This window comes from Embiotoca jacksoni, unplaced genomic scaffold (assembly GCF_022577435.1).
Source record: "Embiotoca jacksoni isolate LCO1_2020_lvr unplaced genomic scaffold, fEmbJac1.0.p SCAF_62, whole genome shotgun sequence".
Lineage (NCBI taxonomy): Eukaryota > Metazoa > Chordata > Actinopteri > Embiotocidae > Embiotoca > Embiotoca jacksoni.
Window position 1 is genome coordinate 1,310,955 of NW_027185417.1, and position 288,358 is coordinate 1,599,312.

Sequence of the window (288,358 nt, forward strand, 5' to 3'; positions counted from 1 at the left end):
GTGTTCTTTTTCTGAGGTTGTTCTAGATAGAAAAAAGATGCTAATGATAACAAACTGTTAAAGCCTAAAATTAGATCTATTCTTCTTTTCACTGACTCTGAAGGATAGAGTTTTCTTTAAGGTAAGCTAGGCTAACCACTGCATTTTCTGACAATTAAAAACAAAAAGATGAAGCCTAATTCAAAACAGACAGAGCCACTGGCACTTAGCCCTGAGCACTATTGTAAAAAAAAACGTTTTTTTTTAATAAACATTATAATGATTGTTCATGCCTTTCTGTGTAACAAACACTGCGTTCATAATCAACACTCTTAAGAATGTGGATCATCCATTGCTTCGATATTGACTATCTTCATTAATAAATTAAAGTCATTTCTTTTTTGAATAATGAGCATTGAGAGAAAATAATTCACAGCATTTCAGCTTTGCAACAAAAAAGGTTAATGAGCTTTTATTCTTTTTTAAATTAGCCTGCAAAGTATTATTTATGTTAAAGCATAAAGTATCACTAGATAATTTAGCAAAAACAACACCGTAAACACGCTGTGTCTTTAATAAACCCACAGTGGGGAGTATGCCTGTGAGATACTACGAGGATCGCACATCCTGCATACCAACTTCTGAACTTGAGCGTGTGCATTTGAATGAGTGTTAATGAGGCCTGGCTTTTGTGTGTGTACCTGCATGGGTTTTGTAAACATACAGTAGTGTGTGTGCGTGTGTGCGTGTGTGTGTGTGTGTGTGTGTGTGTGTGCGGGGCCGTGCAGGCATTAGTGAAGCTTATGTGTACACCTCTGACTGAATTTTGGGTTTGTTCTCCCCGGAGTGGAATCTTTATTTAACAGAGTGTTTGGAGAAGCACTCTATGAAAGATGAGAGAGAGAAACAAACATAGAGAGATAAAGAAAGACTGGGAGGGAGAGAGAGAGAGTCGAAGAGACACACAAGAAGGGGAGTGTAACCGGCGTCTCTAATGAGAGTAAGTCGGGGATGACTCGGAGTGCCGCTCAACAGGGGGGCCGGCCGTGGAGAGACTGAACGTGTTGAACAGCGGGGGGGCCAGAAATAATTAGCTGACACTGGTGGCGGTATGAAACGGCCTCCCCTGTTCCTCTCGCTGAGAGACGAGCACGAGGGAAGTTATCATAACACGTGTTTACAACTCTGCCCGGAGGCCCCGTGTATGAAAATGACACAGACGCCATGAGGACAACACTAATTGTCGTTTAGGCTAACATTACCGACACGAGTTCAAATCCCCAGTCAAGATCTTTACATGGACCACAACAGCAGGGCGACTGCAGATCCAGTCGCAGTGAGGCCTGAGGGAGCAGGAGGAGGAGAAGGAGTGGGGAATTTCTGGCTAAATTGATAATGATCAGATACGGTTGCACTTAGAGAGATCAACACAGTTTGGCAGAGGAATTACGATATTTTTGAGGTATTAATCCAAAATTTTGCCAACGACAGCAAAAACAGATGGATGGCACAATTGAAAAAAGTAAGCCAAATGTTGACATAATTACCTAATACATTCATAATCCTAAAAGAAATTATTAAGATCTAGTACCTCGGAAAGAACCACTTTATAAAAAGATGTATTTTCAAGTCTCATGTACGAGTGATTGAATGGAACCGCATAAACCGTCTGTTAGTCATGCACCATGGTCATCAAATCACTCTTCGGACTAATACCCAGGGATTTCCTAAAATGCAGTTTAATAAGTAAAAATTATGAGGGATATTTCCTACTAAGCATCCAAGCGTGCTCACTAGATCCATTCCCACTGTACTCCATATTTATATCAGACTCAAAATGCAAGTTGGCTGTTACTATCTCAAATGTAAGACTTTTCTGATTGTAGCAACAAATCATCTTCAAAGTGGCAACCCCAACATAACGACACCTGTTGGTTTGTGAACTCTCATTTTAAAGCCTCCAGTTGGGCATTTTGGCCATCTGTTATTTTTGGAGCCAGAAGTGACCATATTTGGACAATGTCATGTCACGTCAATCAAACCAGACAATCCCCCCAAAATATCCAATTATTTATGGATTATTCCCAGAAGGCGCCACAGAGAACTGACCAGAAGGAGAGAATTTAGCAAATGACACCATAATGACTTGTGGAAAGACTTTATTAACATCGTATTTCACGAGAAAAGCTGATTACCGGCCCTCCGGTATTGAACTTCAAGGCACTTCCGTGTTTACGTTACTTCTACTTTGACTATGTCCATTTTTAAATACAGTTTGTGTATTTCTATTTCTATTTGTCTGTCATAAATAAAGGGAAACCAGTAAAACAAAAAAGTCGTCAAAATATTTAAAAGCAGAGTCGTCTATGATTAGAAAGAATTTTTCAACTTAAGAACCAAACAAATAAACCCCTCTGTCCTGTGCTCCTGTAGAAGCGCCGCCTTCTCCAATTCATGAAAACAAATTACCAAGAAAACAACGCTAACAACTGGGCAAGACGTTCCTACACAACATACAAGCGCACAAACAGAAACCAAACACAGCAGAGTAACAGCCAGTGAGAGTTAACTGTTCACAAAACTACCGTAGGATTGATGTTAAGTTAACAAGCGAGCCAATGTTACCTAACATAGCATTTTGAATTGGGCATATCCAAACAATCCGACTGTGCTTAGCAATATTGTGTTTCACGTTGTAGGGACAAATACCATAATATAGAGCAAATAACATCGCAGCAAGTAATGTAACAAATGTTAACTAGGTGGTGGGTTATCAAACTGTCGCGACAATTGCTGCTGTGAAACTACCATGCAGAGAGGACGAGACGGTTTCCAAGAGCCAGAACACCAGCTCCACACGGTGAGACTCACAACTCTCCAGCTACTGCAGTGTTTGAGATAAGCGTGCGAAGTGCACACATGAGAGACCATCACTGTAAACGTCACTAATCAATGAGCATATAGTGTATAAGGGTATAAATAACAATGAATAGCAACGGAAATGCACCAATCTCTCAAAGGCTCTCTCAAGCTGGCACGTAGCTCTGCATCACAACATATAAACAGACAAGAAATAATGAGGCCCAATCTGTGATAATTTATACTTCCATATTTCAAAAGGTGACAAACAGGGTACCAGACAGATGTATGACGGAAGCTTTAAACTGAGCAGAAATAGTGCTTTTCCGAAATAGAGACATCCCTGTCTAATGAATAAGTGAGTGGATTTCAGATCAGACTTCTAAGAGTGTCAAAATCTACAGCCTGCAATGCTGAGAGGGGCTTAAACAACCTATTCATGCTGCTGTCTGAAGAAATACCCACACACAGATACACACATACGCTTGTCTGGATAACTGCATATGAGTATATGAATTGTGTCCACTATTCACACTTAACACCAGAGCTCCCATGCAAATATACTCACCAAATTTAAATGTCGAAACTGTGTTTATCATAGGATTCTTCTTTTTCAGTTGTCTTGTGTCACTGCAAACTTTATGGTTGGCCTAAGGAGTTGTTGTTTTTTTTTTACCTGCCAGGGAACTTCTCGTGGATGGATAAAAGGAACATTATTTGTTGTGTTCCTCCTCAGACATGCAACTGCAGATTCAGATCTACAGCAATTTCAAAGAGACTATGAGGAGATCAAAATATTGTTTTCGAAAGACAAATCTGTCTGTAGTGTTGATGTCATGCTATCCGTGGAAAACACAACTGTTGTTTGGCAAGAAATAGTTCCAGCATGTAGAGTTTCCCCTTAAAAATGTTTAACTGGTCATCATTGCATTCCTTTTTGTGTGCGGTTGAAACAAACAAAAAGATATATGTTCATTTGTGAGCTTAAGAGTTGCTGACAGGCAGATCCTCTAGACTTTGATAGGACAATTCTGTTTTCCCTTGATTCTAGCCTGTAGTGGAGCTAAAACATATAAAACAACTCATTTAATGAATCCGTTTTCACATTGCTACTTTTTTTTACATTTGAAAACTAAGCAGACAGAATATTTGTGAAAGATGCAATACTGCATTTTTACAAATTGTGACTTTAAAAATTACATTTCCCTTCAAAAAAAAATCCAACATTTTTCTTTACTCCTGCTGCCAGTTTAACATTCAGTCCATATTTTCACTTCACTTAAGACTACACTGGGAGTGTCCCATTCTGCATACCACAGCAGGTAATCATATTGGCTTGTCCTCCCTTTACATTCTCCGTTCTCTTAAATAGCAGTAAGATAAAATGGACTAAGAGCTGATATCCATCAGGGGACGGGACCTACAGTGACTTTACTAGACACTGTGGGATCATTAGAGCCTTTAGACTTGATGGGATATTGTGTTTTTATGAGCTCTGCGCAGTAATCCATTAATAGCTCTGACACGCCATTAGGCTTTATTGATGTCCAATGCGTGGGCTCACATGAAAACACCATTATTTGTCATGATCAAAGTTTAACGCTGACACACAGTGATTTAATGGCGCCACAGGCTGCTGAGACCCCTGTCTTTAACCTTCAAGGACATCCAGGTTGATGAGATGCACAAGTTGTACTGTTTAACTGATTTAGTTTTTAGGTTATATATGTCAGCTACTTTCAAGAATTACCCTACTTTTTCAGTGTTCTTTTATTCTTTTCTTAGTGGGGCACTGAAAGGAAAATATTAATTGTTTTTAATAACCATCAGAATTCATTTTTTCACAGTGAACATGGATAAATTATACTTCTTTCTTAAATACTACAAAACAGCACATTCTTCCTTCTGCCCCCAGTATTATCTCCGCCTTGAGAAACAATTGTCCTCCGGTTTCTCATCACTGCAGCCTCATTTATTAAAGGAGGCTACATCTCTTATTTGTTTAGCGTTTTTATAATGCTGAGTTAATATATTTTTCACTGCTGTTCAGTATTGCTGCGGAACAACTTGCTTGTGCAGACTTTCTTCACTGCCCCTCTAGGGAAATCGAATATGTATTTGCCATTCTCTTAGGATTTTAAAAGGGTGTAGCGACATTAATAATTTCTAAAAACATAAAAGAGGAAATGTGGCTTTTTTTGATGTGTCGTAAGTACTTTTGCCAGAGAAGCATTTGGATGAGTTTAGAAGTGGGTTCGCCAACTGGAAGGGTTGAAGAAAGGTAAAGGTTTGCAGTAAAGTCATCATGATGGATAACTAAACCAAGTGAGAGACAAAAGACAAATTATACTCTAGGTAGTTTAGATTACCAATAACATAAACCTCATTGTTGATCAACTGCAGTGATCAATTCGATATTCGAAGGGCAGTGGTCTGAAATGACTGTAATTTAGCATCTGTTTCTAAAAACTCTTTAAAGATGAATTATGTATTTATATGATTATATGATATATATAATTTATCTTTAACCTAAAATTTCAATAGAACACTTGCTAAATGTCACCCCAATGCTTGGGTTTCTCACTGTAGTTTTTTTTTTTAATGTGCTAAAATGACATGTTCTTGGCCACAAGGACAAATAAAATAGTTTTTGATAATTTTATCTCAGTCACTCATGAATGACAGGTCATATTTCGTACATATCGTCTATGCAGGGTCATTAATCACTTGGATTCAGGCAATATGTCGTTCACATATGATTTTTTTTCTCCTCATATTGTTCCTGATCTAATTTATTTTACCACATAAAAGTATAATCATAAAGAGGAAACCTGGTATCAATCACCTGTCTGCAGTCATGCCAGGGTGCTAAGGGCATCCAAATGACACTGGAGCATGCTGGGACTTGTATGCTCTGTATCTGCTCTGTGTGGTTAAGCCCTGTTGGTCAGGGTTAACTTCCAGACACCCCGATGATGAATGACAGTTATCTATTTTTACGGCTTGATATAGATCCATCAGCTTCCTCTGGAGAGGACTCCTCAGCATCGCTCTCCCCTTTGGAGGAGATTTTCCAGGTCACCAAGCCAAGGTGAAAAACAAAACAATGCACATGATTGCTCACATATAACAGCAAAAATGCTCTCTAACACACATGCACGCATGCAGACAAATTGTGTTACACACACCTCCCCCTCTTTTCTAGTGGACATATGGAAATGTCAGTGCCTCCCAAGAGATGTTCGCTAATGTCAGGACATGTGGCTGGCATGGACCCGGGCCACACGTACACTCTGTCCAGCTGTGTGAGGGACCGCCAGCCAACCCTGTACCCCCCCTCTCGTGTACCCCCCACTGCCTCCACCCCCATGAGGGAAACTAATTGTGAATGTTATTGATTGCCACAGCAGATCTGCGCTGTCCAGCGGGTAAATAAGATGGATGGAGTTGTCGGGTTGTCATCAGGCAAGGTTTTCTGACAGCATGCCTCAGGGCGTGTACAACACAGTCCAGGTTAACTGAGGCATGCACTGAGCAGTGAGGCGATGCAGTGCCACAGCTTTGACTTTGGACAGAAATATAGGGAATTAAAGGTGTCCTATTTTAAGAGACAACTTGCACTAATAATTCACAAGTTGTCATTCAAAGAAACTATTCTCTCATATGTGGGACAATTGTGTTTTGATTGTCCTGCATTTGAACCAGTTCAAGTTACAAGAGCAAAAATTTCCCCCAAAATAATAGTATTTTTGCAGACATGTCATTTTTGACGCCTCTATCTCCAAGATTCTGCCTCTGTGCAGTGGAGTTTAAAGGACTTCAAAATGTAGTTTACTGTTTACGAGGTTATCGGATGCTGCTGCATTTATATCAATTTGTCAAAATTAAGGACTAACTAAGTAAAAAGTGGTCTCAATCAGCCTGTGCCAAAACTGGCTCACACTCTGCCGCTGCTGAAACTACCTAGCATTTTTCCTTGATTTTCCCTTGAGTGCAGAGCACTGCGCTGAGTGTTTTTTTCTGGTCGTTCAAAGTTGAAAAATCTTCAACATCTGGGTAAACTGCTGCGCTCGTCATTGTCACTTTTTACCCAGCCATCCAATCACAGTGGATCAGGGGCAGGACAAATGACTCAAATACCAAGAAAAAAATGTCAGCGTCATTGCACTTAACCACCAACACTGGTCGCTGATTGGCTGGATGAACACTAGTGAAAACTAAAGCTGTGAGGAATAGTCTAGTCAAGTCAGGCAAGTAAACTGCTGTCAAGTTGAGAGTTTTAACATGGGGTCTATGGAGACTGACTCGCTATTGAGACCAGCCTCAAGTGGCAATCTAAGGAAGTGCCAATTTTGGCACTTCCGTGTTGACTTGGCTCCATATGTTGCAGCTTGGTCAGGATAAAGGAACCAAAGGGACCTGTGAAAATCTCAAGAGAGTGAGGTCTGCTAACGATAGATCTGCAATCCCGGTAGGAATAAAAAAATGTTTGTCTCTGAATAAACACAAACATTGAGTTGAGGTATTAAGTTTCCATCTGCACCTCCAATGACTTTGGGTTTATTTTAAATGAAGCTAGTCTAGTTTGACTTTATTTTCATTGTCAAACAATGTAAATCAAATTCATAAAGTGACAACCCTTTCAAGACATCTTCCCATTAAAATAACTTGTTTCCTTGTTGTGTGCATGCACATGCACAAATTCAATAGCCAAACTGTGTCATGTGGTGGTGTTTACAAGGACCCAAATGCAAGCTCACAGACTTAGGTATAAGTTCCAAAGTACAGTCTTTATTGCAATAAAAAACAAACAAACCAAAAAGGTGGCACCTATCACGTCCACTTGCTTCCAGTCGGGAGGGCAACTCGACCGACAGATCCAGGGGGACACGACTGGCAGGGGAGCCGGCAGACCAGTGGAAGGGACGGCGTCAACAATCCTCCAAGTCGGGAGGGCAACTCCACCGACTGGTGACTTTGACAGGGAGATCCGCCGGAAGCACAGAGGCCGGAGGAACGGGAACAGGAACAGGACTGACGGAGAGCTGACGGAGAGCAGACGGAGGACGGATGGGTGACTAACAAAAATGAACCAACAACCAGAGGAGTGCAGGGGCAGGGTACATATAGTCTGGGGAGGTGATCAGGGAGATGCAGCACACCTGCAGGTGGTGATCAGGGGTGAGTGGCTGCATCTGCTGGGACTGGTGAGGGGCGTGGCCACAGACAAGCAGACAGGGGACTGAGGGGACACAGGAGGAGAGGTGATCAGGGGCAAAACAGAGGAAAAAACCGGACTCCTGACAAACTGATTCAGTCTAATAAAAACAAGCAGTGAGGACACCGCTTACCTGGTGAAAAAAGATCAATGAAGTATTCTGCGTGACCCTGAATTTCTGCTTCATCACAGTATTGCTACATGGAAGAATCATAAGCATTTTGAACATGGCTCACCATCTAACCCATTTTTGGGCATCATTGTATCAGTATGTAATTGCCTTAAATTATGCACTTCAGAGTGTAAATCCTCAACAAATGGATTCATGGAGCTACTAACACCATGCTGACTTCATTAGTAGATGTACAAATCAATACTTACATTACCGTTACACCAACAGAATAATTCTGCTTATTTTGCATGTGCATAGTCCTTTTAGTACTCTATTAGGATTCATAAGGCCCCTCAAAAGGCTAAGAGAGAGCTGAATATGAAGCAGGGCCATCAGTATTTCTTCACCAGTCTCTGCTCACCAGACTTTCCAGATTGTGTGCAAAGTAAACACTGCTCTGGGCGAGGATTGCCTCTAAATTCTGTTGAGGATTTGAGTGATTATAAAGGAAATGAATATAGAGGAAACAGAGATGCCTTACTTGACCCTCTTTTAATGCAAGCATCCCCTCACCACGAGGCAGGTTTCCTGATGCATTTAAATTATTCTGAGGATAATTTTCATTTTGAGCACTGAGGTGAAGTGGGTTTCGGTTATATATAAGATGATGGACGGGCACAACAATTAAAGTGTGGGCTTTTGTGGAGAACCCCCTCCAAAGGTTTATATTCTATGACTCATATACCGAACGCAGAGAGGAATAAATGATGACAACTATCTGCCCTCGAAGTAATGTTGTTTGCACCTTATGACCTCAATTTTCTGTGAACAAACTAGTCAATTTCCAGTAACATATCTCTATTCAGCATAGATTGACTAGTTTTTACTCAGTTACTTGTAGACCAGGGTGAGGCACTATGGCTCCAGTGTTTTACTGCCGGTCATTCAATATTAGCTGCCTTTGCCAGACGTATTTATCCTTGTCGAGTGGTTACTTACTAACAAGTATCCTACTAACAATGTCTGCTCAGTCTGCTTACAGCGATACTCCTTGATTTTCATACAAAACCTTCAAAACACCAGACATTTGTGACACAAATTAAATGTAAATTCAATCTAGAAAGAGACTTGGGTCTATTTACCCCCTGCAAATAGTCTTTGAAGAAGAGCTCCTCTGGACGCTTCACTACATTATGTAACTGTCAGTATGTCTTGAAATCACTGAGATTAGTCTTGATTGTTACCATCCCCAAACCCAAACACTGATAATATATAGTAATACATATTTCTGGATTCCACTTGGTTCCAAACCAGCAACAATAATACCAAATTGCCTTCATTTACTAATCCCTGGAAGTCCCTTTCTCGAAATGCGTCAAGCACCCTCTACCCTTCACGCTGGATCTCTTCTACAGTGTCAAAACGATAAGCCTTCAGCTTGAACTTAATTTTGGAGAACACAGAGAAGTCACAGGGAGCCAAATTTGGCAAGTAGGGGTGGTAGGGAGCGATGATTGTGTTATTACGGGTGACAAACTAACACATTGTCAACGCAGTGGGAGCTGGTTGTCATGTTGGAGAACCAAAGTGCCATTGTGCCACGGTTCAGGTCGCTTGCGTCGCATGTTTTCCCTCAGACGTCACAGAAAGTCACAGTTGAACTCAGTGTTGATAGTCTGACCCTGGAGGACAAATTCACAGTGCGCAGCGCCGCGAATGTCAGAGAAAACTCACGTGGTTGCCCTCCTGACCCGATGTGTCTTCTTTAGTTCAGTCCAGGCAGTGGTGATCTTAAAACATGAATGCCACTCAAAACACCTCACCCGGCTCATGGCTTCATTGTTGTAGGTTTTCTGAAGCATTTCAAGAGTCTCTGTTGCTGACTTTCCAAATTTGAAACAAAATCACAAAATGCATTGTGCACTCTCTGCTCAGGTTTCAATTCCACTGTAAAACATACCAGGGAACTTTTTTCATCACAACTCGTATTTGTTGATCGTCAACAAGATGAATTGCTTTCTGCCATATACCAATATTTCCTCATATAAATGCATCTTGGAAGCATCTTCAGACATAATGAGCCTGTCTGTGGTTCTTTACATCGTAGGAAGAGAGAATTTCTGTTGGCATCACTTTAATGCAAGCATTAATTCGCAGGTGTCTAAATTCTGACAAGTAAATACCGTTGGTCTTGCCAGAAGGTATTATGAGTCACAGTGACTCAGTGATCAACGTTAATGGAAAGGCTAGGAGACGGCAGGCATTTATGTCATGCCAGATGAGAAGCAGCTGTAGACACTTAGGTGAGTTCTTCGTCTCAAAACTTTTCCATGGAAATGGGTATTTACATGTTCTTTCCCAGCAGTTTATTTATTTATTTTTTCTACGGGAGGGTCCTACCTTTCCTTGATGTGCACGGCGGCAGCCCATTTACAGCAGAATGCTTCATTCTGCCTCAACTATCATTGGTGGTGTGACAAAAGAATTGAAAGTCAACAGATTATGTTTACTTCCAGAACAGAGCTTATCAAAGCGTCATTAGGCTGCTGTGATGCTCCCTTTTTATATTTGTGACTAATGATCCGTGTAATATCTGTCCTTTCCCTCCGGATGTGCTGTTTTCCATCAAGGCAAGGCCATTTTGAATACTGTGTGCGGGTTATACTGTATGTGTGCATGTTGTGATCTATTTTTCAAATGATATGAATGACCCTTTGAAGCAACTACACGGTCTTGGGTCACCAAGACACAATCTTTTTAAGCCTGGAACAGATCCTCATTTTTGCATACGTGTCTTACTGTTTTTGTCATGTAGGCCCTATGAACTGAAGTCAAGTGGTTTCAACATTAAATAACAAAGCAGACGCATAATCTCTGTATAAAATTAAGCAATCCCACAGTTAAAACTATGCAATTGTCTTAATTAAATTGATCAATTCTGTGTGAGAGATGTAAATGAAAGGGAAGGAAACAGGTTATACACTTTTTTAGCAGTGGCATGGAGATGTTGAGAGTGTAAAATGACTACTGTACATTAAAAGTTTTATGTACAGACTCCTGTCATTTTTCAGCTTTCCAAACTGTTCTCATTGTATCTAGAGATTTAGTCACTCAAATTTACAATTTGCCAGTAAATGTAATAGTTGATTACATCAGTGTTTACAACTTGGTTCAGTAACAGGAGGTTTAAAGAGTTACTTAAACCTCTAGAGGTCAGTAAAAACAAGATTATTGTGGTCGAGTGTTAACTTTTCAACTTTCTGCAGTGATGTACAGGCGTATTCTACATGCAGGTTCAACATATCCTGGATATCGTACATATACTGGCTTAACTGGAGACTAACAAACGGTGAGGAGTCACACAACGGTGGTTATCAACATGAGAAGTAAACCCAGGGTTTCTCAATCTAGCTACAAATGCGTTTGTATAAAAGGGAATGGGTTTGCAGCACATGACCAATCACAAACATGGGCAAGTGTACTTGCTTAAAATACAAATGAAGAGAAAACTGTAATATAGTTGCAGCTGCTAAATGGAGAAAGGACAACTTGCAAAAACATTGACGACTTTGTGAACGGTATGTTAAAAGGATTATAATATTACTTCCCTATGATTAGGGCACAAGTATATCTGATTGTAATTACATTCTATTGAATTCATGTGTTGGTTAGATGTATTCTAATGGCATCTATGACTATTTTAGCCCTGTTGTTTCAGCAACAGCCCCGTCGGTGTCAAATGGACTCGGAAGCGAATAAGAAGTAAATAAAAAAATTCAGAGCAGTAAATACTCTTTCCTTCATGTCTTAAGTACAAGGCTTTACTGTTTCAATCAGTTTCGTTTGTAGGGTGATGTTGCTATACAAACTCACAGTGAGATGGAATCTATACATATATGCCATTTTCTAAAAGTAATGCTACATTTGAAAAAGAATTACACATTTTGCAACACAAACAAAAGTCCACCAAAAAAAGATAAAACTCATGTTTTTGTATTTCATACTTTTGTTCCGGAGTTAGACCTGACCTCCCATTCAAACTCTCCTTGACACATTTCCATACCAACACAGACTGACAGCAGCAGCTGGGCCGTGTGGGATGCTGCCTGGTGAGATCATGTATGTGTGGAGAGGTGGATTAACATGACGGCAGGCTGTGCATATGGCAGAGATCAAACAATTAACCTGCTCGTGATTGGCCCTGCCATTAGGGTGCAGTAATTAGAGCTAAGTGGCCCTGAGACCAGACTGGAGTAATAGGAGAGCTCGCTGCAGGGAAGAGTCAGACTCTTAACGTCTGTGCGCATCTGTGTGACCTCAGGCTTTGTACTTCTTGAAACATTTCAGGCTCTGGAACTGTGTAGTTCGGTGCCGTTAATTTCACATACTGTTTTCTTCACTGTAAGGCCAATGCGCCACTTTTCTTTACTCCTGCAGTTATAATATGCTTCAATCCATCTTGCATAAGCATTGAATTTAACATGTATTTGCTGTAGCTGTACATCGAGATATTGCCTCTCTATGATGTATGTTTTGCCCCTTTGCAGTCAAAATGAGAATGTATCCTCATGCCTGATTTGTCTGTACGTATTTATCTTACCTCGCGAGTTGTCAAAGTATTCCTGCTCTGATGTTACAAAGACAAATTCAGCCTGCTTCCCTGCACTCTGTGAATAAAGTGATTCTTCATCTGATTCAGGTATTGATCCTTTTTGCAGGGAGCTACAACTATAGCTATTTTGTTTGAATTTCTGTATTAGAAAGTCAGTCACTGGCTTCTTTAATCTTGTTTAACCCCGGGGACTGTAATTGATGGAAGTGTGCTCTTAAAAGTAACAGTTTAAAAAGAGTCAAGCCTGTCCTGTGCTGCAGAAAGGGTCAGTATGCGTTGCATTGTTGGATTCTTACATATAAACCTAAAGTGAAAGTGGCAGCAAATGATATAGTTCTCTCAACACACATGGCAAGACACGTATGCATGCACTATCTGGCCTGTTGTCAGCAGGTTTGTATAAATACAAGCATTACTTATGTTTATATTACTACTATAGCCCCATATCATCATAAATACGTTTAATTATATAGACTTCATGTTTTCTCCCTTTTCGTATCGAACAAATCACACCTTTTCTATAAATTGACATTCTTACTCTGTCCATCTCTAGTTAGGCAACAAGGAAACTAAAGAAGTTACAAAAAAAAGAAGAAATTGTTAGATTATACCTGGGAAAAAAACAAAGAGGTTGCGAGAGATATTGTTCAACCACATATGTAGACTGGTTGGTTTAGGGAAGTCACAGAAACAGTTGGACACAGCTAACCCGAGAAAGGCACTGGTTGACGAGTTGACCTTCCAACAAGTAGTTCTGATGCAGTTTACTAACACCTTAAATTCAATGCAGTTAACTGCAGAAGAGAAATGATGGGAATGACACAGACAATTCGACCAATAATCAAATTGTGTCATGTGACTTGCATTGAACCCTTGGGAACAGTATGTGCAGTTCATTAATGAGCTCTAAGTCTACTTGTCGATGTCAATGAATTTCAAGTTAACTCGCGGTCTTCATTCAGTGAAAAGAGTTGCCCTTTAGTTACCGAAGTCAGGACCTTATATCACATTATATCAAGTGGTTACATTTGGAAGTGAATTGTAACCCCTGTGTATGTATTAAGATAGCCTCTGGCTTTGAATTCAAATGGCCTTCTTTATATTTCTTCAGACGTCCACTCACTCCTGGCCGATGACCTTTGAGCTGTTATCAGTCAATAATGTAACAGGCTTTGGCTCCGTGTTCTCAGATAGCTGATTTTGTGTGTATCTTGTCCAGGTTCTTCACCATTTCACTGCTGTAGCACTCATTATGGCTGTTCCTAAGCCCTTTAACTAACCATTTGTTATCATATTAGAGATATTACATACATGGGTTTCATGTTGATACCTGATGGCATTTAGATGCAGTGAAGATTCCAAAAGCTTGTCAGTGGACCTTTTTAAATTTAGATTAATTTTACTCATGCACACCGCTGTCCCTGAGGTCAAGCATACATTTCTATGATCAAATTCATCAGACATGTTTGGACTGGTTGGATTGGCACTGTTTTCTCCACACCTCACTTCAAATCAGGCTGTCGACATGTCAAATGAAAGTCTCACGCTTATGATCAAAGTGTCTTTGGTGTCACTTTGCAACAGCATCATTCAAAGACACTTTGTTATGATGCAATATTGACAGTTATTTGCTCTTTGAAAATTACAAACCAGTTTTAGGAGTGAATGCAAAGTGATTGAAAGCTGGATGTTTTACAATGGAAAGACTCCCACATAGTAGATCAATTATCTGCAGTGCATTGTTAGGCGGAATGATGCAAACACTTAAAAGCTTCACTGTCCTCTGAAAAACATATCACTAACATATCTTAGCAACTGAGGAAGATTGACAGCCTTTTTGAGACTTCCATTTATAAATGCTAAAGCTGAGTTCTAATGTTCTGTCCAGACAATTCTGGGGAGCTCCCGCGAGAACTACAAGCCATCAGGGGCTTTTTCCTATTGGCAGTTGCACTGGAATAGGAATGACGTAAGCCATCCGGCTTTTGGTACAGCAACATCAATTCTGCATGACTTGCAACATTAATAAGGGTCCGTTTGTCGGTGTTGTTGTTTTTAAACGGTGGTTGCCGATAGCTAAAAAAAAGTCCCTTAAAAATAGTATTCTAAGAACTACAATCATCCTCATTACCTGCAGTGCTTAAAAAACAAAGGGAGTACTTTCTCCCACAGCAATTGAAAAAAAAAAAAAAAAAAAAAGTTCCCTTGGTCCAAAACTGTTAGCATTTGCCTACATTCGGTTTATGAAGAGAAAATATTTGCAACTTTTATATTTTGTTTTTATATATAAAATATATTTGCTGATAGCAAAAAATTGACCTGTTGCTCCATTAAAAACAAATGCAAGGAGTAATGACTTGGTATTCAGAATCTGTATTTAGAATTTTGAATATCTGCATGCACCTAACCCTTTTACATCACGCTGCACCTCCTATGACTCACAGTTTAACTCAGTATAACTGAACAGTACAATGCAGTTCCTTATGTATGTTATTTCAGTTGTAAAAAGAGACATTCAATATTTGATCCACTTACTGTTTAAATTTAGTAATAATAATGGCAAAAGGAGTTTTTGTGAAACTGAAGTGAATAATGAATTAATTTTTTTTACATGTGGAAAAGTTTAAGATGGTTACAAAAATGTTCAAAATTTAAGCAACTAATATATACAAATTAAGATATTTTCCACGTAAAATTCCCAGATTTATAATTTTCCACTTTGGGTAAATAGATTCCAGGACTTTTTGTGGATTCTGATCACTGATATTCACATAATTCTGGTGCAAATTCAATTTCTTTTATGGTCTGTTTTATGTCAAAAAGTGAGAAAACAGGAGGAAATAGACGGGCGGAGATACAGATAATACAAATATTAAAAGAAACATTTTGAAGCATAGCAATCCATAAACAGGGAAGATAAAGAAAATTGAAGTGCTTTATGGTTTTTCTCAGAGATATCATCCAGTAAGAGGAAATAGAGTTATAACGTTCAGATATGACTTCAAGACAGGCTCACTGAAACACACACTTTACAGCTCACGTTAAAAATGTGCTGAAATCTGATTTCTCATTCACCCGACCGTCATGCACATTATGTCCTCATAATATTTACATCCTTTAAGATTGATAGTAAACAGCTCGTCTCGCTTGCTCCCCATCTGCCAGCAACCTGATAATCCAAGCTGCCTACTGCCTGTTTGAGGTGCGAGATCCCTGTCAAATCCACAAAGAAAACTCGTTGTTTACGTTGCTCCTGCATGTTGATTGGACATACTTTTCTTCCCTCTTTGTTGTTAAATAGTCCAACTGTGTCACTGACCATCTCCAGAGATTGTTGGGATGATTGGATCTCTGATGTGATTGTAATTTCTTTTTATTTATCTTTGTGAGTTGTGGCTACAATCCTCCATCTGTGCTAATGCAAAAAAACTCAGATGAAGTAAGAACACACACACAGTCAATCCCCAAGCGACATAGCCAGAACCTTTTTTTTGGTGGACAGCAATTGCATATTAATTCATGCTAAAACCCTTTCACTTTGTTCACATACCCAATGGCGCAGATGTCAACGGTGTAATCAGTGCAGCGCACTGGGGCCTAGAATCTGTCAGGGGCCCATTCTGCAATTTAAAGGCAAGCACTTATTGCTAGGCAACTTGTGTACACACCCTTTCAGTCGTCTACTTATCCTGTCAAAATTGTAGTCAGAACATCTAGTGCAGGGCTAGCTTTAGGCATCCGCCGGCCCGTTTTATGATCTCAAATAGGACCCTCCCGTTTTTATTTGAACCCAATATTATTTACAGGATCTTAAACCAATTTGCTCGTATGGACTGTTGAAAAATTATTTAATGTATATTCAGACACTACAGACAACAACAGGAGCTGTGTTCAAGTAAAACGTAATTTTAAGAGTGTGATGAGTGATTTTTCCAACATCCAAACATATTACCACAGATGATTCCTCCAACCACAAAATGATGGAATTATATCGTGAGATGGCCATCGCTTGGCTCTGAAATCATCCAGCTCCCTGACTCTCTATGCGGCAAGGCATTTCTGATGCTGAAAACTGTTTGTGGGAATCACTGTAGCATGGGATGACCTTGGGATGGGAGGTATCGCATCATTTCCTCTACACCAATGAGATGGGATGGTGCCCACCTAAGCTCAGCTGGTGTCCTTAAGCACTTGCTCCAGAGAAACTCCCCCAACCACTGGATGTTTGGTGCTCCAAAGTGACCTTTACATCCTATTTGCCAGCACAATATGGCTGTGGTTCCCAACATAATCAGCAGGCTCTTTCAGGCTCCAGCTGCTATACTCGTAACTCCTTCACCTGAATATTAATGTTTTAGTAGTGAGAGCACTTTCTGCTGAAAGGTCACAGGGGTCAAACAAATGGGACTTTTGTTAAGCCCAGCTCAGACCAAAGCTTTGCGATGAGATGAAACAGTCTTAGCATTGTGAGCTGTTCCATCTCCGCTCAAGTGTAGCCAGCTGATGGTCTCGCCTATGAGTCAGCTTGTCAAGGCATCCCTGGACAGTTTCAGAATGTAAGGTGCATCACCTCTTAAACAGCCAATCGGCTTATAGCAAATGATGGTGGTCCCTATATGTAAATGTGAAAGTCTCCAATGGCATTATACTTTCCTTATGCCTAAATATAGTTACATTTTGAAGTAGAGATAGTCATTGCTATGGAGATGTTACACCATCTCGCCTACTGGCTTTGGTGTAAACTGGCAGGTTTCACAATGTTGCAGACTGATGAAGCGTAAGTAGTAGAACGTTTCAAATTCACTTGTTGTAAATCTAGACTTTAGTGTCTTCTTGTAGAATCCTAGTATGGCTTTGTGTCAATTAAATCAAACCAGTTTCCCAGGTCAGCCCTGTTTGTTTGGGCTGGTGTGAAAGCTGCCCATCAAACCTTGGTGCGGACAAGCTGTTCAGACCTAGACTATATGAAAATATGATCTCGTTCTGGTTGTAACCTGACTGATTTTTAATGTTTGGTTGTGTTCAGAAAGCAAACGAACCAACAACTGTATTTCATAGTAATAAGTCTGTAATTTTGGAATGACCCCAAAAGTTAAACTACTAACACGTCTATCTGCTGTTTGTGAATTGTTCAGGAAGCAAACTTACAATACATCTGCATTAGCAGTGTTGCCATAGTAGCACGTGTGCAGCATATGAGCATGGAGAATTTACCCTGATCAATAAAAAAGTTTAAATGGTGGACTGTTGTGTTTGTACTATATTCTCTGCTATTTTGTCAGTTCATTAAACCCAGTTAAAAGATAGATAATCACTCCACAATGTTTGTCTATTTAAGACCCATCATTTTGTCCTGTTTCTACCTGTTTGTAATTATTCATAACATGATCGATTTGCGGCCGTTAGTAATAACCCACTAATAATGCGCATAATCACTTATTTTTCATGAGCTCTCTGCGCCACCAGAGAATATAAATATACACACAGCATCAAAGTGCAGACTGACAAGCTGTCATTCACTGGAATCTGATTTTCCCATGTGGGTCCTGATGAAGGGCTGATGATGAACGATGACATTACCAAAAGACTACAATCAGTGAGTTTCCTCTCAGTCTGTATAACTTCCTGTCATATGGAGTAGGTTAGTTTGTAATTTTCAGACTGAATATGAACCCAAACAGAGTTAAAATAAAACAATGTTTCATTTCCTTCCTTGGTGCGGATAAACTACTGTACAGGAAACGCCCTAAGTTTGTGTTATTGATCAACTTTCCTACACGTGTCAATGTGATGCTGTCTTGATGTTAGTTAATGAAGCATTTGGGGTGAATTTACTCAGCAGCAAAATTTTGAGTTTCAAAAATAATAAGGCAAATACTGTATGTCACACACAAAAAATAATCACCATACTTTCAAAACTGCACATAAGAATCAAAAAGTAGGAAAACAAAACTCCACTACCCCCTTAAAATGACCTTAAATTGAACTCCCTCTTGCCTAAAGGTAAATTCTGCCGCTGTATATTGAATGACATCGGCCTGTTCTAAATCAAATTTGACAAACTTTACATCATGGCCGATATCGCCCAACATAAACCACAACACTGCTAAAGTAATTCATACTTTTTTTTGCATAATGCGGGTCATGGTGAAGTAAACTTCACTTTCTGCTTGTTATAAAAATGTCTGTTTGCACACCTAAATATAAAACTTTATGACATTGATTGTCTTTTTCTTTTGCTTCCTCACTGTGACTGAATGTCTCATTATTTTTCTCAACATCCATTCTAACCTCTCATCCTCTATGTCTGGTAGAAAAGCAATGACACACCTGTTCTCTCTAGATCTGCTTCAACAACGCAAACGTTTTTGTCCTTTCCCCCTTGCCTCCTTCTTCTCTCGCTTTTTTTTAACCGATACTTCCCCTCTCACACTTTGCCTCTTGTCCTTACTTACTTACACACACACACACGCACACGCACACACACACACACACACACACACACACACACACACACACACACACACACACACACACACACACACACTCTTTTTCCTTCTTTGAGGTCATGAACAGTGGGTTTGTTATCTTTTCTCCTCTCATGTCCTGTGACTCACTGTTTACTGCCAGCTGAAGAACAACTCCCAGTGGATCAGTCTCTCACTGGTAATGTTTCACCTGTTGGACTCGTCTGTGGTTCCTATTACCTCAAGGAGTGGCCACAGAGATTTATGTCCACTCTGGAGCTGACACAGGTTTAGAGTCGTATCGAGAGAGCCAGCTGGCTGCTTTACTCTACAAATAAACCCGACTACTGTGGGGAATCTGTGCGAGAGGCAGGAGAGCTGGCACGTGAATGCCTTCCTGAGCGTTTCACTGTCTTGTCATTTATCACAACTTAACGACTTTAGTTTTAATGTTATTGCCTTCAGGAGATGAGAGTTTCCTCTTTCACTCAAGTTATCCATCAGCAAAGTGACATTGATTGCTGTCATATAATTTTGTATAAAGCAATCATGATTCATGGCTGTCTTAAAGAGAGATTGGTATGAGTGGTCTTTTTTTTTCCTCTTTACTCCTCTCAGAAAATAGTGTCTAAATAGCAATTAGATCAGTTCTCATCTCTCGTGTGAAACCCTTGTATCTCCATTAGTGCCTATTTTTAGGAATTATGAAAATTATGCAAAAGCTTGTTTATCCAAGTAAAAACTTGTGATTAATCCACTGTGCACTACGTGCCCGGTATCTAACACCCAGAAGATCAAAGTTAGCAACTAGCTTTTATTGAACATTGAACATCTAGAAGCTTAAGAGCCAGACAGCATTTTTTTCTCAGGAGTTTAAGACCACAACAAAGCTGGAAGGAAAGCAAATATTGGACTCGTCTTCGTTAGGTGGCAGAAATACTAACACCCAATAAGTGCTCATGTTGCAACGTGCCAACATGTACATGAATTGACAATTGTAAAGTAACATGTAACATAACTTTGTTCGGTTATATGAAGTCAGTGTGTGTTGCTGTGTTTACAGCATGTTATGGATTTCCTTCACCATCAGATAATCTTGAAAATTGAGGAGGTTCATATCACAGAAGTGATCTATTCTTAGCCACTGAATTTGCCATGTGCAGTTCGTTTTGATGACAGTGGTTAAGTGGCAATGAACAACATAAATCGTCTGTGATACCAAGTGAACACATCCTCGTACTGAAACAGCAAAATAGGTCTATTTTTTAGAACTATATTCATGTGTTTTTAGTACCCTCCATAGGACAAATACGTCCTCATACTTGAACGACAGGCTAGCTCATTTGTCATACAACATATTCAACCATTGTCGTACCACAAGCCAACGCACTGATCCTTCATTATCATGGTAACAATAATAAACACGTGGTTACCGTTGTGAAATGTAAGATGAGGCTTCAAAAAAGGTCACGGATTAGGTTACTAAAACTGAAATCAAGTACATTTGTTGCATAAGTTACATTATGTTAGTGATGTAAGCTAAATGCGTTATGTAAGCTAACTCACGTTAAAATAACTAAACAGTGACTTGATCCATCCAACCGTCCTGAACGTCACTTTTTATACTGCACAATATGGCTTCCCGATTTTTGTTCTCATCATCATTACTGCAACCACCAGAGTTCACCTACAGTACGTAAACATTATATTGAGGAAAAGCAGAATCCGCATGGCTTCTTGTTTCCGTTTCACTTGTATGTTATCTTCATTTAAAAAAAAAGAGTTCGCTCACATATTCCTTTTCTATCTCTTTTTGGATCATGTGAGAGCAAGGTCTTCACAAAATATGCAGTCTTAATAACGAAGCACAACTTTCTTCGGCAGCTCCCGCATTTTGTCAAACTCTCAAGCCTGCGCCTTTAATATGACACAGTGCAGAGTGTGTTGCACTACATGGTCTAAATCTATAAGACATCACTGAGCTAAGGGCAGGACAGGTGGTAGATAAAGTCCTCACACAGGCTTTTGTCCAATCTCCAATAGAGCCCAAATAACCTGTGTTAGATTTAAAGAGCCGCCTCGCCTTTTTCGCCCTCTGCACTCCCCCGAGAGAAGTGAGACATGTAGCTGAACTACAGGTACTGCTGACACATACACACACACACACACACACACACACACACACACACACACACACACACACACACACACACACACACACACAATGCAGTGGATGGGTTCTCATTATTCTCTATACTATGAATACACAGCAGTCTGCTTTTGCTTAGAGGGTGTATGTGTGTGTGCGTGTTTGTATGGCTGGAGGTCTTTCTATATGGGCTCGCATTCAATATATATATATATATATATATATATATATATGTATGCATATATATGTAAAAAAAAAAACAGGGTTTGAAAGAGAAGGAAGGAAAAGGATTTGAACCCCCAGAAAAAAAAAGAGCAATAGGCTCTTGATAATTTAGAAGAAGACAGGTTTACTACAGAGTAGTACTAAATACCTTTAAGTCCCTTATAGTGCTCATAAGAGATGCAATGAAATGTTCTGAGACTGCAGGCAATAACTGTCTTGAGAAAGTATTCAAAATTAAGTCACTTGATCAACATCAGCACCTGTATTACACGCATTTTGTGACCACTGGTTCGTGGCCACCAGCAATTTCAAAATGGAATTGAAACTTGAGCAGAGCGAGCACATCAAATTTGGAGATTTTGTGTCAAACTTGGAAAACTGGCAACGGACATCGTTAAAATGCTTCAGAAAGTTGAGTCAATGAAACAACGGGCCGGGGCGAGGTATTACGAGTGGCATTCGAGAGCGGCACAACATCACTGTCCAAGACTGGTGATATTCAGCACAGATGATTTGAGGTGTAGCACATTGGGTTCTCTAACATGACAACATGGTTGCTTAGCAGTTTCTTGCCCGAAACAACACATTTGTTTGCCGTATTTGGCCCACTGCGACTTTTTTCTGTTCCCAAAGAATGAAGTTCACCGTTTTGACACTGGTGAGGAGATCTAGCGCGGATCTCAAATTACATTACATTAATATTGTGCTTGAATGATTTTCAGGTAGTGTGGCAGGAGCGCTGGGATCGGCGTATCGCTACACAGGGGAGCTACTTTGAAAGGGATGTTGGCCAGATGTAAATCAGGTACAGTTCTTGGTCATAGGCTCAGTTTTTGAATTTACTGATCGCACCTCGTACAAAGTAAATATACATCGTATTTATGATTAATTTCGCACTGTAGTGGGGTTGCCGTGGTAACAGAAATAAGTGTTTATTATTGCATTTGTCAACAATTACCACTCCTCCCGTTGACTCTCATAAGTGAAGGGTGGTGTATAAACTGATCAATAATAGCAATAGAGTAAAACCAGAGAATAAAACATATTATAATTATAAATATTATGGTAATAATGTCTTCACAACAGAAGTCATTGTTTACAGCTGCAGCACATTAATAGCACTCATGTTTGCATTTGTGTTTACATTATAGATGATTATATTCATGTTTGTATAATACAAATGTTAAATAGCAATTCATAATATTATTATATGTATTAATAAATTCCCATTTGAATTAGAAATAAGCTGACATAATTAGCCGTATTCTACCTGTTTTGTGTGGGAGCACTTTCACGTATGTGTCTTTCTGTGCGAGAGCAGCAATGTTGTGCCTCCTTGATGTTTCCTGTGATCAAGGGATCTGCGCAGCTATGAAGTCTGAAATCCTTTTGGGAACAAAGGCAGACCAACCACATAATCCATATGATCAGGGAATCAGTGCAGCTAGCAGCAATCTACTGAGTGAGTATCTATATGTGAGGAAGGTGTCATCTGCCTTTCAGGCAGGAAGGCTCATTTCCAGCAGACAGCCAATCACTACTATTTGATGAAATCCTTCATTTCACAGCACAGTGGATAATACACTGACTGCACACCTGCTCCTTCCTTGTAATAGACTGACCATTACAATGTGGGTGAAAGTGCTGATCCTTTATTAAATTAACCCATTAAATGTGCTTCATTAATGGAGGGAGGGATATAAAGGATGTGGAAGGAGAGAGGTGATTAAAAAGGGATTTTTTTTTTTCTTTCTTTTTCTCCCTGAGATGACGATGAAATGGCTTTTTCAAAAGATGGTGTGTTTCTTTTTTTAAATCTGCAGGAATTTCTCTGTTTTTGTGTTTGAGTCTGGGCGACTCTAAGACACTTTTGACAGGATGCCTGCTGCTGATGGATATGTACGGGTAGATTTACTGGGACTGAATATGTCAACATAAAGTTAGTGGGAGGGCCTCTTTAACTGCTAATCAATCATTGATTGAAATGCCTAAAATGCTGTTGAAAATGTGAATCCCTAATTGTTGCTTGTCAGAAGTTGGAGTAAAATGATCATCATAGACAGTTTCAGGGAGTACGAAGCTTCTTCAGAGGTTACCAAGAATGTATCATAGCAAGTGTGATAGATGACATGGGACAGACATTGTGACATTATACCCAAATGTAATGGGTGAAAGCGCTGGAGGCCTTTTTCGAGGCGCGTGCATGCCAAGACAGCTGAGCTGTGACTAACATAACCTTGTTCAAAAATTCAAGACAGAGAAGAGAAACACAAACAAGAACATGTGCGAGCGGGGACACAGAGGTGTGTTGTACATGTGCACACTCACTCTGCTTCTGCTCGCTTTCTAGCTCTATGTCACTCCCTCATCTGCTTCTTTCAACGAGGTTTGTCTTTGTTCCTGAAATAGCGGCGGTGAACAGACAATGCGTTGCAACCGAAAAATCTGAGAAGCTGACAGAGATGATGACTTTGGACTTGTTTACCTGCACAAAATATTCCAGATAAAAGCGCATATCTGTTAAAGTGATATTCGAAATGAGTTGTTTATATGCTTTTTCCTGTCCTAAAACAGCATGAATGCATAAGAAGATTATTCATAATATTATAATGGCAACAAAGCACTTGCACACATCACAAAACTGTAGGCAGCACAAGATGTGTTAAGCTTTCAATTTTCTCTTAAATTTACATATTCTTTTTTTTTTTTAATGTCAGGATATGACATTTACATGAAACTGTTAATGGTTACATTTATTCAGCAATGGATAAAGTACTGATAATCTGTCTTCCAATCTACAGTCAAGTGAAACAATTCTGCCATAATAGTGGGCAAACCAAACACAACACAACTGTGGTACAATTCCCTCTGCAAGCGGTATGAAAACCTAAATTTAAAGCAGTTTAAATCGTGGCCTGCTAATAATGAACAACTAAAGTTGAAAATAAAAACAAGTGACATGTTTGAGGAACACATCTACGATACAATCTTGGGATTTTTTTTTTTTGGGGCATTTGGTATATAGGAAAGCTGTTGAAGGCCCTACACTCCTATAGCCCACCCACACAAATGTTTCTATTTATTTATTTCTCGACATCTTCTCATGACCGTGTGTATAAACTGTGCTTGATTGACATCTCACTTATCGTGGGTTCAGACAGGTTCCCACTTGGGAAAGTCACATTTCCAAGTTGCGAGCGCTCACAAACAAGCAACAGCAGCCCCTAGAAAATTTGCTCCATTTCTGCTGTTAGAATACAGAAAAGTGACAAACAGCCTCGTCATAAACCCACACAGGGACAAAATGGAGCTCAGGACGTCACTGTTTTGTTTTTTCACTACATTTCTACACATTTTGGCACACTGATGTTTTTAAAAAAAAATATAAAACAGCTTGTTAACTAGGTAGACTAGGCTAAATAAGGCTACAGTACCTTAATTTCAGAGCAAGTACATTTCTCCCTTTCACCAAAAACGCTGTCATATCAAGCACTCATAAAACACAATATATGTTTCCTAAAACAACAGAAGCGAAGCAAACAGAGTGTGGTTCGCAGCCACGAAGCGCCACAGGAAGTACAAAGCTTTGCTTCCTGTTTGGCTCACTAGCTCGTTAGCCCTTTGGTTAATTTGAATTAACATTTAGCGATTTTCCACCAATTATTTTGACCTTTAAAATGCAGCAACTCCTTTAAACACTACTACTTTTTAGCACTGTGTAGCCTACTTGGTTTGTTAGGAAGTGAAGAGTATGGGGTGTCAGATAACTCCAAACTGTTTTATGTCCTTTGGTCGACTTGTGTCACTTTTGAACTTCCATCTAACTTCCAAAACTCAAGCCCATCTGAGTGCTATAAGCCCTGTTTCCTGGACTTTGCCTGCAATAAAACAGCTCAAATGCACAACAGAGGAGATTGAATGCAGCTCCACAGTGAGGAAATCCAATTTAATTTGGCCTTTTTGATTGGATCTCGGAAATGACACTGAAATGACAAGTGAAAGTGGAAGAGTTGCTTTTCATTTTGGCATATTAATTTCACAGAGGGAGTGACAACAACTGATGAGGATCATTGCAGAAACCAATTCCTCTGTGCCTAGCTGGCTCTCGGTCAACCATAATGACTAAGATCACATCTCCAGTATTGATCGGGCTTCAGGATTTGGCAGGACCACCAGTCGTTTATAATCCCCCCCCCCTCTCCCTCCTACAAGCTACCGCTGAACTCTCCCTCCTCTCATTTAAATCGTTTGGGCCTCTCAGGATTATATACCCATCAGTGATATTATTTTGTGATTCTGGTAAAAGGACTTTTATTTCCATATCTATTACAAACAGTCACAAACTCGAATAAAAAAAACGGCCTTGGCATTTGCAACGGGCCGGGCCTGTTTACAAACCCAACACCAACCCCGTCCAAATGTTGACATAAAAAGCTCCAGATAAAACTTAACAGACTGACTAGAACACAGAAAATCGCTACACAGAACACACACTCAAATGGCACAGGCTATAATCAGTACAGTCACTGACGTATGCTGACAACAATTTAACACAATCTGAGAGCAGCAGAGCGGAGGACGGGTGCTACGACATGATGCACTCCACTACAGACACATTCAGCATCAACTCAACATTAAGGCAAAGTACATAATAATGAAACAGATCCACCAGTGCATAAACACAGTGCATATTACAAGCTTACAATAAAGTAAAGTAGTGGGTTATAGCCCAATATCAGAGAGCAAAAAAAAAACAACTATCAATTAAAAAAAAGAAAAAGTTTAGCCTGCTGTTCTCAAAGATTTTTGCTGGGTTGATATTTTCACAGATTATTTATTTATTATTCGCCATCTTTATTTCTGTGCAAGGAAGAAAGAGTGATGCACACTTCAGGTTTGGTTTTCTTAAACTCCTGTTTCTATTTTTGCAGAGTTCTTCCAAAAAGCTGAATTCATTGAAGATAATATTTATCACAAGGCCAATTTCTCACCATTACTTGTATTTTTGGTTCTCAAGAGAAAATTAAGACATAGAGCATTAAATTAATTGACGCAGTTATGTCTTTATTTAGCCGTTAAAGGCAAATTTATACCGTAATGGATTAATAATTGCAACTTTTAGGGGATATATCATGAGCCAAGGCTCCTCTCCAAAAAGCCACACTGTCAGTGAAGACACCTATATGTGGTTCAGCTCAAGGCCCTGGCATTAATGATGGTGGCAAGTGTGTTCTGGCTTTGAACTGTTCCTGACATCTGACTGTTTCTGCTCTACAGTGAATACGGTTCTATTAACATTGTGTGTTAATGTTAAACAGTAATACTTTTAGGAGGTACAAAGTTTGTTAAACACTGAAAAGGAATAAAAAAAAAAAAAAAAAAAAAAAAAAAAAAAAAAGGGCAGGAGACCAACTCTGAACCATGCAGTACGTTTCAGACCTGATTTCAGCATTTTACTGACTGCCTCCACGGCTTTGACGTGTTGGCTTCCAGTTATCTCTAAAATTGGGGTCCCTCATGAGCCTAATGGGCCTGTTGACTCTTGGCTTTTCTTAATTTTAATCCATCTTGTACTGCCAGCTCTTTATTCTGTTTGTTTTAGCCTGTGGCAGGGATTTTCCATTTACTCTCTCGGAACTCTTTTACAGCATTGATCATTAGTTAATTTTTTTTTTGCATTCCCACTGATGCTGGATATATACTAGACTTTAATTTTGAAAGGCACAACCGTCTGTGCAATCCTCAAATTAGTTATCTCACAGCTTAAAAACCCTCCCATGGCCTCTCTCCTCCCCTTCATTACAAGCTGCCATTATGAATGAAGCGGATTTGATAAGAGAAATAATTAAGAGATCAGAGCTCACACGCAGTTACAAGGAAAAACCCGGCGTTGTGTATTTTGTTTCTTTGAACTGCTGAGCAGTGTGCTGTGTGTTCTGGTTCAAGCTCATTAGGACAGACCTTGCTCTGACAAACCCAAAGAAGTTCCCGACTGACAAACTGCGAGGCCACGAGGGACAGTCAGCCACTCATATGTTGCTCTGAAGAGAAAGAAGCTTGGTAGTTGTAAGTTCACACTTTACGTTACTTTAATTTTTAAAAATAGTTGTTTTACTTGTTTGTTTTTTTAAAGCCCACCCGCTGACACGTTGCAAAAATATATATTAATAATTACTTTGCATTCATTCAGAAGCACATACACAAACGACGAGTTTGTACATGAATGTAGACTCAAACTGAAGCATGTATAGACTGTTTTAACTTTGCTACAAATGCCTTGTAGTGTTAAATTGAAAACCAGTGGAGGATTTTGTTATTATTGTTGTTGTTGTTTGGCTTTATTTTGCCCTTTATTTGGCATTCAGTTCAGACAGACAGGAAAAATGGGGTTTCGGATCAGGGAGTTGAACAGTTACCACTGGCTTTACTGTAACTATTGAACATTGCTTTTATTTTTGTGAGCACTTTAAATACTACATGTCAGTTTCTCAAAAACACAAACAATAACCATAATGCATCTATTTGTATCCTGCAAAGAATATTTATGTCCCCACAGACATTTTGGACAGTTTGGAGTTTATAGCTTTTGATGTATTTTATCTTTAAAACCGTATTACTAAAGGTAGTTTGAAACCAAAACACATTCATATTTTCACACGAACCCACACCGACACTGCACATTGATTTCCCCTATCCCTGCTGGCCATCACCCTGTGCCGTGTACAGTATGTCTTTTATTTGCGTTTTCATCCTCTGCCATGCTCTGCCCTCGCTGTTTGGGATTACGATCAAATTTTGTTCATGTGCCGAATCCCTTCAGGCAGATCGTCCCTTGCAGGGAATTATATGCTGATGAATGAAGGAAAAACAGTCCGATGCCACAAGGACTCATGACGTTAATAGTGACCCTGTTATGGCAGCTGTCCGAGGATGGAAGTTGCATTTAAAAATATTTGACTAGGAAATCCATTTTATCAGTCAGTACTGATAACAACTGATGTAATGAGTTGCAAGTTATGAGTCAGTAATAATATTCAATTCGACTGTCTGACAATGTTAACGAATGCACTGAAAATGAAAGTAGAATAAAGTGTGATTTCTTTTTGATTACCAAAACGATGATGATGAACCATATATATACCATTCAACTAATTATTCTGACTTTGACAAAGAAGCAAAAGGCAACTCTGTTGGAAGAAGCAAATCAATTTCTATGAAAGGTGATTAATGATTTCATTGTAGGATCTCAGACAGGCCACTATGATGCCCTGATTGGATATTTTTTTTTTTTACTCTTAACATCAAGGGCAGAGGATACAACGCCAGATTTGAACATTTCCAAACTTAAAGAAAATCCTATTTATGAACTGGATACAAGAAGTGACACAGTTTCACACCTTGACCACAGCTGCAGGTGTTCGATAACGTTACACAGAGAGAAAACAACCCCGAAAAAGAGAAAACAAAGAGAATATTACGTGAGGATTTACAGCTTTTCTGGGTTAATGAGGGCTACAGACACCAAAATGCCAAAACAGGATAATGTGTGTGAAATGTTATGGTAAGAGTGTCAGCCGCCTAATGAAAGGAGAGCTGCTCTGACCTCCTGATGCTCAACTCACTGACACTGTGTAGAAAAATTGAGGTACTCCTTTATATAGAGTACATTCTTAAGTAGGGCTGAGATGGTCATTTACAAGCTGGAATTGTTGATAGGAAAAGGAAATGCTTGAAGAGACAAATGATGATTCTTTCTGACAGCAAGATCATAACTCAGTTCTGATAAGGGGTGTGTTTGAGATTTGCAAACCTCTCTGTGATCCATGAATTTGTTTGGGTGCATATTCAAGCTCGCTTTACTTTGAGAGACAAATCAATGAAGCATTTTAAGCTGCTTTAGGAAAGATGGGAGAATCGCTGGGGTGGGGAGGAGGGCTGACTCTTCTGTCACGCTTCTGTTACACGTTTTAAAAAGTGAAAATAAAGTTCATCCATTAATGAAGTGTCATTAATAACTAAAAGGGTTTATGTCGTAATCATATTTAAACCTTAATATGTTAATTTGGCATACTTTTTTTTTTTTTACAACGCCACCAAGTGGCACATTAGAAGTGCCAGAAACCGCAGTTTTGATAAAAGGTGTCCCATTTACCTATCACGCAGACACTCTTTTTTATTTTCTTTCCCGGAGATCCACATATATTTTTGCTTCTTAAAACTCACATAATTGTCCAGATAGCTACCGATAAACACGCCCATTCTCTGATTAAATATTTGGACTTCATTTTTTTGTTGTACAATCAGAAAAGTCTCACAAGGGAGGGCTGATATTAAATCTAAAACTGTGTCAGCAGAAAGCTCTAAGTGTAAAAGATCCTCCCCTTCTGTCTGAAAAGAAATGTAGACCAACAAATACATGTCCTCCTCTTTATTTGACCCCTTCCTTCCGAATGCTTTTTGTGCAGCCCCATTACGAACATTACCAGAAAGACCATGAGACTGAATTTGATTTGTTCTGCCATTTCTGTCATTTGAACTTTAAATCTGAGTTTTGAACTTGTCTGCACCTCATCATGTCCTATAGTAATCGTACAGTTGCTTGCTTGCTTCATGAACATGTAAAATGTCACGAACTGAAAGTGCATCAACAACTGAAAGTGCATCAACTACTGAAAGTGCATCAACTACTGAAAGAGGTATTATGACTGTATTGAATAAAATATTGTCAAAGAGAGGGATTCGGAAATAACCTTCACCTCGCACGTCTCTGTAAGCATGTGGTATACACCAGCTCCTGTTTCTCTATATGCGTTTCTGCCTCCCTAATACTAACAACTCTTCCAAGTAGCTCGCTCCTGCAGGTGTCAGAGGGAGGCAGAGCAGCAGAGCCATCAGAGAGAAATATGGGCTGTAAGCCGGAGCTGTAGCACCATTACCGCCAGCGTCTTACTGCTGCTTTCATCTGTTAGCTCTATCTCAATGGTCATCTGGGGAACCTGGCGGCCACGCTGCCATCAAATTGGAGCAGGGCAGGAGGAGGAAACAAAGACCATTATACAAAATGTGCGTGCGCGTGTGTGCGTGCGTGCGTGTGTTGGGCATGAGCGTGGCACCGCGAGTGAGGAATGTAGTTCTGTGCAACTGCCAGAGCGTGTTTCTGCGTATGTGAGTGCATTAGAGAGGGCGAGAGAGAGAGAGAGGGAGAGCGGCAGCAGCATAACAAATCAAAAGCCCTGGTTTGTCCATAAGAAGCCGTGTGGCTGGAGGCTACAAGGGGAAGCTAACGCAACGCTTTGTCTGCACTGCCCCTCTCTGTCCAGTGGCAAGTCGTTTCATTGAACAACAGCACTGCAGCTGATACAGTACAGGTTTCCCTGACAGCTCCATTCAGTCGAGCGCAGGATGAAGTAAAGTTATTTATGTCTTTGTGTGTTCGGGTAAGCGCACGTGTGGACCGGTATACGTGCACAGAATCGGTTTGTCCGGGTACACTGGTGTCATCGGTGGTAGCAGGTGTGTCTTTGTGTGTGCCAGGCTCATCTTGACAAGAGAAAACTAAATAATCAAGACATTTACATGTAAAAATGTACTTATTTAGAGATCTATAACTCTCAATTAGTCGGTGTTAATTGGGGTTTGTTGCTGCTGGACTTTCTCCTCCAGCTGCATGTTCCTTCGGAAGTGAACTACGCTGACCGTTCGCCAGGTTGTGCAGCTAAAGTTCAATGAAAATGACCTTTGACCCCAAATATCCTGACCAACAAATGTCTAAAGGGATTTGGTGGGAGGTGGAAATGAAGGTAGCAACTGGGACTTGATTAAAAATTGCCAAGCATGGCAGACGATATTTTGTAGAATGCTGCTCTTCGTTTTGGGCATTACCTTCTCTAAACTTGTTTTTCTTCAAAGTCCAGTTCTCAACATGTATTCCTTCTGCGGCTGCTCGCTTTTGTCTGGCAGCCACATAAGCCGAGGTTGAAAGAACTAGTAACAGAAAAACAGGACCATTTCTTGTCGTTCCCTTTACATGTATTGCAGAGTGAGCATTTTGAAAGTCATTGTTGCATACCATAACCGAGCTTTATGCTCACATTCTTGTGTGGTGATAGTGTTGTGTGATCCGGTTGATAGCAGTGATGAGTCCTTCCTTTGCAAAAAAAAAAAAAACTGTACATGTACATACATTAACATTTACAACAACTTTAAACACATTTTGTTTAATTCCAATTATTCAATGTGTAAAACTGAACTGTTATATAGAGTCTCTCCTACTGTAAGTGATGCAGACATGTGTGTGTGTACATCATACGTGTCACATCAATACTTGCAGTGGTGAGCTGAAGAAAAAGCACATAAAGAAGAATTATGGCTCTAACTCCTGGTGTTTCTGTCTCTGAGGGAGCACCTACGTTAGAGACCTTTTAGTTCTGACACATACCTCACTGCCTTTAAAGTTGAGGGGAAAAGATATTGTGTTTCTGACGTATGACTTCTAGCACTAACACTCCTGAGCAAAAGATGACAAAGATAATGATGGCCGCTGCAGCTGCTCGGCACCCACATGCTCGTCTGAAACCAAGTGTGTGCAGACACGGGTGTAGCTGGTGGGGAAAAAAATAAATAAATCACATGATGTTTCATTTGCAATGTAATGCATGCAGGGGCTGTCTTCTATATGAGGCCCTGGAGGGTTAATTCATATTTATATCATTTAGATGTGATTGATTTGCCACTACAGCAGTCTGAGATCGTCTCTGCAGTGCCCAGAGAGCTGTTGGTTTTATGAATAGATCTGGTATGCATTTGTCAATAATATGGATCTGAACATTTCCACTTTAATGGCCCAGAGATGGGTTAAGGAATGTGTGTGTGTACACCTTGCATGTGTCTATGTGAGGAGGTTAGGAATGTGGAAAGAAAGAAGGTGTAAAGAAGGTGTCCTCGTGGAAGAAAGTGTAAATATGTATTTAGTACTTCTATATTTATTGTTAGGTTGCTCTTCGGCATAAAAATGAAGGTGTTTGTCATGAAGGATTTGGAAGAAAACACATTCAGAGAAGAGCTTATTAGATCAACAGCTGTATGCTGTATTCACTAGTCTTGTACATCCTAGTGAAGGTATATAGAAAACAAGTTATCTTTTAAATATAGAGGATAGACTCACAAGCTCAATATTTGCTGCTTTAGTGCTCTTGGAAAGTTGACCAATTAGTTAAGTGATTGTGTAGCCAGAACTATGCTGCCATAGAAAAATATGACCAGAATAAGTTTTGCAAATTACATTTTCTGCAGCGAAGTAGTTGGTTTTCTGTTTTGCCTGTTGCAAACAATGAAAACTTCTCTGAAAAATTGAGAGGAACATAAGTTGAGAAGAAACTAAAAAAGCAGAACGGCAACCCTTTACTTTAAGACGTGTGCATAAGACTAACATGACCCCATCATATCCGTGACATAACACCTGTCATGAACACAGAAGAGTCCGTATGAATGTTTATGACTGTTGTCTTTAACTGTCATTCAGTCAACTATTTAATTTTAATGCAAGAATGCATCACGTAAATGAACGAAATACTAAATATAAATACCCGCGCAAACACCCTTGCTGAACGCTCAAATACCTTGTAACAGCCAAGCATCAAAGCAACCACAGAATAACAACCGAATGGATCCCGAGAAACCAACCAACGACTGAAAAGGATAAAGCAACATCTTAGCAGCTACACAGCAACCATCTATAAGGTCCGAGCTTAACTTGATGCCATCAACCGTGAGCAACACTCCAAAAGAAAAAAAACACCATGTTTCAAAACAATTTAGGCTTCGGTAGTTGTACATTCATATTATTTAATAAATTAGATATTCACATGAAGTGTTTTCTACCAAAAAAATAACAGAGATAAATGTTTTATGGTTTGTATCTAAGAAAACAAGTTTGGATGCACATGCGAGAAGCTGTTGCTCACGTTAAACATCTGTTCGTCTACTTGGCCAACGTCAGCCTTTAAATTCACCTTCCTCTATTTACCTCACTGCCAATCTTCCCAATTTGTCCAAAATAGTCGAAATGCCTTAAAATGTTATATAAAGTTGCAATAAGTTGAGCTGTTTCTTTCAAAGGCAGAAATCTGTGCCTACAACTGATATTCATACAAAGATCAATGACGAGGAAGAAAATATATTAAAAAAAAAACAGAAACAGTAATTACAGATTGTGCTGCAACAAGGCCGATTCATTTTTATCAGATATCACCTGTTACTGCAAGTTGTGCTGTTACATGTCTGAATAAATGGTCTTTCTTTCTTTCTTTCTTTCTTTCTTTCTTTCTTTCTTTCTTTCTTTCTTTCTTTCTTTCTTTCTTTCTTTCTTTCTTTCTTTCTTTTCTTCCTTCCTGAAACCTACAGCACTGTAAGAAATCAAGTATTGCAGCTTCATGACTAAAGTTCCTTTCTTTACTTTTCCCTTGCTCCCCTACATCCCTCCTCCCCTTTCCTTTCTTTGATTCTTATTTTTTTCCAGCCCTCTTTTTTTTTTTTTTTTTTTTTTTTTTTTTCCCGTTGTCTTGATAAATGTTACATCAAGCATAAATGTTTTAGTGCCACATGCAATTTTGATGGGGGCGCCACCATTCTCGTGTCTTTTTAGAATATAGTATGTTGGCCTAATTGTGCCATGCGCAGTTTATCCTTCTGCTTTCTTTGCACATCGGTGGTTATTTCATCTGTGAAAGTGATTTCGGCATTATGTGCCTGTCCTCTGAATGTCTAATACCTCCATCAACATCATTACTGCCTTGTTGATCAGTCAGTGATGCTGCAAGGGATTGTCGTAGCAGACACTACAAACGACATCCCTGCATATTCTGAGTGAAAAACAACGCGTGAAAAGCAAAATAAAAAAGCCATGTGATATTTTGGACTGTTTGACGCTCTTGCTGAATGAACCAAGTAACAGCAATATCCATGTCATCTATCACCATGTTCTCTTCTTTGATTCTCACCTTGATTCTCATCTTTGTCTTGGCTTTTATACGCTGTCAAATGTGAGTGTTAAAAAAAAAATAGATATAAGGAATACAGTTTGCATTTTTTTTTTTCTATTCCATTTTCAAGCACCGAGTTGAAGCAAATGATGTTAATATAAGATATTCAGTTTTAACGTGTCAGCATGAATGACTTCATCCCAAATTTACACTCAGAAACCCTGACATTAAGACGTAAATAAAGTGAAACATCTCTAAACAATCTTCGGATTTTGCATTCTCCTCTAATCTTTGTCGCTGTCTGCGTACACACACACGTACACACCCAAACATGTACACGCATGCACACACACACACAGGTGTCGCTTTCTAGTGCGATGAATCTGCAGATGCAGCCTCACCGCATTTGGCGTGCAGCGGCTGACGTCAGGAGGAGAGCGGAGTGAGAGGAGTTGAAATAGGGCAGAGCAGGAGCGGAGCGCTGAGAGGAAAACCAGCCGGAGGAGCCGGAGGATGGCAAACCGCCGCTGAGAGTTGGGACGCGCTACTCCGTCGCTACTGACACAGCTGCAGCTGATAGACCAGCCCGCAATTAATCTGAACCTTTTGAAACGCTGCCGAGACGGGAGTGGAACTAAAAGAGCGCAGTTTGGACGAGTCGCTGCGAGGAAATCTGTGTCATATTGCACGCATTTCCTTTCATTTCTTTCTTCTTTGCCCCGGAATACCACAGGTAAGGTGGAAGCTGTCTTCACTAAGCCGGGATAGGGGCTCAAAGGTTGCTTAAAGACGTAGCTCATTATTATTTTTTTAATTTTATTTATTAATTTTTTTTACAAGTTTGGATGTTTTGGGTGTATGGCGCTGCGTTATCCGCACTGTTTGCACGAGGAGCGCGAGTGAAGAGAAACTGTAAAGAGGTTGGCAGTGGTGTGCTTTAATTTTGAATTAGTTTCAGCTGAGGAGAAATGCATCAATAATAGAGGAATGGCTCCAGAATTTACAGGCTGGGAAATGTGCGCGAGGTGCAGCCTCCTAGCGCAGGGCGATGTCAATGACAATCTGTGACAGTGTTTACTACACTGCTTGCTGTGTCGCCCTTCTTTGCCTGGCACAAAAAAAAAAAAAAAAAAGGGGGTGTGCATAATCATTCAATATGACCAGATGCCAGCTTAGTAAGCTCATATAACCGTGCGGCGGCTCTACCTGCTCGAAAACAACAGGGGCAGTGTTTGATAAATGGCTCCAGTAGGACTCCTCTGCCCGGATGCGCCAGGTTTGCTGAAACAGCAGAGGGGCTGAAATGATAACACCGTAAGACACGCACATCCCTCGCCGGGCTCCCTGGCATGGATTCCTGGTCCCAACACCCCTTCCACATCCCACTCCTCCTCACCCGGTACGCTTTCCGTCAGCCAATTTCTTTGGCAGGACGCTGGCAAGACTTCGTCTTTTAACGATCAGTATTTTACCAGGCTCATCCACACCTGTCATCTACTCACCAGCATGCAGAAACTCTTAAGTGTGAAAGGGGAGAAAATCCCCTAAACAATATGAGATTTTCTTGTTTGATTGTGGCAAATGAGCTGCTTCAGCGCGCTCTCATGGGAAAATCCTATCAGTGTCACCAGAGAGCTGGCACAGCGGCAGCAAAGCCTCCGTGACGGCCAGCGGAGTGAGAAATGAGGATTGGTCGGCGCGCACGCCACCGTGATATAGCATATATTGCGCCGGAGCTCTCCATGGTGCTGAAAACGCTCCAGCCTATTTGCTCCTCTACTCCACTCCTTTGCCTTCCCCCTTGCGCTCCGTTCTCTTTCTGGTTTTGTTGGATCCCCTCTCTACCTGTAACCAGATAAGGCGCGAACATCCAGCAACAGAATTATGGCCATTCATCACTGTTCTATGTATAAAAACCCGGTCTAAAATCCAAGCCTTTCAGCTTTTAGCATGCCCAACAACCCATACAACTCTCAACTGAGGCACAAAGTCTCACGAATGAACACATAACATGCATACAAGTGTACAGCAAACACACGTGCAAGCACATGCAGAGATCTGGATCAATACATTGCCCTGGAATGAGAATATTAATGTCAGCGGTTCTCAGCTGGATCTGTTTGCACCGGAGGCTCGTAATTTACAGTAACATCCAACCTTTGGACTAACACCTAGTTATTCTTTGCAGGGAAAGAATAAACAAGCAAACATGTGAGAATGTATGCATGCTGAGTCAGTAAAGACTCGGTAAAGCTGTGAAAGAAAATAACACCATCAAAAAAGGCGAGACAACTGGGATACTGTAGGGGGACACCATGTCCTGAATCCCGTCAGCGCAGTTCTGCAGCTCACCCTGGGGTCGGGTTGAGAAATAATGATGTAGCCTCGACTAGTGACTCAGTCGGGCTTATTTTAGTTTGCAATCTGGTGTGTAACTTATTAGCTGTCTCACAGAGAGCCATTACAGCACCGCGTCCAGCAGATTATGGCTGGTTGTTGCGCTTCGGAGACAGCCTAATAGTGGGATGACTCACACACTTACTAGCTGACACTGAGGATACACTGCTGTATCCACTCACATATGCACACAATATAAACATCTTCACTGTAACATTCCAGTCGTTAGAGGTGAACTAAGCTTGTGGAGTTTCTCTCCTGGTAACCACCGAAACCCTGCAAAACCAGAACCAGCTTAAAGCAGCACATGTGCATGAACGTGCGTGTGCACCATGTCATGCAAATTAATCAGATAAAAGAATAATTTCAAGGGTGACAATGGAGGTCTAATCTGCTGTTGTGTAATGAGAGCTTTCACACGGTTCCACAGGTTTAGCAGGATATGCTAGTCCGAGTCTAGCGGGCTATTTATCCACGTCTCCAGACTGCATTTAAATATATCATCATAAGCATGTAATTGACTTTTCGAGTGACTTTGTCAAAATATAAGCTGAAGTAAAGCTTTCCTTCCCAAATAAACTGGTAAACAGTGTCAACACTGCTGTTGTTTTGTTAAGTTCACAGGGGACAATTGGATTTGGAGTTGTTATGTTGCTTGCTGTGCCAACGCCTGATCATTGATGGCTTGTCCATTAAATAAACCGAACACAGAGCGGAAAATAATATGTGCACATAAAAAAAGGTAAGCTTACCTCCATGTTTGGTTTGAAATCAATCTAATAATATGATAGATGTGATGCATTATTGATCCTAGCAGAGGAGCGCTCCAACAGGGCAGCAGGTTGGAGTTCAGTATCTTGCTCCAGGACATTTCAGCTGGGTGCATTCTTGCCGATACGAGAGGCTGAACACTTCGTTGTTTGACTTCCCTGCTGCTCATCTTTAAAAATACTGAAAAAGAGTAGCTCCTATGCTGTGGTTTTCTAACTGTAAATTACTGTTTTAAAGTTGTTTTGAATTTTCGTCTTCAGATTATTGTTAAACGTTTTGCAAAACTAAGTCCAGCAGATAGATGAAATATTAAAGATGTTGTTTTTTTGTTTTGTTTTCGTTTGGCTGCAGGACAGAGAAGAACTGTGATGGTTCCAGCTAATGTTTCTGTACAGTCTTTTCTTAGCAAGGCAGAAAATCAAAAATCAAAATGTTCCTCTTATCAAAAATCTTCAGTGGGGAGATTTCTTTTAAGAAACCATATTTGAAATTTCCCCAAGGATTTTTTTTTTTTATAACTACTGACAGATATTTGAAGGTTCAGTCAAAGTATATAATGTTGTTGATGTTTTTCTTTTGGTAATTGTGCGTTTTCAAGGTTCTTTTATGTGTTTGTTTTGTTGCCATGCACTGAGTTTATCCTTTTTTTCATTAAGGTAGACCCTACAGGTTTTAAACAATCCACACATAAAAAGCCCTGAATGACAATTCTATGTACGATTTAATTAGAATAAATTACAGTTTTCATATCAATTATAATTCCCCGCTCGTGAAGAGTTTAAATGTTTGGCACCACAACGCTTCAACCCCATACCGAGCTCATCTAATCGGGAGCAGGATTTATTTCCACTCAACAAAGCTATCCCCTCAGGTAAACTGTACCCACTGCCTTTCCTCCCTTTTTTACGCCTCGTGACCTTGCTTTCCAAATTACACAAAGAAATATAATGAGCCAGACTCCAAAACAAAGGTAAAAATGCGTTACAAATGGTGAGTCACACTGTTATGGGCTGGCTCGTTCACCAGAACACTCACATTCTGATCGGGCTGACAAGATTAGTTTTAAATTGAACTGATGAAACTCTTTCCTGTGGGTTTAATGGGAGGCACAGTGACAACTCACACGCACTCGTATCCAGAGAAATATAACTCTGATTAAAACGAGGCCCATGACAATGGGAAGCACTTAATATGAATGACGCTGAAACTGAGGTGGGCTCCTAACTTGCTCCATTAGGCCCTGTACATTTTTATTCCGCGGACGCATTACAAATGCCCATCGGCTCACCTGATATGTCCCTCCGTACTCCCTGTAGAGTGCCGGACCGCAAAATGTGGGCAACACGGTTCACTTGAAATTCCGATCACTAATGTTGAACTTCGAGAAATGACCTTTACTGCTGCATCCCATGTGAACACAGCAGCTGAGCTCGGAGTATCAGCAGCACAGCTCTGAGCAAATAGTGCCCACTGCCTTGCCCTGCCTGAACGGGGGAAACTGACGAAAGAGTCAGAGGAGAGGGAGAAATAACGTAGAGGGGTTACGGAAAGGTCACCTGGTATATCTGTGTTCTGCAGTGAATTTAGTCAGCCATCTGCCTGTCCCTTTCATGCAGTTATTTCATTGCCCCCCTGTTTAGAATCGCCAGCAGTTATTTTGCTTAAATTGTTTTGTCATATCACATTTGGATGAGTGGTTTGATTCAAGGCTGTTTTGAAATGTTGCTTCGCTCAATAATCCTGTTCTCTAACAACATTCTGCATGTCTGAGGTTAAGCGGCAATTATTATTGTTCTAATTAGTTTCTAATGTAATAAAAAGGTTCGAGACAATGATTAAGAATGAAAATAGTCTGATTTGACTGACCTATAGGATCTCATGTAAAACATTAGCAGCTGTCAGTTTTTTTGTCAGAATGAACTTTATTTAAAGAATGAATCTAATCTAATCTTTAGTCATATCTAATGAAGGTTTACATGACTAACACATTGGGGAGACCACTATAAATCTAAGTGGGATCCCTGTTTGACTTTATTTACCACTTTCTCACCTTAAACGATCAGATGCTTAGCAAACTTAAGCAATCGGTACTGTTATCAGTGATCGCCGTGAACAAATGAAACCACTCTTTCTACACTAGTTTTGGTAGAAAACCCTGATAGTACAAGACATCAAGATTAAGACCTGACCTTGATCTTTCAGAGCCAACTGAGTCAAGGTTTTCAGAAGATCTTAACAACGATCTTTCAAGTAAAGGTTTTCGAGGCAGGGTTTAAAGGTTCCTTTTGTTTGGACTAATTTGAGTCTATGCTTTGCAAATATCTTTGCTGTTATTTCAAACTAAAACAATTGGATTTCTGAACTGATCTGAAGCTTTGGAACTGCGATGAGGCATGCGGGGCAAACATACGGTCAACAAAGTCCATAAAGTTACTGAGAATCTGAATGTTTGTGGAGAAATGCTTAAACTTTGGATTTTTTTGGAGGTTAAATTTCAATTACTTATACCATGCTTTCTTGTAGCCTGTGTACATGTAAGGACACTGACAAAAGAGATTTGACAATGGCGTATGGAGGTGTATTGATGTTTCACAATGTGATTAGAGAGGAATCCTTTGCTTCTCCACATTCATTGATTTCTAGCTGCTGCCGCCATGCACGAGGCTTGAAATGACAGCACATAGCTATTTGTGGGTTCTAGTCAGCGATGATAATATGAAAAAACCACAAAGTGCCTCTTAGGAGCCATTTGTGCTTTCAAATGTGTCTTTGCTTTCCTTCTAATGCAGTCCTTCATGTTGTTTGTTAACATTTTGGTGCTGCTATATAATTAACAAATGCAGTCCTGTTAGCCGAACAGACCACTGTGTCGTGACACTGCAGATCCTCCTGATATCCGTTTGCCTCCTACAGCCATGTCATACAGCCTGAGGGGATTTATGGATTTAACAAGTCACTCTTTGTCTGTGTGTGTCTCAGACACACCTGTCAAGCAGAATGTGGGCTTTAACACCCAAGGGCTGCCGATTTGGTCACGGAAACCTGTCAGAGAAAAAGCCAAAAGTCAATATCAGAGAAGCAAAGTGGGACAGGAAGAGAATAGAGTATGACACAGAAGCAGGAGTCGCTATTCTTTCCCTTTCTCTCACCGGTCTCAGGATGGGGTCTTATTACAACCTAACAGCCTGAAGCTTTGTCTCTTCTACGCAGACAGAAAGTGGCAAAGAGAGAGTTTCAGACAATAATTAATTTGGAGGCAAAGCAGGAGAAGCCCGGCTGATAAGAATATCTGGTGCTAAAGCCCCACAACCTGCATTGTATTTTTTCTAAGGTTTTTCTGAGGCCTTATTTTTTTTTTCCGGAGAGACCGCCGCATTATTTTTCCCTCTAAGGGTATTTCAGCACAATCTGAAAAAGCACATGTGTAGTTGTTTCTCTGCAAAATGAATGCATTAACTTTTCTATCACCGCTGCCATATGTTTTTGTCACATGTTTTAATTGCTTTAATGACGTCCTTATTGTTGCTCGCATTATTTGGTCTGCTGTTGGCTGTTTTCTAGCCTTTGTGTGTGCCTTCCTCTGGTTTATGCCTGGTGTTAGAGTTTTATTATGTTTTTTGTCCTCAACAAAATGCTACATTTTTACACTTCTCTCCATTGTTATGATTTTGACCCTTTTTTTACCCATTTCCAATCAAGCAGACTTCTACTCTTGTGAGAATATTGCACTGATGTTACTTTGTGCACAAAATCAGTGGCTGTAAATAATCCCAAAACAAATGCACTGAAAACCTCTGTTTTAGTTACATTTGCAAAAGACTAGATTCTCCAGATGTTTCAGCAAGTGACAGAGCTATTTAAAAAAATAAAAGTCTATAACTGCGCACATGAGGGAGGTCACACAGTACTAATTATTGCATTAAGTCTTTCATGCAATTTGTTTACAATATACATGTGTCACCACTCTTATCCTCCAACGTCTGTAGCCAGTCACATTGGATATGGATATGAATGAACGCCCTGTTCATTCATATCGGTGATGAATGTCAATTCTGCTGCTTGAAAAAGATAGACTTGTCATAGTAAATGTTTGCCAACAATCAGAGACAGAGCAACATTAGCACTCTTATGGGGATGTGTTTCTGGTCACCTGTTGAATGTAAGTTCAATGCCACTACTTTTTTAGCTTAGGTTTTGGTCTACACCAAGTCTGCCAAGTATCTGTATTTTCAGGTATTGAATTAGCCACTATGTTAACTAGGTGGTTGCTAACTTTCTCTATAAGTGATTTGATGCTAGACAGGTGTTGCAAATAAGGGGTATTAAAGCTTTATGTGCTGACTGTTGCGAGAAAAAAAAAGAGGTCGATGAAAGCAAAATACAGCAAAGTTTAGCCTGTAAAACCAAAATATTGATCTGAAAGATGCGAAAGCACTCGATAGAGCTGAGGGAAACTGCAGTTAGTTGAAAATTCACTTTAGGTCCCCCACTACGAAGGACTCCTTTCATATTACGCATAGTCACTTGATATTTTGCTAATATAAAACAAAATATTGCAACTTTAAAGAGCTGAAAAGAGGAAAAACTCTGTATAGACCTCTAAAATTTAAATTAGATAAATTCAGAGTTAGCTGTGAGGTAAAAAAAAACTGTGAGCCAAATTTGAAGGTGAACAGAAGGATTGCTGAAATAAGTTAAATCTTACCAGATGGATAAAGGCTAAAAAAAAAAATCTCCAATTATTCACTTTCTTGTCATTTTTAATTTGATCATTTCTTTCTTAATTAGTTCCTACTTCTGTATCAGAGTTCAATCTTTTTGGCCGGGTCCATCCCAGCAAACCCGAATGTCTGTCGCTGAATTACTGTGTGTGTGTGACTGAGTGATGAAGTTGCTCCATTTGTCAGCCAAACGCCTCGTGACAGAGTTTTCAAATTCAAAGCCCTGTAGCGTGTCACACATGGTCCGGCCATATACTGGGCTCTGACTTGCGAGTTGTCTGGATCCCGGGCTAATAAGGCCTGTCAGCTTTAAACTGGTGTGCTGACAACCCCCCATCTCCTTTCCGAGGGGCAGTGCTTATAAGTCTTTTACATTACAGTGAATGGCAGCTCATAACCTTATCTTTCCAGCTACGGTGCTGTATAAATCCTTTTTGGAAAACACCACTGCGGAGCATCCTGACATTTATCACATTTCTCGTCAAAAAAAAAATAAATAAAATAAAGGGGATAAAAAAGCCTTTAAGGATGTGTATCCTGTTCACATGGAGTGTGTGAAAGATAACTAGGGTTAGAACGTGTGATCCTGATGCATGGCTGGCTGACAGATTGACACCCCTGGTCTCTTCAGTGTCTCCTGTAACCACACAGGAACACGAATAAAATGTAGACGAGTGAGTCGTGAAAACATTTTGGGCAAAGGCGATTCTCTTGGTGGCTCTATTTCATGCTACATAGACATCTGTCTGAAGAAGGGGTTGTTTGAAACCTGAGTGCAGGCAGACAGGCCGGCAGATGCAGGATGATAGCAGAGATTTCACTGAAGAGGCGGCACTCAGAGTAACAGCGTGTAGAGAGGTTATTTCCAAAATGGGGGATGCACCATTTGGGAAAAAATATGACACCTACTTTTGCGAAATGATTGACGGAACATTTTTTGTCACCCTCTCCTTTTAAAGGGTTTGCAGGTTAACCAATCCGACACGAAACATAACTCTTTTCATTTATTAGAAATATATTATAAAATGTATAAATTAAATCTGTGTGCACCTTTGCAGCAAAATCCAATGCAGTGCTTCATAAGCAAACGATTTTACTTCAAGGTGGCGAACTTCAAACCTCACAGTTTCAGCATGTGCTGTTTAGCATTTGCAGATGTTACTTTTTCCGTCCCTCCCACCCTCCTTTGTAATCTTTTTAAACACTCAGCAACTTGCAGGGAGGAAGCATGCTGAGTGGGGAATGATTGTCGTACTGGAACTGCGTGCATCATTTGTAACAGTGACAGCCAGCCTACCTGGAGTGGTGCAGAGCTGGGACAGAGAGCAGGAACTGGAGCTCAGCCTGATCACTTGAATTTGTCTCACAGCTCAGCTCGAGGCTATTTCCCTGCTGCTGTTACAGAGAGCTACAGAGAGGCTGCATGGCTGCAGTCAGTGTTCATTTACATGCGAGAATTTGGCTGTAGACTTGAGAAACAAGCCTTTTTTAGTCAGCCTAATTAAGTCCAATTTTAGAGGGGGTAATATTGATTCGATGTGAATTAGACTGTACTCAGTAAATAATTTGATCTTACAACTGTTAGCCAAATTAACTGACAACATATGCGTTCTAACTTCCTGCTTTGCTCCCATCATATTTACAACAGCTGCTAGAGGGTTTTGCCCCTTTAACATAAACATATGTTGGTTATGTTATGTCATGGTTTTAGAGAGGCCAGTGTTATTGTAGAATGATGCAGATCAGTTGTCATGGACACACTGATTATTATTATTATTATTATGTCAGGGATGTATCATAGTCTGTTATCATGTATCTATTATATATCTTAACACCTCCTGTGGGCTGGTGTTTCTGTAGGTTTATATTTCTACATTCTACATCGCAGCTGCTGTACATGACTGAACAATAAAGCCATTGTTATAATTATTGTCTGCTGTAAGGTTCTATTGCTTTTGTCAATACAGATTTTCTACAGTCTTTGTTGTAACAATCATACAATATATTGAGTCAATATATATAGAGCCAGAATTGACTTTATTGGACAAGTATTATGTGATATTGCCAAAACAGCACACTATGAAGACTACTGTATATATATTGCATGCTTTACTAACTTGAACTGGCCACTTTGTTAGGTCAAATCCCACCTACGTTCCTGTCTACAGATTAGGATCAATTTCATCAAAAATGTTTGGGATGTACAACCTGCAAATAACATGTAAAGCTGTAAACAAGAAAATGTTTTCCACCAAAAAAAAAAGAAAAGAAACATTAGTCAGCGCCACAGCATTATACAACGTACATGATATTGCCAACACCTATCACCATTAGCTGCAGCCTGACAGTTTGTGCGTGCTGCCAGGAGCGGAGCCAGATGTTTTTGGTCGTTTCTTGCACTGAGAGCGAAAAAGAGCTTTTGTGTTATATGTTTATAAGACTCAGAAATAATCGCATCATCATGCAAGTTCCATTTTACCACAAAAGAGAGACTTACTCCCACCGGCTCAACATCGAGATTAGTTCTAATTTAGTCTAATCTAATGTATGATAATCAAATTAATAGACATAATCTTTCCACGTTGTTAAAAGTATTTTCCTGGGTGTTTTTCACTTTGAGAAAATTGCTGGATGATGAAGTTCTCTGGGTCATATAATTATGCCAAATGTAACACTGCACAATCTCTATCATTTTGAACTTTTTACTTTAGTAACTTTTTTAAAGTTACATCATTTCACATATGACTGATAGTGCATGATGACAAACTTGTTAAGGAACATGTTCATGAACACTCTTTCTATTTTTACCTGAGAGTGTTTTGAGATTGATAATTTGGATTTAGACACTGAAAACAAAGTCCTCATTAACTATATTGAATGGTATTGAAATACTATTCTGTTATGATTAACTTTAATTCTCTCATTCCATGCAAAGTCACCACTAATCTCATATTGACTTCATCAGACAATATTTTTTATACGGTCATTCATGCATTCACTAAGAAAGTATTTGCAGCTATTCAAAATTAAGAAGCATGTGAAAATTAATAACAATCTAGCAAAGAAGCAGCTCCGTGCTCTCGATGTGCCTCAAAGGCTCATGAACTGTTTCTTCTAAATGCCCTCATTTCAAAATGTGACAGTAGGCAGATTAGTCTTTCCTGTACTTTAGCACTGTATATTACAGCCATTTAGCTTAGCATTTCCTTCAGTGTATTACAGCAGTAATAGAAGAAGAGTTTCACTCCCTGACCTGCATCGCAAACAGCCTCCAGAATCACAAAATCAAGTTCAGTAACCACACTTTTCATTTATTTTCCACGATAGAACCACTGATAAAAAGCCTGAACAATTTAAGCATAGCGTCATATTTTTCCAATAGAATACTCAAGTCATCATATGTATCCTGAGACAGTTATTGGTTGCTGTGATCATTCTTCAAAGTGATTTTTTTTTCTTTTTTTTTTTCAAAAAACACCTCCTATGCAAGACAGTACAACATCTCTCCACAATTAATAGTTCTCGATGAATCCTTTGCTTGTGCAAAAATGCCTTCTATTACTGTCGGGGATGGCTAGGTCATTCCTTCTTCTCTTCTATTCTCTCACCCCTTTTAAATTTCTCGCCTTTATTGTTAAATCCACTTTTACAAGCCTGTGATTCAACTAATGCCTGCTGGTCGGGTTCAATATTTTAAAAAGCCTTCAAACCAATTTCTCTGAAACTCACAAGGTTAAAAAAAATGAGTATGAAATTTCCTGCAAGTAGGCAACTGAAAAAGGAGGCAGGCCAGCTGTAGGCAGCTCCACGGGATGCTTCTGGCCCCTAACAAGGCATTTGTGTCGTGAAAATTGGAAGCTGTGAAGAGAAAAAACATGAAAAAAAAACCGAGGGATGGAGTAGAGAAGGTAGCCGGGATGTGAGCAGATGCATTTAACTTTCAGGACATTGAGTCTGTTTGTATTGCAAGTGCCTCAAAGAACAAGTCTGATCAGAGCAAATCTGCCAAAGGCTGCACTGTTTTTTTTAACGAATCTGTCTCTTCAAGCTTTTTAATATTCTGGTCAAATAATGACTTCCTCATAGACTTTCTTCCTCCTGATGAATTTCAAAATGGACCATTCAGTACACACAACCAGGGCTCTGTTTGTGTGTGTGCTCGAGTACTCATGCAGGAATGTGCATAGCTGTGTGTGTGTGTGTGTGTGTGTGTGTGTGTGTGTGCCAATGCCAGGGGGCGAGGCAGCACATTAAGACAGTGACTGGCAGATCTCATTTGGTGTTTAATTTCACAAGGGTGAGCGCTCATCTATGAGAGCCCATTAGCCCGCGGCTAGCTATCTGAATAATGTCGGTGGTTCCTTCAAGTGATGTTTACACTGACGGGACTTATGTGATGCTGCCGTTTTTGTGCGGTTAGGAAGTAACTACGTGTATTTACTCAACTGTCACAGTAGAAACAGTGCATGGGACCAAAAAAAAAAATAACTCAAGGCTTTTGCTTTTTTTGGATGTTTCAAGCACATTTCACAGTCTGTCGACCTCACTTAACTCCATGCATTGAAAAATGCAATGAAATATACAATGTATTGTTGTACAGTCAAATAAATACATTGTAATATTCTGATCTGCTGAGAGGGGCAATTCCTCTTGCATGTTACCACATAACAATTATGTGCATTTACTTTAAGCTGCACTAATCAGTATTTTTATACTGTTGATCGATAAAATGACTACATAAAATGGGAAAGGTGTTATTAAAAGTACCACCTGACTCGTTTGTTTTTGCAGATCATTTTAATCCATTTTTAAAATTTTTTTTTTATCAGTTCGTTAGTTTTCTGGCTCACAACTCCCCTTTCATGAAGCTCATTCACAGCAGCAAAAAAATGCTCCCAAAATATCTCTGTACAAGATCTGCTCAGTACCAAACTAAAAACAGACCAAACTGACGACTTGCTGATGAATCAACACATCCTCGTACTCATACTAAAGCAACACAACAGGTCGATTTCCACTGACTCCCAAAAACGACATATACAGGCGTTTTAAGCGCACTCCATCGAACCAACAAGCCCTCACACCTAAATAATGCCATTGAAAATTGGACCATTGGAGAGTACCAGCGACAGGCATACTGGACCTTTGTCACTCTTTCAACTCCGTCACCTGACTTCCTACATCACTCCAGTCATTATTATTGTGACCACTAGAATTTGCAATAAATATAAATATAGACAAGTTTTACATCCTTCCACAATCTACCGGTGTTGTTGTTTTCGATGTGAGGACCGGTTTGTTGTGAAGCATTTAGCATGACGTGTCAGTGGTCTCTAGAGCGGAGATGAGAACTTACTATATTTATCAGATTTCTGTAAACGTGACTCCAAATGAATGTTGTGAACTTTGCTCCGTATTCTCTGCATGTGTAAGGAGTCAACCATATCAATTTCATCATTTCCTGACATGAAAATATGTCAAGTGTTGTGTTCACAGCTTAATCTGCCGCTTCCAAATGGCCAAAAGAAGGTGTAAAATGAATACAAGATACGCATACTTTTTCTAATTGCAAAATTAGCTTAAAGTGAAACAGCCAGCAGGACCAGGGTATAACAGGGCAAGGTGAATCACTACTCTTTTGTAATATTCAATATTCAAGTGAAGAGCTGCTGCAGACACTTAACACCATAAACAGCTGGACTGTTTGAGATGCAGCATGTGTTTTCATGCCCTTGTCGCGGTTCGACTGCAAACTTTATGGCCCCCTAAGGTAAATTTGTTTTCAGGCTGGTTCTGCAGTAAAACACACAATAAAGTCACATTATAAAGTATAAGACCACAATAAAAACAATAAACATATTACCTGGAAGTACAATAACACACATGACAAAGTGCCGTGTCACACAGTAAAACCATACAGACTGATCAGCTGATGAGACCCGTGGAGAAGTCAATGCTTTGATGGAGTCCCATAAAAAAAAATCTCATCAGGGGAGTGTAGCCACTACAGGGTGTGTGTGTGTGTGTGTGTGTGTGTGTGGGGGGGGGGGGGGGGGGCGCACAATAACAGAAACACCAGTGCAACACAACGATCCCAGTAGAAAAACCCTGCAATACATACTACTATTGTACGATCATTAGCAGATCAGTAAAAGTCTTTATAAAGCGGAGTATTACATTTTTTTGTGACTGTGTCAGAGAGTGTACTGTGATATAATGTGCGTGTGTTCTTGCTGTACTGAATTACATTTTAACGTATTTCAGTATTTACTCTGTCTGTACATTATTTAGTGATCAGTTAAGAATAATAGCTCTCTGTTCTATTCACTTATTCTATTCACTGAGATTTGGCCCACCAAAAGCAGCAGCATCTAAAACACATTTTAATGTTTAAATTATTAAAATGCCTTTTTGGCATTTTTATATTATTTACAAAAGAGAGAAACGGCGAGAAATCTTCAGGAGCATCTACATCAGATACTTTTTACTCTTCAGCTCTGAACACAACAGTACATTCACGATGCTTGTGTATTTTTTCTTGAATATTTGTGTCTGTTTGTTTGTGTGTGTGTGTGTGTGTGTGTGTGTGTGTGTCTGTGTGTGTGTGTGTGTGTGTATGTGTGCGTGCGTACGCGCGCGTGTCGCAGCGGCAAAATTGATCAGCCGAGTTTGTTGCTCCCGTGCTACTCCACCATTTGCGACTTCAGAGGGTGGTCTCTTTGTGTACATCAAAAGATTTCCGTTGTCCTTTGTAATACAGATAATTATCCTCATCAGTATGGGCTTTGATGTTTACATAGCTACATTATGCTGTGTTCTCGTGCGTGTGCGTGCGTGGCGAGTTTACGTGAGTGCATGGAACTTGTTCCACTTGGTCTGTGAGCACACATTAACATAATTTCATGTATTTGTCTCAGCATGTATCAAACTGATTAAAATCCAGCTTTCTGTAAACAAAATATTGTAAGTAGAGTAATATGACCAAATATAAGCTACAGATGCAATTAAATGAGAAAAGACTGTACGTTTTTGCTTTACGATTTTAGCCTATCTCTTTTCCTGCGTAGACATCCTCTCTTGACACGTCATGTCTGAAAATAGCAACCGATAACAATCTGATTTGCAAAAATTGACTCTCTTCTGTCTCACTTTTCCTACAATTGATTTTGAAGACTGTTATGATCGTAATGACACATACTCGTACCCATATAAGGAATTTACGACATGACTTCAGCTCATGTCTTTTTCTCCTCTGTGAAGAACAAAATGATGTGCTCTCAAGTAAATAAAGTCATCTAAAAGCATTGGCATGCAAATGGGATTATGGCAGATTAAAATCAAACATAAAGTGAGAAGATTTGCAGTTAAAGTTATATAATAATAAACATCAGCGCAATTTTGACCCGGATAATCTAATCATGTTGATAACAGAACGTGTAAAGAAGGTTATGTGTCACTTTCAGACAAGTATGACTATTACGAGAACTCTGAAATACGGTTTTGGGAAACTGAAGTTTGTGCTACAGAGTCAGTCTAAGGACTTTGTGTTTGTATTTTTCCACTCAGATAAACACTCATGGGCAGCCTGGGTGTTTGGGCTGTGGCTGTGGCTGTGGCCGCTCTGCTGGGAACGTCAGGGTGCTGGCTGGCTGAAGGGCACAAGAACAGCAGGGGAGGCAGCGTGGATACAGCCAGCGTGTCACGTACCTCCTCGCAGGAGCAACACTCCATGGTAAATATCCCGTGCAACCCACACGCACGCACACCACACCACACCACACCACACTATTGCTACTACTACTATTACTACCTCCCTCTGAGGTCATCACCTTCACTCTCTATTAAGCTACAGAAACACTTACAGTGATATACAGTACATCAATGACAATCAATTTGATTTATTAACCATAAATCAAATCAAGGCAGCAAATAATAATTGGATCAAAAAGTACTCTCACAAAACACAGTTTTAGTCCATTTTAACACCGATTAACTCCTATGAAACTGTGCACTCCCGGCTTTACATCTTCTGTGCTGTGATTTTCATAGGTTTGATGTACCAATTTTAAACTGTACGTAATACCAAGAACATAAACACATGTTAAAGTCATCATTGGCTATACATCATTTATTCTGTCAACAGAATAAAGCTTTTTTTTTTATAGTGTAACATCCAAATCACAATGTCATCAAAATCTCTACAAATTAAACATTTGAAGTCTCTATAAAATGTCCTTTTATTGAGTCAACATATAAACCAATTAGATGTTAGATCAGGTGATCACCATTATGCCCTGAGCTCTGCAGTCGTGGGAGAACACATCAAACTGTTATTTTCCACGGTTGCCTGCAAATATCTCTGCATGTGTGCAGCATGTGAATGAATATTCAGTGTGCCTGGGAGAAAGTCAATGGCAAAAAAAACCCTGCTAGACCTGCGCTAACCTAAAGGGTGATCAATTCCTTTCAGCCTTTTTTTTTTTTATATACTTGTAGGCTAAGGACTTAATCCAGTTAAATAGATTTATTTATTCAACCATTTTTTAAATTTGTATAGGCCTATTTATTTAATTTTGTAAAGCCAAAACTGCCATTAACTGAACATGATATAGTGTATTCTTCCCATTCAGAGTTTACGTGTTCAAAATACTGTTCCTGTTTCTATTTCATGCATTTGGCATTGAATATTTCTGAATAACAATCTGCAATGATGCGATGAGAAACATTGAAGTTTCAAGTACGACTTTGCTAATGGCAATTGGAAATTGGAAATAGAATGAATTTACTACAACAGGGAACGGTCTTGTCATTCATTCACAGGGCTACAACATAAATGAAGAAAATGTCATCCCTGCAAGTGGCATTAGACTGCTATGCAGGCTACTACATTTATGTGACAATTACTTCTCCTTTGGAAATGCAAATTATACCCAATACACACAGGGGCAATTTTGGGGATCGTATTATGACATGACAAAAATAGATCGTAACCCATCTCACAGCTAGTGTCTTGAACCTGCACTTCGGTTCATTTGATCAAACGGCGATCTTAAAATAAGTTTTCTGCAGCAACAGCTTGGTTTTCCTGGATGGAAATGTCATTCTCCTTCCTCCTCTCCACCTCTTCTTGTGTGTGTGTCTCTCTAATTACACACACGGAGAAACCTATAATGTCCACGTTTTAAGAAAAAGTCAGTGATAAATTAACTGCATGATTGAAAAATAAGCTGAAGTCAACAGTCAATAATTACAAGCATTTGTTAGATATACATCTACGAGAGAATTTCAGGCTTCAGCTGCGAGTCGAGTAGAAACAGACGCGGCGCTGGCGAGAATCAGGCAGTAGCAGCAGGCGTATGGAGAATGGAGAGGCAGGGTTTTGTGCTCAGGGCACTTGTCAGAATTAACAGATGGATAGTTGCTTGAAGTTAAAGAGCGTAGTCACTTGTGGTATTTAACAAGAATAACCAGTTGTGTCTTGAGTTGTCGATAGTCAATCTGATTGCCATTCAGTACAAGCCTGGCTTCAACAGTCAGCTTAATGAAAGTACAGTGGTAGATGAATGCACACCTGAGCGTGTGTGCTGTGCATCTAACGTTCTACTCTCCACCCTGCTCTGTTTAATTTGCTCCCTATTGTACTTTTTTATAATGGTTACAACTAACAACAAGTAAATAGCCTTAGATCTGCCTTCTGTTTTCTGTCTGGGCTTCATTTTTAAACCCAACTATTGTTTGTTCATCTATTTGCAACACTTTTGAGATAATCGCTGATGGGCAAGTTCTGAGTGAGTTCGCCTGGTTGCATCTATAACAATAGCATACAAATAATTATGGGTCAAACAGAGGAGAAAACAAAAAGACGAGCCCTGTGAGCAAAGCAGGGATCAGCCTGCTGGCAAGAATCAAATCTTTGACTAATGTTCTCAGCACAACAGAAACATAAAGCCCGAACAGGTTGTCAAAAAAAAAATTACAAACAGACAGACAGATGCATGCCACACAGCCCTGTGGTTGTCCTAATTCTGTGTAAAGTGAAGCATGCACACCCCCCGGTCTGTTCTAAGTCTCACTCAATTTGGGGTCTGCCAAGTTGGCAGTCTGCAGTGGAATGCCATTTTGCCCCGGTGGTTCTGTCCCCTGAAAGCCCTTGATCCAAAAAAAATAACGAATTCTCAGGCATTTCACCATCCGTCTATCTGGCCAGAAGAGGAAAAGCTGTCAACTGGTGCCAGAATTTAAAGTCAACCCTTGGGTGAATCATGTGAATCCATGAATTCACATTATGCAGGATGCATTCTCAAAGCCTTTAGGAGTAAATAAGTAGTGCCAGACTTTTTTTCTACTCACATCCACCCTAATCAATATAAAACATGTAAACAGAAAAAAAAAAAAAAAAGTCTCTTCGAGGTTTGACAGGACCAAAAAAAAGATAAAGTGAGAAATTAAGCAACAAAAGTCCAGATGAAAGCTTTCAGAATTTTGACTTATGGTCAATTTCATGGATGCTTGCCAAACAAAGAGCAGGCAAAGATGCATTGGGGTTGTAGCAACTTTAGCATAGCTTCAGAGATGTAAAGATGCTATGATACATGTGAACTGGAACATTAACAGAAAACGTAGGTCATACCCATAGACTGTACATAAAAATGGATGGAGCTTCCAGGTCTGAAAAATTAGACTGATGTGAAAGTACCTTAAACTGCAATACTACATAGTACCACTAGTTGTTGGCTCCATAGCCTCCCATTCAACTTGTCTCATGAATTACGAAGTCAATAAATGTTATTTAGTTATTTCGGTTTTGCTAGTAAAAGTCCCTCCTCCCTCCTGAAAATAAGACCAGTCTTGTTCTTGGATTCGTGAGTTGCAGTACATTGAAAGACAACACTGATGAGCATGTAGGATTATTATAGGCCACATATTTGACAGTATAACTTGGTTTGCGAGTAGCCTCTATATGAAGAGCAGAGTGGGTAAGTGATTTTATAGTAACCACTGAGAAAGACTGAATTGTGCTCATTGGATTACAGGTTTAGGAGTAAGAGAGTTATGGATTGAATGAATTGGGACAAAGTGCAGGAACAATGAAAAGAGTGAAAGTAGCTTTCGCCCCATGATGGCAGATTCTTTGGCATTTTAATTTTCAGTCTTGAGGCGATCCCCTCTGCATTTACATTTTGATTATGACTCAAACCCATAAAGCTTTACTTTTTGATTTCGTTGCAGTCCCCACAGGGTTTGTTCACAATTTTTCTAGCAGTCTCTTGATAATTTGCACTCAAAGCTGAAGAAAACCTTTCAGGCAGACAGATCATATGCAATGGTTACCATTATATGAAGCAATAATACTCCTCTCTACTATAATTATAGTGGTAGGGGAAACTGGCTTAGCTCAGCGCAACCATCTGCTACACTGCGATGGAATAATCAAAGTGTGGAGAATCCGTCATTTTGTATGTGCCTAGCTTCTGTAAGGAGGAATTTTTTCTATTTTGATTCAAGATATTGTACTTGTGGTGTGTACCAATGAGACCAAAGTATACAAGTTAGGTAGCAATAATTGTGGCCACAAAAAGTCATTCTTGTGCACTGAAATGCTTTGAGTGTGATTTTGAGCCGTCGTAAAATCCACATTAACAAAACAAAAACAAAAAAAGCGCGGAATCTATATATAGGAAACAAAACATATTTTTTCTTACCTCTGGATACCACCATGCATGGGTCGTCACATCATGTCTGCGATGTTGTTGTGTCTTGTCCTCTGCGATGCTTCGTACCCCATCGCAGCTGTGCAGCTTCACGCAACTTCTGTCAAAATAGACAAGGACAATATTTTTAGTAGGGCAGAGCTGAAAGCCATTTCTGGAACTCTGTGGCATGTCTAGTGAAATCACAAGCATAATCTCAATTGGCCATGATCAACCCTGGCATCGCTGCCAGAAGGCAACGCAGCCAGTCCCGATGGAATTCAGCCTTCAGGTCACGTGATAGTATCTGAGCCATCTCCACGACAACTCCAATTCAGTTCAGTTGATTTTATATAGCACAAAATTACAACATAAGTCATCCCAGGGCACTTAAAATTGTAAAGTCCTTAGAAGTAAACTCCTGCAATACTATAAAGAGGAACCCAACAATTCAACAATTACCACACAAGCTAATGTCAGACTTTGTGTCAGCTTCAGAGGTCATCCATCAAATCTATGACATGCCACACAACTCTTTTTTATCTTCATCAGATTGTTTGTAGTCTCTTTGTATACAATCTGCAACAGTAAACAACCTCACAATGAAGCAAATGCCATTATTGCAAAAAAAAAAAATATGCAATATAAATTGTGCATGTATCAATTTATCACACCTTACACTCAAACATTGCGTCAGGTTTTATAACATTTTCCCTCACTGTTATTGATCTTGCAAAAAGTCCAGAATTCAAACATATTATAAACAGTGTACTGTAGTAGACAGAAATAATAACCGGACATGTATGCAGGGTAAAAATGATAAACATACGGTAAGCTTTGATGCAACAACCAGCCAGATAAATAAAACTGCAAAGTATAGTCTTCTTGAAAAGTTGTATAGTTCTTATTAAACCAATAACTACATTTGCTCATCTGTTACATTTAATCCACAATAGCTGAATTTTCAGCGATGAGTTATTGTTATTGGTTTGGAGGTTATTTATGTGGGTGCCCGACAGTAACAAATCGATTCCTCCTATTCCAGTGTGCTTTCTGTAAGGAGGTGATTAGCACGTTAATTAACAAGTGCTATATATGGTGGCATATAAAAAAAATGTAAAACTTAGTGAAGCCGTTGTTTATGACTGTTTGTAGAGGCGAGGGACACATTTGAATAAATGAAAATGTTTATAGAACCGATCTTGCCAGTGAATATCACTGGGACATGAAACTATTCTGGCTAATGATGCAGAGAAATGCAGAGAATTTGTCAGGCTTTATTTTTATTTTAGGGTCATCAAAACTAAACCTGTGAAGGTGTTACCACTTACATATATTGTTTTTTTTCTTCTCTCTTTTGGCTGTGTTTCAGTCTGCTCATTAAGTAGCTTATTACTGCACTGATGAATTACTATTAGATGAGACAGGTACCTTCTTTCTAACCAACAGACATCAGGGATTAACTATCGAACAGAGATACATGAACTGTTTGGAAAACACAGATTCAGCTTTTCTTCCCTGCTCCTCTGCTGGCTGCCTCTCTGTCCTAATAAGGCAGCATCTTCAAAATGTCATAGTATCAATATGTTCTTCTTGTCTGACTATAACTGTAGCTGCTGCTTAATAAACACATTGAAACTGCAATGCTGAGTTGGCATGCAGGCGTCTAACTCCGGCAGAAAGTTTTGTTGTTGCCTGGTATTAAAAGCAGGAGTGAGATGTACAAAAATGAAGAAGGAAAACACAACCATATGGGTCCTTGAATGAAAGGTGTCTGCACAGCAATGCGTTTAAGATAGTGAGGAGAGAGCATATTCAAAGAGACTGCGTAGCAACCACAGCTTGGCTTGAATTGCCCATTTCTTCAAATTGCTTTCCCACAAAATGTCAGTCTCTGTGGCAGCAATGTCAGATTCTTGTTTTGTGTGGGTGTTTAAATGGCATCCAAGATGGAGGCATGTAGCTTTAAGAGATTTGTTTGTATTAGTTTCGCGAGAGGTTTATTGAGTTTGCACACTTACACTCATGCAGCAGGCAAATCTGAAACAGACCATAACATCAATAACATCACAGTACCATGACATTTGGAGGGTGTCTTTGTTTTAAATAAGCTTACAATGTCATGATTGCTTCTTCAGGATGTGAAGCCACAGTCTAGGGACAAATCTGGCTTTATAAACTCCTGGCAAGTTATGTAATTCATGCCAAGCCATAGAAAATGTTAGTTTCTGATTGGCTGTGTCGTGAAACGACACAATATTTAATTAAAGGGACAACTTAGCTATTTTCTATATTTTTGTTTAAGCCAAAGAATTCTATTGAAAAACCAAAACCAACAAGGAATTTCCTCCATGTCTGGTTTAGTCCTCTGGTGTCTGAAAACTATTAGAAACAATTTGTCTCTGGAAAAATCGTTTTTGGAAAGAGAACATTTTAAAGTTATTGATCTAAGGAGCTGTTTCTAAGTAAAGTATAGTGCCCATAATGAAGAAACACCTCACCCAGTCAAATGGTGTGGCTCAATTATGTGTTTTAAACAACAATTGTGTTTTTTTGGTACAAAGGAATCAGGTACATCCAGCTTTGGATTCACCTACAATACCTGTTAGCAGGATTGATTTTAGTCTTGTATTTCTGTGTTCAATCATCATAAATATAGCTTGGACAATGACTTGTTGCTCAGAGGTTGTTGTAGTTTTAACAAAAGATTTTTCCGTCTGATTGAAAGTGATATCATTTATTGAAAACTTTTCTTTTGTACAAGTAAAACATGAAATATGATAATAGGTAAATCCTAGATTATTTTTTTCTAATTTTTATTTAAATTTTTTTTTTTTTTTTTAAGAGTTACAAACCCAGACCCTTTCCCGTCAGGTTCTTGGAAGAGGTCAGATACATTTCCTCTGATGGTTAGCCTTTTCCTGTTTTTGAGTTCATAATCTGATGTTTGTAGTGCTTGGGTGTTTGACTGTCCCTGGTTATTTGCTGCAGTAAATCCAATGGGAGAAGCTGGGAACACGTCACCAGCCGTCGTGACTTTATTTCCTCTTTGGCAGCAGAACATGTTACATTGCTTTCAGAAACCCGTGTAGGTTAAACAAGGCTGACGGGACTCTTTCAGGGCCGCGGGAGCTGTGAAGGACACTCTATAGACAGACTTAAAAACAGTTGCTAGCTGAGGAACTTTATGACTACAAACGACACGTAATTCAAAGCTCTCTGCAGAAGGTTGTGTCAGTCCAGTACTCTCTCCATTAAAAAAGGAAATCTGATGTTGTCAACAAGTAACTTTTAGTCCTTGAATTTAAGAAATAAGCCTTTAAAAAATAGAATTGTCTTCTGTTTTATATAATGCGGTATACCATTCCTGAGACATGTAGTGACAATGCCATCACACTAGTAAAGGGAGCGCAATTCATGCAAACAGCCTGAGGCACGAGGTTAAAAGGCATTGAATCCTCTCTATTCCATATTGTGCCCGTCTCTCAGCATTGTCATAATCTTATCACATTATCTGCAACAGCTGTGTGTAAAAATACATCTATCTAATCAGCCTCTGTGACAAGGAGGGTAAACAAGGTAGATAAAAGCACCAGATCCTCCCTAATTGAAACCCAGTGGGTTTACTCAAATGAAATTCTGCCAGTAATTGTTTACATTTCTCCACCCACTCAAAGCGACACAGCAGCCCTTAAGAGAAAAATACAAACAGCCGTTTTGTCAGCTGTGTGACGGCTGCCGCTGATTTTACTTCATCACGTCACATTGCAGTAGTTGCCTTGAATTGTGACTGAACTAATTTGAGTTTGAAACCAATTTTGCACCACAAAATTAACCTAAAGCTGAATGTATAAGGTATAGTGACAAAAAGAAACCCTGGTGAGTCCCAGCAAAGATCGAGCAGTAGTTTTTAGAAAGAAACACAGCCTTTCTTTCACCTCTATGCTTGGTTTGATTCTCTAATCAATTGATCAAACAGCGGCACTCGAGATGATGGAAGGCGGTGCTGATGAGCACACTCAATTTTATCCTGCCATCATGAGGAAGCACGTCTTCAATTAAGATGGACAGATGGCAGAGGGTGTGAAGAGAGAGGGATAGAGATGTAGCGGCAAAGACGGAGGCAATGACAGGAGGCACCAAAAACTGCTGTGATTCTCATGAGGCTCTCAGTCTCCTGGGAAGTCGAGAGGGCCTCGCAGACTCCGTGCACATTTTATCACTGAGCCTTATTGCCGGTGACATCCACACTGAGGGACAAGAATGCAGAATGTCACAACATTTCATTTGCTGCCACACATGGGCTCCTTCAGAAGTGGGGTTTCGTTGGAAGACCTGCTTCTGCTCTATTTTTAAACAGCATGTCGATCCTTTGTTTTGCCTGTGTATGTTAAACTGCATCTCAGGTTCAGATACATTTAAGCATCAGTCTGTAACAAGCACGAGTGATCATTCACTAAAAAGCACATAAAGCACACTAAAACATTTAGAACTACATGCACAGGTCAGCTGGATTGCTTCTAAAAGCAACAACAAATCTGAGAGCCCAGTAAGTCCAGTGAATTAATTATAGTACACTGCTTTTGAGTCCAACCATTTCTCAAACCAGATGGCTTAATATCATTATTTCACCAGTTACATATTTACTGTTATATCCTCACTCATGCTGTCTACCACATGTCTACATTGCTCATGATATGCAAGTATAAAGGTCGGGCCAGAATATTGTCGCTCATTTTCTTTTCTACCTCTGACATTGCTCAGTGATGCCTCAAGACAATAATTTTCTCTTCCAATATCCTCAGCATTTTCTGTTGTGTTTAACTTTGAATATTGATTTTCATGTAGCTAACAGCAGAACATAATTGTCCTCTATTCCATCCTTCATCCAAACACTAGTAACAATTATCTGAAGAGACACAAATAAAATTGAAATGGCATTGACATGAAACTTTGTGAACTGCTGTTATGAAGCCTCGAGTTCGGATTTTGACCGTCACCATCTTGCTATTTTGGAGCCAGAAGTGACCATATTTGGACGAGCTGGGGAGGAGTGAACGGGGGTTTTAGTCCATCTGATTGGGAACCCGAAGACACTACACCTCGCCCACCAATGGCAGAAGCACGCATGCAGCACAGGCCTGTCAATCAAACAGACACGCCCCCACAAATGCCGTTTTTTTAAAGGCATAATGTCTAATTAATGATGGGATTATTTTCATTTGCACCGCCAGAAAACTATTAAGAAGGAGTGACTTTGTTGAACGACACCAAATTGACCAATGGAAAAAAATGTATTTACTTTGTATTTTATTAGAGAGAAGTTGAATGGGAGTCAATGGAGCCAGAGCCTTTTTGTAAAACAACCCCAAGTGACCCTTGGTGGTATTGCAATTGAAGGCATTTCCGCATTGGCCTGATTTCTCAGACCCGGAAGCTACGTCGACTTTTATATACTTTTTATGGTAATACACATGTCTGTCCACAAGAGGATACTAGGTCAGTGTCATGTTTTCATTCACCTTGGTATGATAAATAAGTTAAGTACATAATGTATTCACGTTACGTAACATATATGAAGCAACTTAAGTGACATTACTTATGTCAAATTACTTATTTCAACCCAAATCATTATCTTTTTCAAACCTAAACAAGTATTTTTTTGGTGTAGAAACCAAAAGCACCTTACTTTTTACACCGAGGCGAGACAAAACGTGACACTGACACAGTAAGATCAAGTGGACTGATGGGTGTATTACATGCTTTGCCGTGATATCAGGCGGCACAGATACGACAATGACAAATGTATCAGAGTTTATCCTGCAGGTGTTGTTCGACATCCTGATAAACATTTCAGCACAATATGGTGACACCTGCCTCGCAAGGGTATTTCCAATTAGGATGATTGAATTGACTCCAGGATCCGGTTTTGTAAAAGTCCCCACGTTTCCCTGCTGTCATACATTCTCTTTCGCTCCCTCTCTGACTCCTTTTCTTTTTATTCTCCTTCCATCTGTTCACCTTTGTTTGCCGCCGTGGTCTTTCTTCTCGCCCAGAAAAGAGGAAACGGCCCAGTAACGAATGGTCTGCGAAAAGCTGCAGAAAGGGCTGTTTTTGTCTCTCTCTTCCAAGCCTGTAATAAACCACTTTTGTGTGTGTTCTCTGTTTGCAGGAGAAGGGGAAAGCAGACGGGAACATCGATCAATGTGAGTACACTTACTGTGTTCAAACCAAACCGCATTTTTCAAAATATGCCATGTTGTGCTCCATTACAAAATCTTATTTTTTTTTTTTTCATCTGTTGTTATTCTGGCATACACTTTGGTTGTATTATTACTGGGAAATGCTGCTGGAAAATAATTCAAATCTAAATGGCTCCCATAAAATGCGCCATTCAGCCTGTTATGGGGAAAACTCTGATAATGATATAACTGTGACAATATGAAAAATCCCACTTGTTACTGCATTGTGTTTATTGCTTCACTGTCCTCAGATTAAGTGTTTGAAAGCATATGAGATACAATTTTAAAAGCATTTCAGTTTTCCAGGGGTGTCGCCAGATAATTTTACCAACTATTTTTGGGATTGACAGCATATTGTTTTCTGCATTTGACACCATTTCAGGGGGGAAAAATATGATTTGAAATAAGGAAGATTCTTTATGAATAGTGTGAAAGTCAGCTCCACTGTACCCTGCCATCCTCCCCTAGCTCAACAGATAAAAAGTGAAAGTCTTTAAAATCCCTCACTCAAAGTGACAACCTGTCTATAAGTTTAAAAAATATGTTTGTCAGGTAAATCATTATTTGACTGTCAACCATCTTCATTCACCTGTCAGACATAAGTAAGTAATGCTTTTTTGATTCGGGCCTCATATGCTGTTTCACTCTGCAGTGATTCCTCAGATAGTCTATGACTTTGTTAGAGGGGCATCAAGCCACCAAACCAGCGGAGTGATTGCTAATCTCCATTACCATCAGAGCTACAACTGCCACAACACAAATTCTAATAGTAGTACCAATACTGAGCTGAATAAACCTTGATGCTCAGCCAACAACAACCAAGATAGCCCATCAGGCCTGTGCTTTACATTTCTATACTCACGGTAATACGTTAAATTCGTTGAGCAATTCTCCACATTCTCCTTATGGCAGTTTCTTTCAACTAGTGGACTAAAATGGAATTAAACAAACGTTTGACACTCTTGTTGTAGCTTTATCGCTCTAAATTCATCATTAAATACAATCTGTCGTAATAATCCTGAGATTATCATGATGCTGATCAATGATAACCAGGGTGTCACAAGAGAGTTTGAATCATTGGTTGGTGCAGCTACTGTAAAAGTTGATGCAGCGACCGTGCGTTTCATTTCTGGCAATTTTCGTTTAATATTCTTTGGGTTTCCGCTCCTGATGGTTTTACAATCTATTAATTCAATCCATTTGAGTCGCTGGCTGAGTTCTTGTGTGAAAGGCGTTGTGCGCCGTGTAGCTGCATTGGCAGCGCTCATAAAGATGAGGTTTTTCTTGTGTTATATGTGGCCTAAGCTTCCTTGTTTTTCTTTTTTTTTCTTGGGTGTTTTGCTGTTTTGTGTATTTTGTGCTGTCGACAGTGAGACTGAGCAGTTTGTGTGGAAGTTACTGTAACAGCGATATTTCCGGGGCTGACTGCCTACTATTTGACAAGTGACTTCATCTGTAAGCATTAGGCCTATTATGATGTGTTGTCTTCTTCTCCTGAGCAGAGTGCTGCTTCTCTGCTTGCAGTCTGAGCTCTCTGTGCCTGCCTCTATTCAACCGAAACATGACCCAGAGGATTTCTTTAGTTCGTGTTTATTATTCAGCATCTAGCACAGCACTTTTTGTTCCCTTTCATTTTACATCTGGATGTTTGTTGGTTGATTTTCTCTTTAGCATTTTATTATGTGTAGAAACGTACCTTCTTTATATGATAATTGCCTCTCCAGCTGTGTGTCCTTTGCTCACCTGCCTCTTATAATTCTGCTGCTGTAGTGCATGTTGTAGTACATGTAATTCTGATGATTAGAAACACACTGTAAGATATACTGTTTTCCGTGTCAGTGGATGTGAACACCAGGAGAAGAAAGTATTTGATTGAAGGTTACGGTCAATAGTGCCCAGTAGCAGTGCCTGATTGTAGAACGTGGTCTTGTGTTTTGTTTTTTGTTTTTTCCTGTGTCTGTGTGAGTTTTAGTCCACTTGGTGTGAATGTCGTTGTGTTTGTCTAAGTGTATAAACTTCCCTGTGCAATCATTCATAGTCATAACCATTGAACCACAGTAATTACAGTGTGGGTGGCTTTCCCTGGAGCCCCTTATTGGGGATGTAAAGAGAAGAGGGAGTCTGACTTTTACAAAATACCACACTGGGTGTTCAAACCAGAAACATCTCAGGCCTTTTTTTTCTTTGTTTTGACATTTGCTATTTTAATTCATCTGGTTGACTTTATCACTGCCTGCTCACTGATGTGAGTCAGTTGTTACAGCGAGTCATTACAATGGACAAGATGATAATGGGACAGGCTTGTGGCTGACAGTCAGACTTCTTTACATCAACACTTTGTTTGACTGTGTTAATGACGTGTATGCTAATTGTGTTAGAGGCGTCAGCATAACAGCCAGTGTTGTTTGCCAGATTGTGACTTCCAAATAAGTCAGAAATGCATTTGAGTCGAGTGTATAAATTTGATACTTGCGAGATTAATTGACTGATCTTCAATTCTATAATTATAACACGACAAAAGGCCTTTGGATCCCGTAGATCTTGGCAGATTTTAAAAGAGGATACTGTGAATATACGATTCATTTATTTGTATTTTTTTGTGATAAATGTGTGTCTACCATCCATTTTAAAGTGTTTCACATCGTAGTTATTTGTCACATTTTTGAGTGGTGGTAGTTTTGGGTGGCCATTCGAAATGGTTTGCTACAAATTTGGCTCTATAAATTTGTGGTGGTCATGTTTTCATGGGTTGCTTTTTGCTGAGCACTGGCACTCTTTCTTCATACATGATTATACTGCATAGTTGAATGATTTTGGAATTGGTAGCCTCCCAGTGTTACCACAGTGTCTGCTGATCTTGTGGATGAAAATATTAAGTCTGTATGACTGACCGTGGTAAAGTCAGAAGTCTCAGCTTCTGTTACAAGTTATTTTAGATCACATTTAACTCCATGAGAAGTGGAGTAGTACGAGTAGAAGGTATCTTGAGTACGTGTGCTGTTTGTGTGACACACAGCGACATAATAACGGGAGCTACTCGCTCACTTTGAAAATTCATATTTTCTTGTTTTGCACTACATATATAGCAGAGATAAAATATAATAGTGAAAATCTCAGACAGGCCTGTAATATTACTGCCCTATCTTTTGAAGACAGCCGCTTCAATATTTTGAGCTGTATTCTCATTCAGGGTGTGCTGATTTCCCTCCTGAGACTAATTAGCCACTGTCCGTTTGTATGCAAAACGAGATCCACTGTCATTTTATTTTATTTTCTTGTTTTGCGCTCCTTTTCCTTGGATGATGATCAGCAAAGCTCTTTGGGATTGTCTTATTCCACTGCCATTGGCTGGTTGCTTTTGTCATTTTCGATTTTTCATCATTTCAGTTTACCTTACCCTGTTTTTTTCCTTTGTTTCTTTAAATATTTATCTTCCTTCCTGCCTACATTTCTTTTCAATCCCGTATTTTCACTCTCCTTTGCACTCACCCTTTCCCTCTCCGGTAAACCTTTCATTGTGGCATCTACGCGCCTCACATTGAGATGCTGGCATTAATCAAATTGGCCCAGTTTTACCTCTGAAATGAAGATGCTACCAGTGAAAATGGCCATAGTGCAAACATTGCATATGAATGATTTTAGATAGCTGAGACAGGAATTCTCAGTAGATGACATTTTACTGTTTTTTGATGACAAACCACCCCTGGACTAAATGTCACAGCTTGGAAAAAAATGTAGTTATTGTCATTGAGCCTTCTTTTCACTGTGTTGTTCTTGTCAGTAGGATACATATGGAAAAATTGAATAATGTCCATTCATCTTCCCAGGGAATGGTGATTAATTCGGGCTTGAGTGCTTAATTTATGAACCTTTGCAGAGGCCTAATCAGAGTTTCTTACCGTCACAAATTAAACAATGGGAAGAGGCAAAGCAAGTTAAGCAACCCTGTGGTTCATTTAGATTGTAATTGGGTGAGAATTAGATGGGACAAGGTTGACAGAGAGACCCTCTAATAAGCAGCAAATGACTGGGGAGGAAACGGAGAGAAGAGAGTGATGGTGGAGAAAGGGAAATATGATATTCAAAGTCATTTCCAGTCTTAATTATTCAATCAAATGAGACATGTACGGTATATTGTCTTTTGTTTAGCATGCTGTGACATATATTCACTGTTATACATTGTCCCGGTCTGCCTCACAATCAGTGCAAAACAGTATGAGGAAATTTTAGCTTTGTGTAATTTTTCTTTCTTTGTTGAACCCTAAAAGCACTCAGATGAGTATGTTTGTTTCAGAAGGCAAACATGAAAGAACGATCTGAACATTATTTCAGAGAGAAATTGAGGAGGCAAATCAAAGCACTTTAAAAAAAATTACACAAAGTTAGAAATTTGGACTGAATCATACATCAGTGGCAAATGTGCCAATATATTGTCATACCACTGAAAATAAATACATTAGCATTGTCCCTTTGGAAACATTTGCATTGAAACTTAATGGTTCTTGCCAACTTGGTATTTTTCAAACTAATGATACCTCTATAAGGGCTGTATTACTTTGACAGAATGACAACTTCTACAAAGTAATTCTTTAATTTGTATGTATTTAATTAAACTTTTTTTGGTCTTTTGTCACCTGCGATTATTGAATATATTACTGAAATACACGTCACACACTAGGTCATTTTTCTTTCTACCTCCCATGAAGTATAAATGATCGGAAAAAAAACCCCAACTATAGTTATATTCTAAGTTGGTACTTTATAATTTTTTACAAGATTGTCAGGTTTTTATAAAGCAGACGGGGAGATGTGATGAAGAAACAAGACTACAGAGCAGATGTATATTTGGAGCAGGACTATATAATGCATGGAGGAGGTGGAATGCTATCACCTCTAATTGCATTCAAGGTTGAGAAGGAAATCATTAAATCACGATGAAATAGCAAACTCATCCACATAGTTTACATTTTCTCCGTCAAGAATTTCTGACTTACAGAAGCAATGTAAATTAAAAGAACTCTGGAAATTACACTTTAAACTGTAGGTCCACTGTAAATGTTAACTTCAGTCTCTATATTTGCACATATCAATGGGATATTTTACTTAGTTTAAGCAGGTTATATGTTGGAGGGCCTTACACTTATGTTGTCTAATGTGCATTCACTTGGACTTGGCAATAAGATGATTTTGATGATTACCACGAACAGAAATCCTTCCCACAATAATGATCATGAACTGGTGAATAATTTACAATGAACGTATATGTTCTGCATTTGGGTCAACCCTCATCCCCACAGTCACTCTGGCAGCAGCAGAAAGACCACGTAGCTGACACATTAAAGGACAAAACAAGAAATAGAACACAGTTTGAAATCGAAGCGCAAAAATAAACCAAGCAGCGTGTGCAGATAATCAGATGTCCACACTAAACTAGGAAATGGTGGTGAAGATTTGTCACACAACATCTGTGACTGGAAGTGATTTGGATTTCTGATGACCTGTGAACACAAAGATGGGAAACTTTTTTCCACTGACTACAGAAAGGGTGGTTGTAGATTGGATCAGCCAAAGGGAAGTACACTCGAAACTCTACACTGCTGTGATTGGTTGTTTAACTTTCAATCAGCTCATCCCAACACAAACTCTATCCCCTGATCCTAATCTTAACCCTACCACCACAGGGCAGCCAATCACAGGTACAGCCTCCCTCCGGCTGATCCAATCTACCAACAGCAATACAAAAAAACCAAAGTCTATGCTACCAAACTGTTAGCATTAGCTATCAAGCTTGCGAACAAGTTTCTTGATGGTAACATTAGTTCAAACCCCAGCTCCATCTTTACTCTCTGATTCTGTAACAAGAACCGTACGATACTCAGCATCCTTTTTCATAAATTTCATGTTTTCTTTCACATTTTTCGAATTTATTTGTTTGTATTTGTTTTTATGTTATGTTATAACAGCAAATAGAACTGCCAGTATCACTGTGAAACAGTCAATACGTGCAGCAGAACATAATAATCTGTGTGATGTTTATTTTAAAGCTTTGTTATTATTGCCTTGTTGAGGTGTAAATGTTCGACCATGTTGGTGGCCGAGAGAATCAATTTATTGATTGAAAAATAAATTATGTTTAACAAACACAACAAACCTTCATTTAAATTATTGAGGATTCAGAGTTTTCTTGTTGTGTGTATCCCACAGGCCTAGAAACATGGTATTCCTATATACAGTGATAATAATAAATATCTAAAAGAAAACTGTTGGCCCTATTTCCTAGCCCTGTATTCATACTTGATGTTAAAGAAATCCTAACCAGGTATATCTCGATACTGTCATGTAGATTACTTTCCCAGAGACATCCTACATAATTAGAAAGTGCAAAAATAATAAATTTTCACAGCTCCAAGTTGTAAGTCACTATCTCAGTTACATCGTAAATCTCTGTGAAATATGATTTCATTAAGCTGTAGAGCAATAAAGATTACCAAGCGAAAAGTTCATTGAGTCATTGAGGGCTTAATCAAAAGAGTAAAATGAAACAGGCTTTGCTAAAATCAGACCCACCTCTACAGGCGTGGATGCAAAATTAGAATATCTTCAAATAAAGTTATGATTACATCATAAATCTCACAATTTCCACATCGTCATGAACCTGAATTTACTCAGGCAGGTATTATGGATAATTCGCTTTTGGATCTAATTTGCAGGCAGCCAAAGTTTCATGCTGTGATCATTTCTACCAAAAAGTCTGAAAGTCAAAGACGAAAAAAGGGATTGTAGTGGCGGTGTTCTCCGTGTTGAGCATGCCTGCAGATCCCGCTGAAGGGCTTAAGGAGGGCACACAACCTCTCCAGGGACTAAGAGGGACTGACGGTGGCAGTCTGAGTAACATTTTACTCCGACTGGGGCAAGCTGCACCGGTGGGCCTACATGGATACGCACACACACACAAACACGCATGCACGCACGCACACACACACACACACACACACACACACACACACACACACACACACGCTGAAGTGTAGAGACTGCAAAAACGTAGGTTATGTGGAGAAAGACAAATCGGGAGAATGAGCAGGCAAAGGTAGATTTTAATTTAGAAATACATGAGCATCCTCACAGCTTTCTATGAGCTTAAGATATGTCACTGCAGTTTAATGTGTTCCTATTTGGCACATGGAAACCTAGTCAACCTAACAACAACTGCATGTGCATACCTATAGAGACAACAAAGACAAGGGCTCATGTTCCACAGGTTGATTTTGGTTTTTTTACGAGACATTCTAACCCAGTTTTTTACTGAGAGCTTCTCAGATTTTTAAAACTGTGGTGATGTATTTAGATCCTCTAAAATTAATGATCGTTTGATGTACCAAGTGCAATCAAAAAGTTACGAGACTGCTGCTGTTGTTGACAAAGCAAAGCACGGGGATGTGCACGAGCAGGGGAAGCCCTAACCCTAACCTTTGTGACGCTAGGAAGTATTTTGGTGCCTGGTCAACATCTGCACCTGTTACATGTGTTTTTCTGAGCAGTGGGATGTGCACATTTGCAATTTCACCATTGACCTGAAACTTGAGCAGAGAGTGCATCAAATTTTGTGTCAAAATTTTAAGTAACAGAAAGACGTTGAGAGGAGCCAAATTAGGCAGGTTATGGGATAGAGGGCTACAATTGTGCTGTTGCAAGTGAGGCACTCACATTTTCAATGGCTGTGAGTGGGCGAGTTGTCATGTTGGAGAACCCAATTTCAGGTTGAATATTTACCCTCAGAACATCAGCGCAGAATTCATGTGTTGACAGTCTGACCTTGGGGGTCGAATTCACTGTGCACAACTCTTTGAATGTCGAAGTAAACCCATCTGGTCTGACACAACATTTGAAGTCCACGCTTACATCACAAATGTGCCCGTACCAGTGGTCACAAAAACACATATTACTGAGGCGCTGATGTGCATCGAGTGACGACACTTGGAACACTTACTCATGAATGTTATAGCTTCCCCCCGCTCTATGCACATTACTGTGCTATGCTTCGTTTGTGTGCAACAGGAACAGTCTCGTAACGTTTTGATCACATCTCGTGTAGTGACCTGATGAATGCCGTTTGTTCTTTCGGAATTATTGTGCACCTCTAGAGTACCCCGGAGCCCTTAACTGAGTCCTCTTCAATTGCTTGTTATATCCATCCCATTAATTTTCTATCTACCAATTAATTCCTCGTTTGGGTACTGCAAATTCCTTTTCTGTCAAGTGAATTGTTTATTTGTTGTCTGATTATTAAGAGGTTTATCCTGATGGGCCTAATTCAAATAACTGCATTTATCCTTTCGCATAATCGAATTCCTGTATTTAGCTGTACATTTCAGTCAGTAGAGGTCAACTCCTGTATGATACCAGCTGCTGCTGTGTGAGTGTAAGCGTCACTGCGAACCCTTCAGATCTATTCTTCAGATCTACCACCTGATTTTTACTGCCTTACCCATCAACTGCAGACGGCTTTATGAGCTGAGAACAAAAATGATTGCTTTTGAATTCAGATTATATGTCTTTGCGCTGAGCTCTATCTTTTCCTGTCGCTCCATCTTTCTGCTTTTGCCCTTTTTCCTACCTCCAACATACACATTAACGAACAAACAGAGGTACACACACACACACACACACACACACACACACACACACACACACACACACACACACACACACATATATGCCTGTTGGAGTTTGAGGACAAGCTAATATGATTTGGATGTCATCGAACAAGGACTTCAGTAACACTTTTCAGAGGACGAGGTGTATTTGCATACCCCTGGGGAAGAGGAAATATTAATAAGCCGCTGTCAGGTCACATTTCTATGAGTGAGTAAACACATTCCCTCTTAAATACTTTCATATCCCCTCGATGTCATCAGCGTCCTAAGGTGCACACTGTTTTACCATCAGTCACACAATATTCATTTGTTAGAGATGCTATTGATTTGATAAATCGTCTTGACGTCGTTGGATTTGTTTTTGGTGGTGTTGCCGCACACTTGCTCAAACATTTTGGAATATGTGCGGAAAATTGACAAATGGGTTTAGATTTCATATTCTTACGCATGGGCATGCAAACTGTGTCCAGTTTTCACTACCAAAATAGTTGATGGAATCCTTTTCTAAAGTGGCATAGAGAGTTTGAGCTAATAGCCATGCATAATACTATGATTATTGCTGGCCAATTTGACAATCAGAAGAGATGATTCTTGGTCCAAGAATATAAAATGATTTCAAAAACTGTTACCATTAAAAAAGTATATATATTTTGCAAAGTTTCCTTCTCTGGTGGATTAGTCTAAAAGCTAAATTACCCAATTTGCACTTGTATTTTGGTAATTAAGAGTCGACTAACTTGTTATTTGTTGTGGGGTTGTTTTTCAACACAACATGCTTTGCATAAATCCCTCAGTGGGAAAAGTATCATTGAGCTCATTGCTCCTCTGTTGCATTATTGTCAGATCAGTGAATAGGAGCCTGAATGATAAATTAGTAGTATGATAGCTCAAGCAAAGACTGCATGTATTTTTGGCCACAATGTAGTAGACAGTAAAATTAGCAGCCGGCGGGTCATCTGAGGAGAGAGTTATTACCAGGCAGAACATAGATCGAAAAATAATTGGTCAACCAACATGCTCAGGGGAAGGTTAACAGTAACTATGAATAAACTCTTCACCATTCAGTGCACCAGTCTGCAGATATATGATTTAGAGATGAATATATGTAAAGTTGTTCCTGTGCAAGTTGCCTCCAAATGTAAAAAAAAAAAAAAGCATGATTCACTGTTAAATATTTGACATTGTACATTCAGGTTGATAACAGGAGGCAGAGTATGTCCTGTTACCATGCAGTCAGCCCTTCATCACACACAAAAAGCCTATCTTTTAGGTGCTTGGACAAGTTTGAGGTGTTTCCTCATTTCTTTTACAATACTAACACCGTGTATATCCTGGATTTTGGTTGATTGACATGCAGACTGAAAATATCTCCATTCACAAAAACACAACAAAACTTTCAAACCACGAAGTAAGTGGACCTTTTGATTTTTGTCAAAGGACTATTTTCAAGGTCTAGAATGAGCCTTGAAGCTCGGACAGACTGGCAGAGTGAGCTGCCAACATTGGCCTGCCATCCTTTAAGTACACACTGCTTGATACAAAAGACTCTGGATGTCAAGATAAAGTGCCCTTCCAGAATATGTATCCATACCAGATTGTTTTGACATTTATTGTTGAATAGCAGCACATTTTGTAACAGAGATTGTGGGAATAACACAAATAGCAACATGCAGCAGAGAGATCTGGCTGTATGGACGATTTAAAAAAAATCCAAAAAAACTATTGTGGTAGTGACCTTTACTCCCCATTTGTAGTAGAGTCCCATCAGTGAAATGTATTTTCATTCTGCGAGAGGTGCTCTCGCTGTTTTTAAATGATGATTTGTCAGTTGGGAATAAAGATCTTCAAATGGCACAGAGCTCAAAGTTTAGATGAAATAATATTAAAACCTTAAAAGCAGTGAGTCTTAAAATTATTCAAATTGGTTTGAATAGAATAAAAATAAAAAAACACGCATTTTGATAAGGCATTTGTATTTGCTACATCATTTCCCTAAATGTGACAAGCAATTACCATTGTCCAGGTTTTGGCAACATGATTGAGCGGGCTCTGCCAGGATTTTGCCTTTGAGGGTGTGCTTTTAGAATTCAATATGCAATTTGAGATTTCTCTGAAGCTCTTTGTCCGCATCCACTTCTTTTTTTTTTTCGTCAGCGACAAGACAGCAGATAAAAGCGCTGCAGTGGCTGTGACACACATTGTGATCTCAGCAAACTGCTGTACAGTATATCCACATCCCCAAAGATGTCTCCAGAAGAGTCTCTAAAAATAACCTAATAGACTCAGGATTTTCTGATCATTGTCAAAGCATATATATATATAATAGAATAGAAATCTATTTTAAAAATGTGTTATGATCCCTGAAGCCTTTTTGAAATGCATAAAAAATAATGAGAATCCGATCGTGGAAGTAATTTAAAAACAAGTCAGTGAGGGAATGGCACCCGTGGCTAGGTAGGTGGGTTGCTTGTTCTCAGAAATATTTGCCACTTTCTTTGGAATTAAATCACTGAATAATTTATTGTTCAACAAATTTAAATGTAAAATGGCACGGGCAGCCAGCTACCCAGAGAGAGAGAGAGAGAGAGAGAGAGCGCGAGTTGTATGGCCGCTACAATAATAGCAAACTTAACAAGCAAGGGTTTTTTCACTTTGTTTTTTTTTTCTACCAAAGAGCCGAGGATCGTGCTGGTGTCCAAAAACGTGAATAGAATTGTGCATATGTAATGCAGTAAGGTCATGGGCTCTGATGGAAGGGAACAAAGGTCAAATGTCATCAGTCATTTGCGGTATATTGTCAGAATCGCTAGATTAATTATGATGCGAGATTGTTAAATCTTGTCATACTATCAAGTTTCCCCACATAATTACAACTCCCGCCCCGTTGGACTGGAGAGGCCGTAACCATTAGTCTGCCAGGGCAACTTGAGATTTTGATGCCACAAATTAGATTTACCTCCAGTGTACGCTCAAGTTTTCACAGTTGGACTTTACACCGATATGGTCAGCTGGTGTAAAGTTTCTGGTAAGTGCTACCTGCATTTTATTTAATTTTGTTTTGGTGCTCAATTAAAAGTAATGCAGTTTAATACTTTTATGGTATAAAATCCTTCTGCACGTGTTGAAATAATAATAAATGACAGCTCTGAATCACGTATAATAGTAGTACTAGAGTGGCTGCTGCCATCTCCGTCGCTGCCAGGAGGTTTTACTGCGACTGTTGGCAAACAATGCCGGCTGTTGCGTGGTTTGAATGTGGGGTACATGATTCTGAATTCTGCACGCTCTATTTTCCAGGAGCTCAGATCACACGGCTGTGGCAGACTTCAGCACTCCGTGCGTGTGACGAACTAACCCTCTTCTATATTCTTCACTGTCCGTGCGATCATATCTATTCTTTGTGCCATCGTTGTGACAGTGGCTTTCTGCAATGCATCGCCACACGGTCTTGCCCAGAGATGATAAAATCTTCTGAAGTTGAACTTATTTTTTGTGTTGCAATACACCTTTTGATCTAGTTTGCAGCTATTTTGACATACAAAGTAACAGGATTATGAATTTGTTGAGAAGGTTGATTATTACACACAGCAGTATGTCTCCTGTCCACTTCAGAAAAGAGAGCATGCATGTACGGAAAGGATTTGGACACGAGCTATACTAAAAAAAATTATGAATTTCTCTACTTTCGATAACAAATGATTAAAGAAAATGGCATTTATCATGCAAATAGATAGCACAAGGACACATTTCAAACAAAATATTCAATAAATAAAGTTTGCTCTCTTTTAAAACGAGCAGATGTACTCAGGGAGTATTTGGGCACCCAGCAGTGGCTTTACTAGATCACATTTACAAGTTTATTATTTAGCGTGCTGAAATGGGAAATGTCTGGGCATGGAATCAACGAGTTTCTGTTATAACTGTGGTGAAAGTTTCCTCCACTTTTCAGCCAGCAAAGCTTCGTCCACACTAGAGTCCGATATTTTTTTCCTCATAGCATCGCATTTGTGCCCTTTGGGATTTAGGTCAGTGCTCTGGGAAGCCACTTTGATTTTCTCCCGGAAAAAATATTCTTTCAATAGGGGTCTGGTTCACATAACTCCTCTGTACTTCCAAGTTCATGGTTTAATTGACAAATAACAGTTTATCAGTATGATTATGAGAAAAACTTCAGACTTTGAAGTTTCCACCTCCATGTTTTATTGTCCCATTACTCCAGTCTTTTTGGAATTGTCCCTTTTTGTCCATACACACTTTCTACCATCAGATCAATGTCGGTTGAATTTGGACTGCTGTCTTCCTCTTGCATGCTCTTTTACAAATTTAATCATAGCTGTCTCACTCTATGAGCTTATGAATGGCCTCAGTTCTAGCACTCCCCCTCTGCACCCAACCAAACTCTTTGATCCTATTTCGAATGGTCTGTGAATTGAGTTGCATCTGCTAATTCTCGTTCATCTCTGAAACTGATCCTTGCTAATATTTGTAACGAGTCTACTCACAATTATGTAGTCCAATCTGCTGCTGGTCTTTCTCGGTCTGCCTGTGCATTATTGAACGTTTTGACCGTATACCCAACTATGGAAGATGAAAGACAGAGCTTTTTCAAATAAGACGAATGGAGAAGCCTTCGTTGTGCAAACATCGGTGCTCGACCTCTCCTCTAAGGTCTTTTCACTTGTATTCACCATAGTTTTTAATTAACCAGTTTCAAAGTTGTTTACAGTGGATGTATAAAGCCAGTGCATTACTCCCATGGCATTCACATTAATAATGATGTTCCACTAAATTTGACAATCAAAACACGTCCAAAAATATCATTGCCATCCATCGGCTGGGATACTACATGATAGAATCTACTGTATGTTGCTACAAACAAGGTGCATCCTAATATTTGTCTTACATACAGTTTTATCTATGTTATGTCATGTTGTATGTTATCTAAGTTTTCATAAACGTGTATATCTAACATGTTCCTGCGTCAGTATTATCAACATCTGTGATCGTGCAGTGTGATATGGTTTTGGGTATTATGTTATTATGTTAATAATAAGTCTAGTTTCTGATATGAATACAAACATGGTGATTAGTCTATAACCAAAATCTCATATGGGATAAACAAGCTTATGTTCAGTGTGTTGAGCCAAGTTCCACATTAGATAGGTAGTTATTAATTTAATTTACTTTTATTTACTTGAATTCATTCAGTTAGACAACCACATTTTCTAAATAAGAGATACATTTTAGTCATCTTTGTTTCTGTGAGTATCTATGTTTGATTGGGATGTGGGAGCTGATACGCACAGAATAGGCACAATGGATTTTTGTTTTCATCTGATCTCATTGCCTCAAAAAACTCACCCGGTATCAGAATATCAAACATTTAAGAGAAGACATTTTAAAAGCCACTGATTTAACAGTTCCATATTGAAAAGGAATCCAGAACCCTTTTTTTTTTCTTTCTTATTCCACTTAACTTAAGTGCTCTGTGCACTCATGGTATTTAGGGATTTCTTTTTTTTTTTTCCTATGACTTGTATAAGAATGAATGAAATCCACTGACATATATAAATCTAACACTAGCAACTGGATTTTTGGTTTTTGACACAATTTGACACAGGAAAGATTCTTAAAACTTCCCTTACAGCTAATAACAAAGAGGCGATGAAGAGGCAATCTCACTTAAGAATAATATATCCCTCACAAAATAGCAGCTCCCTCAGGGAAAAGACACAGTCTATAGTCATATTCTGGAAATGCATTTCATATTCAAACACAAATGGAGCAATTTGTGCAAATAGCATGCGTAATGGTGGGGCAGACTCCCAGGTGTGTGAGCGACGGCCAGGCCCTGGAGGAGAGGCTCTTCACCCTAAATGCGTGAGCCGCGAAACCCTCGGCCCACGGAAATAGGGCAGCGAATGAATTAGGGTGTCATTGGTTAAGGACATCAGTGAGAAAAAAAAGAGAGGGAGACAGGGAGAGAGCTTCGTAATGAAATTGCTACTTGTCATACTAAGCAGGGGCAGCAAGTATAGTGTGAAATCAGATCGGGTCAGCTGTGGCTGGCATGGTTGTTTTGACGTGTTGGAATGATCCGTCTATCGGCAAGCCAAGTGATAATTCAGCTGTCATTCTGAGGGGGAGGCGATGATAACACATCTCTCAGATGGTTGAAGGAGGGCAGGGATCAGAGTAATCAACCCAACCTCGCCTTTTTTCTAATACTAATTAAAGAAAAATTAATTACAGACTAGCACCTGCAACCCATTTCCTCGCAGGTAATGTTTTTTTATTTTTTTTTTTCCCTGAAAGGACTAGTGTCGCATTATAAATCAGCTGTTGGTGTGGAGAGGACTCAAGTTTACGATATGGATTTAAAGGCGGTGCACCTTTTGTTCTACAAATCTAATATATGTTCTGTAAACTCCATTATGGCATAGTTTCACATTTCCTTTCTCCTGTAAGCAAAAATCAAAGTCTTTTTAAGCTTTCCAAGTCTCTATGAGCCTGTTCACACTCGGCATTAACATCAGACCTGGGTGACACGATTGTAAGTGGACAGCTCAGGTGAGGATACACTGAAGATTCAATAAGATTCGATTTGTTCAGACCACATTGGAAAGTGGTCTGGTATGCATAATGCCACGTTCTTTTAGTAGTGAAAACCCAAATGCCTTCTAGGCCTCATCAAAAGCACCTCCTCAACTCTAATAGAAAAAAAAAAATCCTGTGTGATTTTGCCAAGCGCTGCTGAACTGCACTGCCTGCGAGTCATAATCGTTGCCTCTTTTGTTCTACTTTCAGCTATTGTTCTTATCTGCATGTCTCTCTCCACCATTTTAACTCAAATGTTTTGTCACATGAGCATATATTGACCCCAAGTAAAGGTATTCACTGAGCCCCTTGAAGTTGATTTTCCAACCTTCAAGCTGTGTCTATGTACAAGTACATAACTTTAGCAACTTACTTAAGTGCTTTTGTATACTTCACCCATATGGTATGTGTTAAAAACAAATATTCATTGTGGAACCATTAAAACATGAAACAAAACCATTGGTCTATTTTTAAAATTGGTAAATACACGAAATGAATCAAAGTATAATACTAAAACTAACAAGATAACAGACATTTATATCATAATGACCTCAGTCCTCTAAATTATTCATTAAACACTTTTCAGTTCACGGTCTGCCTTTCACTCCTTTCTCTCACCCGTTCTCAAATATACACAGCTTCATCTTACAAAAGTCAATAGGATTTCTTAAGGGATCATTAAAAGATGCTAATAAGAGGCGTGGAGGTTACAAACACAGGCTTTAACTATGCTGACTTTAACAGATGCCCAGAGCACTTGGCATTTATTCACAGCTATCTGTGAATCTGAGTTGGCAGGGTTAGGTCACACACAATGACATCCATCTTCCTAGCAATGTGTAAATTTTCCATCCTGATTAGCAGTTCCTTCGCCAGTCACACCGGCTGTCTGGGTTGTAAAATGTATCTTTCCTCTGTCTCTTTGCTTGGCACAGCTCTTAAAAATGACAAGCAAAAATTTGTATAAGAACCTAGGTTTGGCTTCATGGACGATGGCATCTTCTATTGAGATGAGACCCCGGTATTGCGATCATGCTATCAGGACGGACAGAGGTGTGCTGATCGTCGTAGAGCTTGGTGAGCAGTATAAACTACGAACGCAGCTGTACATGTATATTATGATCCACATTTCTTAATTTCTGTTTGATTACATATTCTCGAGAGTGAGAGGTTAATCTGCACACAGCTACGTTCTTTAGTCTCGTGTGAGTAAACACATTTCAAGGAAATACTAAACATTTATACTCCTGTCTGAAACAGATTGCAGTCTTCTAATCGCTGTCTTTGTGAAAGGTATAATTATTCATGGTAGGTAATGTTGCTGTGTGTGTGTGTGTGTGTGTGTGTGTGTGCGTGTGTGTGTGTGCGTGTGTGCGTGTGTGTGTGTGTACATGTATGGAGACAGGCGGTTGAACTGATGGAAAATATATGCATCCATCTTAAGTCCTCCCCCTGAGATTTGCCCATCTGTATCAAGAATATGCTGCTGATGAATAGAGGACTTGGGCTGTGACCGCATACTATACGTTCCATATATAAATACTCGCTACCACGTTAGAGATTCATGTTAAACAAGTCCTCTTTCTCTGCTGTACTGCCGCAGACAAATTTGTAAACGCGTCCACTTGTACTGTAGTGCATGGTGCCTCGTTGCATTTTCTTGAAGGCAGAGAATATGTGTGCCCACATGATGTAAAAATCTCAAAGACACACTGAAAATGCCAAAAGGAATGAGAAAAGGACGGTAAAAATTAGAATTTGTTTTCTTTTAATCGTAACTGTAAGGATTGAAATCAATAGCCGTTAGTCTTTCCCACATGGCTAGTTCGCTAGCCGGCTTACCTTTCAGGATCACCAATGCTGTGCTAACGAATCAATAAAAATAAAAAATAAATAAATAAATAAATTAAAAAAAAAAAAAAAAAAAAAAAAAAATATATATATATATATATATATATATATATATATATATATATATATATATATATATGTGGATTATACAGTTCATGAAAATATATATATATATATTTGTATATAATAAACAAAAATCAGACTGTGCCAAAGGCAGTGCAACAGAATAGCGGTATGATGTCATTACGTTCATAACTTACAAACAGCAACAACAAACATGGCTGACGTTTGCCATATTTCGCAGAATCTGAATCTCTGCTGTTGTTTACAAAATAAAGAACTGAGGCATCATTTGAACGCAAACTTTCACATTTATCCTGACATCAAACTATAACACTTACTTTGTTGTAATGGCATGCTCCTGTTTTTCATATTATGAAGAGCCTTATTATCGCAGAAATACCGTAAAATCATTTCATGTCCATATCATCCACCACAATTTAACATTTAGTTTGATATTTCTTTGCATCACTCGGGTGAATTGGGTTATTTTCAGGTGAGATGTTATTGCAGAGGTACAAAGCACAAAAAGTCTTGACAATTACCTCTATTTAATATTAAAACTATAATAGCTGTAGTTAAGATTTTACCTATTCACATTACGTAGGCTTATTTGATTCATTATGCTCATTCAATTAAGATGTTTGAAAGTTTGATAATGAGGTTCCACTATAATGGTCATTGTGATTTAATTCTTCATTACGGAGGAAATAGGAAGATTACTTTAATATCTAGTGAAAAGTGCCGTACCCTGGCCTCATGGAGATCTTTATTTCATCAGAACAGTTGAACAATGCAATCAGCAGGTTCAGCTTCATTTCTTGCTCTCGGGCACTACAGCAGTAAAGCTGTATTCACTGATGAGTCACACACGCCTTTTGTCCAGTCTTTGTACAAGTAAAAGTTAGCAGCAACGTGTACTGTACATTTCGGTTTTTGGATGTTTGATGATGACGCTGTTGTCTCATCACAGACTCATAAAAACCCTTCAGTTCAAAAGCATTACGAGTTTCTGCAGGCTACCTTCCACTCAGTGACAGAGTTAAATGACTTAATGATTCCTCCTTTTTTTTCCACCCTACATCGGGAAGGCACATTAAATTTTGACCCCTGTTAAATCAGACAGCCAAAATGCATTTGAAGTAATTTATTTGCACCAGTCTGAACTTGAATCAACTTGAAGCAATAACGCTGCCTCCCTGCAAAACAGAAGCTCTTTTGCTCACGGATGAGACTAATTAATGCCTGCTGTGTTCTCATCATTCTCTCTCCCCATTCATTTGGCATATTAGGCAAAATGCTCTGAGAAATGTAATTACATTCATGTATCATTAATAGCATATCTCTGTGTTATTTAAATGGTGGAACAGAAAATTATGAAGTTGTGCCCCACTGCGTGTTTCACCAATAGACTGCACATGACTAACACACGTAATCTTTCAATAAAGTTATAAATACTTTAAATATTTGCCTAGAGAGAGAAGATAGTGGTGTCCTAAGCTGGGGAAGATAATGGAATAACATTTGTCATCTTCCATTATTTGCATTTAAGAAAAAGAAAACCTTGTTTTATTCTAACGAAGCCATTCTTATCAAGGATTATGGGATATGTCTGCAGTCAGATCTGTGCTGACTTCATACTTAGTATTCATAGAGCTTTTTGGCCTCACTATGCAAACAGTAACCTGCGATCGTTAGTATGGAATGGAGTCTGTCTAAAACATGTCTGCTGTCTCTGTCGCAGTGATATATTATTTTTCTAAGGAATACCAACGTAGAAGTGCCTTTTAAAACATTCCTTTCTTTCTCTTTGTGCCATCACACCTTAAAGAATATCTTGAAATTAAATTAGTAAGAAACCCAGGTAAAGCTGAGCGTATCTATTGCATTGCCACACTAAGCACTAGCCATAATTAAAAACGTAATGCTGCATAGCTCTCTCTAGAAAAATGTCTGTTTCTATGTGCCATAGGAGAAGGTTTCCTGGTTCTATGGTATCCACATCAAACAGAGGGGTGAAAAAGAAACGACAATAAGACAACCTGAAGCTCCTTGCTCGCAACAATGAAAATGTTTTTAAAAAGCTTTTTATTGCTGCCTGGGGAAACAAAAAAAAGACGAGCACTGAACATGGAATACATTGCTTGTGAATGCCTGCATGTTTTGTTACAGTTATTTAGATTTTTGTGCTCGGTTTGCTCTTTTGTTCGTGTATGCTCAGCAAAAACATTAATAAATATTTCTAGTTTCAGGAATGATGGACCTTGAATGGTAGCAAACATGTAGCCTGATATTCCCAGACAAAAATTTACCGAGTGAATATATGGGTCTGGGCCCACTGGGGATTGTTTGCAGTAGTTGCATCCTAATGAGTGTAGACCTCGGGATAATGTTGAAACTATTGGAGCAGCGTTTAACCAATCAGCATTGACCAACATGGGATGTATGCTGTGTGTTGAAACTCTCCAAGCTCTAAACAACAGATATAAAGTTAAGGACACAAAGAGAGCATTGTTCTTGCCATGGTTTAAATTCCTTGTTATTCGTTAGTGTTGCGACTACTGCTACAACTCGCTTCATCTAACTATACTACAACCATCATTGTTGGAACTACATTTTGAAACATGATTGACTTCAGCATCGTCACAACCCCACTGGTCGCTGACTACTTCAGAGTGGCTGAAAAAACCTTCATACGAACAGGATTTCCAGACTTTAATCACAACAAAAACTGAAAATGCGAGCGAAAGGTTGGCAACGCCAGGCCACCGAAAGTATTCAGACAACTGAAATCATGTCATTTTACATTTTATCAATGCTGCAATACAGGCCGTCAGTCCTCTGAGAAGGATTTCTACACTATTTGAGAACCCGGATTCAGGACTCTTTTCGTGATACAGCCACAAGAGCATTAGTGAGGTCAGGTGCTGATGTTGGCCAATGAGGCCAGGCTCACAGCTGGTGTTTCAAATCATCCCAAAGGTGTTGGATGAGGTTGAGGCCAGTGCCCTTTGCCATGTCAATTAAGTTCTTCCACACCAAACTAATCTACTTCTGTAAAGACCTGGCTTGGGGACACTGTCATGTTGTCCAAAAATGCCGCCTCAAAGATAAAAGCGCACTCTAAATCTTCTGAAGAACTCAGGTATTCTTTAGCACTAAGACCATTTTCTTTAAAAAGACTCAGATGGACAAAGAGTTACGTTAACCAGAGGCAACAGGGGCGCCTCTTGGTAACAGTTTTCTGAGGAACACAAATATATGAAATTGAAAAGCTGGAAAGCATTCGATGCTCAAAAAAATACAAATACCAATTTCCTTTTTTTTTTTTTTTCATGATTATGCATTGCTTAAGTGTTGGCACTTGAGAAACCCTTCCTTGGTCCAGTGTTGATTGTGGTGGCCTGACCGCAGATGAGAAAAGAGAATAGCTCACTGCTTGCTTCAGCTCTCTCGCTAAGCTGTATTGATCTCTATTGGATTTGGTCCACAACATACTCTCACCTAACTCTGAGGTTAACCCCTAAAGGCACCTTAAAGACTCTCTGAAGTTTATAGTGACTCTTCCAGGTGAGCAGAATGAATGAGGTATGGTTCATTCATTGCCCAAAGGTAACTTGGGCCTACCTAAATCACAGTGCACTACTTCCAAACTACTGACTCCCATTTTTCCATCCCTCTTCATGAAACTCTTCTGTGGAGGGTTTAGATGTAATGAAATCCATAAAAAAAAACGTGATATTGTGAAATTGTAATTTTCAAAGTTTGAGAAACAGCAATTATCAAAGCAATAAGAGTCAAATAACACCACCGTAACATTGATAGTTTCTCAGGAGGCCGGTGATTGGTTGCTTCATTCTGATATGAGCCACATGTATTAGAATGACCATCTATCACACTCCAGTTATTATACAGGGCTTCCAAAGGGATTTTACAAACGTACAGCAAACTATTAAAGCTATTATTTATCTGAATTTAATTTATAATTGACTTTAACTTTTCAAAAACTACATTTATTTTCACTGGTGATAATCTAGCAGGTATGGTTCAGATGTAAATAATTCTATCTCAGTGCACAATTTTCTCACAACTTCACTTAATGAGTTGTTTAATCATCAGATATTGATGTAGGTATTTGCCCAAGTAACTCTTGAAGGTAGAAATTAGGAATGGGTCATTCTTAAAATCAAAAATCAAATAGTTGATGTGTGTATTCTTGTCTTACTTTCCTTGTATTTACTGGCACCTGGTAGTGATGTTTTACCACCACTAAAGCTGTATGGTAACCGCAATTAAACAAGAAAGGAAAGAGAAAAGAACGTGTCTATCAGGTGTGAATAAAATGTGTGTGGTGCAGTGAGATTAGATGCTACGGCACAAACAGCAGAAGCATGAAAAGACTCCTACAGCTGTCGAAAACATCTTTGTGGAACTCCTTCAAACATAAACAAACTGAGGCAGAGTGCAAACTCAGTCAAGCAAATGTGCCGTTTCATAAGTCTACCCCAAGTGGACAGGGAAGAACCGAGCAGATGGTCCATCCACAGATCAACAATCAATGGCTAGCTTTGTCATCAGGCGAAGTTTTGTTTGATGATGGAAAGCCCTGATCTCAAAGACAATATCTAAAGACATGGTTCTCATGAGACTTGTCAAAGACGAGGGTTTTTGAAGCTTGTTGAGCCGGACTTTACAGCTTAATGTGAGTCTCTCTCTCTCTCACTTTCTACCTTTGTGTTTGTACGTGAAGCAGCGGGTCAGGCGGGTTATTATTCGATTAGTTACCAGCAAACATCAAATAGAGACTTTGCTTGAGAGGCCCATTCCTAGTAGAAATATACAGAGTGGGGGTGCAGTCAATTTGCAGAGCAACATAGACTAGCGGTCCTGAATATTTTTAGTGGTACAAAGGTGATATAGACAGCTACAGAAGCAGGGAGGCCGAACCTCAGGTGGAACTCAGTCTCCCACCGATGGCCACCTGTGACGCAAAGGCCGAAGCCAGATTTACAGCCGAGTTTATCGTTGGACTCATGCAGAGGTATGCGTACCTTTAGGGCCCAGCAGTGCTGTGAGGTCCTGCTGGGCGACGTTGGGCAGGCCAGCGAGGTGTCTGTGCAGGCAGACTTTGTTCACACTGGGAGACGAGCCAGAGACCAGGCACTGCTCTGTAGCAACAGTTAATGGAGTGACACACAGCACAGAAAAAGATGCAGGCAGCTCTGCGTTTGAGCTAGCACACTAACGCTGCCTCCGTGAGCGGGTTGAAGGGCAGAGCTTCACTCACACAGCACCACATGTGCTTGTGCACGCAAACACACACACACACACACACACACACACACACACACACACACACACACACACACACACACACACACACACCATGCCGCTGGCTTTCTCACCACTCGTATTGATCAGCACAGCAAGGGATCTGCTAGTCATCAATGTTAATTCAACTTTTCAGAGTGTTAAAATCAACACCCTGCCAGTGTTTATGTAATTCCACATATGTCAGAGCTATTTAAATGTTTTTGAAGTTTTAAAGTAAAAAAAAATTTAAAAAAAAATGCCTCCGAGCCATACGAGTTTCATGTGAGGAGAGACAACTTTCCAAATGAGTCTCGGAAGCCAGAAGTGATTGTGACATAAAAATCAACACAAATTGAAATGTGAAAAATGCTGTTTTGTAGAATCAGAGATGGTGGATGGAGGCTTGCAGAGGACACATGACCGAACTAGACCGGCTATCTCTCTCCCTTCTCTGTTTATGCATGGCTGGATTCCAATTGCGGATGAATATGGAGCTCAGCTAAAGTTGATGGATGCCATTTGTCTTGGCAAGCAATCATACCTGTGCCAGTATTTTTGGTCCCCTATATTCTCTCTCTCTCCCTGCCTCTCAAGAGGAAAGTCAGTTAGTGTGATAAGTGATATTTATAGCCTTGATGGCAGCTGGGGAGCGCATGCACAGCATAGGAAGACAGGGCCATATCAGCAGAGTGGACGATTCAAAGGCATCTGGGAATTGGGGCTTTGTTTTCATTAATTGCTTTCGTTGTCACTGCCCCTCTCCCACTCTGTCTCTTACTCTTTCTGCAACTGTATCTCTCTCTCTCTTTCTCTCTCTCTCTCTCTCTCTCTCTCTCATGCAAACTCCTCTCCTCAGTTCTGTCTTGAAGGACAAATATGTGGCTGACTGCTGTTATCACTTCTCTGAAACATCCTCTGTGGTTGCCAGTGAGGTATTTTCTCAGGGAGTTAAGAGGGAGAATTACTTTTAAAGTCAAAAGAAGTAAAAGCCATCTGGGCTACCTTGATTTCTGAGAGCAACTGATTGGCTGGTTTCACCTCTATGCAGCTGCAATCACGAGGTTTGGTTGGAAGATAATGGATCTCCTGTAATGATGGTCAAATGCTGATGACCGAGGGTTTAATAATGATAACGAGGTGGGCTCATGGGATGCTATAGTACTGGTGGCTCACCTTTGATCTGCTGAAATACCCGGAGGCACCAAACAATTGTAAAGGTTTGGACTTTGATTTGAACTAGAAGCCAAAGAGAATGAAGGTTTTCCAAGAAAACGGTATGTTCAAACTGCATCAAGTGCTTGGGTCAGAAGTAAAAAATTTAAGAAATTGAGGGGATTCGTGTGAGCTCCCTGTGAATTATTTAAAAAGTTTTCAAATGAAAAGTGAATCATCTCATTCACAAAAAAGAAGAAGAAAAAAAAACCTCTTCTGGCTATGCTTCTGGCCAACACTGTCAGTCTGTTGTTTTTGAAAAGTATTAATAATGTCCAACTTTACGTTACCTCCAGGTTATACATTTATGAAGACATAGTTAAGACTAGGGCTGAGCGATCGTTTCTGTTTTCATCATCTTGGTTTCTTTCCTGTTAAAAGGCGTTTTTAGCTGTTGCTCATGAGGAATTGCTGAACTGTTGGGTTCCTTCCTGATTTGCTCTGATTCGGCACTATAAAAATAGTATTATATAAGCAGAGATTGCAAAGCACAAAAGGGGGTGCAAGTAAATGGTTTTGAATTAAGGAAGTAACGTGTGCTCACAACATTGTTCACTGAAAAGAAAAAGATTCATGTTTGTGTCTTTAGTCATTAATAGTCGATCTGAGACAAGACTAGTAACTACTGGGCACCTAAGTAGTACTGTACAGTTTTTGAGTATTCAAATATTTGCTTCGACCCTTCAGCTAATAATTCTGTTATACACAGATGCTATTGCCTGTGTTCTACACCACTGATATTCTTTTTCCCACAGCCCGAGTGTCTAGCTAGGTCAATAATTTAACTTAATAAGGTTGGCAATGTTAGGCTTCGCTGGTGCTTGAGACTAGCCCCTTTCTCCAGCTATAATCAATTACACTGCTTATCATATTTGTATTTTCAGCTCTTCTCTATCTGCTTACACAGCATTTTTTTTTATCATCGAGTTTCATTATCAGTTGTGCAGCCAGCCGCGTCCAGCGATGAGCAGAGAAGGATTTGCTAAAGCAAACATGCGAAATGAACATATGGAACTTTTTTTTTTCTAACTGTGCCAAGCCTCACTGAGTATCGATTATTAAATACAACACCATTCACCATTTGTGCATTAGGGGCCAAAAGAAAAATGAATCATATATATTTGCTTTAATGGGGTTGCAGGGGAAATATGAAAGACAAATATATCATATTAAAAGGGAGATAGTATAAAGCTCAGCTGCACAACCCATTGTGTATTCATTTCCAGGGCTTTAATATTAGACTCAGCTAGGTCAAACCTAATGATCAGTTGGATGGCCTTTTATATTTCACAGTCAGGCACCCAAGACTTTCCCTTATCCAGAGAAAGTGCTGCAATTGTAAAACAGACTTCAGTGTGCTATTATGGGACCCACAATTAAATGAACTATTAGTTAGGAGTGTGAGGGTTAAAGCTGTAGGGCCCAGACAGTCGATACAGCACACATACAGTAAACTATACTGGGCTGTGCATTTTAATTGGCTACATCAGTAGGTGTGGAAAGATGGGCTTTCACCCATGGGTCCAAAAGCTGTCCTTGGCTTTTGAACTCAGCGCACAAGAGATACCAGCTCCATTGCCCACTAAAACTGCAAAACAAGTTGCACGTCTGTCTATCTATAAACAATGAATCAATGAAGGCACTGCTGGGATTTCGACAGACAGACTTTTACTGTACTTCTGGCCTTGCCACAGCTCAACTCTGGCAGCCCTTTTTAGTGTAAAAGCTCCACAAAATAACACTATAACTGCTCCAAATATCTTCCTCGCTGCCTGACATTCATGTCCCGGAAGTGTGGTTCTATTCTACTTAATGCTTTTCTGTGATCATACAGTGTTTGTAACATCTTTCTATGAAGGCCAGTTCAGACCAAAGATTCACAATGGGATAATTTGAAGCTTGTAACTACAACACTCCATCCAAAAAAGTTGGGACGCTATGTAAAATGTAAATAAAAACAAAAGGCAATGATTTGCAAAACAAAAAAGCTGGGACAGGGGCATGTTTACCACTGTGTTGCATTACCTCTTCTTTCAACAACACTCTGTAATCATTTGGCAACTGAGGAGACCAGTTGCTGGAGTTTTGAAAGGGAAATGTTGTCCCATTCTTGCCTGATATAGGATTTCAGCTGCTCAACAGTTCTGTCGATTTCTTTTATCAATCCATCCAACATATTATTGCAGCGCAATAAAGGCAGAATGTAAACATGACTATCCAAAACCAAAGTTTTTTTTCACTCACACAGGTGTCCTTGAGCATCACATTGACAGTGCACCTGCTCAGGCACACTGCTTCTGGTCACCCTTGGTTCCTTCATTTCTCCAGTACCTCCGGTGCATATAACCTTCCCAAAGGGAGAAAAATCACATATACCTCTGAAAAGCTAATGACATTGAGTTTAATATGGTAGTTTGTGTGCAACAAAGGTGCTCTCCAGCATCGACTTCATCTTTTACTGTTCCAGTGATTCCATCTGTATTCTGATCAAGTCATTGTATCCAGAGTGTTTATCTCACACAAGCACCAATATGTCTGCTCATTTTCAGATTGACACATGCTGTCTTGTCCAACTGGCAACCATTTCTGAGAGGAAATACAAGATTGGGTTTAAACCAGAAATCGTACTTACTTCACAGCATTCTAAGTGTCATATATCGAACAAGCTTCTGCTGATCGGATTAATTATTGATGAATGAAGACACAAACACAGACTGTTTCTCTTCCCCCGCTGTTAGTTTTATGAACTGCTCGCTGTTAATCAGTACATGTGATTCAGCTCCTAAATTAAAGCATTTTCTGTATCTCTGGCTGAAGCCTGAACTTTGTTTATCAGTATTTTATGGTTACGCCACATTGACATTTAAAATGAGAGATGACGACGATCAGATTGTTTGTCAGTGATGTCTAGTAATTAAAATACAAACAATTGCACAAGCCTGATACTGAAAAGTTCCCCTAATTATGTCATAATTATAGAATGAGCTCAAAGGGACAGAAACTTAAACCAACAGAACAAATTACGCTCTCTTCACACAGCATCACAACGAGTGGATACTAGTAAACACGGACACGTGGTTTAACAAGCAGGAATCCAGATGGAGAGAATTTGATACTTATTTTACAATAATTAAACATTGTCCAAAGATGGACGCTAGTTTACCCAAAATGATGGTTACATATGGCCTGACAGGGAGTATGTCATCCACAGTGAATGACATATACCGGAAGTGATGCTACTGTAAACTTTTCTCATCTTCAACGACGGGTGTAACCAACATTTCAACCACCATTTCAACCACACTGCTACTGTTAAAGTATTTGTAGTTTGATGTTCATCTAGGAATTCAATGTAACACACGCTCTGACCATTCCAGATAAAGCAATACTCAAAATGTAATGGACTACTCAGAACTGACCTCTATTCAGAACTGACCTCTTGTAGACCTGAATGGTGCCTTCAAAAACCTTACAGCTGCTGCCAAAGCTAGAAGTCAACTTGTATTCACATCATTTTCAAGAGAATCCCACTGTGACTGTTTTACAGTGAAAGAAGCATCAAAATGTGCAAACACTGGACACTTCTCAAACCACGCAACCAAGCAGAGTATTTTTCATGGTCCAGATATCAATGTCAGAAATGTGCCTTAATACAATATTACAAATATTCACACAAGGAGAAGAAGACCAGGGATTTAAATAAAAACATAAAGGGAAATTATTTAATTCCAGTGCCAGATTGTTCTTATTTGTTCAGAATTTTAAATACGTAATCGTTTTGACGGCATTAACAGTAAGAATGGCTTTGAGCTGTGTTTTGAGAATTAGGTTAAAGGTCAAAAGGAATAAAAAACAAAAACTAAATCTGAGTGAATTGTTGTGTGTGGCTGTTTTTGGTTTTCAGGGTGTAGTTCAAATGACTACTTTATGTGGCATTTAGAACTTGACAAATTGCCTCCATCCTTTGACATTTTGCCTTTGTCATCATCATTCAAGACTACATTTCTGAGAAAAATGGTGGTGGTTTTTTTTTGAGGATACGAGAATTGGAGGCACACTGAGGGGGTCTTGGATGTGGATAAAGAAGTCAACACTGTGAAGCTTCACCTAGGAGAGACGTCTGGAGGGCAATAATATCGTTTTTTTTTATCACTACTTGTATGGTTGACTGCATCCCATATTGTTCAGGGACAGGCCATCGCCATTGGCTTTCATACAGTAGGCAGCTCTATGGATCAGGGAAAGAGTATCAGCCTGAAATGTCAGGGTGATTTGGCTGGTCATTTACCTTTTTGAGAATTGCTGCTGTTATTGTAGTTTCTCTATTGCTGTCCTCTTCTTCTGCAGTGGAATTATTAAAATACCCCAGGCGAACTGTTTGATCTACAGACAGAAACATTGTGGCTGTAAGAAAAAAACAACTTTGCAACAAAGAGTTGTATTCAAAGGATAATTTGCCTGAGTTTCTTTTGGTGATATTTTTTTAGAGATATTGTGGTCATTGTGAAGTCTTTGGATGAATAATTTCTTGAAAAGGCAATAGCAAAAAAACATCCAAGCAATGTGGTGATTTTATGCCTCTGCTGTTTCTTTCAAGGTGGAAAAGATTTTCGAAGTTGGTATCAGTACGTTTGTTGATTAATGGTAGCCATCAATACTCAATGGTAGATTACTTTATTCCAAACAAATTAATGATTACCGGTCCAACCAGTCTGCTGCTTACTTCATGGAATTCTCATTGTTATTCAGTTTTTTTTTTTTTATAGTAACCAAAATATAATGCAATGATTATTAAATATACACTGCTGTCTTTACATATTTCCAGTAATTGTAAAATGAACCCAACTTCACTATTCGATGGGATTCACACACTAGACATGTAGAAAGGAGAAACTTTTTAAATCACATTTTGAAGTGATGTTCAAGGGTAAATGAGAGAACATAAATCTTTTATTTGTATGCTATTATATATATTGCTTTCACTCAAATCAGCACCTGGCAAATCTACATAATTTTCACTGAATAATAAAGCCTTATTAATCAAAGAATGAGCTTCTGTATGCTGCTGTAGCGAAAAAATTTCCCCTCGGGGATTAATAAAGTAAATACCTACCTACCTACCTACCTATAAGGAATAATGTTAAAGCCCTCTTTACAATTGAACAGTGTGATGTTCGAAAGCCTTTCTTGTCCTGCCAATTCTATCAGATGCACTGAACACTACTTCCCTTAAACACTCAAAACTCTCAGGCACACACTTAAAGGGATCATCAAACGATATGGAGGAGCGCAATTTTACTTCAGTGAGGATCTGGAAATACTGTTTTCTTTGAAGAAGGCAGAGCTAGAAAGCAAAGGGACCATATTTCCAAGAATTATTGAAAGGCCATCAATGAGGCAAAAACAAAAATAAATAAAGAAAGCGTGTTTATATCAGCGCTGTAGATAAATGTCTCCACCATGGGAAGCAGAGCTGCTTTTCTTCGTGTGGCTGAAAGTCAACCTTGAGGTTTCATAATGTGCCAATGATGATGGCTAACCGCAACATGAAAGCAATTTCATCCGCGAGTGAGATCCTTGACTGGCGGAAATCACACACGCCGTCTGTTAACAGCGAGCCTGCGCAGACACATGCATGGAGGCACCTCGGCATCCATCACATTCTAGCCAGAGTTTTTAATAGGAAACAGAACAGCTTAATAAATAACACAAGTCAAGCGTATACTGTTACTAATGATCTTTAGGTTAGCCATTATGAGGAGCAAAAGTGCCAGGAGTCACTTAATTATTCTCTGTGGATGTCTGGGCAATTGTATCCCAAAATACAACTCGGCAAGCAAAAATGCAAAATAAATGATACTATTGGAAGGAGACATGTATTAAGTCATTGAATATCCCAATTATATGTCCCTGCATGTGTGTGGCTTTGCAAAACAGATTTTTGTTTGGGTGTTTTGATGCAAGTAATTAAATGTCGTGTGTGCATAGCTACAGCTTCATATAAAACATGAAGTAATTATACATGAATGTATCAAACATACAGTAATTACACATATATAAAATAAGTTTGTCTTTATATGCAGTTTTATTTTGGGATGAATGTTTCAATAAGCTGTCTGTGGGAGGATGTGATTCAAGGTTGTTCTGACACTGCTAGAATTTCTAAGAAATGTTTAGCTTCCCTACTTAAAAGAATAAGCACAGGATGACTTTGCATTTTAAATTTTATGGTTTATATTTGTCCACTAATATGACATCAGGTTGTTCAGGTGGCGAAGCAATATTAAAATGTAAATGTGAATGACTGTGAATGATGCAAGAATAAAATTATTGTTATTGATTTAATAACTTTTACTTATTTTTATTTATTATTTATCCTCAAATTTATTTTAATAATTTATTGTTAAATTTTCAATTCATGGTAATTATATATGTTTAACAAAGGTATCCAGATGTTTGGTGGGTGGAGAGACTGTCAGCCTGCTTTCAGCACATCCCGCATCATTTACGTCTCTAATAAGTCTGCTGTTGTCACTGACAGCCCACAGTTTCTCCGGCTGGAATATTTGAGACAGAAGATTGGCCTGTACAGGTTGTTATAAATCAACTTGTTGTAATAACAACTCCTAAATCTTATTTCAACCCCCGTCTGGCAACTATCACAACTCCTTTGTTGACTGAACACAACGTAGACAGGACTGATATGACCCAAAAACAAAAACAAACACAAACAAGTTAAGTCCCAAACAAATAGACTGAATACTGAAGGAAAACAAACTGGCAAATCAATCTACTTCAGCCTTGAGAAAACAATCACATAACCTACATTTGAATCACTGCAACAGCCACAGTGGGTCCATCAGCAGCCCCTTGGTTCTGTCAAAGGGTTCGAAATTGAACATAGTTTATTCTGTTGTTCTAGGTAATCCCTAAAATTTCAGTTTCAATATTGATTTAGCTCTTCAATAGGGCGTACTATTCCGAGCAAAGTCGCTGACACTCTGGTTGATTGTATCTGTACATGATGAGCAGTTCAAGGTGAATGACTTGCAAAGTAAATTTGAGCTTGGCGTATATCTAAAAGCCTTGTCAAATAGAGACAGGTGCAAAGAATTTTTGGTAAATGGAAAATAGCTGGTGAATAGTCAGTTGTCGTGTAGTTTTTATGCTGTTTCCATATTGCAGAATGAAGTGTTACCTTTTAATTAACTATAACTATACAAGCATTATTAGCAGTACAACAATTTATTTGTATTTGTCAGTCTTCTAATGCTTGTTACAAAGCTTACAAAGTTTGGTCTCACTTATTGTTATTCAGTGACATTAAAAATGACCAGAGAGTTTATAATAGGACCTACAGGACATACAATACATCCATCAACTTCCAAGAGTCTCACTTTGACACATGAAAACAGTACCATTAATTGACTTGCTTTGTTTTCTGTTGCCTCTGAATATCATGTAAGCCCGTGTGAGCAGCGCAGCTTTCGATGTATGACACTTGGCCATACAAACATAATTGGGTTTGATGGTTTGGCATCTCATTGTTACTTTATTCTTGTTGTGCCAGAATTTTAAATATGCAGCGCTGCCAGCAATTGAGTGAATAAAACTGTCACACTTAATTAACAGCTATCATTCTTTTACCTCCCAATTCCAACTGCATATCGTGTCACTTTGATTTTATTTAAAGCATTGAATCATTTCACACATTCATGAGTGATCTCTCTCTCACGCTGCTAGTGTTGTCAACTGATGACGAAGAGAGAGAAAACAATTAACGTCTTTACGCGTGCAAGGGTACATTCCATTGTATGTCTCTGCCAACAATGGAGTGGGAAGAGAACGGCAAGAAGTAAATGCGGGGGAAATATTGCACAAAGGCATATAACAGCAGGCAAAGGGACATATGAACTGAGAGTGAGGAGACTCTAGACACTGAGGGGGAGGAGAGGGAGAAAATGGACATTATTAAATGTGTCATGCGATTTTGTTGTTTACTTCTGTAATCCTGTTTCTTTCCTCCCACTACCATCCGCTGGGAGTCCTGTCTCCTCTCTGCCAGGGTCCCACTGGTTATTTTTGTGTGTGTTTTCCAACAGTTTCCTTATAAGCGCCAGTGTATGTGGCTGCTTCTGTGTTTTTGTAAATACTTTGTGGTCCTAATGTGTGGTATTGTTTTTGTTTATTTATGTCTATTTTGCTGTGTTTAGGTATTTATGTATGATCATATTCAGAACTGTGCAAAAGGTTTGGGCACTTCAGATGTTTAGATTCTTACACACCGAAGGCATGATGAATAAAAAATGCTAAATACTTGCCAGCGAATATGTCGCATCAAAACTATTGATACTGGCAGCGACGGGAATTTGCAACAACCTCTGAGCTAACAAGTTCTGACAGAAATATGGATCATACAATAAGGCACGACTGCTTAGATCTTTTTGGTCTCTAGTGAGGATTCAGCAATTTGAATGCCAGGACACGTGTGCCCACGAGCAAATGAAAGCAAGTTACACCACGACACTATTTTGCAACAGCACCATCACTGAATGATGTGCCCAGCATCACCCAAGAACATTGTGAATGGCTTAAAAAAATATAAACAAGCCAGAGCGTTCTTTGGTCTTTTTTTTTTTTTCCCTGTACCTGAATAATATATGGGTGCAGACTAGTCAATTAATAAATTAATTTTATTAGATTTTATTGCACTTTTATTGCACTTACAGTAACGTCACATGATTAATCGATGTCACATTGAGTAACGCTATCTTCACTTCTCATCTGCTCCGCTCCAATGTATCGTGAAACACGCAGAGAATGGAGGGGAGAAACTAGAGTTCACATCAATGACGAGTTTACATAAATTTGGCAAATACCGTAGTTTTTTTTTCAGGGAGGGTGGCCTGCTCCTCCAAGGAAGTGGTGGGGGTAACACTGTGTATGATTAAAGTGTTTTTTATTGTTAAAGTGTTTTTTTATAGTTAATTTTCAAAGCACCCAGTTGGCAGTAAACAGAAGTTGTTTTACAGTTGTAAAAGACAAAGTAGGACTATACACTGGTCCTACATTGGTGTTACATTACGATGCAGTGAAACACCCACAACCTTGAATGTTGACCTCTTTGTATCCAACTTGCCACGTAAACAATTTTATTGTTAACTGTACAGGACATCAGAAATAAGTTCAGTGTTCTGAACAGAAAGTAAACATTGTTAATATAATTGATTGGCTTAATTTAATTGTTTAAAAGGACCACTGTGTTCAGCATTTCCCTCCACTCCGGTTGCCACTGTCATGTCCATAATTCAATTAAAACCTATCAGGGATAACACAATAAAACCATTGAGATCATTCTCATTGTGGTCCTCGTGGTCCATAATTAACATCCCTATCTCCTGCTTTGCCTGCTCGAAGAGAGTTAAGGGCAAAAGAAGGCCACAGGAACTCTATAAAAATGCAAATCTCAGTCACCTGTTCAATGCAAATCACCGCAAAGGGGAATTTAAATCCGGTTGGATTTAAACATTCCTCACACTTGCTATAATTTGCCTTGTTAAGAACAAAATGCTTTAACGTTACATAGATGACACAACCAGACACTAAAAGACTCAAACTCTGTATTTTTTTTTATTTCAAATGAGGCTGTTGTTGTTCTGTAATGGAGAATGGACTACAGACGCCAGCCATCGTGAGCAGATACTTATTACAACAAATGGCTTGAGTTAAATGCAGCTCCTTTAGAGTGATGTTACCACAGCAACAAACCTGCACACCTGTTAAGCTTTTCAATTGAATGAGGAAGCACAGCAAGGCGAAAACAGTGTGAGTTCCACAACATGGTTCCAGATTAGGCTACACGCGTTGCATTTAAATCAATTTGAATGAGTTTTTCTTTGTTTGAATTTATTTTGAAAATGTGTTCGATATGACAATATCAACTTTAATCTGAAGAAGAGTGCTCTTCTGGTTCTTCGACTGTCGTCCTGAAATCACCTCATGAAGGTCGTATATAAATGATCTCCTCGTACTGGATTGTTTTGGTCTATGAACTCATAGACCAAACAAATAGATGCTTCTCTCTGGGGCGTGTCCTTCTTTTGGTCATTCTCTTTCACTCTCCTCTTTAGTACTCTCTTTCCCGCTTTCATCCATCCATCGCTCTCACACTCATCCATCCAGTTTGGCTCCTCACTGACGTGGCTGACTGTGTTCCCAGCAATCCAGCGGGCCAGCTGGACTGCCAGTCGCTGATGGCTTCCTATATCCACAGTGCCCAGCTGCATTTTCCCCATGCCAGGCGTGTCTCGGTAGATACCCAGAAAGGCCGATGACTCACCGCCTCCCCCCCCCCCTCCCTCCCCACGCCTCCCCCCATTTCCCTCCTGTCGATCCTTTCCCGACGTAATGGAGCTAATGTTCAGCCTCGTGGACAGCTAACGCTTGGGTCTTATGCAAACTTTATGATGGCGGAGACCGTTGTCTCTTCTGCGCGCTGTAGAAATGATGTGTCGTTTGGCGCTGCACTTTTTCTAACCTTGATTTCAGCTGAATTATTGATGATCAACAGGGTCAGGGTTTGCTTTTAGTGCTCCCCTGTGGAGCACTGCAGGGCTTAGCGCTGCATCTGCACTCATAATATCATCACCGCCCAGACGGTACAGAACGTGCTCTCAAGAGCAGACAAACTTCCATGTTACGAAGTAAATGAATAGCTGGACTGTTTGTGGCGGTGCGCACAGTATGTCCTCTATATCAAAACTCTGCATGTGTGGACGACGTTTGAATTGTTTTGTAACCTTTGTTTTCAGTTTTTGATTGCGAGTGCATTTGTCAGTTATGTTTAATCTTCAGCTTAAGTGTTTTCGACAAGACACCGACACAAAGAGAAGACAAGGAATAAACAGAGCTCAGAACAGATTGTCGCCTAACTGAAAGCAAATGTACGAGCATGAGCTAAAGGAGGCTGTAACCACTCCTTTGTCCTGTCAGCTGTAAGACTTAACAATACTTTATTGTTAGGCTGTGTGTCGTTAAAGTTTGCACTTAGGTTCAAAACTTAACTTTGATTTCCTCCTTTACTACTTTCCCTTTTACTGAGTTATTGCTTGTGTTTGTCACTAGACATAAATTGGTATTACCGACTAAGGAATAATCATGTAAACTAAGCCTGAAGTCAATTATTAACTTCACTAATAATTATAAGAAAAAAAATAAAGTCTTACTAACACTGTAGCATCTTCACTACATGGATTTTTAATTCAAATGTTGTCTAAATATTTGTGGAAAACCAATTAATGCACAGGATGGGCAGTTTTAACACTGATCTAATTAATTATCACATTTTCAAAGTTGGCGCAGGATGTTATACAAACACAGACTCAAAGAAATCTGCTGGGTTTAAAGGCGTTTGGATGATTATTTTTCCGAAGAGTAAGGGTTGTTCTAGTGTTGAAAACACTGCCAGGTTTTCTAACTTTAAGGTTTTTAATTGCTGTTTTGCCAAGTAGTGATTTATAGATTGATGTGACCTTAAAAAAGGAGACAAACTTCTCCAGGATGTAGGCAGATTTTTTTTGTGTAGGCGCACATTCATGTATTCTTCCATTTTTTTGTATCCTACAAAGTGTTACACACTGTGCTGACTTCACACTATGATTTACCGCCTCATTGCTAACAATATTTACTTTTTACTGTCTTGTTTTTTTTAAACACTGCTAAAATAGGATCCACTGAATATTTGTTGTATATGTATTTTTTATTTCAGTGGAAAATCCCTTTCAGACATACTCCTGTCTTTTACAGTCCTGTTTGTGTTGAGCACACACTCAGACAATCTCAAAAACAAGAGAACATTCTCACCGAAGATCCATTAAGATCATGCATGAATATTATATAAATACACTCTATTACACTTTTTTTTTTTTGCATGACACTGAGGGATGCACTCTTTGAGGCTCAGCTGTCTGCACTTGCTGTTCTTTGTGTGGGCATGCGTGCGTCTGTGTGTATGTGTGTGTTCCTGAGTACAAGTCATTTTCTCCATTGCTCTCCTCATAAGATATTTACATGGCCATCTATAATGGATTGTGATCTGATTGAAGCTGAGTGTTCCCATCTTGCCCCCTCGTTGAACTCACCAGCACCAGGTTTAAAAAAACCAAAACTGGATTCAGCACCATTTCGGTCTCCAAAACAAAACCCAGCAAAGAACGTCTCTCTCTTCCTCCTATCCTGCTGTCTCCCCTGTTTCATACTTTTTTTTCTTTAAAAAAAAAAAAAAAAAAAAAAAAAAAACTTATAACACTTCTTTGCGCTGTATTCCCCCCCACTGCTGAATGTCTGCAGAGCTTGGCAAAGAAAACTAAACGCAATCTCAAAACTACTACTACTACACAACTACTGTATTCTTAATTGTATGGTGCACAATGCATGAGCCCCGTCACACCTCTTGTGTGTAGATGTGTAAGTCAGCACAAACAACGCCCTCAGCATTCCCACCAACAAGTCGAATAGAGTTTGCTGCCTGTGGTAACCGCGGTCCGTCCTTTAAATTTAACATCAAAATCTAAATCCAACTTGGATTCACAGAATATCCACACCTCCAGGCAAGAGTCCTATTTCTGGCCTCGTGTAAACATGCTGGCTGTTCCAACGGGCCCTAAATCCGTAATCCTCTACACATTGGGCCACATCCACCTCTCTCACTCTTTTAACAATTTCTCTCTCTTTTTTGCCTCTGTTGCTCTCAAACTCTCGTATCCCCCGCTCACTGTCTCTTTCTGTCACTGCGTTATGGCTCATACTCACAAACTTGGTCCGTACACCCACGCAGACACACACACACACACTGACCGCTCAGTGGTGGTCCCTCGGATGCTTGGCCTCCATTCATTTCACCAGCTGCCCTGCAGCCTTCCCTCCCTCAATCTCCCTGTCTGATTTTCTCTCCAGCACTTTCTCTTTTTTGTCCTCCGTCTTCCTCTCTGTTCCTCCCACCTTCACACCTCCTCTTTTCCTACATGTCACCCTCTTACGTTATCTTTTTTTCATACTGTTTTTAAACTTTTGGGTCTTTTCACTGCTTTGTAATTCATGTCATCCTTTCATCTGCCTCTGATCTTCATCCATGCACCTCCCGTCATCTCTCACCTGTGCCACTCTTTGCACCCAAATGCTGTCTAATCTCCGTGTCCTCCTCACATTCCCTCATCTTATTTTCTCATTCTCTTTTTGCAATATGGGAAACTCAGGATGGTGTGAAAGTGATGAGGCAAATTAACTCAACAACTTGTTTCCTGTTCGACACAAAAGGAAAGGTTTTCATTTTCATGATTAATCCAAGAGAGAAGTCAGTCTGATATAATTAACTCCCACTTAAGAGTTATTTGATACACAGTGTGTTGCTAGCGAGAGACATGATCATCCAAATTATTTTAAAAAGGTTAATTATTTCAAGAGTCAGGTGGTAAAAACTATGTTCATATCGCAAAATCCCTTACCTGCAATTATATTCAATTTTATAAGCGTTGAAGCCATTATACCGCATTAATATTCAGCACAATATTTAGTAAAATACACTAATTTGAGTTAGTGGTTCTGCAGTGAGGTTATATACTGTAGAGAATGATGCAGAACACTCTTTGTGCTGCAAGCAATTTGTGCAAAACATCCGGAAGCAGGGCTCGAAAGAAACCACTGAACTCATCAAAACAGGTGGAGCAACGATGTGCAGTTAAAATGTAAAATTCAATATTTAAACAGTGAGTTGTAAGGTAGTTTAAGAAAGGTGGAACTAAATCAACATAGTTTATACCTCCGCCAAAGCTGGACAGTTCTTTGTTTATTATTATGAAATAGAAAATGTCTAATTCTACAACTCAATCCGGAGCTACATCAATCACAGTACATGTGGCGATTGGAGCTGGTTATGAGTTACCATATTTGTTTTAATTTTTATTGCAGTGCTGTAATCACGAGAAAATTGAGAAAAGTCTGAAATCCCATATCAGACGATGTTCAAATTCTGATCTACACCTGCAAAATTTAATTTCATTAAAATCTGTCTGGCTCTGAGACACTCAGAGAACTCACAATGGAACAAGGTAGGAACAAAGGCCTAAATTAGGAACAGTAATAAACGAGGCATATGTCACACGCTCTGATTTGGAGAGAAGTAAAAAGCTGAACTGACAATATGAACCTAACCTTATTCAAGCACTGGGGAATCGGGCTACTGGCCCAAATCTTTCAAGGTCAAGAGGTCACTCTTGTCTTTGTCCCCATCCACTACGTTTCCCTTCTTATTTCTCACTTCTTCTTCCTCATGCCCCGACTCTTCTCCCACCTCCTGGCTCCTTTACTTTGTTCGCTGTCTCTTTCTTCCTCCTGTCCTGCTGTCTCCCCTCACTTCTGGAGTAATGACAGCCAGCTGTCAACACCACCCCGGCTCTCCTGACCACCGAGCACACCTGACAGCAGCACTGATGAGATTGCTCTCTGAACGTCTCTCTCTCTCTGGGCAGAGCTTGGTCAGAGCTATTTCAGACGGCCATGTTTTTTTGTTTTATTTATTCATAAGCTTCCTATTTTTTGGGGGGTTTCGGTGGTGTCTGGTGTGTTTTGTGTGTGTGTGTGTGTGTGTGTGTGTGTGTATTTATTCATGTCTGTGTGTGCCTGACTTCTCATTGGCTTGTGTTTTCTTTTCTCTTGATGATTTCAATCCAAAAAGTTTTTTTTTTTTAGCAGACTATTTTCTCTATGATGCCTCTTGGGTACCTTGAGGCAAATCATCATTTAAACATTAGACCTGTCAGCTGTATAATAGGGAATAAGTGTTAATGTATTATTCAATACTTCTAATTCTGGTCTGTTCCATTTGTGGCTCTGTTTTTACCTGCCTGGGTCCGTATTGTTTTAAGGTTACCTCTGGTCCTGTATGTGGATGTTCAATTGAAAAGCATCAGGTATGCATTTAAAAGAGTAGCACCTTTAGAAATTTGACCAGAGATAGATTTTTCAGGAAATAATAATGATTGGCTAATAATAGCATCAAATAGAGTTTGCTTTTCGTGGTAACTGTGGTCTTTTGTTTTAATTTCATTTGTGCCGAGATGAAAATACCAATATCACTAAATGCATTGTGACAGTGACAGTGCCACAGTTATACAGTAGTAGTGCTTCGGTAAATATCCCGCTCTAGTCTGCAGTGTATGGAAGAATATGCGTTTGATTATCTGTTTCTCCCTTTTCACTGCTTTTTACACTAGTCATGTCATGTCGATTTTTTGTTCACCTTCCAAGAGATATTAGAATTCCCTACTTTACTTTCAGCGACCAGTTGTGAAGTGAATTTAGTGTGAATGGCCCTTTGACATGCTTTTTGTCTCAGTCATCTATCTGTTGTTCATAATTTGCCTTTGGTTTACTTCCCTATAAACATTCACGGCTTCACAAAGTGAGGAGTTGTTCTGTAACAAACACAGTGACTCAGTAAGCAGAAGCCAGAGCCCTCGCATGGCCCTCAGCGTTGAAAGGCTTGGAGAGCCCTGCTTTTAAAACTCCAGCTTTTAGCTTTTAGCAAAGCGGGTCGCGGTGAATTTTTTTAAATCTTATTTGATGTTTCACAGAGGTAGTCTATAAAGGCCAATACACCCCCCTCCAGATCCCCCCAAGCATTCTGAAGGGCTTTTGTTTCCAAGTTGAATCCTCTCTCTCAGTCTCATCTAGCGGGATTGTCTTCATCACCTTTCTATCACCCCCCCCGAGTCTCTCCATCTATCTCCTGCTTTTCTCAATTTGAGTTCCTTCTCCAGTGTCAGCAGGACTAGAAAAGCACATCTCTGTGGTTCTTATTTATTTCGGAGGAAACTCTTTCAAAAACGAACTCTTTCATAACCCGACTGAAAGTAATGAAATCCTGACATTACATTTATAGTAGTTTTTGAATCTGATCTGTGCAGAGGCTGTGTCAAGTTACTTTGTCCTGCCTTCCCTGAAAAGTGTCATTGTTGACACTTTAAATTGAATATCTCTATCTATTTTACAAAATCAATTCATTTCAGCTTAACTTGATCAGTTTGAATAACTCTATATGTGCCATGAAAATACAAAGTTAACACATTACTGTTTACATAATGCGGTTTCACCCACAGTCTGTTACAGTGTGTTTTTCAGCAAAACATGATGGGAAAATTAAAGGTTACAAACCCGTTGTTGATTTATATTGGGCCACACAAGCTGTAGGTGCTTAAGAATGTAATGCTGCAGGCAATTGAACATTCAGTGTCACAACTCAGTACACATTTGTAACAATACACTAGCAAGGTAAATGCAAACAAGCAAACACATCCCACTCATTTATATACTGTCAGTAAAGTATATCGTGACTAAAGTCCAATGCCATTACCGTCAGACAATAGCTGCCTCAGTAATTGTGTAGAGAACCCAAAGCGAGTTTCTCAGGTGCGAGTTTCTCGTATTTGTATTTATTTTATCGCTTCTCTTTAGTGTCCAGACAATGTTTTCACATATTGTAAATTGAAATAGCTTCACTATATTAGCATTCTCCTGCACTAAACTGTACAACCTTACCTCAAAACTCACTGAGAAAACAACAACAAACAAATATATTTACTAAAAGTAGAAACTGAATAAATAAATACGAAAACAGACAGAAGTTGCAATTGTGGTTGAAATCAATAATCCTATATATATTTATGTAAGCACAAAGGCATACAAAAATCCATAGGGGATGTACTGCATGTGTATCCGTACACATTTCTCACACAGTAATTCAGCATGCGTATATCCTCCCCTCCATCGACAGTCTGTGTAAGTGCAAAGCTCAGGAAGACATGAAGTGAAAAGCTCCTCTCACACAGGACTAATATTACCTGGGGGATGCGCAGTGATTTGTAATAATAGCACAGATCTTTGGGGATTTTAATCTTCTGAAAATCGTACATGTCTGCCAAGACATAAACGTCCTCTTGATAAGACTAATGCAAATAGTAGTTTCAAACATGATGTATTTTTCAGGTACCATTTTTTAATCATTTTCATCTTCACAGATATGATGTTTTTTGTGTGTTCCCCCCCCCCCCCCCCCCCCTGTTGTAGAAGTTGCTGATTTGAATATACCTTTAATGCAAATTCATAGTCCAGTGTCCCTGGTAGATACAGTATATTTACATTTCCAATTCTTCTATTAATGATCTATTGTATGACCAGGACATACAGCGATCCAAATGCAGGAAATTGTATATGTGTGTGCCTTCATTCATCCCTGTGCACAGCTGGACATTAGCAGTAGTGACATGTGCATCAATGATATGATAACAACCACTGATGCTTAATAAAGGCAGCCAATTTCTTCTTGGACGGGCAGATCCGAGCTACTGTACCTTTTTCTGCTTCTTGATGCACTTCTTCTGCATCGAACAAGCATCAAATGTCAAATGCCATACGATGCAACAATGCGGCACGCTGCTAGCCTGTTTCACCTTTGTGTGGAGGTCAGAGTGGTGGAGCGTGTAATGTGTTCTGCTTTAACAGCTGTGTCTGACCGACAATTGATTACTTTAAAATGAATTACAACAATGTTTCGATCTCCACCCTGAATCATCTATTTGTTGTCTTACCTAACCTTAAATATAGTGTTAATACAATGTGCAGATATTACATAAATAATTGGAATTAGATTACAAAAACTGTGCTCGAACATAAAGTCAGATATCTCATCAATAGTATCACGGTTTGACTTGCACATTGGTTATGCCTTAACTTTATGCTGTTGTTTCAAAGCAAATGTTTTTTTTTTTCTAATTGCCACTGGCAGAAAAGAGGACGTACAATTACTTCAATGACTGCAGCCTCTTGCATTAACTGTTGTTAGAGTGATTACCTGCAGCAGTGCATGTTGTCCATCAAACCTAAACTGTCTTTTAAAGCTTATCATAGCCTGAGAACCCAACAGAAAGAGTATATACCGAAATATAATACAATGAAATGACACAACATCCCAACTAGTACTGTCTGTGTATCCAGCTTATGCTTCTGTGCCGTAAAGCGACCCTGTTGTCAGAAATCGAAATCAAAGTGCTGTTAGAACATTTTACTACTAATGATTTCTGTTAAATTGTGTCCCATTTTTCCTTGAGTGCCAGGGTAAAATATAAAATGCATAAACTGTAATTATAAACCCCATCAGTATATATCAAATACACAACAGACGAGTGGAACAATGAATGCTTTTACGCTTTTTAAGTCTGAGTAAAAAGAATGACTTTTCTTTATGTTATGACTCGGTGGTCTTTGATAACAATCCTGTTGTGGTCAGACATATTCTCCCCGCTAACTGGACACAAAGGATTTGACTCAGAAGACTATCCTGTGTGAAAGGAGCATTAAGCAGCTGAAGCCCACCCAACAGAGGAGGCACCTTTGTGCCTCAACTCTGCAGCCTACTGCCCTGCGGGGGTTATTAGTCATCTTGGCTTTGTGAACGAGGCCATCGTGGGTGCTTGGTCTCTGTTCTCCCAGAGCCCTGTGGCGAGGGAGGTGCAGGTGTGGTGTCAGCAGAAATACAGTGTATACTGTAGAGAGATGTATAAATAGAGAGATAAATAGTGAAAGGTGAGAGCAAGATGAGGCGGAAGATGGATCAAAGGGATTAAGATGTGGTTGATAATAAAGAGATGGAGCGCAGTGGGAGCATAACATGAGGAAGCTTCACAGCTATGGAAAAAAAACGTTATAATAAGGAACGATTGTTACACACGCTGGAGCACACACATTTTTCTTTCTCATACACATTTGCAGAAACAAACACAGAGATAAAATATATATATATATAACTTTAGCCTTGAAGATTGAGATCACATTACACCGCAGACTTGAATGCAGGACACAGGAGGAATGTTTTACCTCTTTTCAAACATTTTCCATTTGTAAACTACAGACTGTTGAGATGCGAATCTTTTTTTTTTTTTTTTACAGCAGATATTATATTGCCCACAATCTTATGCTTGCTCAAATGTACCGCAGAAAAATGCATTTGAGAGCTTATTTCATCCTTGGCCGTGTTAGCATTAATGTGAAAATATGAGTGTGGCGGCTGAAGAGGACTGATGCTCAAGACCTATAGCCTTCGTTGTAGGTGCAGCCGTGGTAAAACTACAGTAAAGAATAAAGCAGAGAGTGTGAATCAGCTTCTCTGAGCCTCAGAGATCAATCACAGGGAGTGATGTGGGGCTTTTTTAAGTGTACTTTTCTACTACAGACACATGCAGACGTGTAAAACACTTCTGGCACACACACTCCTACACAAAGTCAGGTAGGGAACAACTAAGGATACTCGAGAACTCGGAGGCCTCTGGAGTTGGGAGCAGATGGTGCGCAGCTAGCACGTGCATAACATTGTCAGTTGTTTGCGTGAACAAAGTATGACATTCAGGCTAGTTTGTATTCAGTGTGGATCAATGCTGTATGAATGTTTGAATCTATGAATATGGATGCCAAAAACATATTCTTACATACAACTTAACATACAATGTTAATTAAACTCTGAATCCAATTAAAAAAAGGAAATAATTGTCAGTGGTTTGAAATAATTTGTGTTTCACAATGAAAGTTAAAATAGCTTCATTCCACCTATTTAAATATATATGTAATTTAAACAGTTGCACATACTGTATGTGACCTGATCTGTGAAAGTCTAGTGATAACGCTTAAGTGAAACCTTAAAATAATTGCAAAAGGTTAATATAGCAAACTTTTGAGCGGTTCTGACTTGAGCTCATCCAGTTTATTAAGTTACAGTAAACAATTATTATTTTTTTGCCACCTGCCAGCTTTTTTCCATATGTAGTTAATGGAGAAAGCCCAGGGGCTGCATTAGAAATTCATTATTTCACAAGAGAAAGCCTTGACTCCCTCCCAAATCATTTTCAATCCTCTGGGGTGGGCAGCCCACAGACTGAGAAACAGATACCCGTCATACTTTAACCAATGCGACCAGGTGACTGACGGCTGCCTGGTGTGAATTTCTGTTCGCTCTGCTCTCGTCTCGTTTCCCTGTGCTGTCAAAGCTTTGTACTCCCAGATGGTTCACCGGCTCTTTTTTTTTTTTGCCTTCATGTCTTCCTCGATTTTACTTCGCCTTTATTTCTCCGCTCTTATTTCCATACTCTGTGGGCAGTCGCACTCCATGTTTCCCAAACATGTCATCCCTAAATCAAATTTTGTTATTTTCTTGTATTAACACTCTAGTCATTCTTAAAATTCACGAAAATGATTGAGAATCATATGAATTTTGTTGACATTATTTTTTATAAAAAAATCTTCAGCCCCTGTTGCAACCCTATAAAAAGGCTCAGTGGGTCGAGATAAATAATTGATTATTTTTTTTATAAAAGTGGCCGTAACTTATGACCAGTGTGAGTTATTGCCATGGTGCATCTGTCGGGCGAAAAGCATGTTGTTGCAAAACATTGACTTACTAAATAATACAGCCAAATTTTAAAGTTGATCCAGCGCAAAAAAAGTTTCATATGATAAGTTGGAGTGAAGGACTGAAGGTTTTAACATACAGCCACACAATATCAGCTGAGAATGCAAGTATCAAAACTGCTTCAGTCAGTCAGATGGACTCAAAAATAAATGTAAAAAAAAAAAAAAGCCACACACAGTGAACCATCATGTTTTATCTTCTGGACCTGCACTGGACAAACAATTACCCATAAACCCCTCTAGAAATCCCCAACGATCTGGTATGTAGGGGATCATGCCCCAGGTAGAGACAGTATCAACAGCGGTCGCTCGGCTCTCCGAGGTCGCCTTTTCAAGAGATCTGAGGCTCTCGGTGGAGCGGCTGCACATACATGGGGATCAGGAGATCAATACAGACCTATCAGCCAAACCGGCCAGAAGAGCCCCGTGACATTTTGTCTGAGGCACAGACCAACTATATACCTGCTCTGTGGAGGGCGAGTCAACCTTTCTCCCTGCACCATCACTGTCCGTCATAGAAAACGTTATCACTCGATGATAAGGTTCCTACACTTTATTTTTTAAGCAAGCGTGCCGTAGCTTGTCTCCTATCTCAAATTTAAGTCTGCAGTGTCCTCAGATTAAACTAAACTAACGAATGAGAATCTGTTAGTAGACGATGTTGCAAAAGGAATTACATATTTTACCCTCATCATAGCTAAAGAAGTAACTGCATTATACATGTCCCATCACACTGTGAGACCTCATAAACAGCAGCAGTGACCAGCCCGTCTATTCACTTGATTACTTCTGCCATTTGTATTCTCCTCAATCAATAATCCTGACTCGAGGGGGAGAGCGAGCAACAGAAACATCAAGACGGGGAGGAAAACAGAGTCAGCATGTCTTAATAAGGGACTTGACAAGTACACTTAATCAGCTACGTCTTACTATCAGCCAAGTCTCTTCAGAAATCAGTGAAACTTTCTCCAATGTCGGGATTATGTGATGTCATCCAAGCAGTCAGGGTTCAGTTGAAAGTCTTGTGTTGTGCTTTTTCTTTTCTGTGTGAATAAAGATGATATGAAAGGAGATTGGTTCTTGATACTAGTTCATAAACCTCAAAAATTGGATATTTGTAAGCCTATACTTCCATGTGCTGAGTAAATGCAGGTTGCTGAATATGGCATCATGATAAGCAGGGTTAGTTTTTTTTTTGTTAAATAGTATCTATTTAGTTTGTGTTATGGGGAATTAGCAATTTTGTTGAACTATGGTTATATTTTGTGGGGACTGAATAAGTCACCTTTTCCGATTTCTATTTTTTGTTGACACATTGCATTTTAAGTTGGACATACATTGGTGCTGTAGTATTTTGTGTTGTTTTATGCTTTCAAGTTAACTTTAGTAAGTTAGTTTTGTGTTGGAATTAAAATACTTATGGGAATGTGTAGTTGTATTTATTCTGCGTGGGGGCATTTCTTTTATGGTGGGATTTATTTAATATATAGCTGTGGTAATTCTTAGGAACCACCTTTTGTGTATTTAGGTTTTATGTTTAATTTTGTGTCGGATATTAAAAGTTTAATTTCTTTCTTTTGTAAATAGGTTTGCTTTTTATTGTCACTTTTTTGTGTTTTTGATAATAAGATAAAAACTAGCATAGTTACTGTAAATTATATATTCATCTTATGGTTATTTAAAGGGATCTTTGAAGCAACCATTTTGTCTATGCCTGCAGTACCCTTTAAGTTATATGGATTTTGTCTTCTATAAACATTGCGTAGTTTTCAGCTTCTAATTATAGTTTCCTGGTGTGTCTGTCAGTGTCGGCTCAAATTTGCTGTAGCAGCTCCAATTAAAGATATCAGTCATCAGCAGTACATTCTTTCACCCAACAGTAAAACCTATTTTACGTTGATAGTTACGTTGGCTGACTGGGATGGCTTCAGTGTCCACAGTCAGATGCTGTGAACACCGAGGTAATGGCTAACCTGCCATTATGAAAGAGGTCATAGAGGTAATGGGTAATTTGTAGCATTTAATGGAGAAAAATGGCTCTGGTAGCAAGTTAATATTAAATTGAATTATCTTCTCAAGTTACTTCACGTCTTGGTGTTGCTGTAGTCGTCCCTGGAGTCCGGAGTGAGTTAGGAAGATATTTCAAAGTCAGGTCGATCTTCTGTCTGCTTTGTTTGGTTGTCGGTCTGTTGGTCTGTCTGTTCACCACTTTAGTCTAGACTGAAAAATCTCTACAACTATCAGATGGATTATGAAATTCAATGACCAAATATCTGAAAAATGAATGACATTTCAGCCACTGAAATGAAGAGTTACTGCTTTACTAGATAGTTTGGGTTATTTGGACTTTTGGTCAAATAAAAAAAATAGACATTTGAAAACATCATTTTAAATAATTTCAAATAATTAACCAACAAATTAATACCAAAAAAAAATCAAATGACTCACTAGTCGCAGCCCTATATTGCCATTTCAGAAAAATTTACTTCTTAATCTAGAAGTTAACTGTATTTGCCGGAGGCCAACGTCAGTTTTTGAACATTTCATGAATTCATGTTCTTGCAGGACTTCGGGTTCCCTGATGATAGGCAGACAAATCATAGTCTCAGAATCCAATTCATTACTGATTAAGTTTTGTGATCGTGATGTAATGCAGTACATTCTGCCTGTGGTGTTTGCATTCGAGTTTCCATCTTCTGTTTGCTCAGAAAAACAGCATCATTTTTGGTACAATGCAGCAAAAGCGACAGTTTGTTCTTATTGTGTGTGTGTGTGTGTGTGTGTGTGTGTGTGTGTGTGTGTGTGTGTGTGTGCGTGTGTGCGTGTGTGTGTGCGTGCGCGTGTGCGCGTGTATGCTGCGGCGTATCTCACCTAGCACTGAGGGGCCACTGGTGTCCATTGATATTCCTGCTCACTGTGCATGTCAGTGCTTTGTCTGACTGCGCAGCTCAGGGGAGACAGTGTTTGACGGCACGTCTCAATATTTAATTATCTACAGATGCTTCACAGCAGATGGAATGATGTGTAGGATCAGCAGATGTGATGGGGCTTTTCTTACGGCTGCAAAACACATACACATTAACAAGTACTTCATGCCATTTACATGCTTGCTATATAACTGTAACCCATGTGAAATAAAAAGATCGCAGAGGGCTACTTTTGGCGCTGAACCACATCTACTGTAACAAAAACTGTCTGCTGGCAAAAAAAAACAAAAAACACTGTTTCTGTAAATGTCACAGAATGATATCCTGCAGGGTTTGGGACTGCAGCGCCTACATTTTCAGGGATCAGGGCAGTTTAAAACATGGTAGTGCTGCAGGCGGCGAGTCCCACATCAGCAGGGCAAATATTCTTCCACCCTAATTAGTTCGAAGCTCGACAGTGTCCCTCCGTGTCTCCAAGGAGAACATATCAAAAACAACAAACTCACCCTCTTTGGAGCTGGATTAAACACAAAATAAATAAATTTGTTGCGATTGGCTTTAAATATTAAAGGGATTTGAGGAGCTTGAGAGTCTAGCCCCAGGTATAAATATATTGAGGCATATTTTAGTTGCTAAATAGAACGCGGGTTTTAGACATGAACACTTCCAGAGTGCGCTGACATATTCTAACTCTATCTTTGCCTGTGTGTGTGTGTGTGTGTGTGTGTGTGTGTGCTGTACTTTGCGTGAATACACACTGTGTGCCTCGCTCTGGATTTAAATCACCAATAGCTTCCTCACAATGATTCAACAAGGGCTGGAAGTGACAAGATTGTAGCTTCTCCCAACAAATGAAAAAGGCAGCATGTCGTGCTTCCAGTTCTGTTCTCATCCACTTAGGCTTTCATAAAAAAGGAATAAAGGGGGGAAACTTATGTTTGACTGTCGAAAAATGTCAGAGCGATAAGCCAAAATGGTCTTAACTCTTCGTCCAATTCCCTCATGTTCACATGTATTTATCAACAGTGTTCCTCGCAAAACATGTCCCGGAAATCTCTGATTATGGTGGACAATGTCTGGTCTCAATTTCTCTGAAGCCCAGATCAGATGAATGTTGACAAAGAGACAGAGAGAGATAGCACATGCAAGAGAAAGAAGACAGAGGACCTAATATGAATGAAGGAGAAAGAACTGGAGAGACGGGATGCGAGGCTCGGCACTGGCTGGTCAGCCCGGCATTGTCTGGGCACCACAGAATGCCTGATCTTATAAAAGCCATTTATAAGTAGCATGCCAGCAGCTTAGACAGAGAGGATTATCAGACGACACTTTTAGCCTCTTAAGCATGCCACAATTGCGGCCAGCATGGTCCAAGAGAGCGATAGACAATGGACTTACAGCAAGGATGAACACGAGCACAAGGACTTAGCTAAATGTCAGACAGCTTGTGTATTGTAAAAGTAACTTTTATGCGCTATTGTTTCTGTTGTTTGAGTGGCTGCTCGTCGTGTACGCTTTTCTCTGAACAACAGGGCACAGGGGCTGATGGAGTGGGGAGGGGGAGGAGGGGGGGGGCAACAGGAGGAGGAAGAAGAAGAAGAAGGAAGAAGAAGCACCACCGGCGGGTAGCTGCCACTGGACGGTTGTTGCTAAGCGTTTAATCTCTCACGCTCGGAGAATACAAACGATCTTGTAATCGTCCCCGACCTTGACATGAACAGCAAGGTCGCAAGGGAGCCAGGCTGTTTTGCATTTCCCACAGATGCTTCGCCGAGACACTCACAACAATTAGTAAACTGGATAAAAAGGAATTGAGTCTGTCTCACTGCCGGCATCCTCCTCCGTCACCCTCGCGTTCCCCTCGGGCTCGTTACCTGGCAGACCCCCAGACCACAGCTTCCTTTGATTTCCTAATTCTTAATTATGATAAAGAAGGAGTCAGAGCTACCAAGTCAGGTCAGACTGCACATACCCGTGGGGGATGTCGGGTTGCAGATATTGGTTATGTTCGTTACTGATTATTCTACCAATCATGTTATGATAAAAGACTGATTTGACATCTTCATATTGCTTTCCCATATGGAGAGGGGGCTGATAATTATTTTAAAAGTTTAGCTAATTAATCATTCTGGCTGTTAAATGATGGACCGGTCATTTTAGCAGATCCGTGTGTTTATATTTGTCCCTGTGTGTGTGCGCACAGGTGACTGAATACAGGAGTGTATCCTTTCCTGCCTACATTCACCTCCACCTGTGTAGGAGGGTGCGAGTATATTATTGCATGTGTATTTGTGTGTGTGCCTCAAATCGCCTTTATGCAATTAAGGGACTTTTGTCGTCTGACAACAGCGCATTACCTTTATTATTGAATATGCTGAGAGTTGCGATATGATTATACTCCAGGTAAATTCAATTTCTGTTTTCAGCAGTTTGATTATGACAGCGGGGACTGGGCTCTTTTAAGTTAAGCCAGTGTTTTTTTGTTTAGCCTTATTCCACAGAGGGATAATTGAGCTGACCCCTCTTCAGCATCTTAACTGACTCAACTCAAAACAACATGAGCACAATGGCAACTAAGTCCCTCTGGGGTGTGTATTTATTTTCTTATTACAGAAAAAAACAGCCTTCAGTGTCCCATAACTGAAATGAAGTGTTACCAGCAGCCACTTTAGATTTTGCTGCATACAATTTTTTTTACATTTTTTTTTTAAGATGCCCGAATTATGGTTGTGTTTTTATTGTTTTATAATGTTGTTTTCCTCTCCGTCTTGACATTGAGTTTATTCATGCCACGCAATTTTCTTCTCAGTGCTGCAGCCAACAGTCATCTCCTTAATGTTTACTGTGATTTCCATAGCAAATAACAGAGCTTGTTAACATGAAAGGTAAACAAAAGAAACGGACAAAATGCTTGAAATTTCAAAAGAAGAAACAACTCAGCAGGATCAATTCGGGGTTTGTTAGGGTAAGTTTTGGTTTTACACCAAAACGACATCTTTTTTCTTTTTTTTAATCTCAGAACAGTACAATTTGAAGGATTAACACCGCAGCCACAAGCCTGTAATGGCAACGGTACTCCAAGCTTTCAACCAATTTTTTTTTTTGACATTTGTATGTTTTGAAGCAGCGTGGACAGTGTGTGTGGGAGTTCAGAGGTTCAATCCACTCTAAGGGTGAATGGGCTGACCCTCACACATCCACAAAAAAACAAACAAACTATCGGAATGACTCAAAAAGCCATTATCATTAACTACACATCTCGTTTTTATTAATTTATATTCTGAAAGTGCAGCTATCTTTAATCTGTAATTAAACAAAAATGTGGAGTTGCTCCTCTGCCAATACATTCAACACGGTGGGTGCCTGTGTAGGAGTACTTCATGTTTGCTAATATTGATTGAGTTTTTCTCAGGATCACATGAATAATGTGTAAACTCAGGGAAAAGTTTCAAGATTATTTTTATGTCTAATTTATCACCACTGACATTTGCATGCTGGTGTCGAGAGGCACCGAATCCATCGCTCACACCATCTAGTTCTCAGTGCTGTAACCCTAAGCCACTACAAGAGAGCAGGGTTCAGGTCAAGCTCATGCAGACAGGAAAGATTGTTATTGCTTCTGTATGCTGCTGTAGCGAAAAAAAATTCCCCTCGGGGATTAATAAAGTAACTACCTAACCTAACCTAACCTAGATCAATCCGAGGTGGAGCATCTGGCTGGATCGGCAGCTTTTTTGACTGGCTTTAAGTGCAAATAGATTAAATCACGGGGAAGAAGTGAGGTGTCCCGGGGAGTGAGGGGCAATGATGGAGGTGCTCGTGTGTGCAAGTATGCATGCGTGTGTGTACGCCAACAGCTGGAGCTTGTGCGTGTGTGTGTGTGTGTGTGTGTGTGTGTGTGTGTGTGTGTGTGTGTGTGTGTGTGTGTGTGTGTGTGTGTGTGTGTGTGTGTGTGTGTGTGTGTGTGTGTGAATGTGTTGACACAGGCTAGAGCGCGTTAGGCAGAAGTTGAGCTTTACTTGCGTTTAAAGCGCCTCTACACGTTCAGGTATGCATATCTTTTAAGAATCTCTGTACACTTGTGCAGATGTATGTGCGAATGAGTGCTGAGAGGTGTTAATAAGGACACCAGCTTGTTTGATTCGTAGAGAGGTTTCTCCTTGTTAACACCGTTTTTGTAACTGCAATCAGGATTATAGGTGTTTGGTTCTAGGCTTTTTATAATTGTGGTGCGTACTGTATAAATAACACTTCTGTGTTATACGTGATATGTTTTCTTTGCTTTATTGTACTTTTATATCTAACATGGTATGAATCTAAATTAGAATGAATGTTAGTCTTGCATGGATTTTCCATACAGAAGGACATGTTTCGAAAAATATATTTTGTATACATGTATACAAAATATATTTTTGTTCCCCCAGTGCGCAACGCTTAATGGCACATTTTAGGAATTTCTTCTGCTTTTTCTACTGTATTCAAAACATACAGAGGGAGATGCTTTTAAACATTCAAAAGATTTATTTACCAAAATTATGTGATAATTTTAGTTGTTTTGTGGTTCTCATGAATTAAGGTAGCAAAGAGGGCCCACTAGTTCCTATTTGATATTTTTAAATTTAGGTGGAGTGCTTCCTGTCCACCAAAAATATTTCTTGGAAAAGACAACACTTGTGCCATATCACAACATTTTTAAATCCAAAATCTAAGACGATATCTTGTCTCGTCACAATATCAATATAATATCAATATACTGTCCTGCCCTATTTCAAACAGGACAAATCTATGAGAAAGCAAACCGTAGTCTCAGCCCACAATTTGGGATTAGTACTGATGAGACAAATGTATTTTATTTTTGCATTGTGCAGGTTCAGCTGATCTCTATCAGTTTCTTCGTGAATGTTTCAGTCAGTAAAAGTTGTGTTGTCTCTTAATACTCTATGAACTTGTATATTCTTGCTCCCTTCAAAAATGTAAAAGCCAGATTCTCTCTCGCCCCTTCAGCCCTTTCTGACCCAGACGGAGGCCCCTGTCGGAGGACCTACTGCGGACGGGGTCGACAGTGTGTGCTGATGGCGGAAACCGGCCGTGCGGAGTGTGTTTGCCAGGAAAAATGCCGGCCCTCCTTTGTGCCGGTGTGCGGCTCAGACGGCAGGTTCTACGAGAACCACTGTGAGGTTTACCGCACCGCCTGCCTGGAGAGGAGACGGATCTATGTGGTACACAGCAAGGACTGCTTCTTCAAAGGTACCATTCAAGTGTTCACATCACTACACTGACACTACAGAGTGCTGCTACACACTATAAAAAGGTCAACTCGTTTTTCTTTTTTTTAATATGAGCCACAGTATTTTAACCAGTTTAGTGTACACCAATATTTGACATATTCAAAATTAATAGATGACATAGAGGACTTATGCATGTTATTGCCATGTTGTAATTAGTGCAGGAGGTTGTCAAAATTGTAATAACGTCATGCACAAAGTTTGATGCCAAACAGCATGCTGTTGCTCTCAACTCACAACTCTGCACTTCAGCTGTATTTCAGGAACAATGGCCGCTCTATGTTTTTGCCAGGGACCTTAGCAAAGCAGACCTAGTGAAAAGGCAAAGTTGCCTTTGTGATGTTTAAACAGTGTTGTTTCAAAGTAAATCGATTGAAGTTGGAAAACGAAGCAAAATTTGGCCTTCAAGATCGACGGCAGCTCAAACTTTTCTCTTCTGTATTCATTTTGTTTGAGAGTAAGTTGACGTATTTGTGTGATTAAAAATGTTGGAAACACCCGTTGGAGAAGTTCTCCAGAGATTTTTGCCACTTTAGCAGGTAAACAGTCTTTTTTGGTTGGTGGAGGTGGCTCATTGAATTTTTGATCCAGTAGACAAAAGATAATTTAATGTTGTGAGTAATAACACTGCACTGTTTTTTTTTCTTTTGGTGGTACTACTAAATACTTGTGATCTTTTTTTTCGGTTGATTGATTGAAGTTAAAATGTTGACCACGCCTATAATCTCATTTAAAAACATTTGATAGCAGTATCTTGATATATGAAATAACTTCAGCACTTAATTTAAAAAAAATGTGGCATGTGGTTTGAAAATTGTAAAAGTGAAATTACACATCAATGTTACAGTTTTATTCTTAAACCTGATTTAAGGGGGGGGAGTATTTTGCCTAAATTAACATCATTTAGGTTAAAATGTTCACTTCTTTGCAGCTGCTGCTGCGACACAACAAAAAGAGCCACAGAGCTGCTGTATCTCTTGTATCTCGCTGCATCACCAAGTACGACATATGTTGATGCTTTTGATGCTTTTTGTAAGTGAAAATTGGGCCTCACATGTGAGGCATACGTTTGAGCAATCTGACGGCTATGCTGGAGCTTTCACTTTGGTTTGACACTGAAACATTTACAGAGAAATGGAGTTGTACAGACAAGCGAGACAATTGTTTTTGTACCACGTTACCAGCTGTCAAGCTTCAGTCACAAGCATCACACTGTGGAAATCATGCTGTTCCTGTCAGCCACCTATTCAGCTTAGATGAAGGGATGAAATAATCTGTAGTTAGGCGCTGAAGGCTGTGGCTCAGGTTAAAGATTGTCGGGGAAACAATAGCTGAATGCTGACACTCGGCACTTGTTATCAGGCGCTTATTCATCTCTGCTGTGTGGTCTGCATCCAGTAATCATGCTCTTATCAGTACAAGGAAGCATACCAACTTGGCCCTCATCACAAAAACTGGCATCCAAATCCTTTAGAGCGGCACATTACATGTTAATGTAATGATCGAATCTGATTGTGGAATTTTAATGGTGAGTTTTCATTCAGGAGGAAATCGATGTCAGAACAGTGCTAACATTGGGCTGGCTTGTCTTGCTGTGATTTCATGCATGAATTTAAACTTCCTGTGCTATAATGTAGTCAGTGGTCACGCATTCATATAATACACATCCACATACACGGTCTAAACTCCGATGTACTCCTCACCTCTACTGCATCCATATCCTGGCACTCACAAATCACCAGTAGGTTACTGAGGATAGTAAATCATTAAAATAATTTGCAAAATTAGCACGAGCAGTCAGCATTATTATCCAAAAGCAGCCGGCTTGCTTTATCATGACTTCGATTTAAAAGGTAACCAGACATGGTGGGGCTTTTTTAGGAACTAATTTTATGTATTTAGACACAAAAATATGAATTTGACCGTTTTTTTTTTTTTTTACTTGTGACTCCATACGTATGTACAGAGAAGCTGTTGGCATCTTCCCGTCTTTAAATGTTGTTTTCCAGGTCAAATGAGTATCAGACATGTTTTATAAGGCTTCGGGGTGTGGATGTTAAAATAGAAAGTAAAACTATTGTTGTTTGGAGTGCACGGTTTCACGTCAACGCAGTGCAAAAACGCAAATGCAGACACATGGCAGTCCTTTTAGTCATACCACATTAGGGAGGCGTGGATTCCTGGCAAGCACCACCATGCATAGCTAATCCACATTAGGGATGTTCAGTCGGCACATTAGGCTTAAACTTGGTGTCTGAATGCAAACCAGCAGGAGATGGAAAATGTTGGAAATCAGTCAGATGTCATGGGAATCATGTGTGTGTCTGTGTAAATGGCAAGTAATTATTGCACCTGACATACAAAGACGTCATTGGAGGGCTCGAGTCATTATTCAAAATCATTATTTGGTCAGAGACACAGCAGAGGAACTGAAGAGGGGGTGCAGTGGTTAAGTTGTCTCCAGAACTGTAAGCTTCCCTGCTTGTCTGCGAGTGGCCTTATTCCACGTTGTTTACCCGAGTGCTTCCTACAGTGTAATTCAGTACTTGAACGTAACAACACATCCTGGTTTGAAGCCTGTGTAACTCATCCAAACACCACTATCGGCCACTATAAAACAAGCCACACTGAACCCTTTTCCTTGTTTTGTGACGGTATTTCACAAGCAGGCGCTCTCAGATAAAACCAGAGCAGGAGGACAACACAATCATAGCTCCCCATCACGCTGGATTGAGTTCCCTGTTACTTTTCTTTGTTCCCCAAAATTTGATGTGTGCACTCTGCTGAAGTTTCAGGTCCACGGTGAAATAGAAAATGTGTACGAACCGACGTAAAACGATATACTTACTCAAAACTGTTGTTGCTTTCTCTGCTCAATGCACACATAATATTTTTGGTGGACATTTTTGAGAGCCTAGAATTGAAATGCTTGATGCCAAAAAAGTTTCTTACTCTCGTTCTCAGACCAACACTCCTCACAGACATAAATGGATCTCTGAGGTCCGTAGAGCTAATGTATGTATGTGTGCGTGTGTGCGTGCGTGTGTTGGGGGGTTATTTGGTTTAAAATTTGATAAATCTAAAAGCTCAGCTGTGAAAGTCTATTTTCTTCAGCTCAGGGCTACGGCTGAAGTCACACTGTCAAATTTGGCAAGTAGTTACGCAGGCTTTCGTTTCATCATCTGGATTATTGTGATTCACTCTGCACAGCCCGGGAAAAAACTCTTCACTGTGGAAAAAAGAGAGAGGGCACCCTATTTCTATTGTGCTGACCTTTCCTTCCTGGCTCCCACCTTAAGAGCTGATCTTGAAGATTTTGGTTATGCATAAAGTTTTGAAGGGTTTGGCACATATTCACAGCCTCCTTCGTCACGATTCCACCAACGGGTCATTTTGGACTTCGGACCAAATGTTGCTTCTAGCTAAAGTGTGAACAGAAAGGCTGCAGCCTAGTGACCATCTGTTATTCTACTACAACAAAATTGAGTTTTAATAGTTGATGTTTTACAGACTAAAATCTTTGGTGATGTTATTTTTAAATTGTTATGCAGTTTTTTTTTCATATTGCTATTTCCTTCCAGCAAAAAACACATGACTTTGACATGTGCAAACATGACCGCATGACACACGCGATTGTGAAACATATATTATGCCCATGGGAAATATGTAGTTTGGGAACATTTTCATGGTGTAATGTTTGAAGCATATGTAGATTACCATGTGAAAACTTTGGGAAATGCGTTTTAAAAATGAGTTGTTTTATTTTTGTGTATCATGTAACTCCATAAGTGTTTTAAGAGATTCAGAGAAAACATTGACTTGTTTCAAGGAGAAAGTGTGACTGTCCTTTAGTTTAATGCTGTTATTAGAATTTGTATTTACATTTTTCTCAGGCAGTTGAGTGAAACAAAAGGGGAAACAGTTTAATGTTTCAAACTACTATCGAGCGGTTGAGGCGAACGTAGTTGTAGAGGTGAAGGAGTTTGCCAATGGGCTATCTATGGGTACCCAGATATTCTCTTTGATGCAGCTTGAAGGATGCTTTAGCCTGCTTCTGACTCGATGGGACTGGTGCACGCAAAAGTGTTTGGCAAAGGATTTGCGGTTTTTGACAGACAGGAGAGGTGATTGCATATAGGTTATAAAAGTTGGCTATAACCCTCAGGATGGGGCTCTTTGTTCTGCCCTGTCACTGGTTTCTTTGTATGTACACTGTTTGGCAGGTAGTTTAATCCATATAGATGTAAAATGAGTGCAAATAGTGGCATGGTATTAGTATAACAATGGAAGCATGAAATGCTACATTCAAAAGTAAATATATATCTATTACATACCAGTAATAGAGGCACAACAGTGTTAGGAAACCAAAACAGGATAAATGGGTTTTCATTATTGTACCTTTTCAATAAATTTAATTCTGTTTTTACCGTGGCGCTTTTTTGAGATTACTGAGCTAGCTTAAGCTATCCACTTCACAAAGTCTCTGCAAAAGAATGAGCACAGAAACCACAAATGTGAAACACACACAAGTGAAAGTCAGTCCGTCTTCTCGAGAAATGCCAAATTGATCATCAGCTTCAAAGTTAAAAGTTATTTGACCCCAAATGGCTTTAGAAGGGGCACATTGTCAATAAAAAAGATTGATATAGCGGCTGTACTCAAACCTAATAACCCATTTAGATTTTAATTGCTAAAAGTCATAAAACAGGTTTTGAGGATGTCGTCTGTTTTTTTTTTTCACCAGGTGAAAAATGACACCGCCTCTCGCTAAATAATTGATGCCATAAAAATGATAATAACTTTTAATAGAGAGGCAGTGCCACCCCTTGACTGATGTTTTTCAGACTTAACCATGCATGGTGATCTGTGTTATATTTCCCCCCTATTTTATTCATTCATTTGAACAATTGGCACAAACTTGGAAGCAGAAGCATGCCGAAACCTGTAATAGTATGTATGATCCTTTCAAGAAAGGCATGATGTAGACAAGAAGTTCCATTTACAGATTTAAAAATCTCATTAATTTTAGCAATCACTTGTCAAATTTGCATTGCAAGCACACACGCCTGTCTCTCCACTTCTGCTGTGGTGAGTGAATCGACCCACTCCTGACCCTGCCTTTGATTTCACCCTTTCCCTCTGAAACAATTTGGAAAAAGAGGGAACACAGTTGATTAATCGCTTTCATCTTCCTGATGAGTACCAAGCTCCCAGCAAAGGCAGTCCAAAGAGATTGGGTTGTGTAGGGCTCTCAGCAGGGGGGGTCTTTAATGTATCCTGCCATGACCACTTCATTAGGGAGGAGTGTCATGCTGGTGATACTTGGTTGTGATCCTGTTGACTCCCGGATCAGACAAGTGATGTGTTTGCAGCGTCCAGATCGAAATCAGTGATGAGTCTCCCCGGGGTCATGGTGGGCTATGTTTCAGCTCAGACAGGGTACTGATAATAGACGGTTTATAAAAATGGACGAAAGCTCTGGGGCTGAAAATTGAAACCAAAGCAGAAGTGCCTTAACGTATAATACCACAGAGGGCCACCAGGTGTTCCCTTAAAAAAAAAAACTTTGGCTCCAATAGACTCCCATTTAAAAAGTGCCTACTTCTCTTATTAAACACTTTGTTAATATGTTGTTAAGGTGTAATTAGTTAAATTTACTCCTTCTGATCATTGTTCTGCTGGTTCTTCTGAAATTAATTCCATAAGCGATTCGATATTACGCCTCAAAGAGAGGTATGGTTGGGGGCGTGAATTGTTTGATTGACATGCCTCAGGTGCAGTCAGGTCGATCCAATAGGTGGGCGGGTGCATTGTCCTCAGGTTCTTAGTCAGATCCATCCCTCGCTCTTCTCAAGCTTATCCAAATATGGTCACTCCTGGCTCCAAAAAAAACCCCAAGATGGCAACGACCAAAGTGCCAAATAGGTGATGTCACCGTGGGCTGGTACCAACCCACCTATCCATTTAGCAAGTCATCCGTTAAGTCGGGGGTTGAATACATTTGCAGTCTACTTGCCACGGCTTGTCACATGTTGTAACCTTCTGCATTTTTATGCTGTTAATCATCTGTGATTTATTCTGTGACTCCCTGTGGGGACCCTGACCCCAGGTTGGAAACAAGCCAGAATATTGTTGATCATAGAGCTGTAACAATTTGTCAATTGTTCAGCGATTTGATTAGTAGAATAATAATTAGTGACTATTGTGATACTTGAATACTTGTTTAGATTATTTTTTTAAGCAAAAGAAAAAGAAAGCGTTCTCTTGGTTTGGTCTTCTGTCTTGTGACTATAACTATTTAATAATAATGCAAATAATATATATAATATAATATATATAATATATTATATATATAAATAATGTTTTAGATGAGATGAAAAATGAATTTAGGATTAATCAATGCTCAAAATAATCACCTGACTTAATTTTATCCATCCAATATATAAGTATCTTTGTAAGGACCCTGATTGATTGACGTTTCAGCCATCATCAGTCTTCTTGGGAACCAAAAACTGTTGCCAAATTTCAGTAAGCATGAGGTACGGTGCTCTTGACGTAATGAACTCTTTGTCTTCTCCTCCATATATATCCCTCCATTTCATCATCCATCCATGTTTGCTGCGTCTCTGACTTTTAGGAGCTGCCTCAACCTCTCTGATTACTGTTTATCATCCCGGCTCATTCAGTGGCAGTTGTGGTTATTGCATGAGCCATCAAAGCTGCCCCCTCTCGTCTTTCCCGCTCTTCTCTCTGCAGTCCATGGCAGCGTTCTGCCTCCAACGTCCATCTTATTGCTCGCTAACCCTCTGCCCCCTCCTGTGATTGCGGCCATTAACTCGGTCACACAAACATACGGCTCTCATAAGGAGGATCGACTTTGGCTCGAGTTCAAGCCCTGCAAACTTAGTGTAAACAGAGGTTATACAAGGTCACAACTCAATGCTTTTGAAGATGGCAAATGTACCAACCGTGTGTTTGTACTTGCAGGGTTTTCATGATCTCTGTTTTTGTTTGCTTCAGGCTCTCTTTTGTGCCAATATTCAAAGCATTTAAATGACTAAACAGTTTTGTGTGGTTTCACAAACACTTCCTTAAAAAACTGAAGCACTTTTATGGGCATAAAATAACTGCATTTTCACAAAAGTGGGTTGAATTCTGATATAACTCTGTTTAAATTAGTTCATGGTATTTTTACAATCTCATAACAACGCAGCTAACCTGAAAACCAATTAGTTTATGGCAGTTACATGGGTATCTTTCGTGACTCTGGTGCTGATCTCTTCAGGGTTTGTCCTGTCAATGACAATGCATGTGTAATTCGAGCATGACATGCTCGAGTTGCGCAGACTGGTCAATTCATGTAAAATTAAATTTTACATTTATTCAGTTGGAGCTTGTTAAATGACTCCATTGAGCTCTGCACCACAACAGCACAATAAATTCTGACAATTTGACCGAACTGTTTCAGCAGGCGTGTAAAGTTAGCCGGGTCACAGAATGTATCACTGCATCAGAAGTTGCCGTCCAACACTCTGTTAGGTTAACAAGAACAAAAACCAGGCAGGATACCAGGTGTGACTTGTGCGCTCATACACACAAACACACCTAACACCCTACAGGCTTCCCCTGACAGCCCTTTATTTGTTACAGTGGGCTTATTAACGAGCAGTCCAACTATTCCCCTTTTTTTTTTTTTTTTTTTTTTTTTTTCACCCAACACCTTTCTCCTGGTTTTCTCTTCTCAGCGGTCACGTGGGTCTTGCCTCATTAAGTTGATTTCCTCCCCACAGATTCATTACGGTGGAAGTATTTGCTGTTTGAAATGGATGCCCTGTTCCAGATAGAGATGTCTCCTGGTCCAACTCTGGTCCCTTGCCTCATAAACATCAGTCTCCCCTATGAAAATAGAAAGCTCTCTTTTGGCCACTGACGTCCCTCCATTGTTGTGGTAGTGGGACATTGTCAAGGATACTGCACCAAAAGCATGATGCTTTCCTACCAGCCATGGATGCGGCAACAGCCTGCATGTCGAATCAGGCTACACCTGCAGCGGTTGGTACAATGAGATGAGCCAATACTGGATTTTTTTTTTTTGAGCCGATATCGATATTAGGAAGTAAAAAAATTCTGACATCGATATATTAACCGAAATGTAATTATCATACATTTCTGACAAATACATTTATTACAGACCAATTATTTTACAGTTTAACGACACAAATTATTGTTGGAAATTAAATCAAGGCATTAAAACAGGGAATGTTACTGGGAAGGTAATAATTATAAATATACTATAAAGGAAAAAAGAAAAGACAAGTGAAACAATTTCACCCCATGCATCTTGTTCTGCATTATCTTCTATAAAAAGTAGTTTTAATGTCCGGCAACATATACGCAGATACAGATGTTTCTGTGAGAGACAAATATCGGCCGCTAAAAATCTGTCATCATGTAAATCGGTTGAGATCTAACGTTTGGTACTACTTTGATTTTATAAAGATAAAAACATTGACAAATGTTTGGGTTGAACAGCAAACAAAAATGCAGACAATTTTTTTCTCTCTGATGTTTCAAAGATGGCTAATTATTCCATGGACATTTTTTTTATACCTTACACTTAAAAATAAATCATCCATGAACTCTGATTCAACCTTTTCAAATGACCTCATACTTAAATCAAAAATATTGCTCTTGCTTCTATGAATGTTTGGATGGCATATATCTTGCCATGCAGAACTACTATGCTGTGTGTTGGGCCACTGTTACGTTGAATAATGTGTCTGACTATGGATCAGACGGTTCAACTCCTGGCAAGCTCGGGATAAAAGTTCACTTGTCTTTATTAACAGTAGTCCTTCTCTTCGTACTGTGTATCCTAGGACTATTACGTCTGATTATCAGCTCCATCTTTCATGTTTTCCGTAATTGAAACTGCAGAAGCTTTCACTGTTCTTCTCGGGCTGCACTCTGTTTTTTTGCTCTTTTATTCTTCACCTCTCTAGCACTGACTGCCTCTTCTTGAACTATTTGTAAAATACAACACTAAATTGCACGTTCAGATGTGCACACATTCACAGGAATGAAGACACACACTTCTGTCATGACAAAAAACAAAATAATCTCCTCTGAAAGAGGATTTATTCATGCCTAAGATATTTTGACATGCTTGTCACAACACTGGCACCGGCTATCACTTTGCCTTTTCAGTGCTGAGCTGTACTCTGCCGCACCACAATGGGCCTCTTGGATCGGTTGCGCGGCTTTAGCTTTGGACGTGTGTTGCCCAGCTTGTAGCATATGAGCGCACTCATAATTGAAATGTGATATATGAGTAATCAAGTGGAGATGGTATTAGTATTTGGAACTCAATTTCTTCATTTCTATTTCTACGTCTAAAACTTACAAACCAACTTGTTTCCTCTGTTTTTCAGGTAAATCTCTAATCTTGATATTGTTCTGGGAAAGTCATTCTGTCTGGTCTCTTGTAGAATTAGGACGTGGCACAGCATAATATTTGGAGCTCATCATTTACATGGTCATTTTTTTATTACTGTTCATAACCCTTTTTAAACGCTGTTGACAAAAGCCTCTGAACAAGTGAGGAATAAGAAAGTGACAAAGGAACTCATCTGGCCAATCCCCTTCAATTCATAATCCTTTCATCTGTTTAATGGCTGAAAGGGAAATACATATGGCTGCCAGAGCTCCGGGTCCCAACTTTAGAAACTTTGCCTATCTAATGTGTTTTTGTCAAAGACGGGTTCCTGTTACTAACAACTGAGATTATATATGTCTTCCACTGCAAAAGCATTTTAGAAACCAATCAAGTAATTTGTTTACATTTTGCTCGGCGACATTTTTTACTGCCTTTTAGAAAAGACAGAAATACATTCCATGCAGATCCATTTATTTTGCCATGTACTCCTTTCCTTACGGACCGCTTTCCTCTCCTCTATCTTTCACCCTCATTTTTCTCTTGCTATGCCCCCAATATAGTGCAGACGGGGATTTGAGTGACTCTGTCAAGCTTCTCTCTACATTCCCGGTCTGTGTTAAATTGGTTCAGAGCTTAAGTAGAGTGTGAGCCTGGGAAAATAAAAAATAAAAATACAAGCGGCACCTCGAGGCAAAGTGACCCTGGGTAGTGAAATACATACTGTGTGTCCCTGACAAACGCATGCACGCACGCACGCACGCACGCACGCACCCACGCAGTACAAGTATACAAGGTCAGAGTGTAAAACGTACATATGGCTGTGCTGACTCCTAATCCGTCGCAGCGTCTTCAAACATCTTTGCTTAAGAGACTGTCCCCCTCTCCCCCAAAAAGAAGCTTATTACCACCCACATTTAAGTTTTAAAGTTACATAACTCTCGTATAAATAACGACAATGTGGTGTCCTGGAGAAGTGACGCAGTTCAGATGACCTCTATACAGTGCGAGGTCCCTGGGTGCAGGAGACCGCTGTTCAATTCACATTTCTAACCACCAGTTGGGACAGTTTTTCAAAACCGTGTTTACTGTTTCCGTGAAAACCAATTTTAAGAAAGTAGTGCCATTATCGCACAACATGTTTCAAGCAATCATTTTAACCCAAATCATTATTTTTCCCAAATTTAAACCATGTGGTTCTTGGGCCTAAAACTCACCGGGGGCACTAATTTAGGAAACACTCCTTTGAGTCATGCATGAGGATAGGAACAAATGACTCGTATGTTTAAGTGGATTAGAGGATTTATCTTTGTTTCACATGGAAGTGTTTGTAGCTGCTTCATACAAAGTCCAGGGTCACTATGATGCCGCTGAATTAACTTGGGACACATCAAAAAGCTCCCGGATGTTATTGTGTGATGGTTAAACTAATGTGGCTCGGATGGCCCCTAACAGTATTAAACAGAACAAAACAGAAAAATAATTTAACTTTGTTAGAATTTAGAAAGATTGCCACAGATACTTAAATTCTCCTTCGAAATGCCTTTGTGCTTGGATGGAGTTTGCCACAAAAGTTAAATGACGCTCGGTCACTGTCATAAAGTTTGTGTGAATGGGGTTCACTTTACATGTTCCCCAGCTCAGCTCACAGCGTCACTTCTATTTGCTTTTTTTTCATATCTGCCTCTCTGTTTCCACCCGATCTTGCTGGGAAGAGATAACTGAACAGTCCCTCCACTGTCCTGTGTAATGCGAGTTGTCAGATTCTATATTTCCACTCTGCCAGCTCAACAGTTTGACCAGAGGGCAAAGGACGAGCCTGGATTGACAACTAGCGCAGCTCAATGTGCTGCAGCTACTGATTTGCCAGCTCTCTAGCCGACAGAATGACCAACTGAACGACTGCCTAGCTACTCACAAAGCCCTCTCTGTGACCAAGGCACTTAAGCAACTTTGAACACTATTCTCAAAAAAGAATGACAAGTCCAAACTGTGTCGTACATGAGGAGCTATATCTAAAAACAAAAGCTTTCTTAATGTTCCCTTTACACACATAGCAGTGGCCCCAGGTTATCTTTTGCATTAATCAAAACTGTATCAATTACAAGGACATTAGTTTGCTATATTCTAGTGTCATGTAGCAGCATTTTCTACATATAAAATGCTAGTCTTGGAGCCTGGCTCCACTACAAAAATGCTCACGGCTTGTCTTCACAGGGATTACAGTCTGGATACACTGCTCGAATAGCCGTTTGCTCAGCCCCCCCCCCCCCCCCCCCTCTCCCGCCCTCCCACCCCACCCAAAGAAAACAAAAAAAACTGCAGGGCATTCAGTGTTAAAAAGAAAAAAAAAAAAGAAAAAAAAAAGCATCATCCCATTAAACATAATTTAAAAAATAGACTGTGACACAGGCTCTAGGTAGCTGCAGTGGTGCAAGAGTGTTGGCTGGTTTCGGCTCATGCTAATTGATTAAAATGAACCTAAGGTCTACGCCCAGTAGGATGAAACAACTGCGAAAAATTCCCTATGGAGCGTAACCAGTCCCATATATTCATGCAGTGAGTTTGGTTCTGGGTACACCGCGCTACCCTTCTTCTGCCTGATTTTTTTTAAATAGGAAACTGATCCTCACATAGGTTTCTGGAATATTTCATAATACCAGCCTGAATAAAATGAGATTTATGTGACATATTTATTGGTTGTTCATATAAAGTCCTAGTTGACAAATGTCGATGTAGTTTCTAACAGCACACGACATAGATGGCCGCATCTGCAATGCGAGCGTCTTTATTTGGCTTCTGCTGTGCCCAACAAACAGCGGTTCTGAATTGCTGACACAAAGGTTTCTGTGTATAAAAAGCAACAGTAAGAAAATATACATCCTAAGTAGAAAGCAAGGTGGCCTTCACACAATATTGTCCTTTGGGAAAAATAAGCACTCTTTTCTGCTTCATATGTCATGGTCATTTCGTACCATCAAAACACAAGTTGCAACTGTATCCCTGATATATTGGCTGACACTGCCCTTGGCACTCATTATTAGCATCTCACTACCACAGGACCTATTTGCATCATTGAGTCACTATTCTACCATAAGTCGCTGACTATGGAGAGTGCTCTAATTCCAAGATCCAAAAGGAGTAACGACACCAACAGCTGCCTCAGGCAAGTTATCAGACCGTGTTATTGTTTTCAAGCTCATCCCACAAGATTTCCTCAGAGAACCGGAGCAGTATGGATGGATGCTGCTGACCTTTCTGTTTTAGCACCTATGTTACAGGTGTCACTGCTGCTAGCAGGGACCAATAGCTTCCTCTTGAGGTGAGCTTCCATCTCGTTGTCGTCCCATTGCTGCCCATGATGCCTGCTGGCATGATGCATGGCAAGGCTGCCAATTCAGTTTTTGTTATTTACAATTTTCTCCATAATTAGATTGAGTGTTTGCACCTGAGGGCTGAGATTTATTGTCATCCATTGTCACGTACAGTATATCCTCCTGCTGTGAGTGGTCTCCTTGTCAGGGTTCACACTCGCTATAGCTTTATAAAATGTTTGAGATTTCCTTGCTTCAGTTTTTCCTCTTAGTAATTAAACCTTGATGTTAACACTGGCTCTACGTGAAACCAAAACCCTTCAAGCACAGATTGTATAAGTTGCTTTTTAAGTTATTATCCTTTTAGACGGTGTAAAAATAAGCTTAGGCATTTAAAATATAACACAATTTCAATATCCAGCATTTAAATAATCATTTAAGCAAAATAGTGGGCTTACAGTTTACGAACTGCCAGTTCTGGGGACTCCCTGAGAGTAACTACCCACTGGGGACCTCACCAAGAACTAAATACCTTCAAGGGCTTTATTTGTTTGCATCACCAATAGGAACGCCAGAGTGACGAAAGCTGGGCAACAGTCGACGATGCTTCTTCTGCACAACATACTACAACAACAACAACAACTTATTTTGTTAGTTTGCATCTGAAATGACTTGATCAAAAACCACTGAATCCTCACAACAACAGAAAATGACTAACCAATCGAGGCAGCAGTAGACCGGCAACTCTTGTGTTCTGCAAGGTTAAATTACAGTTTTTCTCAAGGGAGTCGGGTGGCTTTGAAGAAAGCAATGCATTAGCTTCAGTTCCTCTGTGAGAAAGGGCTGTCTGATGGCAAGGTAAAGTAGTGAACCAACCACTAGAGTTCCTCTTGTGCTGTGAAAGGATCTGAAGTATGAGCTACAAGAGTCCTTCAAAACAGAGTCCTAAGAACTAGTCACCAAAAAATGTAGTACTTCCAACAACAGTTCTTAGAACTATTAAAAAGTTCCATTAGTCAAAAAAAAAATCTTTAAAAAGCTATGATGTGGCATAAATTAAAGTTACAAGCACTGAATTTCTCAGTACATCCACATCCCCAAATTTCCTCCCAGCTCTCTGTTAATGTTTTCATTTGAAGTCAGCACACAGTGTCGTTTTTTTCCGTTTTTCTTTTCAGAGTATCAACAACAACAACGGGGCTTCAGTTCGAGTGTAAGAGATGGAGACAGTTTGTTTTCCAAATTCAATCAATTTCGGAAACTGAAAGAATACATTCTTGAACAAAATAATGCAGTTTGTACCACAAAGAGTGACGGTGGATTAAAAATATGGATTTTGCTAAGGAGGCCTACATCAGGCTGCTGCTGTAATTAAATGCACCATATAGTCCAAGTGTTTTACATTCTTTATGTAACATTAGATATTTAGTTTGTGGGAGAGTGAAGTGCGATCCCTGGCCTCACTCATTATCATGCAAAACAGTTGCATTATTCAAGTGTGCGGCATGGCTCAGTGATGGATACCATTTCATATGAATTAGTCACCACACTTCAAGTGAATTACTTGCAGCTGGGTGGAAGGCGATGGCTGCTTATTACTCATGATACTAATTCTGCAGTTTGTTTGCTTCATTTCTTTAACAACTTGCTCATCCGCAATCTTTTTTTCTACATTTTAACCGTTTGTCTGAGACGCTGATCGAGGCTCTGTGTTGTACCAAAGGCCATTTCATAGAACATTTGTCTGCTCAACTGGTCCACCCGTGACCTTACTGTGACAAATGACTGTCTAATGACTAAACGACTGCTACACTCAGTTCACAGCAAAACAATTTGTTTGCAGAAGACCCTTAGTTAGGACTTACAACCCAGCTCCACTTGTTTATCCCCGTGTTTGTGTGTGCATGTAATTAATAGCTAAACTGCTAATTGGCATCATTACCATTTCCTGAAAAATGTAGCCGACTTCAAGTACTATAAGGCAGCTAGCTGTAATCAGTTTTTGAAGAAGAATGCTTGTAGTGTTCTTGTTTTCGCTCCTTTAACACAGGTATATCTGATATTTAAATGCACACTACATGCTTGAAAAGGTGCTGCTCGCAGATGTGCTTTAATTAAAATTCTTCACACAATGTCGCATATATTCATCTATTTGCATTGGTTGAGATCTGCTGTTGAACAAGTGCGACATTGAGACACTGACGGTCTTTTTTGTTCAACTCACTGCGTGAATGTGATTCACACAGTCCAGTATTACACTTTCAATCTCAGGGTGCTTTACAATTGGACACTTAATACCCTTAGATCCCCGATTTGGATAAAGAGAAGGTGAAACAAAAGACAAACAAAAAAAGCTTGAACTAAAAACAACAGGAGGAACTTTAAAGCAACAAAGCAGAAATCCCCTTTTTCCAGGATAAAGCAGTGCAAACCAGACATAATCCTCTACATGTCCATGTCCTCATAATAGGACAAAAACAAAGACAAAGAGTGGTAATATTAAAGAAGTTCATGAGTTAGAAATATTTAACAAACTATTTTTCCCTTTGTTTGCTATTGCTTGTTGCTACCTCAGACAAAGATGACAACTCCCCTGGCGGACGATAACAGCAACTCTCTGGGAACACTTCAATGTTTTAATGGTGTTGTTATCTCGTTAGATACAGTCATATCCATTGTGGCCAGGGGTGGCGTCTGCTACCTTATCTGTGCAAGACGCCGGATGGTATTCTTCTGTGTGTAAGCTCAGGTTCACAGGCAGAGAGGTTGATAATTGAAATCCTGAGTGGCAGGTCACTTTCATGGAAAACAAACACTGCATACTTGAGCTTCAGTAATTGCTTTTGAAGAGCGGCTACAGTTGTATACTGGGCGAAGAAAAAAATAAAAACACACAACACACTTGCAGAAATGCACACACGCTGAACACGCGGAGAACAAATCCAAACGCAGCGCTTTCCTTCAGGGTCGTTTGCCATGGAACCATGCACTGGTGGCTGGCCTGGGAGCTTCAATGACAGGGCAAATACAGTCTCCCTGCCTGGACTGACACACACACACACACACACACGCACACGCACACGCACACGCGCACACACGCACACACGCACTGGATTTCCGGCCCCAGAGCTCACAGAGTGACTTCTTTTCTAGCACATCCTGCGCAATGGAGCAACCATCCCTGCAGCTACACCCGTGTCTCTCTCAGCCTCTTCACTCCCGTGTCCCCAGAGCCTCAACCCAGCTCTACGAGCCCTCCACTCGTCCCTCTACTTCTCCCCCTTCTCCTCTCCTTTACCCTGCTCCTCTCCTTTACCCTCCTCTCTTGCCACTCCCTCCCTCCTTTCTGTCCTCACTAGTTATTCACTCATCCACTTCACTGTCCATCCCCAAGGCCCCATCCTGTTTGTCCATGTCCTCCCCTTTTTTTTCCAGTTGTTTCCTGACAGATTTGCTGCACTCTTCTTGTCCCTCTTTTCTACCCAGCCGTCATCTCTCAGTGCTTTTTGTTTTATTAGATTGGGTGAAACTTCATTCGGAAGCATTGTGGATCACATCAAGTTCGCATCAACTCGTGCCTTTTTAATCTGGCGTCAGTCTCACATTGCTCATTCAGAAAAAAATAATTTCTCGCTCCACCCCTTGAGATTGTTTCTACTTTCAGAGCAGCTTTGCCTCCAAGAGATGTTTGAGTCACTGAAATTTCAATCAGCCTCAAGAAATTTTAATTTTTTTTATTTTTCTTGTTTTGGATTCACTGTCTTCCTGCTGTCCTTCCTTTACTGTGTACTTTTATCCTACATAACTTCAGCTCTGTACTTTCGTGCTCACAGTACTTTGTCTCCTCTTTCCTGACTTTATTGTTCTCCGTCCCTCACCTTTCCTTGTTTCTTCTCGTGACAACCCCGAAGGAGAGCCCTCTGTAGTCAGTTGGTGCAGTGAGCGCTCCCTCCTTCCCCCGTGTTCCAAACCCGCCGTAATATGACACTGTTACATCCCAATCCGTCCTCCAACCGGCCTGCAATAAACTGTCTAACACGGAGACACTCACCGTCTCCTGAGCTTTGGGATGGTGATTCAGGCCACTGCGTTGCCTCTCCAAATGGTTCACAGCTGCAGAGAACAGAGTATTGACATTAACCTCAGATATCTCTGTTTGAGTCATGTATCAAGTTATCACACCGTGTAAATAATGCCTGCAGGTAAGCTGTATTATAAAACTTTGCAGAAAGTGAGCAGCTGACAAGAACAGGCATTTTCTGCTGGCCCTTATGGAACTATACAGTATAGATACATTTATGAAGATATGCCGCAAAGCCAGTTTGATATTGATATATGCTATTGTGTCATGAATTTAAAAAAATTTTTTTTTACAAAGAGTAAAGTTTTACAAAGTCATATCAACTGCCACACCAGCAGCAGTCAACATGTGATGCACTGGATGACATTTATGCTCCTCCTGCGGTGGATGTTTTTTGTTGCCCAATAGAAGAAGTGGTATCTTGGTTTTGAATACAGTGGCCCTCTTCTGAATTTGTTAACTTCAACAATAATAAAGTATATGTGTACATGCTGTTCTAAAAGAACAGCAAATGACTTACGTAATTTCCTTCAACCTAAGGTTGTTTGGTTTTCCTTGGGTTGATTTTTCCTGTTAGTGACCTCACCACCTCTTACAGAAAAAACAAATAAATGTCCCTTTTGCAAAAACTCGTGTTCACATGCGCATGTGATTGTGCACATTTGAAAGATGTATGTTGCCCATGGGAAACGTGGGATTTTGGAATATCTTCATTTCAGGGGTCTCCAACCAGGAGCCACTATCTACTTGTTGAGTATTCATTTGTTATTGTTCACATAAGAGAACAGGATTCAGCTGGTTTGGGTGGACCTCAGCTAATTGAATACATTTTACTAAGCATGAGCAGCTCTTGGACACTTTTATTTTAAGTAGCTTTTAGAGTGAAAAAGGTTGGAGACCGCTGGTGTATTGTCTGAAGTCCATGTAGATTCCCATGTGAAAAACGTTGCACATATTTCTCCGTTATCATATATTGAAATGCGGTAAGCATGTGGAAAACATGGTAAACTTGGGTTTCTTTCTGTGAGGGCCGAGGGCATCTGTGCCTTGTTGAATTAGTAGCAAGTTCACTGATGTCACTAGCTAATGCATTTTTTTGCAACCTGCTAAAGCAAGTAAAACGCAATATGTGTGAAACGGTGGGGTTGAAGTCAATTGATATTTCAGGTTTTCAATACAACTTCATCTTCTAGTTATGATTTTTTTTTTTTGTCCCTTAAAAGGCAGTGATCCGACCTGCAGGGTCCACAATATTTACTTCTTATCTGTAATGCAGTTAGAAGGGGAGCTGTGCCTCTCACTGAATGCATAAGATGCTTAATTACTCAAACAGGTGCTTGCCACTGAGGCAGGATTGATGCTTCAAGAGCACTCAATTAATTGAAGCCCATTATCAATAACAGGCCCTTGGATCTTTTCTGATTTAATTTAGCAACACACAGGGATCAACAGTGTTAATTAGAGACTCACAAGAAGGTAGGGGCATCAGAAATAAATGTGAACATCTGGTGTGATTAATTTATCGCATTTTCTCACAACAACGACTCTGCGCGCTTTTACTCACTTCCTGATCCGTGGCTGAGCCTTAAATGAGCAATTCAGATCACATTAACAGGTAATATATTTCATGGCTCTCTTGAGAAGGCATCCACATGATAGACACTTCCAGACATTAGCAGGTATGAAGAAAAATTAGGTCTGTCCTCATGCTAATTAAATGTTTCCACTGACCTTCTGTGGAACGGGTTAATTTACACTGATGTGTACACACAGCAACTTCTAGCCAGCAAAGGCAGACTCGCATATCGGCGCTTACACACACTTGCGCAAATCCACACTTTTTTTTTTTTTAATGAGATTACCTCGGCAGACATTTATAGACTCAGTTAATCTAACAGCACGAGCGGTTCACCATTCCATATGTTTGTGCTTAATTCCAATTAAACCTGGGCTGTGGACAAACTAATTTTCTAAACCAATTACTCTGGAAGGAGATAAAATACAGAAGCAACCTTTGAACAACCTTCTTCTCCATAAAATCTCCAACCCAAAAATAAAACCCAGATATACAAATCTCCCGGTAAGCCGAGCCACCAGGCAACACGGCTGCAATAAACTACTGCTGACATTTGTCACATTTCTGTGTGTGGGAGGTCTGCAAGTCCGTCTTTCTTAGGAAAAACAGGATAATAGAGGTAAAACTAAGTGCCCTCCAGGTTCCATAAGAGTAACTATTCAATATGATATGCTGTGGGACTGCACAATGGCTTAGTGGATGCAGCTGTTCCTGGATAACTCAGAGCAGTAGGGTCTTTGCAACACCTCTCTGTGTTCTCACAGGCTTTCTCAGGGTTCCTCACAGAAGCAATATAATCTACTGAAGATTTCTTGGCAGCATTAGTGTTTGTAATTTAATTCAATAGCTTTTACATTATTATTATGTGCAGGACCCTTCAAACATATGTTAACATGGATGTTTTTGCTACGTTATGCCTGTGAATTAGAGATCAAAACACAACAAACAAAGAGAAGGGCTTTCTGTTAGTAGTAGTTGGCAATTCACTGAAAGACATTGTATGTTCAGCCATTACCATATTACAAAAAGTTAAACAGTTATAGAGTCATTGTTGTAAATACTAGGGATGTCCCAAGCTGATCCCAACAATCGGTTTTGTTTGCTTTGTTATTTTGTAAAGAAAAAGAAAATAGATGAAAACTTGAGATGAACAATGTGAGAAACTGTATATAAAAAAAAAAGGCTCAGCCTTCATTGCAAATTTAAAGGCTCCCTGATTAAGACCTTTATGCCTCCTCCAAAACCCTATCTCCTAACCCATCACCACCCCTGCAGAGGGCCTGCAGAGCTCCTTTAGCTACAGGCCTTTGATCTACCCAACCGAGAGCATCCTAAAGCCCTGCCTTTGACTGCCACTGGACCTCCCTTTGGAGAGGCCTGCACCTTATGGTGCAGCTCCCCTGCTGGTGTGAACCACAGATCTGCTGGCTGACAGATCCAGAGATCCCACCTCACAGGATAAAAGTGGATATTAATGTGGACACAAGTCTTGACATGCAAGTTTAATGTGTCTTTTTTTTTTTTTTTTTTTTTTTTTTTTCCAAAGCAGTGCCCTTTAGAGAGAACCAGTCAAAGATGAGTCTTGTTTATGAAGGTTGGGGTTATAAGTGAGATTGTTGACATTATCATCAAACTCCAAAGCATTCACACAGATAACCAACAGCTGTTATAACAGTAAGTATGCAAAATTACCACTTCAGCGATCTGTAGATTTGAGTTTAATGCCAACAATGAAATTGCTCTCTGCTTGTGACAATATCAAACCGCTAACAAGTTATTTTGCTACTACGGGTTGGTTGCCATGAGAAGAGAGGAAAATGACACAAAGAGAAAGAACACCTTGCATTTACTTTAAAGCGCTCGAGAAATACTATTCATGCATACCTGGTGTACGGGGGAAGCAAAGACGGAGAGCAAATGCATCATCCAGAGTGTCCTGTGTTCATCTGTGTGGGGAAGAACACACACAGCACGGTTATTTAGGTTGTCTTTTTACTCACATAGACGGGTAAATATACACAGTACACTTTGTTGCATCGGTTTGTAAAATAATTGTATTTTCTGGTTTGGCAGTGCTTCAAGTGTAGCACTGAATTTTACATTTTAATGTAATACATTGTAGTCACACAAAGATATCGTGAGTTTTGAAGAACTGTGTGAGCGGAATAAAAAAAAAAAAAAACACATTATATTGACTCTCATTCGCTCATTTACTGTTTTCGCCATAAAAATACTACATAATTTACTGTGGTGAACAATAACTAAGTTCCAACACTTAATGCTTAACATTTAAAGGCACCTTGTGAAGTTTTATTGTTAAGAAAACTAATTTTCTGTTTACCTCGAGTGAAACTCATAAGAAAACTAATCTGTATTCTTGCAGCCTGTTGAAAGTGTTTCATACATTTCCTTTCTTACAAAACATTTGCAACATTGATTTTTTTTTTTCTTTAATGAATTGAAACGTCCTTTGTTTTTGTGCGTTCTTACTCGCTAACACCTTTGCTGGTGCACTGCTGTGTTTTCTTGTTACATGTCGATCAGTGGACTAGTTTAAAATCATTGGCAGGAATTTATATCATGAGATAATGTTCTCAATAGTGCAATTATTTTTATTCTGGCATTAACTTTGATATTTCTTTAAGGCATTTTGTGTATGTTTAGAACAAATTAAGGCTTGTTTATTTTTTCTGCGGTGTGGTGACATTTCATTTTGTGTATATAATGACCACAAATAAGCCATATAATGTGATTCTCTAACGGTGCACGACTGTTCATTAATCTGTGTCCCAAATGTCCCAGCGAAATCTGAGGCATTGCAGAGCCATTACAGCTGGTGTAAAGACCAACTAAGAAGAGATTAAACCTGCATGGAGAATTCCTCAGGACCTTGGAGGACTTAATTGATTTGATATCTCATTAAACAGAAGGAAACATAAATGGACTATTGTTTAAAGGTCAGTGCAAAACATATTTACCTACTGGTGGTATCCTGAAATGCCAAAACCTTGAATATCTTTATTATCTCATCTAATCTGTCATAATGTACAGTATGTGAATTGAATAACCTTCCAAATTTTGTCAGAGTATTTGTTCAATTCTCTCTGTTTTATGCCAACATACAGTATATCTATAATTGTATTGTTTTAAAAATAAGACAAGTCTAAACGCTCATGTCTGCGGTGGCTTCCTTGCACATCTTTATTGCTCCATTACCCTCCCCAAAGCCTCGATTACCGCAAAAGGCCAAACTTGTCATTTATGTAAGGAATGTTAATTTCCCCTCTGAAATGGCAAATTATTGTATGAAACAGCGTGTTTATAAAAAGCCAATTTATTAGGTCCTCAAGAGGATAGGAAAGACGGAAGGTAAAGAGAAAACGGAGCAGGAGAATAAGTGTGTGGACCATTCAAGACACGCCGAAGACTTCGATCCCATTTCTGTAGCGTAGATCAAATAGATTGCATTTAAGCTCTGAAATACAAGCAAGTTCTAGAGGCACTCAAAATTAAAAATGGAAAAGAAAAAAGTGAGGCTGAAAGAGAAATCCAGAACTGATCACATTAACTTGACTTCTATGCACTTTGCACGGTTTCCAGCCAACTTTATAGGTCTCAAATTAGGCCAAGACTTTTTCGTATGTGGCATCAGCATAATCGTGTTCAATCTATATCAGCAGGAGTCCCAGGATGTGTGGCTCATCTGTCAATCAGCTGTACAGACTGACTGCAATGGAGGATTTCCATTTAGGGCCAAATACAGATGAAACATTGTTGGTTAACACTTTCAACTCTCTGTAATCCAGTGTCTCTAGATCTTTATCTTTTTGGAAAACTGCGCTCAGAAAACAGCAGGATTTTTGTTTTTTTAATGAAGCATTTAAAAATCCAATGGTCTTTGAAAACATTTTACCAGAGAAAAAAAAAAATGAAAAATTGGGCACTGGGGGTTCAGTTAAGGCGAGAATAACCATTCATCAGCCATGCTGGGCGACAGTATCGGTCTGTTCCTCTGCCTGGGAAGGAGACTGCGGCACCATAGTGCAGTGGCCTGCTCCACAATAGCTCCCAGCACCACATGTGGAGCCTCGCTTGACAGTAGAAACCTATTAGAGAATAGTGACCTGAGGTCTCACAGCACGAGGGGATGCTCTTTGAAGACCAATGTCCAGGCTGAATAACGGGACGTCTCTTGATGGACTTTTATCTTCTTTATGATTTTCTCGAGGTACTTTCTTATTGTCCTTTTTGAGAAGGCAGTTTTTTCTCTGCTCGAGGTTTCTAATCTTTTCTGTCTTTCTATGAGTACCAATCCACTGATTCCTCATTTATCTTACTGTTTGGCTGCGTTTGATCCGTCATTGTCGTTCCTTCTTCTCACATCCTGTACTGTACTCTGTAAACATGTTTATTCTTCTCCTAATTTAGGTTGATGTCACCAAATAAACCTTTCTTTAGTGTTGAACTCCACTGTGAACCTCTCTGAATGAAATATACGTTGGAAAGAGTCACAGTCATAAACACATGACATTTTTGACAACATTTATTTAATATTTCATTATGCAAGTAGTTGTTTTTTAACCTTTGAATAGAAATATTCTGCTAATGCGTGCATTATCCCCTCGCAAGTCATAATGGATATGTGTTTTTTAGATTTTACTTTAGGGATGGCACTGTTGGTCGTTCAGCGTTCCACCCACCACTTTGGAGCAGATTGGAATATTTAAACAACTAATAGATTGCCAATATCATAACTGCAAAACACATTCCCTTTCTGTGACAATCGACATTTTTAGTGTCATACAGGTCATTTAAAAATGGGTTAAGCTTTTCAGAGGGAACACTGTCGTACATTGTTTCTTTCTGGTACACTTGTCATGTTTGGACTTATTAGGATTTGTGGCGAGAGTGCAGCGTTTTATTTGCTCAGACTAAAGTGAATTATGTGACAATGATTAATAATAATCATTCTCACATAATTCACTTAAAAGCTCTAACCAGTAGCAATACTGGTTAGAGCTTTTCACACCCATTACATATATAAATACGATAAATATTTTTTGAAGCTTAAAATATCCATGCTTAAAAGCCTCTTAAGTAATGCTTGTAAGGAAACAAGAAAACATGGCAGCTAATGGAAAAAAAAAAAAAGTCAGATATGGCTATTTTTCCATGTCAAAACTCTGGCCGGATTGATTGATTGTCCACCCAGTGTCTGAATGCAGCCTATCTGTGGATTTAGCCAATGTCTTGCATGGACATGTGTGAGTGTGCATGCAGCGGTCCCCACGTACAGTAGGCATTGGCAGTGCCTCATTATAGCAGCTGATGAATAGATTTCCGCTCGGGTGGAAGAGGAGGCAGCGGTGGTTTCCGCCTGAGGATGTTCCCTCTCAAAGAGCAGGTGGGACTGTAGGACACAGCCTCTCAGAGCTCTGAACACTTCCCCAGGTAGCTGATGATGGCCTCCAACTAGGCAAACACCGTTCATCATGATACACCCGCTGGCAAGCTGATAGAGCACTGGGGTAATATTTGGAAAGCGTTATCCTGGATAGTCTTTGCTTTGTATATATGTGTGTGTGTGTGTGAGAGAGAGAGAGAGAGTACTCGTTTGTGTATGCGTGGTGTGTGTGTGTGTGTGTGTGTGTGTGTGTGTGTGTGTGTGTGTGTGTGTGTGTGTGTGTGTGTGTGTGTGTGTGTGTGTGTGTGTCCCAGAGGGCTGCTGTATGCACTGGTGTGATTTGTGTTGCTGTTTGGCCGATAGCTCATCCTTAGTGCAGAAGTTGCAGCAGTATATTTTAGGGATGGCCATTTCAAGCAAAAATACTATTTGGTATTGGGAGAAAGTCGGCTAATATCCGAAGACACAGCTCACTCTCAAATGCATTGTTGTGGTAGACTTATGATCGCCGGTAAAAACGGGGAATACGACAAGGCAACTATTCCAAAATCATGACCTATCTCTGGTAGTTTCACGTTCCCTGTCTAGATTTCAATTGAACTTAAATTCCTCAACTTTTCGGAATCCATATTTATAGTGTAAAGTTAAAACAAAATATTTAAATTTAAATTCAAGGTAGAAGTACATATTTTTACTTTGATCCTGCTAAATTGAACTCAAAGATTAAAGAAGTCAAACATTATTTTAAAAAAAATGTTGGGATTCTTTACAGGAGGATGAAACTGTAGAAATGTCTTCTTCAAATATTTTGAATTAAGTTTTGATTTGCTTTACTGGGTTGAAAAGTCAGGTCATTGATTTGGTTTTTAGCAAGAATATTTTTACAGTTAATATTTTGGCAAAAAGGGACTAATAAGCAGTGAGCTGAATATCAAATAAATGAAATTTGTGAAAATAAGGTGGACTCTGCGAATAATAAAAACTTCTAAATGGAGAAATAATTACAAGATGTAAATAGAATTCTCTTAAATCAGCGTCTGATGTAAAGAAAATCTTCACAGTCAAAAATCAAGCAACTGTTCAGAAGTCTCTTTTTTCCTCTACATTACATCAATGTGCTCTTTAAATACAATCATCCATATAAGTCTGCTGTCTTTTTTTTCATGGTGGTTGATTAAGGTAGAGCAAAAATATCTAACAGAACAAGTCACTGATTACAATATTCACTCTTTAGTTTCTTAAACATTTAAGTTGAACATCTGGCAGAAATGGTAGACTTCTTTTGTTTTAGTTTTTACCGTAAATTCTCAGACAATTTTAAGGGGGTGTTTTTTAGTCTCGAGGTCAGTCACTTTGTGTTTTTTGTTTGTTGGGGATATAACAACAATACGAGCTATGGGAGGATTCAATTTCAGGTCAGCAGTGAAACATCTTTTTATCCCGCGGAGGGCTTCAAACTGCTATATTCTCTTTGCGTATTACATCAGAAATTACTTGTTCAGTTGGATTCTTTCTGAAGGATACTGTTGTCTTAATATTCCTCCCAGTTTCTGTCCCCCCACCCCCTCACGTCTGTGCTTTCACTGAACAAAGAGCAGTGGTGGTGTTATAAGATAGCAGCTGGCACTCCACATGATGAAAACTGAGACATGGCTTTGATGTTCTGAGCCTTTGTTTCTGTGTGGTTCAGGTGTGTGTAGGCCCATGTTCATGGGTTCACTAGCTATTAAAACCACCTCTTCCTATTTCATTGCTATTTTATTTTTGTCTGGTATATGATCACGTTGTTTACAAATAAAAATGACTCCCCTTTATGAGAAATATTTCTTTTAAAGTTCAAAATGCACTTTTTTTTCTTGCACAGCCTCACTTCCTGCGGTTTTGATTTCCAGAGTACAACCAAAGTGACATTTCAAAGACTTTAATTATAATTACCATTTCAGAAAAGTCATTATGCAGTGATAGGGTAAAGTAACAGCACTGGTTTAATGTTACTTTTCAGAGTCATATTTTCTCTGGAGCATGATGATTTAAAAGTGAAGCTACTTTGGCAAGTTTATTCTCTCACTCATGTAATGTTGGCTGAATTCAAAGAAGGATGGGAGCTGTGACAAATCCAATTCACTGTGTCCTCCGTAAAGTACTTGTACTTCTTTGTCCCGATTGCAGGGAAAGACATACTGTATAAGTAAGAAGTTGTCTGCACTTTCGTGGCTGAAACTTTTAAATGTGTTCTTCACTTGAAAGTAATAATCTTGAAGGTTTTCATTTAAATAAATGCCACTTTCGCAGAATGAGGTAACACAATGGTGACTGAGCCTGTAACCCACTGATGAAAGCCCTTGCGTTTGCAGTACTGTGGATTGAATGAGCTGGGTGTCTGTGGCGAATCATAAGCGGCGCAACAGTAAGGTGACTTGTTTTCCATCACCCAGCAGTGGTTGTTCTGCCAGAGAGGGTGGGCGGAGTGTTTCGCCTACCATTTTAAGGCTTAGGCGCAGCACCTGAGCCATTTTGGGCACCACCTTTAAGCTAAATAAATGTAAAAGCATTGTGGATAGCATCAAAACAAACTAAATGGATGTAGTTATTTCCCAGTTGACTTCTTCAGCAACTTTTCTCTGAGCTTTCTGGGTCTGTATTTATTACCCGCTCTGGCTTTTTCAAATTTGTAGTACTTTTTACACAGGTGTGGTAATAAAAATAGTCAAAAATGATGTGAAATTAATTAATAAAAACATTTATTGGGAGAGCATCCTCAAACATCCAAAGAGAACAAAATGCAGATCTATTGGATTGTAAATTGAAGTCTGCCCTCATGTCATGCTTTTGTGTGAGCTTTTTCAGCTAATTGTGCTGCAAAATGTTTGCCCTGCTTTTGATTCAGACCTGCAATTTTCAGAGTCACTACAATTCAATCATTGTATTGAGCCACTGATTTATTTGGTGTTATCCAGATTCAAATTGTAACATTTCCCCTTGCCTGAATTCACCAAAATGAATGAGTAAATTCAAATTGGCCCATAAAATGTGTCCCCTAATCCGTCTGTAGAAGTAAATAGTCATGCTTGCTAATGGATATTGGTAATATGTGGCCGCTCTGTCACCACTGGCAGTTTGGCCCTTCCATCAGCACAAAGGCCTGCTGTCACGCCACGCGGGTCCCCAATGGTGAAATGACTTTCCAACTCCAGTAAAACTGCAGAGTCACTCCCCATCCCTCACTGTAGGCTGCAAACTTTTCAAAAAGCAACTCATATCACCATCACCATGTCTGAACTATGTCATATCTTCTCTCCCCTTCAAACTCTATTTGTCCTAATAAATCCACATGTTATTTTTTTTTTTACTTATTCATTTGTTAATTACTCCGTGGTCTTACTTTTACAGAAAGCTGCACTAATTATAAAGCTTATGATTAAAATAAAAAACAATAAAAAAAAAACATCAAGCTAATTAAAAAAATAATAATAAAGATATGAAGAAACTCCTACTAAAATAAAGCACAGTAAATACAAAATAAAAAAATAAACCAGTGTTACTTTTTAATCTTTCACTTAAAGTGAGTCATAATCTCTTGATTTCTAGAAGTTACTTTTCCAGAATCCATTATGAATGTGACCATCATTGGACACTGATTATGTTCTACAGATGGCTGTTTAAGAATACCATTAACCTGTCAAAGAATGTTTTTCATTTCCAGTGTCATCTTTTCAGAGTTATTGCGCATGTTGCTCCTGGGCCAAAAGCTAACCCCTTTGCTCAAACAAGCTGACAGTCCTGAACCTGAAATGTGAATGGAAAATGAGCCTGAAAGCACCATTTGATGACATTTAGCATTAATGTTTCTTTGGAAAACGTTAGCTGTTTGATTTTCAGACAGAGCAATCTGCATATATTCATGGCAATTACATGGTAATTTAAGAGTTCTTGCATTCATGAATAGTGCTCATCAATCACAATGCTACATTTAAAATTCAAATAGTTGCATTGTTGAAGAACATGTGATGTAGTTGGCTTATTTTCTAGGTGCACAGCTTCCTAAGTGAACACAAATCTGGATTAAACTGGAGTCAGAGGACGGTTTAGTGAAAAAAAGACATTTCATTTTTTTGACTCATCACCTCTTATAATTCAAGACTTAATGTTAAATGTAAGTCATATCTAAAGTGTCCAAATTGTTTCTTCAATTGTTTAGCTTCCTTGTAGGAAGGAGCTTCCACCCAGTAGACAAGGGTTTGAGTCAGTGACAAAGCAAAAGTCAAAGTAGATTTTTTTTTTTTTAAATAATGTATTTAACCTACAAAATATGCATTTAGTAATTTACATGACGAACTTAACGTTAGTTATGTAAAATTACTTATTTTAAACAAATACCCTTATATTTTCTGAATTTTGGTAATAACCTTGTACCAAAGTAGTGGTTCTCATTGCACCCCTAGACTTTTTCTTCCTGTTTGTGTTACCATCAAGGTCAAATTTGTTATGATTGAGTTCCCTCAAACATAGCCACAAAGTAAAGATGGTTTGTGAGGGCCAGTTTCACTTCAGATCTGGTTCCAAGATAGTAAAAAAAAAAAAATATTTTAAGCTCAATCACCACTGCCCAAAGCCTTTTACAGATAATGTCTCAGTCAAAGTGACTTTCCAACATACTGCTCATTAAAGCTGTTTTTTTTTAGCAAGTTATTATTGCCAGCTGAGTGATATTTCAGGGTTCCACAATTACACTGTTGTCTTTCATCCTAAAACACAGATGGCCCCTAAACATGACACTGGACTCCTTGAGGAAAGAGCAAACAATTAATCCAAGATTGATGTCAGTTTCCCCAACAAAGTGGGATTGGAACTGTTTACCTGGGCTGTAAATTAGATCTTGGGCATGACAACTGGCAGCATTTAGAATGGATCACCAGGTGCCCCGACATCTGTGATATTCCCTTAAGGGTTAGAGCAGTGTGTATGCCAGTGTCTCCGCATACGTGTGTACGTCTACGCCGGTGCGCAGTGATGTGTACGCGAGTGACATGCAGAATTTACAAGAGGCCACGGCGAAGGGTTTTGCCATCAGCCTCAGTACTAAAGCAAGCAGATGGAATTAAGGGAAAGAGCAACAGGATGAAGAAATATTGGAGGAAGAGGGTTACGAAGGCGTCGAGGAGGGAGGTGCGGGAAGGAAAGCAGCCGGAGACGACCCAACAGAAAGAAAAATGGCAAAGTCAAAGTGTCTCATCCTGACTAAATCGTGTAGTGGCTGAAGTAGCAGCAGCAGCAGGCGCAGTCCTGGCCTTATGACCAATCACGGCCAATCACAGACGAGCGCTGTAGCACTCCAAAGAGAAAAAAGGCACACACGTGCTTCGGGAAGGGAAATTAGAAGTGGAAGGGAGACAGATAAAAAGAGATGCTGTGAAGGAATTTGTGTTATAGCTATGATTTCTACTATCTTCAGTCTCTCATCTGTTAAAGTGGCCCTCCATCAAAAGCAAACAAAGAATGATTTATTGTCTATCTCTTCTTGCACACATCTAAAAAACTGTAAACAGTGTCGCACATTTCCATTTTGACAACACATTTATTAAAAGTTGCAGTTCTGTTTTGTTTCGTTTAGTCCTCCATTGCCGTCATCGAAGGAGACTCTTACTTCTTGTTGTTGTAATTACGGGTGGCTGTTGTTTATAAGACGGTGTATCTGATGTACAACTAAAAAGCATCTCAAATTATGTCTCGTTTTAGTCAATCATTTAATCATTGGTAAGGCAGTTGGAGTTTGTTTATCATTAGAAAGCCCCTCAGGAAGTGCTCGGTATAATCCCAGTCGAATCCACTACACAGCTCCTGTGGAACAGGTGAATGGTTAAGTGCCTTTCACAAGGACACCTTGGTAGCATTGGTTGAAGAAAACGGGCGGACTGTTACTCATTATATCCTGCAACCAACCAATTTCTCCTGCTCTGTCCAGGGAATTCAAACGGGAAAACCTTTTCAACACAATCCTGTTTCTCATTCTGTTTTCTGTCCAGAATTTCCAGGCCAGACTGACATGTCGCACCAGCAGCCTCGTAACCTTCCTGCCACTTCGACCACGTTAGGTCACTGTGTTGATAAAAGCCGATCTGCATAACTCCACTAAATGCTGCCTATTACCACAGGAATACACCACAGGGCCACCAACTTATAACACATTAACCAGACATTTAGTCACCCTGCCTCTGGTTATGGGGATGGAGCTGTAATGTTTGCGAGGTGCTGAAAATTTCAACAGGTTTTTAAAGGTCCGGTCCTTCTGCCTGTTGTAAACATGTAAACATCCTTGTTGGTGCCTTCAAGGACACCTTGAAATCAGAGAGTTGGATTTGTACTGCAGGACAGCAAATCATGTTGCAGTCTGTTTTCGTGTTTGATTCCTTAGCTGTCAGTTTGTCAAGTGTCCTTCAACGCATCAACAGTGAGATTCAAACAATGCTTTTTTTTGCAGCAGTGTAACAAGACTTATTTTGAAATAAGGCAACAAGTTCTTCTTCAGTGTTGGCTCGACGCACATGTTGTGCACACTGTTCTGTACAACATCAAATTACACCCAACGGTTGCGTAAAAAGTAAGAAATCAATCTGAAAACTAACAGTGATTGAAACAATGCGTAAGTGGAATGAGTTCGGCAACTTCTCCAACTCTGGCAAAAATTTGTTTTAACTAGTACAAGTTTTAAATTATACATGATTTGTATAGATCAAAGCTGCCAATAATTTAACAGAACCAAAGAGTTCTCCGATTTTTTTTTTTTGTTCTTGTCAGGTCAGACAAGCCTCTTGAGCTTCATCTCGACTGTTACGAGGCACTAAAACTCTCCATTCAAACCCAGATTCAAGAGAATATTCTTCAGAGGATATTATTCAGAAAATAGTCTAAAGATTTTACAGACTGCTATTCCTGAAGCAGTTTATAAATCACCCCTAAGTGTGGCCACAGACTTGAAGATACCCTGGTACAGTTGTGATTGCCAAGCATTGCTCCTGTCTGTTTTCTAAGAAGCTTTTGTAAATCAACAGTTTTTTTTTGTCGTATTCAATTTATGAGGCAGAAAAAGCAAATGTTCAACTCCTGCAGCTTTGCATAAATAACCTCATATTTTGTTTCTAATTTAGTCTGGCATCAAACCAATATGTTCAGTCTTACTAAAATGTAATGTAGCACATTTTCAATGATTATTAGAAGCAGATTGCGGTATTAAGTTACTGACAGCATCGTTGCAGTCAACCTACCGGAGATTACTGGCAGAACCATATCTCTCTTTTGTTTTCTGTTCATGAAGATCGACTCGCTCAATCTTAATCATCGTAGTCATGATGGCTCTCTCTGCTCCTGCTTGCTACCAGTTCCTCTTGGATTCATACCAAACAAAATGCATCTGAGATTGCAATTGAAATTTATCACATCCCGCGTCAGATAATTATTCTCAGGAGAGAGCGCAGAAATAAAAGTAAAACATGCGATGACTCGGTGGAGGCTGAATAAATGATCGCCTGTCCTCTGCTCTTCCTTTACTCTCCGGAAACACTGACAGGGAAACTGATGTTTACTGACATGCAACAGTTATTTTAAGAACTCTAGTTTGTACACAGGTCTCATGTGGTCACATACTGGTGCAGTCTGATATGTCCTGATCAACATTCCCCATCCTGAAACACCTGGCACCGACAATATCACCTCCTCTTGATCTCAGACCTGGCAGAGTGTTCGACATCTGTGTTTGTCATCTTTAATGAGGCTACACGATGGTGCATCTTCTTCCCCGTCGTTACTGTGCCTTTCTTTTAGTTACCACTTTTAGCACATCCACTTACTTAGCAGGATTAGAGGTTTCTCAGCAGGAGGCAAAATTGATATGCAACAAAATTACACATCTGACTTCCCATCTCATATAAAATGTGCTTCAGGAGGCAGAGCACTGCCAATTAGATTTTAGCTGGTGTCAGCAAGATTTTCAGTGATCACAGGCTATGAGATTTTTTTCACTTTGTTGAACTCCACAACTTTTTTTCCCTCACTTCCTTCGCCACATATTACAAGTCTTTTCCTCTAATTTTCAAATATTAAGTCTGTCCGACTGTGGACTTCGCTGCCTTGATTTATCTAGCACATTGAAATGCCTGACATTCCTCTGCCAAGGCATTTAAAATATGATGGTCCAAAGATTGGATACAGAAGAACATTGCAAAAAGTCATTGAATCACTGGGTTCATCAGATTATTCATCTGAACGCATGAATGAATAAGTATCATTTATTTTATCATAAATACTACGCTGAAAGGAGTGCCTGTACTTTAAATTTTCATGGCACCTGAAACTAAAGCTCGTCTGATTAAGGCTCTAATTTGATTATAGCTGGTGAGAACACCCGACTATCGACAGTGAGTGTTGGATTAACATAATCTATAAACGTCTGTCTGTGTGGGATCCGCAGGAAATCAGATCAAATTTGAAGCGGCACTTTAATTCAATTTTGGGTACTTAATTAAAACAATATGGAGATAGATGCTGCTGAAAAAGAAAAGCTGACACAGACCTAAAATATGCACTAACTATGAGGGAAGCAAAATGCAGCAACGATAACCTGCTTCTAATCCTTTAATAAAAAAAAATTAAAATTAAAAAACAGCGCTATCGAAGTGTATTCACAAGACAAAATGAATAAAAACCCAACTATGATAAATCATACAGTATGTTGTACTGCGGCTGTCTCATACCACACATGATATCTGTAAACCACGTAGCAGTGATATAATGCAGAATACAGCAAATACATTTAACTGGAAATCTGAAAAGTGAAATGCCTTAAAATGGTAGCTTTTGAAGCTTTTGAACCGATCCTTATTGATATGCACTTATCCCTTACACCCTTGGAGACGATGGCAGTTAATCCACTGTTTAGGCAAGTAATTGCTTGGATTTTCGTTCTTCATTACTTATTAATTGCTCCCTGTCGATTAATTATTCCAGATGATGAAAAGGGCCCAGAGACGTAAGAGTTTGCTGTAAACGCACATTGCGCTTTTTTATAGTGACGCCAAAGCAGCTCCTAAAACAACGACAGCTCCCTGCTGCGGCAGCGTGAGCTACTGTAAGCGCCAGGACGCCATTAACCATTTAGTAATTTTGTTTAATGAGACCTCTTTTCATATATCCCATCTGCCGGCAGTCATACTGTAGGTTCAGAGAGAGAGAGAGGAGTTTATGGTGTAATTACTCTTACTGAGTCTGGTGGTGTAGTATCCCAAAACAAACACTGAATCACTGAAATCTGGCACACAGTGGTAGAGCGAGTCTACAGACGCTTCATATGAACACCATCATGTGAACACGCACAAGAAAAGGCCCGACATTGAGGCTTTTAATCATGCTAAAGTGGACTTATAATAATAAGCCGCCTCTAGTAGGTAACTAAAGTAAAAGTAGAGGTGAAAAAGTGTTAAGTGGCGGTGTTATAATGTTTTCAGATTGATTACATGAGGGAGGGGAAGGAAAAAAACAGAAGGAAATAATCAGGAAGAGAGAAAAATATGTGAAGAAAAGTATGAGAAGAAGAACATAATGATGAAGAGATAAAAACGAGTCAAGGAACACAAAAGATAAAGAATAAAAGCAAGGCTGCAGCTAATGATTATTTTCATCATAATTTTCATTCAATCTAGCAATCAATTCTCATACTCACAGAAAAAACAATGTTCCTCCTTTCCTGCACCTCCCCTCACTCTCATGCGTTCGAGGCTGTTTTACCTACAGTTTGTATGAAATCACAAGAATCTTAACATGACTTAACTTTGCTCTTGCTCTATTGTAGAGACATCGAGCTTACGTACAATAATTCATCACGCACAGGGGCTTTGGTAATTAAAAGAAGTACAGGGATGAACTATGTTTCCCTAATGCTCTCAAATTAGTCACTGCTACAAGCGGGAGTACTCCGGGGTACACTGTGTTACACTGTACTGTACTGTACATGACCAACTGGCCTAAATATGCTCTGCTGCTTCCTCACATTTTAATATATTCTGCCAGTTAATTATCCCATTCCCTTTTTAGTTTCTTTGGCTTATTTGTTCAAAATGTAATTCAATACGCAAATCACTTACGCATTCATGGATTCTGAACAGAACTCACTCACATATGCATTAATATATGCATCCAGTCTTTCACACAGTGAAGGTGTCAGTTTTATGATAGTCATTAAGAGTGTGTCATTCAGCACTGCAATGAATTTCCCAGGTGGCTTCAAAATGGTTGTTGTTCCTCAAACAGATCTGTTGTGTGAAAAACAAAAGCCTTCATATATAGCCGACTTAAAAAAACAAACAAATCAGTCTGATATGACTAGTAACTTGCAGTAGCTCAGAACACGAACGCCTGCACAAACAAAGCTTAACCCACTATCTCTTTGTCTCTTGCCTTGCTCTTAAAGATATTATAATGCATTCTGTGAAAGAGAGGAAAAAAAAAATACATCACTGGACTAGAGTATAGATTTATGAGAACTGCCTGGCATGGCATGACATAAAATGAAATAAATCAGCTCATCCTGTTTGCCTGTGGTGAGTGACAGTCTTGGCCATGAGGGGAGGGATATGGAAGCTCGGTCCGGAATCCACAGGGGCCAGGAAGCCAATGGGTATTTAAATAGCTGTGGATGCCAGGCTTTGAGACATGTCACTCCAGTTGACAAGCTGCAGACGGAAGGACCCCGCTCCCCACTGTTATAAAATTGTTATGTCAAAAAAAAAAGCCCTTCATCCCTGATCGTCTGTATGAATTCATGAAGAGGACAGTTAGGGAAGGATTCAAAAAAAAATATATCAAAACTAGACTAAAAGTCACCAATTTTAGAAGCAATTCTCTGATGGGACACAGAGTTGAAATGGTGTACATGTTTTTTAACTGCACTGCCCCAATGATAAATTCACTTGTTCTATGTTTGCACTCTGGCTATTTCCATAAATAGTCCGGTGGCAGAAAGGTCTGAATAACTCTTCGGTCCATCCAGGTCACCTCATTATTAACCGTAAACTACAACTTTCACAAAATGTGTTTCTTTTTATTTCTCTTCCTTTTGGTTTTGACAACTTCCCCCAGTGGTGGCAGATGTGTGTGACCCAGATATCTCCCCATAATGAACAGCAGAGGCAGTGTGCAAACAGGAAAGCCTTTCAACAGAAGACAGGGAGAATTCAGAAATACATGTGTTATTTATTTGTGTTTTGTTAATTTACTCCTTCATTAGTTCTGTTTTCTGGTTAATGGCCTACTCTGCTGCTATTTCTCTCTGCTGGCAAAGCAAAGGACTCCAGTTACAAACCTCTAATGAGTCAATATCAGTCCACTGCCGCCAGTGTACCTTGGGGCAAACAATTGGGTATGCAGTGAAGTCAAATGCACTCTGACTCTTTGTTCTGTTTGATTTATTTATTTTATTTTGTCTCTTAAAAAGGACCCAGAGCACAATATGGTCAGAGCCATAAGTCATTAACCAGAAAGGAATTGGATTTGATTTGATATTCAGCATCTGAAATTATTCATCCTGACACTCAAAAAACTCCCCTGTTTTAATCTTCAAATAGCCTTAGGAAAAATACAAGTTTGTCCTTTGGCTTTTTACCAGTTGCCGTCAGCCATATTGGGGCTGTGTTAAGTTACCAATACTGCTGCTTTACATAAAAACGTTCCACCGATGGGATGTCTTTATTGTGACAAACTCAGGAAATTCAGTGTGTTTAATTGGCAACAGTATTTTTCAATTACAAACACAGTTTATTCAACCATATATGGACATATTCAGCTCTTTTTGGTTAGCGGGTCCATTTTAAATACTACAAAGTGAATTTTAAAAGCAGAAACATCTACACTAAACTGAAAAAAGCAGACAAGTCAACCTTTAACATTGAGTTAAATAACGTTTCTTTGCTGTGCAGTGACTTGCAGCCATTAAGAGCCTGGCTCATCACGACTTCACTCCCCATGTAACATTTCTAGTTGATGATCGGTGCGACATCTAGGGAGGTAACGATCATGAAAACTTTAGCTGAGGATTATGTATCACACAAACAATTGCGATTAATGATTTCATTGTCTTTTTCTGTATATTTTATATCAATAGTATAGTCTCCACTCGGGTCCCATTATACCACAGTAGAGGCAACGAGATGATGTCACGCAAATGTTGCATCTAGTTTAAATCAAACAAACACCAATCGAAATCTCAAATTGAAAAAAATGGAAACAGTGATGGAAACATTTCTTTTAGCTTCATCCAGCTGTTTTTATACAGATGAATTGAAACAATTATTGTAAAAGGACCGCAGTCAGCTGAAATAATCAAGCAATTATGTAACAATTGTGACAGGCCTAGTTTGTTGGGTTTAGGCTTGTATAAGAATTGCTTAAGGGTTAGAGGTTAACCACGGTTTTGGTTAAATATTCCCAAAGTCTTGCATCAAGTCTGCAATCAACCACAATCATGTCTGAAGCTCAGCCAACTGCTCTGTGTTTCTCAAAAGAACCATGAAAACATTGTGCTTCAGTTGCCAGCAGTGGATATTGTGGGAGGATAGAAACAAATGCACTGACATTGAACATTCAGTCAGTATATACAAGTGCTTTAACTAATTGAAAAACAGTCAGGAAGGCATTACATTCCCGATGAAATGCATTAGTAAATGTAAAATCTTTGAATATAAGGGCAATGTAGGGGTGTTTAGGTAAATTTGAGGTAAACTGAACAGTATTTCTCCAAGAGCTCTATCAATCGATAAAGTCTAATATTATCACATATCAAACAATAAAATGCAACACATTAAATATCCATCACTGCTTTCATTGGGGAAGGCAGTCACTGATCGCTGACCCGTTTCTAATGTAGAACATTTGCTTTTCAATTGAATGCGCAATCAGCCGCCACCTATGACCTCGCAATGAACTTAAAAAAATGTGTTCAGAAATATCTTTACCTTTATGTACCAACAAGCAAATGACTACACTTTAATTATTGGGAGGAAAATAAATGACCATGTTATAAACTGATTGCATATTCTCTCATTAGCTCAGGGGGAAACAGACTCATTATAAGCAAGGGCCGCCATTAAAGTTAAAATTAGCTCCCCATGTTTGCTTCATCTGATGGTAATGAAAATGCTATTGCTATTACATGATTGTAGAGAGACAAATATTGCCGACCAATTAATCTTGCCTCTTGGGAAAACGTGAGAGCCTAAATTAATTTCTCTTTCATGCCATGGGTTTATGCTCGGAATGATTGCTAATACAATGAATATTTTTTATTAAAAGTGGAGAAGAGTCACATTTTCCCTGTGTTCAGCTTTTTATTTTTGTTTGATAGCATCATTCAATTCCTATTGACCTAAGCGGTCAAGAGTGGGTTAAGATTGTTGATTACATTGTAAGTCAGTGTCATCACTGCAGTTTCAACAGCAGATGCTGTGTGATTAAGTGTTGAAGCTGCAATATTTACACAGACAAAAAAAGAATGAACCTTCTATCAAAGGAGACTCCCACACAAAATGCTTCAGCCCTTGCCACTGAAACAAAGTTTTAACCTATAGCGGAAAAAAAGACGAATGCAAGATGAAGTGTTCTTAAGGCATACGTCCACAGACAGAGTTTGGATGAAAGGAAAAACTTTTAGAGATAAAAGGGATAAACCGTTTCTCTTTGACTGAGGAGAAGGAATGAAAGCTGTGCTCTCAGCTTACATCCCGACCTTCCTCTTGTTCTCTTTTCTGTTATTTTTCAAGTCTCAGTATTATGCAGCATTGATCTGCACATGCATATGTGGTAAAATTACTGACACGTGCCAACTACATACTCTGTGAACCTACGAAGACGCGATACATCCTCATTATTTTACCCAAGTCGACTGTCATTTGACTTTCTACATTCTACTCACGGTTACTTTGAAGTCGTGAGTTTCCCTCGAAAGTTGAAAGTTTTTCTGCAGTTTTCTGTTTCATAAAATTGTCATTCAATGAAATGTCTTTGATTTTGATGACTTCATTTTATAGTGAAACCAAATGTTGCCAGTGTCCAAGTCATGGTTGGAAGCATTGAAAATTTGACTTGCCCTCGTGGCAAAGCCATGGAGCTCGGCTTTATATTAAATCGGTCTCATTTGCAAGTACTTCATGATTAAGTAATAAGGATGAACGTAAAGAACATACCTATACCCACAATCCTTAAGGGCCATATTTGAACTATTTAAACACACTGTCTAAATTACATGCCGCAGGCGCATTAGTGGTATTTCCAAATCCACTTTTGCTGGTTTAACGGCAACTAATCTGAACAAAATGTAAGGCTATGGTTCAAAGCAAGGGTCTCTTAATTATTCATAGGTGTATTTTGAGCGTAACATGAAAAAAAAAACAATCAAAATGTTGTCTCATTCCCTTTGAAATCCAGGTGCACTGCATCGCAGAACGGTTCTCGGTGAAGGAAACGGACAATAATGACCTTTCCTTGTGTGTGTATCAAACTGAGTGTACACTCATTGTGCACTCGCCTCTGCCGGTGCTTATTACTGTCTTACAGTTTCTAGCTTTCAGCTACAACACTAAAAATTATTTTCATGTGTAATGAGAACCCATCTAACAACAGCAATTTACTGTACAATAAAATTTGTTTTTATTGTTATTGGGCTGCCTGCTGCCATAGTTTGGTGGCTACTTGATTGATTTGAGAGCTGAAGTTACATATATATAAATATACATAGTTATGGGAAGGCGTCCATATCCACAATAATGTCACTAGTGCAAACAGCCTGCTGTGAGACTGTGAAATGGAAAAATCTCCCTAATAAAAACGTGGAGGGACAGGAATATATTTATGACTTTAATAAACAGATCAGACTTTCACCAACAGTCAACTTCGAACATCCCGACAGCTACGATGGAGCTCAGGACTCAACCTGACGACTGTAGTTATGTAACAAATGATTAGACAGCAGCTTATAAACTGTGACTGTGTGACAGCTCACCTGTCAGAAGGGTTGAAAAGTACACAGTCACAATATATTTTGCTGTTAGATCCTGATTGATACTGTGGCTGTGTCAGCAATAATTCATAATAGTAAGTAATTAATTAACACAACAAATGTACACAACTATGTAGCTTCTCTTAACATTTTGTCAAAACCCGAATTACATTAACTGTGTGTGTGTGTGTGTGTGTGTGTGTGTGTGTGTGTGTGTGTGTGTGTGTGTGTGTGTGGGCGGGGGGGAGGGGGGGTCACAGTAATCTAGCTTGTTCGGGGCTCTGTCTGCATTGCAGTAAAGTTGTACTTCTATGGACATTTCAGTTTGTAATGAACAGGAATTTGTAGAGCAATTCCTTTCTTTTCTTTGGCGTGACAATAGTATGGACAGCACTGAAGACAGAGACATAAAAATCAAAAGGGTGAGACTTGGAAACCCTGGTCTTAATAATGTGATCTTAAAATGACCGTAAAATACTGCATCATTGACATGAGCCCATTTGTTTTGTTGGTCAATTTTGTTGGTCAAACACACAATTGCTTACGCTGCCTAAAGATACCAATGTGGCAGCAATCCACCTGACCACACCTCATTTTGAGATCAAGAAGGGCAAAAGCACAGTTCCTATTGAAACAATTTGGGCACTGGGCAGGAAAATGACAACTGCACTGGCCGGGGGAAGAAACACTTTTTATGTTAAACAACTTTCAGTCTACCTCCCGGTTGTTCATTCAATTTGTCCGAACCTGTAAAACTCTCCCCACAAGGTCACTGCGGTAGCTGGGGAGGGTAACATTCGTCCGGGGTTGTCTGTTGCCACTGGGTTTCAGTTCGGCCACAAATAGCCAGAGGCGTCCATTTCCTACACTACCTTCATTCAGGCAATTTAAAATCTGTATCCTCATGGGATCATCAGGCAGCAGCTTGCAGGCCTCAGCAAAGGCTATGAAAGGCCTTGAGATTACTGTAACTTACACTGCAGGTGTGTGTGTGTGTGTGTGGGTGTGTGTGTGTGTGTGTGTGTGTGTGTGTGTGTGTGTGTGTGTGTGTGTGTGTGTGTGTGTGTGTGTGTGTGTGTTGGGAGGGAGGGGATGCTAAAAATGTAATCAACGCCTGAGCTTGTTCCCAGTCTCAATCTATTAGCGGGAGCGGGGGCTTGGTAATTATTTTCTTTGGCTAAATCCGCTTCACCGGGGCTGAGGGCGCAAGTGCAACTGTGTTTATATTCTGTGTGTGTCATTGAGCATCTGATTATTCTTTGTGTTGCTGTTGACCCTGAGCTCAACAAACTCTGCTGTTTATTTGCTTTACGTGATCATTATGTACGGGGATATTTGTGTTTGAGTCGGATTATTATGGACGGCTAAAAACTAAGATGCACAGAAAGCAGGTAAGCAACTCAACTTTTTGTTGCTTAGCTGTTACTCATCCTGAGACGTTACTGTTACTGTTTTCAGATTTTGACAGTTTTATCTGTTGTAACGATGCTCCACACACAACATTCACAAAGGCTAAAGTAAGCTTGTTTAAGATAACGACACGATAGCTTGTAACATAAAGCTATTATCATTGCAGTTTAGTCTGTGAAAATACGTGTGTGTGTGTGTGTGTGTGTGTGTGTGTGTGTGTGTGTAGCGGTATTTTGAAATAACAGTTTATGTTTAAAAATCTGAATTAGTTTTTTCCCTTCTTTACCGTTATCAAATTTGGTTTTGAGAACTGTGGAATTTATGCTACCGACTACACATTTCCAGGTACCTTGACATGCCCAGCTTGCTACTATTACAGCCAAAACCACATGCAGGTAGGAAGCGATTTGCTTTCTGACTGGGCTGCGGTTTATGAGAAACCACATTGCGCTATTGAGCATTAAAAATGTAGAGCAGAAAACACTAAATTGCACCAACTGCAGTTATAGTATGCTATGTTTCTAAAACCTGAGGTTAAGAGGGTGCAAATGCAACGAGATCTATATTTTCGAAGCAAAAAAAAAAAATATATATATATTTAATAAAATCATGCCATGCTGCAAACCAATAACACCACTTAAAACTTCAAGTTGATGACAATGTTCCTTATGCATGCATACTACAAAAAACATCAATAATGTGGACTGTTCAGGCAATTTATCAAATGCTTTTGAGCAAGAAAAACACTAAATTGTAGCTGGAAAAATGCATATAGGGAGAATTAAGTGGATCAAATTAAATGGAGGTAGTTGGATGAGTCACTATGTGGTCTTTATTGTCCAGTTCTGCGATATGATAATGAAATATGTTTAGTCTTTTTTCTTAAGGTACATTGGTACCATGTTTGGCACCATGTTTTGGGGTGTTGACTCCTCTATACTGCTTTTATTTCAGTTCAGTTTGAAACCAACAACACAAATGACCCACAGATGCATGTGAATGGACATTATTTTGTAATAATATCCTTATTTGTGAAGCTTTGGCCATTGTTTCTACTGGTTCTGATAATGCTGCACACAGTAAATGTCCACACAATAACTGGTACAATATTAAGAACGATAAGTCAAAGTTCAAGAAGTCCCTGTGTATAGATAGTTCAGTTAACTAGCACAGACATTAAGGACAAAGTACTGTATATACAGGAGGGGGAGCACAAGAAGTATGGCAAACAAACTCCAAACCCAGAAATTTTACAATCTAATAGAAAAATACCAGAAGCAATGTTGACTGACTAAGCCTGCAAAACTAGAAGTACATTGCTGCTTATACAAATACCAATCTGTCAGTCAACTTTTTTTACAAGGCAGTGACTCATTTAATAAAAAACATCCTCCCACACAGACACGACTCCCCATACTGCGACCACCGAGTGACGTGTGCTTTCCCCAGTGTAATAGTGGCAAAGCACCATCCAATGAGAGAAGACTACAATAGATTCTGGAGAAAATAAAGTGTGTTGCTGATTTTTCAGTCCTTATGATTCAGCTGTTTTCTGCTGATCTGAAACCAATTCTCTCTCAATGGCTACCGTCACTGTGAACAATATGCAGTGGCCAATATCAAGCCTTCTATCAAGTATCTGACCCAGCGAGTTAAAGCCAGTAGTAAATAATTTTCATCGTGCGCACGAAATAATTATTGAAATTACTCAACACAAACAAATGTAACAAATCACATATACAAATCTAAATACATCCTCCATATCAATCTTGAAAGAAAAAAAAAATATCAGAAGAGCTGTACCTGCTGCCACGCTCAAAGGAAAAAAGGATTGTGTCGTATTGAAGTGGTATAATGACAGTGGGGCTCAGCAGAATTTTTCACAACAGCAATTATTACAATAACAGCAGCATCAGCACCGATAATGACAATGTAATAGTACTAAAGTAAGTATTTATTTGATGAAAAGGGGCACTAAAACTAAAAGGAGGCAGTTATTGGACCCCACGTCTTAAACTTTGCACGTCCCTGCACTTTTCTTCAGACTGACAGGATTCACTGTGAGCGGAGGAGAGTGAAAGAGAGTCGGCTCCAGAGGGAGAGAGAGAGTAAAAGATATAGGGCTGATGTGTATAGTGCTGATGTGCAGTTTGAGAAGCCAGTTGTTCATGATAGGCTTGCAGAAAGACAGGCAGGCAGGCAGGCAGGCAGTGAATGCTACTGTACTATTTTTCTCCTTCACTGCTGCGCCAATAACTTTGGTTGTTGCAATGGGTTTCTCATTTAGTCGGTGCCAAGCTGCACAGACTCTGATAAGGCTTCCTGAGCACACACTGATCCACTCTGCTGAATGTATGGTGAGTCAAACTGGCAGACACCTCGCCCGTACTCAGGGAATCTAGAGGCGTCATTTTAAATCTGTGGGAGTTATGTATTAGCTGTGAAATGTGGGAGTCTCTTTAAACTATAAATCATCACTTTTTACCAGTTTGACGTGGGATTATTGCTAACATTATCAATAGCAAGTCCCCAAGAACAGTCCCGGATGGGTTATTAATTCAGAAAGCAAGAATGTTGTTTAATCCATCGCTCTGAAAGTGATATGTCATTCGTGTTGGGCTGTGACAGCTCACAGCTGATCCTGTCAGCTGACTCCTCCAATCCCCAATCACATCCCAACAGTCAGTGAGGTCTTGGTAACCTGACAGCTCACACTCTTGCTCAGCTGATCATTCATGCTGCTGTTGACCCCGGCTCCTGCAAATTTCCTTCTCCTCCTGCTGTTTTGTGTCATTAAATGCTGCGCAAGCTATTTCTGGATAATGACTGGTATTGTGCCATGGTTTCATATTTATGGTAATACATGTTTGTTTACTAGTTGTTGTTTTTTTATTACACTTGCCGCAGAATGTTTCACAGGCTGCTTGGGTTCATCTGGCGAGCATCCTCGAGAGCAGAATTATTTTTATCGAAGGCATCAGATATACGTTGTGACCAATTCTACTGCTTTCTTTGACGTATATACTGATGAACCAAACTTTTGTGACCACAATTGCCTAATATGCTGTTGGTCATTTACCAACAGTGACAGAGACATCAAGTCTATAAGACCTCTGAGTGGTTATCTGGCAGCAACACGTTAGCACCAGGTCTTTTATGTCTTGTGAATTCAACAGCTTCAAGACAAACCCAGGAGACTTGGCTTGGACTCAGTCATCTGACCATTATGATTCAGCCCTGCTTCTCAAAGTATCTCATGTCTTTACAACTATCAACTTCTCGTGCCTCAAACACTTTGACTATAAGAACCAGGTGTCGATTTAACCTGTAATCTATACCAGACCTTGACACGCACCATTGTTATCACATAATCAATGGGATTTTGTTTGCTTTATCTATGTCTTTGGGCTCATTGAGATGTATCTCTAACTAAATTTCTGGATGCAACTAAGGATTAATTTAATGTTAATATGTATTAATAGGCTTGAAGGTGTTTTTTATTTTTGGAATATTATTGCAGTTTTTATGCAGTAGCTATTGGATGTGTTCAGATTCAGTAATCAGCTGTTTTATTGGCAGAGTCTGCCTTTCCCGTGCTGTGTTCATACATTAATACTTGCACACTTACAATTGATTCAGAGGAAACTGTGTATGTATATCACTGTTGATGTAAATTAACATTTCCTACTGCTGCTTCTTCACAATAGAAGCACTCAACCAGTGAACCATTGCATTAACTTATGTTCAAAGTTTTTGATTACCCGTCTATTCTTTATTGTCACAAAAGTCCAAAGTCATGCTCCAACTGTTTGCTTCGCCCAACCAATCATATAAAATTCAAAGTAATTTCATTGAAATACTCTGAGGCAGCAAATTTGTACACTTGGGAAGCTTGAACAGCCATTGACCTTTAGCCATTTGATGTTGTATATAAGTATGTCTATTGAACATCTGTCAAACAAGACACTGTAAAATGTGAATTTAAAGAAAAAGCCAAAAACATATTGAAATTACAGTGTGATGAATATTAAATTGGAGAAAGTTAAAGGTTTAAGTGTTTTAAGTCACAACAGCCACAGAAGGAAGGCTGGATAGACTACGAAGCTCGCAGTAAGCCAATTTAAACAGCTGCCAACAGCGATTATGCAATATAAGGATCTCCTGTGACTCGTGTCACCCTTCCAAGATTGACTCTGCTCTCGCAGACCTTGCTGCCCTCGGGAGCAAAGAGTGTCCATCATATCCATAATTATCTGGAAGGGAGGTCCATCACTGTTGCATATTAGGAGCACACAGACCGCATGGCAGTAAATAATCCCATCATTTCAGCCAGAGGAGGTCAGGTAGACATAAATTTAACACCGAGCAGTTTTACACCCTGGAGGGCATTGTAGGGAGGTTTCATCATCCCTACGATTGATGCCTTGGATTCCCCCTCCCTCCCTCCCTCCGACATCGAGTTTGAGCCAAAAATTCATCCAATAAGTACGGGAGAAATTTTGATCTGCTTTGATTCATCTTAACTGCACTGGATGTACCTCTGCTTGGGACCGTTTGAATTTCTCCACTGGAATCCTAAACAAATTGTTCTGTCGAGCAACATCTGACAGCAGACCAGCAACAAATCATTTCTGACGCCTTCCCAGCACCAGCTCTGCTATTAATAAAAATGCCTTTTTGCCAGGTTAGACCGGGTTAATTCCCAATGAGGAAAAATGGTTCACACCATAGTGAAATGTTTATTGTTTTCACTCATTGTGCACACTTTTTAGTTTCAAGGATTCAAAAATAATATTCAGATAGTTTATTAAAATAGAAAAAAAATAAAGAAAGGAAAGGGGATGGCATTAAACTGTTCATCACTCAAATCTGATATACTTTTGTATTCCCTCTTTGTATTTTACAGCGAGGGCTTCTCGCACTGTGGAACACTTTGAAAATACTTCTGTATTGAAAGTGAGGAGAAAAAATGGGAAAGATGTGCAAATGAGCAGCTGGTTATTCCACAGTGTAATTGATAAAACACAACATATTTCAAACACAGACTGTCACACTTCAAATTGAAATTTAAAAAAGTTTTTCTTTTTTACAGAGAGTTTTGGGGGGATTTCTTCAGAACTGTCCTCAATTCTGCCATGTTTGTTGTTGTTTACAAAATTGATGATGTTTTTTTTTCTTTCTACCTTTGAGAGCTATAAGCTCTTTAAATATCCACGACTTTTTTCTTCTCTCACGCAGTCTTTTGCCTTTAGCATGACAGACACTCTTCTCTCTCTCTCTCTCTCTCTCTCTCTCTCTCTCTCTCTCTCTCTCTCTCTCTCTCTCTCTCTCCTCTGTTTGTTTTCTCCTGCCTGACATTTATAAAGTGAGAGCTTGGAGGATGCTCTGAGCGGTGGAGAGTATAGCTACGTCTCCGGGACATTGGGCGTCCGTGGTGCGAGCAGCTTCGGATCACTCACTTAAGCAGCTAACATTTGAAACGGGCAATAAAGAGAGTCCCAAGTCCCTCCAGAACAATAAAACAGTGTTAGAGTCAGGGGTGGATGCACTGTAATACAGACAGATATTTCTCTGCCACAGCTGCAGCTGCTGTGCTCAGCAGAATGAGAAAGACTGAATTGAAGGACATTCACTTCAGCAAAGAAAGAGATCACGACTCACTGAAACATCCCGGCGTTACATTCACGTTCTCTGCCCAGACATGGATAAAAGGTGTATCTGGAGAGGTAGGTAGGTCATCAGGTCATTATAATAATTTATGACCTCAATCAACCGCTGTCAGTCTGGCAACATTGGCGCAAAGTCAAATATAAAATGTGAATTTGTTAATATGTGCAGCAGTAGAATTTCCTTTGAAATATCTTTTCATATTATTTTCTTGGTATAGACACATGTGGGGGCAGAAGAAGACTGAGCAAAGAGAGGATTGCTCTCTCAATATATGACAAGATGTAAATCAGCGTGGGGGTGTTAATTTATTTCTGTCCTTCCTGCACAGGGACAGGGATGACAGTTAGGTGATGATCCCTCATGTCTGAGCCATCTCACGCCTCATTCGCCTCGCAGGAATAACATTGAACAGGGATTTAGCCAAGACCTTGACTTGACTGCCTGCTTGTAGAGAAGAGTGCACATTGTCTCTGTTCAGCAGGTGTATGAGTTTTTGGGTTGGAATAAGTAGGGGGGGGGGGGGGTTGCCGGTGTTGAGGTGTGTGTGCTTCCTTGACTTTGTCTTTGCATGTGTATTCGTGTGTGACTGTGAGTACATGTCACACATTAGGCAGTCCTCCCACAAATAAACAGGACATAACTGAGATTTATTGGAATGATTACTTCCTTTTTATAGCTTGATGTTTTTAGAATTGACCTCCACCGCCAGGCAAAACACTTTGATAAATGTACTTGATTACCAGAACTGAGTACTACGAATTAGAGGCACCTCGTAAACTCATGTTCCAGTCTTATACTTTTTATATTTGCCATCACTCGTCCCTGTATGCAATTAAATCAAAGCAGAGATGGCCCAAAAACTATTGTTCCAACAGCTTTAAAATGTACTTTTGACCTTTTATGAAACACTAGAAAACTAGAGTAAATGTGTGTTATTCCGCAGGTCCAAATAGTCCCCAATAATTATTTACCCTGTTTGAGGGATATTTGCTGAAGACTGCTAACTATTTTAGGAAATATTTGATCCTGTTATTAAAGTAGATATTAAATGGAAGTAGAAATTCTAATGCATTTTACAATTTTATCTTTATGGTAAAGATCAAAATTTTCATAACTAAATGATTAACTAGGTCATGTGTCACCACCTTCAAAAATAATCCACAAGTTTGTAATGCTCCACCGCTCAAGTAAAGGTTGATTCTAAACTAAAAAAATAAAAAAAAACCACTGATATCAAGGTTAAAGAACAATTAAAAGTACAATATTGGTTTTTTTGCTTGAACTGGTTCCTCATCTGAAGGTTTCAAGCAGTTTGAGTGAACCACTAATCTCTTTGCTTTGAGACAACGGTCTAATTTTTTTTTTCTTCTGAGACTTCATAGTCAATAAAAAGTGTTTAAAAAAATGTAATAGTTTGTCACACTATCGTACCTGGTAAAAGTGCATAAAGTACTGCCAGAGACTGGCAGTAAAGCACCTACAAAGTTTACCAACCACCAGCAATCGTTAGATTAGACACTGCAGTACAAACAAGAAAATATGTAAAGACTATGACAAACATTAAACAAATTCTGAGTTAAAATCCTTTAAAACAATAAACGGAAATAAAATTAAGCTCAAACTTTGCCAGGCAAAGCTAGCACATCATACAGTAGGTCTACCACAACTATGCACTGTCATTTAAGAGAAAAGCACTAAGCAGACAGTCCATCTACATATCAACAATCAATGGCTAGCTTTGTCACCAGACAAACTAAGTTCTAGGTTAGACTTGCCGTTTTCTTTTTCTTCAAGAAAGCCCCTCCCACTGTCCCAAGTTTAGGTCAAAAACTTAAAGGTGAATGGAGTACACAAATTCTCAGAGGTTGTTAAAGACTTAATCATGGGTGACCCTGAGCTTTTCTTGGGACGAAGAGACATTTTGCACACCAGGAAACCCTTTTTTTGTTTGTTTAATGCATGTATACATATGCATAAGAATGAAAATATGTGCATCTTTAATATGCACTTTAACCTTTAGTCCAACAGGAGGACACTGTCTTTCTGCTGTAGCTCTGTTAAAACCTTGCTGACTTTGCTGCAGGGACATTTGTGCCAACAAATGTAGATATGCATTGACAGCACTTCCCCCCTGCTATGGTTCTGAAATCAAAAGGAGATGCTACTAAATTTCTAGAGTCTATTAAGCCCACCATGTCCTCTAATTTAGCAAGTGTTAGCTTTCATGGTTGTTTAGATGTAGGAGGACATTAGGCAATGAGATCCATTCCCATGTACTCTCCGGGGGGGAAGGGGGGGGTCTCCTATTCTGCAATGATCAGTGAGGGATGTCACCTAATGATTGATTCATATGAGAGTTTTTTTCATGTTTTGTTCTCTCGTCACCAAGCTTCTGACACGTTCTTCCATCTGCATCTCTCATGCTGCCACCAAGCCAGGCTCAGGTGGCACTAAAGCAAAGGATGAATACAAGAAAAGGAAAAGGGTGTCTTCTCCCTCTCCATTTCTAGTGCTTATTTGCTTGCCTGCTCTCTATTATTATGAAGTCCCTCACAGCGTGCGACAGACGTGTTTTGCATAATTATTGATTACAAGTGTGAAGAATAAATGCTGAGTGCTACCCATGATTAATTTGTGGTCTCTCATTTCCTCCGCGCCTTCTCATCAGACTGAGCCTCGCTGAGAAACATGAGCTAGACACCCAGCTTGGTTTGAAACATGAGCTCTAATCTCACAGCAAAGCAGGACAAGAAGCTTGAGAGGGTCTTAAATGAGGATGTTTACCTATTGTTTTCATGTGGATTCAAAGATTACTTGTAACTAATTGGACCCTCTGCACCAAAACGCTGTCAGACAAATTATGCAAACAAAAAAACGAGCATTTTTTTAAATGAGTAAACACTCAAGGACACAAGCATGCATGTAGAAATGCACACATGATCTATCGCTCTCATCCTCTGTTCTGCTCCTCCTTCTATGAAACACGCAAACACATTCAATCCAATTTACTGCTACAATCCAAAGGCTCTGGCTTGTATAATTGGGGTTAATGAAATGTCTTTTCTTCCATATCTGTGTGTTTACCCTTGTAGGCAATGCATGCACCATGTCAGAGTACAACCGGCTGAAGAGCATGCTGCTGGATATGCAACCAAAAGTGCTGAAGGCTGGAGAGCAGAATCAGCAGAGAGACATGGAGGAGAAGAGAGCGCTGGTGGACACCATGTTTAAATACCTGGATGTGAACCAGGATGGTCGGCTGATCAGTGACGAACTGGAGAAGGTTAGTGTTTGAACTGATTGAGAAAGAAGCCAGAACAGGAGGAATGGGCTTGAAATAAACCTCCCGGTGAAGGGTTATCTAAAAGAGGTGCAAGAAATAAAAAAAAATTCAAAAAAAATTCAAACCACATCTAAGAGTAAAAACATTCTTTAACTAATTTAGTGAAAAATCATCGCAGCTTTTTGTTGCCAAAACGTTATCGAAAACAGAAATGGAAACCTGTCCCTGCTCACACTGGACGAGTCGACCATCTTTTTTTGTTAGTCTCTCCATTAGATTTATTACTGCATGTTGAAGGCGTATGAGTGCGCACCAAACTTCGGTACTTTTACGGCGCTGACCGGATTGCTCCCGTACTATCTGATATCAAAAAAATGCCTTGTCGTTCGGTATCAAATTGTGATGTCTAGGCTTCATCCACACCAACGTGTTTTAGTTTTAAAACGTATCAAGTTTGTTATGTTGTTCACAAAGGAGTAAATCTCTTCAGCGTGACTGAGTCACAGCATTTACCATTCATAGCCTATAATTCAGGCGGCCCGCCCACGTAGATAAAAGCTACGTAGTAAAGCAGATCTTGCATAACATTAACATATTTCACTCTTTTAAAACCAAATTTTGAACACATCAATTTAAATTGCGCTGAAGTAACTGGAAGCTTTACTGTGCGCAGCCGGCTAGCTAGCACGTACTGACGGCATGTAGCCTCTAGGGATGATAGGTAAGTTGTAGCATCTAGCTTTAGCTTCCATGTGAGACGTTCAGGGGACATCTGTCAATTGTAGCTACAAAATATAACATGGGTTACGCTCTCCCCCTCTAAACTGCATGGAAACTAAAGATTTGCAAAATAATGTTTGATGTAATTTTCTTTTTCTTCAAATTGATCATTTAAGACTGGTAGAAAAAAAATATTTCTCAAGAACTGGTATTTCATACAAGATATTGTTACTGAAGTCAAAAGTTGTTGAGCATACCCAACCCTACTGAAGATCATGTGATCAAACTATACGGTGGAGTGAGTGACATGTGGTTGGAACATTTATACATCTTGTTAAACACTAAAAAAATGTTTACTGAGGTTATCTTCCCACCGGGGTCTGGAGAGAAACAGTGGGGGAACTGCAGAAAGAATTGGCACGGACATTTGCATAGTGATGAAATTAAATTATCGTGAGCATCATCTGGTATCAGGAAATGGGCATCAGAGATGGGTGTTAATTAGACTCCTCCCAGCCAATGCTATGATCTCAGTGATTGCCATACTGCCAGACTGCAGCGAACCATGTCAGAGTCAGTGTTGACTGCAGACTGCAACAGGAAGATATGAAGAGTCTTAATATTGAACATTTTGTATATGTGACAGATCTTTATTATTAAGGGGAAACTGAAAGAGTGCTGGTGTATAATGCCAAAGAAAAATAAACTCATTACAAGTTGGACATTTATAAATGCAGCTAAATATAATCTAAAAAATGCCACAGTAATTAATCCTGTGTAATCTCGCTGTGGTTGTAAATTACAACAAGATTTGTCATCTTTTAAAATTAAAAAGACAGATTTTTGCCTTTTGTGGCAGAGCTGTATTAAAGATCCACCACAGAATTAATAACGATGACATGTCACCAGGAAATCTTGAGATAAGACATTCTTATCCTGTAGGAATTCATAAATTCAGTTTCACAGAGATAATGCTTTTAAGGATCAAAGATGAATTCCAGCCATCTATCCAGACTGTCTCCACTTTGGGCTCTTGTCTATTGTCACAGATGGTCTTGGAGGGTGAAGTCTTGTACTTAGGGTTTGAAATATTTTATTCAAATGCCCAAGGACGGATCAATCTGTGACAGTGAACACATGGCTGGAAGTCAGCTGCAGGCAGCAACATGAAAAAAAGTTTGTCACATCCTTTAATGTGCCATGTCACATGTGCAGCTCCATACAGAATCAGTTAAAGAGGATGAGGAAAGTGGGGGGCTATATTTTTACACTTGAAGAGCAGAAGGGATTTAACATATAACTTGTAATAATCGTCTTAGCATTTTGACCTACAAACATAGTTTACATTTAAAAAAAAACAACAAATATTCAAATTGTACTTCTCAAAATTGTAAAATCGTAATTAAAAAATTAAATCAGCATTGTAGTACAACATTGCATGTGTCTTTGTAGCTCAGATTATTCTTAATTTTTGCAAAGCCTTAACTATAGGGTCTAGTTTGATCTATCTGCATCTTGGCTTAACATTTGCTGAGTGAAACCAAATACCGACCTGCTGTGAGCTATGAGGCTCTTCGTTGAATCATCTGCTGGCTCGGAATTGTTTTCTTTGAGACTTTAGCTTTGCTCAGGAAACAGAAACAATAATATGTGATTGAAAATGTAGTTTAACTGCAGGTGTCTTTCGGCTAAATGCTGAGTCAATGGATGTATGAAGAAATCTGAAACTAAAATAAAGTATGTCTGGCTGACTACCGAACATAAATAGAAACAGATTTAATACGTCAAGCTCTGTGTCAACAGATGCCACTCGGGTAATAATGAAACAAGTTCATGTGCAGCTGCAGCCAGTGTCATTAGCAGTACAGGTCCAAGAGCAGTGGAATAACCAAGAACAAGTGTGGGTGTGCACAACTGTTAAAACTGTGGTAAATGTGGTTGAAAAGTAAAACGTCAACAAAATAGGTACTGTATTTGAGAGTCTTGTTAGGAACTTTCTTTAGCTTACAAAAGTCATTTTCGTGTTTTGAAACCACAGTTACATAAAAGACATCTTAAAAACACACTAAAAAGACATTTTAATCCAGATGAATAGCATTTTGTGTTGCATGTTTTCATGCAGACTCTCAGTCTCTACCTTTTCTGTTAATTTTCTATATATAGAAGGACCAAGTTTATTTTTCTAGAAAAAGACCCACCCCAAAAATATCTGCACAAGAGAAAAAAAATGATATTAGGTGTTCTGTTTAAATGCACTATAGAACCCCATAAATTAATTTTAACAAAAAAAAATACATTGATTGCATTGAAAATTTTAAGAGAAATAACTCAATTTTTTGAGTTAAATAAACATTATTCATTAAGTAGGTTATATAAGTAGTAATATAATAAAAGTAGCAAGAGTAGAGATAGTATTAAAATGGAGAGCAATCAGGAAAGCATTAACATGACATATTATATATTTAACCCATCCTTTTTACAGAATGAAAGTGCTCTCAGAAGGTTTCTGTGATTAAGTTGTACACGAGACATTTTCCATCTTATTCTAATTATTGCAGGAATGAAACACATTCTAAACACTACTTATAATGCTAACTAAATTCAGGCTGGCAATTTATGTCGAACCACTATTGCTCATGCTGGAAACCTAAACTGATCACTACTTGTACTGCAGTACAGCAAAATTCAAGGCTTTAATGGACAGGCTTTTTTATAAAAGAGAGCATTACACAATATGCAATAACTTAAACAAGTCAAAGACTGAATATAGGAATGTACTGTTTTAATTAAATGGAGGATTCTGTGATTCCTCTTTGAGTGCCAGAGCTACCTTATTAAAAAATACTGAAATGTTACATTTGTGTAGTATCTCCCCTTTAAAAATGTCAGATTTCCATTTATACTGTGCATAATGTGGTTCTATCTCACTGTAGATAGCTCAAAATCAAATAAAGATGAAGCAAGAGACAAACGATAAGTCAACGTCGTGATAAGGTGTCACCATTTTGTAGCTGTGAATGATAATTGTCTTTATCATCTGGCATTTACACATGTTCTTTTATTTTACCCGCTGCTATATGATTTCACGCATTCTGTGTGTGTTAGATCTCAATGAAGGAGCACCTGGAGGACAGCCTGTTGGAGTGCACCATGCAAGACCTGCTACGCTATGACGACTACAACAACGACGGCCATCTCAGCCTGCACGAGTTCTACACGGCTTTCCGTAAGTTCTTTTTTCTCTCCTTTGAACCATTTATCTTTTCATCTTTGTCAACCTCTTTCTCCTCATTGTTTTCTCCTTATTTGTAAAACCATTAAACTTATACTTATCAGTACAATGTGTCTGCTTTTAACAGAGAAAGCCATGTGCTGTTCCAATAAATGTTTTCAGAATGGTACACCTTGTCTACTTATCTACATCTCTGCCAAAACTCAATACCCAGTTTGAATTTGTGGACCTCTTGGTGAATTAGTTTAAATATGTTACCAAAAACTTCAATACATATGTCCCCGATACTTTAAAAGCACAGCTTTTCGATCTCTGCTATTTAGAACCTGGTGACCTCCCATCCATTCAGCCTGTCCACAGCGGCCAGCGGGTAAAAGTGCTGCTGCCACAGATAAATTCATTATTGCACACGAGCCCATGTGCCCAGACCCAGTGTTGATTATAGCATCTGGAACAGCGATAATAGCCAGTGAGGTTTAGGCTCACTGGCAGCTGAGAGCATAGGCAGGTTCGACCTTATTAAGAACAATAATCACGACTCCATCGCTAATGTTACTGTAGCATCAGCGTCAAAATTGCCAGACGCCATGGAAACCTACACTGCAACTCTTGCTTTTAGCCTCACTTTTTGAATTTGCTTTGTGTCTTTTTTTCGTCCATATGCTGAAATACTCTCGGTCTGAATGCAAAAACAGCGATAAAGTTGATGAATCCAGCAGTTAGCTATCACAGGTGGCCATTTCCAGGGCTTTACCTTCAGCCTGTGCAGGTCCATTAAGTCTCACCATCAATTTAGCCTCCTAATGATTGGTTTTAGTGGGAGCCGTCCCACTATTATTCAGTTGCCCTCCTTTCACCTTCCAAATGGGCAGTGAGCAGCCACTGCATGGTGTTTTATCTACCTACAGGTATGCCTGCAGGGTTTTAGGTCGGTTTCGTCAATGCATTTTATGTTTGACAAGCAGCTGAAGAAGTGGGTTGGGACCAATAACACAAGCTATTGATCAGATGATCGTCAAGGTTAACTGTTGGGCTGCAGAAAGGCAACACCAAGGGGGAGTAATTACGTTTGAGTGGCACATCTGGTGTTCTAGATAATGTTGATGGTGTTGATTTGTGTAAATTTTGCATGTTTGTGTGTGTGTGTGTGTGTGTGTGTGTGTGTGTGTGTGTGTGTGTGTGTGTGTGTGTGTTTTTCCTGGGTTGCAGTCAGTGCTCTCTCCAGTGAGTGGTCTGGGAAACAGAGCGGCCAGGAATCACAGGTGTGTTTAGCAGGGTGGAAATTTACAATATGGACACAAGCTTGGAAAGTAAAATCGGAATAATCGACGTAAATGATGTGAGGCGGTATTTTTCCCTGGCTGATATTCTTCTGTCAAGCCACATGCTCGATCTCTGGCAAACATTTGAAAAGCAAGTTTTAGTCATATTTTGGGAATCCTATAGCTCAAAGCGCAGGGGTAGAAAGCACATTCAACAATCTGTCTTTCAGATTGCATGGTTCTCCTCCGTTGTTGTTGATCTTTCTGCACTGTAGCTCTAATGTAACAATCAAAACCCTTTGGCCATCTCCCAATACTCCCGCTTCACTGTTGTTCCCACAGTCGCTACACTTGTGCTGTTAAGAAATGCTGAGTGTATTTTTTTATTATTATCTTGCCCCCTGTGTTGTCTTTGCCTTATTTAAAGTTTGAACTTTGACAAGCACACTGCTTTACAAGCTCTGTTTTGTTGCCACCGCAATCTATTTTTTATTTTTACCACAAATTGAATAGAGGACAATATGCTTGGAGAATACTCCTGAGATGATTACATTCTTATTGATTTTTCTTTCTTATTCTACCTTTTACAAGCCCAGCAGGTTGTTTTTGTGGAGTTTTTTTTAATATATATATAGCTATATATATTTCTCGATTGCCTCCTTGGCACCTCTGTTAAGTGGTTTGTACTTAAACACATTTTTTTTTCTCCAAGTGTATGGATTTGCAATTAAAAATCAAAGAATAATGCTAACTGAATTTTACTGATGTATTCTCAAAGATTACTAGCAATTACTGAGAGACGGCAATCACATTTTCATTTGTGTCTCAGGCATTTGAATTGTGCTCTAATCCAATCAGTACAACCATGGGAGGATTTCTGATCCCTAAGTAATCAGTTTTATAAGAAACCAGCAATATATAGTTACACGTTTTACAAGAGATGTAGCAAATATGTCTGTAGATCTAAAGAAGAGTACTTTAAAAATATATCATCCTCTTGGATTATTAAAACCAGTTTTGGACCAAAGACTCAGAATTAGGTGACTTGAAGCGTGCAACTACTCGCAATCCGCCAGTTTTCAACCAACTGAAACCTCCCAGTTTACACCAAAGCAACTGGACAAACGGTGTAACTTCTTCACAGCAGTGACTGTCTGTACTTCCGTTTTAACTGGCAGTTGTTTTTTTTTGCTTTTTTGTAGCTGGATATAGTTAAAATAGTGAGAGAACTTGGAGCCACCCATAGGTGCTGAACAGAATACCCAGGGGACTTCTGCAAATTTATGTTTTGAACATGAGACAAGAGATCTCCCCTCTTTTGTCAATTTCTCAATCTTTCTCTGGAAATACTCCTTTGTTTAGAAAAGTTGGTATACATATGTCAAAACTCTGGTATTTAGATCAGTTGACTTTATGTAACTGCCGTGACCAGCTGACTTTGCAATGACCCAGTTGGCTGATGAAAGACGTGACGTTTCTTACACTGTAAAACTGTCCACTGATGACTTGAAAAGCTGAGTCTGAGGCGACACGGTCAGCTGGTTTGAGTCTAGCTGGGACGGTTCCAGTTCCTGCAACTTTGCCCTCAAAAACAGTTTTGTCTTTTCGTGAATCTTTGGTCTAAAGTGGGCTTCAAAGGTAGCAGAGTGTTTAGACAAACTGAAGTGACTTATTAGTTAATAAGTTAATAAGATATACAAATGTTCTGTCAGCCAACTGCTCAATCAAGTGTTTCAGCAGTAAACTTTATTTCTATACTTTTTTTAGTGGTTCCCACCAATAAAAAAAAAAAAAAGGTTTTGCTTAGTAAAGCCTGAAAAAGAACAACCTCTTATTCTGTGCCACAGTATAATCAACGGTCTCTTTACCATAGAGGATATTGCAGGGCAGAGATAACAGCATAATGGTTTTAAATCAGCTCTGCAGTTTCCTAATGGTGTACGATTTTCCAGGGTTCTGTTTCCGAACATATATTACAGGGGCAACGTTGTGTAGGAGTGCTTGTACATGTGCCCTTTGTATTGGAATTAGAACCACTGTAATTACACAATAATAAATGGGCAGGAATTTGCCTCACAGGCGTCGGCACTGATCCCGGAGCCGAAATGATTCACATTAACTGTTCAGTAGAAGACAACCGTTGCATTAGCATTGAAGCTGATAAGTGAGCAGGCTTATTGAGAGATATCTGCAGCCTGCAGATGTAATATACATGGTCACACAAGGTCAGGGCTCCTTTGTTGATACATATATAGTCTATAAAGATGCCCTGCGGTGATACATGGACTGCATGTGCATTGTTAGTGGTAGGTAACCTCCACGAAATTTGGAGTCTGAGATATCTAGGCTTTTTAGGTTTAGCCATTTAAAGGAAATGATTCCAAGATGAATTACAAAGTAGACAAAATACACCAAAGCATGTCCTGTCCATGGCTTACACATTATGTTGCACCAACTCAAAAGCCTATTTATATATTTCTCATATGATACAAGTACCGTTTCATCGGGACTGTCAGCCTGTATCCTGTCCAGAGGCTCTCCAGATAAATAGTGAAGAGGTGCTAGTTTTGTGTCACAGGTGGTTTAAAGCTGAAAACTGTAGGGGAACTCTATCACACCCACATCGTGATTGACACACGGCTGCAGCATTGTCTGCAATTTCTTGCTATGAAATTATGGGTTTTGTTTTTGGGCAAAAACGTAAAAAGTTGATTTTAAAAGCAGAAACTTGAGGGCAGTTGGAAACCTCACAGATCCTGCAGAGACCGGCATGCAAGCAGCAGAACAAAGATCAACAATGATGGCCACATATGCGCCTGTATGTCCCTATATGTCAGCCCTCTGCCTTGTTTATTTCACTAAATCTGCATGATTGTCTCTGGGTCAGCAAACCTACAAATTAGGAGAGCACCAGAGGAAGAATAAGGAAGAAAACATCAGAAGAAGGAGGACATGTGAGAAGAAAGCAGCAGGGCAGCAGCAGAAAGACAGCAGGAAGTTTTAAAGGAGAAGATGAGACAAGTGAAGGAGGGAAGGGGAAGAATGTTTTCATGATTTCTTCTTAATCTTTGTTATGTCTTTTCTTGCCATCATTACGTGCTGACATTGCCGTCTCGAAACTTTGTGGTTGTAACTTTCATATTGTACGTGGAAGTTATTGATCTTTCAACAGCGATCAAACTTCGTTTTCACTGATTTAAGCTTTACTTTTTGTTTTTCTGGGCTTAAACCTCGTCAGTATTGTGCTATCTACCAGGTTCATGTCAGGGTTTCTGATTTCCTGATGAATTTAATTTGTTGTTTTGGACTTTACTTTATGAGAATTGAACTGTACAGTTGAATGCTGCGTCACTGTATGTTAACAGACCCATTAGTTGAGCCAGTGGTCCCATTTTTTACTATTTGCAGAAGCACACAGCTGGCGAGCTTCTAATTAGGACCAGGCTGGTTTCCTCTGCTTCCTATTATTCCACCATCTTTCTCCCACGTGCAGTTCCTCCCTTCTAAGCATTTCCTCCACTCCGGGTCTATTTGTTTTCCACGACTCCAGTTAAGAGCGGAATGGGCAGTGGCAGGGCCACTCTGCAGCTCTGACTAATTAATCAAGAGAGTGAAGTAGAGACAGAGAGCGAATAATAGAATGGGAGGAGGTTGGTGGTATGAAATGGATGAAGAGGAGAGTTGTGGAAGAGGGGAGAAGAGCCTCTCCTCTTCCTCTCTAGAGGGGAGAGGCCAGCAGGAGGATATAGAGGAAGGACGATGAGAGAGTTGTGATTGGTCCGATGGTGAAAGAGCAGCCAGGGGTGGAAAAAGGTTAACAGGTTCAGAGGTTGAAAAGAGGATGGTGTGTGCGTTTGTATGTTTCTGACTTTATGCACCAGCTGTGTACGCGAGTGCCGGTTTATGGTGCTTATTAACAAAACTCTACGACCTGCATAGAGGCTATATGGGAATTTATTTATATTTATCTACAAAATATGGAATTAGGGAGGTTACTCCAAAAAACTTTGTCACAAAGTTTGATGCATGTTTCTGTTCAAGTTTCAGGTGACTAAAACATCACCGACACACTTAGACCACTGCACACAAAAGCATCTGTAACTCGGGTGCTGATTTTGATCAACCAACTAAATTTGTACTTCCTCATTAGGATTTTACTTTCCTCCTGCCCCGTGCACGTCACAGTGCTGCGCCTCATTCGTGCACAACCGCAGCAGTCTCGTAACTTATTGGTCCACCCTCTCAATGTCCTATTTCAAACAGTCTGCTGCACATATAGCCTGTACATTTTGAATTTGAGCAGGTTAAAAAGTGACAGCCCTATAAGGAATCCGCTGAAAATCACACAATGCAAGTGAACGCAAAGTGAAACTACACAGAAGTCCTTTCTTGAACAACTTTAGTCATTGCTGAATCAGACGACCACTTAATTTGTCTTTAAGTCATTGAAGTTTGCGATTGAATGTATTTGTTTTCAAGTTCATTAGTAAATTGGAGGAGGAGTGAAGCACAAATATTGCCTTAAAATTGGTCAGACAAACACTTAAAGGTGTAAACTGAGAATCGCAACCTCTTTGCATTCATGGAATTAAGTCCACATGATTGTTTTTCACACGTGGCACGGTATCAAATGATTTGAATTATCATGTAGAACTGTATATACTTATCCCTGAGGAGGAAGTTAATTTCCACATTATGTGCATCGTCCATGCCTATGGAACGTACACAGCTGGTTCTCCATGTTATACATGTACAAAGAAGCTCTAAGTGAGTCCCGATGCCTGTGTTGCAAGATTATATCTTTGTGCTACTGCCCGGCAGCTCCTGTCAAGGTTTAATCTTCGATGTTACGTAAATTTGCCCTTAATCTGCACAAATGATCTTGCTGAGATCAGATATCACTTTTACAAGGGGAGTCTGTTGTTCTCTGACAGCCAAGTGGGTGAAAGACCTCCAGCTATGCTGTCAACAGCAAAGTGACTTTGAAGTGGAGGTCTTGGAGTTTCCTTCTGCACCCACACCAAACACACTCCCTTCACCTTCTCCTTGTCTCGGCTTTGTATTGTTTTCTATCCATGTTATCTTTACCATGTCAGTCTTTCGCCACTTCTCCTCTCCTATTTACATTTTACACTCTCATGCTTTCAATGCATCTCTTGCACGTGGTCTGTTTATCAATCCTATCAAAATTCTTTTCGAATTCCTTTCCTCTCCTTTCCTTTCCTTTCCTGTTTTTCCTCTCCTTTCCTTACCTTTCCATTCCTTTCCTCTCCTCTCCTTCCCATTGTTTTCCTGCATTTCAACTCCTCTCCTCTCCTTTTCTTTTCTTTCCTCCTTTCCTTTCCCTTCCTTTCCTTTCCTTACCTCCCACTCTCCCCTAGCTACTGTCTGATGCCTCATTACCGCTCAATGGACCTTTACAGCTAATTGCCGGTGTGTATAAGGGGCTTTCTCGCGCCTTCCAAGTGTCATCTCTATTCCTGGGTAATTACCCAGTGTCAGGTAGCTGCAGTAACAGGTAAGGGACTGTTGTGGCTTTGCTCGCACTTCTTACATGCTGCGCTAAGACACAAATTACGTTTTTAGAAAGAGTCCTGGATCTGCTAAGGTACGTTGCAGTGTTATTGCGATGTAGCGTGTTTCAGGTGATCTCTGGTGGGTTTGCTTGTGGAATAAGACTTTTGTAACTAAACTGTGTAATAAAAGCATCTTCAGGCTTTTCCCGACCATTGTAACATTTCGGTGCAGCACCCATGTGTTTCGTTTTTTTTGGGGTTGTTTTTACAGAAGCTGAGCCTCCTCAGTTCAAGAGAAGCTTTGTTTTGCTAATGTTTGGTGATTATTATTTCTTTATGGCAGACTGTTTTTTAAAAAAAATAAATATTGTAATGCAAATGGTCCAAAATTACAAGAAAATGCATGCTTTTTATTCATACAACTGCCCACCGCTTCCACCTGAGCCCTCCAGAAACCGGGAAAACCCTGATCTATTATCTTTAACTTTTTTCCTGTAAGATAATTTGATGGCACATACCAGAAAGCAGGGAGGGATCATTGCAAACTTTAGCATTTTAGTTAAGACAGATTGGCATTATTGTATACATTATTGTCTTTACATGTTTTCTTTACCCATGACAAAACATAAAATACATTATTTAAAGGAAGTCTAATCAAAGATATTTTAGTATTAAAGATCAAATATGTGCAGCTTTAAAGTAGTTTACTTAAAGTGCATCATGCTGTGCTGTGTAAGACTTAATTTACCTGTTGAAATCAGAAAATGTAACAGTTTCCATTGACTAGCGATAGCTCATTAATCACAGATTACACATCAATCAGCCACAGAGAGTGGACACAATTATTTTCATTTATATGCCAACATATCAGATTATTATTTTAAATTTGACTAAAGTGTTCTTACGTAAGTGTAATGTGTATATATAAAGTGTATTTTTAGCCACTTCCTCTGAAGATATTTTGCCAAAATACAACCATGTGGCAGGAAGCCTATTATTTTTTGGGTGTTGTATCTAATTACCTCACACATACCGACACTCGTGTCCTTATGTAGGCACATATATGAATATAATGTTTTGGGAAATCCTAAAAACCCTACAATGCACACAAAAACTCGCATAGCACCTTACAGCTAGTGGTCATCCAGCAGTATTCTGAATACAATAGAGATGCCCAGCGAGTTGTCATGGCAACTGTGGCTGTCTGTTTAATCTCTGAATCCTTTATTTAGTGCAACACTTAGCCGGTGCAGCTAATTCCCGGGAGGAGAGGGAAAGAGAGAGAAACATACAGCCGAAGAGGAAACGAGAGCCGGGAAACATAAAGCCAGACGTACAGTGAAGTCAGCAATTTGAACCCCGCGCACGATCAACAATTAAGCATTAAAGATGTGTGTGGCTGTGAGATACAGGACTATATTATCCCTGAGCGCAAACACTGCAGACAGGTGGACATCTCAAAAGCATATACCAGGCGGGAACTGTGAGGAGAGACGAGCGGAGGGAAAGGCAACAGCGAGACAGACGACGGCACTCTGACGGTGTCTGCTGAGGCCCCTTAATACAAAACCCAGCAGTGAATTGCTGTGTGCATCTAAACAAAAAAAAAACCTGAGTGCCTCCCTCAAAGGATAACTGGAAGCAGCGGGCCATCAGTTTATTTTATGGTTTTACAAATACACCTAATGTGCACAGCATCTGAGGCACTGTGAGGCACTCTTCAGCGAAACTCTCAGCTGAGACATTCATGCTTTGTAAACATCTGCCAGACTTGACATACATACTGTTTGCGCGCTGCTTTGATAGAAACACTGATTGTTGTGCCTCTGGGTGAAATCACACAAAACACAGAGGGATGCTTGACTTTGTTGGAGTGACGCTGGTGTTGTCAGAGTGTTGTTAGCTAGAAAATTACATTTCATCCTTTCACCTTCCTGTGATGGACTCCTTGTCATAATTTAAATTCCCCGATGCTCCAATCAAACAGAAAATTAATGCAGCACAGTCCTGCAAAACCCCACGTTACAGGGACTCCTTGAAGCCAATGGGTGTAAGACGTAATCACAACCTTCTGTTGGCAATATTGTCATTTGCTGCCACCTCTTTACTCTTTGCTATCAAAATACAAGCAAAAGTCCCCAAAACTACTTTAAGAAAGTCGTATTGCTTTACCGTTCGCTTGTTTTTCAAGAGTTAAAGACAAAGACGAACACCAATATCATGTCTCGATGTGTAGTATGGAGATGCAGCCAGGAGACGATTAGGCTAGCTTACCATAAAGACTGGAGGCAGGTGGAAACGGATGGCTTGGCTTTCTGTGAATAAAAAAAATAAAAAAAAAGGCATCTAGCTCAATAATGAAGATCTTGTTTAATCTGTGCACAAACATTTCATAGATGATACCCATAGTATTATAGATAATTATAATGATCAGGCTGAAGAGAATAAAAAAACGAATATAATTATCAATGTTGAAGAAATGTACTGCCTGTAGGAGCTACACGGGGATACAAATGCCGAGTTCATGCCCTCGCATTTAAATTTACACCAGCTGATGCGCTCGGTTACTGGAAATGTTGTATGTCAACAGGAGGTGATTTAAAATCTTGCTCAGTAACACTTTAACCAGACAAACTGCTGCTGATAGACACCAGTCAAACCTGTGAAGGGAAAGTGTCTCAAATCGTACTATCACCCTGCAATACAAACACATGCACCAGTTTGTTAAGATCACATCTATTTTTTTCTGTGAATGCATGACCACAAATGTATAAAGTCAGAATGAGTATATTCAAACTTTTTGTTGAGGAGTTGCACAGTCAAACACACATTTTAACTCAAACTTATACAATACACTTTAGGTTTTGGTGTCAACCAAAGAAAACCAAATACAACGTTGGACGTGTTACATTTTAAGAAACAGAGACAGTTTTAGCTTTATAGCTGCTCAATTTACAAAACTGTGTTGCTTTTACTGCCTGATTGCATTCCCCATAGACATAAAAACAACAGTGGGGATGTATCAAATTCAGAAATGTTCTCCTAGGGATACGAAGACTAAATTTAGGAAATGGAGCGGATTAATAAATGAATTAGATGAGGCAAGTTGAAAGAAAATCAGAACATCCCAAATCTAAATTACAACAGAGAGCGCTTCACAGACGGATGATGTATTAAACTGTAATATTTGCAGACAGATGTTCCTTTTTAAAAAAGTATATAAATTAAATAAGAAGTGCAGTTGAGGTTACCGTTGTACTGCTTGTTTAAAAAAAAAAGTTATCAGCCATCGGCAGATTCAAGTATATATTGAGCTGGAGAAGTTTAATCTAAATCAACCACCGAAATTAGTATAATCTCAGCAGGATGTGTTTGTTGAGGAAGAACAAAGAAAGGAGCTAGATTAATGTCTATTTTGGGTATGTTAAACATGGTGCACTGAATTACAACCTGCACCTCTACTTGTAATTTTTTCATCCCTGTGATTTTAGTGGTGTAATCTGAGTGCAGATAAAGTTGTAATGGGTGAAAAATGCACTTGTTAAAGTCTCATAGTACATCTGGGATATCATATAATGATCATTAAGACATGACTTCTTATTGGCGACATACTCCCTGTTCTACCAGACATCTAATATCTCTTGTAATTATACATGCTGAATAATCCCATCCGACACTGCTCCTGCCCCAGCTTCTCAATTCCCTTCATCTATCTATCCTTCTTTCATTTCCACCACTTTAATTTCATCGTTATGTCTCTAATTAGCCATAGCGATGTAAATCCATGCTTCGCAAGGCCTCGAGGGGCGTTGGTTTGACCTATTCCCCTTTCCGACATTTCTTATTCTGCCGCCTCCTCCACCCCATCCATCTCTCTGCGATTTTCTTATTCCTATTTTTCCCCCTTTTCTCTTTCGTTTGCAACCAATGGGTCCCGAGGGCGGCGAGCATGTTCCAGCGCACCATAATTCACAGGCAGCGGCCCCCAGGCTGTTAGTGGCACAGCATGTGGTCTGCTTTTATCTCCCTCCTCTAACTCCCTCTCTGGCAAGGAAATAATTTATTATCATGCCTCCATTGATTTGCTCTTTCTCTTGCCTCTTCAATGGAACAATCCCCCCCTTCTTCTCCTGCTCTTTTTCTTATTTTTAACACCCTTCCGCAATTTCAAACAAGTGCGCGTCCATATAGGTGTGTGTCTGCCTCGCTGTTGGTGTGTGTTGGTATGGGAGTGGCGCTCTTCCTCTTTTCTTTTTTTGTTTCCTCCTCTCATCCCCTCAACAAAATCCCCTCCAGCATCCACCTTCATCAGCTTTGAAAATGTTCTCTTAGAACAAAGGAGATAAACAGCAGAATAAAAAGAGAAAAGGATATGGTCGCAGATTTATAGAATACAAGACAACCCAGCAAGGTTAGAGTACAACCACATAATCCGTCACGGCTCGATAAACTCAGTTTTTGGGTACACAGCCGTTACAGTGTTTCTGTGTGAGAAAGTAAGACATATTTTTCCCTGGATGCACTCAGAGGGAGAGTTGTTTTCTGTGGGCAAACATCTGTTCTGTGTAAATCATCAGCAAGTTGGTGCAGATGGTGTGTTTATAGTGATAAGGTTACGTTTTAATAAAATCATTGTTTTCTCCTCTGTATTTTACATCGGCGCCGGCCTCGGTTCGACTCTGACGTAAAATACCGACATACAAGGCAACAAACACTCTGATCTTCTAAAGGGATGAAGGAGAGTGGAAAGTGAGGAAAGAATGACAAGTGACTACATGTGATGGCTTCCAGCTGGAATACTTATTCGAAAACAGCCGAATCTCAACACAGACGCACATCCAAAACCCAAACAAACACTTCAGGGGCTATTCCTTTCAGTTCCTCCATATTGAAAAGAATGGAACTGTGTTTTGATAAGCAAGGGGACTTACAGCTGTGGAGGAGAAGATGCTAATCAGTCGAGTGATTCTAACTGTCTACATGTGTTTAGCTGGGAGGAAGGAGAGAATAGGAATCGGGAGGAGGCCAAAAGTGCCAAGAAAGCAGAGGTACAGAAAGACGGAGAGGATTAAAAAGGGCAGGTGATGCATAATTATATGTTTGCACATGTTTGTCGAGGTCTAGAGGAGCACAGAGGTGGGGTGAGAGAGCACCGGGGTAAGGAGTAACACACTTTTGTAAGTCATACTCTTTCTTGACTCCCTGTATCGGAAGTGTCAAGTTGTAGTCCACTTGAGTTTCGTGACTAACAGTTTGGCAGCAAAAAGATGTTTGCAGTTATGGATTTGTGTAATTTCGCCAAATTTGCACTCCAAACAGCAGAAAGGCCTCCTTAGTCATGTTTATCTTGATGACAGAGGGACCAGATTTTTTTAAAGAAAAAATAGTTCTCGGTGTTCATGCTTTAAAATGTAACAGAGATCATGAGTCATCTCACATTTTATCAGTTGAATGAGTGTTTTTTTTCAAGTTTTATTACACAATACAAAAGGCTGTAAGCTTTTAAATATAAAAATGTAACCGATGAAATTGGTAAAACGCAGAACAGCATGATACAACATTCTCTTCTGAAGTCTTGTGTGACTGAAAGCGCCGGCAGCAGCCAGGCGGGACAGACGCTCCTCAGAGCTCCAAGATTTTATAACTCAAGTATGACGGGGACAGAGTTTTGATTGGCCCGGCTGTGTTAAAATCTGATGTTTTTATGTCACGGATGATTAATAAATTAATTAAAATATGAGCCTCATAGGAAAAGCCACTTTTGTAAACTCGGCCAGAGTGGCTGCTCTGCAGGTGTGCTGGCCTGCACAATAACTGGAGGCAATAAATAATATATTCCTCATAATTAAACATCAGTAAGAATAAAACATATAATATGAACAGTCAAGACAAATCACAAGCACATTAAGTCGATGCATTGGCCTGAAGCCTCTACAAACTAGCCATATTTATAAAATAGGCATGTCACAAGAACCTTTTTAATCATAAAAGTTAGTCCGTTTTTGTTTTTTTAAAAGTAGAGTTTTAACAAATGAGTTTTAAAAAAATGTACACCTCATGCAAAAAAAAAAATCTTCAATAGGACCACAGTGTTATGACAGCGATGGCAGTAACAACAACAGTAGCTTTGGTTTTGCATTACGTAGTATGACATAACCAGAAAAATGATACCAAACACAACCAAACTGCAAAAAGGAAAGTTTTACAATGAGCATGTCTCTCTGAAATTTAATAACAAAATCACCTTTGTAACTGAGACACATCAGTAGCAGAGTGCTGTTCATTTCAACCCGTGCAGTGAAGCTGAATGTGATGAATGTGAAAAATCACAGTAAACCTGACAGATGCGTTTACTGTTTTACAGGGAAGTTTCGATTAGTTTTCTTACAGTTTTCATACGGTGAGGTTGAGCCTTTCCTCAGCTGTTACAAAGAATTACAACACTCCTGGATAGCACTCACACAAGCAGCCAATATCATTTAGTGGCTCTCAAAGAATTTCTAAAGCCAGAGTTTTTGTTCAGTAGACCTTGAAAGTGCACCTTTGACAGCTCAGAAAGCTGAAATAGTCAAACATTTTTGAAGTGAGAGCGTGTATGGGGGAGAGAGCAGGTGATGATAGGAGAGCGGGTAATCCCAAATCTCCAAAGTCTTTACTCTCAGGAGTGCGGTCTGATTCTTTGGCTCAGCTCAACGTTGCCTGAGCACAGCTGAGTGTTAGTACACAGTATCTCCTGTGGCAACAAGCTCCTTTTCAGCCCAGCCTTCTAAAACAACATGTGCTGAGCTGGCTTGAGGGTTAAAGCTCAGAGGCTTCTTTTTTTTTGCACCAAGATGAAGCATTTCTTTTTTTGGTTTGCCAGGCTAAATCCCAGTTACAAGCCGCACGCAAGCAGAAGACCTTGATGTGGAGATGTACTACACATCAGAAAACCAGAAAGAAATTCAGAAGCTTTTGAGTTTGGAGCCTTGATGTCATAGAACAGAGCTGTGACATTCAACATCGCAGTGGGCTGGAGACAGTTCCTGCACTGTTTGGAAGGCCAAAAACAGCTGAGAGATACAAATAAAAATAAAAAAAAATCTTATCCAGTTTATTTGTGGCCTCTAGACTTTAAATCTATTCCACATCAATTCAGACATAGAACAAACATGACACAGCTTAACCCATTGGATGCACAAACTTATATGCAGTCTCATGTTGTTCAGCCTGTTATCGCCAAAATATGCAATAAACCCATCAGTCCACCCATCTGTCCAGAGGACACCATGCTAGTCTCATCTTTTGCCTCGCTTATATGTGAAAAGTGCACGCAAGTATGATTAAGGTCGAAGAAAGAGGTCATGTGACAAAGTACACAGTGAGTGACACACTCAGAAAAGGAAGGAAGGTTGGGGGTTTGTGTGAATACGGGTTTGGCTATGCTGCATAGGAGATCGTTTCCAGTCTTTGCATCCTACTGGGTGTTTTGAAACCACTGAAGCAGCCTTGAACCAATTGGCATTGACCAACATATGCTCGACTGTCCGAAACTCCACCACTGTTGCAACTACATTTAGACCTGAGTCCCCAACACTGGTCGCTAATTGGTCCGCCCTTCAGGGTGGCTGTGTAAACGTTAATGTGAACTCTGTTTTCAGACTATAATCTTTAAAACCGAAGCAGTGAGAAACTCTGACGCAGCCAAAGTCAGGTCGGGTTAGTTTGATGGGTCAAACCCATAACTTTCACCTAGAAGACGAGGGTTAGAGTCCGTGAGAAAGAGACGTGGGTTTCTTTAAAGACAAGTTTTCCTAGCAAGTAGCTTTTTCCTAAACCTTATCACATGGTTTAGCTGCACGTAAGGAACCTGTCCTTGCACACCTGGGCAAAGCAAGACATGACACTGACGCATTATCCTGATGATCAATTATGTCTCCATTGCATCAAACATTTCTGTGATTGGACACCTTTTGTGATTCGCTGTTGCAGCCTGTGACTATATTTGAAAATGCAAATTTTTGCACTGTTTTATTGCTCGATGAAGGTCTGCAACAAATTTGAAAATTCATAGGTGTTATGCCTTGTCAAATAATACAATTCATAATGGACTGTAATTACCAAATTGCCATCATGAGAAAGGTCTAAACCAGCGATGGCTGGGCTCCTGTTTTGTCAGCCTTTTTGCAGCATCCGCCTTTGGCCAACTGCATTGCTAATGTGACAGCCAGTGTGTGCAGAAATTAACATACTATCTCCTGTAAACACACAGGTCACTTGAGGTCAGATTCTTACGGAGAAGGTCTGGTTGGGGATCACACCCATGCCATTATCACTTTTAGCAGACAGTTGTACCCTGCAGCCTCTCTGCTGTCCACAAATAGTTTAATCATTAAGCAAGCAGGAACTTTCATAGTTATTTCCAAAACTCCTGTCATGCTTGGAGGATCCATAATAATTTAGTACCATGGTGTAGGCAAAGTTTATTATCCTATAATTCATTAAAAAGTAACAAGTGAGAGTGAGAGAATGTGTTTACTCTAGGGGAAAATATGGAGCAATTAATCAACTTCAACTCATCAGCAGCTTTTTAAAATCACTGTTGGTGGTTATAAGGGAGCCATGTGGCAGTGCCTATTTAGCTCACTTTCCTGCTAATTAATAAGCCCACAAGTTACCAAGGTGTAGAAAGTAGAACAATTAATTTACACTGATCAATTAATGAGGCGAGATGATTTGCACTTTTCTGTCTATAATCAGATTTTTATGATGCAAAATGGCAACACAAAAATAAGCTATTTGGTGATTTCACTGTAAAGCACCTCTTATCTTTTAATGCCAAAAACAAACCTAACAAGAATAATGTTAATAAAATGTTATACCAAAACACCTTTTTTTTTTTTTTTTTTTTTTTTTTTTTTTTTTTAAAAGGTCAGCCACTTTGCTGACAATTTAGTTTTATTGAAGGTTTCTGTTATGAGAGCGCTTAGAGTGCTGTTATTAAATCATGGACACCAGTTTAGAGTAGGGATGGCTCAACATTTGTATTTTTGAATACTTATTTCCCTTGTTTTTACCTGCATCTGGTAGTAATGCCTTATCAAAGCTAGAAGGTGGTGGTAATGCACCTAGAAGCTGTTTGCCAACCAGCACTACACAATGAAGGTGGAAAAGAACATATTGCTACCAGGCTGCAGTAAAATGTGTGTGGCCCTGTGAGATTAGATGCTGTGGTACAAACAGCAAGAAGGTTTGATATTAGATGTGCAGAGCAAACAACGACCCTTATCTCCACAATGATAGCTTGAAATGCCCATCCCGACTTCAGAATCACCTATTTAACATACTGATGTATATATTCAGAGATTTCACTGTAGGTTGTGATTATTTCATCGCAAAATTAGCTTTCGGTTGTGTTATGTTACTGAAGAATAAAATGAGCCTGGATTCCTGGAGAAATGTGAAAGAAACATACTAATGGTAAACGTGAAACATCAGCCAACCCTGAGCTAAATTCATCTACTGTAAACGTTCAGGTCATAACTCTTCGGAGACAAACCCTTGTGATTTGATGATAAAGAAATACAAAACCTGAACCAATGAGATGATTTATTCTCTTTTTAGTATTGATATCAGAGGCACACTCTAAAGGGCATCCTCTCCTCAGGAAAATTGCTCTTGTGTATATTTTTTCAGAGGCTCTTGATTCTGTAGTACATTATTTAGCTTCTCAGTGTTTGGTTCATGCTCAAAGGTTTGGTTTATATTAATTGTCACATTTTTTTAAGATAAGTTGCCCTCCTAACAGATATTTAAGGCTGATTTTACACGTACTACTCAGCCACATAAGACTTTATGAAGTCTCGTGGCCTTGGAGGAGCTCTGTTAACTCAGAGAAAATAATTCAAGTGCCATGACTTGAGTATCACAGCTTGAGCTTATAGAGACTACAAATTTCAGAAAGCCTGTGTTGCAGCTGGGGAGCAGAAAAGATGTGGGTGTTTACAGAGAAGGTCTAAAAAAAAAAAAAGATGCAATGGAGTTGATATTTGAAAAATTAAGTATTGCAGCATTACCCACAATAGCCTGATACTCCCAAGCTATGATATAAACTGTATGATGGTTGACAAATCTCTTATCATCTCAGCAAGCCAACAAGTCAACCCAACAAGGCTGTAGATGTGGCAGCATCAGAGATCCTCATTCTGGATTATGAGCCAAGCTGCACACATGCCTCATCCTGGTGTTTGAGGAGCAAATATTTATAGTATCATGATGTAACTGAACAAGGCAAAACGCCGTTCTGCAATGAATCTAAACCCACCGGATCCAGTGCAGCCTCTCAGTATTCACTTACTACAAAATACGGTGGTTTTATGTCAATTTCCGGGTGTGAACATGCAGAAGTGTATATTTGTAATGCATAGCATTGCTGAAAAACAACATGTATGCTCGGCAAACCTCCTATGGATCAATAATTAAAAACGAAAAAAGACTAAATGAAGGTCAAACTTTACATCACCTACAGATGACCTGCCTCTATGTCTGAATTTGTAACACAGGTGTACCGTGTTGTTATTGAACTGAACCTTTCTCACCTAATTTACTCTGTCAAAACAGTTTAATGAGGCCTGCAGCCTTGTATTTGACTAATATCTTTGGTAATAAACATTTATTTAAAGCCTTTTTCAGTACTGTGAAAGTTATATTTATGAGGTGTGACCACCTAAATGACAAAATAGTTTAAAACTTGTCAAACACTTTAAGTATGTATTTTTATGTTGAAGGGGTGATGGATAAATCAGAAACACAAATGCCACTTGTGTTCAAAAATGTTTGGATGGGATGTGAGCTCTTTACTGACGGAATGACACTGTTTTGTATGATGTCTGAGGAGTAATATGAAATTGTGAGGACGTCCTACAATGTGCAGTTTATTGGAGATAAGCTCTGCTCCACTTTTATGGAGTGGTGAGAAACCCCAGAGGTATTGTTAAGGTGTTGTTTCCCCACTTAGAATCATTAGATGTTGTTTTAAAATGCATTAAACTGATAATACAGGCGCTGATATTCATCACAACAGTTTTCTCGTCCTGTATTTTATTCAGCGGTATTTTTTCATGCTTTATCAAAGCAGTGTGCAGGAACAGCCTTTTAATATAATGGCTTCTGTTTTAAGAACCACTGGAGTCATGTGTAGATAATACAGTACATTGCTTAAACACACATGGGCTTCACTTGGCCAACGTGCTCTCTATATTTCATCAGAAAGCTGCTGAATGATCTTAAGAAATGTGGCTGTATGCGCAGCAGCGCGCGGCCTGATAAGTATTTCCAATTTTTCACACTGTAAAACGGCCTTAATTCAAACTGAATACTGCAACTGCAATACATTACTGCAAAAACTGAGCATGTAACTGGGCTCCAGTAGTTAATTTGAGAAAAGATAAAAGATAAACAATTCTGTTCCCTGATTTCTTTTGTCTCTGTAAATGTGGAGTCTCATCAGGTTGTTGTTTTTTACTCGCACTAAGCCTCATGAAACATTGACCTCCCTCTTTCTCTCTGAAGAAAACAATTTAAATATAGAACCTCTCCAAATTTTACTGTAACAAATCTAATTCAAAATACAGTACATAGTGTTGTGCTATCGCCACTTCGCCAATCTGATCTTAACAGCCCATTGACCCCATTTAACCTGGTTTCTCTGGAAAGTGCCCCACAAGGGAGCTTCATGAAAGGAAAATGTTTGGTCTCTTCTGTTCCTCTATCATGCAGCTTTAATCAGAATATTGTTGGTTAATGCATGCACGTGTCTACATCAGACAATTTACATCGACTGCACATGACTCGAGTTGCATGCATGCTCATATTAAACACGTACTGTTCTTTGCTAATGCTTCCACCCAGACTCTTAACAAACGGTCCATCTCATTGTGCATTCGGGCTCCGTCAAGGTGGACCCTCACGTCAGGTCAAGCTGTGGCTCCTGCGGTGCAGAATTCTGGAGTTCTGCTGCAGGCCACTAATCTCTCTTACCCTCCTCCCCCGCAAGGCTGAAAGGGCTCTAAAACGAGAAAGACCACTTAGCCAACCCTGTCAGAAAAATGCCTTCGCAGGTTACAGTGGGAGGCATAGCCGGGGTTGAGCGAGGGGGGTGGGTGGGAGAGTGTGGGGGTGGGAGGGGTGTCTTTCCTTCTTTCCATAAAGATGAAAGATTATCCAGATTGTCAGAGATCTTATGTCGCTATCAGATGAGAGTATAGCTTTAATGAATTGGGTCTCATCTGGCCAAATGAAGTATGGGAGATTAGCACCAGACTGTCAGCTTGTTTCCATTAAGCCTCTCAGAGCAGGATTACTTTTTTGGCCTTTGAGACTTATAAATGTCCTCAGTTTTATTGAACCTCAGTGTGAAGATAAGCTATTTTCCAAACTGTGTCTTGAACTTAACTTCTCTAAATTCCTTGTATCTTTTTTTCCCATCTTTTAACCCTCATTTATTTACTTTTAATGGGGAAATAACCAGTGAAGTTGTACAAGCTACTTTGTGCTCTTGCCTGCAAGCAAATAAATTGTACTGGGACCATAAAACCCACAAACAGTAATAATATTTATTGGTGTGGAGAAGGTACAGGCTTTAACCAGAACAAACTTCCCAAGTAGCTCAGTCAGCTTGTTGCCCTTAGGTATTATAGTTTAAATAAACGTCAAAACAAATCAACGATATTTTATTTATCACATGGAGTATTTTTTAAGTTACTGAATATGAAATTTCAGGATGAAGGAAGAGAAAATAAATGCAAAGGCTTTTATTCTCGGGAATAGACTGCGAAGCGGTTCTGTAGCGCCTGTAAAAAGAAAATGTCATGACAAACATGACAGCCTACAAGCTCTCTTTCATCTCAGTCAATACAATTTGATAATGCCAAGGGGTCACAGTATCTCTGACCTTCAGGAGTCATAGCACGAGAAATATTGGAAAAGCAGTGGAGAAATGACTCGGAGTGTGACAAGCTTAAAAGCCAGTATTGGTGAAGCTTTCCTTTTAAACTGTATTAGTGTATGGTGATTTACAGGCTTGACATTAAGACAGAAAAAAAACTGAATAACAAAGGCTAGTGATTCTGTTTCAAAACCCTGAATGTATAGTAGCATAGAAAAAGTTAACCTTTTGGTAAATATGTCTGTGAACCCTCCAGACATCCAATTAATGTGTTTGTTTTCCTGACAGGTAACTTCTGCCCTTAAAGAGACTTCTGCCCTTCATGACCAAACTGAAGTCAGTTCATTATTGAGCTTCATCCTCCGTATATCAACTGTCACCTTGCAATGCGCTCTGGTGCTTAGCAGCAACTCCCGCCTCGGAGATGGTCGCTGTTGTTAGCAGCCCAGTCCTGCAAAATTGTTCATTAAATAATGCGGGGGAAACAATTGTTGCCTTTAAATGGATGGGAAAGAATACGCTTCCAGAAGGACTGTGGTAGATATCTTTAGTAATATTTAACAGCAAGGTTACTTTTAGTGCTGTTTTTATTTGTGTAAATAATATATATATATATATATATATATATATATATAAGCATCAACTCGAAGAGTGGCTGTCAAGTACCGGGGAATATCTTGTTATATTCTTAGAAATTTCTGAACCTGCATTTATCTATTCTGGGAGATGCTAAGGGCCCATTTCCACCAAAGTGTTTTTATGTTTTTTTCAAATGCGAGGCACTAAGCATTTTTCGTGTTCATAACTTTATAGCGGCCAAGACTTGAAACATGTTTAACTTTGAATAAAACGCTGCACTCATCACTGTCACTTTTTACTCAGCCACCCAATCACAGTGAGGTAGGGGCAAGTCAAATGCCACAAAGACTTGACATCATATATTTTTCAGCAAGGCACCAAACTGATGGTTTCCTGGTAACTTTTGTCTTTCCTGAAAATGAAAGGTCCAATTTTACAGAGCAATACTTAAAAATGTGTCCTGCTCATACAATAGTACTTGTGCCGGGCTCTTTCCAATTTCAACACTTGAACCAAACGATGGTACTCGCCAACAAATTTCCTCGCACACAAAATCTCATGAACCCATGTAGACCGGCAGGCCCATCCTCTGTCCCTACCAGCTTTAGTATTCCCTTCATCCAGAGCAAGTAGTGTAGTTTGTGCTGACATTTTTACACACAATATTTGTTGAACACAAACTATCAGTGAAATTAGGTACTTTCAACACCTTAATTAACCATTACTTTCATGGATCAGTCCCATAGAAACTAAAGTGTCTCAGCTGAAAAAAGCGCTGCGCCTCAAAAACTGCCAGCTTGCCGTTTTCAGAAGAGCGGCTGGTGTTTTCATAAAACATTTTTTTTTTTTTAAATGCTTCTGTTGATGCGCAGGCTAAAAGGTTGTTTTTCAAGATAGACATACCAAATCATCCTACTATTATTTGATCTGAACTTAATGTTAGAACAGTGGTTCTCATAAACTTCTAATCAACACAAAACGCCCATCGATTCACAAAGTGATGGATCAGCTACTATGAAGAATCCTCAACCTTATTTTCTAATCGCTTAAATGCAGCTGCAGAGGAAGAACGGGCAGAGACAGATATACCACCAATCCCCTGCACTTGGTTTATTAATACAGCTTGGAACATATCATTTTAAAATACTACTTCAAGCACCCATTTCTACCACACTTCCCTCGCGCTCTCTCTGTTTGTTCTGTGATCCTAACAAGGCCCGCTCGCTGCCTAGTTAAGGGGTCCTACTGGAAAAGAAGCACCAGCGAGGCTTCGCCAGAAAGTTGAGAGACTGCCAGGCAAGGAGGCACTTTAAGCAGAAAGATGGGGAAGAGCGAGAGACAAATTAAAAAGCATACACAGAAAAAGGAAGAAATGAGATGGAAGGGAAGACTGACAGGCAGGCAGAGAGTCACGAAGACATCAAGAGTGTGAGAGGCTCGGCGAAGGACAAAGACAGAGAGAAATAGCCAAAGATGCAAACACAGCATCAGAGAGGAAAATGAGACATGTGGGTGCAAGAGAGAAGGAGGCTGAGTGCAATAGAGAGAAAGGGGAAGTTAGAAAGGCAATGAGGAGTGGCAGCGGAGGAATCCTCTGTACCTGTGGAGGAGATTAAGGGTCTGCATCCAGTGTGATTAATGAGCTGGCCGCTGATTGCTCATCCCCACTCTCCCTCCCATGAATAATCACCACGCCAGCACTCTCAAAAAGAAAGCATGAATTTCTGTGTGTGTGTGTGTGTGTGTGTGTGTGTGTGTGTGTGTGTGTGTGTGTGTGTGTGTGTGTGTGTGTGTGTGTGTGTGTGTGTGTGTGTGTGTGAGGGGGTGAACAACTGCTTGAGTGTACATAGGAGATGCAGGAGTGCAAGAGTGTGTGCGTGTGTGAAACAATAAATGAGCAGTATGCATGTACAATACGTGAAAGGGATGTGATATACAGTGCACGCATAGAATTAAGTGACTGAGTGTGCACAGCTATTGATTGACTGAGTTAATGTCTGTGTATGTGCAGGATGATATACAACATGACATTAATCCAGTGTGTCTGAAACATAGATGATACAGTATATTTACTAATGGTTGCAGCCCACGTGCAGAAAGCAGCCCTCATACTGAATTCACAGTGACACACCAAGATCATTTGTATGTGCTGTGGGCTCCCAGTGGGAGTCCTGTCTCCCTACGTGGACTGCACAAACCCACCGGTCTCTTCATGTTCAGCTGGCATTATTACAGTTGATACTGAGGTAGCTATTCTTTTATTGTTGAAAATTCATGATGGCTGTTTAATTGGAATATTGAATTTTGAGGATCTCTGCTCAATATGATGAAGAACCTGTTTTTTGGGGTATTTATTCCACTGAATTAGCCGATATTTGAAGTTGCAATATAAAATTGCACGCTATGTATCTCGTGTTCGTCAGATTTACTTTTCAAAAATGATGCTCACATGCGTGACACAATATTCAGGATTATTGTAGTGCAGTCAGACACTGCAGAACAACACTATGAGTCATAGTGTAGGAGGCTGTGGGCTCAGGAGGCGGAGTATGTCTTCTATTTATCATGTTGGACCTGTCCACATGTTAACGTGTCCTTGAGTGAGACACTGCTGACCCACCAGTGACCCATAGTGCTCCTGATGGGCATCTTCTCCACAGCGGTAAAAGAGCGAAAAATCGCAAAGCTCTTTGATCACTACTATAAAAATGCACCATATAATGGCAGTCAATTTATCTTAAAATTTTACCCATATTACCTACTTCTTTTTCATGCTTCCTCACATATAAATCAAATGGATATATAGATACTTTATTCTCCCCAATTATTATATTACTACTTTTTTTTATATATATATATACTGTATATCCGGCACGTCAAAGATACACGTGTACACCTATAAGCACACCTTGACATACAAATGTACAACTTATGTACATCTTTAAGGAACACAACGCATCAGTGTATATTTCTTTGTTGCATTTATAGCCAACGGCTTCCAGCCCCCCCCCCCCCCCCCCCCCGATGCTGCAGAAGATGATAACATGTGCCAGCATGTGTCCCTGTGATTGGAAGTGCACTGTGGTGAAGAGCCTGTGTTTAGAAACAGTTTGACACACAGAGCTATTGTGCTGCATTGCCTGGTGGTCGAAGATTGCCTGTTGTCATGATTTTTGGTGGTTGCATAGCAACAATCGATGAGAAAATCCTTTTGGTGACTGTTAAAAATGTGACTTTAACTGAGGGCTAACCTTACTGCTTTGTTGCTTTGAATCCGACAAGTCTCTGTTCCTAAATTGTCAGCTTTGTAAGAACATGTAGGAAGTGAGAGGGATGGCAAATCAAGCCCACTCACTGGAGCAGCTGCTTTTCACTCAGCGATGAGCTTGTTGATTAATGACTGAATCTCAATTTACAAAATGAGACCGAATGAGGATATTTTTTTCATGAGGGTCAAATATGAATAACTGGGTGTGCCGTGCATGTATTTGCATACATGACACACGGAGGGAGGAGGATGTACTTGTCACATGAGTGACACACTACCCCTCACCAAGACTCACGAGCAGTGACAGAGAGCGAAAGAGCACTTCGGTTTTCTTGTGTGGGGTGTCGAAGGTGTCACAGCCCGAGGCAGTGAACACTTAATTCACCGAGAGCATAAACGCGGCTCTTCCATGAAGGTGTGTGCGCATGTGTTTGTCCTCTCCAGATGGGCTCACCCACCCATCCATTCCTCTGATAAATCCACAGACTAATCCAGAAAAAAGGTGGAGGTAAACAAGCAGTCAATACTGTGGTGGCATCCCACCAGATGTCAAAAATAACTTATAATGCAAGTTTGACACAGTTGTAATTAATCCACCGAAAATGCTTACTGGTCTGTCCTGTGTCTGGTCCAATCAGTAGTAAACTTAAATATCTTGACAAATTAATTCATGGTTTTCACAAATGAACAATCCATCAGTCCATAAGAAATTGTGGACTGAAAGTTTGTTGAATAGTAAACGTTATATAATTCACAGTCTAAAAACTTGTAAAATAATAGGTTATAATATGTTTTTTTCTCACAAAACTGAATTTTATAGTTGGATTTGAAGGCTGGATAACTGGATAAAAACATTTTTCATCAATAAATCTATATTCTCAAAGTCCTATATTAAATTAATTTGAATTTATATTTCTTTTTGGATTATAAAACAGGTTTAGTTGCTAAAAAAAAAAAAAAAATACTATGAAAGTGTAAAAGCGCTCAGACCACAGTACAGTGCTGAAACCTGTATTCAGCAATTGTGCTGTTCCATAAACTTCCATAAGTTTGTGATGTCATATGTCCGCCCTCTCAAATGTCCAACAGAGAAGAAAACACCAAGCAGTCATTCCGTCACGGAGCTAGCAAGCTACAAGGCCGAAGAACAACCTGTCATTGGCCTGGGCGTGCTTTACTCCGAAAACAGTCAGCCAATCACAAAATAGCACTGCCTTAAAGACACACACAAAACATCCTATTCTTAGTAAAGCCCCAGAGAAGCTCATCAGAGAAGAACTAAAACCATATTGAGGCGGCTTCTCTTACTTAAAACCATAAAAATACCTATTTATGTATCAACACTACAAATAAAACTGAAAAAAAGTGTAAAATATGGGACCTTTAAAGTTTTCGATGCATTGGATTATAGTTCAAAGGTAAAGCTTTCTAAGTTAGATATTGGAGAGAAAGCAGACATTCCTAGTACGCTTTGGATCACAGTATTTTCATCTTATTTCAGAATGGCAAATTTTATTTAGCGTCACAATTGCTTTGCATCACACATTACCGCAAAGTTTGCCAAATCCCAGTATGCAGAGATTCAAGTAGAAGAGTTCAGTATATTCTGTTTTTTTATTAAATACTGGCACTCTGTTGGGAGATTCAGCACAATGTAATCTAAAAACATTTGATCCACTGACAGAAATTGTACTAGTTTTAGACATGTGGTTGCATTTGTTGTTTCAACATCATATAATCACTAGGCCTATATTCCTTTGTGTGCTTGGAATGTAACATAAGCATATAAAACATTTTCACTTCTCACACAAATTTTGCCCAGTTTTTAACTCCAATTCCAGATTTAATTTGACTGCCAAAACAACAAATCGAAACAGAACTAAGGTTACTGGGTGCCTTGTCAGCTTGTTTTCCTGCTCCCTGGCCACATGAATCCTCACATCCTACACCATCACCTGTAACCCCCTTTCCATCCATCTCTCCTTACTCTGTGGCCCTCACCACCTCTCTTGTTGCTTCCTCTAGTCAACAGTCAGGATGTCATCTGTCTCCCCCACTAAAAAAAAAAAAAAAAAAAGGTCACGGTGTTCTGCTTCTCTGCTTTGTGGCTTGATGTCTCACTCGAGCTCACGAAGGACCGTTCTCATACAAGTGGAAAGGGACAACTCTGAGCTGCAGTCTTGAGCTCGCCATATTAGTTATTCCCTGCGAGATCCTCTACGTGCTCTGCATCGAATTTGTCTCTCTTCCTGTCTCACACGCTCACACGTTTTTACTCCTCTTCACATCCTGAGTTATATCAGTCCATCTTTCAACATGTCTTTCTTTCATTTCTTCATCTTTTTTTGCATACTTTTTCTCTAGTATTTGAGATCAGATTTTTCCCTATCTCTGATGTTTCCTTTCTTTTCATTACACTAGTTTTATTCACTCTATTGTCCTGTCTTTAAAGTTATTGTCTGTATTTATATCATTCTTCCAGTAGTCAGCCCTCCTGCCCTCTTCTTTCTATTCCTCTCCTCGTTTGTGATGTACAATATAGCCTTCCAGAGCTGAATACGCTGTTGGCGCTGTCAGCCTACCCATAGCTCGGTTAGTAGGGCTGATCGATCAGTGGAGCTCTTGAATTCTCCAGAGAGTCAATTATTAACTTACACATTGGAGTTATGTTGGGAGAAAGGGGGGGGAAACTGTAGGAATCATTAACCAGCTAATGTCATGGCAACCTTCCCCAGCCAGTCGGGGCAGAGCAGGCACTGCCTGTGGATATGCAATTTGTCTGGGTCATCTGAGAACAGGAAAGAACATAGGAGGATGTTTGAACAGGTTTTTTTTATAGAGAGTTCCACAGAAAGTGGAATTTCTAAGTGTTATGCGAAGGCAACTGGACTTGCATAAGGTTCTTAAAGACATTTCAGCTCTAATTCAAAGGGTTTCACGAGTGGAGAGGAGTCCAAGGCTTTTAACCTCTTGTGACGGTCGTTAACACCTTGAGAGATGTTGAGGTCATACGCAAGTTGTTACTTGAGTCATTATATGTGAATGTGTGTTAAGCTGCCTGGGAAGGGATATCAGGATAACATTTTAAGTGGCTAATAAGCAGTGACGTAAACTACCTCCTCTGTTTAGTGATGGTCGTTCCAGTTTGTCGTGGATGGCTTCTACAGGTGACAAGTCTTCAAGAACCTCAAGAGCAAGTCCAGTTGTCTCTGGATAACACTATAAATAGGAATACCATGACCTAAATGATCAAGAATCTTTACAGACACTGGAAACAAAACTTTTAAGGTTGATGTGTAAACATGGTCATAGTAACACCTTTTAGCTCCTGTGCTGTCATCACAGTCTGATCAACCAGCTTCACAAATTGCTAGAACTTTACTGGATGAGGAAAAGTGTTACCTCTTTTTAAAGAATCTGTCTGTGAACATAGAACAAAAGTTACAATGTGTAACCATCATTATCTTCAACTCATTAAATTTTTGTTAGCTTTGACACTTAAAAGGCCAACCTTCAATCAGCTGAAGGCTATTTTTTAAAATTTCAAAAAGCATTACAAATATCCCAAAGTACTCTCCCACACCTACTTCTAGAAAAATGACATCAACAGCAATCATCAAATTCTGTAATTAATAATCCACACCTATTTGTCATCACAATATAAGGTAGAACATTTGTCTGTCTTTTATTGGTCTCATATCTGTAATCTCAGTAGGTAGGTTAGGATGGCATAAGAATTAATTGCATGGTGCCAGGATTAATTTCATAACTGGTCCATCTTTAACAAGGGTAGGTGTTTTTTTTCTAACTATGGCCTTTTAGGCAGACATTAAAAGGTAGGACTACCACATCAGCAGAAAGTTTTAAAGTTAAGACTCGCCTCAAATGAAGCTTTGGTAGAAATATCTAAACACAGCTCCCCATTTTGAATTGATGGAGCATTTTCTATTTGATTTGGTATATAGACAGCAGTGTTACAGCCCTGCATTAGGAGCTGCGAGATGAAGGTTATCTTTTCACTGCTGTCAGCATTGCTTCACGACACGGTAAAATGAAGGCATTCATTCCAAGACCAGATAAGCACAGAGCTCTCTGAAACTTGACAGTCGATATTTCAAAACCATGCCTTGGCTACTCCTCAAAAACATAACTATTATGCACACAAAAGTCTGAAGATGATTTTGGATCTATTTTCTCTCAGCCCCTTTTCTTTTATTTAAACAGTTATTTTAATACAATTTTAAACAAAAATGAAGCTTGTAATTAACAAACCCCCAGTTCTTTTTATTTTGTCATGTGTCAAATCAGTGACTTAAGACCACATTCTCAACTACATTGCACCGGCACATACTTCTTACAGCTGTTAAAAAAACACCATTGCCCAAAGTGGTTAGTGTTTTATCTGCCATAGTCTATTAATTACAGTTTGTACTTCAGCACAGAGTGAACTTTGAAAAGATTTTCCTCACCAGCAAGCTTTTAAGATGAAACCTCACTCCTCTACCTGAAAATAATCAATACAAAGCAGTGTTAGATGTCCATCTGAACAGTCAACTGCTGCATAAAGACATAGCAAACCACATGGGTCTTGCCTTCGTGGACTATATTAAATTCAATGTGAGCAGTGGTCCATTTGAAATTCACAGTACCACCTGAAATCACCCCTCCAAGCCATGTCAGATCAATGCACTTCATCCCTCATCTGTCCACATGGCACTCAAAGCCTGTTCTGCCACCCAAATTACTGATCTGGTGAATTATAACTTTGTTGGACCTGGCAGCGCACTGTACCCAAAGCATTCTGAAATAACACTGACAGGATGAGCTGTCAGCCTGGATACATCTATCATGTGGAGAGCTATGTGAAACAGACAGCTAATATCCTGGGGTCTTTTACAACAGCGTTTGTCAAAGTCTGCATCCAGACAGGAAGTTCCCCCGCAAACATTTCCAAGTCTTGTAGGCCATCTGCTTGAAGTCCGTTTTGGACAATGACATATTGTCCCGTGTGGAAGTTGAAATGAAGATTTGTTGTGATGCTGGCCTTATCACCATTGATCAGTCATGAACTGCAGGCCTTACAATTCAGATATTTTGTCTTCATATAGATTTGTTGGTCTTAACATTGTAGGTTATGATCAATTGGATAGAAAGAGAGGAAGCAGAAGCCAGGAAAGTTTTTCAAACATTCTGGTGGTGGAGAAATGGAAGATACATGAAAAATATACATCTACAAAGCCAACAAAGTGTGTTCTTCATCAACTCTACAACGTATCTCTTATCTTAAATCTACAATTCATGACCTAAGTTATACATGTCGAGCAGACATCTTGCTTTGCACAAACTTTCAAGTTTACACCGGTTTGCTAATTTTAGAAACGGGAAGAAATAAACAACACTGCTGTGAAAGGGAAGCTTTGAAGTCTAATAACAATAAGGCAAATGGTTGACAAAGTTGGAGGCAAAATAAGATTTAAAAATAATATTGGGAGAAGGTAGGAATTGGTAAAGTGGGGGTTCAGTCATTAGTTTTGAGGCATCACCATTAAACATACCCTATTCTCTCCATGTTAGTGATGCTGTACGTTCCAACAAGAAGCACATTCAGTGAGCGCGCAGTGAGCTCGAAGCTTATTGAAATAAGTTAAATCCTAAAACTGAGCAGCTGAACACAAGGCTAAAAAAGACAGTACAGTCCAACAAATTTGTGTCTTCTATTTTGTTCCCTGGTAAGATGTGAGGCATGCATTGCGAATGTGTGGGGGAGAATGAGAGAAAGAAAGATACAGAAAGAGAGCAAACCAGTGTTCATGTGTTTAATGAAGGGTTAATTGCATCGCTGGATGTTGCTCAACAATAAAAAACTCCATTTAGAATAATTAATCTATGTATTTAGTAGCCTCGACCCTATTGTGCCAAGATAAAAAAAAAAAAAAAAAGGCTATGCCATATTATGTTAATGTTTGGGCAAACAGCCCAAAAATGAAATAGTGCAACACGTGAATTTGCTGTAGCCTACTTTGACTCATGCCAAATCTTTTCTAGGCAACAGGCAACAGATGCCAATGCTACACACTACACAGGATACAGACCTAAGTTGGTGATGTCTGGGGATTGATAAACATCACATTTTTCGGGTTGGGTAGGGTAGATTGGCTATTGTAACAAATGGGATTCAGATTTTGAAAATGATAGTGCAAGGTTACCTATTTTACACAAGTACATATTCAATGTGTGTAGTTTCTGTATTGTGCACAATGGTCAGGTGTTCTCTTTTTCAGGTTTCTCAGAGAATTGCTCACAAACTTAATTAGTATGCATCACTCTTATGTTGGGTTTGTATTTTCTATGGTATTTTTTTCTTTGAACTGTTGTGAATCCACAATTTCATCATCTATAAATCTTCATTTACCAAACATGATGACCGATTTAAATTCTCCCAGTGTTTTGTTCTTTGCAGTTGCTCCAATTATATCCTTTCTTCAAACATGTCAGTGCTGAAAGGTCATGCAGCGGAGGCTGTTAGCAGTATCAGTCCAGTAAATGCTCTGCAGGTGTCTATGTGGGATTTGCTCAGCGTTACGCTCGGTTGGCTCCATTTAGATTTCTATCAGGTGTCTCTGTCGCTCTATTTATGGAGCCAAGTATATCACGAGGCAGTATTGACACAGGGTCACACACTGGCATATATCATGTCAGTTCCGGCGTGCCTGAACTTCACAGTCGCACAATATCTCACTGCCGTCAGCATGCATGTCCCAACTTTACACCTGTACAAGAAACGTCATCTTTTTATGAGCAAGGAGTTTGTGCAGAGAAATTCAAAAGAAGGATGAGAGAGTGACCAAGTATTGAGTCGCATACTGTAATCGACTACATATCCCACTTTATACTAAAGACACTGTTTTAATGTCTATTTAAAACATCGGATTGAGTGTAAGTTTAAACTGGCAGTAAGAAAAAAGGATGAGTACACGACAAAGTTTTCAGACTATGACTGTGACTCTGTAGATTACGTGCCTGGCTACACAGCTTGGCGACAGATAATATTTATGGCTCTAAGGGGAACCAGTGAAGAATAATTCTTAATTTGCTGAAAAGGTGAATTGAATTGGATGGCTGTTTCAATGAACATAAATTCCCTCAATGAGAACAATGATATTTGGCTAGCTGTGTGTCCTCTGACACATGGTCTTATTTCATACTGGATATCCTTCACTCCCGGATAGCTGCTTATCCGACTTGGTCCACTCGTAATGAGATGGATGCATAGAAATGTATTAAGCTTGGCTACATTTGCACCACATCAGCACACTCATTCTGATTTGTGATTTTCCCAGACACCTTTCTTTCTTCTTTTTTTCCCTTCTTCTTATTTTTCTGCATCCTTTTTTCTTCTTGTTGTGTCTTTCTTTGCTTCTTTGCAATGCATTCTGTCTCTCCAACCAATAATCCTTTCCCTTCTCATTCCAACAGAAGTTGTCCAGCTGAGCCTGGCAGAGGACCAGCAAATCAGCATCTCCACGGTAACAGTGGGCCTGAGCGCCGTCCTCACCTGTGCCATCCAGGGGACGCTACGCCCACCAGTCATCTGGAAGAGGAATGGCATCATATTAAACTTCTTGGACCTGGAGGATATTAATGTGAGTGGATGTTATTGTTGTCTTCATCTTGGTTGATGTTGTGGTTTGTAGCTGTTGGTGATGACAGTCGTGCTGGAGTTGACTAATTTGTTAGTTGGCTCCTTTTTTTTAACGTGCTATACCCATCGACTGTCTATGCGTAAGCGTTTTAAAGTGTAATACCACTGAGGGCCTCTAGGGTCTGGCTCCAAATAAAATCTGGACTAGATATTAGGCCTCAAAGAGAGCTAAGTTTGGGGGTGTGTCTGGCTTGATTGACATGTCTGGGATGCAGTCAAGTTTCAAGTATAGGTGGGCGGGCATCGTATCCTCGGGTTGTCAGTCAGATCCACCTCTCACTCCTCCCCAGCTCATCCAAATGTGGTCACTTCTGGCTCCAAAAAAAGACAGCGATGGACTCAGGGCTTCAATACGGCAGCTCAAAAACCAATGGGTGACGTCATGATGGGTCCCCGGTTGGCTGTACCCAATGAATAACTCATGTTGTTTGGTTTTCCAAGGTTGATAAGGCTTTGGTTGTAAAAAATAGAAACAAACCCTTGACAGCTTCTGGTTGCGACAACATTACTGCTTATGTACGGTCAACTAATGTCAGCATTAATTATTTTTGGCAACTAGAGGAAAAAATAACTCCACAACAACCTGAGAGACTTACAGCCCGGACATATTTTAGTCATCATGGTGGACGTGCGAGTAAACAATTCCCTTGTTACACATTAGAAGACATAGAGGCATATTATCAATCTGTTCAAAAACAGTCTCATCCTGAATAAAACAAGTTTTTTTTAAAAAGTGAGGAACCGAATCAACAAGCAATCAACAAAGCAGGAGAAGGTAAGAGCAAGGATGAGTGACAAGAAAAAATAATCAAGAAATACAACTAAACAAAGATACAAATGATTCCCTAGCATCCTCAAAGAAACAGTACAATTACAGCCTGTTCCGTGGTTAATGAACTATGTAGCCGCGGTCCTGCTTAGACACATCTGCACAGGTGACAATACAGCGCTGGCCTTGCTTTATCCACCAGCGGATCACAATTCACTAATTGCATGTTAATGGGCAGCCTTGTTGCTCTGCTGTGGTGATGAGCCGATAAACAATGTCAAGTGTTAAGGTGGAGACTGGAGGGGAGGTGATGGCAACCGAGGTCCCTCAGGCTCTTGACCGTGCATAATGAATTTCCACACAACACGGTGATCTGAGAGAGGAAGGAGAGAGTAGCCCCTGCTGTGTTTCTGCAGACTTTCTTTTCATTCAGTCAAATAGAAGATGAAACCCCCCCCCCCACCCCAAAAAAAAAAATCCCTAAATTAATGATGCTGTGTGTGAATTTTTGTGTGCAATTTCAGTAATTCCCGTGTACACTGGATGCCAGTGCCAGGAAGAACAAGGAAAATTGCATATTTAAAGCAAAGTGCCAAGTTTTTGTGGCTAGTTGGTGAATTTAGCCAGTTTGGACAACCATCTCTTGGTCAAAAGTGTTTGCATTTTAAGTGATTTCCTGCCTGAATAAAAGATAAATAATCCATTAAGTAATGAGAATGTAGAAATCCAGATAAATTAGACCATAAGGGGCCAACGATTTACATCCAAGTTTCATATGGATTGAGGGAGTATTTCATTTTAGAAGTGTATAAATGTACGCGTCATATATACAGTGCCATAATATGTTTTGTTAATATAATCTTCAGCAAATGGATGACTTAGATGTCTTAATGTAAATTGGCCAATCAGCACATGCTCTGCAGGACACCTATAAATGGATTTTTGACTTTGTGCCAATAAACCCATCTCTAAATTACATTTATTAGAACTGTCCAGCAGCAACATGAGGTGAAGAAGAGGTGTCAGACACTAACAATGGTTTGTTTTCCTTTTTTTTTTTAGGCCCCCTTTTATTTTTACAGTCCAACATTTTATACAAGTTGACTTAAAGCCCCGCAGGTCAAAGAGGAGACAGGGTAAGACGAGGGAGGGGACATTACTCTCCTGTCAAAGTGCTTTCAGCACGCTGTTCTCCTCTTTCGAACTGTGCTGAATGGAAGCAGGATTGTTTTCAGACGTTACATTTGACAGTGATTGAAATCTTGCTGCACTCCAGCATATGACCCCCAAAACCTTAGAGCTGAGCCTCCATTACAATCAGTCTTGTTTGTCTGCTCTCTCTCCCTCAATCTGCTCTTTGTTCTCCGTCTGCCACCTCACTCCCCCCGTACTGTTTTCATGGGGCCTCTTTTGCTCTGTTTTTTACTCTCAATCACAAAACGGGGCATTTTGTATCTTGAATAGAACCGTGTTCTCCAAAAGGTAACTGCAATGTTTGAATGAGAGATTTCAGACCCGAGTCACCAGGTTTGATTGCATGAGAAAAATAATGAAAGGCCAAAACTACAAACAGGCACAGACTACATACAATTTATCACAGCTGCTCATACTATAGCTGAGTGAGATTGAAAACTGATTCATTTAGAAATTAAATGAATAATGTATATTTTTATCAAAAAAAAATTACTATTGTGTTATTTGCATGTACATTGCTAACACTTCAAAAACACATAGGGAAGGAGCCTCTTAGGAAAAGCAATCAGATGTTGAGTGCATCAGTGCTATTCTGTGTAATATGAAAAATAAATGATGATTACCAATAAAGAATAGGTCAAAGGAGACACTCGTTTAGTTTTGCATCTAAAAAGCTAAACTTCAATGACTGATTTAAGTTTCATTAATTTCATTGTGGCCACTCGGCATCTTCATGTATAATTCTTCAACTGCTCTTTCGAATACAAAAGCATATAATTTGCCATGATTAATAACATAAGCCTGTAATTTTCTCCCAGTTTTTTTTTCCAGTCTGTATATCATCAGGACATTTCAACAACTAAAAGATGAATGACATTGTTATGAGGAGCTTTGTGGGACAAAATCTCCAATTTATATTCATGTCTTCTTAGTCACTTATAACACCAGCTAGCCAGACACAATGCAGGCTCAGTGAAAGACAACCTTGTGGTATTAAGGGCAGGGTACTTAACTTTGATACTTTTATGGTACCAATTAAATTACTTATTTACTATCCACTATCAAAACAAAAATCTCATTTTAAACCAATGTTTCGATACACATGTTTCGATATACAAAAATGCCAATTCAGCATTAGGAGGTTGGAATCACGAGCTCATCAAGTGATGATTTGACTAATCAACTATTAGGAGACAACCCTAGTAGATACTTCCCCTTTTCCAGAAAGCACAACCAAGAGTTACGATTTGTATCTAAAATATGCCTGGGATAACCTGCCAGATCTATTACACTCAAACTTTTTGGCCCAAATGGCCCATTTAGTTTTAATTGTCCTTGCTGGAGTAGTTGTACCTCTCACCCCAATTGTAAATTCTGAACTTTAAAGACTGCCCAAAATCCCTCATCTATCTTACAAGAAAATGATTTCACATTTCTCCTGTCACAAAATGACCCCCTGTCAGGTCACATTAATATCTAGAGCCCTTAGAAAAAAGAAAAGCAGCCGTTTGAGGTTTCCATGTCGTGACAGAGCTGCATCAGGACATCTGCTCTGCCACTTGGTGGGACAGCAAACTATTTAATGCCTTAATCCGCCCTAAGCTGTGACTGCAACCCCCTGGTGACTGTCGCATGCTGCACCAACAACAACCAGCGCCATTCATCAACCTAATGGGCTTTATATTTTTAACCCTTGCCATTTATCAGGCTGAGGCAGCATGATGAGGGGAGAGAGGAGGATCAAATTCCCCAACGCCTGCTTCAGCTCAACAGGGAAACCGTTGATTCATTGTCGCTCTTCCTTTTCCCATCACTCTTTTTCTCTCCTGTCTTTTCCCATCACTCCCTGCTGCTTTGTGCCACCTCGCTCTGCTCTCTTCAAGCATCCTTGTGTATTCTATCAAGCTACCTTCATTTTTCCCTCACTCCCTGTGGATGTTTGCTGCACCCTATTCTTCACCACTGTTCCCTCTCCTGCACCTCCTGTTCTTCTTTTCCCATCTTCACTCCTCCTCTTCCTTCATTCCATCTTGCCCTCTTTCACCACCTGTGGCTCTTCCTTCTTTGTTTTAATTTCCCTCCTGCACCTCTTCCCTGTATTACAGGACTTTGGGGATGATGGCTCCCTGTACATCACCAAGGTGACAACCATCCACATGGGAAACTACAGTTGCCATGCCTACGGCTATGAAGACCTCTATCAGACACATGTGCTGCAGGTGAATGGTCAGTAGTGGCTCATTTCTTACTTACAGTGGTGGAAGACGTGTGGACAAAACACTTTCATTTTGTTTGGGCTACTTGAGTTGCTGTTGTTTTTCTTATTGCTTGTCCTGCTTAAAGTCCAGAAATAAACCTGGGAAGAATTCAGTAACAATAAGTGAATGGACAACTAAACTTTGGGTCTTTTGGTTAAACAGTTTTAGAGCCATTTAAGCGAACATGCTGATGATCAAAATGTCTGGAAACAAGAGGTACCATCGATACTATCAATTCCCCAAAGCACAAATATTTGGATATGCAGAACTGAAAATGATTTAGGCACATTAGACGTTATGATATTGTCTATTCTGAAGCATGAAATCATCCCAAAAATACAGTCATGAAGATCTATCTTCAACAACTTTCAAGACTTTCTGTAAGACTTGTCAAAGGTAGAAAAACAGCAAACGCACAATCACTACTTTCATCTACGTAAGAAAAAAGTGTTTGTCTGACCAAGAGTCAAACACCCAAAGATATGTAGTTGTGACACACAATAACATTTGAAAAAGATGAACAACAGTGAACCATCAGTATAGATTAACTAATCATTGTATCTTTTTTTATGACAACACCATTATCATTGATCTTCCTTTATGATGTAATTAAGAAGGAAGTGTTCCTTGTTGTCTAAGAAGTTGCTTTTCGAAAGGATTAGCCTCCGCAAATAAAAAATTTAAAAAGTAAGCAGTGTCATAAAGGTGCCTCATAGGATCGGGGCGGTCAGAGCTTTGCATCAAAGTGACGCTCTCGCCGTGGAAAAACTGCATCATTACATATTAGGCTAAAAAGAAAATGTGAGTGCATGCAGCACATTCAGTTGATTCTGTGCAGTGGATAAAAGCTACTTAAGTTAAAACACTTCTACAAACCAGCAGAAACACAGCACTCACGCTGATTTTGGCTCGCTTAACTTATCAAAGTGCGGTCTTGCTCATATTAATCATCTACATTAGGGCCTTCATCTCCCCTACGTTTAGACTTTGCATTTTCTTTGGAGAGATGCCTAGTAATAACTCCAGAGAGGAAGAATTTTAAAAGCCGCCAGCATACACACACACTTGTAAAATAGCAAATCAAATATACCCCTACAGACACCCCTTAATTTTTGTGCTTTTGTTTCATAGTGACTGAAAGACAAAGCAGGGAGATTTCTGATTTAATTAAGCCTTTTTCTCATTAAGAAGTCACAATAGGAGTGATTGTTTTGTTTTCCCGAGATGCTAATTGAAAGGACATACAGCTGCATTTTAGACCTTGAACTAAAGGGAGTCATGGCGACAGACAGAGGGGGCCCGAAGGGTGAGTTATCAGGAGAGGGCAATTACCAAATGTTTGTGTTGGGGATTGAAGGTATTTCAAATGAGATAGGACGAAGTGAGATAAGGCGCAATGGAAAGGAGCCAAGTGCCACATTATACTAAGTGGGCGGTTTGCATCCTGTTGTGCTATTAAAGCAATAGCATCCTTTCTTTGGTGTGATGAGAGGAATGACAATGCGGCAGCTTCAGTATCACTGAAGGACCTACAGTCGCAGTGTAGCTCTGTGGTCTATGTTGTTATAGTACCGTAGAGTACGATATTAGTGCTAATGAAATGTGACTGAATTGTAAAATAAACGCTCATTAAAAATGGAGTAAAGGAACAGTTTCCGTAGTAAAGTGCTACTTTGATAGCAAAACATGCCAACTGATTGAGCAGAGACAGATGTGACAGAACATGCAGAGAGAGAGACTACATTACAGAGACTTTAAGTCAAGGAGAGGCACGGGTAGAAGTACAAGTTCATCTGGAGATGTACTGTAGTGCTGCCGGAGTGCACCCAAACGACTCTCCACCACTTGTTTTCCTCAAAGTGAGGAAATACAATGCTCATAGTGCTCTTGATCCAGTTAAAATTAATTTACATACACATGTGGTTGAAGATCTGATTATCTCTAAGGCGTACGTCATGCAAGAGAGCCAACAGAAACAAACAAAATAGTGAAAGATGTCGTACTGATCCATTCACGATGTCAACTCAAAGCCTCGTTTTGATCCACTACCATTTCCCCTGTTAAAGTTACTGCGTTACGCATTTATACAAACTCAACACTGCTTATATCCGTTTCAAAATAAAAGCCCTCAAGTTTCAAAAGAAAGGAACTCTTCATTTCAACAACAAGGCTTGTATTTTAAAATGTTTGCACTAATCCAGAAAACGGAACAACCGATGAAAATAGCATTATTGTATTGTTGACTTTACCAAATTAAAGAGGTGGAATTGTTGACATTGTTGAGTTCTGCAGGTAAATGTGCCACCATAGTCATCTAAAAACCACAGAAACATGCCACAATTGTTTATACAAAACCACAGCTTTAGTCTTTGACAAAATCTTGTTTTTTCTTAATGCGTTGTATTTGTTTTAACATAAAATCATCATCTGAAAAGCATAGTAACTAGTTGCTAGAGCTGTCAGATAAATCTAGTGATGTAAAAAGTACAAAATGTTAGATATGAAATAAATTTCATAAAATTGAAATACAAAGTAAGTACAGTACTTGAGTGATACATGTATACATGCTAAATACTTAAAAATAGTCATAATAGGGCAAAAAAAAAAAGATGAGAGAAAAGTACGGGAATAAAAGACACATACATATGTACCTAGCAACAAATGCAAAATGAATATTTCATTCAGATTAAGGGACAATTGAATGGGATAGGTGACTGAGCCCCCGGAAGGATTGGCCGTCAGGATTTGGTCGCCAGCGTAAGGTTGAGAGGATGCCAAGCATCATAGTTCGAACACAACATCTTACCTGTTCATGTAAACTATTACTTCATGTTTCATTTTTTTTCCCCTCGATTCCTCCACATTCATTTGTGGTCTTGGTCCCAGAGGAGGTGGTAAGTGGCAGATACATCCAACATCTATTTCATGCAGCACTCAAGCTGTAATAAAGCAGCCCCAGAGCTTTTGGATTCTTGTTATTTGTGAATACATTCCATGCTGGGGTGAGACAAATTCCTCTCTGCCCACTGCGTGTGTGGGTGTTTGTATTACATTCCCCCAGGAGTTGCGGTCTACCATGAAACAGTGTGTAATTATGTTTTCACTTGCCCCTCTCCTCACTCCCTGTTTGTGTCTTCGGTTTTGTGTTTGTGCGTCCAGTCCCTCCAGTGATCCTGGTCTATCCAGAGACGCAGGCCCAAGAGCCCGGTGTATCTGCCAGCCTGCACTGCCACGCCGACGGCATCCCAAATCCCAAACTTCTCTGGCTGAAGAACGGCATGGATCTGCAGCCCAGATCCTCCAAACAGCTCTCTCTCATAGGTGAGGAGTTTTTGATTATTTTGGGAAGCGCTGTCAGCATATTATGTGTTTTAGCCGACACCGTGTGTTGCATCTTGTTTTTTGAATTGCAGTGTTACATACAGTACCAGCAGCACTGCAGTGTGCCAACACTGCATAAATCTTTATACACTTTGGCGATGCATGTGAACAATGAAAACAAAGCTTGAAAATCAAACTGGTGCTCTGTCAAACTAACTTTTTTTTATTGAAAAGTCAGCGGTGCCACTTGTCAGCAGTAATATTTTGTTGTGCTTCTTTTTTTTACGTGTATTGTATACAAAGGTAATGAAACCAAGATTGCGGTCACCCTCTTCAACTGTCTTCATTTGGCTTTACTGACAATGTAAACGTGAAAAGTGAATGAGATCAGAGATCAAGAGAGTGAAAATGAAAAAAATATATATTGTGTAACAGCAGACAGCAGTTACTGATTTTGGTTAGGAGGTTTTTGTTTTGTTTTTTTGTTTTTTTAAAGATGCACTCTCAATATCAGCGAGAAGGAGCAGAATGGAGCATGACTTTTCATTTTATGGTCTAGTTCTCATTAAGGGAGAGTTTATTGGCTGTGTGTGGGTCATTACCAATGGTAATAGCCTGTTATCAACCCTCAGACCCTCAAACAAGGGAGTCTCTTCAAGGTTCATCACCACATAAACACTGCAGTGGCTACGGTTTCAGATTTACTGACCAATGTGGGCAATGTCAAGGAGCGGGTGTCCTACTTTAAGTGATACTTTGTGCTTTTTTCCGTTAAAAGATTTAGGAAAGTGAAAAAAAAATAGTGGGTAGAAGTAGATTAGATTGTGTCGAATCCTATTGTTCTCAAGATAATGTTAAAAAAGAAAAGAAAAAAATTTCATTATTTTTTCACTATTTCATTTCCTCGTATATCATATGGGGTCGAGATCATAAGAAAGATGCTGTAAAAGTTTTGCCCTTTTCTTCATTTTTTTGGACAGATTTCTATAAAAGCTAAACAACATACTGACAGTCGATACTAAGAGATATGGATTGTGAGCCACAGCTGAACAGTAAAGCGGAAAAATTGCTTTGTAGAATGAAAGTGTGTTCTGGAGCTGTCCGTGGTGCTGAAACAACTCGGCTCACTGCCTGATATTCCCTGTTGTTTAGTTTGTTAGAAAGCAAATTCCTTAACAGAGCTACAGGGAAACAGGGATTTAATTATCACGATTATGACAACCTTTTAATCAAGAGGAATTGATTATTTTGAGCTGCATTTGTGGTTGTTGAATGAAAACTGGGAGCTAAATATCAGACTTGTTTGGTAGTACTTCTAAGGCAACAGGGGAAATCATTTCAACTATAGTGAAGGCAGCTCACATTACATAAGTAGGAGTATTGATGGATTACCATCACCATGTGTGTACAGTCTTTCCCAGCACAAAGGGACCTAATCGAAAAACAAAATGTGTAGTTTAATGCTCTAAATTTGGTGATCATTTTGGAATATTACAGTGTTAATGGGATGTGTCATATGAATGTAGTAGAAATAGCATCGGCAGTAGGGTCTAATCATTTTTCTGACCCTGTGGTATCAAAAGGCCTTCAAACAACCTTAAAAAAAAAAGGACCCAAAAAATGTAAATACTTGCCTGCAAATATCAAAACTATTCATACCGGCAGCGATGCTAACTTGCAACACTTGTTCAAGAACACCGAATTTTTAAATTTGAATAGATTCATATCAGCTCATTCTTCAGAAAATATATGGGATTCACCGTAATCCAATGATGAAGATCTCTTTTTTTTTTTCTCATCCTCACTCATCAAAAGAAAAAATGAGATTTTGGTGCATGACACTGTTTGCCTGTTCATTACCAACTTTACGACATCCAAAAGTTAACTAAATTAACTGCTCACGAATCCGATCACCTCGATGTTTAGCGATGTTACTCCCTGTGTTGTCCTTGAGATTGCCGTCTTTGTATTTTTTGTGCCCTTTGTCATAAAAGGAGACACGAACAATATAGATTGTCACAAGGTGTTTTGATGTGACATCCACACACCGTGATTGATTGATGTCTTTACTGGCAGTGTGAAAGCTCAGAAAAATCAACCGCCTTCTGAAAAAACAGTCTCTCCATTGCTGCACAGTACTCCAGACAGCAACAACACTTCAAAAAATATATTGACGTGCAGATTATTCTCAAAAAAAAACATTCAAAAGACCTTAAGCTATAATTTTTTTTTTTTTTTTTAATATATATTTACACTTTCTAACTTAATGAGCACGTACCAAAGCAGTTAAGTTGTGGGCTATAAAAATGTGAGTGAACTAAAAGGTGCTTTAAAGCTTAGTAGAGCTACAAGGAGCTGCCGAGTCAGGTGGCATGTCCTGTTCACCTACGCAGTAATCCATCTGTGGGGAGCTGTTTAGGAGAGTTAATTCAATTAAATTTAAAACAAAACCAGACAAAACCCATGTCTCCACAAAACACTACAAACGTGAACAATAAGGTCAGAAAGACTTATTTAATGAGTGGTTGATTCAGCGGTTCTTAATAAGAATTGATCAGAACATAATTATGAATTAGAAGTAATTAAAGTGGCTTTTCATTCCATGAAGGCCTGCTTTAAAACAGTTTTCACTTCAAAGCACTGCACACTTCTCCGATGAAAGAGAATCATCATCAGAATCCAAAAGACATTTCACTCATGTGAAAAGCTTTGCGTCAACGTCTGTAATGTCGTGTTATTTAACAACCCAGTGGGGATTAATTACAAGGCCGAGATGGCTTTCAATGTAAAATTTAGCACAGCTTGTGTTTGCGAGTGTGCACTTTCTTGCTGTTTAGAAAATGCAGGGTTCTACAGGAAGACAAACGTTTAAATATGCTAGTTTGAAGGTTTAAAAGGTGGAAAGTAGGAGAAGAAATCCAACACGAGAGAGAGAGAGCCTGAGAGGACGATAGCGTCGATGTTAGATGTCAAAGGAGATCATCGTTGCTATAGTTACTTCACAAGACATACAGAAAGGGATGAAAACCAAAGCTTTCTTTAATGCTCGTCTTATAAAACACTGCTTGCGAGAGCTGTGTCATGTACACATGATGTGATCAATGTCGTGCTACCGGAAGGATCCGAGTGCAGCTGTGCATCACAGAGCTTGATGCAGGCGGCAACTTAAGACCAACAATGCAGCATTGTGCGGTATGGAGGGCAAAAAAATAATACTAGACTTCACTTATGTATCGACAGACAAAAAGACCAGTCATTTGAAACATAAAAAAAAAAAATAGAATTTGCAATGTATATTTTTTTTCTCTGCAAAGGAAGCAAAAACAATGCAGCAACAGCAAACCCTCACAACTGTTTCCGTTTCCTCCCGTTTCCGCTCTTTTTGCAGCAAATGGCAGTGAGCTCTTCATCGGCAGCGTCCGCTACGAGGACACCGGAGCCTACACGTGCATCGCCAAGAACGAGGTGGGAGTGGACGAGGATATCTCCTCTCTCTTTGTCGAGGATTCGGCCAAGAAAACGCGTAAGTCCTACAGCCTCACCTTTCACTTTTTACTGTACAAAATAGGCATTTAACACGGTAACGTCATAGAACATATCCGATCTCTGGAAGAGATTACTCCAAAAAATAAGTACGACCTCGCTTATTTGTGCAGAAAAAGAGCCATTGGGCTTTTGTGTGGTGGCACATACCTTAATGGTTGTAAGTGGTATAAAAGCGGTGCAAGTTACACAAAGATATAAACCCTCGCAGAGCTGCAGCAGCAGCATCATGTCCACACAAAATGCATTCAGGTACAACATCGATTGGCTGTGTTTTGGTCGCACTTGGTCCAATAGACAATAACTGTAGTTTATAGTGTAAAGTCAAAGACTAAATCAACTTTATGCATAAAAACATGCCTCTGAATGTGTTAACACGTGTATATCGCGAGTGAATCACTATCAGTTACACGGCCTGTAGAGACAGCTGTATTGATTAAAAAGGAAGTGTACTTGTTCAAAGTCATGCATCAGCTGGATGAATGAAAAATACAGCTGAAGTGCCTCCTGTTGAACTTTTAATACAGCTGCACATTTTCTCATTACGGGTTATTGTGTGTAGACGGTTGAATGAAATGCCGATGTTACTCTTTTTAAAACGTACATTTTCAATACAGTAAAGTGTAAAAAATAAAATAAAAAAAATAAAAAAGTCAAAGGATGTTCATACTTTCTGAAGCCGCTGTGGGTGTACCGCATCCTCTCACAGCCAATTACAGCAAGAATTTATGACTGCCTCATCTGACACTACAACCATCTCAAAAGACAGAAACATTTTGAAGTCTGATCACGGTACGAGGGATGATGATCTACGGACCATGAAATATTATTTCTGGAAAGGAGGGAGGTAGTAAGATTTGACCCCCATAAGCAAAAATTTGAATTCAGGTTCATGAACTATTAAAGAGGAGATAGTACAAAAAAATAAGTTTGTCTGTATTCCCTTATCAGTTTTAGGATTTGTTTAATTATTTATGTGGTGTTAACAAATAATACAATTTGAAGGACAATCCAGAGTTGGATTTGTTTTCCATCTGTGATCAGAGGAGTCTCTGCTGAGAGACTGCCCACACTCTGCTCTAACTGTGGGCAGTGTAAGAGGTCCTACTCAATTTTCTGTAGAGATTTCATTTAAATACAAAGTTTTAAAACAGTCAAATGGCATATTTTATGATTCTTTAATATTTGGCCTTTCAGTAGGTTGCATCATTTTGGCCAGTTAATGACTGCTACCTCAAAAGAGCTTCTCGGGCCGGTTGAAATTAAACAGAATACTCGATGCCTTCTCTTCTCTCAGGACAAGAGTGATCTCTTGATTTAGGAGGAAATATGGACCTGTCAGCAGCAGTGAGGAGCATTTTGTAGCTGTCAAATATGTTTTGGCATGAGAGAAATCACCTCTTCAGTTTCTTAGGGTGAATTAATGTTTTTCTTCCCGTTATTTTTCTTCTGCTTTTTTTCTTTATGTCGCTCAACGGCTGATTCTACAGTTGCAAACATTCTGTGGAGAGAAGAAGGTAATACATTTACAGTTCTTAAAAAAATGCTTTTGTATTCTTGTGAATATGAAAATTGAGGCGATGTTTTGTAGCTCTTCGGGGGCCTGCAGCTGGATATTCACAACTTCCCCGAGATGTTTGTCCTGCCGTCCAGAAGAATCACAAGAGTCTTTTTCTTTCCAGCAAAACATTTTCTCCAAGTCTTGCTTTCCTCCCTTGCATGCCCAGGGTATTGCAACCTTTTTTTGTTTTTTGTTTTTTTTTTGCTTGGGTGCTTTTAAATGTGGTTTTTCAGATCACTTGGTGTGTGTGTGTGTGTGTGGGGGGGGGGGGGGGGGGGGGGGGGGGGAGACGCAGTTACTCACAAGCGGGAGTTTTATGGATTTTGTAAATAATACCACAGACTCAAGTGTGGTGTGTTATGAGAAAAGCAACACTGTGGTTTTCAGCAGTATACAAATCCATCCTGTCTTTATGCTGTACTGTATATATTATTACCTCAGCATCATTACCACCAGCACAGTTTTACTACTGCATTGCAAAACTCACTTCTGCTCAGAGCACAAGTCACATCTAATCTGTTTTACACACATCATCGCCACATAAAGTTTACCACCGAAAAAAGAAAAGAAAAAAAGAAGTCACTTATTAGCAGTGATTCTCGTGCGTGAGCAGAAGTGCTCGTATTGTGTCTGTATGCATACCTCACGCCGTGTTTTGCTTGGTATCGCATGCCTGTATATATACATATATTTTTTTTTCCCCCAACAGTACGTTTCAGACTGTTGAGCGGTACGCACTCTGACGTTACCTGGCAGTGTTACAGTGCTAAAATGATGCCTTCACGGCCCGACGAATCAATCGGCACCAGGGTTTTCGTCGACTAAATTGCTACGGAAGCCACGAGCGTGTGCAATGCGCTTAGGCTTACCGTCTCTGCTCGTGTGACGTGTCCCTGACAGCAGTAATAGCTTGTTGCTCATCCAAATGCCTTAAACACCAGACTGTGTTCCTTGCTCGCTCATCAGCAGCTGTTTACACCGAGCCGAGGAGATGCGAAATGTTTCCTTGCGCCGGCAGTGCTGACAGGAGGCCTTTGTAGGCATTGTCAAAAACGGTTGGCAGCCACACACTGCCCATCCCCGCAAACACGATAGGGCGCGAACGGGAGCCTACTCCGGCAGGAAAATTGAAACACCCATCACGAACGTCAGATAAGATGCGAGTGGGATATTGTGACGTTTGTAATATGTGTTCGTTGTTTGTTAAAAAAAAAAAAGCATCCGTGTCAACATTTTTTTTCTGTCTTCCTGTCCTGTTTTCTAGGGTTGAGCGTGGGGAACATGTTCTACGTGTTTTCCGATGAGGGCATCACCGTGCTTCAGCCCAGTGAATGTGAAATACGCAGACATATGAAGCGCACGGAGAGGATCGTTGCCACCTACGTAAGTGGATGTAAATTTAACAGTGGAATCAATTTTTATAAAAACAAAGTACTCCAAAAAAAAAAAAAAAAAGTCCCCATCAGCTAAAGTGTAGCCTTCAGCGTAGTTTCAAGCCCTCTCCGCATTTCACTAAATAGATTTCAGGATGGCGGTGTTTGTAACTGCTGAGCAGATGTCTTTTGAAATCAAATTACGTGTAAAGCAGAAAGACGCCACTTAGCGTATGTTTATATAATAAGGACGGTGTGCGGTCATCACATCAGGTACACCGCCATGAGGATCTTCGCCCCACTTAGTAAAGGATCTTAATTAGACTGTCGCTCCATTATACAAAGAAGGACAACAAGGTAGCAGGTGCTGTGTTTCTCAAAAGGTAAAAATAATTACACATTAAAACGAGCCTATTCAACCAGCGGCCCGAGGGCCAGACATGACCCTTTTGAATTTTGATATGGCCCACAAGAGGATGCCTGCAAATCAGGCTGGCATGTGTGAGGTGACACATTTAACTACGTATCCCTGAGCAACTTTGAGACAACTGAACCACAGACGGGATGTAAACAAGTTGGAGTGTGCATCTCGAGTCATCGAAGATATCTACGGGTAACCTTGGCGACAGGATAGCGTAGGGACAGCCTGCAAGAAGACCACCCCCCCCCCCCCCCCCCACCCCCCACCTGCTATTTTGCTCGGTCAAACTTCACGTTGAACTCTCGGCTGACGGGCCACTGAGAAACTCGTGTGAGCCAAGCTAACAACGAGCTTCAAAAGAGACGGAAAGTTGATTGGAAAAATCGCCAATTCCAGTAAAAAAACAGGTGTGTTTATTGTCTAAGAAATCCAATGCTATCTATTAACATTATGCTTGAAGAGTTATTTGTCGCCAGTATTCTGTGTTAACCCCCAGTGATTTCCCTATGTGTCTCACTTGTTATTTGAAGTTGAATAGCCCTGCATCAAAACGTCAAGGTTTTGTCCTTTAAATCCGAGCTAATTGAACTCGGGGAGTAAATCAATGAGCCCGGCCATCTCCGCTATTCATCCGTTCAGACTATCGTTGTTCATTCGTCCAGTGTGAAAAGAAATTGCCACCAAAATCAAGGCCATCCTTCGACCTCCTCCCCTTCCTGTTGTCACAGTGTGACTCCTCACCTCACTAAATGTAATGGGATTACTTGTGTCCATTAGTCAACAGCTCCCAACAATAGAGTGAACAGAGTCTATACCGCAGACGTGAGGTTTTTAATCCACTCGAGAACATCCCTCTCCCACAGCGCGCAGCTTTAGATGGTAAAAGTTGTTTGTTCCTCAGAGGGATTTGGGTTTTACAGGGGCCTGTAATTGTATTAGAGATCAATACAAACTCAATAAGCCATGTGTTAGCCAGTTCCTGCTATAAACAGCAGTTTCTCTACTTTGGTGAGGTGGAGGGGGGTGGAAACTCTTGACAACCTTTGTGTGTGTGTGTGTGTGTGTGTGTGTGTGTGTGTGTGTGTGTGTGTGTGTGTGTGTGTGTGTGTGTGCGTGCGTGTGTGTGTGTGTTTGTGCGTGCATTAGTAATTACATCAGTATATGTAGTGTGTGCGTGAGTGTGCGTGAGTGTGTGTGTGTGTGTGTGTGTGTGTGTGTGTGTGTGTGTGTGTGTGTGTGTGTGTGTGTGTGTGTGTGTGTGTGAGTGAGTAAGTGTCTTGTCAGCAAAGACGGTGGGCAGCAGGGCCTGCAGAGGTGGTACTTTACTGGAGTTAGTAGTGGGTTATTAATGTGTTGAAACTTGATTCCAATTGATGCAAAGTCTGCTTTCTAAACTTAAGAAGGGGAAACAGGGAAATGGGCATAATGACTATTAGTTATTAGATGACCGTAATCATTTAGACAGAGTGTTGTCAGTATTTTAACTCATATCGAAATGAAGCATGCAGCATGCATTTTTTTTTGGCAGGGCTATGCGATATGGTTGAATATTGGTCAACATTGTGAGATTTTTCTGCTTTGAATGATATATTACACAAAAATCTGTAATCACTGGTTAAATCAGTGTTAAACCAATGATTAATTAAGTCATTCTTTAAGTAAAAGATGCAAATTAATTGCTGTTGCCAGCACCTCAAAAGTGAGGATTTACAGATTTTTGTCTTTTGATTTTGAATTGTTTGTAAATTTAGTATATTTGGCTTATTTTTGTGTTTTTTTTTTGTTTTTTTTGTTTTTTTTAATCTCTAAAAAAGACTTAATTCTCACCATACCTTGAAACAAAATCTAGGAGATACCCTGAAATTTTGAATTTGTTCTGCAACATAATCATTGATGGATGACAGAGTAAAAAAAAAAAAAAAGCACCACACTGCTGATATACCTCACTAAAATACTGAAAATCCTGCCTACCGTTACTTCACTGTCGGTCTTCTCCTCCTCCTCCTCCCATCATCCCCTCTGTTCTCTGCTGGTTCTTCCCAGGAGGAGATGTGCCCTAAGGGTGAGGGTGTGTCACCTCAGCACTGCGTGTGGTCGTCAGCAGTCAACATCAGGGATAAGTACATCTACGTGACCCAGCCCCTCCAGAGCCGACTGCTGGTTGTCGATATTCAGGCGCAGAAGGTGGTGCAGGTGGGTGGAGCAGGTTATCCGGCAAGTCTGTCAGAACACACCAAAGAAAAATCTCAACACATCTCAGAAGGTATTCATCTGTTAGCGAGTGACTGACATTTTAAAGCTTCTGGAGAAAACTTTGCTTATTTACAAAGTCGAGTCGAGAACAAAAGTTCAGCACACAGAATCGTGTAAAGTTAAAACAAAAAAAGTGAGTTAGGTCCACTTTACTTTTCTGGAAACACAATAGTGCACAATAACTACTATTTAGTACATTTTAATCAGGCTTTTTCAACCACATTCTTCAGAAATCACCCAGCAAGTTGAAAAGTCACTTAACTCCGCCTCTTAAGCTAGAGGTAAGGTAATGTTAGCAAATTGTGGATACAAAGAGATAGTTCCTTTAGTAACCATCCAAACAGGAACAGAATAAAATGTCTCATCTGATTTTTTTTTTTTTTTTAAAATATAAAATATATAGTGTTTTCATAACACTACAAAATTTCTACTAGCGTCAATACAAGAACAAAACAGCTCTTGTTTTCCCTTCTATGTGGATAATTAACCTGTGAGGATGCTAACTTCTTCCTTGGACGTGTAGCTCTAGTTTTTGTATGTTTGCGCGACATGATTGAGGCCATCAAGTGCAATATTTAGGACTCTTTTGTCATATGTTTCTCATTGTTTCTCATAAACACAGTCAAGCTGAGATGACATCTTCAACCAATTCACAGAGTTTTTGTTAATTCTCACTAGAGCTGGTACAATTGCCAGTGACATTTGTGATTTCAGCCCGTACAAATGATATTTGCTGGCGAGAAGTGAGACGCTGCTTTTGACCTCTTTGTGAAATCAAAGACATCGACTGTTTTGTTTTTGAAAAAAAAAAAAAAAATCTGTGATTTACTGTTACACAATGGGAAACTTTGAATGGGAAACCTCAGAGGCACACAGTAGGGAGACAGGAAAAACTTTGTTTTTACTGCAGTTCTACAGGATGATAAAACACATGTTTGCACCAACATCTTTTCTACTGCAGTGTCGGACCTTTACTCAGTTAAACTGCAGCATTGTCAGGCCAAGGGAATAATCCTACATTCATGTATTCAGTGTTTGGCTTCATGTCAAACATGTTCCCACTGCAAGATGCACACAGTTCTGAATTGCCACCCTACTGAACCGCCACCAATGTACAAAGCCACATGCGAGGTGAAATAAATCAAATGCACCTCAAGCGCTTGAAACAATATGGTGTCCAGGTGGGTGCTGGTTGCCGTGCCATTTATCTTAACTGTAACGGCTGTTTAGAGACTAAATCCCTCAGGGGTCCTTCCCAGGGTCAGCATCATTTATACTGAGGTGCAGGATGAGAGGAAACAGGCCTAACTCAAAGAGAAGGAGGCGGAAGAGAAGAAAGGAGATGAGTGTGAGTGGAGAGAATGAGAGACAGCAGTGTAAACACGTCATTATATACCTGCAACCTGACCTTGTCATCCAGTTAAGAAAACAAGAGACTAATTGTGAGGTTGTTGTTGTTTTTTTTAACTGAACAATCTTGTCACATCTTATCTTTGGAATCTTACGTCAGTAATGTCTTGACGCTGTCTTTACTGTTGCTTGAATCTGATCTGTTGGATGTTTTTTTGTTTTCAAGATGTTTCAATTAACGCCAGACCAAAAAGAAAATTATATAAATCTTTCTAACAAGTTTTTTTTTTTAGAATTAGTAATTAAATATAAAACGAAAGGTGTAAAGTGACAGAATAGAAGGAGAAACAGAGGTGTGGCGTGGCACAACGAACAGTACGAGACCCATTAGTTGCCCCCTTTTCCACTTCCATCCAACACTGTTGAGGACCCTCTCTGGACTCTGGGTGCGAGACGTTAATGCATCCTCCTTTTTTTTTTTTTTTTTTTTTTTTGCTTTTCTTCTCTTTCTCTGTTATGTCAGGGCCCTTTTACAACAAAACACATTTTTAGCTTTTTTTTTTAGAAAGCAGTGAGCAGGTGGCAGACTGCAACGAATGCACTTTATCTACTGACAAAAGAGAATGCACGAACAAAAACAATATACAATACACAAAGCTTATTTGTCTTAAAGCACAAAGTGGGCCTTGAGAGTTGGTGATAAGAATGCTGTCCCTGCTCAGCAAAGCAGTGGTCACTGTTGGGACTAACACGTTCACATTTTTTGAGTAAAACACAACAGCTGTACCATTTAGTGGAAAAATAAATAAATAAATAAAAAAATAAATCCAGGAAAAGCCCAGATTGCCGTTTTCTTCTTGGGCACTTTATCAATGCACTGTATAGTGAAAAGCTGCCTTGTGCACCTTTTCAAACTGCTTTATACTTTTATGAATCCTTCACTCTACAGGCACAGATATAATTCCCGACAGACTACAGATAAAGGCTGTAAACATGTGGAGAAGTCAGAACAATAACGGCTTTCATGCTGTTGCACGCAAGGAAATAGCACCTTTGTTGTTTTACTCAACAGAGTGATCTAACCTTGACTCTGATGTGTAAGACCTGTGCCAACTGAGCCTCCCATTGGGTGTGAAAACAAAAGGCAAATTGGCTAATTAAAAGGAAGCCAGATGGCACAAACCTCTAGTTAAGTAGCTGCTTTAACTTAGTTACTTACTTAGGTTCATTCTGTGGCTGCACTAAATCAGTGAGGCGTGCAGTCGTCGCTGAGGATTGTGTTATGCTTTTTCTTTTCTCTGCACCCAAATAAGCATCTTTGTTCAAACGGTTTAATGAAGTTCTATGAAGTAAAGATATTCATTTTTTTCCTGTAGGATGACAGTGGCCCTCTGTGGCACCCGCGTGCATTTTTATTTCTGTTTTGGCAATACACACTCTCAGGTGACCTCCTTGAGATCATCTGATGCCATCTGCATCCAATTCTAAACTCTCTCACCTTAGATTTTCTGTTGAGTTTCTGCAGCTACAACTCTTCACTATCTGTTCACCTGAGGTTTCTTTCGCCAAGTTTAAGGTTCCGTAGCATTTTCTAAAACTTAATGTGGTTTGAATGATTCCAACATTTTCAAGTCCTTAAAATGTAGTGTACAGCACAGAGATGCCAGCTTGCAGTAATCAGACAGCAGCCGGTTACTTATGTAAATAGGTGGCAATCTGCCAAGGTTTGTCGTTTTAACCGGCGAAAGAAAAAGTCAAGACAAGGATTTACTACCGGCATGGTTTCCACATACACTTTTAGAGGTCTGTTGCCTCACAGTTTGCTGTATTGAAGCCTGACCTCAGCTTTACCTCTGCTCCCATCGTGTAGGAAACTAAACACACAAAAACACACACACACACACACGCACACAAAAAGGTAAATCCACACACAGCTCCTCATACTATACATAGGCGCATGCTGAGTTGACATTTGGCTGACCAGTGCAGAGCAGAGGGCTGGACCTCCCATTACTGAATACAGAGCTTGTAGTCTCGCTCCACTGGTGAGGGTGTCAGCAGCTCCCCGTCCAACCAGCCAGAAGCAGGGTAATGGATTGTGTTATTCCTTGGTGTTGACATTGCAGCAGATCTGACACTGAGTATACCCCCCCCCCCCCCCACACACACACACACACACCTCTCCCACCTCTCTTTCCTTTTCCTTTCTGTTCTTTCCCTTCTGCTTTCACTGTCTCCAAGTTATTCTCGATTTTCTTTCTGTTCTTTCACATAATGTATGTTAGATAACCTCTGAAACCTTTCAGACAGTGACACTGTAACAATTCACTGTGCGTCAACCGAGCTCAAGACAAAATAAAACTCAGACGCACTAAAGAAAACTGATCCATAACACTACCGGAGGTCATAAAAGTCCACAAGATACCTTTAAGGACTGACACTGGCTTTTTTTTTTCTTTTTAAATGTGTTTGTTTTTTTACCCTGATATGCAACAAGCAGGACATTTTACAATGAAATACTAAAATTGTCAATGGCTTTAAGAAGATGCAGTAGGTGATGGCAAATCTGATTATAAATTGTTTTTAATATTATGCATGTGTATGATATATAAATTCCTTTAAACAGTACGATTGTAATATAGAATTAAATATGTTTCTCTTAAGCTTTTTTGAGTTTTCTGCTGCATGAACAGAGCTTTATTTCTGTACAGCTAAAACATAATTTAATCTGTCTCCTCTCGCTCTCTTTATGTCCTCTAGGCAGTAGCAACAGATCCTTTTCCAGTGAAGATGCGCTATGATAAATCACATGACCAGGTGTGGGTCCTCACGTGGGGGGATATGGACAAAACCCACCCAACACTTCAGGTAAGTGTCGAGTACAAAGACAAGCCAATTAGTTAACCTAAAAACGACACTAAGTAGCTAAATAGGCACAAAAGGTAACAAAAGGTTACTGTATTGGGTGTTTGCTTGTTAACTGCGTAAGTGAGCTTTCTTTCATGTTATCCTGAACGTTATGTCATAGTAGAGTAAATATTCAACACCAAAACCTCATTTGGGAAAACCTAAGTTTGAATAAAATTTGTTGATTAAAGTTGTAACATGTAAGATTTAAGTCCCATCTTGTAACACCATTTTGTACGTTAAGAAGCTCTCACAGTTTCAATGGTTTGGTTGAATTATGAGTATTTTTGCCCTACGTGCCTCTCGTTAGTAGTGGTACGCTAACTCGGCTGGACGCTACAGTGACGCACTATTGCCGCTTGAGGCGCGGGTTGGTATTAACGGGCGGATCTGGAGCTAGCTGGTAAACATGCTAACCTCAGTTGACAACACATTTAGTTCATGCTTGAACTTACATATTGCACCTTTAAAGTACATGCAGTTCATCTCTATTGCAGCCTCATTTTTAAATCAGACAGGTGATCATTCTACATAAATCCAGTTTAGAGAAGCTATGGAGGAACAAAATTACCCTTCTTTATTATTGTCTTATTTCTACCTCTATTTTTGCATTGTGTGTATTTGTGAGCACTGATGAGCAATTAGCTTCCTGAGAGACTAAAATGTATATGAGCTGTAGAAAGTTCACCCAAGTGAGAAAAACAGGGCCTCATAACTAATTGAGCACAGTTGTGTACCTACATCCTTGTTTATGCGATAAGTATTTGCGTGACAACAACTGATCTATGTATATTTTAGGGCATTTACCAAGCCAGCAAAACAGCAATTCGCAGCTGCTGTGCTGCTGGCTTGTGCCTGCCGTCCCTTTGGACCACTGGTGTTGGAGGCTTCACAAATGAGAAATGATCACAGGTGTGGTTGTATTTAATCCTCCTCGGGGGATTGGGTGAGATGAGGGAGGAGAGAGGAGGATGGAGAGCGGGTTGAGGAGGTGGAGGGGAGAGGGAAGGGACCAGAAGAGGTACCTGTGGGACAGATAGGATGCTGTTTTTAAAAGGGCCAGTATTTATACATGTGCCTGTTTGCCTGTGCACCAGTGCAGGACTCCACCATGAGTAAAGCCACCAAGGGATCCCATTCTCATATCTGTAATAGACACAAACATGTTTATTGTTCTACTTTGTCCCATTGGAGGGAAGGAACCCATTATAATAGTGTGAGGTGTTGTGTGAGGTCTTTACGGGTTGGCGATGTGCGGTGTCTATTCATTACGAGGAGTGCAGAGGGACGATACACTCTCACGTTTATTATTCTTCTGAGGATCTTTTGAAGCAAAATTACTAATTTTGTATTCAGCAAATCACTTGAATGCATAAATTATTTTTTTTCCTAGTACAGTTATTGGTTTTGGACACTAGCAGTTTCATATAAATGTTTAATGGTTAATCAGCGCTTGTATAGTTGTTAATGGTACTGCAGTCATTCGTCACATGGTTCTATGAATAACACTTCTTCACGGTGGTGTAACACGAATATTTCTAGACTACTTTTAAAGACAGAGCTACAGTGGTGCGTAAAAGTTTGTGAATCCTTTAGAATTTCTTGTATAAATGATCGAAAATATCTTCAGATTTCCACACTAAAAGATAACCTAAATAAAGAAATGAGATGAAAAATATTATACCTGGTCTTTTATTTGAGGAAAATGTTCCATCATTATTTATGATTATGGGATGCAAATGCATGTGAACTTCCAGGATTAGCAGTTCATTTGAAGGTTAAATTAGAGTCGCGTGTTTTCAGTCAATAGAATGATAATCAGGGGTGAGTGAGTGTCCTGTTTTAGGACAGGGATCTATCAAACCCTGAGTTTAACAACTCATGTTAGTGGAAGTGTACAAAGGAGATTTATGAGGACCTCAGAAAAAGAGTTGTTGATGCTCTTTAGGCTGAGAAATGGTCACAAAACCAGCTCTGTAGAGTTGGGACTCCACCAATCTACAGTCCATGTCTCTTCCCCAAGAGTGGACAATCAACAAAGATCATTCCAAGAACAAAGCATGTAAAAGTTTGTGAGTTCACAAAGGAACCCAGGGTAACTTCTAAGCAACAGACTCTCTCATATTAGCTAATGTTAATGTTCATGAGTCCACCATTAGGAGGACACTAAACAACAACGTTGTGCTCGGCAGGGTTGCAAAGAGAAGGCCACTGCTCTCCACTGCTGCCCATCTCATGTGGACAAGCCAAAAAGCTACTGGATAAAAGTTTTGTGGACAGATGAGACAAAAGAAATAGACCTTTCTGGTTTAAATGAGAAGCATTATGTTTGAAGAAAGGAAAACACTGCAGTCCCGCTTAAGAACCTCATCCCATCTCTGAAACATGGTGGTGGTAGTATCATGGTTTGGGCCTGTTTTGTTGCATCAGGGCCAAGATCGCTTGCCATCATCGATGGAACAATATATTCTGAATTATACCAGCATATTTTAAAGGAAAATGTGAGAACTTCTGTCCATGAAAAGAATCTGAAGAGAGAGTGTGTCATGCAGCCAGACAACAACCCAAAGCACAGAGTCGTTCTGCTAAAGAATGGTTGAAGAAAAATAAAGTTAATGTTTTGGAATAGTCAAGTCAAAGTCCTGACCTTAATCGAATGGTGTGTTTGTGTGAGGAACCTCACAACCATCTCATAGTTGAAGCAGTTCTGTAAATAGGAACGGTTAAAAGTTGCTACACGGGGACAAGGGCCACATCCAAGATACTGAAAGCAGAGGTTCACATACTTTCACAAACCCCAGATATGTAACATTGGATTCATATACCGCAATAAATAAATGAGTATAATATTTCTCTCTCATTTCTTTAGCTGGAGTCTCTTAATCTACTTTTAGGACCTGTGTGAAAATCTGATCATCTTTTAAAGGTCATATTTAAACACATTGATTCTTAAAGGTTAATAAACTTAAAAAAAAAAAAAAAACACACAAAAAAACACCATGATGTTAGATTCTTTTGGATCTTAAGGTGCCACTACGGTTTGGCAGCACTAAGAATACTAAAAAGACAACAACCTGTGTGGGCGATTTAACAGTTTTCGGTTGATTTACAATCCGCACAGGCAGATAGAAAGCATGTGCGTACATTTCCCATTTCTTCATCGAGTGTAGGTGTACCAGCAGGAGATTTGTTTCTGTGGAGTTGTCTCAGTTAAGAAGCACACTCATTGTGATTATACTGGAGTTGTTAAACTTCTCTGAGAGTCGTAATCTTAAATGAAGGAGAACATTCTATGAAAAGATGTTTTTCATCACAAACAACAGTTTTCTCCTCATGTAATTTGAAACCAGCACAGGGAGCAGCCTCGCATAACATTTTCCCCTTTGTTGCTGCTGTCTGAAGTGCAGAAATATATATTTTTGTATTTTTCATTTTATTCATTTCCCCTCTTCCTGCAGTCGATCAGAAGTAATGAATAATTAGTGAACAGGCCATGAATCAATCAAAAATGCAATTGCAGGGAAACCACATAATGGATTGGAGGCCACATGGATCACACCCCAAATAAATGGTCTGATAATGTCATTATCATTTGGACTGAAAGTAATTGACCTGTTCAGCAGCGGCCTGTCACGACTGGAGGCACTGCTTCGCTTCAGCAGATCATACATGCGTATGAGAGTGTGTCTGTGTTTGTGCATGTTAAATTTGAGCACTCGTGATGTGTAAATGTGTGTAAGCATGATTTCATCTCAGTGTGTTGGGTGATATTTTTAAGCAGCCAAGTTTGAGGATGGCTCAATAACTCTGTGTAAACATTGGAGGGAGTGTGATTGTCTATTCATCAGAGAAGACAAATGGAGGAATCTCTGCCGGCCAGAGAGACATGGCCTTTCAGACTGTCAGTCCAGTCCATGTCTACGTGCCAAGAAGATATTTAACTCTTGGGCATATCTCTCTTTTTTTTCTTTCTTTTTTTTTTACCCTTTGTGCACGCACACACAGCATGTCCCATCTGATATATTTTAGACTGATTATCATTCTGAACTAAATAATTACAAGTGATTAGAGTTTTTTTTATAACAGAAAACCGCTACTTTTGACTTCAGGCCCGAAAAACCCTGCCCATCTTTTAATTATCTAAATAAAAGGGAGTTTTATCATAAAGTCACTTTTATAAGTTTAAGTTTTATTTTGTTTATCCAAATTTCCTTTGTCTACCTTATTTTATGAACCCGTCACCTGTCAGCTTCATCTCTCTCCAGTGTCAAGGACGTTGTAAATAAGTTTTCACATTAAAAAACGTAATTAATTCTAAATTTTTGCTTGAAAGGTTTGGGTAAAATCAAAACCCCACACTTTTTAGACAACTTTTTCAAAGCAATTTATTATTTTTTTGGAATTTTTGAAAAGAAACCAAACACTTCAAACATTGATTTTTGTCTACAAGCAGCTGTACAAGAATTACATTTTGGTTTAAAGAAGTGTGCCTCCACACTGTATCTACATTTTAATCTGTTTATTGAGGGAAAAGTAACCATTTATGTTTTGTAAGTTTTTAGTTATATCAGTCAATATATCTAATTGTTGTTCATTTAAATGAACTAGACCTTTAGTGCCCGTAGGAATTCTGACTTTGTTTTAAGTATGTCTTACGTAAGCAAATGTGGAAATAGTGTGACGTTGTAGCAGAGTCACAAAGTCTGCAGAGGAATGAGGTCCTTTGGTTGGATCGCTCACCCACTGTTTGCTCCCTCTCATGTAGCATACAGTCACCATCAAATTCTCCAACCTTGACCAATGCTTACCACTTTAATCATAACAACAAAGGTCCCTTTACATTAAGTAAGTAAGTAAGTAAGTGTCCTTTAATCCAAACCCCGAGCTTCGCCAAGTCAACCCTTAGTCACTTTCAAACTTTAACCACAGAAGTGTCATATCTGAAAATGGTTTTCCTTAAACACCAGCCACAAACTAGCACTATTTCCTAAAAGTCCTGCTGACAGGGGCATCTACAAACAACACGTTATCGTTTAATTTGATTGCCAATTTTCAATGTAGTGTAGCATAATTCCCATCCCTGTTTGGTGGAAAGTCACAAACAATTGTGCCAAAGGAACTTGACATGAATGTCTGATCTCTATACGGGATCTGCATGCATACATTGACAAACATATGATATATGCCTTAGGGAAGAAAACATGCTCACCATTTAATTTTAAAATTCTGCATTGTGCATCGACTGAGCCTCTGAGTCTTCCAAGGAATCCATCATGTGCATTTTCTGCACCCCGGGAGAAACAAGATGAGTAATTCTAAGAATATACAAGAAAAGCAACATTTTTCTAACCGTGTTACATGCGCTGCATGAGGTAATATTAAAATGCCTTTCTAAGATTTATTGAATTTCCTAAATGACACAAAGACACAGGAGGATTTGAGGAATACCATCTCATTTTGATGTACTGTAGCTAGGTGGGAAATTAAAAAAGAAAAACTACTCGAGGCTTCTGCAGAGTGAATGTTGTTGAAAGGCAAAAAGCTACTCAGTCAGAACCAAATCCCCCTCAGGTATTAGGTCAAGCAGCAAGGCACGGGCAGAGAAAAACTCAATTGGGCCTGGTTGCTGAGTCTGTGGATATGAAATCCAAGGATGAGCGATAACAAAGGGAAGCCGGTGGCATTAAGTTGAGAGCACCTGCAGCTCGGCGGACCACAGCAGCTGCCTAATAATACGTGAGTGATAGTACATTGAACCTCATTAACTCCCGTCATTGTATTCTGCAACGGTTGTAATGACTTTTTGTTAACGAGGATTCTTTTCAAGTGTCGCAAGCAGTGAGAAAGAGGCTGATCTATTTATTTAAAAATGGATGAGATATTCAGGAGTGAGGAGAAAACAAGAACACTTCAGAGGAGAGCAGCAGCGGTGAAGCAGCAGAAGTAAGAACTCTGCGACTTAAACTGCTATTTTTATTTCCTTGCATTTGATAGTTCTGAGAAGCGAATGTGAAGTCTGGCCCCCCACCGGGCATCAGGTAGAGGTTGAGCTTTAGTCGTGTAGGCGTTGACATCAAAATAGATTTTACACTTTGCCCTTTCCCGTTAAGAAAATATGCCATATGCTCTCCAGCAACATTTGCCTAGCTCCCTAAAACTAGAACCGTTTCAATGAGCTTTCCTGAAAAAAAAAAAAAAAAAAAAAAAAAGTGGAGGCTACAAAATGAGAAGAAGTAGTTTTACCCTGGAAGTAGCGGCATTACGGGGCCGACGGTGACTGTTTGCTTTTAATAAACACGGTCCCATAAAGCACCTCGCTCGTCCTTGACTGTGACCTGATCACGCAGGCATGCATGATGAAGCGCGTGTCACGGACAAGGCGGTGCGTCAGGGGCGCATCAAAAGTGCACTTTACAAACATGCTGATTCAGTGCCAGGTGTATGACATGAGAGATGGGGCTTTTATTGTGGTGTGCGCTCCTGAGACAACAATCACCGAATAAGACGCTTCACGGAGGAGTGCGGTAGGGCAGCGTTTCATCAGCCCAAGTCATATTCTGCAGATGTTTATCCGTTTCATGATATATGAAGGTGTCACCTAAACAAGCTCCGGCTGTTAAGACCTGACATATGAGCTTTCATTTCGCTTACACTCACTAGCAACAAGGCATTCTGACAAAGCTAAAAGGTCACACGTGTGGTTGTCTACACAGTCAGACTCCAGTCACTTTTTTGCAACATTAAAACTTTTGATAAGGATCCCTACATTTTGTTTAATAAATGCTACTGCTGAAACTTGTTAGTGGGCTGTGGTAGACAAATAATTTCATTAGGATACCGTTTATCTTGCTACCTATGAGCATATTCATCAGTATATTTTACTTAATGTCAGCCTGGCCAATTCTCATCATCCTTAACAGTCTAGCATTACACAGACCCCTAATTATTATGTAGATGTGGTTCTCACAACAGAAAATGTTAAAGAATTTTCCCTTTAGTCAAGTATTTCCTTTTTATTAAATGTAAATTGTCTTCTGAAGGACAGTTTTACACTACAGTAGAGCGCTCTGTAGATGAAACAGATATTAAACACAGACTGCATCCCTATTAAATCAACCCTTTAAGACTGGTTCAATCTATTTACACTACATCTACGTTCGATAAATAAAAGGCGCTACAATCTGTTCAGCAGCTGAAGAGCAGATCTTCCCGCTGCAGGTTCCTGTGGAACACAATCGTGTCGTTAGATTTCTATCAGCCCGGCCTGGATAAGACTACATATCACTGTTAAATCGGTAGCAATCCATAAGGCGGCCAATACAAGATAAATGAGTTAATTCAAACTGAAATCTATTTTTGTTAGATGTTCTTTACAAACCACATTCAAGGGATCTTTGTCAAAAATGTTATTTTATATGTTTATTTAAAAAAAAAAAAACGTGTTTACTGTTGCTTGCATTTACCAAACTCAATTACTGACAGAAATTCTAACATGTCAGCCTCATTATCAGTCGAGTTCGAGTCATGGGAATGGAAATTAAGAAAGTCTCTCCCTACATTGGTAGTGTTCCTACTTCAGGGAAAATTGCTTTAATTGTTCATGCATGCAGAAAATAGCTCTGCAACAATATAACGTTGAAGCAGCGAAGAAAATATAATGTGACATTTTGAACTCTAATTAACTTTCTGTGAGTAAAAGTTAAACAAGTTTTTTGACCAGTTATTATCTGGTAGACTATGTAGTTTAAAGTTAAATGCTGTAAATATTCCAGAAATTCGAGTAACTATTCTCATATTCAATTTGCAATTATTTTCAAAAAGTTGTCAAATGAGACAATGATTGTTTTTGAATTTGGTCTGCTAACTTCCATCAATGTTTTGAGCTACGACATCCTTCATTTTTGAATGATTAAATAGAACTTTGTTGTCCATATATTTGTTGTAGTGTTTAATATTTACGTTTTCCTCCTGGCATTGTATACAGGTAATTCCTCAAGCCAGTGTGGGTGAAGTACATCATGCCATCCGTACAACTTTCCAGAGGGTGAACAACTTCTTTATCCCTCCGACTAACCTCATCATCACTCACGTGAGGTAAAGCGGCACACATTCACCACCCCTGACCTTAAAATAGAGGCGACCTTTTGGCTCCCTCATTACGACTGTCCTTCTAAAGCAAAAGAGTGAAGAGCAAATGAGAATTCTAATGAGCGTCTCGATGTGTATTAATCACTGCCCCAAAAAATCCAGAGAGGCTATTAACCTTTCCTTTGAACTTTGTCGATTTAGGTTTGCCTTTGTCTTCCTCAAAAATGAACCTGCGGTACACAAGATTGATCTGGAGACCTTCCACCGCGTCAAGACCATCAGCCTGAAGAACTACAGCTGCATACCGGTCAGCATGGCCTATACACACCTGAGTGGCTTCTACTTCGTCCAGTGCCAGACCAAGAGCCTTCTGCAAGCGGCTCCCCAGCTCCTCATCGACAGCGTGACAGACGCCGTGATTGGTCCGAACCTAAACGTCACAGGAAAGGCTTTTGTGTCACCGGACGGCCGCTACATTGTGACACCTGACCGGTGGAGCTCAAGGCTGGTAGTACAGACAGTGTCGTTCCAGGGCGAGCTTGGTCTGAGCCTGGAAATAGACGAGCCTGTAGCTGTCTCCGATCTGGTTTTCCAGCCCTCCTTCACGGAGTCCAACCAGCACGTGGTCGTGGCGACCTCGGGCTCAGGCACGGACCTGCTGTTTGCCGATCTGTCCTCGGGCCGCACCGAGGTTCTCCGGAGCGTCAAGGAGCCCTTGGCCCCCCAGGCCTGGCCCTGGGGAGGCCCCAACAGAGTGGTGGTCTCCAGCGGGTTGTTCGGACAGTACCTGGTGACACCGTCAGTCGAGTCCCTCTTTGTCCTGAACGGAAAACAGAGAACGCCGCACTGCGAGGTTTCAGACATCAAGAGAGGGAACACAGTTGTCTGGGTTGGTGAGGTATGAGTAAAAAAAACAAAAAAACAAAAAACAAAGAAAAGAAGAGCAGGAGACGTAGAATTAGGGAAATATAAGTGAAAAAAATCAGGCCAAATTACCTATTATTCAGATTTATGTGAACATAAGTTGTGGACTCAACCCTGGGACTGAGCTAGAGGGAAACATGCCTGGGTTTGTTGTAACAAAAGTACACTTAAAAATAGAGAAATTGAGAAAATATTAAGAAAACCTGTTGTGATATTCCTATTGGGAGAAAGTGTCAATGCCGTTCAGTGCAACAGTGATCTATGTGCACTTAACTATACAGAATTGTACATTATTGCACTTCCTTCCATGTTATCACAGCAAATAGGTACCTGACGAGAGGTTATTAACGAACTATGAACTATGCACAATGCTCACTTTTTTTAGACTAAAAAGCTTTCCAATTTTTGTTTTACTCAACAATGTTTGTCGTTTTCACCAGTGCTGCATATAATCACCACAAACTGTCTGTCTGTCCTGTCTGCCTTTAGTGTATGCGTGTTCCGAGTCCTTCTAAAAGCTACCAACACCATCCGTTTACTCGCCTTTGTCATGGTATTGTACTGTATTCTCCCTCTGAAAGCTTTCATTCTCCTCATGCCAGCGGAGGTTGGCTTTATGCACACATGTAGTACCATCTATTTACATTGTCTATCCAAAGAGCCCAATTGGTCCATTAACCGTCGACAATGGGTGTTTTGGTCGCAGAGGAAGCCTAACCAGAAATGAAAAGTACATCTTCTGGCCTCTTGCAATGGTGTAATCTGTCCCCTGCTGTCTCGCACATTTGTTCTGAACCTGCGGCACAGCTCTGTGCTGTGAAGCCTGAAAATGCCACCTATACCACTTAGCAGATTCCCTCAGGGTAATGACTCCGGTTTATACTGACCCGTATGCTGAGGCCGAGCCAAAGTACCATCAACGCTGCTATCTGACTGGCTGTGAGCATTTGTACATGCTCTCAGAGAGCTGTGCATCGAGATCAAACTCCAAGTCAGGTGGATTAACACTTCTCACATAGTAATTAGTAACGGATAAAGTATATTTTTATTAGTTAACGTCAACATCAAAAACTAGATATTCTCAAAGCCTGGCAGGCTATGTTTCGAACATAAGGATCCATTTTTGCAGGCATTAGCAATATGTACTGTATTAAACATTTGTCCTGTTCCCAGGAACATGTCAAACTACATAAATGTGCAGCTGTGTTCACTATTGTTTCTCAAGAATTGTGTACCTACTTTTGAAAAAAAAAAAAAAAAAAAAAAAAAAAAAAAAAATCTGTCTGCAGGCAGTAACCGAATAAACACCAGCAACTCTTCGTCTATCACAACAGCAGATATTTTCTGTGTGTGGTTGAACTGCATCATCTTCTGTGTAACTGTGTTTTTCCACTCGCACTAATCATCATAATGATGATCCATTAGCAGCAAAAATAACACTGCAGCTTCTCTGCAGATGTAATAATGTTATCAGAAATTACTAGAACCATAATGGCTCTGAAACATTTCTGCCTCTTGACAGTAGTGCCGACCTACACATGAACGCTTAGCTTGGACGACACTCTTGGGCGCAAATGTGTGCCAGTGTCAGGGCAATGGATTTTTCTTTTCTTTTTTTCCTCTAGAATTCAGGGGCAGCGAGGATTTTCATTGAGAAGATTTTGGTAGAGTTTGAAATTAGTAACCTTACTGAATACTCATTTTAAAATCCGTTAAGTGGTTGAAGATGAAGGAACTGTTCAAACATTGTATTCCTCAAATTTTCTAGCTTTTACAAATAGTCAGCCGGTAAAAGAACATTTTCAAATGAGCTTCTCTCGCAAGCACAGAAAAGTGAGAATCAAATAGCATACAGATACACATGAAAGAAAAACACGATGGGCCTCAAGCAAGAACTATACAAACGGATTTGTTTGTGTGTGACATTAACGAGCGGTCCAGATCTGACATTAGAGCCATTTGCAGAGAGTGCGAGTCTCTCAAGAGAGGGGAAATACCAATTTGACCTGGAAAGCATTGATCTGAATAAATTTGAAGTTTAAGTTTAACAGGAAATGCAACTAAAATATGTACCCAAGAAACGCTCAGAGCAAAATTATTGTTCAGTTTACCAGGTCGTCATATTTTGGTTCAGTAACTTATAAGTACAGCAGGGTTTTTTTTTTTTTTCCTTAGGGTCTTTGTCCAGCATCATTTTATGGTAAAACACCCAGCACTGTAATATTTACCAACAATGGGCCATAATATTATCCTGCATATCTCTGACAGTCCAATGACCATGGACCAGTTTGTTTCAGAAAGATGTTTTTTGGCTTCCACTAACATCACATCAGTTTATTCCCTCTTTATTTCTGCCACGGTACGCTACTCTGACGATTCGTCATTGGCAGCTGTATAATTATTTTCTGATTATTTCAGACTTTGCTAATTGTGTTAGCAGGTTTCCAAGAGCAGGACTTGAAACTCTGCAGTGTGAAGTTCTTCCTTTTACTATTTAGGTAACATTTGTGAATGAGACTTTCCCACTAGTAGAGTGCATCTGCAATGAAAGTTGTTGATGGAGCTAATGGTGAAATTTCATGCACCTGTGCCTCCTTGTAAAAAGGTGAAACAAGCGATTTACGACACGTTCGTGCAGTTAATATGTAAATGTTCTTGCATGAGGCCCGGTGTGAACTTGCTGTTGAGTGAAATCAGCTGTACTTTACAAACGGTAGCACGAAAGGACAGAGGAACTACTTTCTTGCGCAGAAAGGAAATCTCGGACATGGTTCGTCATCGCGGCACAAATACTCACAGCCTTTGGGATTTTGCAGTTGCTGACCTTTTTGGCGGCTCAAAAAAAGTGAGGTTGAAGTCACACTTATCTCCACAGATCAAGATGTCAAAGTCCAGCTTTAGCATGTGTAGCGAGAGTCCTATAGGAAAAGTGAACCACTGTAAATCCAACTGGAGTCTTGTGAATGGAGTTTACTGTATCTGCTCGTGCGTGTACCCCCCACCCCCCACAAACAGAAACCTAAAACTGACTAGTAATCATCTCCTAATAAGTAGTTGTGCCTGTAACTCCCCAATGCGATGCAATGTGTAGGGTAGAAAGCAAGCTGTGTAAGAAAAGAAAAAAGTAAACGCAGGAGTGAGGCAGATTTGTCGTTCTTGTTTGTGACTTCTTCGGTATTAGCTGCTAATCTGCCATGAAGACCCTTTCTGGCATGAAAGCCTATCTGACGAAATTTTTGAAGGCAAAGACTTAATGTTGTTTCCTAGACCACTGTTGCACTGAGGAGAGAAATATATATATATCTGACATACATGTATGCTCTTTGAATGCTCTCAAATTGGTCTAATCTAGTTTTCCGTCTCAGTGAAAAAAAAGAATCGGGCTCTGATGCTTCCGAAAGTCACTACACCGTCCAAAGTCGCTCCCCAATGGCTCTCAGTGAGTCACCCACAGTATTGGACAGCTCCGAGACATGCATGTAATGACAATAGATCTTCGACATGATAACCATCGATCCCCTCAGGGATCTCTCACAGTCACATTCGGTTTACAATTGCTTGTGAAAAAGTCACTTTTCTGCCCTCTCATTGTCACATCTGTCAGCTTCTCTCTTACGGTCCATTCAGCAGTAAGACATCGCTACTAAAGCCAAGGAGAGCAAGAACAAAGACACTGCACCTGCGCTCGCTGATATAACTACATTATTGGCTAGCTCATGTTTGTTTGGATCTACCTTCAGTGTCACATGACTATTTCCGTACCTCTCCTTTAACCCTCGAGTAAGGGGCTGCAGAGCTGAACCGCTTGGTGTGATAGACATTGATAGGAACCACTGTTGTAGATAACATTGATCATGTTTAGAACACGTTCAGACATGACAAAACTGACTGTACAGTTTTCTTTATGCATTTTGTGTGTTCTGGTTTATGAGGGAATTGTTTTGTAAGAAAAAAAAATCGAATTAAATATATTGTAAAAATCATTTTTGCAGCGTCTTGAATAGTCCCCGAGTCACTTTCTGCCAAAGAAGGACCGACTGTTTTCATTATCCATTAATCTGCAGATTATTCTCTTCATTAATTGGTTAATCTCCAAAATGTCTGATTACAGCTTCTTAGAGCATAAAGTGATGTCTAAACCTAAAATTATTCAATTCACTGGCATGTGTGACAAAGAAAAGCAACAAATCTTCTGCAAACAAATTGTGACTTAAAACAATCAATCATCAACAAGTAAATTGTCAACTGCTGCCAAATGTCTCGAATTGATTATATTGCCCTCATATCAATCTATCTCGTTATCACACTATTTTGCTAATTATATTTCCTTCTAATTTGTTTTAATAATGTGGGGATTTAACTGTTTGGCTCCAGTTTTTTATCTTTGCAAATATAAAGCAGATCTTTACTGCTTTTGCACTGTTTGTCAGACAAAAAGTTCCAAGACATCATACTTTCTTTATCGACACAGTTTATCAATACAAACTGTTGTAGTGGTAATGCTTTATTTAAAGATCCTGACAATTTCCACCAAAATTCCATGAAAAATCTATGTACTGCTCAATTTAAACTACTTAACTTTTCTTTGATTATTCATTTATAATACCTCTGTTTTTCATACGTTGAATTTTAGCCATGCCTGTAGACATTTTTGCAAGTTCAGCTGACCTTCCTTCCAGCAAATTACCTGGTTATTTTTGTGAGCCTGCCAAAGGAACTATTCTGAAAATAGAGACCTATAAGATAAAGCCTCAATTAATGTTACATGATACTAAACGGAGTGTATTTGGTTCTTGATGGTTGGTTTGACAAAGCAATACCATCCATTGTCAACTTGGGCTTTGAGAATTCACAATCATGTAAAGATTTGGGCCAAAAGGCAAATGAGTTAATCAAGACAATACTTAACTAAGAGTAATTAACTGAACTGAAAGTGATGTCAGTTGCACCCCAACTTAAATAGTCTTTACAGTTGGAGGTCATGGTATTTGAATTTCACATAAGACCTCCAAAAACACTCACCCACCACTTGTCAGTCTACCTTGAAAGTTTTATAGCTGACAGGGTGAGACAGACTGACAAATTTTAGTACCTATAAAATTACTGGATATTTGTGACGTGACACCGCCCACGACGTGACATTTATCCCCCGTCCCTGCCCACCTCTCCGCCCCTTCATGGCCTCAGCCTGTTGATGAGCTGGCAACGAGCCGCCTGGCCTTCACTCCTGTATAAGTTCCTGAAATCTATTGTCTTTCTGTGCTCAGCACGCTCCAACAATCCAGGACCATTACTTACAGCACGTTTATGCCGAGGGATGCCGTCGATACACTCTCCATCAGTGTTAGAGTGACAAAAAGGAGTGAAAGAGAGAATAAAAGACTTCCTGGAGCCAAACATCAGTGCGGTAAGAGACAATTACCGTCCTGTTCACACCTGTTTCAAATTACAGTTGAACTACAGTTCAGTTTGATGTAACTCAGTCAAACAACATAATTGGGACTAATTTCAGACATTTGGGACAATCACAAAAAGAAACAGGGAAAAGATAGAGTGAAATAATCTGGGAAACTGTCCATGTTCGAATGGGAAAGAGCCCGAACTCAGCACAAAGGCTACATCTGTTACTATCAGGTTTCCCTGTTTCATATGAGCCTCCTGAAAACGGCAATTAAATCATATCATTTCTATTCACGTGCCATCCACCAGGCTGTAATTTAGAACAAAATCAGCATTTAAACATCACTTTCCCTCTTCAGAATAAAATGATGCTTCAAAGTAAAATATTTCTTTATTATTAATAAAGAAACCCCCACAAACACAAAGTGAGTTCTGAATGCCACAAATCAGTGTTAATTGGTGAAATAACTACTTGATGGTTTAAAGCCAGTCAGACCCATGCAGATGTGGTAACTGTACTGCAGTTATTTATAACAATGGAGTTACAATGAAGACATCTCTCTAAAGAATTGTTTAAGATTAAAGCCTCAGTTGTCTTCTTCTGTGTGGGAGAGTCTGAATCCACAGCATGCCCTCGCCAGCATGAGAGGGCCAGCAAAGCTTAAAATGCCTCAGCAGGCTCATCTCATTCTTACTATTAAGGTTTCAAAACACTCAGCACCGAACCCACTGGAAAGCAGACCTGGGTCAGATATCACTTGCAAATGTGTGTTGTTGGGGTTTTTTTCCTCGCTCTTATGTAACAGATGTGTGGGGTTTGATGACATTTGTCAGCCAATAACTGTTTCGAAAGTCACAGAAAACCTAGAAATTGCAAATAGCAGTTTTGACAAATCCATCACTACCAAATCAGTCTAAGTTAAGTCTGACAGCAGATGTATACGCACCCGTAAACATCGGGTACCAGATAAGCAACTAATGATCACTGTCATAATCTATTAACCTGCCATCATTCATTCAAATGTCTAAAAACTGTAAAAATGCCCAGTTAGACATCTTCAAAAGTCCAAAACCCAAAGATCTTCAGTTTACTGCGACGTACACAGGAAAGCATCAAAGACTTTCATTTGTAAAGCTGGAACAGATAAACGTTTGCCATATTTGCTTGAAACTAGAATTACCGACTCGCAATTGTACGCCTCCACCAACCAGTCAAGTTGCAGTTTATATCTGTCCAGACTCAAAGGAAGTGAAGACTTTGAATGAATTTGGCCAAACATTATGATTTTGGAGTGAAGGTGACATTTGACCTCTTGGGTATAAAATGTCATCACTTCATCATTTTATGCTGTAAGACGTTCGAGTGAAATTCTGTCATAATTAGCGTATGCATTATTAAGTTATAACCACAAACATGTTTTGTGTCACAGTGACCTTTAAGATCAACATTTAACTTCAAGAAGGTCAAAAGTGAATGTCGGTGCAACATTTTAAGAAAAACCCTCGACATTTTCCCGGAACATCTCAAGCAGGAGGACGGGACGTACGGACAGAAAACCCAAAACTGCTGTCGCCAACGTGGAAGCAAAATAAATAAATAAATAACCTCAACCACTATTTGATTATCAAAAGTAGTTGCTGATTAATTTTCCATCAGCTAGTGAATCATGTAATTGACTAATTATTGCAGCTCTATCACAGACACTGACAACAGAACAAAGTATATATATTCACTGGAGGCACTTAGCCTGGTTGTTTATCTCTCTAATGAGAAAGATCAAAGTGAAGCCATGAGTCGAGCTTAAGCAGAGGAACACTTTTATCCCAACACTGTTGGAATAGTTTGACCTCACAAAGTTAAGATGAAATATGAGGATGCTCGATTATAAACAACTGCAGTAACACTTTCTAATAAAGTGTAAGGTCACTGTCAAATAAAATATTGGTACTTAAATGGAGATACAGTGGAAGAAAAACCTTTGAGTTCGATAAAGTTTGGAAAAAATAGAGCCTATAAAAGTATTTATGGTATAACATATTTCAGTTATGATATGATAGGAAACTGTAAGGAAATCTGCCAAAACTCAGATGGAGGGATGGGTTAGTGAAGAACATAAAATAGATGGGTTATCTAAGGAGGAAAATTACAACATAATAAAGTATCGTAATATAACGTATAAGTGGGTGAATCAAACATCTTTATCATTGAGAGTGTAACCTGATAGTTATCATTTTAAATATTTTAATTGCTCGTTAATAATAAGGTGCACCAACATAAAAAAAATCTTGGCAGTTCTCCCCTTTTTACTCTTTATACTCAAGTACTTAGTATATATTTATCTTTTCCTTTAAAATGCCCAGTTGCTGTCTTCTTCCACATATTTCTCTCTTCCACTGTACCTACATTTAATTAGCCGCTGGAAGTATGTCAGAATTATTTCAGTACCTAACTTATAAAAAAAACAAATATCACTGAGTCTTGGACTGTACAATAAACTATTACCTAAAATAGTCATAAAATAAACATGAAATCTTAAAGGGATTATGTACTGTGGATTAGGTGGAAATTAAATTACTGCATTTTCAACAACAACTGTCACTTCAGTTTCAGTGATGTTTAGAACGGTAAATGTGTTGGTTCAAGCAGGATTAACGCTACGATTAGATTTTGGCTAACATGGAGACGCTTTGGTTTTGGTAAAATAAGGAAGCTCTAAAACTACGGGAAACATTTCAATTTTAACGAACAATGACACTAAAAGAAATCAGGCACAATATATATCTGTACCAAATTTCATGGTAATCCATCCAGTAGTTGTTGAGATATTCCAGTCTGACAAGATGCAGGAGGTGGTGCTCTCAGCATCACGTCTGATACTTCAGGGTTGTTTGTGGCAAACGCAGCACCAGCGCACCTGTCACGCATCATTCACTGTATCCAAACCATCCTTGCAAGAGTAACAGGCAAAGACGAGGAGGGCTGCTTTACAGTCGGTTTCTGTGCGTTGCTGCTGTGGCATGTGGACACGTTGTAAACATTCAGAGGGGGAAACAAGACTGATGTTTTCATGATTAGAGCTGCTTGTCACAGAGCGGAGTCAGAGATCCAGGCGTGTTCTGCGAGGAATCCGTCATCAACGCATCACTCATCGCCACTAAATTAATAAACCACAGTGACAAATATAAGAAGACAAGAGGAAGCTGATACAAGCATCCTCTTCTCTTCTTGAAACAACATTCCTGGGAAAAACCGTGATAATTAGAGCACAGCTACGAAGACAGACGTCAACATCCGGAGGCAGCGACGTACAGACAAGGATTCCATTCACTGTCACTGTCAAATATCCAGGTGCAGTGTCTTCTGTTCCACATCTGGCTATAAATCTAGGCCGCAAATGACCAAATAAAACCAACACGTATAAACAATCTCGGGCAAAACTGGTTGGGATGCCAATTTTAGGGTGATAATTCACATGCTTTGTACCAAACAGCGAGACGAGAGACAAAACAAGTGACTCGCTCATGAACATAGTCGAACATTTGGTGCGAAAGAATCAGGTGGTGGTGGAGACCAAAAACAGAGCAAAAAGAGAACAAATATTAGACATGCATTCATCAGATGGCCAGAAAAAAGTGAATTGAATTACTAAATGCGTAAATGTGACAATAATGTTGCCTGTATAGCTTATTTCCCTGCCACCACGTGGCCAAAACATGTCATTGCAGGTTTAAAAAATATAGTTCTGAACGTAACAAAAAAACCAGGCAAAATTTTGCTCTTCTAAAATCTGGTATCTATTTTATTTCAGTTCAAGGATCGTTTTCTCTTGGTTTAGACAGGCATTGGACAGGTTCAGCCAAACACGGCGACATATGACAGCAGCCAGTTGTCTGAGAAAGTCCAGAAAAGGTGCTCTCAGATAGTTGGAGCAAAAAGCATGGCTGACACCAGAGCGGCTCCTCTCAAATTTGACAGGTCATCATTGTAAATGAGAATTGGTTCTCAATTGATTTTACCTGGTTAAATAAAGGTCAAAAAAACAAAACAAAAAAAAACAAAAAAAAAAAAATGTGGGACTTCAGGAACTCTAACATTAGTAGTTTGCTGCTGTAGATCAGAGAATATTTGATCAAAGAAATACACGAGATCAAGCATTCAGTGACGGCTGTCTGCATTCAACACATTGTTAATGTAATTGACAATACATTTATGGTAAAGCCGCTTTCAGTTTGCACTTGATATTGTCATCTGAAACAGACAAGACAGCAGCAGATAATCAGATTCAGACTTTCAGACTTAGGTCTATGAGGAATAAATATTTCATAGTAGTTGAAAAATAGATTCACATGAGGACAGTACAGTCAGTTTCTGTGGGTCGCTGATGTGACGTGGCCAGATCATTACCGAGAGACACAGCGGTGACGTCTTCATCACAGGGGCAGGTGCTGATGTAGAAAGTGAAAGAAAAGCAGGTATCTTCTGGAAGGAATTTCTCAAGAATATGTCAGCCATCAGAACTGAAGTAAAAAAAAAATAACAACAGCCATAAATATAAAATGTCACAGGTCTACTTTTACACGCGGTGTTTGTGGCTGATGTGACAGTGCGAGCAAATCACTAGCATTACAACATGAGATGTAGGTCATAATGACAGGTATTAGTGGTCGATCTAATGATGGTTATGATAGAGTGTCAGAAATCAAGGTGTGTTCAGCAGTTAATGTGCTATATATACACATTATTCATGGGGCAGGAAGAAAGTCGTGGATTTTGAATTCTGTACACATTTTGTGCAAAGAAATATGATCTAAAAAAAAATATGGCTGCTGTGCTGATTGTTGTTGTCGTAACCGCAAGTCAAAAGTCTCACTCCTGATCCGACTAAATTTCTCAAAGCTCAGAGTTCACATGATCCGACACAACCACAGAGCATCTTTTTGGCGCAAAGTTAACTGCAACATCTTGCAACCTATTCAAACAACACGACAACCAGCTTTCTCAGTTTGGAACTTTTCAACCACCCACATATTGTATTTACAAATTTGAGACTCAAAAACACCATTAAAAAAACAGTTACAACTTCCTTGTTGCTTAAATGAATGATGTCAACGGCCTTTGATATCAGGTCTTTCCCTCTTTTCAACAAGCTAGCGAAGCAGTTTTTATCACTACATCTATCCTTTTACAGCCAATATTGGTAACGTTCTTGCTACATCAGAAACTTTTACAGCTGAGTACGTTATTTTCTTCTCGAGTATCCTGCTCCATCTTTCTGCTGCTTTGTATGTTCCTCCCTCAGTCGGACACCAACCAATCTCCTCCTCCTCCAAGTCCCTTCCGTTCTCCCGAGTCTGATCCTCCAGAGTTGGATCGGGATAACTGATATGTTGTCTTGTGCCATTGTGTGCATCTCCACGTGAAGACACGCAACACTACAGCTCGGTTAGAAATCATTCAGCAGCAGCAGTAGCAGCAGCAGGCAGGAAGGAGCCGACCTCCTCATGCTGGGCTCTCAAGCTGAGTGAAGGGAATATGAATGAAGTTTGCACCGATGAACTAGTGCAACCACTGAGACTGCAATCCATCTTCCCTACGTGATAACAAGGGTTTTTATAGACCAGCAGAATGCTGTGTTATGTTTATCTTTTCGTCTGCCTTCAGAGGCAGGAATAAGTAATAGCTGTTAAATCACAGGAAAACAGCAAGCTTCCCCCCCCCCCCTTTTTAGTGGTGGAGGCAGCAGGGTTGTTTGTCAAATCCAGCCTCTTGATTCTCTCACAATGGCACAGACGATTAAACTGCATATCTCGGTACTTAGCGCAGATGTGGGGTTATGATGAAAACATTGCATTTACTTTTTAGGCATATACCTAATGTCCCTGTCAAGAACCATTTACAGTAATTGCAAACTAAATTGCATCCATTATCTTTCACGGCATTGCACATGTAAAAAGTATTTTCTATTACGGCAGAAGCTAGTGGGAACAATTTCAAGCACACACTTAAAATTTTGTGTAAGCAAAGCTCCAGTGCCCATTTATATATTCTATAGGTACATCTATAGCATTTCTATGAAGGCCATTGGTAACTGTGCTTATTATAAAACAATAATGACGCATTCTACAAGCTGTAATCAGTGCTAACCTCTTTCCCTTCCCTCTTTTCCTCCCAGGTCTCCACCAGCGACGTTTTGTTTACATCTCTTTTACACCATACTACTACTCTGCAGTCATTACTGAGCCGCCCGAATAACACACTTTATTTTTTACTTGTGCTCGCAATATGTTTACCTTGTTTAAGCATCATAAATGTCTGATGCCCATTTTTGTTACTGACATTAGGCCAAAGGTTTTCAACATGGGGCATTTTGATTGGGTCACGTGTATTTGGGGAAATAAAAAAAAGTTGACGGGAAAAAAGTTAAACCTTAATTTTGCAGTCAACAGAATGTCTAATCCTACGCTTTTATTATGAAAGACATACGATTCCCATGACAGAGCACATGTGCAGTAGCCGTCTGCTGCCCAGGTTGTCATGATAGTAACAACCAAAACTAACATCGCCACATCACCAGTTAGCTCTTATTCGCACATTTGTAAACTGGGGTAGGTCTGACATTTCATTTACTTCAGTTAGTGTATTCATTTCATGTCTTAAACAGTGCATGAAGGCGCTGCGTATTACTGCACCATTTTTCTTTGAAATGGATGTGAATGACTCACAAATATCAAGATTTGGGTTGCGACTTTGTGGCTCCTTAAGGCTATACCAGCTGAGAAGCACAGCTCAAGCCTGATATTGCTTAAATCCACTTCAGTACATACAACAGTCATGTATCATTGATACTACTATCAGCAGCAGATTTTTCACTTAATGATTGTTTCTGTGGCTTTTTAAAGCTTGTAATAAGCAACAGGAAGTGACATACTTTGGGAAGGAGTCCATTTTTTGTGCATATTTGTGTTTTTTGTTTTTTTTGTTTACTCGTGAGACTACCATGACTTGCTTTCTTGTTTGAATAATTGAAGGCTGTATTGAAGGAAGTCAACATTGATCAGCTCCAGGTTTCTCATGGGGCCGTGCTCCGCATTGTGCCCGGGCATTTTTTGTTTCTTTTTGTAGAATATTGTTGTGTTTCCTGCACAGGTTACCGCGGATACAGATCAAAGACCGGGAAGTGGTGAATCAGTGTGCATAATAAATCTGATCCCGGACAAATTGGGTATAGTGTTGAAAAGTTACAACAGTTCTCATACTAGCAACCCCTCAGTGGCTTTTTAAGTACATCACTATATATATATATATATATATATATAATCTATGGCTTTCCAAGTTTCCTGCAGATGATGCAAAACGGTGTCAAAGAAATAGTATTTTTCAGTTTAAGGTAAAACTCAAAAATAGCAGTTACAATACTCTGCAAACAGGCTGCTACAGACACAGAGATGTGCTTTGCAGTGGCACTGGCCCAAACCTATTTGGAACTACTGAGTCTTCTGGCTTATCCCACTTCAATAGGCAACCATCCAAAAAGAGAGCGCCTTTATACACAGCAGTCTACTGTGTGCTTCGTAGGCGGGAAAGAGCAGACACGTTGGATTTAATACATACACAGATACTTGAAAAACTGGTGGATCCACAAGAAGCTTCCGAAAACCCTGAATAGACAAATTTAGTCCTCTATAGTTTTAAGGAAGGAATTCATGTTGGTGATAATTTGAATTTAGGACTTTTGCCATTTTTTAAACACGGAATTTAAGTTACATAAATTATTCTTCAGTTAAATCTGAAAATCACAGGTTTTTTTGGCGCAGTGTTCCAAAACAGCCCAAAGCCTACAAATCTTTATATGTTCCCTCGTAACACTTTCTTGTTTTCAAAACAACAATACTAAGCCAACTGCACTTCTGTGAATTGCTGCTTATAAATAATCCAAAAAGTGGCAGTGAGTAATGCTCATTTCATTTCATTTTTAAAGTCTGAAATCAACGTTGGCTCTGACAAACGGCTGGCTTATTTCCCCTGCAGCACCAGGATGAGGCTGACAGTTAATATTTTAAGTAAAAAGTTTCAACAACTACTGGATGGGTTGACATTCGGCCCATTCACACATTCTTGTCCTTTTAGCATAAACTGTTGTTAACTTTGGTGTTTCCCAAATCGTTCCTCTAGCGCTATCAACTTGTCCAATACTTGAAATAGTAAATGGTCAGCACATTTTACCTCAGCTGTCTTTTTGCCTCTCACTCACTTATTTACACACAAAAATATATATATATATATTGCCATACAACATGCTTGGCTGCCATCGGAAATGTCTTGCCCAAGGACACTTCGGGGGTCCTTTGAGTTTCAGTTGAACATCAAGGATTTTATATTTTTAGAGCAGATATTTATCAGTTTCAAAATGTTATGTTGAGGTGTGAGGTGTTTCGATTTATACTTCCAAATCGCTTCATTTGGTAGCGAAAACACCGTTGGCTCATGTTAGCAGAGAGCTCCTAGCAAATGACACGCAGGTTTTATCCTAACCAAACACAGCCCACCTACATCACATACCCAAGCAGAGCACAACCTTAAGTAAACCAAGAGGAATGATGAATCATTTTGACAAGCGTGTGCCTCCATAACAACTAAACTCTAGTATATACAAAGTATTTTAAAAGGAAACAATTCTTATTACGTTAAGTCTGTGATTTGCTGTGATTACTTTTCTGCAGGATAGTGACTGAAAGCGTGCACAATGTAGGAGCAAAGTGGATATTCAACGACCATGCAAACATAAAGCAGGCACTGGCATTTTGGTGTCTCTTGTATTGACCGATCAAATTGATATGGCTGCCGGGGATATATAATCAATGAAGAACGTGTACCTCCCTCTTCCTCACTCTCTCTCGTTTACTTTCGCTAATCAACTTTGAGTTTGTTTTCTTTCATATCCCAATAAATGACATGTTAATCCTGCTGGGACAGCTTGGTGGAAATGAGCACTGAAAGGAATTAGCAAATTACATTTTAACAAGGATGTCTGTGGTGATATAATTGGGCTTAATGAAAGTAATGTTTTCATTGATGTGCTGACAGCATGGCATTCTCCCAGCTGTACCCCTGCCTTAGCTTCGTGGAATGAGTAAAGAGAAAATAGAAGGGGACGGGTTATGAAAACACGGACCAATCTGGCAATATAATTTCATGAAAGTAAAAGCACAAAAATAGCATTACTCTAAAGGGGTGAGATGACGTCAATAAGGCAATATACCACCTAAATGAAATTACAATCATCAACACTGACCACTGGAAAGAGACAGGACATAAAGCAGAGTCACAAGTCAGATCCTTTGTATGCCCAACAAATCAGCACAACGTCCACCCTGAAAACATCTGTTGGAAAACAATTGGTGCATCCTCATGAAGTAGGTGGTGCTTAAATCTTGATGGGGGAGTGACTATCTATCGCTTGTGAGGTGGCTGGTATTGCTTACAGATAATTCTATTCATGAAAAAAACGCAAAAATGGGAACGCTCCATTGGCATTTCTTGTTTGGCAGAATATGGATGTGTAAAACGGGACAAGGGGGTGCAACTAATATTCCAACAGTTTGGCTTCCTACGTTCACCAAACATTGCATTTGGGCCTTACTTATCTCAAAATAAATCAAATTAAAAATCTATGCAAAATTGTTCAAATAATTAGCAGTTTGTTAGGAAGCGAAGATGCTGAACAAACAGTTCCATCGCTGTGTGGACTCACTTAGCTATCATAGTTCACATAAAGGACTTCCCTTTGCACACTCACATAGTACTCTTACATCTCAGTACACTTATTTGTGTAGTACTCAAATTTCAACAGGTTAATATTGTCTCAAACTGCAACCTACTACTCCCTGTACCTTCTGATCGCATTACCCGCCAACATATTTGTCACCGGTGTTTTTTCGTGCCCTGTTGGTACATATAGTGCACTGAATGTTTTTATACTTGACAACGCACTTATGGACTCAAAAAGAGCAAGTGATGGCACGTAAGTACACAATTTCGTTCTGTGAAAGACGGCCTTTAAAAATGAATCATTTGGTGGAACTCAAGGTGCCTTGACCAAATTTAGATTATATCAGTTATTTTCTGGAAAGGTTGTTATATAAAGTATTTAGCCCTTACACACCACCAGGTCTCCATTAGACCTCTGTAATAACACTAGATATTGCTGCTTAGCTGTACCTCTTGAGTCTCTATATTGGAATGGGTTGAAGTGTTTGCTGATAATGAAGGAACTAAAACAGTGATACAGTTCGAGATAAAAATACATCTGAGGTGTGAAGAAAGCAAAGGCAGAAAGATAAGAAACGAGAACCCATGTATGGAAGGATGTCGTACATAAAGCAGAAATAAGTTGAACATGTCAGAACAAATCAGAATCAAACAATTCGTCAGTCACTTTCATGACAAAAACTGGGCATCTGGCATCAGCTGAGGGTTTAAGTGAAAGTAAAATGCATTTTCAAATCTAATCTCACCGTTTCTGACAGAGAAACAAGGCACACCAGTAACAGAGTGGACAGCTGAGGAGGAGGAGGAGGCAGCGGAGAGCGCTGTCGTCTAATGGATTTTGAGAAAAGAATTGTATTTGGGGCACACTGAGGTGTAGCACTTAGACATCCCCAAAGAGCTCAAAATTGAAAACCGTGACCGACTGATGGTTTCTAACTCTGAAAAATTGGAGTCATGAGTGAGCGTTTTCAAGACAGTAAATGAAAGAAAATATTTGTCAAATGTTGAAATATTACGTCATCAATTGCATGCACTATTAGAGAAATTAGAGCCTTACAAGGATGTACTGAAGCTGCATGGACAAAGACACAAAGAGGTTTAATTACGTAATAGGGTGTAAGTAAGTGGAGGAATTTTGAATGTCTTTCTACATCATTCCGAAAAAGAAAAAGTATTTTTTTCCTCCGTACTTAGAACCATGACGCTCAAAGGGATACAGCAAATTTCAGATTAAATTATTTCCTCTTAGTGAAATGAGAAAATAAGGCATCAATCACCCAGAGACTTCCCTGCACTTCTTTTCATCTTTCCAGGATGTGAGGAGTTCTTAAAGTGTTTTAGTGAGGAAATCTGTAGATAATTGATGATGATGTTGTCTCTAGACAGAAACTTTGGTACAACCATGTCAAAAAAGTGAGGAAAAGTGGTGCTTAAGTACCCCTGAATTTGTCAGAAGCTCCCCGACAAAAGCACTCAAAGCTGCCAAAAAGAAAAAAATCTTGTTCCATCTCCCCAGCAGAATTCAACTCGTTGGTTGATGGCGGTGTAGCAGCCAAGACGCGCCATGGCGCGTCTCCCTGTCAAGATTATCACAGCCACATGTTTCTGTTCAGACAACTCAGCATAAGCAGGTGTAATCTTCAAAGTGAACCCTGCCACAATTACACCCATGACTGTTTTAACACATCAGTGAGGAAAAGAACGAGAAAAGTAGGACTTTCAGCTCTGGCTAAAGTCTTCAGTGAGGCTTGAAAAATATATTTTCAGCATCTGATGCATTTGACTAATTACACTTGATTTTTAGCTCTACTCCATAAAGGTGTGACAGCTCCATAAAGGTTGTTAAAGCATTGGTAATGGAGCCAGATGGTTTACTGGGTTCATGTTTCTTGAACTGAAACTGAACACATGCAGTATGAGGGCCATAAAAATGTAAAGAAAATTGAAATAAATAAATATATATATATATATATATATATATATATATATATATATATACATATATATATATACACACACACACATACACGTATATGTGTGTGTATATTTAAATATACACACACACACACACACGGAAAAGATACACAGCAAACTATAATTGCTTTATCAATCACAGTGCCTTAACTGTACAGCTCTTTGCTTTGTTAGAGTAAACAGAAGTGACTTCACTTCATTTGCCAGAGAGTGAAGCTCTCACCTGCCAAAAAACAGCTCTGGCAGCTACTTAAAGCCTTCAGAATTGTTCAACCCAAAAAGCATTATCACCTTGTCCTAAATTATATTACATATCTGGTACGTTGTAAGCATTAGCGCTGTCCACATTTGTCAAAATGCAAGATGTAAGGATCTGTGGCTGCTGAACAAGCTGTTGACAAGAACTAACTGACAGGAGTAGAAAGTGCATCCTTGCTGTGCCATGATGATGTTAAGTGTATTATTATTATTATTATTATTAATGGAAGATGGGCAGGTATTTCATGTTGGTGCAGTGATGACAGAACCAAATTGGAAGGGCAACAATAATTATATTGACAGTGTCATTTTGTCATCGTACAGGGTTAGGTTTGTCCAGCGTATTCGAGCTATTACTGCCAGCTGATATTAATTCATTAAAATGCTGTGTTGTATGTTCAGTGCACTGACAGTTAATTAGTCTTCAGTCTATTTGCTCAGCAGATGTGTTGAAGAGGAAATTGTATCTTAGCAAGTTAACCTGTCCTACCTGTGAAAGTTATCCTTTCACAGGTAGACAGCCGTTATCTTGTCTCCACTTTAAAATAGGATAGTTTTGTGTGATTTTTCACTGCAACTTTTTCCTCAGCTGAAAGACGGCACGTCATAACTGCCTGAAATGACTTCGTTAAATGCCATGATTCAGTTCGGGGTCTCCAAATGGACAGACTGAACAGGTGTCATGCACAAGCAATGATATAAAGAACTGATTCTTTTGACACAGTCATGACATACATCATTCAGTAAACCTGTTAGAAACCCAAAGAAGCCAACAGAGGGGATAAATCAGATAACAGGCAGAGAGCTGCATTCATCATTCAGCCCTGAGATGAAGCAAATGACACCTGTATTTATTGTTTGTTGTGAGGTTGTTGTTTTTTTATCCAGTTACAAAATTATTTTCTTGCCATATGGATTTGAATATCTCACTGGAGAGAACATTTTGAGAAACCACCAAAGTGAGTTTGATTTAAACAACAACAACAACAACAACAACAACAACAAAAAATGTACTCATCATCTTAAAGGACAAGTCTCCTGCTTTTCTATATTTTTCCTCATGGTCAAAATGAAAAGACCAAAACAAAGAACCAAGAAGGACCAAACGCCATTGTTGACTAAAACCTATTAAAAACACTTTACTTAGCCACACTGCTCCACTGGGTTACATGTGTGTTTATAAAGAAAAATGTGTTAAGGCACGCTTGGGAGTTTATATTCTAAGCAGTTGCAGTTTTTTCTTTGCCCATTCACACCTTGAAGACTTTTGCACCTTGCTGTGTTGATTGTCGACTTCCCCCTTTAGATGAATATATTGTGTCCATCCTGAAGAACGTCTCCAATGCTCTGGTCCGCATGTCTGCATAAAATTTGGGCTTGTAAGTGGAACATCTGAAGGTCCATTCTGGTCATGGTATGCTCTATGGCTGTGAGCCATCAACAATCATTGTCACTGCAAAGCGGGACAACAAGAGGGGAATGTCCACCCCAGGAAGAGATTGCAATGGGGTGGGGGAGGACGGAGCAAGGCCACTTAAAGATGGGAGAAAAGCAAGGAATGCGTGTTGACAAGATGAATAGCTAGCCCAGAGTACTGGGTTGCACAGACCCTGCTATGATGATAACAGATTGAATGTGTCACTAGCTGATGTGACAAGGCACGGAGGAGCCTGAGGAGGCTGCAGCACAGTCAAGAAATCACACTGAAAGTGAGCATTATTGAGCATTATTAAACCTGAACAGTGACAGCTGTTTTTAATGTCCAGTTTAACTTCCTCACTCGACATTCCTCCAAAGAGTTGGATGAGTTAAAACGGATATTTGCTCCCTTCTTCGCTATCATATCATATTGCGCAATGTCATTTTCAATTCTTTTTGTGTATGTATTTTAGAAAATGCTACAGGCATCGCTATAGACTTTTGATGCTGATGTTATTTCTTTGTTATCTTTAAATACATGTTTTTTTCTGCCAAAGTTTAGTAGAGAACAATTTGTGCTGCGGATGTTTAAGGGAATATTGAGCCTCACCATGGTTTGTTTCTTGTGGCACAAGAAACAAACAAGATTTCAATTTCGACCACGGTGTCTCTGATCAGCTCATCTGCATCTAGTTTCTGAAATATCAGCAGGATACAAATCTCTACGCTTAGAGAAAGAAAATGGGAAAGCTTGAAGTAAAACAAAAAAAAAAGAAAAAGAAAAACTAAATTGCTTTTATTGATGTGAAGACAGGCAGTTAAAAATGTACCTCAACACAGCAGGCGTGCTCAAATCAAAAGGCATTGAGTGGAGTACAAATGAGTATTGGCCATGTTTATTGCACTTTTTCTCCAGATTTGACCTCTGTAATTCAATTAGAACAAAGGTAATCCATGTTGTCTAGCCTGTCTTGTAATTACAAGAGCTTATGATCTTGGACGCTTCCCAGAGAGAGGATGTGTCAGCTTATATGGGTTTGAATACGGCAGTCAATAACTCATCAACAGTGACGACACACAACAGGCAGTCATCTGTGAGCAGGAGCACAGCTGCACATCTTTTCATGCTGACACACTCCTTACCCCGCAAATACAATTACACACCGTCTCACACGCACAAAACTAGATACACATGGCCACGCACGAACGACCGCAGACAATCCTCGAGCACACGCGCACGGCCACTATATTGTATGTACACGGGAGACACACAAAGGTACAGACAGGAGAGAGAACGGTAAAATCCCAGAATTCAGCAAATGTTTGACAGCACATAACAAAAGAGCCAAAACAATCAGTGGCCACATGATCCGAGGAAACCGGCTGATCCTTGGAGGAGTTTACCAAGAAAATCCAAACATTGCCAAATGTGTGCCGTGTGGTTTAGAACCATCGTAGCAAGCATTTCAAAACAAATTTAAGTACAAAAAAAAAAAACACCACAAATGTATTGTCCACTTCCTTTATTTGGCTTTAATGTATTAAATACTTTTCAAAATGTGTGCAAGACACACATTCTGAACAAAGCAGTATCTTTAAATTATTCTGATATTTTCAATGACACTGAAATGTGACATTATCAGTGCTGTGAGAGTACAGGTTACCTGTTTTACCTTTTATTATTAATTTTCAGAGGGAGGAATTAGACATTTCCTCACCACCTGTGCCATTTTTTTCACACATTCACACCTCCTTTACCACCTTTTCAATGCACCCTTCAAGGTTGTTTCATCAAGATCACACCTCCCACAAACACTGTTGTTTCCCATTTTCAAAACTGCTTTTACAATGGAGAGAAGGGAAAATAGCACAATATTGTTGATAATTGCATACATTTTGGTTTTTTTACTCAAAAAATGTGAGGATGTGCTGCGTTTTATATCTCTGAGCTGTGTACTTTTAGTCCAAACTATTTTAAGATGTTAAAGCTTTGTGAATATTACGATCGTGAACAATTTATCAACAATCAACAGATAAGTTACAGCCCAGTGACCATCAAAAGAATAGTACTTAATGACATATTGTCATTTAGTGCTGTAGGTAGGAAAAGGTTACATGCTAGCTCTTTAACTACTGCATATAAAAAAAAAAAAACTACCACATCGGACACAGACGGGTTATGACTTAATCCAAAAGTGATCTGAACCCAACTCTAGGACACACACAGCACTGTGGGAAACTCTGCTGACTAACTTCTCACTGCTCTGCATCGTTTTGCAGGAGCTGCTAAAGCATCTTCCTTAAAACTACAGTGCCGGTTTGTTTTAACAAATATATAAAGCCCTATCGCCTCCAGATAAATCTCTAATCTATGCTCTAAAGGCAAAGCATACACACCAGAGAGCTCTGAGCTAACGTTTTGGGTAAAAACTCCCAGGGTCAAACTCAAATCAAATCAAACTCTACAGGATGAAGACTGAAACAGGTTGCAGAACAACCTATTCTCGTGACTGAGGGCAGTATTTTCTCATATTTATATATTGCACATTTCGAGTGTTAGTCTGACATAAATGATGAAGGAACAAAGCAGAAAACAGTATTTTGTGGATCTTAATGGACCTTTGTAATAGCCACCTTTTGTGTGGCAGCTTGTCCGTGTCACACATTCGTTAATGTATCACTTTCACTGATTAGCCTATTGAGAGTCTGCTGGATTATCAGAGTAGTAGTTCCTGTTTCAGGGCATAATGATGAATGCATTGGAATTTACATTTAACGCAGCAGGCAATTAGCTGACCTTTTACCGAAAACAATGCACACTGAGCTCAACAGTGGAATCAGCTTGGAACCTAAATTACAGGCATTAAAAGCCAAATGCTGTTAGGGCATGTAATTGTCACTCATAAAAATAAAAAATAAAAAAATCTGCATATCATCATCTATTTAAAGAGATTTACGATTAATAGAAACAAATAGAAAAGGTGAAAAAAACATTTCATTTTTAAACACTGAATGTATAAATTCTAGATGAAACTACAGACAGTTGCAGCCCCAGAACACCACATTAAGGTGATCATCACAGTAACAAAAGGTAATGCAGTACTCCTTTTTCTTTTGTTAAAATGGCTTTCAAAAGATAGAAACGCTGCTCCTCTAAGATAAATGTATCTGACTCAGTAAAGTGAAAGCCCATAATCACCCTCCTTCTCGGTGAATGACAGTTAATGACAGTAGGGAGACCGTGTCACCAATAGCACAAATGAAAAATAACATTTACTGCCCCATTTTGCACATTAGATGCTGTAGCTTTGCAAAAAAGTGAAGAAAGGCTGCATTTTATTTCTGCATCCTTAGTTTTGGACACAAACACACTCCTCTGAGAATGGTAAATCATCCAGAGTGACAGGGTAACTGTATACTATAACTTGTGAAAAGCAGTTTGAGCTGAATTTACCACTTGGTTGGTCACTGCCACTTGGGCAATATAGTTTATTTAGAACCAGCTCACAAACTAATAACAGCTGTCATTTTTACAGTCTCTGGAAAGTAGTTCCTGGAAGGCAGGGCATGCCTCTAACACAAGTTCTTTGAGAAATGTACAATTTCTGGGACAGAATCTTATCAATACAATAGAGTCTGAATATAGCTCTGATGCTAGAAACTGTCAATATAATCGATTTATAGAGTTGTGAGTGTGTTTAGAAGAAGAAATACAAGAGAGACATGCAAAGAGGGAATGACTGAGGGCAGCAACGAACACTGACTGACAGCGAGGCCCTGAGCACCACAAACAGAAGCGCACGAGACTGGTGCTCGGCGATGCCACACAAGGAAAAATCCTAAAATAAATGCAGGAGCTACACGATGGGAGAGACCAGAATGGACCTTCAGATGGTCCACTTACAAGCCCAAATTTTATGCAGACATGCGGACCAGAGCATTGGAGACGTTCTTCATGATGGACAAAATATATTCATCTAAAGGGGGAAGTCGATAATCGACACAGCAAGGTGCGAAAGTCTTCATTACGTGCGAATGGGCAAAGAAAAAACTGCAACTGCTTAGAATATAAACTCCAAAGCGTGCCTTTTCTTTGCATGGACTTAAGCGATTTCCAGCAATTGCGAAAGAGATCACCGTTATTCGTCTGTGGAGTTTCTATTTACATTAGTGTGAACACATTTTTCTTTATGAACACACATGTAACCCAGTGGAACAGTGTGGCTAAGTAAAGTGTTTTTAATAGGTTTTAGTCAACAATGGCGTTTGGTCCTTCTTGGTTCTTTGTTTTGGTCTTTTCATTTTGACCATGAGGAAAAATATAGAAAAGCAGGAGACTTGTCCTTTAAGATGATGAGTACATTTTTGTAATGTTGTTGTTTAAATCAAACTCACTTTGGTGGTTTCTCAAAATGTTCTCACCAGTGAGATATTCAAATCCATATGGCAAGAAAATAATTTTGCAACTGGATAAAAAATTTAAAAAAAAACTCACAACAAACAATAAATACAGGTGTCATCTGCTTCATCTCAGGGCTGAATGATGAATGCAGCTCTCTGCCTGTTATCTGATTTCCCCCCTCTGTTGGCTTCTTTGGGTTTCTAACAGGTTTACCGAATGATGTATGTCATGACTGTGTCAAAGCAATCCCTGCCGCCGCTCAGTGTTGTCAAGGCAAGTTAATGCTGCGAGAACACGGAGGAAGCAATTTAGTTATCAAAAGGCAAAGCCGATGGGGAAGAAACAATTCACTGCACGTCAGAGATTGAGCTGTAAATATTGTAAAACACACAGACAGAGACAGAGATGGATATAACTGTGTCAATACTAGTGTGTATTAGCTTCACAAGCACACATTTTGTCATTTTATATAATTTACCAAAATGTGGTAAAACAATTAAATGCAGTGTTCCTGTTAACTAGGAAGTATGTCAACATTTTTACTACCGTAATTCATGAAATGATAAGAATAAACTGTTTAACAAGTGCTCACGTAGAGTCCATATTAAATCATAATCTTCACCAGCTATTTACACGCAGCAACACAACACATCTCAGAATGACGAGAATAGAATGATCAAGATGCATTAGAGACAGATAAATCCTGATTTCTGAAAGCACTTAAAATAGAAGTCAGACATTTTACACAGATGTTGAAGAGATAAAAATTCTAAATCGACGTGAAAGAATAAAGACGCACAGCAGGTAGAGAGCATAAGTAGCATAAGTAGAGATCTTGGAAAATCTGAATTTGTCCAGCAAACATTTCAAAATCCAAACGTTTAATTTACACAGATGTACAACAGAGCAAAGAAGAAAATCCTCCAACAGCTGTTTGACAGTTTTAGCTTGCTAATCAAAATTCTTGTCAATTAACAGCATACCTATAACACATATAAGGATGTTAGTCATTTATCACAAGTCAAATATAAAAGCTAAATGCAAAGTAACTCAATCTTGATCTAATTAATTTGATTATTTCCACGGACCAGCCCAAACAAAGGCTGCTAATTACAATCAGCCTGCAGCTATTGCTGTTATACTGCAGGTGAATACCGTCAGAGGAAACAATAGTTAATGAGAGACGCACGTCTGGAAAAGAGCAAATAATGTTTTACAGTCAAAAGACAAGAACAAGATGGATTGATTGGGATGTTTCTCTTCCTGTGTGAGACCTTAAAGGCAGATCTTCTGGATTAAGACGTCGGGAGGAGAGAAGGTGTCTTCCTTATTGTTATCACCCGCATCCTCACAAGCTCGACCTTAATTGGCATACCGCTATAACACTCAGATTTTCCACTGTATAAATTTAGATACCAATCCAGAGTCACAGGTCTCTGGAGACGTGCGAGGTGCAGAGAGCTACTTTCTCCACGCATTGTAAGTATGCGATGGGAGCAGGCACAAAAAAAAAAATCAAATCTGAGCACATCTTTCTGGGTCGGTTTATTTTCTAAATAGAAGTGTTGGTTGAAATCTGTCAGCAGCAGTGTGATTGAGATGTCTGCGAGGGACCGTCTGTGTGTCTGTGTCCAAATCCCCTGCCTTTCCCCAAAACTCAAAATCCCCCCCTCCCCCATCCCCTCCAATTATGCCGCGCAAACTGTCATGTTTCCCTTTTCCTCTGTCACTTCGTCTCCCTCCATCTTTCCCCCTCTATTTCCATTCTTCATCCCCTTTTTCCTTCCTCTGATCTTTCACTTCCCCCGTTATGTTTTTGTCTTTTTGCCGTCACACCCGCCTCTCTCAAGGCACAAATGCTGAGATGATGAGACTGAGGAGGGAAAAAGACAGGAAGGTTGATCTGACCTCACAGACGATAACGCTCACTTGGTGCCAGGGCCGTTCCTTTGTGCCAAGCTTTTCGCGTGTACGTGTGAGACTTGGCATTCGTTCTGAGCCACACGGCCAAGCCTGCTTCTGCGCAGACCTCTGCATGGGTCTTTAGGGGCTCGCAACCTTTTCTGGCAGGTGAGTCCACACTGATGACAAGAAATTACCACAATGCCTGGATGATTAAAAGACTGGGCATTAACACTATATCGGACGTATTCTGTTTCTCATCCAGCTGCAGTTGTTCTTGCCATCTAATAATTATGATAGTGATTATTCATTGGGCACGTTTACAAAGTGTCTTACAACACACAAGAGAGACCCCAATAAAACACCAAACAAGTAACCTCAGGAGGAGGAATTAAATCCAACATGAGGCTAAAATAACAACAAAAAAGAGAGTTAAAAAGTAGAAAGACAAAGATAATTACTACATGAACAACAATTGACATCACAGGAGTAATGAGGTATTTAAAGCAATCGCACGGCTGTCGGTTAAGAGCAGCCTACTTCCAAAAATAGGCACAGCAAGGAGTTAGTTAAATATGTCACTTGCTATAGCTTTGGAATAAAAATATCCAATTGATTGAAGGGAAAGATGAAGACTCCTTCTGACGTGCAAACAAAGATGGGACACATCGTTAAGTTTATCGCATATAGCAACACAACACAATAAAAAACTGAAGTGCCTGCAGTTCAAAACATCAACAATTAAGACTCGTCAAGCAGAAAGGTGATCAGGGAACAAAATGTAACAATACTTTCTATCACTGATAGAAGTGTCGGACATGCTGCTGGTTAAAGGTTTTATTCCATACGAATTTCTATATACTGTCAAGGCTGAAAATGAACATTTAGTTTTGTATCCTTTAACCATTCTTTTTTGCAGCTCAATGCAATTCATGGTCTTTGTTCAGGATCTGAATCAAGTGTCTGCACAGAAAGGGTTTTAGCCTCGTTTTTCAGTTGGTGTCGTGTGTGTGTCTGACAGCAGATACTCCATTATCTTAATCAGTCCAGTTGTCTACACTGATGGCATAATGGCCCACATACCACTTGCACTACACACCCAAACTGAAGCATATTTTTACCAGTGAAGTCAATTTTCAGCCCTTCCCAAGGGTTCTTTCACACCTACTTTGTTTTTCTGGACTTTACAGTTTGGTCTGAACTAAATTAGCAGGTGTGAATAGGGCCTTTGGACCACAGGACCAAAATTTGGTTCAACCAAAAAAGGGGGCCTCAGTCAGGATGAAACTCAGCTATGAAACAGTTTTTGGATGGTTTACACTTTCAGACCAATTACAGTCATTTTAAAGCAGGCTATTGTCGCCCATTGAACAACAGAAGAAGAAAAAGCACTGGAAGAGAAGTAAAAGTGAGCTGCAGTAGATGGGGATGTGTTTTTTTCTGAGAGGAAAATGAGTGCTGGTAGTAATGCCATAAAAATAAAACGACAAAATTAATCTGTTCATTCATTTTTCGCAGTTCAAAAGGAAAAGGCTACGAGTTGAACTGACAACGCACCGGCGCACTCCCGTCTACAAACCAATCAATGATAGGCATGGGGAAACGCAGACCACGTAAGTGACGACAGAAGGACGCAGTTATGTCACGCAAAGTTCTTCAAAATTGGGAAGTAAAACCAAAACTAACCCGATCCAATGTACAAATGTAACAAAAACATGAACTGTGATTTGGACTTTGGTCCGGACTTTTAGCTGTAAAAATGCCTCAAAAATCTGTTGCTGTAAATGTTCAAATCCTAACTTTCCAATCCAAGTAAGAACTACAGAACTAATATTTCATATTAACGTTTCAATTTTTTATTTTTGTATTTATTGAAGGGTGGTTTTATGCAACATCCTTTTTTGAGAACACCAGCTCTCCAAAAATTTACAAACAACACCGTTACACTTAACTGATATTTGATTTGAGAGCGAACCTGTTGAGCTCCATATCTGCTATGTTTCACTCTACTTCACCACTCTCCACTACGACTGCACTTTCTCCCTCATTACTCCTCCACTCTACTCTCTGTCACACTCATACAAACACACTCATCCACAAGTAGAAACACACTCCAGAGGAGCCAAGGTCAATACACACTCACAGATGTGTGTGTGTAGATGGTGGGTGATCTGAAAACCAAATGAAAATTTTAACCAGGCTGGAGGATTTGAGGTGGCTGGTATAAAAATCAACAAAGCTGCAGTGGTTAATCTTTGCTTTGATCTCAGAGCTCTGCCGTGCTGTTTTGGTTTGTTTTTTTTGCAGCCCAGATGCTTATTATAGAAGAGATTTCAGACTCTGAGATTAGTGTGGACTGAATTGAGCAAATTGAATGAAATCTCTGTGGGCTTCATACGTTTTTATACCTTCCCCACTGTGCGTGAAAATACTTCCAGTATCATGAAAATCTGTGTTTCCCAGAGTGGTGCAGCTTATCGCCAAAATGCAATCACTTACTGACTGATAATCATTATTGCATATCGTTTCAACAGGTCCACTGTTTCAGTCTCTAACAGAAATGAAGTCTAACTTTTAAGAAAACATAAACATAATGTCTAAATACCAGCCAATATTATATAAAAAAAAATAATGTTCACATCCCATACAGTCATGTGATTCAGTCAGTACATCCCATGGAAAATGTTGACTTTTTTGACATATTTCAACAAGCTAACATTTGATCCTCTGAAACAGAGGTGGTATACTTGAGCACAAAAAAAGCAGACTTTTTTTTATTTATTTATGGAAGAGAAATATCAACAGATGTGATATTATTCTGTGGAAACCGTATGTATACCCTTGGCCTCAGATCCAAGCATTGCCCATTGAGCAGAAAAAGAAAAAAAATGTATGCATTTTGCAGGGTTTTTTGTTCAGCTGCAAGATGTTTGAGGGTTTTCTTGCATGTACTGCCCTTTTCAAATCCCCTCAGAATTAGTTTTCCCCATAACCATCCATTTCTCTGTTTTGAGCCATTGCTTGGTGGATTTGCTGGTGTGCTAAGGGATCATTATCCTGTTAAATGGTCCACTTACAATTCAGCTTCAGCTTTCAAACAGATGGTCTCGCATTACCTTTAAGCACTCTTTGTTTTAATACAGAATTCATTGTCGAATTATTGACTATAAGCTTCCCGGTCCCCAAGGCAGGGAAGCAACACCAAACCATAACACTTCCACCACCATGCTCCACAGTTGACGAGGTTCTTCTTTTCAAAAGCTGTCTTTGGTCTGTGCCAGACATGTCAACTATTACTGTGGCCAAACAGCTGTATCATTTATAGATCCAAAGGACATTATTCCAAAAAGAGCTAGATGCTTATTGGCAAACTGTAGTTTTGCTCAAATGTTCATTTTGGACAGCAAAGGTTTTTTTTCCTGCCACATCTCCCATGCAGGACAAATTCTTGCAATCTCTTTCTGATTGTAGACACAGGCACCATTGCAAGAGTTACCCGCAGATCCTGTGAGGAAGTTTGGGGATTCTAGGCGACTTCTTTTTGCACCAAACAGCCTGCTCTTGGGCTGAATTTGCTGAGACAGCCAGTCATTGACAAATTGGCAGTCGTTTGAAATCTACGCCAGTTGTAGATGATTTCCCTTAAGGTAGAATGATTTACTTCAAATAATCAGCAGATTATTTTAAATCATCTTACAGACTCAAAGGCATCCACAACCTTTTGCCTGAGGGCCTTAGAAAGCTCTTTACATCTTGGCACAATGACACCAAACATTTCAGTTGCAGAGAAACCAGCAGTCCCTACATGTCAGAGGTTTAAATAAGACAGTTTCAGTCTGTCAATGCCAAAGAAGGCTCGAATCACTGGCAACAAATCTAGAACCCATGGTTTGGAAGATGTGATAAATGTTGGGTTCCATGCAACCAATCTTTTTATATATATATGTTTAGATATAAATGAGGTAAAATGCATGTGTCATTTGTTTGAGTCTGCCAACTTTATGAATAAGGCCCAGTTTCAAAGGAGATCAAATGTTTGCTTGGAAAATATGTTAAACAAAAACCTCACCAGTTTCCTTGAGATGGATGACTTTCTCACATGCTTGTATATTCAGAGCACTGGCGCTTAATCACTAAATGTAACTCGGCAACAAACACAGTCATCATGAATAGATTACTCTGTACAGCTAATATATTTTCATCCTAACACTGAACATTTTTGTAAACGGTCATCCTTTGTAGCTGTGTGAGATCATAATATTTCGCACTGCAGCATAAAACCAGCCTGCTAAACAAACGGCGCTGCAGCTGCCAGTAGAGCAAGGCTCATTACTCTGTGTATAGAGTGTTCCCGCACCCAGTCCACAAAAACGTGATCTATCTGTGGCCTTTTAAGAGGAAATGTCAAATCAGCGCATATGATAAGGTCTGGACGGGAGCAGTCGATGGGGCATCACTTCACTCGGGGGGGGAAAACAAGTGCACCTGCCAGTTCACTATGTCACACAGAAATGTCCGTCGTCAGTCATTTAGTCTGGTATTGATTCTTGAAATTGTTTTCCGAATCAGGAGATGGTAGCAAGAAGCATTATAAATCACTCCACTGGTATCAAGAAAATGTCACTGTAAGGAAGTTACAGTACACGTGGAAAAAGGTAAATGATCTGACATCCGTGGGCAGAATATTCTGCACAGAAAAATAACCTTAAATAATACGTGAAATGACTCACTCGTGGACAATTCTCCTTTGAAAGTGGAAGATTATTAACCTATAGCATGCTAGCATTAGCACTTTGCCTCTTCTCGCATTAGAGCAGAGGTGTCTTGCCAGCATTAGATGTTTTCATTTCAGACATATAGCTGCGGTGATGGCAGATGACAAAGTTGTCAAAACTCTGTAACCTTTCTGCATGATAATTTGAATCCCAACACAGAGATAAGAGTTGTGCACGGCGTGCTCAAATAACAGATGGGACTGAGCAACGGCTAACAACGTCGGCTCCCCAGCTGATTAACTGCCTGTCTGGCTTTGGGAGTGAGTCGCTTTAAGTGTAAAAGTTAAATAATGAGGGTGTGTAGTCAGATTTCCCATCAATTATTGTGAAGGCAGAGTTTGCAAATGTTATGCTCAATGCGAGTACCAGTGTTCGCTACGTAAAGACTTTTGATTCTTCTTCCACCATCAAACCCAAAGCATCATGTTTTCATCTTATTTTTGTATGTTGACCTGAATAAAACCTCGCATTTCCGAATGAAAGAGGGGGGGAAAAAAAGAATAAGCAACAGCCATTTTTCAACGGTTTTTCCATTTATCATGAGGAGCCTGTAAGGGAAATATATATTACAGAGAGAAAGAATGGAAACCGCTGTTGGTCCAACAGCCAAACTAAACCTCATTCAATCATACCGATGTTTGTGTTTATGTTTTCATCTCTCATTCTCGTCCTGCCTGATCTTCTATCCGTCTTTCTCACCTTTACTCTTTCTGTCTGTCTTTTCCCTTTTCACTTTTGTGGTCACATTTCTGTGTGGCTGCACTTTCAAATCTATCCAAATGACAAAAAAAAAAAAGAATATAAAAAAAAAAGTATCGGAGGTCCAACAGCCTGGAGTTGTGGGGCAATCTCCTGAATTATGCCATTTGTTTTTCTTATTCCTGAAGGCCTGGTTGGCCTGCTTTCAACATTCTCACATATGTCCTGCAAAAAGAAGAAGAGAGGCAGAAGAGAAAAAAAAAAAGAGGAGCTGACGATGGTGTGAGAGGAAGATGAGGGGGAAGGTAGTGTGTGTGTGGGTCATTTATTTCTATACTTATCAGGACCTAAATGTCCTCACAAGATTGGAACAAATCCCTAAATCCTCCAAAGATTAAAACATTTTTGGCCAGTTCATACTTCTAAAAGGAACTAGGCTAGGATTTGGGGTGAGATTACAAGAAATAATAATCCTCGATAGTGGCATTGAGGATTGTGACACTGATAGCAATGCCAAAATGCTATCCCTCTGCCACAGATTAGCAATGACACATAATCCCAAGAAACCCAGAGGATATTTTGCACAAAGAATTTATAAATTTGGGAGATAACCACTTGATTTTGTGAAATCTCCTGAAGCCTCAGTTTAGCTGGGAATGCATTTTGTGCCCACAGATAGTGGATTTTGTGCCCAAATTCTAGGCCTTAAACAACAATGTTTTATGAAACATACTGGCCCAAATTTTTTTTTTTTTTTTTTTTAAACAAATTTATTGTGTGAAATTCTTACTTATAAATGAACGTCCGTTACGATCAAACCCTTGCCAAAGGCGTCCACACAATACTGATTAAACCTACCACCAGATAAAGTCTCTGTATTTCAATGTATATAGAGTCTTTAAATCTGGTTTCTGGTGAGAGATTCCTACACAGGCCAGCATACTGCATACTGGGCATGCTGTATTGCCAGAGCATTTGCACCAGAAATGTACGCCTAACTTCCAGTTTAGCCATAAGATAACTTGATAGGGGGTTAGATTAATATAACAGTAGCGACTGACAAGGCGAAGATGAACCCTGTGACGTAAGTGCATGTCAGCAGTGTTTTTGTGATTAGCCTCACTGGCAGAAAGGGGGAGACAAAGGTTCCCCACTGTAGATTTAAGACAACAACAAAAAAAACATCTCATTTTAGGGAGTAGTGTTATATTTTTGAAAATGTACTCTCATGTTTGTGGACTAAATATAAAGCTGGGCAGCCAATTAGCTTGTCTCAGCACAAAGATTGGAGACAGCCTGGTTGTGTCCAGCGGCAACAGAATTTGCCTACCAGCACCACTACAGCTCACTAATTAACACATTTTGTCTCTTTTGTTTAATCCATAACAAACAAACAGATGACAACAAATGCATTTGTAGGGCTGAGTGTCGTTTAATACTAATGCTAAAAAAAAAATACCCGCGCAAGTCTGCAACTAATGATTATTTATTTGTTAACTGATTAATTTGCAGATTGTAGTCAAGGAAAATCCTTGTGGTTTGCTATCCCTTTGCATAGTTTTTGTGTGAGTGTCACTGGTTGTCTGTGTGTCTACCACCATGTGTGAGATTTATTTGTCCTTTTCTGTGTTTTGATCCATATGTGTGTTTGTAAGGGCCAGATTGGCCATCTGGGAAACGAGGTGTTTTTCTGGTTGACTGACCTGTGCCCCTGCAAAGAGCCAAGAGGGGATGAAAAGAAAATACAAACACAATATAAATACATAATTTAACATTAATGATGTATTGACTACAGCATCAGACAAACCATCTGCCTCCAAAAGTAACTCCCAGTTCACCATGTATCTAACCTTGCATTGACATTGATTCCACGAATATGTTGTGGGTTAATACAGCTACCAATTCTTGCATAATTTGTACATCATACAATCCAATCCAAACAACACACATTTGATTTTGATGTTAGTGGTCAAAGGTCAAGGGCATTGTGTCCTCATGTCCATCCCATATTGTGAATGCAATATCTCAGGAAAGCCTTGAGAGAATTTCTGCAAAGGTGGCACAAATATTTGTGTTTGAGTTTGGTAAGTAAAGGGTGAAGAATCTTCACAGAATTTGGCCATTATCAAATGCCATGACTCAGGAAGACACTGGGTGGTTGTAACCATATTTCACATTTGTTCGGGTACTGATTTGGTGACACTCATCTTGGGTGTCTACCCGCAAACTGTGATGAATGTTTAGATATTTTGTGCTGTCTGGTTGGCAATATGTGCGAAGCATCCACATTTCAGAATTAGTAGTTCTGTTCAGCAGTATCGTTATTTAAAGCATTGTCCACTGTCAATCACCTTTATTGGCTGAAGATGTGAACACGCATAAGGACTCCTTCAAAGCCTTCACTACATGCGTGATACGAGTCTGGACAGACATGGTTGTAAACTGTAACTTGACTGGTTGGAGAACACAGAACCACGGGGAAATCATTCTCTGTTGCACAGGTTGAGATATTTGATGAGGTAAGTTAATTTTCTTTACCTGCTGGTGGCAAGTTTAACCATCTGCGGACCACAAATATTGCAGCATTTATGAATGAAGAATCACGTCAATTTATCAAATACTTGCCAAAATATTTCATTCTGAAGCAAAGACATGGACTAATCTACTGAGCAACTAGCTATGATTACATATAATCGAATAATATTTTTAGCTCTCTGAAGTATATAAATATTAGCAGCTAATAAATCAAAACTTTGTTTTTCAACTCTTCGTTTACTATCAATGATAATATATATCTTACTGTATTAGTACAGTGGGTAAAAAAAAAAAAGCAATTATAAACATAATAGCTGCTTGGATATGTGTGTGTATCTGTGCTAAAAAAAAAAATCAATAGTCCTGTAGTTTTACACTGTGTCTGCAATGTATTATAAATATGGGAATTTATGTGTGTGCAAGCCTCCATATGCTAATGCATTGTGTATGCGTTTTTGTGTGTGCACTAGTCCCCACTCCTCATGCAGCACTGTCACCCTGACTCACAGTCAGACACATATTTCATGGCTTGATGGTTTCTCTGTGTGATGCCAGAGTCTGATAGCTTATCTGTGGAATCCTCCTCACTTGCCTGGAGTTTAGTTCAATAAAATACGGGAAAGAACAGCCATTGACAAAGAAACCCCGGAGAGTGGGAGAAGATCAGATACTGGGGCCTGATACACCAGTCGGGTTGGGAGGCTCTGGTCACACCAGGGCATGAAAGAGGTAAGTGAGAGATAACAACCGAGAGCAACTGTGATCATGTAGTGGATGTACAAAGCATACATCTACATCCCGCGTCCACGGTACGGGCAGTCATTTTCTGTTTCTCTTAGCAAAGCAATTTTGTTTTTGATCCTGTTAACTACAGAAACCACCAAAAAAGGGAAAGGGAATCTAATATATTGTGTTTCTATCATATTCCAAATCACAGTCCTCCTTCTCTTTAGTTGGGCTGCTACGTTTATTTACTTCTGACCAAGAAATCGTCCAATAGTGACAATCCGCAGCTGAACACCAGTGACTCGACATGCAATGTTAAAAAGCAAACAGCGGAGCGGCGGGGAAATAAACAGCAGCCAGCAGTGTCAGTGAAGTTGTCCACAGAGTGTGTGTGAACAAACGCAATCAGTCAAGTCAATGAGCTCACATTGAGCAGATGTCTTTGTTTCAGTGATGTTTCACAGATGGATCACTGGCTATCAGGTGAAAGCTGGACGTGCAATTCATCCACTTATTAGGCCAAAGAGAAATGAATTAAAAAAAAAAAAAAAAAAAGTTTGTTTGTTTGTTTTTAATTTAAAGGTGTTTTTCTTGGCAATAAGTGAATATCTATTAGAAACCAGACCCCATTTGATTTTATATCATAAACATGAAACATGAAACATCAAATTGACAAATCTATCACAATCTCACACGATATATGTAACTGTCATGAAACAACCTGATCTACGACTTTAAAACAACTGAAGGAACTTTAGAAGTTCAAGTTTAGTGGTAGTACAATTTGCAGCTGGATCTAAGCTACAGCCCAACTGATAATGTAGTGAACCAAAAGGAAATATTCTACTGACACGTGCAGATAAAAATTGATTAGAAAATAAAAACAATTTAAACTCTCTGCTGGACCAACTTTGTAAAAGAAACACTTTTTAAAACTAGTTCAAACATATCTTTACTTATTCGCCAAGATATTGGCCTGGTCGATTTCTGAGTCAAACGCAAATTCACTGAATAATTTACAGTATATATGACATCAGGATTTTGGAGTTTTATGTTTTAGAGTGATATAACTCAAGCTGTATGTTTTTTGAAAATATTTTGAAATTCTAAACTGACAGACAGGTATAAAGACCCAATTGAATTTATAACTACAACCAGATCTCTGGGTTGAAGCATCTCTACAAAGGCAAAGTTTGTGTGGTGGGCAAACAATTAGCTAGAGACAGGGTGTTGGTGGATGTGCTACAACAAGCTGGATCGGCAGCAGCTCCACATTGTAACTTGCAGAACTTAAAGGATCTGCTTCTAACATTTTGGAGGTAAGTGGTTCCTGAGTGAGTGACAGGGGTGGTCGTAGTGTTTTGGGAATTCGGTATATTTTTTTGTCAGTTTAACCAAGAGACAAGAAGTGGGGACAGTAACACAGAGTCGACACAGGCAGCGTACAGTGCAAGCAGCACGTTAGCAGCAGCAACTTCAGTGTGTTGACACAAAACGGAATCAGGTCAAACCAGTACACAATCACAGCATTCCCATGTGTTAAAGGGAAGAAAATGGACTCGATGAGGACACAAGGAGGAAAAGCAGGGCAGTGGAAGACAAATGAGTCTTGATTTGTCTGCAGATGAGACGGGGAAAGAGTTGAAGAGAAGTACAATGTTCTTTTCCTTTAATCTTAAAACGAGGTAAATTTGTCACAATATACTGCTGATTCTTTCACTGCCCTCTTTGTTGTAGGGGTCTTCAGGTCAACTATATCTGTGCACACACTGGAAGTGACACACACACACACACACACACACACACACACACACACACACACACACACACACACACAAAACTCCAGCCAACTTCTCAGGTTGGCATTGTTCAAAGACAGCTGCCCCAGCTCTGATTAATTCATTACAGGGCCAGGCATACTATACTGTATGTGTCTGGGTGTATGTGAGTTTGTGAGCATGGAGCCGAGGAGGGGAGCAAAGACAAAAACAGGAGGGAGAGAGAAAGAGAGAAGGGTGGCAACAGAGAGGGAGGAGCCGGGAGAGAGAGTTTTACAGAATACAGAATTTTTATTTTATTTTTTTAAAGTGAGAGGTGAATAGAGAAACAGAGGAAGAGAGAGAGAGAGAGAGAGAGAGAGAGAGAGAGAGAGAGAGAGAGAGAGAGAGGGCATGTCGGGTTTGGATTATTAGTGCTCCCTAGTGGTCATCTGGCGGATTTATTCATATGATTTATTACACTGTCCCTGCTCTGGGATTTTGTGTTTGTTCCAACTCACGTTCCTCTCATATTGTATTTATCATGTGTGTGACTCTGAAATTGCTGCTGCCATTGACTCTGAGCCTCTTAAGCAGGCTTGACATATACCCCCCCCCCCCTCTTCCCTATCTCACACACACACACACACACACACACACACACACACACACACACACACACACACACACACACACACACACACACACACCCCACCGCCATACCCACAACAACACTCCTCCACACATCCCACCCCCTCCCCTCCCACCCCCGCCGGGTCCCCTCAAGTCAACTCAAACATACAAACAACCCAACAATGAATTCTAAGAGACAGACTAATAAAGGCAATTGTGTTGAAATATGTAGCCATTAGGCGGGGTTACTGTGTGCCAATGGACAATGTTTTGCCGACTTCCCTCCCCTTTGTTCCATCTGAAGCAGATTTAGGAAAATACTCCATTTATCGTACGTCAAACAACGACCTCATGTTTCCATATAAATGTTAATGCTCTCTCCCCGAGTGCAGTTTGGTCCTGGGGGGGGGGGTTCTCTGAATGCAAGGAAGAGGGATCTGCGGCCAACACAACAAAAAACTACAAGGCATCTGAACAATAAGAAAGTAATCCAGCTCTTGTCACAAATGTCACATTGGATTAATAAAGGCCTAACATGGTCATTTTGTCCAGCTGAGGAAACAAGGGGGTGAATGAGAGGATTGCAGAAATGGCTGCGCACACTAAGTGAAAAGTTTATTCTTTTATGAATAATAAAGGAGAATTAAATCTAAAGTGTAGAACTTTTGTCTCCCCCCCTTCTGTTAGTCAGAGTAAATACAAAAACTTTCGAGACATGCGCTTACATCATAGGCTCCATCGTACCCTACTCTGTTGCTACTGTTGCAGCCATGGTATGCTGCATACGCTTTTTTTCGTCACAGATCCTACAAAATTACCTTTTTTATTATCAGAATCTGATCCATTTGGTGTGATAACATTTGAAAACATCTGGAAGGGCCAAACAATTTAATTATTTTATTTCCATTCAAGATAGGTTGGGGCTAAACCACCGAGTAAGTCTCTGGTGCACATACACGGCCCATTGAGCAAGTCCAATGGTACTGGCCAGCAGGGGAATGTGAAACCAAATCTAAAAACTGTATACCATGAAAGACAGATTTGTCTGGTGGTTGTAACCTTAATCACCACTGTGAACTAATTTTGTAAGGGCTTGGATGTTCATTTATGTGATCCACCACTATGGTTTAAAACCTTTTTTTTCAGACTGTGTTTGACATGGGTCGCACACAGGTGGTATGAGGCAAAACACATCTGACATGGATTAACACATCAGGATGAGAGACTTTTCTGCATCACTACAGATCAGCTCTTTGGAAAAAAGAAAGAAAGAAAAAAAAAAAGGAGCATTTCTATCACATTTGCTCTTAAGATCAGCACTGGCTTCTGTAGCTTCACTATTTATATGTATAACGCATTGTGTGCTTCGGGTATGAACTGACACGATGCAGCTGATGTGTTGCACTTTGGTGTGAGCTCTGCAATTACAACAAACAAGAGGGGCACTTGGAGAGGTCAGACCTTCACCACGACCAACAGTGCACTCTTCTATGATATGCAAATCTGCAACTGCAACCAATTTATGTTTCTGGATATATTTCCAAAACTATTAGAATTATGTCAATATACGCTGGTGCCTAGTTAAGCCTCTAATTTCAGGTGATGTACTGGTTCCACCATATAAAAACACGGTCTCTAGGGCTCCATAATGACAGCTTGCTGTGTTAAATTTAAGTGAGTACATGTGTATCCCAGAGGATTACTGGTACCTGTGAATGTGGAGTGTGATAGAGTCATTGTAGAAGGGCCTACGCTTAGCTGCCATTAAGCTTTACTAGCATCAAGTGGATTTTAAGACGTATAACATTTGGTAGGTCAAATGCTCTCGCAATATTATTGTCAGTCAAAAGACATTAGTGGATCCAACCTGAGATTCAGATCCACTCCAAATTTAATGGGGTCTTCCTTTGCCCGAGTTACATCTTTCCACCAAGTTTGATGCAAATTGAGCCAGTAGTTTTCTTGAAATACTGCTGACAGACAGACAGACAGCCAGGCAGACAAAAACAAAAACATAGCCTCCAAAGTGCCGGTAATTAATTTTATGATAAAAGAATAGTGTCAGGTATTGCCCAGATTAATAATTTGGTCTTTAAAAATTTCTGAAAATAATGGAAAATGTCCATCAAAGGTTTCCAAAGCTCAGCTTGAGATATTAAATTGCTAATTTTGGCTGACCAACTGTCCATATTCAAAATACATGCAAATAACTATCAGAGAGGACAAAGAAAACAGGCAAAAACTAAAAAGGGAGAAGTTAAAATATTGCCAGTTTTCCTTATAACATAGTTGCCAAAAAACTTTCCAGTCCGTCATGTCGTCAATTAATTGACAAATCATTTCGAGTCTCAAGCCTGCAGCTGTTTTTTTTTCCACTGATCAGTTATTTGTTGCAGTCATGACAGCTGTCATCGCCTCTTAGCAAACAATTAGCAGCTTTACAAATTAATTTCACACTTGTCATTCAATGAAATCCTGGATTTGGTAGCTGTGTCGGACTCAATCTCCTCAAGAAAAACCTGAGGCATTTCAAAGTGTGTCTGCACCTTTCAAACTGTAGACCAGCCTTAAAATCAGGAGCTGCAAATAAACTCCGAGACCACGGCCAGCGAATGCCTCTGCCCCAATCGAGTGCAAAGATCAAGACAAACTTGAAGTAAAAACAAGCAGCCAGTCCGCAGGGAGACCTCACTATCCAAACTTCTTTCTCTCTCCTCGGTTCCTTCACTCCTCTGCTCATCGTGTGATCTTTTCGCTTCATCGCTTCATCTCTCCATCTCCATCCATCTCTCCATCTCTCCATCTATACTTCTTCCCACTTTGCCTCTCAAAGGCATGCAAGTAAAACTTTTCTCCTCAGCACCTTGGAGACAGTCAGGCATGTTAGAATAAACATTTCATAATGGAACTATTGATTTGCCGTGGGTATCTTTTTTTTTATTTTTTTATTGCAGGTAGAGGTATTCTCAAGGTGATGGAGTTTATAATATGAAGGGCTTATTTATTTGTTTATTTACTTCATTCAATCAATGAAAGCTGGAAAAGAGGCCGAGGAAAAAACACTGGACAGATTTATGAGGAAGAATAAAAGAAATCAACACAAAACAAACTAACTGCATTTTATTTTAAAATGATAGATATTGTTATATGGAAAAAATGTGAAGAATCTTTTATTCTGCACGTTTAGCAGCAGGACAATGTAGTAATACTTTAAAAGATTAAAATGATCAATAGTCTTTCAGAAAGCAACGGTTGATATTGGTCCGCTTCTCTAAAATCGACTTTGTCATCCCAAAATGTTCACCTTAGTGAGAATATTTTCAAAACAACAGCAAAGCGAGTCAAACCACAGATGAGTAACTTGTTTTTACAGCTGTGCTGACCCATGCTGTTGGTGTGCTTCTGCCCAATTCAATTCACAATGTGCATCTTTATTATTTGTATTTGACGTCAAGCCCACTGACGTCAAAACTAGGGCAATCGATTTCATAAATTCACTCAAATGAATTTTGTTTCATAATTTCTACACATTAGTGTGAAAGGGGTGTTGAAGAGGGGGCTACATCTCCTCCTGCTGGCCACAATAAATTACAGTGTGAATAACATTTTACCCTTTAAATTGCCTGATAAAAATGCAAATTTGCTTGTGGCTGTATTACTTTTTACAGGTTCAAACATTTTTAAATAAAATCTAATTTGAGGTTTTTTTTGACAAGAGTAGCATGGCATTAACACGTAGAAATTTCAGGGAGATGCTAAATCTGAGCAAACATGATTTGCAATAGAAAAGTATGCATACAAAAAAATAGCATAAGAGTTGTAATCATCATAAAACAACCTGAACATGTGGAGTTGAAGAACACAGGGTCCAACTTGGAGGCATTTATGCAGAATATAAGATGGCCTGTACGCTTTGTGGCAGATTTTGTCCAATAAATCTCAAAGTTCTAACCCACTGCGACCCTACTATTGACTCGGCAAATAATACATTAGCATGGACTAAGAGGCCAACAAAGACGCCCCAACTCCTTCAAGCTTAACTGAAGTTTGCAGTTGATCACAAGGAGAAAGAAGCAACTTCTGAAGGGAGGTTTTTATGGTCACATGAGAGAAGAATTGAGTTGTTTGGCCACGATGACGAGAGGTATGCGAGTCGTAAGGGCGAAGCATTCTACGCCAACAGTACTGAGCCAACTCTTAAGTATGGTGGTGGTAGCATCAAGCTCTGTTTTTTTGTTTTTCTGCCAGTGGAACTGGTACATTGCAAAAAGTGGAGGGAATAATAGAAAAAGGAGAAGGAGGAGGACTACCTCAGAATTCTTCAGCATAACCTCAAACCATCAGCTAGATGGTTGAAAGTTGGACACAAATGGGTTTTCCAGCAGCACACTGTTGGAAGCTGGCTGTGGAGTGGACAAAGGGGGCTACCATTGAGCTTTTGAAATGGCCTTCCTAACCTCAAACCTATAAAAAATATTTCGACTTGGCTTGAAAGTTGGATCCGTGCCAGAAAAATAACAAACTTGATTGAACTTTTTAACTTCTGCCAGTTAGAGGAGTCAAACCAGAATTGTGCCAGAAGCTTGTTGATGACCACCAAAAGCATCTAGTCAAGGTGCAACTCACTAAGGGACATTTAACCAAATATTAGGACCATGTATGTATAATGTGGTTAAAAAAAACAAATTAAATAACTTGTGGATCAAATACTTGGTTGTTGTTTTTTTTATGTACGTTGAACAATCATTCTACCTCAGTTCAAATAAATCACTGAAAGCTCAATATTGACATGATGAGTGTAAACTTCTGACTACAACTTTACATGAGCATTCTTTCTCAGTTATACAATGCCGTAATTCCAAATTTAAGAAGCAGGTAAAGTATAGCTTCACTTTATTACTAGCTGTCTGCATGTCAGTAGCATGTTTACATTGTCACCACCTTGCAATGAAGGGCTATATTTCATGGTGACAATGACCGACAGTCAGACACAACACAAGAGAGCGACAGAACTCAAGTGGATCGGGAGGCTACTTTAAAGTGCGAGTACAGAAGCTGAATTCCCTTCATCTTTCTCTCACTCCCTCAGAATTTCTCTCACTGTCTTACTTGCATGCATGCTTCCCGCGATTGCACTCCTTTTGTTTTCCTTTCTCCCTCTATCTTCAGCTCACTACTTATTCTCTCTCTTACATTCCCCAGCTTTGAGCTTTGATTTTTCGCTCTAACCCCACCTCTCTCCCTCTATTGCTGTGTGTAGTTTCACAGGCTCTCAGGGTGCTCTGTATCCCCCAGACACAATGCCATCCATTCATATTACATCAAGAGACACTGACACCAATTATATGAAGGGTACATTCGGCTGCACAACCCCATGATCTAGAGGATGAAGGGTGAATAGAGACAGATGGACAGAGGGTTGGGAGAAAGATGAGGGAGATTGAAGCTTAGTTTAGGGTGAAATTAGATGTAGAAGGTCCAGTGACATTTTGAGTTTAAAATTTCTGGACTGGGACAAGTGGTGGAAAATGGCACATCAGTTCAACCTTGGTAAACTTCATTTGAGTTTTACTGATTAACAAACTTTGGTATTCAGCCTGTTGAAAGACCAAACAAATATTGGTGAGTATATTGCACCTATGTCCAAAATGCCCATGTTGGAAAGTTATCCGTTTTCTTGAACTGAAATTGATCTTATGTTTGAAGTTTCTCTGCATTGTGTTTACAGTAACCAAGCTAGACATTATCCTATTTGTCAAAGGCTAATTTGTTGCTAACACAACCTTCTTAGTAACAATTTAGTGTTGGGCAAACTCAGTGTTTTAATCTTGTTTATTTTACTCTTTAGAACAACATTAATTGTTGTGTTACTTCCTATGTGGACTAATTTATTATTATTAAGACTAATTTATAGTTTCCATGGACGGCTGCGGACTCAAACTCAAAACAGAGGACTCACGCTTTTGTACCCCCTTCAATCAGCGAAGTGTGTGTGTGTGTGTGTGTGTGTGTGTGTGTGTGTGTGTGTGTGTGTGTGTGTGTGTGTGCGGACACATTTCAGACATCAGCAAAAGAGAACATAAGGGCCATTTCCTGGCAGCAAAAAGGACATGACGTACATTACGGCATGCATGCTCAGCCAAGTCAATGCTCTTGATGTGCAGACAGTCAGTGCTTTCTCAAATTTCAGGCTGCACAAAGATATGCAAAGAAGGGGTCCCCACTCCGACCCTCATGAACATGGAAACCATGAGTTTTCCTTAGATGTGTCTCTTTCCCTGGTTTGTTACTTCCTTGCATCAGGCATACGTTAATCTGTTTTTACTGGAAGTTTAGCTCAATGCAAAGCCGTGCGCCTACTGTACGCACATTATGAGGGAAGGGAAATGACAGTGTACAACAATAATAATATTCAATAAAAATATTGAAACACAGTATATATTTACAAAAACATTAAATATCTTAAGTGTTTCCCATAATTACTTTTCTAATTTCAGTGTTTGAGGGATGCAGTCTAATTCTTTTCATGTGTTTTTTCCAACAGCAGGTTGAAGAGGATAAAATTACACAACGAGCAGTCAGGGTCTCAGTCAAGGAATTTGAGATTCTTTTGTTTGCAACACGATAATAGTGATAAATACAATAAGTATTCACTGCGAAATTAAACAAGCAGTGGTTCCACTGTAGGTTTCTTTACCACTGAAACGGTAAGATACAAAAAAAAAATGTCCCTCTTCTCACATGGCATCATCTCAAAGAGCATGTTCCCTCCTCTCCTCCATCCATTCGTGGCACACTCATCTTTCAGAATTTGTTCTCCCTCTCTTGACTTGCTGCTCCATTTCCCCCGTTTTTTTTTTTTGCGGGCACTAAGTTCTTCTCGGCCACGACCGTCATTGTTTTCCATTTGGGATGACTCGAGGCTCTTCAGACATCCCTAGCAAACACAGAGGGAGATGAGAAGACAGTGAAAGGGATAGAGAACCGGGGCCGAGACCGGGAACCAAGGATCCGTAGCCAATCTACCATGATGCTCCGCTCTGCAGTTCTAGGAGTGAAGTCAATCTACTGCTTCACAATTTCGTTACACATTCAAACTCAGATGTATATGGACACACGGCCACCGCAGCAGTCCTACTTTTTTTTTTAATTATTATTACACGTGTGTTGAACTGCCACCACACTTCACCCCCTCAACCCTAGCTGTAAAATCCAGTTGTTGTCGTGTTTCTGCTTTGGAGGTTAGAAGGCTTATCTGCTAGAAGTTTGGTGGAAGTTTGAATAAGTTGACACTTTTCATTGTCTTGAACTATTTCAGCTCAATTTGATCAATTTTAAGTCATCTCGGGGCATTTTAAAGAGTAAGATCAAGATCTTACAATACTACAGAGAGAAAACCAGTAATTCCCCTTTGAGCAGCACTTGGCAACAATGGGATGAAACACTCTCCTTTAACAGGAAGAAACCTCAGACAGAAACAGACTCAGGTGGGCGGCTGTCAGCCTCGACCAGTTGGGTTGAGAAAAGAGCGGAGAGAGAAAAACAACCAAGATGTGAGAAAGAGAGAAACAAAACTAACATTCAGATGTATGTGCACGTACAGGGGTCATACGAGGTTAATAATTCTTAAAACAACAACATTTCAGTATTTTCATTTTGAACTACAAAAAACAAAAGTGAGTACCAAATAAATTAAATGGTGAATATTGGATCTCAAAAATACAATTTGCAATAAACTTTAGTGCACATGAACTTATTTGCATTTTCTCCTTATTACTTTTTTTTTATCCATTATTTTTCCATTTCACTAACGAATATTTATGAACTACAGTCGTCTCAAGAGGAGTTTGGTCACTATAAATGGTGTAAAGAGTCTTTGTGCAACATAAACATTGTTGATTGTTTAAGTTCGGGCTGGGTAAGATGGACAAAATCAAACATCACAATATTTTTGACCAAATACCTTGATATTGATGTTTTCACAAAATGTTCCATTTTTAATCGAATAATTCAGAGCAAATTTGTAATAGTATTTTTCATATCTAAGATTATATCTAGTCTTATATCATGACACGATTAAATACTGATCTATTGCCCTAGTTAGAGTAATAAACAAGAGCCTCTCATACAACACAAACACACACACACACACACACACACACACACACACACACACACACACACACACACACACACACACACACGTGGATGCAATCCACCCTTGAAGGACACATTGCTGGTGCACATGTACACAAATTACAGCCTGCAAAGGAAAAACTCCCAGCCGCAGCTGCCACTATTGTTGGTGGCAGGTAGCGTATGGTGCGAGTCTGTCAGACACGCGCACAAAATGGCAGTGTGGGACTTTGCGGAACAGTGCTGCTGGTGCTTACAGCATCACCACAATTTAATTATAGAGGAGACTGGCTCTGAGCTGTTGCATTTCTTCTCTCCTTTCCGTCCTGGAAGATATTCCACAGGAAGCGATATAAAAAGACCCTTGACAGATCTTTGTTTTACAAGACATTTCATTTCAGAGCCAGAAGTTCTTTCACGTCCCAAAATAAGTACAATACGAGGAGGTCTGATACAGAATCTCCTACTGTTTTGGGTCAAGTTTGATTTAACCCAACTAGTTTAGAAAACACTTCACCAGTCAGCAGTTGCAGTAGATAAAAAATGATAGATCAAACAAAGATGTTATGCCCCCTGCAAACACACAACCTAGAAAATTTAATAACAGCCTATTTAATGGGTCAACCCTATGATGGGGTTTATGATGTATTGTGCAATCTTCTGCTCACACCCCGCAGCGCTCCAGCCCTTTCTCCTGCCTCTACAGCATTCATAAGGACAAACTCTGCTCGAGAAAAACAAAGGAACGAGAATGGGAAGGATGGAGAAAGTGAAAGTGAGGGAGAAAGGTCTGAAACAACAAATCTATGGTGAAGGAAAAAGTTTATCAGTCGACTACTGGCATTCGCTCAGTAATAGATTCCTGAGTAACTAAAACTTTCATTCTTGGAACCCACCAATTTTCACTCCACCCCAAGTAGTTTTCATTAGGAATTAAAGGTGCAATACGTAACTCGACCTCAAATGCCGTTCAAAAAAAGTGGCTGGAATTAGAAAAAGTAGTTGCCTCTGGTACACACCCCAAGCTGTTCCACCCTCTCGCAAGTATTGGCTCGGCGATTGGTATTGATCATCAACACCATCAACTCCCTGCAGAGGGCGGTTTGGCGATGGTTATTTTGTGCTGGGAGAAAGCAAAAATCGTTATCTATTTCGCTTTAAATGAAACTAAATCTCTTCGTTTCCCGTTATCCTTACAAAGTCAGCTATAAGCCAAACTCTGGTGTTTACTGAAGATGTACCGATCCAACTTCTCTCTGTCCGGGTCCTGATCTAGCATACAAATCTGACACTAATCTCCCCTCAGTTTTTACATATCTTTAATATTTATTTTATGCTTCAACTGACTGGGATGCAATTTGAGTTAATATGAAACCGTGACTGTAACACTAAATGTCTTAAGTGTAGACATTCATACACCGTCGTTGCTTAATCATTTTGCTCTTGACAGTTTGAGATTGTATTGGTGTAATGCCTCAATGTAAATACCCTGACCTGAAGGCAGATACATCGTGTTCATCTCATCTGATACGTGTAAGACACCCATGCAATGTTTCAAGTCAATGTACAGACAAAAAAAAGGCAGAAAATGTACTTCAAAAAAACCCGATATCATGTCAAATTGTCATTGCCAGCACTGCCAGTTTCAAAATAAAGACCCAATGTAGTCCTTCCTTGCATTAGTAAATGTATTAAAGTTCTGATCTCTCACATCTGGCTGACACCTGATCTGCTTAAAAAGGTCAGTAATGGTGCTTCAAGATCAGATCCTTTCCAGTGAATCTCTATCAACTCATTTGTAGAAATTGAAGGCAGCATGTGGTCATGGTTTCAGAAGTAAAATATAAATATTGACAGTAAGAGCTCTGAAACGTAACAGAATACTTAAATGTACTAAAATAATGCATGTCCTGCTGTATTTTAGTAGTTCGGAATATATCACGCTGACCAAAGGAGTCACATGGAAAAGGTCGGTTCAAGAGAGGGAGTTTCTACTCTAACAGACACAGAAAAGTCACACATTCACCCTGCAGCAGTTACACCATGTTGCCTCATGGTCTCTTTAGAGTTCCTCATGTTTAAAACACACAATTCCGATCCTAAAGCCAATCAGTTATTGATAATTAATTTAAATCTCAAGAATATATATATATATTTTTTTTTTATTTATTTTTTTTAAAGCACAGGATTTTCACATTTCTGTCTCACCCAGCTTAACTTTTTCCCCGCCACACTTTTGCTCTTTATCAAACTTTCACATGGAAAGACCTCAGACAGTCTGAGTGAAGATGATGCAAGGACGGCAAAGTTGAGTTCTTCTTTCACTCTTTTTTTTCCCTCTTCCTCTTTCAGGTACTTCTCTGTTTAACCCTACAAAACGCAAACCTTTACATCACACTATTGATTTATCTGACATCATTTAAAGAGTCGTTTTACTAATCAGTTCATAATACATAGCAAATATTTTACAGAGAATCCAGTTTAACTACCATACTAGTGGAGCGTATTTACCCATTGTTATTTCAATATAATGATACAATTAGATCATCATATTATAACAAGCACAAAGATACATTTCTGACAATATTTTGACATTGTAAAAGAATATTATTATTATTATTCTCCTCTCCCTCTAGGATTGATTTGTGAAAGCTCCCATACTGATGAAGCTATCTTTAGAATGTATTTCATGTCTCCATGTCATATTTATTCATGTATTCAGTTGTTCAGTGAGGTCCCCAAAGTATGTATGTCTTGTTTAAATGACTACAGGACCATTAGTCAATTCCTAGTAGGCCTTACGTCTAGATTCAAGTTGGGTTCCTCATACTTTTAAATGAGCACTTTGGGACATTTTCTGAGAGGTAATGTTCTCGTGTTGTGTCCCCTATTGTTAAAATTGAATATGGAAATTAATGGTGATGTCCTTTTTTTAAAACTTGACACCACTGAACTGCACTTTGACTGCAGGTGATGTTTGCACTGAACATCTTGTACATTAGGAAGAGACAATAATGGAAGAGCAAGCAGCCGAAGGAAAACCTGAAAACAACTGAAAATCATGAATACATGTAACAGACACTTCATGTTCCACCTAATGTTGCACAAAGTGGCATCATCTCACAAAATTACCACACATTGATTATTAATAACCTTCAAAAATAAAACAATTTCTTGTAAAATTTTCCAGCACTCAATCTAACTTAAAATGAAATCCTATTTGTTATGTTAGGGTTGTCAAAGCTGTTACTGGTACACGGCGTAACAACAGCACTAGTACAAACTAGCACACACTGACATACAGCCCAAAGTACAAATGTGTGCACATAACTACAGGTAAATACATTTTCCTGCTCACACAAGTAGAATCTCAGCATTTCCTGCGCAGCATTGCTTTTCCAGTGACCACACGGATATCGACACCCACTCACTTACACACACAAACAGCACCTTCCTGTCTGTGCTTACTCAGATACCGGCCCCTCACTGATGCATGCGAGGTCAGTGTCTCTATGTGGGCTGCGGGCTGCAGGGATGCGCTTGGTCAGCACACAACTGCTCACCCTTATCAACAGATAGGGAATACCTGCAGGACCGCCTCAGTTAGAAAGTCATGATGACTGTGTGGATATGCTAAAGTGGGTGTTTGCGTGTGCCTCTACCTCCAGGAAAAACTCGGCGAGAAAGATGCCGGTGTGTGTGTGTGTGTGTGTGTGTGTGTGTGTGTGTGTGTGTGTGTGTGTGTGTGTGTGTGTGTGTGTGTCAAGAGGATTAAACTGAAAGAATTTATCCTGTTGGTCCGCTGCTTGTTTTGTTAAAACATCCCATAAAAGCAAATCGTTGTGACTATCAAGAGGAACTGAAAGGGGATTAAGGATTGTTTTAAAAAAGAATTCTGGTTACATTATCAAAAGGCCATATCACATATCAAATCCAATCCCTGGTGGTATGAACCCTTGTTGTGTCATCCATGTCAGATACCATCTGGATTAACGCTAAACCCTTTTAAAAGCCTAGATAAGACGGAGGCACATCATATTTATAGAAAGCTCAAAGGTAAGGTTAAAGAAATGCAGATGCTGGGTCTTTATTTATCATTTTGACATGGCATCGTTGGTGGTGTAACTCGGGGTCACAGAGTGTTTTGAATATTACCACCAGACACCCTGACCGAGGACATCCCCGCTGGAGTTAGTCAATCTCCAGGGTGCAGAGCCCCCATCCTCGCTTAAACTAAAAGACAGTATTTGGTTTTAGATATTGGGATGTTTTCTAGAGTTTTGTTCAGGGTAGACAGTAGCTCTGAGAGCATTAAAGCAGCTTGTGAGGATGGTGAAGGTGAGGTTTATACAAGTGGGTTAGGCTGTCATGTTTTTTTGGATTTGTGCCTCCGTTCGAGATTAATTGTAAAATGATGGACAGGGGAAACGGTTATGGTTTGGACAGAATTAGTGGGTTAGGATATTAAGGTAAAGCACAGTTCAGTGGCTTGGTTGAGGTTAGGATTAGAGTATTAGGTAAAGTCACTGATTAAATTTGATTGACGTTATAACAGTGGATCCATGTATATATATGTAAGTGTGCGGATGGCTGACACCGTGGCTGACTGTCAAAGGCCGAGAAAAAGTGATTTCCATTATATGGTTTAAAAATATTTTTGTTTGAATAGAAACGTGGGCGGTGTATTCCACAACTTTGTTCTGCCTATTAACTGTGCCCTTCTGTATGCCTGCTTCCCACACTTCAGAAATTGTCTCTGTCCTCCCACTGAAGTTGCTATTCACTGGGTTTAAGCTTTCATTTACATGGCAGAAAATGTACTGGGTTTTTTTTCCCCCCTTTGTGGCACACCTCCGTCAAGTTTATGGTTGTGTGAGCAATTACTCCCATGTGGTTTCACAGTGATTAGATAGCCTGGACTGTCTCATATTATTTAGTGAAAAGATGAGTGTGGCCTTGAAATGTAAATATTATGCAGAAACTGTGGGATATAAATTCATTCATGCCTCACCAGAAAAACATTGAAGAGACACATCTAAAAAAAAAAAAAAAAAAAAAAAAAAAGTTTTAGTTTGATCAAGTTTAAAATACTACAGTGGAAAGGATTCTAGGAGTGAAGGGGAGACAAGTGTATTAGGTTGCAAGTCCAATTACAAGATCTATAATGGATTCTCCATGTAGAACAAAGAAAAATTTAAAAAGTATTATAACCTGAAAGATCCTTGTGAACTTGAGAAGAGCCTGAGGAAGATCTTTGATGTCACCCTAAGAGATACTGCAGTGGTCCAGTGAACTCACACAGTCAATCGAGACCAATCAAACAAGAAATGATGTTAGTTAGTTGGTTTACAGTTCGGAAACTACTAAGAGGTTGAGGCGCACTGGGTGCTGCCCTTCGGTAGTTGGCCAATCAGAAGACAGTGGGCTTTAAGGTATGAGGGCCTTAAAGAAACGGGACTTAAAACAATTTGGGATGAAGTAAAGGGCAGCATTATAGGGCCAGTATATAATCAATAAGGATTGGGGTTTTTTAACTGTGAATCATGCGAAGCTATTCGAGGGCAGTCCCAAACTAAAACCCTGGAAATGAGAATAATAGGTCCCCTATACCATATTACAGTGTCTTTATTTTCAAAGGTAGACTCAGTTAAACTGTATAAGCAATGTGCATTATCCAGTACAATTGCACTCCCAGCCAATCCCAGATGAGCCAAGCACATAATCTCGCTATCAGTGTATGAGGCCTTTCTACACTTGCAGGATTCGGGCTCAGCAGATCGATACACTGTTAAATCAGCTAGCAAATATCATGGGAAGAACTATTCATGTAGGTGTGGGATAAAATCACTTCTATCGGTCCAGTCGCAGTAATATGACCTCAGCAATTTATGATCAGTAAAGATAACAGGTCACAGAGAGCGGCTTTAAGGCTGCGCTCTATCGTTTTATTCATTCTCACTTTTCTATTGTGTGGTTAAATAGGTCTAGTTGCTAATGAGGATTTTCTCAGAAGACAATTAGCACGTGGAAATCTTGGCTCAATGTGAGAACTCCACCATGCCGAAAGAATACTTCTCAAAAAAAAAGGTCTTCAGGCGACCCAATTTACACAAAAGTATTTGAAAAGTTCACGGGTTTTTTTGTACATTATAGTTATTATATTCACTCAGCATTAGATAACGTGATATAAAACACAGACATCATTGTTATAACGCTCGCCACCGACAACCACAACATCAAAAGAAAGGGAAGGAGGTATCAAGTCATAAAAAGGTATGAGTAAAGGTGAAAATAATGTTGGGCAATATGGGCAAAGTTGGTTATGCCACATGGCCCCCTGTGACAGAACTCTAACTGGGCAAGTTCAATTAAAAGGTTATTGTTTTCAACTGCAAAAAAGGAAATAAAGAACAGCACCTTTCTTTGAATATGATGCCTATCTTAATTTTAGTCCTACTATTCACACTAAAACCTTGGCAAAATTCATACTTGCCATTTAACAAGGTCAAATATCACTGAACAAAACAAAATGCCAAGGAAAGTGAGTATGAACAAGCAGCAACATTTTCTATGCAAGAAGAAGAAGAAAAAACAGGACGATACTGGAAGCACCTTTGAGGGCAAAATGAGAGATGAAATGGAGATGAGAATGGAAGGGAAGAGAGGTGACAATGAATCAGCTGTGGATGGAGGAGGAGAGGTGATAAAGATGTTCATAGGGAAAGAAAAGAAGGAAATAGAAGAGAAGTCAAAGGGTATTCTCCTGTCCAGTGCTCAAGTAGTGTGATTATCCTCCATCAGACTACATAATACATTCTTTACTTGAGCTGGTTCCTTTATATGGACTGTATTATACAGTGTGGTGCTTTTTAACTGCTAGTCTTATAGCAAAAAGGTTAAGATGAATACTTTAGCAATCCAGACAGACATCACTGTTTATTAATTCAATTTTAGCATGTTATTAATCATATATGTTAAGTGAATTAAAAAACATATTTGTATGTCTGAAACGATCCAGCTTGGGTTAATTGGCAACTCTAAATTGCCCATATATGTGAATGTGAGTCCGTTTCAATGTGTCAGCCCTGTGATTGATTGGCGACCCATCCAAGGTGCACCCCGCCCCTCACCTAATGTCATCTCGGATTGGCTCCAGCCCTTCCACACTCCCCGGGAAAAACTATGTATAGCTAATGGATGGAAGAATAGATTATATTTTTTCACCTTGATTGAAAAGTAAAGTGACAGACAAGGGGAAAATTGGGCACCGGTGTACAGTGCGACTATGCCAATTCCAGAAACCTAAAATAAACCACTTTCTGTGGGCCGGTGGATATTTCCTGAGACAAGAACCGTGTTCTATATTTAGAGTAGCAAATGTTAAAACCTTTGAGGCGCAATCTGTGGGTTCAATCATATACTGTGTTTTATCAATAGGTGGCAGAGGGTAGCAAAACAGGAATTAATCTATGTGAAAATGTCACAGATTATTGCTTTTGCAAGGTTGGTTGCTCAAACCTTAAAACAATGCAGTCGTCAAAGTGTGTGTATGCGTGTGTGCCAGGAGGTGACACAGATTGTTGCACAAACCCAATTATATGCTGACATCAACAAAACCCAGTCTCTGCAGCACGATAAAAAATAAAAAAAAAAGTTAGTCTCCAGTCTCCAGAGAAACAGCACAGGCTCTTGACAAAGGTGTAGTAAAGATCAGTAATGTCGAGTCCATGACCGGAGCTGAAAGTCTGATGGGGTCTAAAGGTGGTCGATCTAAGTCAAAATCAATGACCAAGAATAAAAGTAGAAGACTGGAACTTACCCTGCATTCAATTAATTAATAATTCCTATTTTTGAGCTGTCCAGGGGCATTGCAAACAAAATGTAAATTACAGTAGGGCTGTGAAATTACCAGTAGTATAATGTGAAGCGAATGCCATGGCAGGTCTAGCCACACCATGACAAATCACAGCAAATCAATAATATGAACACAATGTATATGTGACCATCTAAATGTGCCTGAAAGAGAATAAAGTGGGGAAAGAACATTGGACTATTAAGTGAAGGACACTGGACACGAAACAATAATCTGCTAAGGGTAAAATAGTATAACCCCCAATTCCAACAGCCATTGCTCTCAAGTCGGGCATCATAGCAGCGTATGAAGTCGAAAGTAAAGATCTGTTCTGAAGCCTCAAATCTTTAAAAGAGACTCAGCATCAGACCCAATATTTCATTTAATGGACTATAATAGAGCAACTACAGAGTATTATGAAAAGTGAAAGGAAACCAACAGTGCATCATAAATGAGAAAATGATAGGGAAAACCACATCAGTAAGGTGGCATGGAGCTTTTGAAAATAAAATGTTGCCAACATCAAGTTATCCAAATGGACATGAACCTTGCACAAGGTATTCAATAGATTATGACTTCAACCAAGCAATTATTGAATCTTTTGAGTGTCAGACCAAAAACTGCCCACTGCAAGATCTCAGAAATCCAATTGCTGTTGAAAGCCCAAAGAAATTTGAGATTAATGTGATATTTTTCAAAAGATGCAAAATCTTCAGAGAAGCAACCAATGTCAGGCATTCTATTTTAGAAAATATTTTTAATAGTTATGTGATAATTAAAAATGATAATCTTCTTGCTGATAAATCAATCACACTCCATTGTGTATAATATGTAGGTTAAAATATGCAAAATAATCAAACCCTCCATTTGTCAGTGTGTCATGGATTTGAAGGGCATCATCACCCACTAAAAGAAACCATTTACAAGTGTAATAACCCTGACTGTGGAAATGGCAGCAGGATTTCCTCCCCGCTCTGCGGCTGAAAAAGCACTTGCCCGTATCATTGTCTGCCATCTCCAATAGCAGTCAGAATATCTGGAAGCTGGAAACTGTTCAAGCTAACCATGAGGTGTTTACATTTGAGCCTGTCACTCTTATCCAGAGCAACTTACAATGAGTGCAGCAGGGGAATAAATTATTTTGGAACAACAAGATTGCAAACAACAGGCAATGGCTAAACAGGTACGCCTTTAAACTAAGAAAAATGGGAAAGGAGAGAGAGCTCAGGAGAGAAGAGTTTTTTCTTTAAAGTTGCGTATACTTAGTATTTTACTGTACATTCTAGCTGTGGCACTTCAAAACAGTCAAAATTGGTTTGAACTCGTCAAGAAGAACAAAACAATTCCATCTCAAGTCAATAGTGTAAATTAATTCAGCTATTTCCTAACTCAGTTGATTGAATCCTTCTCACAGGCCGTGTGTGCTTGTTTATGGAGGCTAAAGAGGACAAGGGGGTTACAGGAGAAAAAAACAGATACTTCTGAAGCTGTTGTGAGACCTCACCTGTCCCGTGAAATTTGTTTAGGTTGACGTGAAAGCTGTCAGTCCAACTCTAGAGTGTTTGTGCTGTGACAGAAAAACAGATCAAGCACAGGGTTTATTGATAGCAGACATAAACTGCTATTAAATCCATCTGCAGGATCATGGCGAGTCAAAAGAAAGGGAACTTAAAGCAATCTTTACAACCGGCGTGCAATGAATATTTATGCATTGAATATTCAGAACTGCAGTAACACGTATGTGCATGAGTGCAGAGATTATCCCTGATCAGTGTGTACAAAAGCGGGTAAAACAACCTTTCCCTTTTCCGCTCGAAATACTGGTACAAAATATACGCGACATGGGGTCAAGTTCGTCTCAGCTAATAATACTCATCAATAATATTTCATGTACTCTTTCTGAAATGAACAAACCAATAGGAAGGAGAAAGCAAACATATACACACACAAGCACATTCGTCATTTATGTTCCAATACGTTTATGGATTGGGGGTTTAACCCATGGGGCTACTTGACAGCAGTGACACATTTAACCCACTACAATGTCAATAAAACATTAGAAGGAAACTGAAATCAATTTCACCCCGGTGACTGTGTAAACAGAGAACATCCCAGATATATTGAGATAAATGGACAGGACACTGACATGATGGGCACCAATGGGAGTCTATGGAGCGAGAGGGTTTTTGGAGCCAACCTCTAGTGGCACTCATTGGTATTGCAGCTGAAGGCACTTCTGCATTGGCCTCATTTTTCAAACCTGAAAGCTATTTCCACTTTTATATACAGTCTATGATCAAACCAAAACCAAAACTCGACAATGCATTTTTTCTTTAACTTGATCCAGATAAACTGAACTGAATTACAGGTGTAAAAACAACCTTAGTCACTTCCTGCTTTAATAGGACTGTTTTGAGTGTTCGATAAACATCTTTTAGAAATTTCGAAAACCGGCTGTGGCTCAGATGGTGGAGCGGGTTGCCCACTTTGAGACCGCTAAGGTGAAATGCAGTAGACATGGTGGTTGCATGAAAAAGTACTTCTGAAGAAGTCTTATAAAATATGGTGCAAATGAGGTTCAATGTCATCCGGATCCTTTTTTGATCCAACTGAACACTTTCCGAGGCTCACGTGTGTTGCAGGGCACAGCTGCGGAGGAAGTTAGTCTTAATTAATGTTCAGCCATGGCCATTATCATCATCATTAAGCGAACGGGGAGCTAACTGGCAGAATCTGTCTCCAAATCTGGCAAAGATTGCAGCAGATTTAGCAGCATCGTGGAAGCAGAAAAATAAGATCAACTGGCGAAACAGCTAGGCATGACTACACGTGCTTCAGCATATGTTTTGTATGGATGTGTGTGTGAAGGCATCAGTCTTGTAGATGTCCCTGTTTGTTGATGCATTAAGGGAGGGCTGGAGTTCACAGCTGTCACCGACACTGGACAAAGCAGAGGAGGTGACGCAGAGCAGGGCAGCAGTCTTGAAGGACATGAACCCCTGAACTTTGGTTCCAGAAACATCTCTGGCACTGGGAGGAGGACCAAGAGGAGCGAAGGTGTCCTTGAAATGGCTTTGGCAAGCCGGCCGCACAGCATGATGTCGGCACACTCAGTGTTTCCTTCTCCCTCCGCATGCGTGTCATCATGCTCTCCGTTACTTTATATTTATCCATCTCTCCTCTTTTATCCGTTTCTAATAGCTCATCAGCTCCATCTGTCCTTCCCCCTCTATTCATCTTTCTCTTACGTTCTCTCTCCATTAGTAAATATCCATAAATTCTCTGTCCTGACATTTACGAACTGTTCACTTATCTGCGCGTCTTCAGATTGCTCGACAAACACAAACCTACGATATGCTTCTCTCTCAATTCGATACCATCAGAGCACTTGACTGCCGCGTAAAAATGCCATTTTAAGTACTGCAATTAAACAAGTATTGTGATTCGATGCTAGAAATTTGGGCCACACACTCAGATGAAGGTGAAGCACTCGATTTAAAAAAAAATCACAATACTTAAATGGAATTTTATTGATGCATAAATGTAACTTTTCACACACTACCCCTAAATGTAAAGACACACTTACTGTGAATCGCAAGACATAGAGACACCACATGCATTATCAAATTCAGGCTCATTTTTCATTCGTATCATGCCCACTGACACACAGTCACAGTCTGGTATACACACAGATACCGTAGACGTGCATTACATAAACACATAGATACACATTAACTGACTCACAAAATCCTTTTTTCTACCAGGAGAGAAGCTCAGTCCTCTCTCAGCAGTCTATCATTTCATTGATCTGAGGAAGTGGGGCAGAAAGGAGTGGAAGGTAAAATTCTGAGGTTAGCCTGTTCTCTGCTAAAACATGCTTCACAAAGAAATGTGAGCCACAAGCAAGAGCACAGAAAAATGTTTTAAGATATACTAAAGTTTTTTGTGGATCCACTGTGTTCTCATGACTGAGAGTCAACCCGGCTTGGGAAATGGATAAATTGTGTTAAGTCTTATCAGGTTTTTTGATGTTTTTTGATGTGAGAGGGAAGGTGTAACCTGTCAAGTGCAGGAAACGTGTAAATATATCGCTACTACTACTCCTTTTTTCAGTTCTTTTTGACTTTGCCGGATTTTAGATTGGGTCTAATTATACTGTCCTTAAATGTCCTTGGTTCTAATTCAGATGAGGTTCTTGAAAATGATTTTATGCATGTCGAGTTCATGTACATATTTTCAGCAGGTCTGACTCAGACAGACACAGACACTGCATATAAATGTGTTGAAAATAAATAAATAAACAAGATTTTCTGAGTTTAGAAAAACAAGAAAAACAGACGGTGCATGTTACTACTTTAAACAACTTTTAGGATATATTACGGTATATTTCCACACAAGAAGCCCCCTCCCCCCTCCCCCATCGTCTCCGCCAAGTGTTAACTCTGCCTTAATAGCGCACACGTTCTGCTACACAGATCTTCATTCCTTTGACCTCAACGGTATTATTCTCCATCTCCTCCCCTTCATAACATCTGAGAGCTCCGCTGCACCCGTGGGAGACGGTGTCGCATTCCTGTGGGAAGGGCTGCTTTTATTTATTTTTTTGTCTTTGCAAGAGGAATTTTTTTTACTACACATGACAAGGCCATGAAATATGGGCGTTGACACACACACACACAGGCTGGTGATCGAGCAGATACAGAATACAGAACATAGGTTTTACAAGCAAAATCGTTCTGACGGGAAGGAACTGCTGGCCGTCACTCACTGCTGGTGAGATGTGAGGTAAGAATGCCGTTTCTGTCACGCCACGCTGTATGTAAATGACAGGCCACGTCAGTCAAGCGCGGAGAGTTAAAGAGATAGAAGGAGGAGTGAGGTATGGTGAGAGGGGCAGGGGGAGAGCTGACACACTGGTCAGTGCATTTTATTGTCAATTAAAACGCAGCACCATGACAGGAAACTCACCATAAAGCCAGGGAGCTGTGACGGAGTGACTAATAGCAAGGACAGACCACTGCCTCGCCTCCTTTCCTCTTAGCTCCAATTCGTCTTTATGCCCTTCTCTCATCCACCCCCCCCCCCCCCAACTCTTTCTAATTTTCTCTGTATGCCGTTACTCGCAATTTCTTTCCCTTTGCAATTCCTTGACCTCTTTGTCGTCGAATTTCTCTTCCCGCCATCAAGGCCAAAGATGTGAAGAAAGTGGATATGGATGTGGGCATGTGGCTTTCATACGAGTCATGATAATGGCTGTCCCTCCTCTTGACCTGCTCACCTCACCTTTCAGGTCTACCGAGAAAAACCAAATGCCAACTCTAATTTGCATAGAGCCCATTAGCTTCCCTGCAGTAACTTGAAGAGGGGGAGAAAAGCTCTGCATCGCCTTATTAAACACAGAGTAATTTGGAATTTATTTCTGGGCTACACATCTCCGGCAGGAGGGACCTTAGCTCTCAGGCTCACATGTCCACATTTATAAATACACAACTTTGTGGTTTCACGAAAACGAAATATGTCATTATTGTTGTAATATTGTTGTATAATTTTCATGTTCAAGTCAGGTATGTTTGGAGACACATGATGCAAGTACAAGCCACCGAAGTACATATAGACATTTTCCTCGAGAAAATGTCAATAGGGGTGGAAACATTGATACCACCCATCACAGTCATTTTGCATTTTTGAGGATTATTTAAAATAAATTGTAAGTCATTCTAGAACACTGAGGCTCATTTGAAACATTAAAATTAGTAGAGCATTGCTGCTGCTGTTGTAGTTTAGATTGTGAAATCTTCACTACATCTCACACTTTTGCTACATTTAGCTTGGTAAATCATTTACTGTATCAATTGCCACAAATGTCTCATGGATGAATACTTTCAGTGTGGTTCAGTTTGTCTGATAAGAACAGCAATGTGTTATTTAAATTTGTCCGTTATATATTCATATACTGTAGTTATATGTATTCCAACTTGGACCCTGCTGGGTATGACTTCAGTTGTATGTTGTTCGGCCACACAGCACCTTCATTTGAATAGCAGGAAACGGAACGCTTTGCCCAAAGATAATTTTCACACTAACTCTAGGACATTGCACCACAAAAATCCCATCATCTTAGAATACCAGTAACTTTACCTTAAAAATGTAATACAAAAATGTATAATTTATATACGTACCACTGACAAATACTAAAAGGTTTTCTAATGAAAACATGACATTAATGACTTTGACTTTATTGACTTACAACCACTCTGGCAAAATGGTTTACTGGATTACGTACAATGGATTTCAGGTGTAAAGCTCCATCTCTTTGGCAGTGTGACCATCTCTCCTCACAGACTCAGTCTGAATACAGAAGTTAAATGCTAGTAGAAGCATGAAGCACCATGTATTCAATGGACTAGAAGTGTCACATTGTGTGCCAGAAAAACAAACTGAGTTTGTCAGTGTGTTTGTTTGCAAATACATATTTGCAACATTGCATGCCATCCAAAGACTCAGCGCCGACCAGATCAAACTAAAAGCATTATCTCACAGGGGAAGGTGGCCATTTGTTACGGATGTCAGATAACACATCAACACGGAGCTCACAGCGTTCACACGAGGAATCTATTCGGCCGCTTCAGAAGGCATGACGGCAAAATAAAGAGACACAATCTTGGACAGATTATCAGCAAAAGAGCCCCAAAGTGTTTCACAACCTCAAATAAACACAGGCGCACAAGCAGTGATCTCAGAACTGGCGATCTATCAGGTCGGGGCCGAACACATTTTATGCCTTTTTCAATGTCATCTGCCTCAGGGAAATGGGAGATATGACAACAGGTCAGCGTGGAAGAAGCTCAAACAACATGGCCCCCGCAGGCTCACTGCTGCTGAGAGCAGAAAGAATGAAAAGATGATTGGTTTCTCTGAAAAGTCTGAAGATAGTCTGTCTGGTGTTAAGGGAAATTCCAGATCACAACTGAGCATTCTCAATGGACTCCTGTGAAATGCATCCACTTTCAAAGACATGGGTAAATCACACAGGTAGAAAGGAAATGTGGCCCAATGTAACAGAATCAGAGAATTTAAACACAGATAAACTTCTTACAGTTTGAAGGCAGATGAAGGGACATGTAAAAATAAATCTACGGTGGGATTAACTTTCAGACAATCAAGGGTAAACATGGAACCTACAGAAGTTTCAACTGCCGACAGCTTGTTACGTGAAATTAGCATTTTATAGTTTGGGAAAAAGTACAGGCTCTTTTGCGGTGACAGACACGACATGCAAGTTTCAATTCTTGAAGCAGGAAAAGAAGTAGAAACAAAAAAGGGGCAGAGAAAGTATTAGGAATACCTAATCTTGGTCTACAAGACTGGGATCAGGACCATTCCAAAACATAATTAGCGATTTCCAAAGATTTGTTTGCCTGTGAAAGCATGTGAAAACATCAGCATGTGAAAACTAGCAATGCAAGTACATCTGTAATGATTTTTTTTTTTTTTGTCAATTTGATGTGTATTTCAGTGACATTTTATAGATGCACACCTCTACAGCAGTTCTAGTTGTTGAAAACTGTCATTGGAGATAAAGAAAGGCATCAGCAAAGATCCTGTCCAAAATCTTACCTCAATAGATTCAGACTGATCCTTCTCCTACAAATATTACACAATTTACTATAAAGCACTTCACAAAACATTATGGGAAACAATGAAAGGAAATCTGTGGTGTAGGCATTATTGTCTTAAGTCAGAGCTCCTCCACAATTAAATATATTTAAACTGCTTCACTAACTTTAATGTGGACCAAGTGTACACTGTGGAGCCATATTATGTGGAGAAGAAAATTACAATAAACCTGCTATTGGTAGATACTCGATATTTAAGGATTCTGGTGGGGACTGAGGTGGTACTTCATGCCGTATACTTAAAGACCAAAAGCCAAATACTTTTGGGTTTTAAAGACCGCCAGCTCAAACATCCAATCGTCACATGGGGATATTATCTTGAATGAGGGCTGACTATCTAAACACTAACAGTGTCTTAAAACACCAGATGGTTCCTCAGCGTGGACAGCTGATAGAGGGTCCCATGGACCGATCGGTCACATGGCAACTAACATTACCAGCGCTTCACTTCCACATGCAGCGGCAAAACGTAGTGTAAAGAAGGAGGCCAATGTCCCAGTTGGAAGTGATTTGCCCATGATTAGGCCTCCCACTCTGTTCCAGCACACATCAAAACAAAGTTTTATTGTTCCATCTCCTTTTACGACATAATTACTCGAAGATTTATACCACCACGGTCCCCCAGTTTTGCCTTAAGAGCAGAGTTTTCACGTAGCTGGGTGTCCTTGCAGAAGTGCCTGCTGCCTGCACACCTGGCACAGCAGGGAGAACAGATTAAGATGGCATATGCAGCAGTTATTGGACGGCCTCCGCAAATGTCTGTCTTGGGATGGGCCGTAAAACAGCGAAGTAATATACTCGCACACTATTTTACACATCCTCAAACCACACACACACACACACACACACACACACACAGAGAGAGAGAGAGAGAGACAGGACATTGACAGAGATATGAAGATTTATTTTAAATTTACACTAACACCTACTTCACACTGCAGATAGAGGAAAGAAGTCAATATGGTAAAAACAACAATATTTTTGATAGCACACACAAGCTGTTTAGAAGTATATAAACATTCTGGTGGTAATCTTTCCCTGTGTGAAGAGTAAAATGTTCTATATTTTCAGGTGACATCATCATTAAAGAGTCAAAAAGCAAACGAATTAACCCAGAAGATTGTAGCCCAAATTTCTAAGTACTAAATATGCATGTATTCCACTGCCAAGAACACACAGATACTTTCACACTCACTTACATAATCTTGATCTCACTTCTCAACATTTACCATTGGC

The 288,358-nt window shown here is 39.6% G+C and overlaps 1 protein-coding gene across 1 annotated transcript; it reads left to right on the forward strand.

Annotated features, from left to right (window-relative positions):
* Positions 1 to 35,058: 35,058 nt before the first annotated feature.
* On the forward strand, positions 35,059 to 231,186 carry fstl4 (follistatin-like 4). The gene is made up of 16 exons (XM_069174883.1): positions 35,059 to 35,334; positions 50,057 to 50,222; positions 60,353 to 60,386; positions 112,555 to 112,797; positions 161,853 to 162,043; positions 165,869 to 165,989; positions 197,022 to 197,188; positions 201,316 to 201,436; positions 204,628 to 204,789; positions 208,178 to 208,312; positions 209,823 to 209,849; positions 211,158 to 211,276; positions 213,731 to 213,880; positions 218,051 to 218,158; positions 226,182 to 226,291; positions 226,487 to 231,186. Exons 2-16 carry the CDS (start codon positions 50,067 to 50,069, stop codon positions 227,187 to 227,189), a joined length of 2,547 nt encoding a protein of 848 aa, XP_069030984.1. The 5' UTR covers positions 35,059 to 35,334; positions 50,057 to 50,066; the 3' UTR covers positions 227,190 to 231,186.
* The last annotated feature ends 57,172 nt before the right edge of the window (positions 231,187 to 288,358 follow it).

Excerpts from the sequence above, each read along its gene's own strand:
- fstl4 (XM_069174883.1), top strand. The coding sequence starts at position 50,067 with ATGGGCAGCCTGGGTGTTTGGGCTGTGGCTGTGGCTGTGGCCGCTCTG. Across the intron at positions 201,437-204,627 it reads ACATGTGCTGCAGGTGAATG|TCCCTCCAGTGATCCTGGTC; the intron begins GTCAGTAGTGGC and ends TTGTGCGTCCAG. Across the intron at positions 209,850-211,157 it reads CATTCTGTGGAGAGAAGAAG|GGTTGAGCGTGGGGAACATG; the intron begins GTAATACATTTA and ends CCTGTTTTCTAG.